Genomic DNA, 288,358 nt, shown 5'->3' with positions numbered 1-288,358 from the left:
AGCTGAGAATAAAATCTGGCTTTAAGAAACCCTGAAAATTTCTACAAGCCCTTAGAAAAGGGGGATGGGGGGGGTGGGGAGGACAAACCAGTCAACCAACTGCAAAGAGGATCAGCTCAATTCTAAGCCCACATTTTAAAGTAAGTTCAACTGAAACAAATAGGGCAAACTTCCAGGCAAATGGCTTTTGATTGGGATAATAAATATAGAATTTAATTGTTCCTATGACATGACATTAGGTAGCTTTGGAAATCATACATTGGCAAATTACCTAATCGTTAACATCTGTTAAATTGTTAAATTTTAGATTGTGAGCCCTTTGGGGACAGGGATCCATCTTATTTATTTATAATTTCTCTCTGTAAACCGCCCTGAGCCATTTTTGGAAGGGCGGCATAGAAATAAAATAAAATAAAATATAAAATAAAGTCAAGCAACTATACGTGAACATTCAGAAGACCGTTGGTTCTTCTCACCCTTTCCCACCAAGGGAGCCAGCAGGCCTCTTGAGTGGACTCAGCCCAAGCCCTGCTGCATGGGTGCTTGAGGTGGTACTGCTGCCCATTCCTATATTCATGGTGCTCAAAGTGTCCCATGGAGAACTCTCCCTCCCCTCCACCTGCACCGGCCCTGCTCCTCCTTTGCGTCCCCACAACTCAGTTCTTTCTCCACATTCACCCCAAACACAGCCCCTTCCCTCTGCTTCCGCTTCCTACCCAGACATTTCTCCCTCACCACACCACCCTCCCATCCTTTCAACCCTTTCCCCCTGTGTTTATTATACTGTGGATCCCTCCACATGATAGCCACATCCTTCCACTCTCCCTGCCTTCTGAAACGGCAGGGGGGCAGGGATCTGAGCAACAGGGAGGGAGGGTTCCCATTGCTTCATTCCTCACCCTTGCCTTTTAAAAAGGCAAAGAGAATGGGGAGATTAGGGGCAGGCAGGGAGGAGGGAGGTGGTGGTTACAGTGCCACCTCTATGGTCACCACTGCCTCACCATTACTTACTGGTGGGCCAGCCCTGCTCTTGTGAGAGGGGACTCTGTGCAGTATGTAGCTAAGAATGCCGGTCAATGAACATTGCTACAAGAGCTCATCGGGACATAGGAAGCTGCCATATACCGAGTCAGACCGTTGGTCTATCTAGCTCAGGATTGTCTTCACAGACTGGCAGCGGCTTCTCCGAGGTTGCAGGCAGGAATCTCTCGCAACCCTACCTTGGAGATACTGCCAGCGAGGGAACTTGGAACGTTCTGCTCTTCCCAGAGTGGCTCCATCCCTTAAGGGGAATATCTTGCAACAGTGTTCACACATCTAGTCTCCCATTCATATGCAACCAGGCGGACCCTGCTTAGCTACGGGAACAAGTCATGCTTGCTACCACAGACCAGCTCTCAAGACACAGCAAACTGGGGCACCTTAGAAATCAGCCTCTTTTGCCTCCCCACTTCTCTTCCCACCAGTCCCTAGTCACTGTGCTGGCATCTGCCTCTTGAACAGCTGGAATATTTGTGAATATTCCAAGATGTGGAATGTTGGAAGCTCCTTTCCCTTTGGCAGGTGACAGACAGCCTGTTCTTCATCCTTACCCTTGACCATATTTATTTATTTATTTATTTATTTATTTATTATTAAAACTTTTATACCGCCCTTCCAAAAGGCTCAGGGCTTACATTAAAATATGAACCTCTGCCTTCTCCTGCACCAATCCCTTGGTCCATCTCTAGCCCAGTACCGCCTGTACTGAATGGAAGCTACTCTGCCGAGTTTCGGGCACAGAAGGGTCATTTCCAGACGCCAGGGCTCTACCACTAAACTACAGCCCCATCCCCAACTTGGTCCTTTGTTGTTGATAGAACCATCACATTTCTACAGCCACCGTTTGTGCTCTAGAACAGTCTCCGCACTGGCAAGAGCGTTGAGTTAAACAAGGACACTGACTACAGGGAGAACACTACACTGTTCAGAGAAAAGCTTGCATTTATCTTACCTTTCTTTTCCAGTCCCATATCTCACCTTTCTTCCCAGACATCTTTTCTGACTGTAGCAGAGATATCATCTGTAGATTCAAACTATTTATTATTTTTATTATGAAAGACAGGTTTGCATGTACATGGTGAATGCCCAGAGGCCTATGATGCAAAACCCTAAGGTGAAAGGGCAGGAACAACCAAATTAATTCTTGTAGTTCAGAACTCAAAAACACACCCCTAGCTACGCCAACACCTGAACGGCATCACTGGCTGGGAGCTCTTATCCAGTGGGCCAGTTCAGGGGTGGGGGAGGCAAATACCCCAAGTTGCACACTTCTTCCTCATTCTCATGTACAGTTTCCCTTCATACTCCATTTCCCGTCCTTGCCTGTGCATGGAAGCACAAAGCCCTGGAGTCCAAGGACACACGTTTTCATGCACAGCAAAGGGAAGAAGGGGGGAAATGGAGTATTAGCAGAGGCACACGTAGCCATGGACCGTGGGGATTTGGTCCGTGGCCTCTTGTCTTCTGCGGGGCCTCCAAATGTTCTGCTGGGCCACTGCCCCACGCCCGCCGCCGTGCAAGTCAAATCTCTTTTTATTTAACATTTTTAAAGCGTTGCTGCATGGTGGGACGGACGGGGGCTACCAGCAGGTGCGTAGGCACTCAGGGGAGGGAGGTGGTGGCCAGAGCTCTGAACCCGCCTGCTGCCTCTCAAATGAGAGATGGGGCCTTTGGGGGCCCATTTGGGGCCTCTGCACATGCTGCCTTTGCCCTCAAGTGGGGCAGGGAGGAGCTCCAAAGCCCTTCAGTTCCAGGTCCTGAAATTGCCTAGGTGTGCCCCGAGTATAAAAGGCAACTGTTACCATAAGCATTGGAGGAGCCATTCACACCCTGAACAATGTGAGCATTAACTTGGCTCTGGAGGTGAAGCCCGCGCCTGCCCTGCCTCGTGCAACTCTGTCTCCATGTCCTGGTTTCTTGCGGATCTGAGAGAGCAGCTTGTTTCTAAGAGACCCTTTGTCTGCTTTGGGACAACAGCCTCCAGTGTGGAGGTTGCCTCTCGGTTGCAGGGCTTTTGGCAGTGCAGGTAATTCCCCCGGCCCGGAAGTGGCACCCCCTTAACAACAACGTGTGCTGAAACTTTGCACGGGGGGGGGGGGTCTCCTGAGCACGGGCCCTGGCAGCAGGCAATGGCTACCTTTCCGTCTGAGCAGGAGGGTTATCTTAACAAGGAGACATCTTAGAAAGGTCATTACTTCAGTCTAATTTCAAACTGGCACTGAAATGAAGGCTTGTCTTTGTGTGGGATTAATTTTAAAACCTCAGGATTTGATGTCAGTGGGAAATAACCAGCGTGGGATTCATAATGCTGCCTTCTCCTGCTTCTGGCCAGCGCCTGGGGCTAATTTCTTCGGAGATGAAAACTATGACAAGCCCCTCAGTTAAGCTGAAAGCAGGCAGCCGTCCAGCAACACCCACAGGCCTTAGAGGCATCCTGTGACCCCCTTAGAAAAGTCACATTCACTTTGCTCTTGAGAAAGGAAAAATAGCGCTACAGGCATTTTGTTTTAAATCATGTGAAATAAGGAAATGTGAGGATGTGAAAATGAAGTGAAAAAACTTAGAATTCATTTCCTCCCTTTGCAGTGGTTCAGAAGCAAAAAAATAATAATAATAAATGCTTCATTTTGAAAGTGTGTGTAAAAATCTGATAGATTCACCAGTAGGCAGTAACTACAAAATGCTTAAGGTAAGATATGTAAATATGTAAAATAATCTCTTGAAAGCCATCTCCTTTTGTGCCGGAAAGAGTTTTTGTAAAAGCATCCTTCTTTCTCGGCTGCATTAATGGAAAAGTTACTCTTTAGCAAAACAAAACAACCATAAAAGGGTACAAGGCAGAGAGGAGAAGAAAGGCTGGCTAGGAAGGAAATCTTCACGGAGATAAAAAGGGAAGGGGAAAGGATTTACCAGTTCCTTGTTCTTCGGCTGCCCTTTTAGTATTAATCTGAATAATAATAATGCAACATGTAAATTACAGAATTCAAATTTTGAACAGGGTTATTTTAACCGAGATGCAGAGCAGGAGGAATCTGCCAAGCCCTCTCTCCCCCCCTCTCCTTCTCTCTTCCTTTTGGAGCCCAGCTTGCCTTTCTGACTGCTATTACGCCTTTCAACTCAGACATGCTTTTTATCTCCTGGCAAAGCAGATCCAACCCAGTTTCCTTTCTCCTACGACAGAGGTCTACAGGCGCACACTCATCAGTTGGCTGAGCAGTACTAATCCTCTCCCCAAATACCTCTCCATTAATAAAAATGTCCTACCTGGAAACCCATTGGGGATATTCAGATAAAGATGTCTGCTATTGCCTCTTTACAATTACAATCTTAAAAACCTCCCCAAATCGTCAACACTTTGAATGCATTACCATAATTATAGTTCAAAGAAAACAGGTCTCGTTCCAGCTTATTTTACATATGATGTCTCTGTTAATAAAAATAAAACCTTAACCCCCAAATAGCCTTGCATTTCACTGCGATGGCAGGAGCAAGACTGAAGGGATCTAAAACAAAGAAGCCAACAAGCCAAAGATGGAAATCTAGAACCTTAGGAGCCAGTGTGCCCAGTATTCAAAGATTCCAACCAAAAATATTGAATCTCTGAACCTCCTACATGTGGGAAGTATTATGGTATTCCCTTATGTTTCCCCTATGCTCTTTACTCTCCTGTAGGCAATATCTTGTATGCTAAGGAACCAGGAGAAACCCACACTTCCCCTCTTTGGAGACAGCTGCTCTGATGCAATGCTTCAAGAAGGCCCCAGTGCTCACACAAAGTTCCTGCATGAGTGGACTACACCATTGACCTCATCAGCAAAGCAGTCCCGTGCTGAGACACGTGTCTGCAATTTCCCCTAACAGGGGCGTGAGTAATGAGCTCCTTGTATCTATTGGGGCTCCTTCCTGCCCACATAAGGAGCCTTTGGCTCCGGCAAAATAGGTTTATCTAGCTCCCTGCTGTAAAAGAATTGAGCAAAGAGCCCTTGTGAAACTATATTTTGAAGGCAGGATATACCTAGATACAGTGCATCTGTGAAGCTTTGCATGCAGAAAGCCCCGGGTTCACTCCCGGGCAGCATCTCTAGGTAGGTAGGGCTACAAAAGTCCCACCTCTGCTGCCTGAAACCCTGGAGAGCTGCTGCTGCTAGTCAATGCAAACAATCCTGAGCTAAGGGGACCCATGGCATGCTAGAGCCATGGATGCTCATATAATCAATTCTATGGTGCAGGTGGTGGTCTTTGGCCTGTTCGCCAGTAATACAGGGTATGAGATGATGCCTTTATTTATTTATTTATTTATTTATATTTATATGTCACCCTACTCCCATAGGACTCAGGGCGGCTTACAAACAATAGCATACAAAGCATCTTCTTATATTGCTGCTGCCCAATAAAGGTGTTCCCCATAATCTGGGAAATATACTGGCGGGGATTCGAACCAGCAACCTTTGGCTTGGTAGTCTAGCCATTTCCCAGCTGTGCCATTAGGTGGCTTGTGGTAGCAAGCATGAATTGTCCCCTTTGCTGAGCAGTGTCTGCTCTGGTTTACATTTGAATGGGAGATTACGATATTCCCCTTAGGGGATGGGGTCATAGCTCAGTGGAAGAGCATCTGCTAGATGGCATGCAGAAGTTTCCAAGGTCCTTCCTTGGCATCTCCAAAATAGGGCTGAGAGAGATTGCTGCCTGCAACCTTGGAGAAGTCTGGGTAGACAATGCTGAGCTAGATAGACCAATTTTCTAACTCAGTAAAAGGCAGCTTCCTGTGTTCCTCCTTCCAAATGGCCATGGAAAGGGCCATGCATTCCTATGGCCCCCCTTTGGAAGGAACTGGGGCTTTTCAGTGAGCATTTCCGGTCGTGCATTTTAGTACATTTCCTCACTGGCATGCCTCTAACCTTGAAAAAGCTGCCACTAGTGTAGACAATACTGAGCTAGATGGACCAAGGGCCTGAGTCAGTAGAAAGCAGCTTCCTATGTAAGCTGCAGGTCCTCCCTTGATGTAGGGCCCAGATGACAGTTCCAAGCTCTACCCTTCAGTGAACAAAGTGTTAAAGGGGCCACACACTCACCGGCAGCCTTCCACGTCTACAGTCTTTGGTAGCTTCTTGGAAGTCTGTTGATGCCTCATTCAAGGCCTCAAACCCTAACCAGCCTCAGTCATGGTTCACAGTGGACCACGGGGCTTTCAACAACAGATGAGTTGGTTCCAGGGAGGTTGCTTACTCGGGGAACCTGAGTCACTGATTTTGAAGCCGGGGTCTTTCTTTCACAGGAATCCACCCTGTGCTATTTTTAAGATGGGGACGCTCTCGGAGCTCCGGACCGGAGATGGAGCTCAGAACGTGCAGCAAGTTCATAGGGTTCTCACACAAGTTGCTGGCAGGTCTGTAAGATTGTGTCTCCAGAAAAAATGTCTTGATTTGCCTGAGTCTTTTCGATCTCGTGCTTTGATGCTGGAATGTTTAACTGCTCTCTGTTTTAGGCTTTTAAAAATGTTGTATGCTGCTCTGAGAGCCTTTTAAAACAAAATTAATTTTCAACATAGAAAACTGCACACATGAATTCAAGCACTAAATAGCAAAGAAAACATCTAAACTATTATTCTTACCAACATATGCAATTATTCCAGTAATAAAGTCTGAAAGCCTTGACTGAAAAGCAGTCAACAAATATTATAAATAAACAAATACATAAATAAAATATCTGGCCACATCTAAGGACCTTTTATGTGTCCTATTGCCCATGGTAGCCTCCTCAAATCTCTCTTTCAATCTCTCTTCCTTGGGTTTCTGAAATGTTGTTTGTTTTTCGTTTCGACTGTTCTTCTCTTTTGGGGCAGCATCTCCCTTTCTTCATTTCGCCCTCTCCTTTCCACAGCATAACTTCCCACAGAATCCCATAAAAAATCTCTCTCTCTCTCGATTAAGTGCCGTCCAGTCGGTGTCAACTCTTAGCGAGAGAGAGAGAGAGAGAGAGAGAGAGAGAGATTCCTCCCACTCTCCTCTGCTGCCTCTGGTCTCTTTCAAGATGACTTCAGTTCCAAGGGTTTCCTCTCTACGGCCTTCATTTGGATGAATCCCAAACTTGTTTTCCTCCACCAACCAACCTTCTATCCTTGCCTCCTTATTGCCATTTCTATGTCTTGCCAGCATCTCCCATAGAACATGGCAAAGAAAGAAAGAAAGAAAGAAAGAAAGAAAGAGGAGGCCAATGCCAGATAACATCATGAATGCAAAAGGCTACAAAATACTTCTAGCAAGAAAACCCCAAGCAAGGAAACCAATCAGGAAGAAGATTTCATTAAGAAAACTGCCAGAAGAGGCTAAAGAAGGCAGAACTGACCCCCAGCAGTAAGAAGCCACAATGACTCCTCCTGAGCTTGCAGGGCCCCAAAGGAGGTGCAGCTGCCTCTGCTTCCCAGCAGCGAGGGTTGCTCTTCCCTCCCTGTCCAGGAGCCGTGCTGTCTGCAGGCTAGCCATTCGTCAGATATTGCTGCATGATTCTACACAGATCTACCTGATGAATGGCCAGCCTGCATGCAGTGAGGCGCTCAGACTGGGTAGGAGAGAGAGGAGCAATCCAAGTTGCCTCCTTTGGGGTCCCCCGGCTCATTAGGGTGAGCTGCTACTGGTAAGAAGGTCACTAACTTTGCTTGAATGCACATTGAATAGTAGTCTAGCCGGCAGGCAGAGATGTCCGTGCAAACCCCTAGAGAACAAAGCATTTGTCTAGATTTTGGAGTGTCTGCAGCAGCTTTTATGTTTTGCAGTTACGTCACACATCACATCTAAACCACAACTTCCATTACATTTGTTTTATTAGATAGCGATATGGATTGCCCAACTCAGTGATGGTTGCCAAGAGGTCTCCAGATCACTGTTCCTCACCTAAGTGACATGATCTCTGTCTAGATGTATTGATCCCATTTCTTTTAGTAGTAAGAACAATCCTCACAATGCTAGATCAGAATGTCCCCTGCTATCTAAGCAAAGAGGCACCTTTTAAAAGTGACGATTCTTCTAACTGAACAGGGGGAGAGCAACTGGCCCTTATCCACCCACAGCACAGCATCTCCCCAGAGGCTGTTACTGGTGTGTATATCTTATGTTTCTTTTTTATGTGAACCCTTTGGGGACAGGGAGCCTATTTTATTTATTTGTTTGTTTGCTTACGTATGTATGTATGTATGTATGTATGTATGTATGTATGTATGTATTTGCATCTATGTAAACCGCTATGGGAACTTTCGTTGAAAAGCAGTATATAAATATTTGTATTATATTTGCCATAACTATATGCTCTTTTCACACATAGGACAACATAACAGACAATTCTTTGCCAAAGTGAGCCTTATTGATACCCAAGCTGTGACCTCTGCCCCTTTTTCTTCAATTAAAAAAAACGGAATATGTTGATGATAAAATTAAAGCCACTGGACACTTGTTTCAATTATTTGTTTTTATTCGGCCTATGCCATTAATATTAAGAAGCTTAATTTTATTAATTGGGAGAGTGATGGAGAAATTATTGATTGCTTCCAGGTAAGTGACCTCTTGTTTTTTCCAGGGCGCCTGCATTTATATTTATTTATTTAGCTGCCACATATTTAGAGAGTCTTCCATGCAACTTAGGACTTCCAGCAAAGTGGTGTAGGAAAGGGACAGGGAAGGAGGTCGAGAGAAAGAACTTCCATCAACTGCTGGAAGACTATTCCTGGGTCTTGGTCATTATTATGACCAAATGTAGTAGTAGTAGTAGCAGTGGTGGTGGTGGTAGTAGTAGTAGTAGTAGTAGTAGTAGAAACTTGATTTGCTAACCCCTCCGTAACACTTTGTTCTCTGGGCAGTTCACAACACAAAATAGCCAATAAAATGCTATAAAAAATACCTAAAAATGCTCTAGAAGTATGATTGCATATCATTAGAGAAGAATAAAAGACCATTATAAGAACAACCTAACAAATACAGATGTTTTGTATTATCTAAAATGGTATCTCGGATCACACATTCATGCTTCTTCAAAATGACCTCCAGTTAATCCAAGGCTGAGTTGGTTGATCGACTAACACCTAAAATCAGCAAACAGAGAGGAAGACGATCCGGTGGACAGAGCCAGCCCAAGATATTTCACAGCCTCTACTCCCTATGCCAGAGTTGCACAACTTCAGCCCTCCAGCTGTTTGGGGTCTACAGTTCCCATCATCCCCAACCACAACGGCCAATAGTCAGGGATGGGAGTTGTAGACCAACATCTGCCATTACTGAAAAAGCTTCACCTTCTGAAATGTTACCTTTTACTCAAGGGTGAGAGGACCAAGAGGGGGAAAGTCCTGCCAGAAGAAAAGTTAGCATCTCTTGAATATTCCCACTGGGAACATTCAAAATGAGCAGAGCCCTGCTACTCCCTCCCAAACAACCGATGCTTTGAAAAATGTATTTTCAATACATAGACAGGCACAAACCATGACATGAGGGCATCTTGTATTGAATTGTTTTGTGATCGTATTCAGCCTCCGAGAATGTTGTGCATCGTTCTGTCCAAACAAATTTCTTAACAGAAAAATATCCTACACTGTTTTCCCGACTAAACAAACAGGATATTTCTCCAGTTCAAAGATGATCATTTTAGACTGTTTCTAGAGCTTCTCTCCTAGAAACTGAAAATAAAGCCAGACAGCATAAAATCTGCCCTGTCCAACAATTAGCAAAAGCAGCGTACTATTACATTAGACACATTAATTTAAAATACAATATTTATAATCAATACTAATCATGAGCATATTTCCAGCTCAGATTTGACTGTTCGTATAACTTTTTTTCTTGAGGTGGCAAACTGGCGGTTCCTGAATTCATTACCACCTCATTAATTATGCTGCTTATACAAAGGGGAAAATACTTCAATCAGACACAGTAACCTTCTAAAGTACCTGGGCAGTCATTTATCAGAAAATCAACCCCAAGAGTCAGACGTCTCCTATACTCTTAGAAATGGCTTTTCAATTATTTAGCATAAGTGAACAAAACTGTGGCTGATTAGGACAACTAAAGATGATTATGTTCATTTTTGACATGGCAAAGTCATTATGAGAGGAAGGCAAAAGAATTTTGCACAAAGTGAATATTTTTCACAAATGCATCCCCACATCACAACAGGGAAATTCTTTGGGAAACAAGATGTCAAATGTTCACGGATGCCAGTAACTTACATCAAAATGTGTGCCAGGCAATTCACATATTGTGGTGCATCTGGATGAAAACCTCACCATCCAGAATAAATCAATCAGTAACTCACAAACTGCTCTTCTTTTGTCCTCCTGGGACCAGCTTCTCTCTCTTCTGGCCAAAGGGTGTGAAGCCACGTCTCATGCCCCAACATGCCTCTCAAACCTCTCAGTCCTCCTGGATCTAAGAAAGAGTGAGAAACTACCAGCCATCAAACAGAAAAGGAATATCACACCATGCAGAGATTCTGGAATACGGACACTGGGGGTTTTTTTGCTAAGAATTTCTGTATGCCAGACCAAAAACCCACGCTTCTCCACCATTTTGAACATTTGCAAAACATTTTAACCATTTTGTAGTTTCTTACACTAAAATCTTCTAGAACAAGGGTTCTTACCAACCTATATTGTTGGACTACAACTCCCATCATCCCCAGCCACAATGGGAATGATGGGAGTTGTAGTCCAACAACATCTGGGGACTCAAAGTTGGGGGTGCCTGTTCTAGAGCAATTATGACCATGTATACATCCATTCAGCAATTCCAGCATTTGGAATGTTACCAATTTCCCCCCTTGCCAAAACTCCTAACAAAACGGATCAGATTTCAGGAGATATGGAGATTTCTACAGATTCTGTACATTCCAGACATAATTAATTGTGTGTTTCCCATCATATTTTCACACCAGTTATATAGGAAATATGTTTTTAAAGATACATGGACACATGTGGGGGAAGTATGCTTTTCAGTGTCAGAAAAAGAACCTTGGGAATGAAATGGAAAGGAAATTTCAAGGGAATGAAATGGAAAGAAAAGAAAACCATGCAACATTTGTACAGGGCAGGAACAGGCTGATTTGTCCATGCCTTTAATGGTAGGCATGAAACCCTAACTTTAGCAACAATTATGTGGCTACTTTGTTTTTATTTATTTCATAGGCTGAAAATACTCAAGATGTGAATTATATTCCAGTCTATAATCTTTTTCATATTTCATTGCAATAGTTCAAAAAAAACAAAAAAAAAAACAGCACTCCTTCTCTGCAAGATTTATTTAACCTAAAAACAGATTTTTTAAAAAAATGAGTTTGTAGTTATATGTTATTGTTATATGTGTGTTTTTCTTAACGTTTGGCTTATCAAAATAAAAATGACAGAAGAGAAGAAAAGAAAAGAAAAAAGCAAAGCAAAGAAAAATGGCATGCATTCGAGAGAGCCAGCTTAGTGTAGTGATTAGAGTGTTGGACTAGGACCATGAAACCATGAAACTCATTGGGTGACTCTGGGCCAGTCATGTATCTCTCAGCCTAACCTACCTCACAGGGCTGTTGTGAGAATAAAAATAAGCATGTACACTGCTCTGAGCTCCTCGGAGGAAAAGCGGGTTATAAATGTAAATAAATAAAAATTTGCTGCAAGATCCTAGTGATGTCTGGGGGTTGCTAGCCATAAGCCATTCCAGTTACTCAGCCCTGCCTGTGGGGAAAGAGTCCCACACTCACACTTCCGATCTCCATGTACAGGTCTCCAGCTGCATTTCCGTTTTTTAGAACTGTTGGGAGCCTCTTTGCAGGTCTCCCGCATTACATCAAATAGGGCCAAACAAGGGTCTGTAAGCAGAGCCACTGGAAAGAACTCACAGGGGTGTCCCCACCTCGCCCTACACCTTGGTTTTTGGCTGTTGAGTTAAGGCAGGGGTGCTCAGCCCTGGGCCCTCACATGTGGTCGGACAACACCTCCCATCATCCCCAGCCTCAATGGCCAAAGGGAGTTGTAGGCCAACAACTTCTGGGAAGCCAAAGTGGAGTACCCCGGAGTTCAGGGGCCACAGCACCAGGAGAGGTGGACCCCTCTCCCTCCCTCCATCCCAGAGGCTCATGGGCCAGTCAAAAGGAGAGCCTGAAGCAAGGGCAGCTGCACAACAGTCGTGGGTTCCTTATTCACAAAGCATGGTTTTGAGAGAAATCATGTGTCACATAAGAATGTAAAATTATAAGATTAATGCTTAAAATGTTCCATTTCGTTTTAAAACTGACTGACCTACAGCCTCGGTCATGCAACATCATACTGCCAGAACAGACCCTCATGGAATCACATCTGCATGATAAAGGAAAAAATGTCGATTGTGTTTGTTTTATCAAAAAAACCACCCAATCTTTTTTAATTGTTTATTTGTAAAAACTTGAAAAAATATAGAAATAAACAGTTTCCCCAAAAAACAGTAATCAGAAGCATGAGACTAATTTAGAAAAAAACAAAAAAGTGTGTGGTTAACTCTGACCGTCCACACTTCTCTAGTTTTGCATGCTGTAAAATGTGCTCAATGTTTTTGACTTCTGAATGTGGGGATTCCATAAATAAGAAACAAGACCAAGAAATCAGAACCCACCCTAAATGTTAATAATAGAACCTGAACAAAGAAGGGATCTCTCTTTCTTTCTCTCTCTCTCTCTTTCTGGTAGAAACTCTATATTTAACCAAAACAAAAGTACACAATCTGTAAAGCTCTCACCTTTGAAACCTCTCCTGGCTCCCCTCTGCTTTTAGTAACTTGCTCAGCCCACCCTGTTATGGCCACTCAACCAGTCAGATAAATTTCTATAATGACTTCTCCATTTTAGATTGCCCATCTGCAAGTTCTTACTGTCAACATGAATTATTCTCTATGATGTGAGTCGCCCATCAGCTGAGACAAAGTATGACTGTTGTAGTGTTCTGTTAACATGACATGCTTCTCATATATCTGTATTCCAAATGTCAAGATGATGTGGTACAGTCAGTCAGAAGTGTTCCATTATCAAGATTTAGGAGAACAATTCACACTGAAAGAGTAGGTAGGTAAAACCTTTTTGTTTCATCTGCCTCTCTTGCCTGGTGTCAGTTCTGAACAAGTTCTTTATGTGATGGAGCCTTTCCTTGCAAGGAGTCTAAGCTGCTTAGGAGGATTTATCTTACACAGTTTGACTGCTCTGATTGAGGTGATATTCATTCCAGGAAAGGAAGAATCATGTACTTTTGATTCTTGAAAGGATGGATTAGGCAAGCAATGGAAAGGCATTTTTCAAGAGGAAAACAATAGTCCAGGGGTTCTCCAACTTGAGTCCCCAGATGTAATTGGACTGTCCAACAATATCTGGGGACTCAGGTTGGAGAACCCCTGAAACCGTGTGAAGTTAAAGACATAATCAAGAACCAAGATGTCAGAGGAGATGCAAAGAAATCAGGATCATCATGGCAACACTCATGGGGGGCAACAATACCCAAGATATTTGTGGTCATTGTCTGCTGAACTGCCCCAGACAGAAGTTATTGTTGCTGCATGGCATGGCTTTCACAGAATACAAATCCTATCTCCAAGCAAAGAGATACAACAACCATCAAATTATATGACTTCCAAAATCTGGTGAATGTTGACATCCATATGCAGAGTGACAGTCCCAAATGAATTTTGCATATTCCAGAAATAAGTATTCATTTCATTATATATTATACATACACACCAGTGAACGTTGACAACACATTCACAAAAATTTATCTGTAGTTGTAAATAATGCACATATGAATGCTGACAGTCAACACATTTCAGACATTTACTGTCACCTATACATTAATAAACTGGATCAACCAATCATGGAATCACAAAACGTTAGCATGGGAAGAGTTCGATTGATTGATTGATTGATTGATTGATTGAGTGCTGTCAAGTTGGTGTCGACTCTTAGCAACCACATGGATAGATTCTCTCCTGGATGATCTGTCTTCAACTTGGCCTTTCAGGTCTCTCAGTGGTCCATCCACCTTGCTGCTGGTTGTCCTCTTCTCTTTCCTTCAACTTTTCCCAGCATTATGGACTTCTCAAGGGAGCTGGATCTTCACATAATGTGTCCGAAGTACAATAGTTTGAGCCTGATCATTTGTCCCTTGAGTGAAAATTCTGGATTGATTTGTTCCATGATCCATTTGTTTGTCTTCCTGGCTGTCCATGGTATCCTCAAAAGTTTTCTCCAGCACTAAAGTTCAAAAGCGTCAATGCTTTTTCTAGCTTGCTTCTTCAAAGTCCAGCTTTCGCATCCATAATGTGTCACGGGGGAAACCACTGTCCGAACGATTCTAATCTTTGTAGGTATAGACACGTCTCAGCATCTAAATATCCTTCCCAAGGCCTTCATTGCAACCCTACCAAGTGCTAGTCCGCAGCGTGTTTCTTGACTGCTGCATTGCAATGTTGTGTCATTGCAAAAGATTCTGGGGCTGTTTGGCTGGCACTTCTAGAAACATTTCTGCTCCAGAGACCCTCCAGCATCATCCATGCCCAGCTCAAGCCCACTAAGACATGCATTCTTCAAAGGCCATGCAGACCCCAACCTCCACCCATGAGAAGCGGCATCGCCACATGGGGGTGATCCATGCTGCCACTGCAGCACACCTTTTCCAGCAGACCGGCTATGATCCTGGAAGTCTCAATGCTGCGGTGAACAAGCCCCCATGTAGCTGCACCCTCCCTCCACCCAGCTGAGTGATGGGGGCACTCAGGAAGCTCCATCTTAAGTGATTTCCCAATGTCTGGACTGCCCCCTTCTGTCGCAAATTTTGCACATTTGCTGGATGCTTCTGGGTATACAGCAAATCTCTCTAAGGTAGGCAGGCAAAAAAGAGGCGACCACCACTTTCTTACCTAGGGATGTGACACCAGAGATTAGCAACCCAGCCTAAGAAGAAATCCTCCTCAGCTGACATCCCTGATCCCCATAAAGCACACTGCAATACTGCTGTCTTTTTGATCAAGTGGGGGAAAGAATCCCACACCGATGGCTTTCTTCCCCTGACAGACTGCTTGTCCTTTTTAATGTTACATGAGAGCACCAGCCTGAGTTTCCCTCCCCTCAGAGCTAGTGCCGCTGATTAGAGATGCTGGTTTGCCGGAGGGCCTCCCTTCCCTGGCCAGAGCTGCTGCCTCTGTTATGCTCCCTTCCCTCTCCACCTTCTCCTGTGGAGACACTGACTCTGCTCTTTTCCATGGGTCCTTGTCCGTCTGCTGACCTGCAGGTAGATTTGAAAGTGGGTCTTAAAGAGCTGGTCTTCCAGGAGCAAGCATGAAAGGGAGAGGAGAGCTGGTCTGGTGGGAGCAAGCATGAAAGGGAGAGGGGAGCTGGTCTGGTGGGAGCAAGCATGACTTGTCCCCTTAGCTAAGCAGGGTCCAACCTGGTTGTATACGAATGGGAGAGTGAAGTGAAATGGGAGAGTGAAGTGAGTGAATGGAAGTGTGAGCACTGGAAGATGTTCCCATTAAGGGATGGAGCTGCTCTGGGGAGAGCAGAAGGTTCTAAGTTCCCTTCCTGGCAGCATCTCCAAGAGAGGGCTGAGAGAGATTCCTGCCTGCAACCTTGGAGAAGCTGCTGCCAGTCTGTGAAGACAATACTGAGCGAGATAAACCCATGGTCTGACTCAGTATATGGCAGCTTCCTATGTCCCTATGTCCCCTTTGCCAAGCAGCGTCTGCCCTAGTTTGTATTTGTGATAGCAAGCATGTACTGTCCACTGTGCTAAGCAAAGGGAATTTGCCCCTTTGCTAAGTAGAGTCCACCCTGGCTTACAATTTGAATGGGAGACTACACGAGTGAGCATGGTAAGAAATTCCCCTTAGGGGTTGGGGCTGCTCTGGGAGGAGCACCTGCCTGCTTGCATGTAGAAGGTTCTAAGTTCCCTCCCTGGCAGCATCTCCAACAAGACAGGGCTGAGGAAAATTCCTGCCTGCAACTATGGAGATGCTGCTGCCAGTCTGTGTAGACAATACTGAGTTAGATGGACCAATGGCCTGACTCAGTATATGGCAGCTTCCTAGATTCCTAAGGACCCCTAAATCAGGAGTTCTCAAACTTGGGTGTCCAGATGTTGTTGGACTACAACTCCCATCATCCCCAGCCACAATGGGCAAAAACTGGTGACTGGGGACCCCTCCCAGATGATGGGAGTCGTAGTCCAACAAGCCCTGCCTTAAACAGTCTGGAACACTGGCCCTCTGTGGACACGTTTGGCTTCAGATTGCCTCTCTCGGGTACCCTCTGCAAGCCAAAGAAAACACCAACACTCAGAGATGGGGAGGGTTGGAGGACATTTCCACCCCTCCAAAGGGGCGGCATCCTACCATCTCTGCTGCACTGCGCGGGGTCCTGGGACAGGCCTCTCGGATTGTTTTACTGCTGAATTGGTGCGACTAAAAACGTTGCTACCTGAGTGAGTGCTTAAGGTTTTTGTTCTATTGAACCAGCCCTGCTCAGAGAGGCAGAGAATATTCCGTCGCGCCTGCTGCTAATTCTGCCAATTTGCCCCCAAAACTCCACTCTAAAAAGTTGACTTTCATATGTACTGATGCAGAAAATCTAAAATTACTCTTTGGTTGCCAGAGGGTTGTGTGCCAACTATAACTACTCTTTACCACTACACATGAGCTCCTGAAGAAATTGTCAGCTTTATGACTCTACGGTGCTCCATTCTGGCAAGGGGACAAACAACTCCCAAACAAGCGAGGAGTCACTGCATTTGTCCTCCAGCAAGGTAAGATCTGGAGCTCAGGGCAAACTGAGTGATGACTGCCAGCATTTCCAGGATACCAATCTATGGTGTAGTCACGTTTTAAAGGCTAGGCTGCTTCTCGCGAGTGTTAATTGGGTAAGATAAGCACCCCGCCATGTTCCAGAGCTGAACATGCTCCTGTTTTTGTTTGTTTGTTTGTTTAATCTTGTGTGAGTTAAAAGCAAGGTGGGAGGCAGGAGAGATGATTGCCTGTGAGGCTTGCACTGGGTTGCAGGGTTTTTCTTCCTGCCTCATAGCTGCTGGGCAGGGCTAGAGATGTGAAGGCCAGGAGAAAACGGTGGGGGGGGGACCATTTTTCCCCAGTGGGGCAGAACCTGGTTTCCCCCCTCATTTTTCACAGGCCAACCAGAAGCAAGCCACCCACCCACCGAGCGAGAGCCTTGCACACACAGTCCCTCCTCACCCCCACCCACCTTGCTTTTTTACTTGCATGTTTGCGGTAACAAAACTGGAGCGTGTACAGTTCCCAAACCTGGCTAGGATGCTTGCCATGGAGGACCAGTCCATTGATGGCTACTAGTCTGGATGGCTATCGGAGGCAGGAGGCCTCCCAACACCTGCTGCAGGGAAGCCGCAGCAGGAAAGAACTCTTGGCTACCATGCTCCGTCTGTGCCTTCTCAGAGCACAGAAAACGTGACATGTTCAAAAAGAATGGGGCAGAAGCGCAGCATCTCTGCGGAGGCAGACCGCCTCTCCTGTCCTTTTTGAGAGGCAGGATCTTCTGGGCACGTGCAGGGCTGCATCAGGCAACAGAAGCTATCGACAGGCATCTGCAGTGCCGCACACCTTCACTTCTACATTTCTGTCGGCAGTGCCATTTTTTAAAGAAAAAAATCCTTTTTTTGGTACTAAAATGCCTCTTTGCCTTGTTTTCAGTCTTCTAATATTGGTACAATACACCTTAAGTGGTGCAGCGGGGAAATGCTTGAAAACAAGCAGAAGGTTGCCGGTTCAAATCCCCGCTGGTACTATATTGGGCAGCAGCGATATAGGAAGGTGCTGAAAGGCATCATCTCACACTGTGCAGGAGGAGGCCATGGGAAACCTCCCCAGTATTCCACCAAAGGAAACCACAGAGCTCCGTGGGTGCCAAGAGTCAAAATCGACTTGACGGCACACTTTACCTTTACCTTTCATAGTGGTAGAATATTACTTGAATGGAAAAGGGCAACTTAAATAAAGAGCAGGGCCATAGCTCAGTGGAAGAGCATCTGCTTGGCATGCAGAAGGTCCCAGGTTCAGTCCCTGGCAGCTGCTGCCAGTCAGTGTAGAAAATATTGAGCTAGAGGGACCAAGGGTCTGACTCAGTAGAAGGCAGCCTCCTATGCGCCTCATCCACTAGGCTGGCACCATTCATCTGATCATGTAGACTCTAGGGGGTGTACTAAAATGACTGACAGGGGCTGCCCAGTGCCCACTGATTCGCCGTTGGCCTTTCGAAAATTCCATGCATTCCGTGGCATTTGGAAGGAACCAGTGCCTTTCAGTGGGCATTCCTGGGCATTCGTTTTAGGGTGTCCTGACTCTAGTCCACTGTAGGGCTGGCTTGCTGATGGTCTCCCTGGCAGCATCTTCAGGTAGGGCCAGGAAAAACTCCTGCCTGAAACCATGGGAAGCCACGGCCAGGCAGGGGAGGCGATACTGAGCTAGATGGACCCATGGTCTGACTCGGTATAAGGCAGCTCCCTGGGTTCCTATGTAAGAGAGGGGAAAGGAGGTCCAGAGCAGAGATCCAGTTCCTTCTGAGAGATGTCCTTAGCAGCCCCTCCATTATTATGGCTGCTGCTGCTGCTGCTGCTGGATGCTCTTTTGTGGCTGCTGAAGTGACTCAAAAGCCAAGCCATCCAGTTGCCCTCCCAAGATGCTTCTTCCCTGCCCAGAAGAGCAGAAGGAAGGAAGCCAGCCCACCTGCCCGTCTGCCTGCCTGCCACTTAGAAACGGAGGCTGGCTTCTTCCACTCCTTCCACTCCTCAGGAAGAAAGTCACTTTGGCACATGGGCAAAAGTTTTGGGGAGGGACTCCTGCAGCCTTCTGAAGACAGCAGCCAGGGGCCCAGCCAAAAAGAGAAGGGGGCCAGGAAACCACTGTGAGTTCCGCCCTGCCTCAGACAGGCACACGTCTTCCCAGGAAGGGGCAGAAAGAAGAGTGGTGTGGCACCAGCAAGACCCTTCAGGGCATTTTGCTTCTCCCTCCAACCCCTGCCCGCCGGGGAATGCTTGTTTCCCTCCTCAAGCCCTCTTGACCTAAAGAAAGGGGAAAGGAAATGCTGGATTTCATTCAGGTCTCTCTGTTGGCGAGCTCATCCCCACCACACCCCAACCCTTGTTTGCAACAGAAGTCACAGAGGTGGGAAGCTGCTGAACTTTGACGCAGAGAGAGCAACTCATCCTTCGGCTCACATCTGGAAGCCTCTCAGGATTTCCTGGGCCAGTTCCGTTCAGAACCATTTTAAGGATTTGGACCTGGATGCCTTTTTTCATGATCAGCCATTGGAGGCGTTTCTCAGCATCATCTGCGATTCTCACCTGCTCTTCCCTATTCAGAGAAGAGGTCCGGTTCTTGACCATCCTCCTGAATATGGAACATCCAATCCTTCGGTACTCCCCCATGCATGAGATGGAGTCTCAAGCTCTACCAGGGTTGAGGATCTTGACTCAGCAAAAGGCCGCTTCAGACATGCACACACCTCCTCTTCCCCTTCACGATCTGCACCTCTTCCATGCACCTTTGCTGAGTGCTGTGCTCAGGGCCTCCATACCAACAGACGGGCTGCAGTTTCAGGGGCTGGGATGTGGAATGAAAAAACCTGCCTTGCCCTTGCTGAGCGCTTTCTCCCCAAACAGCCGCTGCCCTGAACAGAACGGCGTTCCAAGTGTTGTGGTCTTCTTTCTGCTGGTTTGGCCTCTCAGGGAAGACTTTGCATTGCAATCCCCTTTCTTTGCTATTCGGTGTGCCCGGCTCATTCAGCCCAGACTGCTTGAACCGCCGGTTTGCAAAGAGGCTCCCAGTGCCGTAGGCAGCCTGACATTTTGCCCAGCCAGCCGTCACCCACCCCTGCTTCCCCATCCCTCCATCTAAGGATTAAGCAAACCCTCTTTAGCAAACCCTGATTTCATTACCGAGAGGGTGCAAGTGCTCTGGCGAGCTGGCCCAACCCTGATGAGGCGATGGAGGCCTGGCTTGGCCGTCTGCACTACGGCTTTGTGTTTGAAACGATCCTGCCCTCCCTTTATGTTAGGCCTCCATTGTCCTGATCTCTGCAGAGACTGTCTTCAGCTGGATGGCAATTCAGCAAACTAGCCCTGAAGCTGCGGATTGGTGCTCAGTATTCAGAAACCATCTGTGCCGGCAAGTGCTGGGAACAACAAGGCCTTCCTGGGCTGCTGCCGCCTTCGCCTTCGCTTGAGAGTTCGGCGGCTCACTGTCCTCCTCCCAGAGACTTCCTACGGATGCTGAGACTCAAGTCAGCCTCCCCCTGATGAAGTGAGCTCTGGCCACACACAAAACTAGGCCGTGGTTCACACTGGAAAGCTGCGCAAAGAGAGGAAAGGGGCTTTGCCTGCACAACCAAGAGGCTTCTTCGTAAAGGCTGACTGATGATGCACCAGACCCGGGGACTGAGGTGCTCAGCAAAGACACAGGATACCAGCAAAACACTTCTAGGAGAGGAAAAAACCCAGAGAAACAAAATGTAAGGGATGGAATCCCAGAGAAAAGCATCTGGCTTCATGGAAGTGAGAAGACCTCTCTCTGTCTGTGATGAATCCTAGTCAAGGGGCTTGCAGTTTCCAGGCATTCCTCCTGTGCCACAAGATGCCCAGGCACTCTCCTTTCATTCCTGGCTAGTCGGTGGAACTTTTGAGGATAGACTCCTGCTGCTGCCCAGAACCCGCAACAGCACTCATGCCAGGAGATTCAATGAGATCTCTAGTGTGATCCCTCCCACCCCAGTTTCTGAAGTGAGTTTCGTGGAAATTTGACATGGACTGAAATGCAGTGAACTAAAGCAATATAGCTTGTTCGCTTCTTGATCCTTTGGAGAAAACCTGGACTTTCTGTCCCTAAAAGTACCCGAGAAAACTGTCAGAAAGGACCATTTCCTGTCCTTTTCCAACGGGAGATATTTCCCCACATGTTCCAGAAAATTAATGAAGTTTTCCGGGGAGTTGTGATTTTTCTGGTAGTGTGGGCAAAGTCTGCAGCCTACTTGTGAAAACAGCCTGTTTTCAATCTCTCGTGGTTTGGACTGGGAGTTTCACATCAGTGAGTGAGTGAGGCCCAAGCAGATTTATATATAACAACAATAATATATTAACTTTGAAAGATGCCTCTTTGCCCCTGCTAACTGGGCAAAGAGGTACCTTGCAAAGTGGTACTTCTCTTTATATTTCTAGGGGTAGAACAACTGACCCTATCCCACCCCTCCAGTGGCTGTAACTGGCATGTTTCTTGTGTCTCCTTTTTAGATTGTGAGCTCTTTGGAGACAATCACATTTTTTATTATTTATTTATTTATTTATTTACACAGTCAGACAGGTGTTATTGACTGGTTTGTTTTATCCAGACATCGAGTCCTTCCCAAGAACCTGGGATGGCTGAATTTTATTGTCAATGTTGTTGCTGTTGTTATAGATATTGTCGCAGAATATTTATTATTATTATTATTCTACACAAACCGCTTTGAGATGTTTGTTGTTGTTGAATAGTAGTAGCAGCAACAGAAATGTCCCACCATTCCCCAAAGGTGCTCAGGCTTATATGATTTTTCACTCCTTTTATCCTCAGAACAACCCTGTGAAGTAGGTTAGGTTGTGAGAGAGTGACTGCCCCAAGGTCACCCAGGCTAAGTGAGGATTTGAACCCGGGTCTCCCTGGGCCTAGCTGGACCCTCTAACCCAGGGGTTATCAAACTTCGGTCCCCAGATGTTGCTGGACTACAACTCCCATCATTCATAGACACAATGGCCAAAGTGGTCATTGTGGCTACGAATGATGGGAGTTGTAGTCCAACAACATCTGGGGACCCAAGCTTGAGACCCCCTGCTCTGACCCCACACCACACTGGCTCACAGCAAGCAGAGCAGGAAAGCACCCAGCCGCCTGCCCGCCATTCTTTCCGAGAGGGAGGCAAAAAGGTCTCCCTTTGTTCTGTGCTCTGGTCTACACACACACCCAGATGTGGGACATAGCAGAAATCAGGGCAAACAAGCAAGATCAACTGAAAACTGTGTTTGCGAAATGAAACCACCACCACCCCCCATGCACGCACACACACACTTCATTACACGAATGAGAAAGAGGAATTCAACACAGCCGAATGCAACTCCTCATATTTTCCTGCCTCAATTTTCCGCTGAATATTTTGTTCGAAATTTCACAGGCACTGACATTAGCTGTAAGAAAAGGAGGGGAATGCAAACGTCTTCTTAGTCACTCACACAAAGAAAAACTAACTTTCAGAGAGCCGCAAACTTCCCCAAATACATCACAGTGAATTTGCTTAGCATACAGGAACAATGTTTGGGGTAGCAGCATTTTCTCCCTGCAAGGTGACAATGCTCCCGTGAGCAGGTTTTACCTCTCAGCAAAGGTGAGATCAGCACCACGACTGCTGCATTTGCCTTTATTATTAGAAAATATCACTGGAAATATTAAAAAATACTCTATTCCATATTAATTCCTGATGCATATTTCTGAGCAAGGCAAAAGGAAATATATGGAGAAGCACAAGCGATTTTGTTTGCTGGTGGTGGGATCAATTATCATAACCTCCTGTGAATGCCGAGTATTTTCTGCATTCCCAGGAGCAATAGATCTTTGCACTAAAGATTCTCACCTAAACCCTACTGTTATACATCATCTGCAAAACATGCCGCTAATGTAAGCATCTTAAAAAAAACACTTGCATGTACACAAGTAAATACTAGCAGGAGAAACAAAACCAAGAAGAACTGATATCCCTGCTCTGTTGCAGAGACAAAAACAAATTAGAAAAGTCTCGCTTTTCTAAGATTAATCCTGTCCTCCAAATATGTAGCCAGCTTCAGATTTATGAGGCCAAGAGGCTCAATGTTTCAGAGCTATGAATGCGGTTTGGGATGGACAGAATATTCTGAGCTTGAAAAATTCCAACTCGAAAGATTCCGAGTGTTCTGAGCTTAGAACAGAGCACCACCCTTCAAATGAAGGGCCTGTTCTGAGCTCAAAACAGAATGACCCCATTCTGAGCTGGAACGTTTCGAGTGTTCCAAGCGCCATTTCAGACTCCAAAATGGTGCACTTCTGGCCTCTGCACACATACAGCAGCCATTTGCGTGGTCAGCACCACCATTTCTTGTCTGCGATGTGTGCGCAGAGGCCAGAAGAGCACCATTTTGGAGTCCAAAATGGCACCCAGAACGTTCTGAGTGTTCCAAACTCGTTCAATCATAATGGAATGCCAATATCATTCTGTGCACATCCCTAAATGAGGTATCAGCTCTCTGATTGTGATTGTTGTGGTTAAAATCCCACTCAAAAAATGCACACGCTGCTTTAGCAGCCTATATGGTTGATGTGCCCAAGTGAGTTTAACAAGAAGGAAGCCAACAATCAGTTTACACGTCCTGGGCTTTTGTGGGGTACACAAAGTTGTCCTACGTGTATTCAACAATGCAAATACTTTAATCAGGAAGCTGGGATTGGTCATGCCTTAAGAACATAAGAACAGCCCTGCTGGATCAGACCCAAGGCCTATCTGGTTCAGCACCATTCCCCACATGGGTCTGAATAGTCACACAGGAGCCCTGTCTTTGCCACATGCTTAGCAAGGCCAGCTAGCTGGAAGGCAGACATCTCTGTCCTCCTCTGCTGAGTGCTCCTCTGCTGTACCGTCTCTCTCTCTCTCTCAAACTAAAGCATGGGGGAAATGCATATGTTATGCTAGAAACAAATGCAACCCCAGTAGCCATGGGGAACAAAATAACAGAACTGCAACATCATGGGTAAAACATCTGCAGCAGAGATGGCCAAACTGTGGCCCATAAATCTTCACAGCTGGTTACCAGGATGTCTGAAGGAAGTAAAGAGCAGCAGTATTGTACACCCCGATGCTGCTGCCATGGGGGCAGGTGGCCTGTCTTTCCCTCACGCCCCATTCGGAGCCAGTCGAGAACCATGGAGAGAGTGTCCGGCTGTTACCAGGGAGGCCTGGGTTCAAATCTCCCCTCACCCCTGAAGCCCTCTGGGTGACCTTTTGGGCCAGGCACTGCTCTCCGCCTAACCTGCCTCAAAGGGGTTGAGGAGAAAATGGTGGGGGGGACCCATAAACACCATCCAGGGTTCTTTAGAGGAAGAGAAGCATAAGCCATGTAAATACTATTTCCCTCTGTGCCGCCTTAAAGAAGACCTCTTCATGCCACCCTCACCATGCAGGTCAACACCTTTGTGGTAAGCTTCCCCACCATAGCCATATGGTTGAGTACAACTTGCTGTGTGAGTCAGGGCCATTGGGCTGCAGATTTCCCTCTTCCCCAGCAGGAGATGCCACTGGCACACACGGGGAATGGGGAAACTCACCAAATGATGGTCCCGACTCACACGTAAGCCATGATAGGCCAAGGCTGGGGATTTGCCATGGGGATGTTGACCACCATGTTGAAGTAACCCCCTTGGTGTGGCCAAGCGAGTACAAAAGAACATAAGAATAGGCTGGCTGGATCAAGCCCAAGGCCCATCTAGTCCAGCATCCTGTTTCCCACAGTGGCCCACCAGATGCCTCTGAGAAGCCCCCAGGCAAGAGGTGGGGGCACGCCCTTTCTCCTGCTGCTGCTGCTCCCCTGCAAGTAGTATTTGGAGGCATCTTGCCTCTGAGGCTGGAGGTGGCCTATAGCCGTCAAATTGCCATGATGGAATGGAATTCCTAGGTTGCCTCTCAGAGTGGGACCCCAAAAGAAGGAGGAAGAGGCAGGGGAGACCAAGAAGCCAGAAAGTCTGCAGAGTGGTGGAAGGGAGGGGCCGGTCAAAAGAGCAGAGGAAGTGGTGCTTCGGGAGAGTCTGGGGGTCAGGGAGGAGGGAGCTGCGTCTCCTGGCTCTCAGCCTTCTGGAAATGGTAGCATGTGGGTTTTTCTGGCTCCTGTCCATTGGCCACCCTGATCTATAGGGCAGCACAAAGGTCTGTGCAGACTTCCCTTTGCCAACTCATATTAGGTTTTTAGCTCAAATATCTTTGGCTCTCTTCCAGATTAAATGCCAGTTCGACAGAGCTGCCCGCTTACCCTTTCAAGGCAGATAGCAACAGTGGTGAGCTCTAATCATTTACAAAGGTCATGATCGGAAGCTAGCCCGTAAGCAGTCATTTAAAATTCGATTGATCCCTATTTGTAGTCAGGGAAGGAAAATGGACCTTTCAGCTGTATTGTAATGATGAGGCTTCAAGGCAGCTGTAAATAGATGTGTGAATCCTGGTAGTGGCCAAAACCTGCAAGAAGAAATTATTGCTATCGTCTAACAGAGAGCCGAGAAAGGTTGAAGATAAAAACGGCATATAAAAAAGATGAATCATCTTTTCTGCTAATTTGCCGTGGTCGCCAGCCTACAAGGGTTATCACAATTATCCCAAGTCAGCTGAATATCTAAGCTGGGGCCAAGTGTCTTGGAACAATCCCAGGCGGAGGGAGACTTTGCGGAGAGGCAGAGCTTTACATTCCTGGGAGGTGAGGGTCAGAGATACATGATGGAAAGAGAGACCGTTTATGGACACCGCTAGAAAGGACTGTACTGCAGCCCAGCGGGGGCCGTGCCAAATCCCAGGGAAGCAGGGATGGGGGCGAAGGGGCATCTTGGGCAGGCAGACAGGGGAGCAGAATCCCTCCGGCGGATAGGAAAATCCTCCTGGGGGAGGAGAGCTGGTCTTGTGGCAGCAAGTAGGAATGCTCCTCTTTGCTATGCAGGGTTCACCCTGGTTTGCATTTGAATGGGAGACTCCATGTGTGAGCACTGTAAGATGGGAGGATGGGGCCACTCTGGGAAGAGCACCTGTATGCTTGCATGCAGAAGGTTCCAAGTTCCCTCCTTGGCAGCATCTCCAAGATAGAGCTGAGAGAGGCTTCTGCCTGCAACCTGGGAGAAGCCGCTGCCAGCCTGGGAAGCTAGATGGACCAATGGTCCGACTGGGTATATATGGCAACTTCCCATGTTCCTACGAGTCAATGCTGGCTACTGACCCACCTCTTGCCTCTCCAAAGACTCCTCCTCAGCCCATGCCTTGCAGTTTGTGTGTGTTGTTGTCGTTGTTTGGGGGGGGGGGGTTGCACAACTGCAAGCAAAGTTTGTAAAGCTACATTCCCTTTTGTTTTCACAGAAAGCATTAATAGGTTGACCTGTGAAAGGAATACACCTATTAGAACACATTTACTTTACCAAACAGGTAACTAATTGAAAGAACCCTCTTAAATAAATGTAGTACCTGTTAACAGCACACAACAGATAGAATAAATTATCTGCATAATGATGTTATGTAATTAGCAGGTTTTTACTATTAAAACAAGAGCTACCTCATCAACCAACATGATAGAGTGACATGACTGCTATCAGCTTGATTGCAAAGGTGTAATCGAGTGGGCTATCGACGGAAATTAACTCTCACTTGGGCTCTCAGCAGATCGTGTAGACCTGGTAGCTTAAATACGACCAGATGGATCACTCGCTGTCCTGAAGTGCTCATGATAAGATCAGAAAATCCTTCATTTATTGCTACCAACCCAGCCTAAGCTGATTCTCTTCCCCTCCTTGTGCCCTGCTTCATATCGACAGCAGCGCTGTTTCTTAGGAACATGGGAACATAGGAAGCTGCCACATACAGCGTCAGACCCTTGGTCCATCTAGTTCAGTATTGTCTACACTGACTGGCAGCAGCTCTCCGAGATTTCAGGCAGCCCTATCAAAGAGACGTCAGGGAGGGGACTTGGAACCTTCTGCATGCAAAGCAGATGCTCTAGGGTGCTTTCCACACGGGACGCTGTAACGTACATGCAATGTTTCTGTTGAGTGCCCGTTCAGATTGCCCTCGGTGTCGCCATGTTGCAAGAATGGTGCTGTCCACATTCTCCATGCCTGGATGTAAATTATAACGATGCGATTTTGCCCAACAACGCTGTTTCTGCACCACAGGAAACTAGCTGTATTTTTCCGTATCAGGGAGGCTACATGCATACTTAATGTGCTGCAGCGTGTGGCAGTCTGGACAGATTTTAATTTCTATTCTGAAAATGACATCTTCTGCTTCCTCCTGCCTCTTTCAGCTCTCATGACGGGGGTGGCTGCGGGGGCGGGCACTGCATATGGGGGGGAGGGCAACTCGTAGGGTTGCCCACTCTGCATTGGCAGAAATCAGGACAGGGAAAAGAATGCTCTCTCGGGCAGGGGGTGTTGTGAACTGCATCTGATTTTGCACTCTGTATATGCTCAGAGGAGAAGAGGCAAATCACATCATCCAGAAACTGAATTGGTTCTTGGAGATGGGGCCATGAGTTCTGGTCCAATATGAGTGGCCTGGGCCATAAGAGGGGGCAGGCTGGGGCGGGCGGCATGCTGGCGAGTGGCAACACCGACAGGCGCGCTGCTGCGCTGCTAAAAGAACAGCACGACTCCCCTCACCGCTGTGGCCACCACTCACTGTCTGAAGGAGGGAGGAACAGAGTCAGAGAGAAGGCGGGCAAAAGACCCCTTTCCTCGGGCCTGCCTTCCTCCAAATGAGGCAGACGGAATGATTTCAGGCTTCTGTGGATGCACCGAAAACATTATTATGGGATTAGGAACATAGGAAGCTGCCATATACCGAGTAAGACCCTTGGTCCATCTAGCTCAGTATTGTCTTCACAGGCTGGCAGCGGCTTCTCCAAGGTGGCAGGCAGGAATCTCTCTCAGCTCTCTCTTGGAGATGCTGCCAGGGAGGGGACTTGGAACCAGTTAGGGTTAAGATTAGGGTTATGGGATTATGGGAGTTGTAGTCCAACATCTGGGGATCCAAGGTTGAGAGAACCGCTGAGGGAGACAGAGGAGCTTAACAAGGCAGTTGAGCTACTCTGTTAAGCAGGACCAATTACTGTTTAATTGCGGGGGTGGGGTTTGTCTCCCTTGCTGGGAGTCTTCAAGTAGAGGCTGGACAGCCATCTGTTTCGGATGCCCCAGCTCTGGATTTCCTACATGGGGCAGAGATTGGAGCCCCCCACCTGTCATGATTCTATGAAAATGCGTTTAAACCAGCCCAGTCTAGAATGAGTCACACAATCATTTGACTCTAGGTTTGATGTGATTGTGTGAAACCACACCAAGGTGGTGTGTGGCCCAAGCTCAAGGGTGCAGTGGAGGGGGACGCACAGGGATGGAGCGCCAATACTTCTTGGTTTCTCTGGCTGTTGAATTGGGCAGCATGGCCATGGAGAGCACCCGCACTTCTAAATTGGCAACTACATCACTGCCCAAGAGGAAACTGAGATCCCCGCCTTGACATGGGTTCATTGATTGATTGATTAAGTGCCATCAAGTCGGTGTCGACTCTCCACAACCACATGGATAGATTCTTTCCAGGATGATCAGTCTTCAACTAGGCCCTTACGGTCTCTCAGTGGTGCATTCATTGCTGTTGTAATCAAGTCCATCCACCTTGCTGCTGGTCGTCCTCTTCTCCTCTTTCCTTCAACTTTCCCCAGCATTATGGACTTCTCAAGGGAGCCGAGTTTTTGCATAATGTGTCCAAAGTATGATAGTTTGAGCCGGGTCATTTGTGCCGCCTCAAGTGAAAATTCTGGACTGACTTGTTCTATGATCCATTTGTTTGTTTTCCTGGCTGTCCGTGATCTCCTCCAAAGTCTTCTCCAGCAGCAAAGTTCAAAAGCATCAATACCTTTTCTAGTCATACAGTCACACTAATGTTGATAACCCACATTAAACCTAAATTCAAATGACTGCATACTGACTGGCCATTCTCCAACTCACTTGCTCCATGACCATCATGATTTTGGTACATATAGCATCACATCCGGTTTGACCCTGAATGTGCCTACAGGATTTAACCATGGGCTTTCAACAGGATTTATGATGGCTAACTTTTGTTGGATTGCAAGAGAATAATCAAGTTGATTAATTCTTGGCTTAAAGGCTGGGCTGCTTCAGGTGTAACTCTGGCCCTGGGCAGAACTCACAAGCCTTGCTATACAGTGCACCTGAAGGCTACATAAACGCACACACACAAACAAAATCATCTCCCAACCCTAAAAATCAAAAGCGTGACAGCTGCTGAAATCTCTATGGCACGTGGAGGGTTTTCCTCTTCAGTGAATGGGAAAGCAAATCCCTGGAGAGAAAAGAACAAAAGTGCATTGAGATCTCCTCAATTTTACTAAATAAGCAGGCAGATGGAGCGGCTCCATTTAGTAACACATCCCAGAATATATACTTTCCCTCACCCCGCCAAATATGGGGACACCGATAGATCACAACAATCAATCGTTTTTCAAGGCATGCTTTTTCTTAATATGTTATAAAATCATGATTCTTCATAAACCACAGATAGCTACCTCTGCATAAATAAACCTCACATTTACAAAACCTTCTAATGTGCTCTTCTACTATCTAAACAATATGGAGACATTGTGCAAAATTTCTGAGACCAAACTCTTGACCAGAGAAGCAGAAACATAGCAAAGACACTGCAGGACAGACCCTTCCTTCCTTCCTTCCTTCCTTCCTTCCTTGGATCAACAATGAAAGGTCTGCCTCTCCTTTCTGCACTGAACAAGCAGTGTTCCATTCTTGTGTTGGTATCTTAGCATCTGTTTTATTTTCTTTGGATTTTAATGGATTCCCTTGATGTATTTCTGTGTATAAATTTCTCACCCCAAACTCTTGTGATGGAGCAAATGCTGAAGCTGGAGAATATTTTGGCTAAGTTGATGCCTCCAAATAATTATGGAAACAATACCAGCGTGGCAGACCCAATTACTCCCTCTCACATCTTGTTATCATTCAAAACAAATGAATGCATGCATCATGTAAAGACATGCACATAAAATCTCCCTATTAGCATGTCAGCGGAGTACGTTTTGCAGCAGGGCTGCTGATGTTTCTGCCCAACTGCATAATAAGGCAGCCAAATCATGAATGGTTTGATAGCTTGGCAAAGAATATGTTCCGTTTAGCATTACTGGAGACCATTGGGCCCGAATCTCAGTGGCGCACGTCAAAAGCTGATTTGTCTTCATTTCTTCTGGGGCCAGAATTTGTGGCTAAGACGATACTGACAGCTGAAAATGAGGCGTAGAGTTAATAGCAAGAGATCAGCAGGAAAAGGCGTGGCTTGGAGGTGGGGGAGAGGAGGGTGTGGATGCCCTGGAATAAGGGGGACCAGCCACTTTTTAGAAATGCATATTAACTGATTGGTACAGGGGTTCGCAGACTTGCATCCCCAGATGTTGGGTGACAGCTGTCAGCATCCCCAGCTGCAATGGGAGTTGTGGTCCAAGAAAATCAGGGGACCCCTGTCTTTTTCTGCACCTCTTTTCAACCAAAAACCTCCTCAGAGCACTTTACACCACCAAGGGATGAACAGATGACTCCCCCAGTCAAACAAGGAGGTGAGGTAAGGCGTTTCTCCCAAGGATGAGTTGCCTGGACTAAGAAGCCAAGCCACATCATCTGCCCAGTGACCCATGTGCCCACTGGTGGTGGGCGTCCACACGTTCAGCATCTGCCTGCACAAGGCTGAGAGGGCACAACTGCACCCATGCAAGTTGGAACCCTGGAGGAGGAGGGCACAGCTGGCCGGCATGCCCCCATTTCCCCCCCCCCGGCTTTCCGGGAATGCAGGGAGGGTGCTTTCTGAATGGGCCTTGCTGTATTTCCTCTTCCCAGGACTGCTGGGCAGGAGCCCTCCTCGGAATGAGAGCACACGCATGTCAGAAGCAGCCCGTAGCCAAGGCAAATAAGGAGCTTTCTCCAGAGCGTGGCTATCGCAAGGCTTGCGAGGGAAGGTTATTTCCATGATGAAGTGGAAGTTTTCAAACTTTAAAAATGATGATGGCAGTTCTGCAAATATCAAGCCTGTGGAGGTCGTTTGCCCGCCCCCACCTCTAGCATTGCAACCTCTCTCTCTCTCACACACACACACACACACACACCTCTAGCTCTAAAAAGATTATTGCTCAATGCTGTTATGTCCCCCCCCCGCCCCGCCGCTTTTTAAGCCACTTGCAGGCAGAGACTGAGCTGGGAACACTGAAGCCCCCAGGTGAATGTTGCACAAAGTAATCACCACCTGAATATGACTGGGGAGCCTCTGGCTGCCTCTCCTCTTGGCTGGCTGGGTGTCTGCTCCTCCCCAGCCCTCCTGCCTTGATCCTCTTCCCTGGGCTTCAAATAAAAGCCAGCTACGTGTCTTCCTATTCTGAAGAGGAGGGCTCTGTCATGAGGAAGGCAAAGGCTTTATTTAGGGCTTTTCCTGAAACCCCAAATAAATGAAGCTGCCCGTCAGGGGCTGCCACCTTGGGTCCCAGATGTTGTTGGACTACAACTCCCATCATGCCCATCCACAAAGGCTATTGTGGCCGGGGATGTTGAGAGTTGTAGTCCAACGACATCTGGCAACCCATAGTCTAAGAAAAAATTAGGGCACATGGCTAGCTTGATTCGTTCTGAGCGTACTGGAGCTCCCCGTCTGCGTTTTGTGAATGGCTCCTTTTGGGAAGGCCCACATTCTGCTTGACTGTGGATGGGGCCATATATAAAGGTAACAAATAAGAATAAATAAACTTTTGCTGAGAGTTTTTTCCTTCCCTTTTGATGCTGCATTTTAAAGGACTAGATTATCAGCAATGTGGCAGACTTTTATTGGCTTAATTGGTAGAGGAATCAACGAAAGCATTAGCTGATTAATTGGGGGGGGAGATCAGCAGCACTGCAAGTTCGAGCTGGCCCTCCCCCCCTGTTTTTGAAGCTTATTACCCCCCCCGTTGTGTTTCTGTCCTCAGGAATGACACGACAGAGACAAGACAGCCTTTCCTTCCAAGGATGTGTGGGAACTCTGGCAAGTGACCTCATGCGTCCTTCAGTATCTCGCAAACATTTGATGATACAGGCTGCCATCCAGACTAATGTTGCACTCGGGCAGGTAGCTAGAATACAGGCAAGCGATGCAGCTGCCCAGGGGGCTGCCTGCCATGTTCTCCCCCAACACCCCCGTCCTGGGCGCTCGCTGGGATGGGCATGGGGCTGCTCACCCCCGGCCGGCCTCCCTTGCTGTGCTGTGCTGATGCGGTCTAATGACGTCACACCACCAGCACCCGTTCTCACGAGGATGGGGCAGTGCGGTTGCACTGACACAGTGGTGTCCTTAGACCGCATCTGCACAGCCCAGCAAAGGGAGGCCGGGTGGCAGTGGGTGAGTGGGTGGGTGGGCGGTCAGCCAGCTAGAGGGGGTGGCAAAGGCAGGCAGCAGCAATAGAGACCAGCTCAAATCTTGTCCCAGAATTGAGCTGGAGCTCAGTGTTGGAGCTCAGTGTTGAGCTCCAACATTGCTATGTCCTGCACTAGCAAAACGTTGCGGCATTCGATAGCTCAGCTCAGCTCAGACCTGCATCCCAGCCTAGGGCCGGGCCAGGCCAGGCCAGGCGGGCCCAGCGCAAAATCCTGTGCAAGGCTTTGCTCTACAGGTCACACAACCTGTGCTACACCTCCTCGGTCTTAAAGGGAATTTCTCCACAATAGCACAATTCCCAAAACCCCTGTGCCTTCACACAACGACGGGATCTTCTTGCGCTCGCACAATTTTGCTCATTGCACGAAGAGCACACCGTGAGCTTTCCCAGACAGCTTTACCACAGGTTTACTGTAAGGCTTTAATGTGAGTTCAAAGCTCCCCAAAAAGCCCGATGCAAAAAGTGGATTTTTTTTACACCGGATATACATATATAGCGTGCAGTGAAAACCTCAAATTGTGTGTGAAGTGTTCCCCAATAGCTCGCAGGGACTTTGGGGTGAATCTGGATGATATGTGAACACACACCCTCCATTCCGGAGGAGATGCGAGCTAAAGGCTGAGTGGGGAAAACTTCCTTAAGTCAGGTTGTCACCCACTGGATTTCCTTTCTTCCTTCTTTCCTTCCTTCTTTCCTTCCTTCCGCAATTTCCACAATTTCCCCTTTCCCTCTTTTAAATTCTTATTGATTTTTTGTTGCTGTTTTGATGTTTGTTTATTTTTGTTGTTGCTTTTAATTGATTGCTATTATCTGCCTTGGGTCCCTTGTGGGGAAAGGCGGGATACACATTTTAAAAATAATTAAAATACAACACAATGCAACATAAAGATTTACATTGCAGGTCTGCAAGCGAAGACTTCTGCTTTCTGTTTTCGTACAAAGCCTAGCATTCATCAAGCTAGAATAAATGATGAATGGCATGCCTGTAAGAATGCTTCTAATTTATTTATTCAGATGTTCATATCCACCTTTCCATCCCAACTGGTACTCTCAAGGCAGCTAACTATAATCATAAAATACCAATAAAACAACAATTAATAATAAAACAAAAAATAAAGGATAACAAACAGCAGCAATAATAAATCAGTGACCCAAGCTAAATCAATGTGCAAGTGGCAGAATGCACCTCTAAACAATATTAGCTTTGCATGGTGGCTGAAAGTGCTCAGGGGGGAGATTAGCCCAGTTTCATGGGGCAAAGGATTCCATAGCATTCTGGGTGCCACCAGGGAAAAGGCCTGGTCCGAACATCCTCTGGTCATAGGTAATTTATCATCTCAGGCAAACCTTTATGCAAGTTGCTGGGACTCACACTGGTAGAAAGGTTCAGACCAGTGTTCCCTCTAACAGAGATTCCCAGATGTTGTTGACTACAACTCCCAGAATCCCCAGCTGCAATGGCTTTTGCTTGGGGATTCTGGGAGTTGTAGTCAGCAACATCTGGGAATCCCTGTTAAAGGGAACGCTGGTTCAGATACTACCTTACTCGTGGTGGTGCCATCATGGCAGCTTACAGGCAGAAGCACTGGCTGATCTGAGCCTTGCTGCTCCACAGCACCGCCCCCTGACAGTGGCAGGAAGCAAAATTGCAACCAGTCAACCTGGGAAGAAACAGATGACCTGGAAAGCCCTGTTGGCCCTACAGGAGACCTTGTCTTCCCAGCCTAAAGCTACTTATAAGAGCAGCCCTGCTGGATCAGGCCCACAGAGGCCTCTCTAGCCCTGCATGCTGCTTCCCACAGTGGCCCACCAGATGCCTCTGAGAAGCCCACAAGCAAGAGGCGAGGGCATGCCATGTCTGCTGCTGTTGCTCCCCTGCAACTGGGATTGAGAGGCAACTTGCCTCCAAGGCTGGAGGTGGCCTATAGCCACCAGACCAGACTAGTAGCCATTAATAGACCTGCCCTCCATGAATTTGTCCAAGTCCTTCCTAAAGCCATCCAGACTGTTGGCTGTCACCACCACATCTTGTGACAGAGAATTCCATAGACTGATTATGTGTTGTGTGGAAAAATACATCCTTTTGTCAATCAGACTGAGGGGACATAATAGTGGTCTACAAATTCATGCATGGAGACTAGAACCAGGGGTCATCCCATGAAGGATGACCCCTGGTTCTATTCTCCACACCATGCATGAATTTGTAGACCGCTATTATGTCCCCTCAGTCATCTTTTCCTAAACTACAGGTGAAACTCGGAAAATTAGAATATCGTGCAAAAGTCCATTAATTTCAGTAATGCAAATTAAAAGGTGAAACTGATATATGAGACAGATGCATTACATGCAAAGCGAGATAAGTCAAGCCTTAATTTGTTATAATTGTGATGATCATGGCGTACAGCTTATGAAAACCCCAAATCCACAATCCCAGAAAATTAGAATATTACATGGAACCAAGAAGACAAGGATTGTAGAATAGAACAATATCGGACCTCTGAAAAGTATAAGCATGCATATGTATTCAGTACTTGGTTTGGGCCCCTTTTGCAGCAATTACTGCCTCAGTGCGGCGTGGCATGGATGCTATCAGCCTGTGGCACTGATGAGGTGTTATGGAAGACCAGGATGCTTCATTAGCGGCCTTCAGCTCTTCTGCATTGTTTGGTCTCATGTCTCTCATCCTTCTCTTGGCAATGCCCCATATATTCTCTATGGGGTCAGGTCAGGCGAGTTTGCTGGCCAATCAAGCACAGTACACTGTATACTCTTCGGAGGTCCGATATTGTTCTATTCTACAATCCTTGTCTTCTTGGTTCCATGTAATATTCTAATTTTCTGGGATTGTGGATTTGGGGTTTTCATGAGCTGTACGCCATGATCATCACAATTATAACAAATTAAGGCTTGACTTATCTCGCTTTGCATGTAATGCGTCTGTCTCATATATCAGTTTCACCTTTTAATTTGCATTACTGAAATTAATGGACTTTTGCACGATATTCTAATTTTCTGAGTTTCACCTGTATAAAGCCCCAGGAGGCTTTTCAGACATCAGGCCTTACCGCAAGGCTTTACTGTGAGTTTGGGGCATAGCAGATACTCAATGCAAAAAGAGGAATTTTTTTTACCCTGGACATAAATTGAGCTAGGTTACAGAGGGAATAATCTGAATCGTGTTCACAGATCCGTTATCTGTCCTGTGTGGATATTCTTCAGTCTTTCATTCATAGCACCCTTCTAGTAGGAGGATATCTGCGGTCACTTAAGGAACACCCATCTGGCTCTTGCTAATGGGACCAAATGCAAGACTTTAGGGCAAACACACGTGACCAGCTTAGGGGCCACACCAGCCAGGAAGTGTGCCACAAACCCCAGAATCCCTTGCAACATTGTAGTGGTTTGAATGTACATATGTGCAAGAAGCAGCATTTGACTAAACGGGACCCCACCGCCGGCCCTCTTCCCCACTGCACGTTGGAGGCACGGACGATTCTCCTGCAACCGTCATGCTTTGTCTCTGTTCTTTCATTTGAGAGTACCAGTTGCAGAGGAGTAACAGCAGGAGAGAGGACACACCCTCAACTCCTGCCTGTAGGCTTCCAGCGGCATCTGGTGGGTCACTGTGCAAAACAGGATGCTGGGCTAGATGGGCCTCCTTGGGCCTGATCCAGCGGGGCTCTTCTTATGTTCTTATGTACTTCCATGGTTTCCAGTGTTGGTGCACTATGGGTAAATCCTGGCATGTACTGGCTTTTCAGCCCTCAGTGCACAATTTTCCTGCCCGGCCAACAAATAATGTCTGAGCTGACAATAATTCTTTATCCCAGACCCTAGAACCCCACTGCCCCCACACCAATGGGGATGGGGTAGAAAGTCAGAGAGAAGAGACGGATTGGGAGGCATCACGGATGCAGGTACCAGTGCTGGGTGAACCAGAGGAAAACCAACCAGGACCCCTGCCAAGACCTGGTAACACAGCCCTGCCAACATCCCAGTTCAGAGGAACCTTCCAAGGACCTCCCAGGCATGGTGGAGGCCCCCCAGTGCCACAAGAGCAAGTGCCTGCAAAAACCGGGGAAGAGCGGTGCGCCCTTCTGTATTCTCCTGATCAGCTCTTGCTCTGGTCTGGGCCTGTTGCCCTGGGAACTGTCCAGAGTCTGGGACATCTTTCCGGGTCCTTCTCTTGGAAGAGACCATGGCGTCACCTGCAGCAGGACACAATCTTTTTCCCTCTCCCGGGTCGGCTCTCGTGCTTCCTGCTCTTGTGCAGTAGAAAGGATAATTGTTGGCATCACAGCTGAAAGCATGGGATGGGAGACACACAACCAAAAGGGGGAAAGGAAGCAAAGAGAGAAGAAGGAGTTAATGGTGAAGGCATTAAGAGTCTTCACCATTAAGGGGGTAAAAGCCACCTTAGGTGGTTCTTGAAGGAGGTGGATATGGAGCAGAGGTTGCTATGATAGATTTTATTGCTTTGTAAGATGCTTTGAACAGTGGAAAGGGGCATGAAATGTTAATAAACATCAATATGGAAACTTCCAGTTCAAAAGCAATATACCTCTAGATAGTAATTACTGGACCCTCTCAGCCTCCCTGGAGATAGGGATGGGCACGAACCATTTCGGTATTCTATTCCTAGAATGCCGAACTGGTTTGGAAACCCCACGTTTGAGCTGGTTTGAACGCAGTGGGGTTGCTTTAAGGACCGGGGAGGCCGCCCTTACCTCCCCTGCTGTGCTTCCCCCTCCAGCGCGGCTTCAAAAACCACTGGCGCGGGGCGGCGATATGTATATGCCCCAGTCAGCATAAAACTGGAAGTGGCCACTGAGCCATCCCAAACATTTTGAGACATGGGGGATTTCCTCTGGCCTCCACAAATCTTTCCTGGCAGGCTTCTAATGGCATGGACAACGTCTCCCTCATGGCCAGCTGCTGTCCATGGCCACCACTGGAGGCCATTTCCAAGATCCTCCAAATGGCGGCCCGTTTTATGTGCCCCAGCCCTTGATCCATCTTGATGGTTGGAGGGAAAGGTCCGACCCCTCTTAGAACATGAGAGCAGCCCTGCTGGATCAGGCCCAAGACCCATCTAGTCCAGCATCCTGTTTTACACAGTGGCTAAGACATGGTTTACACTATTTTTTTAGAATCAGTATAAACAGATACCCACCAAATCTGAGTTCTCATCTGGTATGATCTGGCTCTGAATGGAAGGAATTAATTACAGTCTGCAGAACATAAACATGGTGTCTCCATTGCAAAACAGAGCCATAACCCTGAAAACAAATAAAGTCCCTTAAGCAGATGCTGGTTTCAAACAGGGGAGCTGTTTTAAAAAAACAAACTTGGAGGTGTGTGTTGTGCATGTGTGTGTGACTTGCAGTGTATATGTGTGACTTGCAGCCTTGATTTATTGTGTCATTATTTATGTCTGAAAATAAGTGAGGCATAAGCCTATAACATGAGAAAGAAAACTAGGTGCCCCTACATTTGCTGGTTGATTTACATGAAAAACACTCCGTGTGTGTGTGTGTGTGTGTGTGTGTGCATGTGACACGAGGTTGTGCCTTTGTTGACCACATCCGTCCGTCCGCCAGGTCTGGCGGCTTGTTTCCATTGGCTTGTCATGCTCCCTAATTAGAGTTCTGCTACTGCTGCTGCTGCTGCATGATTCACCTTGTTAATTAGAGGGACTTGCACACAAAGCCCCTTCGGGCAGTGCGAGAAAAGAGCCGCACACCAGTGCCCTGAGAAAGCTGCAGCCTGTGAAGTAAATCTTCTCATCTACCTTCTATTTTTTATTTGAAATGAATAAATCATTGAGATTTTCCTTGTGGAGTGAGAATGCAAGAATTCACATCTTTGTAAGATGTAAATTATATGTGATCAATAGAGGGATGACTGCTATATTGTACTTAACAAGGCTCCCTAATTTACTGGTTGTCAGTCTATGAAAAATTACTTGAAATATTTTGTCTCCACACTGAGGATGAATTCCTCCCCCCCCCCTTTTTTTTTTGCCCTTGATGTAGGAGAAAAATGAGTGATAGCCAGTTGCTTATAGTGAAATCTGAACTAGAAATTATGTAGATTATTTAAATACCAGGCTAGTTCTGCATGCCGAGCAAGAAGCAGCGTTTGACTGAACGGGACCCCACCGCCGGCCCTCTTCCATCCCCACTGCACGTTGGAGGCCGACTCTCCTGCAGCCGCGCCGCCGTGCTTTGTCTCTGTGCTTCCATTTGAGAGCTGAAGGACACTCACGGCTGCCTCGCTTTGCTGGGCCCTCCCAAGCCAAACATGGTTAAGATAATAAATTAAAATTGTTTTTCTCGTGTCGCTGCGACTTGATCAAACCACGATCCAGACTGCAAAGGGAGGCGGCCCATTAAAGCGGTGCTTGCCAGCCTCTCCGCGGCCCATTCCCCATCTGTTTAGAATGCGCTCCGAAATGAGCTTCAGTGACATTCTCTCTAACTATTTGATTAAAATTACTTATTAAAGCCAAATGATTTTTAGTAGATTGCTGCACTTTTTTATCATTTATGCAAATGAGGTTTGCGGACGAGAGTTGCAGGCGGCCCAAACGGAAGGCAGCAGGCGGGCATGAAGACAAACCAAGTGCTCTTTTCTTGAGGCAATCTGGGTCACGGCGGTTCCCCCTGGAATAGCTTAACCTTTCTACTCTGTTGTGGTTTCTTGTCACCCCAGGCTGCTTGCCAAGGTTTGCTCCATGGCCCTTGATTGCGCTGGAACTGGGGTTACGAACTCCTGGAAGACAGAATTGGGGTACTGGGGTGGGGCCCCCGGGGCAGAGCTCAATGGGGTCAAAGGGAAGGGACTGGCAGGGTCCAGAACAGGGAGGAGCTCACAGGAAACCTCACCTTCATCCAAGATGTAGAGCTGATGATCTGTACAATCACAAGTCCACTGCCACCAAACCATACACCCACACAGGAGACTAGTAGACCAACCCACCCCGATCAACTGAACATCCTCTGGATGCCAACTCGGTTGCAAGCAAAAACACAAGCGCACAACTCAGGCAGCTAAGACAAGCTGGCGCAGCAAGCCACATACTGCATAACCACACACATACATGCAACATATACAGGTGAAACTCGGAAAATTAGAATATCATGCAAAAGTCCATTAATTTCAGTAATGCAAATTAAAAGGTGAAACTGATATATGAGACAGACGCATTACATGTAAAGTGAGATAAGTCAAGCCTTAATTTGTTATAATTGTGATGATCATGGCGTACAGCTCATGAAAACCCCAAATCCACAATCCCAGAACATTAGAATATTACATGGAACCAAGAAGACAAGGATTGAAGAATAGAACAATATCGGACCTCTGAAAAGTATAAGCATGCATATGTATTCAGTACTTGGTTTGGGCCCCTTTTGCAGCAATTACTGCCTCAATGCGGCGTGGCATGGATGCTATCAGCCTGTGGCACTGATGAGGTATTATGGAAGACCAGGATGCTTCATTAGCAGCCTTCAGCAATTCTGCATTGTTTGGTCTCATGTCTCTCATCCTTCTCTTGGCAATGCCCCATAGATTCTCTATGGGGTCAGGTCAGGTGAGTTTGCTGGCCAGTCAAGCACAGTATACTGTATACTTTTCACCTTTTAGTGAAAAGGTGTTTCACCTTTTAATTTGTTTCACCTTTTAATTTGCATTACTGAAATTAATGGACTTTTGCACGATATTCTAATTTTCCGAGTTTCACCTGTAGCTCAGTATTGTCTTCACAGACTGGCAGCGGCTTCTCCAGGGTTGCAGGCAGGAGTCTCTCTCAGCCCTCTCTTGGAGATGCCGCCAGGGAGGGAACCTGGGATCTTCTGCATGCATGCAGGCAGGTGCTCTTCTCAGAGCGGCCCCATGTTCCTTTCCTTCTCTTTTCTGCTTCTTCTCTTTGTGCGGATCAAGCCCTATTCAGCAGACCCAGTCCTTAGGAGACAGCTTCGGCCATGCCAAAGTCTAGCCTCCCTTAACATCAACACCCAGGAGATAATCGGCCAGCAAGTGAACTATGATCTGCCATATGCATGGAGGCAGCATTCTGCAAACAGCCTCTCAGAAGTGCTTATTGTTTCGATGGCCAGCTCAACAAAGGACTCTGCTTCTCTACACATGCTGCTAACTCTGGAAACAAAATGACTGCCAGCGTGATAGCTGAAAAGGGGGATGGTCAGGGACAAAAACAATTAAATTTGGGGACTGATCATTTCAAGAGGAAGAAATCTACACTCTGGGTCCTTCCAAACAGCAATGAATTGCACCAGTTCAAACCTCCCCATCTTACTGGTCCCTCACTGAGAAGAACCAGAAATCACGATAATCATAGCGCAGTACTGAAAAGTGCGTAGAGTAAGCAAATCATGCCCGGTCTCTGATCAGCATGTAGACAGAGAGTAAGATCCCGACAGAAAGGAGCACAGAAGCCTATTGAAACTTGTGTACGGCCAAGAACTCGGAACTTGCACAGAAGCTTTCAACGTCTCACAGTTTATTGCCATCTAGAGCAGGGGTGGGCAAACTTGTCCCTCCAGTGGTTGTTGAACTACACCTCCCAGTTGTTGTGGCCAAGGATAATGGGAATTGTAGTTCAACAACCAGAGGCGCTCTTACCCCTGGAATTTGGGGGTGAAGTCCAGGGCCTCTACAGCCCCTGGAGGCCCCCAAATCCTCTTTAGTCTGTCCCTGGTGGTGTGGTTGCCTGGCAGAGCATGATGATGCTTAATTTGCAAGGGAGCGGGGCCTCCAAAGGCCTTGAGGTCCAGGCTCCAAAATTACCTGGGTGCACCTCTGTCAACAACAGTTGGAGGGCCAGGTTTGCCCACCCCTGATCTAGAAGGACTCTCTGTATACTTCTCAGTATCTTCATTCCAGAAGAACTGCAGCCCTTTCCAGATGTTTTCAATGCATCCACATGGCATGAGGGGTGTTCACTGGCTCTGCCACCAATGTATATTGTCTCACTGTATTGTCTAAACAGACCCCCTGCATGTACAGCTGTACGCGGAGAAGGTGTCGCTGTGTGTTCAGGAACTGTGGAAATGCTGGGTTCCCAAATGCCTTCTGTACAGACACTTGTGCACATGGGCATCTTTTTAGATGGTATGTGTCTCAGGAGAAGAACCAGCCACCACAATGCCATGTATGTCCATTGTGCACACATTAAAAACATCTGAAAATGTGTTGTGCGTGCGTGTGTGTGTGTGTGTGTGTGTGTGTTTTCTTCTGACAAGCAGCCACCACAAGTGGCAAATTTCTACTCCTTTAAACCCCCACACATTGCATGATCAGACAACTGATATTCCACCCTACAGGCCCATTGTAGAAAGAGGGCTTTGTACTGAGATTGGAAACATGTGCCCCAGGGATCCTCAACCTTGGGTCCCCAGATGTTGTTGGACTACAACTTCCATCATTCCATTATGTCCAGGGATGATGGGTGTTGTAGTCCAACAACACCCAGGGATGCAAGTTTGAGAACCCATGATGTGACACACACTCACGTACAATAATAGATAGATATTTAAGTGTAAGAAATCCTATAGCTTTCCACCCATCTTTTGCATCCTGCCTCATTATGGTCTGTTTACATCTCAAGTATTTTCGTGCCGTACGCATGGTTTTATTTCAGTGCAGATTGTATTTCCCCCATGTCAGCACAAATGTTACAGCCACATTATGCACTGCGTGTAAGACTGCTAGGAGTGCCAGACAGAACCTGAAGTAAAATGTTTAAGTAACCATTTTATAGTGCAGGCAGTCACTCCATGGTCATTGAAGTTCAATTGTGTAGCAAAGTACCTTATACAAATCCAAAAGTTGTCTTCAAACATAGAGTTTCCAAAACATGTGAACCATATAATAACCATGCTCAAGGTTGGAGACGTGTGCCCTGAGTTATCAAAATATATATTTTACTAGAAGACTTAAAAGATACCATTCTTTTTTAACGATTTATTTTCTATTTTATCATTCAAAACAAAACAATAATATACGCAATGTATCACATAAAACTAACATATTCAAACAAAATTCAACACTATTGATATTTAAAAGGGCACACAAAATATCCATATCATTTTAAATATTTCACATAATAAATATCATCTTTAACCGCTCTGGCCTATGTGTTGACTTGGAGTTGCCAATAAAATTGAAGAAAGGAATTCACCTTTCTAAAAATAATAATTTTGTAACTCACACTTAAAGATGCTTTAATTTTTGAGGCTAATTTGTCCTGTTCTAAGATTTCCCTTTGTTTTTTTAAACAAGTCTCTTATTCCTTGTGGTCTTTTTTCCCAATTAGAAACAATTTAAAATTTTGCTGTTAATAACACAATTAATTTCTTTTGCAAATCTGAACCTTTAATTTCTCTCAAGTCATTATTAAGTAAAACTCTATCTGGTTTATTGTTGTTTATTCAATGTATATACTGCCCTTTCTAAAGAGGGTTTTCATTTAAAATATGGCACACAAAATATGGCAAATATTTATGGCACAGCAATTCCAATTATATCTTTTATATACAGGCAGACCTCAGAATTCACAGGGGTTCCATTCTCTGCAATTACTGCAGATAGCGAAACCACAAATACTGAGTCATTAGGGCAATGGGATCGTGGGGGTTAGATTCCTGGAGGCCCAAAAATCGCAGAACAAATGGGCAAAAAGGGCAAAAAACGCAAAGTAAAGTGCCCTACCACACTCCTGGGCCTCCAGCAGCCCAGCAATGCCCCCCGTTCCATTTTTCCATTATTTCATGATTTATTTATTTTTTTGCAGGAAAAGGGGTTTAAAAAAACAACAACAAACTAAACAAGCCACAAAATGACTCCTGTGTTCAAAATGGCGGCCGGAAATTACCCCTGAGGTAATTTCTAACCAACCCCCGACCTGTGGATACACAAATTTAACCCTCCCTTGCCCACTTTCCCCCCCATATGTTGAGGTAAGGTGTCAATTCCCCAACCACGGATATGCGAAACCGCAGCTACTGTATCTGTGGATAACAAGGCTTGCCTGTACTGCAATGGGCATATGCCAAAATTGCACTCTCCTGGCCTCTGGCGTGGAACGATCTGGGGATTTTGTGTTGCGTTCTGAGCAAAATCTGTTTTGTACACATCCCTAGTACAGATAGAATGTGTACTTCTTTACCTGTGCTCAGCATAACATGTGAATGACTGTACCTGTGCACAGATCTGTTTTTTTGTTTTTACAATACATTTTACATCTGTTCCTGTGTATGCTGTGCACTTGTTGTACAAGTGTTGAACATAACATGTGACTGGGCCTTCTAGCTAAGATTTTAAGCAGACAAAGAAGGAATAAAACAATATTTAAAAAAATGATAATAAGTGGAACATTTTGAGGCACTTCATATGAGCAGAGTGAAGCACCGAAAGGAGGTCTGCTTGTTCCATTCCGAGCTCAGAACAGGTCCTTCATTTGAAAGGTATGCTCTGAATTCTTGAAACGGTCTGTTTTGAGTCAGAACATTCTGCAGTCAGAATGTTCTTCACATCTCTGAACTGCGCCATGCATTTGAAGGGACTGTATCCAGGCTCACTTTTAAAATGAACACAGGTACAGTCATTCACACAAACATGTGTACGAGTGTACAGACATCAATCAGTACACTCGTACAGTATAGTGTCTGAACTGGGCTAGAAAGTGTTGCACTTGAAGATATGCAAACCTGGGTAAGCTTTGAATACCCCCTTTTTTTCTTGACTTCATCTCTTTTCATTGCACCAGCTGATGGATACAATGTAATAAGTTTACTCTCCGGAATCTGAATGTCGATGGATCTTTACTTGGCTGGGGGGGGAAATGCAATCATTGATGCAGGAGTGGAGAACATCTTGGAGCAATCTATTCCCTTCATTTGTCCCACACAGATAACACTGATGACAGAGATGAGTTCGTAACTGTTCTACCTTATATGCATATCTTGCCACAAATGTTCTTAGTGTGTTGCCCATGAATGGGTGAGCCAGAAGGATTTATTGTCTTCATCCATAAACCACAGAACACGGCATAATTGATAAGCCTCACAATATAGCTGTGAATCTCGATTTGATTATTTGCTCCTTGTGCTTGCACAAATTCTTGCTCATTTTATTACCCACAAAGAAACAATTCTTGATGGTACAAAGAGGGAGAAAAACCATGGCCTCCGTGCCAAGGAAGAGCCACTCCCTTGATCAGGAGTCCTCAGCCTTAACTCTCCAGATGTCCCCAAAGACCAAAGGCTGATGGTGGGGATGATGGGAGTTGTAGTCCAACATTATCTGGGGACTCTTAGTTAAGAACTCCTGCTTTATTTCTATCTGTCTATCTATCTATCTATCTATCTATTACATTTTTCATTTTAGATGATGAAAGAAAACTGGCCCCTTTCATCAGACTCTTTGGGACTGCCGAATGGTTCAGTTGTTCTGCTAACTACTGCTGGTTTTAATTACTGGTATATTAGTTTAAATGGAAGTATACTGCAATTTAGTTTTTAATGATACTGTTTTGTTTTTGATTTGATTGTAAGCTGCTTCCCAGCTTAGTTTGGTGGAAAAGCAGCATCTACATCTAAACTGGAAAAATCAATTAAAAAACACCCTACCGTTCAGAGACAAAACTGCTTTGCAGCTGGGGAGATGTGGCTGCTTGCACACCCCAGGGCAGGCCCCTAAGTGAACAATCCGAATGCCTGAGGCCAGGTCCCCATGTGAAAGATCCCTCGGCTTGGTTCTTTTTGCACTGGAAGATGAAAAGCAGCATTACAGAACTGCTTTGTCTCCTGCAGGGCTTTGGGCAGCTAAATATTTCCAAGATTACACCCTGGGAACCAGAGACCGAGCATGGCAAACGAAGAATTACTAACCGAATGCTTTCTGCCCTATTACTGTACATCCCTCTCTGGCAGAAAAGTGAACCTCCAGCAAGTTTTCCCTGGAATAGGCTGATGCAATATACATTAAAAGAAATAACATCAGCTGTGGATCTCCTCCCTATCACAATGATCCAAGTTTATTTCAAAACAACAGAACAGTATTTAAACAGAGCATCATGCTCAGCTTCTCAGGAAACAAAAAAAACACACAACCATTTTTGCATCTATAATGGTCCCAAACATTTTTTGGCTTGTTTTAAAATCAGGCTTTAAAGAAAGGCATTTAATGCTGGAAAGTTAATAACGTTAAAGCAAAATGGTGCATAATACAATCTGCAACAGCCCTATCAATCTCACCTTTATTTCATGCATATTTCTTATTAACAGAGCATTTTCTATTCTGACTGTCTCCCTGAATACAATTAACACCTGATTTCGGATTTATGTTCAGTGTAATTTCCCATTTTGTATCTCTGACACCTCCCTAAAGCCTACTTGACTTGTCTGACACATCTGCAGATATTATGAGCACTTTTTGCAGGATGAATATTTCTTATCTTACCTTTTGGGGAGTCAGTCGATTTTCATGTGGTTTGGCATGCAAATACAACCTTTGGCCATTTGAGGAGGGTCAGGGGAATCCTTCAAAAGGTAAAAACTCTAATGGCATGTCAGAAAGAAAAGATGGAGCATAATCCACCAGGAGGTTATCCTGCATGAACTCAGGTTCTTGAGCAACTCACTGGCATTTCAATGGGCACTAAAGAACATCCCAATGCATCATGTCCATTGAGATAATCAATAGGTTAAGGGTTTCTAGCTTGGGAGAAGAAATAGGCCATGTCTGTGTAGACTAGCAACCTAAACAACAGAGTAGGATGGGATGGGAAGACGGGATAGGAACAGAAGGTTAAATTCCAAAATCTCAAATTTATCATTCCAGGCTCATTTTGAGAACTGCTACCATGTCCAAGCAATGCTAGCTGTTAAAGCTATGGAGACTACTTAACTGCGATCACATTTATTTGAAAGAAGCCCCACATAAAGCATCTGTGCGAAATCCCTCAGGAAGTTCTCCTGGTACAGAAATCAATGGGGCTTGCTCAAGGGGATGATCCAGCCCATATACAAGAGAACATGGATCAGGCAGCATGATAGTCAATAGGGGGTGCTGTCTGGATTTTCCACCCAAATGGAAAATTTGGCCCTGGTTGCATCTTCTCTTGAATCAATATTAGATCCTTAAGCCTGAATGTTTGAAATTCAGGAACACAACAGTTCCTTGCTCGGCTGGCTCTGCTCTCGTATGCACCCCCAGTTCAATTATCTATAAGATTTCCTAGGGAAAACAGAGAGAATATTCTGTTATGCTGCCTAGGGATTATCACATGCTTAAAAAATGTATTTCTCCACTTATTCTCCATCTTTCCACAAGGCAACTTACGGTACAAGCTCTAAGAACATAAGAACAGCCCTGCTGGATCAGGCCCAAGGAGGCCCATCTAGTCCAGCATCCTGTTTTGCACAGTGGCCCACCAGATGCCGCTGGAAGCCACAGACAGGAGTTGAGGGCGTGCCCTCTCTCCTGCCATTACTGGACGTGCCCTCTCTCCTGCAATTAACATATTGCTGACTCCTAACAGAGCATGTTCACAGAGCCTCCGCCAGCTTCCATTATGGAGGGAGGTGCTGGAAGGGACCATAATGCATGCCAAAAAATGCTAGCTGGGCGGGATGTTTGGACCTCCCCAACAAAACCATTCAAATGCAACCAGGGCGGACCCTGCTTAGCTAAGGGAACAAGTCATGCTTGCTACCATGAGACCAGCTTTCCTCCCTTCTCAAAGGATCTTCTCTAAGGTCTGAACAGTCCTAGAGCCAGATGAACCAGAAGCTGGAGAGAGTGGCTGATATACTGCGCAGGGTAACGCCAGTGGTTCCAAACAGCCCTGTGCCACTCGTCCACGTGTTACAGATCAGGGGTGGTGTACTACTACTTAAAGTTACACTATCTGTGGCACCATGTACATTATTCCCAAGGTAGGTGGTATGGCAAAAGTGCTCCACAATACCACTGGTGCTGCTGCTTTAGGCACCCACCATGGTGGGCATGGTTCAGAATCGCCCATGTTATCCTGTGCAGCATGTTGGCCAGTCCACAAATATGTGGTGCTTTGCTTTGCTTTAAAAAAACCAATCTGAAGATGCCAAGGATTGGGCCTGTGACCACCCACATGCGAAGCAAAGTTACTTACAGCCCCCTCCCCTCAAACTGTAATGCCCAAGAGACTCAACAAGGCGTTGGCCTTCCTGATATATTTGTAGCCTGTTATGAGGTCGGGATGAGGGACTTCTCACCAGGCCCAGACGTTAGTTGGCACGCAAATGCTGGATGTGAAATGTATGTGCGGTGGATGTCAGGGTTCCTCTCAAGGAGAGGCGTCAGGCAATGTGCGAGGGAAGGCAAATCGTTTTGAGTCAAGTGGCATTACTGGGTGGGGGGGGCTGCACATTGCTAGAAACAAGCACAGACATGGATGTGGGCTCACTCATGCTCGCAGGGAAGGAGAGGGCTTCAGGACACGCCAACTGGAGAGGACACAGCTGAGAGGGGATTGCTGGGGCTCCTGCCACTGCTGGGTGTGCACACTCCAGACTGAGTAGGCAGAGGAGCAGCAAATGGATGAGGTGTGTCTCCAGCATGACCTCAGGTGACATCACATGACTCAGAGTACCTCACAGAGCTGGGGGCAGATGAAAGCTGGCAGCTGTGTGCAGCCTAGAGCAGAGAGAGGCTGCCAGGAAAGGTTCGCAAGCAAGCCAGCGCAACGCCTGCATCAAAGCTCCCCCCGCTACACCCCAAGATGCATCTTTTCTGGTACCTGGGGCCTCTTTGCAACTGACATGAGCTGGACCGGTTGGAAAAACCACCCAACGGCAGCCAAGCGGGAGGTCTTATAGGATTCTTAGGAAGCATTCCAATTGGGGTGGGTTTGAAGGGGAGTGGAATTTCACAGTTGTAGGGCAGCAGAAGAGCATCTCTCCAAGCCATCCCTGTTCAGCACACCAGGGCGCTTTCCAGCCTAGCTGCTCAACGGCAGCAAAATGCCTCCGTTTGGGCAAGTTGCATTCAGAATGGAAACAGCAGTGGGGAGCCGTCTCGCAGCAACTAACAACCTGACAAAAACAGCCACTTCTTTATGCCACATATACGACATCCTAGCTCTATTTCGCAGTGATGAAATTCGATGGAAACGTGAACGGCACCCTGCTGTGCACGTAGAGACTGCGGTGTCAGGACGCAGGAAGTGTGGAAGCCCCCTTCTGAGATAGGTCCTGACCCCGTTGTAGGGTCTAGTCTGGAAAGCGCCCAGGAGAGAGGAGGCAAGACAGACTCTGAAGCTCTTCAGCCCCAAGGTAAGGATGCACAAATAGTGCACACCCAGGTGGAACTATTAAGAGGGAGCTGTTGAGAGCAGTGCGCTTGGATGAAGATGCTCTCCAAAGTGTTTTGGGCTTCATAGTTCAATAAAAGCTAGCCACATCTTGAAATGCACCCAGAATGCTCCAGGAAGCCAATGCAAGCCCTGAAGGAAGCAGGCTGGCAATTTACTCTCAGAAACCCAGCCCTGTCTGGAGGCAGGACGCCATCTTCTGCACCAGCTCCACCCTCGGAATGGGCAGCCCAGTGTAGAGTCAAGCCTCAAGGGCATGAAGATTACGCTGCCATTATGCAGCCCTTGAAATAAATTATGCTCATCAACATCCAAAACCAAGGAAAATGGTTACAGAAGGGGTTCCCAGCCTTTGATCACCCTGGCTGTGGATGATGGGAGTTGTAGTACAGCAGCATCTCGGGACCTAATTAGGAAGCCCAGTTCTAGAGCGTCACAATTTCAAATGTGATACACCGAGGCGAACAAATGCATTCTTTTATGACGTGAGGAAGCTGTAGCTTGGGAACCAGCTTCATGCCTAGCCAGGACACCTCACAAGTCGAGAAAGTCAGGCTATGAGTTCTTTAGAGATCCTAGAATTAGGACTGAAGCTATACTGGAGGAATTCTGAGCAACCTTTTATTAATTATTAAAGAGTTATTATTAATTATCTTCTTCTTCTTCCTCTTCTTCTTCCTGTTTGCACAGTCATACAGGTGTTACTGACTGGTTTGTTTTATCCAGACATCACGTCCTTCCCAAGGACCCGGGATGCCAGAATTTTGTTATCAATATTGTTGTTGTTATAGGTACCGCCGCAAAATGTCGGCTGTTTTCCAGTAAAGTTGTTTTTTGTACTTGGGGAGATGCTCTGCTGGGCTGAATAAGAACAGTTGCTCTTCCCCTGCTCAATACAAGAGAGCCACCACTAGCAAAGGCACTGCTTTGCCCAGTGAGCCAGGCCAGGGGAGAGGAGCATATGACGGCATTAGCTGAGAGGGGAGATTTGAAGGATCCCACCTGAAGAGTTGGTGACGGGTCCATGCTGAGAGGAGAAACACCAAGAGGCAAGTGGACGGCACATGATCAGCAGAGCACAGCTATGGCCAGGAGGATTGTCATAACTGGCTGGCAAAATGCAATCTGGGAACAGAAAAGAGCACAGAAGCAACTCATTCGGACTCCAAATGAGACAACTAAGAACTGGAACACACAAGTCCAATTAATAGAAGCAATCAGGTGGTTAAGTAGCATGCTGTGTTAAGATTGCTTGGTCAACTACCTGTTTTAGCACACCGCTTTAAGAGCTGATTTATGGGAATGGGTTTTTGAAGACCCAAGTAGACCCACTCCTCGCCCTGTTTTCCAGCAGCAAAGGGAAGCCTATACCTGTTCTTTGTACATAATACTGGTATTTCCTGAAATTTATTTTTCATGGCAGCAGGTTCTTCAAATCGTATCGCTACCCATATGTATAGTATAATCTATATGACCCAACTCATACAACACTTAAAATGTTAATTTTAATATTTTATAGGCAGAATTAATTTTTAAATTTTAAGTAATAGGAAAACTAGTGCAATAATGGCACTTGAGATATTCATTTTCACTTTTATTGTTCCAGATGTTATCCTGTTAATTGATACAACTTATTTATTCATAAATAAATTTATTCAGAGCAAAAATATGGATAATCAAATTTGTTACATCTTCCTGCCAAAAATATTTTAAATTCTATTTAGTTTTTTTAGTTTTTAAAAAAATACTTAATTAGTACTCTCTGACTGAAACAAATCAATCTTAATTGACACGACTGCTAGCAGTCTCAGTAAACCTATTATTGTTGTTGTTGTTGTTTCAGATTTGGACACTGATGAGGAAATCCCTTCCTGTGGTGGCCTGCGTCTCGGGGCCCTCTCTTAAGGAGCGGCTTTAGCCACAACGCCCCACAAAAGAGAGAAAGCAGCTGGCCTGCATCTATTGTGCATCGACTGGAAAAGTTAATAGGAACACACACACGCACACACAGAGAACGCTGGGCGATCTTATAAGCTCACTTTCCTTAAGGAAAGTAGGCTAAAAAGAGGAAGGGGAACCTGCCGCTGCACCATGCCAAAAACAAATGGCGGTCCCAACCCAACCACTTCCTTCCATCACAAGACGGTCACCTCCACAACCACGACTCTTCTCGGCCCACGCTCTGCCACTAACCAACTTTTCAGCACAGTGTGTTGTTGCCATTTGCACTTGCAATGTCTTAAAATAAATGTTGGGAAAGTTTGCTTGGACTAGAAAATATAACTTGCATGACAGCACACATGCAAATAGTTTGCGTGCAGATGAATAAATAAAATAAGTGCCACTGTAAATACGTTACATTGGGCTGTTAATAACATCATCTGACCTGGGGTGTGCACTCCACGCAATTACTTCTGAGTATCTGCTCCACCAGTGTTTACCCCAGGAATTCAAAGTAAAGTGTGCGGCATTTTTCAGGAGGATGAGAACCAAGAGGTGCCATATTAAAATTGAGAAAACGTTTTATGACAATTTCTTTAGATTTAACACATATTTTGATATATTTGCATAAATTATCATCATCAAAACGTGACTAGTCGACCCCTGTACAAAGCACTACACTCTCCTTGCTTTTTTCTTGAAGTTCTGCAAGTCTGTTAATTAACATTGCTACTGCAGGGCTCTCATCTTCAGTAGTCTCTCTTGTGTCCATTGTCCAATGCTGGACAAAACAATCAAGCCATTCCTTTGCATGCATTTGCCAGTGGGCTAACGTTAGCAATCAACAAATCGGTTATCTGAGGATCTGTAACAAACACTTACAGGCATCACACTTTCCTGAAGGCAAGTTTACTGCTTCCCTATAGCTCCTCAGATGTTGTTCTGTGTTGGACTCCTGCATCACTCCAACCTCTTAGGCACTGGTGGAATTGCATGGGCATCTTCAGCCACCCAGAGAGCAACCTGCACAATTTTATTTACACTGGCCCAGTTCAGATGATACCATCCCTGCCCACAGAATTGGAAAGGGGACGTGCTGAAAGTGTACCCTTTGGAATGCCTTCTCTGCAGCTCTCTGAGATTTCAGTCAGGGGCCTTTCCCAGCGCTGCTATGTGAGATTCTATAGCGGGAGATGCAAGGACTAAATGTAGGACCTGACACATGAACGGCAAATAGTAAGAGCATTCTACCACTAAGCAACAGCAACCCCACCCCACCGCCAGCCCCCACGCTCTTGTCCCATCTCAGCAGGCTCTTCTTCAGCATACGCAGAGTAGCTTGTGAGAATTTGGCCCATCTTCTGCTGTCTTGAAATATTCTGCACAAGATCAGCTTCCACTCCTGTTCTATTGCTTTCTGATTCTATTGCCCTATTTAATGAGCCAATTTAAGAAGCAATCATTTCCTCCATTCTTTTGTAGATGACTTTTCATCTTTTCCACAAGCTGGAAAGTTTGATTTGAAATCAATTAAGCCTGAAATAGTTAGGATATGCCAGCCACAAAAGCAACCCTTCTTTACACCAGTTGAATGGATAATGCCAACGGACTATTACCATCTGGGAATTCAGACAAGTTATGAATAGCTGAGAACCCAGCTGAGCAGCCTTTTTTCCTTAGCAATGTCTCAATCTTGGGGCATCTGCCAGCATCGCTAAACTAGCTCAGAATCTGTAAAGTCAGGAGTTTATGACTTTCCTTTTGTGGTGCACCACACAAGGAACCAGAGAAGTGGGTGGATGAAGAGGCTTCAGAGGTCATTCCCAATATTTCTGTTCACACAACCATGTGCATTCTGGAGCAGGTCCACATTTGCAGTGTTTGTCATGTCACTACCTTTTTATTTTATTTTTTTAATTTTGCATGCTTTTGCTATGGGCTAGTTCTGAGCTGATTTCATGATGAGCTAAACCAGTGTGTATACTGGTTTACAAAATGGCACAGCATTTTCTCTACAACAGGCTTGTTTTAAACTTAGATTAGTCTACACTGACTCATCTTAATGTGGCTTCTGCCTCACTGGCTGTTTCAAACTGGATTCAAAATTGGTTTCATTGGTATAGTTAAAAGAAGACTGAGCAGAGCAAAGGTCACGTTAGGAACATAGGAAACTGCCATATACTGAGTCAGACCATTGGTCTATCTAGCTCAGCATTGTCTTCTCAGACTGGCAGCAGCTTCTCCAAGGTTGCAGGCAAGAATCTCTCTCAGCTCTATCTTGGAGATGCTGCCAGGGAGGGAACTTGAAACCTTCTGCTCTTCCCAGGGCAGCTTCATCCCCTGAGGGGAAGATCTTCCAGTGCTCACACATCAAGTCTCCCATTCATATGCAACCAGGACAGACCCTGCTTAGCTAAGGGGGCAGGTCATGCTTGCTACCACCAGACCACCTCTCCTCTCACGTTAAAAAAGGTGGTTGCTATGTCTGGCTGGAACAGCTGTTTCACTGAAAGTGGGCAGAAAATTCTAAATGAGGATAAGATTCTCTGTTCACTGACACTCAGATCGACTCTGGATCATGACTAACGCCCTGATGCTGTCCGTTCCCTTTGGCCTTCTATTTATATACAGATCCAGGAAGCAGGCTTCACTGAGCCCACGAATGAAGATTGTGGGAGCATTTTATGTTGCTCACATGCATTGTTGAGCCAGAGTACATTATGGAAAATGTAATGTTTTTCTAAACGGAGAAGAAGACTCTCAGCTGCATTTTGAAAAGGAAAAAAAGCATTAAAATCTATCCCAATGTGTACAATACATCAGTAGAGGTGGGCAAACTCCCTTTAGCTCAATTCAGAATTGGCTTGGTAATTATGAAACTCTTTTTTCCCCTGATAGTTCTCTCCTGACTCACAATGTTGACGCATGCGCACGAATGAAGCCACATTTAGGTACCTTATGACATGCACGTGTCCCCTGAGAATCGTATTTCTGCAACACCCACAAAAACAGAAACTCTCTTGACAATTCAATCCCCCACCCTACCAAACAAACAAACAAAAAAGCACACCTGGGAAGGTTTTAGATCTTATGTAACATTCCAGGTCAGATTTGGGGAAGATGATGCTTGATTCATAATATAGTAGGGCATTATCTGCCAGACCAAGTTTAATCTCAAGCCATAATTACAAGCTGTATCAAAACCACCATCCAACAATTTCACTGAAAGGCACTCGCATAATTCAGCACATAGGAAACCCCTTCAACATCTCCATGAATTTCTACCATGTCAACTCTTAGTCACTAGAAGGCAGGAGACATCAGATCAATAAAAGTCTTCCCTTAATGCTGTAGATCCTGACCCAATTCATCTTGCTTGCTTCATCTTAATCTGGTCTTGTGGTAGCAAGTATGCACTGTCCCCTTTGCTAAGCAAAGGGAATTTGCCCTTTGCTAAACAGGGTCCACCCTGGTTTGCAATTTGAATGGAAGACTACAAGTGTGAGCACTGTAAGATATTCCCCTTAAGGGATGAGGCCACACTGGGAAGAGCATCTGCATGCTTGCATGCAGAAAGTTCCCAATTCCCTCCCTGCCATCTCCAGATAGGATTGAGAGAGACTCCTGCCCTGCAACCTTGGAGAAGCCGCTGCCAGTCTGTGTCTACAACACTGAGCTAGATGGACCAATGGTCTGACTCTGTATAGGCAGCTTCGCGTTCCTATCTTCCACAAAGATGTAGAGACCCATTTTCTTCTAGGTCACCTGTTCATCCAAAAGCCAGCTGACTGACACTTTGATGCTGAAAAATTATGGCCATTAAATTCCAAGTCCTTCAGGTTGTACTTATTGACCCGTGGATTACTGGTGTCCCATGGAAATGGCAGAGGAACTATTCAGTTCTTTTCTTCTCCTGGGCCACATTAAAATATCAAAACCTAAAACCATGCAACCCTTGCTCCTGCTTTTGAAACAGTAACTGCCTCAATAAGACTGCAAAAGTCCACGCCTTTGTGTATAATGACAAGAGTTTCCAAACCCTAATTACGAAGAGCAACCCATCTTATCTCTTGATGTCATACCGTTCTCCAATCTGAAGAGTAAAATCCAATCTTCAGGCACAGGCAACAAGCCAGCAAATTATACACTTTCCATTAGAAGGGTGGGAACTGAGGCTGAGAGACAAAAGGAGAACAGGGTGCAGCAGCACTTTTCTAACAGTTGCTCTTTCAGAGAAGTTGACAACGCTCAGAAACAGGACTAGTTAAAGTCACACAATGGCTTGATTAGGACATCCCTAAGGAGATTATTAGCAACTCATCTACTCTCTTGATTGGAGTCACGCCCACACAGGTCCCACTCCCTCCACTGCTTCGTCTCTGTGGGCTGTGCATTCTTTTTTATTGAAATGAACACCAACAAACCTCACATAGCAAATTCTAGTTACGAACAGGAGCTGCTCGTCCTAAGGAGCTGGGGAGGGCACCAAAGGAGGAGGCATGGCTGCTTCTCGGAGCTCAGTTTGTTCCTCTCTCTCCCATCTCACTCCATCCCAGCCTTAATGAGAGCTGTGTTGCCTGTAGGCTGGGCATTTGGCTAAGCCTACACCTGACGAACAGCTGGCCTGCAGGCAGCAGCTTGTAGATGTTGTGTCATATACCGGGAGGTTTTTCACACATGGCTCTATGCCTTGGAGTACCTGAAGAGCAAATCTGCTTCGCAGCAGATTCAAGGCATTTTAATTCAAGAGATGAGATGGACCATTCACATAGCCATCAGCACCTCCATCAACACCTTCCGAGAAAGCAGAAGCCCAGAGTTTTTTTCAAAAGCTGATGGAAATAGAGGATTTTTTCACCCCGGACATAACTCGGGCTAAGCCAGAATTCACAGCCTCCATTTGGGGAGAATCAAAGCCCTGTCTGTCGTGGTCCCTGATAGCTCGCAGAGAGGTCGGGTTAAATCCAGCTAATATGTGGACTGGCACAATCCAGTTGGGATTGGATTTGGGGGGAAAGCCCTGTCTGTAAAACCTCCAGAGGTTCTCAGTCTTGGCTCCCCAGATGCTGCTAGCCTATAACTCCCATCACTCCTTTGGCCATTGTAGCTGGGAGTGATGGTGGGAGTTTTACTCCAACAACACTTGGAGACTCCTGCCTTATGTCAAGATGAGCCCAGTTCTGTCCTCTCTGGAGTCTGGCTCCAGTCTGAGGCAGGGCCAACAGCCAGACCCCACTCCGGTGGGCCAGACTTGAAAAGAGAGTCACACCCAGCCTCCCGCCTCTCCTCTCTTCCCCAATCAAAACAAGCTTTGCTGGGGGCAGTATAAGAAGGGCTCACTTCTACTATGGACAACATCCCTTGAGGGGCCTCTGGGTAGCTGGACAATGCTGCTTGCAGGGTTGTCTTTCCTGCTAGGGATCTCATGGACCTTTCATAAGTACTGAATAACCATAAGAGTAAGCTCCCTATTAGCAATATTATTTTATCTATCATCTATATATTTATTTCTCCTAGGCGTACCCATCGCTAATCCCATGCATGGCAGCTCTCGTGAGAGTTCGCGAGCAGCTGCCGGATAGGATTAGGGACGAGGGGAAAATAGGGATGCCGGCCAGGCCTGCCGACAGGGGGAGAAGGCAGTGGCGGGCCAACCCGGGAAGGCGGTGGCAGGCGGGAGGAGGTTTCTGGCCAGCCAGCCAGAAAGTACGGGGATGGGGCAGAGAGAAGAAGCAGGCTGGCCAGCTGGCCACGCACCAGCCAGAAACTGCAGGGTGGGTGCAAGAAGCAGGCAAGGGGAGAGGAAGAGACAGAAAGTGTGGGGGAGAAGCGGCCGGCTGGCTGGCCAGAAAGCCAGGCATGCCGGTGGGGGGAAGTGGCGGTGGGTGGGCCAGCCGGAGGCTCAGAAGCTCTACGGCCAGCCCAGCTAGTTTCTATTATTCTTTGTATTTCCCCCCACTTTCATATTGCAACGGCATGCTGTCAGAATTTATTTCTACTGGGCGCTTTCCAGATTACACGCTACAACAGGGGTAGAATGCTTTGACTTGGCAGGATCGTATTAAAAACGATCCCCAGAAACTCCAATGGGAAAATACAGCGACTTCTCTGCAACGGACATGCAATGTTGTAGCACTATAACTCAAAGACAAAATCCAAAAGAAGGCATCGGAAATGTGGACGGCCCCTTGCTGTCAGCGCAGGGACTGTGGTGTCACCACACCAGAAGTGCAGAAGCACACTTAGCAGATCCGTAGTGACCCTGTTGTAAGGTTGAATGTGGAAAGCACCTTGGCCAGTGACTGTAATAATAAAGACTGATTGGATCGACTGATAGTAGGTTAGTAGGGGTCACTCAGGGGGCTTGAAGTTTCCTGGCTGGAGAGAAGCCCTCCTTGGTGCCTGTTATGCAATCCTCCTTTGCCAGAAAAATGGCCAACTTGGGGAAAACAGGAGAGAAGTTGCAGGGAAGTGGGGGGCCTTCACCAATGCGGATGTTTCTGCCATTTGGGCAGGGGAGCAAGGGAGGGGGCACACAGGGACTCCCATCACACAGAAACAGGGGTCCACATCCTAACATTGGACAATTCAAATGCTATTGTCTTGATCATCTTCGCACAGCAAGGCGAGGTAAAGTGTGCTGTCAAGTTGATTTCGACTCCTGGCACCCACAGAGCCCTGTGGTTGTCTTTGGTAGAATACAGGAGGGGCTGACCATGGCCGCCTCCCGCACAGTCTAAGATGATGCCTTTCAGCCTCTTCCTATATCGCTACTGCCCGATATAGCACCAGTGGGGATTCGAACCGGCAGCCTTCTGCTTGTCAGTCAAGCATTTCCCTGCTATGCCACTTAAGGTGGCTGTTCAGCAAGCCTGGTGAAAAAAGATTAAGAATATTTTTTTAAAAACAGACAGAATCCCTGTATCAATTAAGGACAGCTGCCACAGTTTGCTTGCACAAGAGGCCACCCTCCCGACTGCTCAGGAAGGGCATTCCCCAAGACAAAGGCCCACGCCGAAAGCTGCTGCCGCCACCACCACCAACTCAACAAAAGTTAAGAAGCCACCTAAAATGGAAATGGAAACATAATGTATGGAAATAAACTCTCATAAAATCTCCTTAGGCTCCACATGTATTAATGTATTAGTTTGCAAACATTAAGATCAAAGGCAAAGCAACAAATACATCCTAAAAAGTTTTTAGTCAGATTTTTATTAACGATATACAAGTAGCAAGGCATAAAAAATTAATATGTTCAAGCCTTGAAATGTCAAGTGTAATGATCTCTAGCTCAGCTTACCTCCTTCGCTTTTTGTTTCAGTCTAGCTTGAGGTCTTCTTGCCTTGAGCAACTCCACATTAAGAAAGAGAGAGAGAGGAAGCGGGGTGGGCGGGGGGGGAGGGAAGGGAAAAGGTTAGCAGATGGTTCAAGAACCCCTCATCTGTTGCAAGCAAGTTTAAGAAAAAACGACCATGAGAAGTGAACAGGATACAAGATGTCAAAGATGGGATGCTTGAATTCATAGAAGTGCAATCTTCAGCCTGCAGGCCTCACCTGATACGCTGTTAAATATTCAGCTATAAATAAAATCTATGAAAGGCTTAGAGAAAGAGCACTTGTGTTGTTGCGGTTGTTGTGGTGGTGATGGTTGTTACTGCGCATGTGAGAACCACAGCAGGCTTCCCCAATAACTCAACTGTGCATTGCTTCCAACTCACTGAAAAGCCCAGTGCATAAAACTTAAAACAGTAGGGTTGCCATGTTCCCCGGAATTTAGGGTCGCCCCCCGGATTTTGGCTCTTCCACCCTGTTGCTAAATTCCACCCAGATTTACATGGATTTCAAATGCGCTGCCCAGTCTGGATTGCCCAGATTTTACTCTGGATCTGATCACATGGGAGGGCAGAGAAGGAGGCGGACGGATACAAATCTGTCAAACAAACAGTCAAACAGAGGCAAATGCAAATTAGTTGCCACATCATTTGCATAATAGGCAAATTAGGCCACCCGGATTTGGGAAGCTTGACTACGGCAATCCTTGCAGGGGGGAGAGCGGGAGAATGGGGAACACGGGGACCGAGGAAGCTGCCTTACACCAAGTCAGACCCTTGATCCATCAAGTTCACGGCTGTCTACACTGACTGGTAGTGGCTCTCCATGCTTACGGGCAGGAGTCTCTCCCAGCCCTACTTGCAGCTTTTTCAGACGGTGACTTTACCGCAACTTTACTTTGGGAGGATGAGTGTGTGTTCACATATCGGGCAGATTTGCCCCGAAGTCCGTGCAATATTTCTGAGAGCATTTCACACACGATTCGGGTTTTTCCCTCTGTATTGGAACTTAGCCCGATTTATGTCCGGGATTTTAAAAATCCTCTTTTTTGCATTGGAGTATCCGTTATGCCCCAAACTCACAGTAAAGCCTTGCAGTAAACCAATGGTAAAGCCCACTGTCTAAAGAGCCTCCTGCGCACTTTCCAGATTAACCCTGACCACAGTGTCACTACAGATCTGCAAAGTGCGCTTCCATACTTCCTGTGCTGTGACACCGCAGTCCCTGCGCTGACAACAAGGTGCCGTTCACATTTCCAAAGCCTTCTTTCTGTTGTTGTTGGTTTTTTGCCACGTTACAGTATTATAACATTGCATGTGGGATCCCTAGCATCCCTAGTGGTCGTGGTGGACAGCTCGTTGAAAGTGTCGACTCAGTGTGCAGCAGCTGTGAAAAAGGCCAATTCCAGGCTAGGGATCATTAGGAAGGGGACTGAAAATAAAACGGCTAATATTATCATGCCCTTATACCAAACTATGGTGCGGCCACACCTGGAGTACTGCGTACAATTCTGATAACCACATCTCAAAGAGGACGTTGTAGAACTAGAAAAGGTGCAGAAGAGGGCAACCAAGATGATCAGGGCCTAGGGCACCTTTCTTATGAGGCAAGGCTACAACGCCTGGGGCTATTTAGTTTAGAAAAAAGATGACTGCAGGGAGACATGGTAGAGGTCTATAAAATAATGCATGGTGTGGAGAAAGTGGATAGAGAGAAATTCTTCTCCCACTCACATAACAGTAGAACCAGGGGTCATCCCATGAAATGGATTGTCAGGAAATTTAGGACCAACAAACAGAAGTACTTTTTCACACAACGCATAATCAACTTGTGGAATTCTCTGCCACAAGATGTGGTGACAGCCAACCATCTGGATGTCTTTAAGAGGGGTTTGGATAACGTCATGAAGGAGAGGTCTATCAACGGCTACTAGTCAGAGGGCTATAGGCTGCCACCAGCCTCAAGGCAGGATGCCTCTGCGTAGAAGTTGCAGGGGAGTAACGGCAGGAGAGAGGGCATGCCCTCAACTCCTGCCTGTAGGCTTCCAGCGGCGTCTGGTGGGCCACAGTGTGAAACAGGATGCTGGACTAGATGGGCCTCCTTGGGCCTGATCCAGCAGGGCTGTTATGTTCTGATATGCGCACAGATCAGGGAAGAGTGCTGCACAGATCCAAGCCTTCCACTCTATGTGTTAGGAATGCCAGAGCTCAACAGAAACTCCACCCTGGCTGGAGAAACGCTTTCCTGCTTCTGAGGGGACCAAGAAGCCATTGGTGCAGCTCGATCTTCCTCTTCTGCTTCCTTCCCCTGTGCTCCTCCTGTTAAGAATGTTTGTTAAACAGCATAGACGAGTAGGCAATGAAAGATGTGCCGGGCGGGGAAAGCCCGGGCTCCTCGTCTTTGGCAGACATATCCCCAGGGAGGTGTGAGTGAGTCATAATAGCACACATTATTTGGCAAGTAATGCAAAGCATACTGTTCTGCTCCTTCACTGGGCTTGCTGTCTCAACTAATGCCGCACGTAAATGGAAGGGAAATAGGCGGGGGGCGGGGGGCATTGCACATTTGCTCCCCACTTTGGAGAGAAGCTCCAGGGGTGTTTGGATCTCGGCGTCTTCTGGAGGAGAGATCACTGGAGGCTGGTGGTGTTTTTGTCATCAATACTTGGTACAAATGCACATGTGGGGCAGTAAATGGACCTGAAAGAGCAGCAGGGCACTTTTCCAGCAAACCCTGCCCCGCATAATGCTGCCGCTTTCTGCCTAGCCTCTTCATCCCAGCCTCTCTAAACCTCTGTCTGTGTCTGCCCCATCTTACATAGCAACATAGGCAGCTGCCATATACTGAGTCAGACCCTGGGTCCATCTAGTTCAGTTTTGTCTGCACAGACTGGCAGTGGCTTCTCCAAGGTTGCAGGCAGGAATCTCTCTCAGCGCCATCGTGGAGCTGCTGCCAGGGAGGGAACTTGGGACCTAGATGCTCTTCCCAGAGCGGCTCCATCCCCTGAGGGGAATATCTTGCAGTGCTCACACTTCTAGTCTCCCATTCATATGCAACCAGGGCGGACCCTGCTTAGCTAAGGGGACAAGTCAGGCTTGCTACTACCAGAACAGCTCTCTTCCTCTAAGCCACATCCTCTTCATCTTACCCATAGGTTGCAATCCCATTATGAGAACAGTCACTGTTAAAGAGTGATCCCGCAGAGAGTATTGTGACAACCTAGAATCTCTGAACTATCCTGGTTAAATCACTGCAGTTAACCAGCATTTAACCAGGGTAGGTAACTGCCCTGGAGCTCATTGTGAGAAGGCCGTCTCCTTGTCTGTCTTCTGTTCTCTTTCATTGACCAAAATAAAAAAACCAAGGGAAAATATTGAATTCTCACCTAATGCTGATAACCCAAGAAGAACCCAAAAGCAATTTACTAATATCAGGTCTATTTAGACTTTAAATTGATATTGATATTGATATTGATTTAGATGTTAAAATGATATCAATGATACATAACAATAATAAATAACAACAAATAACATTTTGGTAATTTGGGAACCAGAAGTTCTATGAATTTCAAGAGGCATAAACTATGTATTTTTGTTGTGGTTCAGGGGATATAGAGTCAGTTGCTCATGTTATTCTTTATTGTCAATTTTATAGGGATGCCCTTATTAAATTCATTGCTCCTCTCTTAAAGTATCATCCTGGCCATATGGACCAATTCAACTTGGAATTGCTGCTATTGAATTTTAAATCTGTCATCTCTATTAATGTAGCCAAGTTTTGTTTTGTTGCATCCAGACTTTGTAAAGATATCCGAACTTGAATATTTTGTAAACTATAAATGTTCTATTCTTAAATGTATCTTTGGTCTAAGACCATAATAAACTTACTACTACTGCAATGTATTTTTGTATTTCTCACAAGTATTGTTTGAAAATTTGTGGCTTATGGATATTGTTTTGATTTTTTCAGATTGTTATTTATCATTGATATCATTTTAAAGTCTAAAGATATTGATAGACCTGATATTAGTAGCATATGGCTTTTGAATTCTTCCTGGGTTATCACCTTCCTTTTCCTGACCACACAGACACCCTTGGCTGCAGGGAAGGAGAATGCGGAGTCACCTCACACCCTCACTTCAGCCTTCCCATCAGGTGGCCATAACTACTTGCCATCTTGCAAGTAGATTCTCGTAATGGCTTTCCCCCTCAGGAGACTACTACATCAATGTCACATTCTGGAGCATCCAGTGGTCTACCGAACAATTCGCTAGGAACGAGCTGGCCAGCCAGGCTTCCAAAGGGGAACAGAAGAAGGCTGAAGGAAAGAGAAGGGGATTTCCTCCAACCACCTCACCTTCAAAGCAGCACTAATAACAACATCGTCATCATTTTATTATGTTATAGCATAACAAAACAAACAACAACAATAATAATAGAGCAGGGGGAGAGCAACTGGCCCTATCCATCCCCAGCACAGCATCCCTCCAGTGGCCGTTGCTGGTGACTACCTTATGTTTCTTTTTAGATTGTGAGCCCTTCGGGGACAGGGAGTCATCTTATTTATTTATGTATGTCTATGTAAACCGCTTTGAGGACTTTTGTTGACGAGTGCTATATAAATATCCACCACCGTCATAATAATGACAGTGGAACTGTCAGTTCCACTGGCATAGAACTGGCATAGAAATGCCAGTACAATTCTTTGTGGAGTGTTTCTGAAGATCTTATAATGGAAAACAAAGCAAAAACATACAAACAAAACCCCCTTGGGGGGCAGGGAATCATCTCTCAAACCTTTTGCTTATAGAAACACTTTGAGAACATTTTTGCTGGAAAGCAGAATATAAATATTTTTAAAATGTAATCTAATAATACAAGCAGATCTCTGATTTCATCTGTCAGATGTTGGTGAGTCTGCTAACACAAGCACAGCAGTAAAGCCAACACAGCAGTCATCACGCCGAAGAAGAAGAAGAAGAAGAAGAAGAAGAAGAAGAAGAAGAAGAAGAAGAAGAAGAAGAAAGCTATACACTCCTCCTTACATTCTAACCCCACCCACCCTGGTCAAGGAATGTGCCATCCCACTTTCTGGACAGTTTCAGTTGTGGTTGTGCTGCACATTTTTAAAAAAATGTATTGGAAGATTCAGAAATTCATCTCTCTTGCTAAATGAAGTGGAGATGCCACTGCAGGTGCTGTACCACTGAGCGTCTCTGCTGTGCCTACAGTTTTAATTTTAAGCCTATTTCCCCTATTGATGGCATTAGAATGGCACCCACGGCTGAACCTGCTTATAATTTTCACTTTTAATTAAAGAAGTTAAGTTGGCAACATGAAACACTTTTGCTTCCACATAGCCTTTGTTAATCATATGTGTGAGTTAAAAGCAGCATAGCTGAAGGTGAGACCCCCGTTCAACATCCAAAGCGTGCACCGTCCAAGCGAAATGTAAGCAGACAGGAGCCAATTTCCCCCCCTTTTTAAAATACTGACATTTTGGGGAAAGAATTAAATGCCTAGAAAATAATGTATTCATTGGTAGCTAACTATTTCCTCCCACGTTTTTGCTTCTTGCACTATCCGGTTTGATAGATTTGGATTAAGCAAGCAAGAAGTATGAGGACTCTTTTCACTATTTACTACAGAGGGAAGCCCATTGGTGAGAATATATCTCATTTTCAATATTGGTTGTATATGTTTTTATTCATCGGGGGGAAGTAATCTGCCATTCAGGGATTTGCCAGAGGATATGTGTAATATAATGGTGCAGCAGGGAAGTAACTTGCCTAGGGAGCAAGAGGTTGCCGGTTCGAATCGCCGCTGGTATGTTTCCCAGACGATGGGAAACACCTATATCAGGCAGCAGTAATACAGGAAGATGCTGAAAGGCATTATCATCTCATACTGCGCTGGAGGTGGCAATGGTCCACCCCTCCTGTATTCTACCAAAGAAAAACCACAGGGCTCTGTGGGCGGCAGGAGTCGACACTGATGGCACAACTTTACTTAATGTGTCATATGCTACTCAGTGTAGGGAGCAGGGGATTCTCCTGTTCCAGTGGTCTTCACGATCTTGCAAAGGGGTGGTCTGCCAGGTGGGCTGGACTGAGTGTTCAGCTTGGGCCAGAACTCTGCAGAGGCCCAATAAGCTTCACTCCCGCGGAGGCTGCCCATGGCTCCCAGACCTGCCGATGAAGAACACTGTCCTCTTCCGTGACACAGTCATCGCCAGAGCAGGCCACATTTTGCATGTAAGCAGCCGTTCTGGACCAGGAAGACCCTCTCATTGGTCAGAAGCCTGTGCCTTGAAGTTGGTGGGTCCAAGCCCATTTTGTCAGTGGGGTGGGGTGGGTGCTCCATTTGCATTTGCCCTGGGATCTTTTCTTGCCTGGCTGGCAGAATCCAAGAGTACTGTTGGGTGCAGTTCCTGGTGATCTGGGCAGCAGTGTTTGGGGCAGAGATCGGAGGACCCAGGCCAGAGGCAACAAACACTACTGCAGCAGTAAAGGCAGGAGATCACTAGAGCACTTTCCAGACTAGCTGCTCATCAGCAGCAAAATGCCTCCGTTCGGGCAAGTCACACTTGGGCCGTAAAGAGCAAGGGGAGCAACTAACAACCCGAAAAAACAGCAACCTTTTTACAGATTGCTGTCCTCCCCACCAGCAATAGCTGCCAGTCTGTGTAGACCATACTGAGCGAGAGGGACCAATGGTCTGATTCAGTATATGGCAGCTTCCTATGTCCTATGTTGCTGTGTAGGACAAGCGTCCTTCTCACCAGCTCCGGGAGTGGTGTGTGCTCCCAATTTTGAATTGTGCTTGAGCAAACAACTGGGGACATAGACAGACCTTTGACTTCAGTCTCTTCCTTTCTCTCCCTGCCTTTCCATGGTGCTGCTGCAGAATGTTACTGATCATGGTTTATTGATTCTAAATTTATTTAAGTTTATACTGAGTTTATTGACTGTAAACCTGGCATTTTAGATTGGATTATTGGTACTAGTTAGTTTACTGTCCATTTCTGTTGGAGAATGTCCCAAGCCTGAGAGAGAGGAGAGAGAGATTAAAAATAAATACATAATAAAGTCAGTAGCAGCTGGTCCTAAGGAGCCAGGGGGTGCCCAGGGGGTGCTCCTCTCACCCTGCCCAAAACCCATGCTGCTTGCAGGCTGGCCACTCATCAGGTAGAGTTGTGTGGTTAACCACGCAGCTCTACCTGATGACTGGCCAGCCTGCAGGTAGCATGAGAGCAAGAGGAGTCAATAATACCACTACTGAATAAAGGGTGTGCTCCGCTCCTTCAGAAGCATTGCACAACTCGGGCTAACCTCTTGAATTGATCTCAGTGTGGCTTTTGACCTTTAAATAGGCCTAACTGCTCTTTGCTGTATATCTCCAAGAATACCGAAGTCAAACGCACTCCGATTGCCCATCTGGAGAAGAGGAAGAAGACGGTATTAGTAGACAAAGATCAAGCAGAGATACAGAAGGGCTGAGTTGATCTTCTCCATTGCCCTCTACAAGGATGGGACTTCACATTCGTGCCTGAGAAATGGGAAAGGGCACCATTCTCCTGCAGACAGATAAGATCTCATCACCAGCCCATCCTTGTTAATAAAAATAAAAGGCCCCTTTTATTAGGGCCAACTATTATTCAACTATTATAATATATTAGGTACAAACGTTTGGGTTTTGCAGGCCTCTTCCTCAAGCAGCAAGTGGTGGGGGAGCAATAAAATAAAATAAAATAAAATAAAAATCATTCAAGCGAAGAAGATGCTTAGAAGGCAGGGAGCTGTGAGTTCCAATCAGATCCCGAGACAGGTTCTGGCTTCTTTATTTTCAGAGCAGGATCTTCAGAGCTTCATACCAACAAGCTTCCGTTTAACCTTTTAAGAAGCTCTGCTGTTTAACATCTTTTGAAGAGACTTTGCTCTTTTGCAAGGCATTTAATATCTGATCAGGTTTCTCTGTATCTGAATATTTTAATCCTATTTTAAAATCTGTTTATTTTTCAGTTTATTGTGATGTTATTGTTGTGTTTGTGTTTTGTTGTTGTTGTTGTTGTTGTGTAAGTCACCTTGTGGAAACCTGGCTCCAAAAGGCAGGCTTAAATATATGTATCAATAGTAAATATAGATAGCACCCCTGCTAACTGGATAAAGGGGCACCTTTCAAAGTGGTGATTCTCTTGTATTTAGCAGGGGGAGAGCAACCGACCCAGCCAGCAGCTGTTGCTGGGGTCTATCTACTACTATTATATACCATTTTTCAACAAAAGTTCCCAAAACGGTTTACACAGAGAAAACAATAATAAAGTAATAAGATGGTTCCCCATCCCCAAAGGGCTCACAGTCTAAAAAGAAACATACAGTAGACACATAAATATCTGCATTTATTTATTTATTTGCTTGCCAAAGTGGACCCCACCTGGAAAACAGTGAAGGTCCCTGAGCCAGAGAGTGGGATTTGTGGGTTTCATTAAAGGCCTTTTCCTAGCTTTCCCTCCATAATTAAAGCACTGATGTAAAACACAAGGAGCGAACTTCCAGAAAGGTACTCATTCTGAAGCATAGTCCAACGGCACATTTTCCTCCTGGGCTCAAAATCCAAGCTTTAATTCTAAAAAAAACCATGGCATTTCATTCTCACCCTGAACACAACAGCAGCAGGACAGAGTTCCCTCTATACAATGGTAACACTATTAATAGGATGATTAACATAATTGGGTTACTGGGAAGGTGAGCCCAGTGTTTTCATAGGAAGCAACAACAGCTCCTCGTTAGCATATCACAAGAGGTGCCAGAGACGAACAGAAATCTGTCTCTAGCTGAACAACCGCAGCACTGCTTCAAGTAAAAACAACAAAGAGTCTTGTGGCACCTTAAAGACTAACAAATCCATTCTGACTTAACCTTTCATGAGCCAGAATCCCACGTTTTCAGATGTACAAAGTGGTTACCTAAGTGGTGAGTGCAGATACCCTTAGTAGAAACAGAATAATGCAGAGGCTCTCTTCAATTCTGGGTCCTCAGATGTTGTGGGACTGCAACCCCACAAATCCAAAGGCTATTGGGGCAGGGGTGTGATGGAAACTGTAGTCTGCTAACATCTGGGGACCCCCATTTGATAACCCCTGGTAGGTAGTTAGGTAGGTAGGTAGACCAAGTGAAGCCAAAAGGTCAGGCCAGTAAGAGTAGACAAGAGTAGACAAGATCCCAATTAATAAAAGACCCAATCAACGTGGTGCAACCAACTCTTGAACAGGCACAGCAAGACCAATCCTAAAAAAGAATACCGAAAAGGGGAAATGACGTGCTGTAATGAACTGGGAATTTCCCAGATTTCTTGAGACCGCATTCTGCAGTCTCCAACTTGCTAGTGAATTCCAGTTCAGCAGCTTCACCCTGGAGTAGGGTTGCTATAATCTGGCTTTCCAACTCCAAGTGCCTAATCTGCAGATTATGTAGAATGAAAATAATTTTTGAGCAGAATAGTGACTGCATGTTTTGCTCCATAACTCTGCTTCTACAAGGGCTAGAGCTTAGTTTTTATCTTTTCTTTTAATGAAAGCTGAAATCCAGGCGAATCTGGGCAGGCTAAGCAGTCTGGGTGAGATGCTTAGAATCCGGATGAAACCCAGAATTTCGGGGGGGGGGGGGCTGGCAAATCTACCCTGGAGTTTCCCTTTGAAACGTTTTGGTGGAAGTCTGGTGGCCTTGAGAGGCTGCTGAAATTTAAATGCTCACCGCTCTGGTTTCTGGGTCCTGCCATCATTTTCAGTCTCTGGTTTCTGTTCATTTGTTTTCTAATGATGTAACTTGCCCTATGTAAATGGTAACCTGGCATCATTGGCAAGTGGTGGCATTTATTGGGTTAGAAGATAGGCAGGTGACTGTCTGAAATGGTTTAGTCTCGTGGGCTAATGGTTTAGGTATGGGCACAGAGGTGGCACCAGAGTTCATTGCAGGGGATAGGAACATCAGAACATAGGAAGCAGGCTTCTACCGAGTCAGGCCCTTGGTCCATCTAGCTCAGTATTGTCTACACAGACTGGCAGCAGCTTCTTCAAGATTATAGGCAAGAGTCCCTCCCAGCCCTACTTGGAGATGCTGCCAGGAATTGAACCTGGAACCTTCTTCATGCAAAACAGATGCTCCAGGTAATATACTAAAATGAATGACTGAGGATGCCCACTGGAAAGCCCTGGTTCCTTCCAAAGGGCCATAAGAACGCATGGAATTTCTGAATAACTGCTGGCCAATCAGAAATGTATTGCATTCCATGGCCATTTGGAAGGAGGAACGTAGGGAGCTAGGGATGTGCCAACTGGGCCTGTTCAATGGCTTGGCCTCGAGCCAAACCGGGCCTGCTTCGGTTCAGTTCAAATTCGAGCCGAACCCCCACAGCCGATTTGGGGGTTCTAAAACTCACCACCATGTCCAGGTCATCCGGCAGCCTCCAGGGGGTGCTGCCACAGCCATACGGGGGTCTCAGATAGTTCCCCCTCCCCCTGCCAGCCTCCCACCGGTCTTCTTCAGGCCATTAAAGCTAATTTTCGGGCCTTTCCAGACCTCTCCCGGCTCGTGGTGGCCATTTTGAAGGTCACTGTGCATGCGCACTGACCATTTGCATGCCTTGGTCAAATGGCCAGTGTGACCCAAAGAAAACTGAGGGGAGGCTGATGAGGGGAGGGGGGACCTTCTGAGACCACCAAACCCCCACGGCCATGGCAGTACCCCCCGGAGGTTGCCAGACGACCTGGACCTGGTGATGAGTTTAAAAATAATAATAATAATAATCTACATTTAGAACCCCCGAACTGGCTCAAACTTGAGCTGAGCTGGTGGGTATTTGGGGGGGGCGGGTGTGCGCAAAACTGAACATGCCCAGTTTAGTTCAAATCCGATCCAGACTCAAACCGAACCAGGCCAACCGATTTTGTACACACCCCTATAGGAAGCTGCCTTCTACTGAGTTAGACCATGGTCCATCTTGATCAGTATTGACTGGCAGCGGCTTCTCCAAAGTTGCAGCTCAGTATTGTAAACACAAGAGTGACAGCGGCTTCTCCAAGGTTGCAGGGCAGGAGTCTCTCTCAATCCTATCTGGAGATGGCAGGGAGGGAATTTGGAACCTTCTGCATGCAAGCAGGCAGCCGGTCTTACCAGAGCAGCCCCATCTCCTAAAGGGAATATCTTACAGTGCTCACATGTAGTCTCTCATTCAAGTGCAAACCAGGGTGGACCCTGCTTAGCAAAGAGGACAATTCATGCTTGCTGCCACAAGACCATTTCCCATGCTTATTGAGTTTGCATCTCCTCTTTTGTTGGCCCCCTGATGCTGGTGAGTCACTGCTTCAAGTGGGGAGGGGGGGCTGTAGCTATGCGGAGAGGAGAGCAAGCATGACCTGTCCCCATAGCTAAGCAGGGTCCGCCCTGGTTGCATATGAAAGGGAGACTAGAAGTATGAGCACTGGAAGAGATTCCCCCTCAGGGGATGGAGCCGCTCTGTGAAGAGCTGAAGGTTCCCAGTTCCCTCCCTGGCAGCATCTCCAACGAGATAGGGCTGGGAGAGAGACTCCTGCCTGCAACCTTGGAGAAGCCGCTGCCAGTCTGTGAAGACAATACTGAGCTAGATAGACCAATGGTCTGACTCAGTATATGGCAGCTTCCTATGTTCCTATGTTCCTATGTTCCTATGCACAGACAGACCTTTCAGAAAGAAAATGACAAATTGCCCAGAACAGGCTATCGGTTCCCCAAACCTGAGCAGGGCTAATCTTTTGCCTTGGACATGTCTGCATGTGTGTCTTTTAGTGCTTCGGAAAAGCACCCAGTTGCTCTCAGTCCCTGCAAGCAGCTGCAGAGCAGGAAAAGTGCAGGCAGCAACTTGCCCGACCAGCTTCCTTCTGAGCACATTTCCTTAAGCCTCCCCTGAGGAGATCCCCTCTTCAAGGAAGGGTGGAGTCCTTCAGTCTCCAGAGCTAAGTTCACTCCTGAAAGCAGAGATGCCCGCAGAGATGTGCCAAGCCTAGTAAATGGCCGGGGAGCTGCAGCGCCAGCAAAGCGGAGAGGACGTGGGCCAACTCAGTCCCTTGGGTGGGAGGCCACAGGGAGAGACGCCTAGTGACGAAGGGGTGTGCGGGCATGTTTCCAAAGGCACCACTCTATCCACTCTGGGTCTGAACAAGAACACCAGACATGTTTGCACGGCCTTAACAGAGGTCACCAAAAGCCCCCAGATATTCTTCCACATAATGTCTGTGTTGTTAGGGCTCTGTTTTCATAAGACTGTAGTATTGTACACATTTTAATGAAAACTACCTTCTCTGAAGGTATTTCTGCATGTCTCAGGCAGTGCTTTTCCCTTTATGAGCCCCCCCCCACCTCGTCTATTCGTGTCAGGAGGATCCTTGCTCATTGATTGATGATTGATTAAATGCCGTCCAGTTGGTGTCAACTATTAGAGACCACATGGATAGATTCTCTCCAGGATGATCTGTCTTCAACTTGGCCTTTATGGTCTCTCAGTGGTGCATTCATTGCTGTTGTAATCAAGTCCATCCACCTTGCTGCTGGTCGTCCTCTTCTTCTCTTTTCCTCTTCTTCTGGCATAATGGACATCTCAAAGAAGCTGGGTTTTCGCATAATGTGTCCAAAGTACGATAGTTTGAGGCTGGTCATTTGTGCCTCGAGTGAAAATTCTGGACTGATTTGTTCTATGATCCATCTGTTTGTTTTCCTGGCTGTCCGTGGTCTCCTCAAAAGTCTTCTCCAGCACCAAAGTTCAAAAGCTCTTAAGGACACAGAAACATAGGAAGCTGCCTTCTACCAAGTCAGGCTCTTGGTCCATCTAGCTCAGTATTGTCTACACTGACTGGCAACAGCTCTCCAAGATTTCAGGCTCAGAAATATCTCCCAGACCTACCTGGACAAGCTGCAATGGATTGAACCTGGGACTTTCTATCTGCAAAGCAGAAGAGGCTCAGCCTCTGAGCGACGGCCCATCTTCAACTGCAGTGAAAAGAACTGTCGGGGAGAGAAGAAAGCTGGGACTTCTTGGTAGCAGCTCCAAGGCCCAGGAACAGCCTTCCCAAAGAGAATGGTCAGTTCTCCTCCTTGCTGGCCTTCAGAAAGAAACTGTCCGAACTTTCAAGAGCTGTGAAATCCAAGTCAGACACAAATTGGTGAAAAGACTCATCCCTCCTTTCAGAAGCCCGCCCTTCCCTCCAGCTGTTAGGATCACTGGGAAACACTAAGTTATTCTGGTATGATGGGAGAAGGAGGAAAACACTGATTCTCTCTCTAAACCAGGGCTGTACAGCTGTTGTTGGACTACAACTCCCATCATCCCCAGCCACAGTGGCCAATAGTCAGGGAGTTGCCAGTTCTCCCCATGCATAGCATTGGCCTAAAGTAGAAATATTTGCCTGGGGAGAGATTCTCCCTATGAAGTGAATAGTGGGCACCTCGCTTTCCAAATGGTAGGAAGAAACTCTCCACCTGTACAATGGGGGGGGCCTGGGGAGTCATGGGGGTTGGGCTTCTGTGGCTTACTTGCAGCAAGGGACAGCATGGTGTGCTCCTGTTCTCCTGTGCCTGGGGACATGGAATCCATTCTGAGTGACAAGGGCTACCCATGAACTCTATTGGACGTTTACGTCGTGCCCCCCGCTGCTGTTTAAAAACTCCCAGTGCAGTTCACACATTCTTAAATAATAAAACAAGTAGTTCTAGTAAGAACTAATCAGCCTACTTTCTTTTCATTGCTCTACAACTGGACTAAATTTGGTTCAAATTGAGGTTCACAAGTTAGATCTCTTGCACCTCAAATGTTCATGCATCTACCATCTTGGATCAGCGTGGATGACATTATTACAAACTATACCATTGAGATGTCCCTGTGTGTCACTCACTACAACTGTATCAAATTTGCTTCAAATGGGTTAGACAGTCCTCAGGTTAGTGCACTTGCGCCTCAGAAGTTCACACGTCCACCATCTTGGATCAAGGTGGATGACATCATCACAAACTACTCCATTGGGACATCTCTATGTGTCCTTATAGCTGTAGCAAATGTGGTTCAAATCAGTTAGACTGTCCACAAGCTAGTGCACTTGCGCCTCAAAAGTTTACGTGTCCGCCATCTTGAATTGGGTTGGATGACATTGTCACAATCTACACCACTGAGGTGTCCCTATGTGTCCCTACAGCTGTAGCAAATTTGGTTCAAATTGGTTAGGCAGTTACAAGTTAGCCCACTTGCGCCTCAAAGGTTTATGCATCCGCCAACTTGGATCACGATGGATGGCATAATCACAAACAATGACGTTGAGGTGTCCCTGAGTGTCACTCACTGCAACTTTATGCAATTTGGTTTAAATCCGTTAGTCTACACATTAGCCAGCTTGCACCTCAGATGTTCACACGGCCGCCATCTTGAACGGATGACATCATCACACACCACACCATTTGGGCATCCCTATGTGTCCCTACAGCTGTAGCAAATTTGGTTTAAATCAGTTAAGCAGTTCACAAGTTAGCCCACTTGCGCCTCAAAAATTTACGCATCCACCATCTTGGATCGGGGTGGATGACATCATCACAAACTTCGCCATTGAGGTGTCCCTACAACTGTACCCAGTTTGGTTCATATTGGTCCAGGCGTTGCAAAGTTGATGGGGGGGGACACACGGACACACACAGAGAGAATGCCGGGTGATCTCATAAGCCTACTGGCAAGTAGGCTAATAAAACACTGCAATAACTACAAGTAAATAAATGTGATTCTGTGAATTTTCCTGTTGTGTTTTTAACCTCATAATGCACCTTGGGATAAACTTATGGAATCTAACTATAAATACACAAACCATAAGCAGTGAAGTCAACAGTGATCCTTGTGGTCTTTTCCAGCTCTGCAATGTGCAGCTGGAGATGTGGCCACCAGAACCATCCCCCTTGGGAAAGGTAGGGTCTACGAGAAGCACATTCTCCACTTCTCATGTCCTCTGCTCCACTGAATGGACTTTCTTTTGACTACTCGGGTCAGGAACATTTCCATCTGTCCCAGCCCCACCTTCCCCTTCCAGCTGGACTTCGGCTATATCTCCATCTCCTGGATGTCTCTCCAGGGCCCTGCAGATTATCTTATTTCCTCTGCTCACCCATCATCCTCCCTCTGTGACCTAACCCTAGGGAAAAGGCTGGACCACAGTGAATATTCTGAATATCGGCATTAGTATCTGAGGTATACCTGGCAGCGTAGTCTGAACTGATCTAGGAAGGCATGAGACCAGGGTCCCCAAACTTGGGCTCCCAGGTAGTTTTGGACTACAATTCCAGTCATCCCCAGCACACAGCCCTGGTTGTAGGGGATGATGGGAATTGTAGTCCAACAACACCTAGGGATCCAAGACTGAGAACCCCTGCAGTAGACAATTCATGACCTGCAGGCAAAAACAAAAAAATGGCCCACATCTTTTACGCTCAAATTAAGAGCATTATTACATTATTTCTACTCTTGTTCAAATGGATACACATGTCTCAAAAGATGGAGAACTTGCATCGAAAACCACATGGCAATGTATGGTTTTGTGATGTTCACCTGCACATCTACCCGGATTCATTCACTCATGTGCGCATGCGCGCGCGCACACACGCACACACACGGTTTAGCCATGCTGATTGAACAGAGTGGTGTGCATACCTAAGCAACCCTCAGGAGCACTCCTAAGTAGCTAGGGTTGGGTCTGCATTATTCAAGTGGTCAGAGAGAGAGAAAACATGCCCGCTTAGGGATTCCCCACCTCACTGACAGTAACCTCTCACTCCATACTCAAGCAGAAACTCACAGCCGCTCAAAGGCTTCTAGAAAGCACACACACACACACACACCAGTTCCCACAATATACCAAAGAAAAGGCAAGTTCTGATCAGAAATGGAGGGGGCATGCAAATCAATGCACGGGAAGTTCAAGAACAAATATTTCCTTCTCTGGAGTGCCCACATTTCCGCAGCTCAGCTAAGCAGCAGCAAAACATGGCATGTCTAAAAAATAAAGAGGAATCAGTGAACAGTGGTTTAAAATTGATATATACTTCTGTTATTTTAATGATGTGATTTAAAATGAACTGGCAGTCTTCAGTATCACCCTTGGCTTTATGTCAGCAATGCGTTTGGTTCAGTCAATCAATGACATGGCTGAAAGAGTGAGCTGCCACTCACCAGCAGGGGGCACTGCAGGGATTTCTTTCTTCAGGCAAAGCACACAAAGGAAAGTCTCTTGATTAAAAACAAAAACTGCATATTTTGAACACACTGGCCACAATATAAGCCTCTCAACAATAGCCATCCCTTAGGAAAGAATCCTTTCCAGGCACATCACTACAGCAGAAATCTCTCCTGCACATGATTATTGAGAAGGGTAGTAGCTGAGTTGAAGAAATGCTGACCAAAGGTTCTGAGGGGTAGAGGAACCATGCAGGACTGATTTTGCACCCTAACGCATAAAACAGCTCATGTTTCCAGAAGCCTTTCACTTTCCCAGCATCTTCTCCTGCACTTCTGAACGGCACATTGTCTGCTTAAATGTATGTTTCATTGCATCACAAGAGTACACCACTCTCGTATTTTCCTGAGTCACTGTGGAAAGATGAGATGTGAATGCCTACCGTATCACACACTTCAGACTATTTTAACAACACTGTCAAGCTGCGACTCCTTAAAATCAGGGGCAGATTCATCTTTTTGCTGCCCATAGGCAGCCAAAGGTTTGCCACCCCGGGGACAAGAGTAAGAGGGCTTGGGCAGGGGGAGGGAAACTGAATTCTTTTTTCCCCCACCTTTAAAAATGCCGCTGTGTGGCAGCGGAGGCTCTGCCCACCTCCTAAACCATCACAGGAGGTGAGGTCGGGCACTGGAGCAGGCGAAACTGTGTCATTTGCCAATTAGCTTGAGTGAGGACCTCTTTCGCCACCGTCTCTGCCGCCTGCCTCCAGTGCCCGACCTCACCTCCTGTAACAGTTTAGGAGGCGGGCGGAGCCTCTGCTGCCACAAAGCGGCATTTTTAAAGGTGGGGGGGGAAGAATTAAGTTTCCCTCTACCCAAAGATGCCACTCCCCAAGATTTTCCACTGTAGGCAGTTGCCTATACTGCCTATGGGGTAATCCGCCATTGCTTAAAATCATGCTATGCTATCAAGGTTTTTCTGTTCCTGTTCTTGCTTTTCTTAAGGAGTTTAGTCAACTCTCCTGTTTAAACAGACTCTTCCCGGATTAATAAACATATGCTTAGCATACTTTTTCTGGAGAGCTCTCAGGTGCCCCTCCACACGGCCGTAACCCTTATCTGCACACAATAATTTCTTAATATTAGATTGGGACCCATTTGCTTTAAATAACATGAAGGTAATAGTCCTGCAGACAAAACTAAATGGTATCTTTACAAAGGTCCACCACAAACCACTTGAAACAGCGAAGTGTCACTATTGATTACAGATGGCAATACTTTGAGAAGAGGGAGGCTAAGGGGGGATAGATGGATTGGTCAGTCGGGTTCAGCAAGGGGATTTGGGTGTTCTGCCCAAAGGGTAAGAGGCCTGAAGCTGAGCTGACTCTCCTTCCCTGGAGGTTTTTCACACATGGCTCTATGCCTCGGGGTATCTGAAGAGTGAATCTGCAGGCATTTTAGTTTGAGGGATTAGATGGACCATTCGCATAGCCATCAGCACTTCCATCAACACCTTCAGAGAAAGCAGAAGCCCCGGAGTTTTGTTTTTTCCCCAAAAGCTGCTGGAAATAGAGGATTTCTTTTTTACCCCGGACATAACTCAGGCTAAGCCAGAATTCGCAGCCTCCCTTTGGAGAAAAACAAAGCCCTGTCTGTCCTGGTCCCTGATAGCCAGCAGGGAGGTTGGGTTAAATCCAGCGAATATGTGGACTGGCACACTCCAATCAGGAGTGGATTGGGGGGGGGAGCCCCGTCAGTAAAACCTCCAGGTGGTGCCCTCTGAGAACTGAGGCAGGGTTCTCTAGCTTGGGTCTCTCCAGGAGCATTTCCAGATGGGGCTTTTTGCTCGCTTCTCCTCCGGCATGGAGGGTATGAGTTAACGTATTGGCCAGATTTACCCCAAAGTCTCTGCAAGCTCTTGGGGAGCATTCCACACACACAATTCGGATTTGTCATTAGGCATTGGAATGAAGCCTGATTTATGTCCGGGGTTTTTAAAAAATCCTCTTTTTTGAGTCATTTTGAGGGGCAAATTTGAACTTGCAGTAAAGCCTCACACAGTAAACCCACAGTAAATGCTCCAGCTGTGGTTGGACTTTAGCTCTCGGTCATCCCCAACCCCGATGGCCTTTGGAGCCGCAGTGACTTAATATTAGGTTGGGGCTCATTCTGAAGCCCAACAACATCTGGAGACCTTGGTCTCTTGGGCCCAGTATTGTCTACAGCTCTCCAAGGTTTCAGGCAGGAGTCATAAGACTGAGCCACTGTAGACCATACTGAGCTAGATGGAATAAGATGCTGCCAGGGACTGAAACTGGAACCTTCTGCATGCAAAGCAGAAATCAGATTGCTCAACCAGTGAACTACAAGCTCATTCCCCATAGAAGGGAGCCTTGAAGGAAATCGAGATAACCCAGAAATTTAAAGCTCTCAACAGCACAGGGCACAGTTCACCAAACCCTTCAGCTAAGCAACCTCTGTTCATCTCACAAAAGCCCTCTTTAAATGAATGGATGGATGGCTTTGCAAGGCAAGTGCTAGATCAAGCCCACAGTGCGTGATTATGCAGTGTAAACCGTGTGCCAGGCTGTTCTTGAGTGCTATGAGGGCAGAGGCAGGGGCATAACTACTATTGGGCAAGGGGAGACATTTGTCTCGGGGCCCACTGCCTTGAGGGGCAGCGGGCAATACTGAGCTAGAAGAACCTATGGTCTGACTCAGTATATGGCAGCTTCCTAGGTTCCTAGGTTCCTAACCCACATGTTAAAAATACTGCACAGTGTCACGGTGTATGTTTGTAGGGGGCCTCCAAAGGCCTTTAGGTCCAGGCTCCAAAATTACCTAGGTTCAGCTCTGTATGAGGGAGGTTGAAGTGTGCTTTGAAAAATGAAGTTGCCATGTTAGATGCATCAAGCACTCTGTGGAATGGAGGCTCCTATATGAGTGGAAGGCCCCATGCTGTATTAACTTCCCCACCCCTGCTGCTGCCAATGTATGGGCAGAAGCATCATTCGGGAGAAGGAATCCCCTGATGCAGCCAATGCTACAGGTGCGGCAGGGGGATCCCCGGGAGGGACCAGAGCACAGTTGCAGAGCATCACCGGGGAAGGATAGAAGAAGACTTTTCTCTGCCTGAGACCCTGGAGGGCTGCACCAATCAGACGAGACAACACTGACCCTGACTGACTCAGGATAGAGCAGCTAGAGAGATAAACTTTATTATTTATTATTTATTTATTTATCATATTTTATACCACCTGATATATGCATCTCTAGGCGGTGTACAAAATTTAAAACAATATATAGAGTCACCGATTAAAATCCACGGAACACAGTAAAAACAATAGCATAAAACAGTTATTAAAACAAATTACTAAAATTAATTCTATTTTAAAAGCCTGCGAGAACAGGCGAGTCTTGAGGGTCTTCCTAAAAGCAAACAGAGAAGGAGATGCTCTTATTTCAGCAGGCAGCATCTTCCAAAGCCCCGGGGCAGCCACAGAGAAAGCCCGGTCCCGGTTTGCCACCAGACGAGTGGGCGGCAACCGTAACCAACCTCTCCAGAAGATCGTAAGAGGTGACAGGGTTCATGACAAAGGAGTCGCTCTCTTTAAAACCCTGGGCCCAAGCCATTAAGGGCTTTATAAGTAATAACCAACACTTTGTACTTCACCTAGGAACATATCGGCAGCCAGTGCAGTTCTTTTAAAACCGGTGTTATACGGTCCCTTCATGTTGTCCCAGAAACCAACCTGGCTGCTGCATTAATTAATTATTTATTCTGTACCAATTGTAGTTTCCAGACTACATACAAAGGCAGCCCCAGGTAGAGGGCATTACAGTAGTCAAGCCTAGAGGTTACCAGCAAATGTACCACTGTTTTAAGGTCATTTACCTGCAGAAAGGATGTATCAGCTTCCAGCAGGTGTCAAAGGACGTATCAGCCGAAGCTGATAAAAAGTGCTTCTTGATACTGCCTCAACCTGAGCAACCAATGAATGGAGGGTGTCCGTTCACATATCGGTCAAATTTACCCCGAAGTCCCTGCGAGCCAGCAGGGGGCACTTCACACACAACTCGGGTTTTTCATCCCATGTTAGAGCATAGCCCAAGTTATATCGGAGGTAAAAAAAATTCCACTTTTGGTGTCAGTTTTTGGGGGCGACTTCAAACTCGCATTAAAGTCTTGCAGAAAACCCACAGTCAAGCCTGCTGTCTGGGGAAACCCCAGGAGCACCACAGTTGCCTGCCCCTGCTCGTTGGGAACAGCTCTGGAAAGGTGTACATTTAATGGTCCTCCCCTTGCTGCGCAGAGGGCCATGCATGGCTGCAAACCCACAGGGCCAGGAGCACGGATGGTGCCGATGACTGGGCTTTGACACCTGCTGGAAGCCAAATCTTTGCACAGACCTAATTCCGAGGCAAGCACCATAAACTGAGTGTGGCACAACAACACAGTCAACAGTACGTAAGAGATAGCAGCTTATTCAAACACATATGCTACTATTGATAAACAGGCAAGCAAAATGGTGGCGACAGAATGCTTCTATTTATTATTTATTAAACTAATAACAACTGTTCCGAGAACATTAAAACAGAAGGCACTAAAATGCTATTGGAACGCTTCATGGAACCTGGCCAATCAGAATGGAAAAGATGGCTCCTACACGCCTGTTTTCCATTTCAAACTAAAACACTGGCATGCCGGCACAACTCTGCAGTCTGCGGATCCTGTTAAACTCTAGTTTGCAATATGTATTTCATGCAAAACTTAAATAAAAAGGCCCAAGTATATTTCTGGCCTAAAACTGGCATGCAGCCAAAGTAACATATTGAGTTTTAGAAGGATGCTGCCCACAGAAGCTAGAAAACGCTTTCAAAATGGGGTGTATGGAGAGCAAAGTACGGAGACAGAATTGAATAAAAGTCAGAATGTGTTCCTTAAGAAAACCCCAGCATTGCCTAAAGTTGATCTTGCGAAAATTCATAGGAGTTAATTTGATTGGTTTTGCCAAGGTCAAATATAGGAACATGGGAAGCCGCCATATAACGAGTCAGACCATTGGTCCTTCTCGCTCAGTATTGTCTACACAGACTGGCAGCGGCTTCTCCAAGGTTGTAAGCAAGACAGGAGTCTCTCTCAGCCCTCTCTTGGAGATGCTGCTGCCAGGGAGGGAACTTGGAACCTTCTGCTCTTCCCAGAGCAGCTCCATCCCCACAAGGGAATATCTTCCAGTGCTCACACTTCTAGTCTCCCATTCATATGCAACCAGGGTGGACCCTGCTTAGCTAAGGGGACAAGTCATGCTTGCGACCACAAGACCAGCTCTCCTCTCCAAATATATTTTTCATTTCACCTGGTGTTCAAGTTCAAGTTCTTTAATGTTACAGCCACAAGCCAAAACAAAAGAAAAAGGTTACAATTATATAACAAGAGATAGAGTGTATATAATTAGAACAGGTTAGAATTAAAATTAGTTAAAAAATTTAACAAAATCGGAAACATAGTGGTAATAAAAATTAAAACAATCAAATGTCCTTATTAACCATCCGGCGACGTATATTTATGGCAGCAGCACAGAATTTAGCCACATTAGATGTAATCCATTTCACCTGGTGTTTTGTTAAAGAACCATCCTCACAACAGGGTCTCAGCCAACCGTACTGGGATGCATCAAAAAGCTGCATTTTTACAATGGGCAGCTTCACCCAACACAGAGAATGCCGAACCTGCAGTTCCAGAGTCCCGCAGCAAGCCCAACTTTGCAGGAGGGGATACGTCACTATTGGTCCTGTTGTCTGAGCCTGCCAATGTTGGCTTCATCAGCCCGACTTGCAGTTCTGGAACTGAGAACTGTAACTGACTTCAGATTTGGGTACAGATGTTGGTTCCGGAACCATAAGCAAAGCTGCGGAAGCCAAACCTGGTGGGTTTGGACAATACAGCCGGCGTTGACTTCTCCCCTCCCTCAAAGTTGGGCTCACTGCTGAACTCTGGGAACTGGTGGTTCAGTTTTTCTTGTGTTTATGTGAGACACACACACACCCCCACACACACACATCAGTTCGGTCCACCTTTTGGATCATTGCTCATGATACTCTCATGAGAGTTTCACATGAAGAGGGGGAATGCCAAACAGTGGGGCCAGTCAGGGTGATGCTCCCAGGGCCCCCAGACAAAGACTACCATCTCCACCCCGCCATGTTTCTTTGCCAGGTAGCTAGCAGCCTATGGGGGGGGGGTCCCAGCCTGGGTCTCTGATCAGGGGCCTAGCTAGGGGAGAGGGGGCCCATGTTCACCCCTCTCCCTAGAAACCCCTTGGAGCGAAGGTGATAATGAAGAATATAGGGAGGAATGGAACTGGAGGGCCCTCAGGAGCTGGGGGGCCCGGGTTCTTTGAACCCATCCGCTCAATTATAGCTACACCCCTGTCCCCGATGTTGCTAGATTACAGCTTGTATATCACCCCACGTGGAAGATGAGCTGGGCTTTAGCTTGGCCATCTAGGTTGGGGTTGCAATGATGAACATGTGCACCTCGGTTGAATCATGCTTCAATCAAGGCTGAGTCTGGAACAATGGAAATGTCTCCCCGCCTGATGGAAAAAGTGAGGACATCGTCAGCAGCAGCCCAAATGGCACGTGAAATCGTGTTGCAAACGGACAAGCACGCCTGTATTAAATGCCTCTTTGATCTACTCTCTCTTTCGCATGTGGTAGGATCGATGATCGTATTATTTACATTGAAAACAAACTTTGGACTAGAATGCTGCCAAGTTTACTGTAGAGATAAGAATGTACAATATTTTACAAAGAAACCTCTTTCACTATAACTTAAAGGCATTTGGCTGGTGGTAACTGCCAAAGACAGAGCAGCATCTGCTCTCACTTTAGCAGTTTATATTCCGAGTCTGGTGAAGGGAGGCACCATCTCTGAAAGAGCCTGTGGGGAACACTACCGAGTTTCTCTATAGTGCGCGCTCTCTCGCTCTCTCAATCTCTCTCAAAAAGGGGGGGGGGGCATTTTCTAATATTATAGAAAACTTGAAAGAACCAGCTTCTAAGGAAGGAGCCAATAACAGCATCCTGATACTGAACATATTGAAAACCGTTAACAAAAATATTAAAATAGTTCTCTAAAACTAGAGCAATTATTAAATATGAATAGCTTTAAACATGGACTATAAGCCTGCTTTTTTGTTTTCATTTCATTTGAAACCTGGTGAGAAAACACACGGCATTCTCCAGCCACATTATTAAGGAATCCTGCCAACTCACATAAGGAAATGTGCATTTTATTTAGGAGGATCATTAACTTGGAACTTTCCCCTTAATCAGGTCCAGGATGCCAACCATATGTTAAGAAGCTGGACTCTAAAAATCAATTGTTTGGCAGGTCCCATCAACCTTGTTTTCTGCTATTCCCCTATAAAATTAGTACAATCCAGCAATGAAGACGGGCAATCTACTGCAGACATTTTTGTTAGTGAGAAAGATGAGAAAGGGTTTTAGGAGGCTGTAGGTGTTGTCTAAGAATTTCTGCCTTTCTGGATTTCTGGTTCTGAAAAGTAGGTGAAAAGAAGATATTAATTTATAAAAGCCAATAAACATTCAGCAAATCAGCCAGAGGAATTTATTCATGTCTTGGGAATGAATCCCAAAAGGCAACAGCAAATTGGTTGATAGAATCTGTAGTGCCTTGCAGGTCACAAACTGGGGAAGACCTTAGAAAAAGGAGGAAAGCATTCAGGGAAAGAATGTGGGGATTCCTAGCAGCCTGCTCTGAAAAGAGCAGGATGAACTACTATGAGTAGATGAGGATGCATATAGGAAACAGTATCAGATATAGATGACTTATTGTCGAGAAACGTCTGGCATTTTCAATATTCTCATGGAGTTTCTTCTGACCCCACTTGGGACCCCACTTGGTACCCCACTTGGGAAGGGCATTCATTTCATTCAAAAACTGGATTTCATGAAAACTGATGGAGCTGCAACTTGACATATGAGATCTTATGAAGATTTTTTGATTCCATTTTGATTCCATTTCACACTCCACTTGGAAAAGACATTCACTTTATCCGAGAACTGTATTTTATTTTATTATATTTAGTGTGGATGTGACTTGGCACTGTGAGAAGAATTTCCCTTTTAAAGATGCACTCAGATAATTTCATCTGATACCCTGTTTGGGAAGGACATATCATTTTGGGTCTCTATTTGACTTATTTGGGTTTATAAGAATTTTAATAGTAATTTTGTTGTGTTGATATTATCAAACATTTACATTATCGTTTATATACTTAATGAGTTGTGTTGGGTATTTTAATAATTGTTAGGGTTCTTTATTTGGTCTAATTACTAGGAATCAAAATGGCTTTGTCTAGATTAGAACAAGTCATGTCGGACTGGGATTCATATCTCCTTTTCCCAGCGGGCTACTAGGTTAGTAGATCATGTGAATGCTGTAGGCATACTCCTGATTCAGATATTATGCTGTGTATACAGATGTCTGTACACTCATACATGTGTTTGTGTTCATGACAGTACCAGTGTTCATTCTTCTCACAATGCCAAGTCACATCCCCACTAAATATAATAAAATAAAATACAGTTCTTGGATAAAGTGAATGTCTTTTCCAAGTGAAGTGTTCATTTTAAAAGTGAACCTGGATACACGCCCTTCAAATGCACGGTGCAGATACGGTAGGAGGTATACTTCCACATGAGCGCACGTCCCCTTTCTAGTCGTGTGGGCTAGTAAGGTATCATCCAAATAAACCCATTATTCACATTCATGGTTTCACTGGGCCACCATTACGATATCAAGAGGAGAAGATCTCCGGGGAATGATCAAAGATGGTCACTTAGCCATCGGGCATTATAGATTTAAAATATATAAGTAAGGTCCTTACAAATGATATACAGAGTTGAGGAGTTGTAACCTGTCCCTGTTCTGTTTATTGGACATCTCAGTAGCTACTGAATGGACTGAAAGATCTCAGGGGCACCCCTAATAGGGGTGGTAGTTATAATTACTAGAAGGTAGAATTCACCCTTCCATGTATCCAAATGCCAAGAGGCATATGGAATGTATAATCTATTTAAAAGAACTCTAAACTTACAATTAGCCAACACACACAGCACAGCGGGGAAATGACTTGACTAGCAAGCCAGAGGTTGCCGGTTCGAATCCCCACTCATATCAGGCAGCAGCAATATAGGAACACGCTGAAAAGCATCATACTCAGTGGGAGATAGCAATGGTAAACCCCTCCTGTATTCTACCAAAGACAACCAGGGGGCTCTGTGGTTGCCAGGAGTTGACCCTGCCTCAACAGCACATTTTACCTTTAAACTTATAATTAGGATACAAACTTTGGAAGCAGCAGAAGGGCAACGGCATGTTTCAAAATCAAAGCTTCCCAAAGGCCCTGTGAGGTTTTCGTTGAGGTTCTCACAGAAGACAGCAGTGTCTGATAAAGATGGCCACCCTGATGATAAATCTGTTCACGTTGGCTTTCCCTGGCTGACTCTCCTTCCTCTTCCTTTCACCCTTCATATATTCTAATCATATTTCTACTCCCATCTTCCTCCAAGAATGTCAAGGAAGCAAACAGGATTCTTCCTACCCCACATTTTATCCCTCACAAAAACTCTCTGAAGCAGAGTCGTCTCCGCTTCATAGCTGAGTGGGAACTTGAACCCAAGTCTTCCAAGATCCAGTCCAGCATGCTCACCACTATACTATGCTAGCTTTCTAACAGCTGTCTTGTCTTTTCCTTTAGCGCAGGGATTCCCAGCCTTGGATCCTCATATGTTGTTGGACTACAATTCCCGTCATGCCCTGTCCCATTGCAGCTGGGGATGATGGGAGTTGTGGTTCAGCAACATCTGGGGGTCCAAGATTGCAGACCCCTGCTTTAGAGTGTAAGCATGCAGGCCGCCCGTTTTATTTGTTTATTGTTTATTTTATTTGACACCAAGCAATGTTAGGTGGTTTACTAATAAACAGCAGCAACCATCACTTACACTGCCTGGAAGTGGCTCTTCGAGGCTCCCAGGCAGCAAATGTGAATGTGAGGCCTTCTTTTCCTCTGAGCTATGGGCCCATTCCCTAAAGGGAATATTTGACAGATCTGTAGTCTCCCATCCAAATGCAAGCCAAGGCAGACCCTGCTTAGCAAACAGGGCAGTTTGTGTTCACTGCCGCAAGGCCAGCTCTCCTCCTCCAGCCATCCTTTGTGGTCTTCAGGGAGGCTTTTGCTGAAATAGACTTTTAGAGGTGGGTTGGTTTTGCTTGCTCTGTCTTTAAAGCTTGGTGTCTCCTTGTGTTCTCAATCCCAATGCTTACAACATTATAAGGATCCTTTTATTATGAGACTTCTGTGGCTTTTCACTTGTTCTGAGCTGCCTTGAGAATTTTGAGTGGAAGGAACGGCAAGATATAAACTTAGAACACACAGACTTGCATTTGTTTGTTACCAAATGACAAAGAGAGAGAGAGGGAGAGAGAGAGAGAGAGAGAGGTCAAATACTGTTGGAGTAAGAAGCTGGACAGGCAACCAAAGCCGAAAAAAGGAAAAAGCCAGAGCAGAGGAAGAATACAAACATTCTCTCTCTCCACAGATTCCCCTCCAAGTCAGGATTTCAGGAGCACTTCTACGGAACAAAGACGCCACCCAGTGGTAGGCCAGACAAGCAAGTTCCACTCCAGCGGTCCTTCCAGCCCAAGTCACAGCATACTAGCCGGTTAGCTCCAGTTCAAGCTAGGCATGCTCCTGAAATCCTCCATTCGGTTAGCCAGCCGGCATTCTTCCCAACAGCACTGCCCGAAGAAGCTGCAACAGTAAACAGACCCATCATGCTGCCACCCACTGGGACCTCCACCTCCCACTGGGACCTCCACCTGGACCTCCACCTGAGCTGATGGCTCAGCTCTGGGCCATCGCGGATCACCCGCCAGACCGCAGGAATGGTGGTGGGCATACAACTGAAGGCCTTCCTGCTGGCGGGTCTACCCAAGAGGAGGAAGCAGCCATAACACACATCAGGGTCCAGATGAGACTCAGGAAGAAGCGGTTGCCTAACCTCCATCCAACCGTCAGCCCCAAGCCTGGCAAACTCCACTCTGGCTCCCTACAGCTCCTCCCTGGCCTTGGCCTCCTGCTCGGGGTCCATCCTGGCCACTCGTGTCTGCCCACATGCAATTCTCCGGCAGGGCAGAAACAGGCTGTTGCCACTTCAGCGGACCTCCTTGAAGCTTCTGCCCTGAGGCTTTCTTCCTGAAGAGCTCGACTCCAGCCGGGTGGCAGCGAGGTTGGGTGGTGCATTTCAGGGAGTGAACTCATATTGGAAGAGCTCGGCCCTCCTCTCATTTTGATCTCAACAGCAGCAGGGGCAGAGACTTCTCAATTTCCCAGCGGGGGCACGGGGCACATGGGAGGAGAGGTCTTGTGGTAGCAAGCATGACTTCTCCCCTTTTGCTCAGCAGGGCCCATCCTGGTTTGCATTTGAATGGGAGACTACATGTGAGCACTGTAAGATACTCCCCTTAGGGGATGGGGCCGCTCTGGGCAGAGGCAGACCTGCATGCACTGAGCACCACCAGCTTTTCTCCCGGTTCTACGACTTCTAATCAGAGAATCCTAGAGCGAACGTTTCCCCGAGAGGCAGCTGTGCCACCTCCTAAGAACCTGCTGAGCGGCTACAAAGACCACACAGGACTGACAGTGTTGTTCAGCTGCCCGATGAACTTGAGCACGGGAGCTTGCCGATGCCACCTGGTTGCTTCCCCCACGAAATCTGGAGGGGGCTTGGGCCCCGCCACCCCCATGAAGTTTACACCCCTGAACTGCAGCCCCTTCGCTCCACTGTATATGTGGTTGTTGGGACAGACCTGCATTTAAACAAACACTGGTTTGAGCTTCAAGGAGCTCACATATTTCCCAACTAATTTCCAGGGTTAGCGAGATGTCTCCGTGGCTTTACCACTAAGGAGAGCCTGCCTGCCATGACTTTCCCTTGTCCGTTTCCAGTAAGGAGAGGTTTCCAAAGACTTGTTTCTGATGCCAAACACAGTTCCAGAAGTTACTTCCTCACTCAGCTGATACCCAGTGGCTACTCCCAGCCTTTTTCACCCAAAACTGACGGTCTTGATGTGGAGAAGATCAGTGACTAGCTTCTAAAAATACCACCCCGCCCTGCTCTCCTCCCCTTCCTCACCGCGACCCCCTGCAACCCCCCTTTCACCAGCACCACCCCTGATGAAACGCCAAGAGCCAAAGTAAGGCAATCCCTTTATAAAGACCAGCTAAATATCACCAAGTATTGAGCTGGTCTTGTGGTGGCAAGCATGAATTTGCTAATGAATTGCTCTTTGCTAAGCAGGGGTCTGCCCTGGTTTGCATCTGAATGGGAGACTACACGTGAGCATAGTAAGATGTGGCCCTTATGGGATGGGGCTGCTCTGGGGGAAGCACCTACATGCTTACATGCAGAAGGTTCCTCCCTGGCATTTCCAGATGGGGCTGAGAGAGTCTCCTGCCTGCAGCTGTGAAGAAGTCGCTGCCAGTCTGGGTAGACAATACTGAGCTAGATGGATCAAGGCCGACTCAGTATATGGCAGCCTCCTGTATTCCTCTGCTCCTATGAGCAAGTTTTCGAGATCTCCCAAAGGCTCCTTCAAGCCAGATGTTAGGCAAAACAACCAGGGTGTGGCCACTGGTCAGGCACGAGGGGAGAGCCCCCAAGCCTGCCGTTCGTAACCTTCTTGACATACGGTGCAGGAGGTCTTAGGCAGACTTAGTTTTAATAGCCTCTGTTGGGGCGAGACAGATTTGGTTTGCACTGAGGACTACTGCAACTGCGCGGCATGCTGTGACAAAATGGGGTTTGCTCTCTGCTTTCCTGGGATCTACCCTCAGTAGAGAGATTGCTCTGATCCCAATCTAGGAGCACGCCACTCCTTTGAGGTAGGCTGCCACCAGTTGAAGACTGATCTAAAGCCACTGACCCGGCTTTGACAAAGCTCCAACAACCTAGAGCTATCTGGCTTGGGACTTACAGGCAGTGTACATCCAGAGTCCACACCACCGAGCTCTAGACAACAAGATATTACCCTGAAAACAACTCAACAGAAGTGTAGGACCTTACAAGGCACCAAGGAACCCTCCAGAGCCAGTTAAATCAGACTGAAGCCACTTCGCCGTCTATGAACTGTATTAAGCAACAGGGGCTGCACACAGAATAAGGAATTGCGGGGAGATAGGTTGAAACTGGAAGTCAAGAAAGGAATACAGGAACGCAAATGGAAATACAAAAGCATTTACTAACTGACTAGCACTGAGTTTTACCTTAGTCTACAGTAGGCAGGTCCTTAGCTGAGAAACCGTTATCTCTACAGCTTCTTCCCTGGAACACCCATTTGCAGTTGGGAAATGGTGAACACTGGCTGGGCCTTTGCCCTCGAGTTTTAAAGGCTGGGCTGGGCTCAGGCGACAGGCAACTGGGTCTCATTCTAATTACCTCCCCTCCAGGTGGTGAGAGATGCAAAGTGTTCCCATCTCCTGTGTTCGATAAGATGAGGGAATTGGTGGAGGCGTTTGTGGAGCGTGATGCTCTGCTTCAAGAGGATGGAGGTCTGAGTTTCTTCACACGCAGAGAGATGGATGGTTGTTGAGCTGATAACTGAGGAGGCACAAGACAAGACAGGTGACTGCAAAGGACTGAATGGAGTCAAAGAACAAGACAGAGGGCCTGCTGGAGATCAGAGGAAGAGTCAGCTGACCAGCACCCGGCACGGGGAGACAAGTGGCAGGCACAGAGGGAAAGTTCCAGGACTAGCTGGAGCCGGAGGCAAAACAAGGATATGAAATCACACTGGAAGCAGGAGAGAGAAACTGGATTAAAAGGCCAGGGGGGTTCCTCAGGGCTCCATGCACAAAATGGGAAGATTCTGACTTGAAAAGGTCCACAGGGCAAATGTTTCATAGCCAGGCTGGAGATGTCACAGCACAAGGCAGGCAAAGGCACAAAAGTCTAGACTGCACCACTCCAGGCGGTGGGTAGGAGGTCATATTATTGAAAATTCCTTGCATATTAAAAAGTAGCAATGCCAAACGCCTCTCTCAATGGCTCTCCTTCTGATGTGCCAGTTTATTATAGACAGGAATATTTTACACTGGGGAAGAATTCAAATAATTTCTCATACACACTGCCTTTGTACATAGCACAGAAAATGCAGTTGGTACAGAATATGGCAGCCAATATGGTCCCTGGTCATCTCAAAGAGACCATATTACTCTTACATTAAAAGAGCTACACTGGCTCCCAATAAGTTTCTGGGCAAAATACAAGATGCTGGTTATAACCTATAAAGCCCTAAACAGTTTAAGGTGAAGTGGGCCATCAGGTCGATTTCGACTCCTGGCGCCCACAGAGGCTTCCTGTGGTTGTCTTTGGTAGAATACAGGAGGGGTTGACCATGGCCTCCTCCCGTGCAGTCTGAGATGATGCCTTTCAGCATCTTGCTATATCGCTGCTGCCCGATATAGTACCAGCGGGGATTCGAACCGGCAACCTTCTGCTTGTTCGTCCAGCATTTCCCTGCTGCGCCACTTACTCCTGTACCCTGGGTATATAAGAGAATGCCTTCTCCGCCATGAGCCCCATCACCCATTGAGATCATCCGGAGAGATTTGTCTGCAGTTGCCACCGGCTCGTCTGGGGGCTACTTGGGGACGGGCCTTCTCCGTTGCTGCCCCAAGACCGGAATATGCTCCCTGCTGAAATAAGAGCCTCCCCATCTCTGACAACTTTCAACAAGTCTTAAAAGGCAAATGTATTCACCCAAACTTTTTAATTGGACTTGAGGTTTTAAATTGTTTTAATGTTTCAATTTCAACAACAGGGTTGTTGTGAAAGAGAAACTCAAGTACTGTATGTAGTACACCGCTCTAGGCTCCTTGGAGGAAGAGCAGGATATAAATGTAATAATAATAATTTCTGTTTTAATTTGTTTTACTTTGCTGTAAAGCACCCAGAGACAGAGGTTTGGGATGGTTTATAGATAGATGGATAGATAGATAGATAGATAGATAGATAGATAGATAGATAGATAGATAGATAGACACACTCCTGCAGTCCGAAGTGGTACAGAATTTTAGCCCCTCAGTCATCCACTTTATTCTGCATGACTGATTGATTGATTAAGTGCCGTCAAGTCAGTGTCGACTCTTAGCAACCACATACCGTGTTTCCCCGAAAGTAAGACCTACCCCGAAAGTAAGACCTAGCAGTAATTTCTGATGTGCCGCTAATATAAGCCCTCCCCCGAAAATAAGACCTACCCGAAAACAAGACCTATCCGAAAATAAGCCCTAGTGCATTTTTTGGGCCTAAAATTAATATAAGACACTGTCTTATTTTCGGGGAAACATGGTAGATAGATTCTCTCCAGGATGGTCTTCAACTTGGCCTTTCAGGTCTCTCAGTGGTGCATTCATGGCTGTCGTCATCGAGTCCATCCACCTTGCTCCTGGTCATCCTCTTCTCTTTCCTTCCACTTTCCCCAGCATTATGGACTTCTCGAGGGAGCTGGATCTTCGCATAATATGTCCGAAGTACGATAGTTTGAGCCTGGTCATTTGTGCCTTGAGTGAAAATTCTGGATTGTTTTGTTCTATGATCCATTGGTTCATTTTCCTGGCTGTCCATGGTCTCCTCAAAAGTCTTCTCCAGCACCAAAGTTCAAAAGCGTCAATACTTTTTCTATCTTGCTTTTTCAAAGTCCAGCTTTTGCATCCATAGAGTGTCATGAGTGGTGTAGTGGTTAGAGTGCTGAACTAGGACCGGGGAGACCCGAGTTCAAATCCCCATTCAGCCATGAGACTTGCTGGGTGACTCTGGGCCAGTCACTTCTCTCTCAGCCTAACCTACTTCACAGGGTTGTTGTGAGGAGAAACTCAAGTATGTAGTACACCGCTCTGAGCTCCTTGGAGGAAAAATGGGCTATAAATGTAGATAAATAAATAAAATAAGTGTTCTAAAGGTCCCACTTTAACAGGCACAACTGATGTTAGACTTAACCCATATATCCAGTGGTTAGGAACATAGGCAGCTGCCATATACCGAGTCAGACCCTTGGTCCATCTAGCTCAGTATTGTCGACACAGACTGGCAGTAGCTTCTTCAAAGTTGCAGGCAGGAGTCTCTCTCAGCCCTCTCTTGGAGATGTTGCCAGCAAGGGATCTTGGTACCTCAGATGCTCTTCCCAGAGTGGCTCCATCTCCTGAGGGGAATATCTGACAGTGCTCAATTCATATGCAACCATACGAACCATACGCAACCATTCATATGCAACCAGGGCGGACCCTGCTTAGCTAAGGGGGCCGGTCATGCTTGCAACCACGAGACCAGCTCTCCTCCCTTATTGATTGCAACTATGAATGACTGAATACAAAAAAATCAACTTGTTATAAAATCCACATTTACTGTAAAGTCCACATAAACAAAGATTTTGTTAAACATGAATAACTAAATCCAAGTAATATGGGTATATGGTTTATGTCTAACATCGATTGTGCTTGTTATCATGGGCCTTCGGCCTGATTCAGCAGGGCCGTTCTCACAGTTTAGTATAGTTAGGAGTTGTAGGACCTATGGATTAGACTAGAAGCAGTATAAATATTTGCATGTACTATTGTGCAGAAGAGTATAATATTTGTGAGGCCATGCAGAGATGCTAACCTCTGCTAGTTAGCAGACTCCTGCTAACTTGGCAAAGAGGCACCTTTTAATGTGGTGATTCTCTTCATTTAGCAGGGGGAGAGTAACTGGCCCTCTCCACCACCAGCACTGTATTTCCAGTGACTGTTGCTGGTGTGTGTCTTAAGTTTCGTTTTAGATTGTGAGCCCTTTGGGGACAGGGATCCATCTTATTTATTTATTATTTCTCTGTGTAAACCACCCTGAGCCATTTTTGGAAGGGCGGTATAGAAATCAAAATAATAATAACAAACAACAACAACAACAACCGTAATCTACCAAGGGCTGATTCACACAAGGCCTTTTTCTTACCTGGAAGTTGCTTCCATGAGAACCCCTGCCCAGAACTTATCCTGCTCACACCAATGGCTAAACTGGACATTACTTTAAGCAAATGTTTCTTAAGTGTGTGGGTGGTTTTTTTTTTTTAATATGTTAAATAGCAGGAGGGGGGCAAGGTTGAGCGGATCAGGACCACAGCATGGGGGCCGGCCAGAGGGCTTTAACCTTCTGCGCCTGCCGTGGTCTTAATCTGGATCAGGCCCTCCCGAGCTGCCTGCTAGTTGCCCCCAAAGGAAAGTTCCCATTGGTTCTGCTGGTAAAGAGCACGTCTCATGAGACTCCGAGGGGCTGAGGTCTGGAAAAACAAAGTTTGCAGTTCCTTTTCGACCCGCCAGCCTGTTCCCCATGCAACTGGAAAAAAACCCTGAACTACTTTCAAAGAAAAAAGTAGACTATGAAGTAATGAAGAAAATGTGCCATAATAAAACACTACGGGCAAAATAAATTTATACACAACACTACTATTTTTCAAAATCCTTGCTTGGCTTTAGATGCCAGTGTGCCTTCTGGCTACAAACACATTCTTCACACACGCTGGGAATGTTGAGGCAAACTAGTCAGCATTCAGAGGATTAATACCGATTTCCAGCTCCTTGCCCTCCGGCTCCATCATCAGACCATCTATTTGTCCTCAGGAGAGGTTAGGGGTTGAAATGCAAATAGGCAAACAACTGAATTCTTTGTTAGGATTATCAAGGTAAAGCTTGATCTCTATTGCTGTTTAATAATTCCCCTGCAATTTCATGGACTTATTCAAATGATGCAGAATTGCGTCTTACTGTTTTGAAGGAAGAAAACAATGCAAGGGAAGGCAAGTGGATTTGCTCACCAAAATTTGTTCTCTGGGGGGAGGGGAAATGACACACACACACACACTTGACAGCTTATTTACCAAACTCACTAAAGATTTATTGATTTGTCAATCAGTGCCTTGAGCATTCACTTCTCCCCACAGGAAAATTAATAATTTCTACTGGCATTATAGTAGAAATTAAAGAGCCTTGTGTATAAACTAAGCAAATGCAAGAATCAATTCTGGCTCCATTGAAGAAATCCAGGGGAAGCAAAATGCTCCATTTTCGAGGGATATGGAAAAATGGAAAGCTATGCTAATGAAGACTAACTGCCCATACTTTTCCACTAGCAGAGAAATAATTATTAGGACAGTACCAACCGACATTTTAACGGCTCTGTGGGAGGCAAAGGTCTTGGGCAATAGATGCTACGAGTAGTGCAAGCACTGCCGCGATTACTGCAACGCTGGCGTGCTTAGCGCAGAGTTACTCTGCCAAAGGTAACAAGGTCTCCTTAACTCTATGCACCAAAGGCCCTGCCAATTAATTAATTCACCATTTGACAATGTTAGGTGCACACTAAGAATCCCCAAGGAACACTCCAAAGGGTGCAATTGCTCACAGCCCAGCTAAGCCCAAGTGCGCCTTGGATCTGAGTGGGCTGAGTTGTCCCACAGCTGTGGGCTTCCCTAGGCTGCAAATGGTGCTGCCGGAATGCCACCCCAGCTCAGCAAAACACCACTCTGAAACGCTTAAAATTATTAACACATTAACTAAAGGAGCAAGGCAAAGGATGGGTACAATTTGGGAGCAGTGTTCCCTGAAACAGGGGTTCCCAGCTGATGTTGACTACAAGGTCACTGCAGCTGGGGATGATGGGAGTTGTAGTCAACAACATCCAGGAGCCTGTGTTACAGGGAACACTGGAGTGGGGGGTACAGTCATTCCCAGTAGCACATGGAGGCCGGCGGCAGCCCTGGTTCAGTCCACCGCCAGTGGCCCCCCAAGCCACACCCCCTGTGTCTGACATCAGATGCAGGGGGCACGGTTTTGCTCTCTGTGCGCCCCATTTGCCAGCAAAATACAGCCAGCGCTGTGTTCCCTTGGGAACACAGGGCCGTTCCCGGCCATGCTGCAAACGCGGCACTGGCCAGATTTTGCTGACAAATGAGGTGCACTGCCCCGCTTGCGAGCAAAACCATGCCCCCTGCATCTGACGTCGGGTGCAGGGGGCATGGCTGGGGCGTGAGGCGCAGCCCCTGAGTACGATGGCCAGGGTTCTTTGAACCCGTTTGCGTGATAGTGGCTCCACCCCTGGTCATTCCAAATAAGCACGGAGTAATAAGCATGCCTAGCTGTTCTAAAAATGCAGCCCTATCATTTCACCATAATGGTTACTACTGCACAACGGTTTCCTCCTTCCCAAGCTCATAATTATCTTTTCTTTACTTAATAGCCCTTCAAAGATGCAATGGAAAGAAGATGGGCACTAGTTTGGATGGTGATGGCCACTGGTTTAAATGGCTTTAAAAGAGCTTAGATCAGGTCAATCAATGAACAGGTCAATCAATGGCTATAATAAATCCCGCTGCAGCCAGGTGGATGATAATGCTTCATATGGAAGTAGGGGACACGTGTGCAAATCTTCTCAACTGAAAGGTTGCACCTCCTACAGAAGCTCTAAGATTTTGACTGAGGAAAGAGAACCGCAGCCCGTCCTCATCTTCTCACCCAAAGCCTGCGCCAAGGAAATCGTTCATCCTTCATGATATGGGCTTTAATAAAGGAATCTGTATGCATGATTTTGTATTCTGTTTTTAGTGGGGGAAATTAAAAAGCATAGAACCAAAGGGCATAGGAACATCTCCTAATTACTGAGAAACAGTGCCCTCTGGTGTTACATTTAAAATTGGGAGATGGTGAAGGGTTCCCCCTGCTCTTTTCCCCCTTCCTTTTTTGTAAGAGCCTTTTTTCTTGTACCTGAAAGAACCACCTCCAGGGTCATTCGGCTTGTTGTTCTGATTTGCAGAGACCTGCACACCAAAGCCCCTAGGACTTGTACTAGCTGGGATTGTTGGTGCATTCCCTACTGTGCCTGAAAAACACCACGCCATGTTATTATGAGCTGTCTCAAGCAATTTACATCAAAAAACCTTCTGTCCAGGAACTAAATTTAACTGGCTTCTAAATTGCAAGCAAAAGCAAGTTATCATTATTTTTAAAGGTTCCAATGAAAGATGAGGACACAGCTTAAAAAGAGCCCGTGTTTAATAGGCTTTATCTAAAAAAATATTTACTTCAGAAAACATTGCCAGTTGTGGGCACAGGAAACAGGCACCGTTGCTACGCAACTGTCCATCATTTGAACAAGGCCTTTCACAGCATCCAGGGAAATACAACCAGCCTTGGCGCAACTCTGCTGGGGTTGTAGTCCCTACTTAGGGATCGCTAAAATACATACAAGCATAACAACAGGCGGGAGATGGTCAACTGTGAAAAACTCATTGAAACCTCTACTGCACTTTATGACAAGATTTCAAAGTTCTGCAATGTTCAGTTAAGAATGCTAAGACACGGATAAATATTGACAAGCTCAGACAAATTTTTGTGAATGACAAAACTCACAGGGATATACCAGGGAATGTCGCCAGTCACCCCAGTACAATTGGCAGCTTTCACTTCCGCTACGTTTGAAAAGCAGAGTGTGAGTATCTATTTTAAAAGCAGTCACAAAATTCACTTTCACATGTGAATGGTGACATTCACCATATTTCAAATATTTACCAAAATGTGTGGGTGGGCGCACTATTAAATGGATCAATGTTTTATTCACTAATCAACTCGACAACTTCTTTGCACTTTTCAAGCACAAGAGCCGTGAAAGGATCTTGCCACACCTATAAGGATTCCAAGGTGAACATAAGAACAGCCTTGCTGGATCAGGCCCAAGGAAGCCCATCTAGTCCAGCATCCTGTTTCCCACAGTGGCCCACCAGATGCCTCTGAGAAGCCCACAGGCAGGAGTTGAGGGCATGCCCTCTCTCCTGCTGTTACTCCCTTGCAACTGGTACTCAGAGGCATCCTGCCTTTGAGGCTGGAGGTGGCCTACAGCCCTCCGACTAGTAGCCATTGATAGACCTCTCCTCCATGAAGTTATCCAAACCCTTCTTAAAGCCCCAGGTTGTTGGCTGTCACCACATCTTGTGGCAGAGAATTCCACAAGCTGATTATGCGTTGTGTGAAAAAGTACTTCCATTTGTCGGTCCTAGATTTCCTGGCCATCAATTTTATGGGATGACCCCTGGTTCTAGTGTTATGTGAGAGGGAGAAGAATTTCTCTCTACCCACTAGCAGCATCCCAATCGAATTGGGATGCTGCTAGTCGGGGGTACACTGTGGTGAAATGGCGGGGGGGGAGGGCTTCCACTCCCATCCGACTTTTTGGCTTGAAGCTCCATCCATGCCCAAAAACCATTATCTGCCCCAAAGGCTCACAATCTAAAAAGGAAACACGAGGGAGACAAGAGAAGCAGGAAAGAAAAGTAGGGGCACAGGAAAACAGGGCAGCAATTCATATGGGGGTACTACTACTGTACTGTACTGTATGGGGCAATTCATATGGGGGTACTACTACTGTACTGTACTGTATGGGGCAATTCATATGGGGGTACTACTACTAAGCTTGGGGGTACTACTGGACCCGGCTCTGCTTTTGGAAGCTCAGGTGGAGGCGGTGGCCAGGGGTGCCTTTGCCTTTGCACGGCTTCGGCTGGTGCGCCAGCTGCGTCCCTTTCTCGAGAAGGCAGTTCTGGCCACAGTTACCCACGCCTTAGTCACGTCGCGGCTGGATTACTGTAATGCGCTCTACGTGGGGCTGCCCTTGAAGAATATCCGGAAACTGCAGCTAGTGCAAAACGCGGCAGCGAGGGTGTTATCTGGAGCTGCCCGTTGGGAACATATCACCCCCATTTTGAAAGAGCTGCACTGGCTGCCGGTTTGTTTCCGGGTCCAATTCAAGGTGCTGGTTTTGACCTTTAAAGCCCTTAACGGTTTGGGCCCGGGGTATTTGAGGGACCGCCTGCTCCCAAGGGTTGCTGCCCGCTTGACGAGGACATCTGAGGGGGCCCTGCTCCGGGTGCCAACAATGAGGGAAACCCGGCTTTCATGCACTCGGGACAGGGCCTTCTCTGTTGCTGCCCCTAGACTCTGGAATGCTCTCCCGGTGGCCATTCGTTCCTCAGACTCCATCGCGGCTTTTAGAAAGCTTTTAAAGACTTGGCTTTTTACCCAGGCTTTTACATAATCGTTTTTTACTGCTGCTTTTGTGTGTTTTTATCTGTTATCTGTTGTCATGTTTTTATGCTTGTTTATATGTTTTTAGCTTGATGTTTTTACTGCTTTTATTGTATGTTTTAATTTTTGTAAACCGCCTTGGGGTTTTCTTTTAACGAAAGGCGGTATAGAAATGTAAAAATAAATAAATAAATAAATAAATAAATAAATATGCAGATTTGCATTTTTTGTATGCTGCCAGATCATCTCAGTGTATGGCTCATGGGATGCAGTTAGTAACTGGCTTTGTCCCGTGAGCCTCCCTTCTGTATCGAACTGTGGTCCTACCCACACCCATTACATGCACATAGGACTCATTCCTTTGAAATTTGGATACAATTAAACTTTACAAATTACTGGGCAGGAAGGAAATGGGTTGAGGAATCACAGAACACTAGTGGTGGAAGGGACTTTGGAGATCTTCTCTTCTGAGTCCTGCTTCGTACAGGAAGCTGCTACATTGGCATCAGCACTGGAGGGGTGACAGTCAGAGAGCACAATGATTGGTTTCTTCTTGCTCTGCATAGTTACTAGAGAATCGTTGCTTGGGTACATTATATGCGGTGGGAGGCAGTTCCACAGACTCTGCTATTGCTGTTCCTGTGTTGCCAAGGTTTGTTAATGTTGTTATTAGGTCAGTGTAGCACTAGTGGTTGAATACCAGATTCATGCTAGGTAGTGCTGGTGCGTACAATTCTGGTGCAGCCACACCTGGAGTACTGTGTACAATTCTGGTCACCACATCTTAAAAAGGGCAGAACTGGAAAAGGTGCAGAAGAGGGCAACCAAGATGATCAGGGGCCGGGAGCACCTTCCTTATGAGGCAGGGCTACAACACCTGGGGCTATTTAGTTTAGAAAAAAGACAACTGAGGGGAGACATGATCGAGGTCTATAACATCATGCATGGTGTGGAGAAAGTGGATAGAGAGAAATTCTTCTCCCTCTCACATAACACTAGAACCAGGGGTCATCCCATGAAACCGATTGCCATGAAATCTTCAACCAACAATTTTTTCACTTAACACCTAATTAACTTGTGGAATTCTGTGCCACAAGATGTGGTGACAGCCAGCAACCTGGATGGCTTTAAGAGGGGCTTGGATAACTTCATGGAGGAGAGGTCTATCAACGGCTACTAGTCGGAGGGCTACAGGCCACCTCCAGCCTCAAAGGCAGGATGCCTCTGAGTACCAGTTGCGGGGGAGTAACAGCAGGAGGGAGGACACGCCCTCAATTCCGGCCTGTAGGCTTCCAGGGGCATCAGGTGGGCCACTGTGAGAAACAGGCTGTTCTTATGGATACTGCACACATATGACTACTATCTAGGAATGCCTACATATTTTAGGTATACCCCTAAACCATCTTATGCATAACCATCTAGAAGCCTGAACACATGAAGAGGGCACCAGGGTCTCCCAACATGAGAGAGCACTCATGAATGATTCTCTGCGAAGGGGGACCAAGGCGGGCCAGGCAGAAGGAGGAAAAGGCAGAGCAGGCCCAATGCCAGAGATCACGAAGTGTGGCCTGGTGCCAGGAAACTCAAGCCAGGCTTTGCCCTGTCTTGCCTGGGCATTGTCTTCACGTTACATCCTCACCCTGCAACATTGCCAAGAACAATAGGCTGTGAGGACCCTTATTGCTTTTGATCTATGAGACCAAATGGAGTAAGTGCCACCTGATGGGAGAAGTAACATTCAGCACTTGCCCCTCTGTCATCATAGGAACATACAGTAGGCAGCTGCCATATACGGAGTCAGACCCTTGGTCCAGCTAGCCCAGTATTGTCCACTGGCAGTGGCTTCTCCAAGGTTGCAGGCAGGAGGCTGTCTCAGCCCCATCTTGGAGATGCCCAGGAGGGAATTTTGAACCTTCTGCATGCAAGCAGGCAGGTGCCCATCCCCTAAGGGGAATCTCTTCCAGTGCTCACACATGTAGTCTCCCATTCCAATGCAAACCAGGGCAGACCCTGCTTACCCAAGGGAGCTGCCACAAGACCCGCTCCCCTCCCTTGAGGACCTCTCCTTGAGCACCAACACTGGGCTCATTCTCACAACCAGAACTTGAGTAAGAGAAGCCGAGTTCGGGAATAATGTGTGCTCTTGTTTACTGACCATGCCTGCGTTAAGAAAACAAGGTGGGAGGCAAGTTTCTGGGCCATTTGCTAAGCCCAAGCTGGGTAGAATGGTTTTCCCTCCTACTCATTCTGAAGCAGGAGACGGAATTGGGGAAGGACCAGCACACCTACCCAGTGAGGGCTTTGCAAACCATCAGAAAATACGAGGCTTCTTCTCCCCAAGTTCTGCTCCTGAGCACCTGCTGGCTGACTGTTTCTTCCCCTAAGGGCTTGAGAAGGTCACCCTGGTAGTTTGGTCTCTATCCAGCCTTCTATGTGATAGCTCACAGTCCAGAGCTGACTGGGTGAGCAAGGTGGGAATGACCCTCCAAGCAATTCAAAGTCCCACTTGTCTCTTTTGTTTTAAGCGGACTGGTTTGTAGTGTGCTTCCAGCACACATGGAGGACAAAACTCCCCTGCATATGATGAGCTCTGTCTAATTCAGAGCATGGACCCTAACACGGCAATGCTGCAGCCAACTGTGCAAGCGTCTGGAGCTAAGAAAACATCTTCTGCCACACACATGCCACATGCTACGGAGAAACAATATGACAAATGGCAGGAGGCACACAGAAAGGATCCCAAAAACACATGGACAATTTACTATTTTTCCAGGCTGCTACAATTAAGGAGCAAAGCACATGCCACACAATAAATAAGCCACTTATCTCATGCATGCATACAATGCAGGATGGCCCTGGTCGGATATGACATTTATCTTCACTCATGAGTAAACACTTGCTAACTCACTAGTGGCTATGCCACTTGTGATTTATCAGTCTACTCACTCCGGAAGATAAATGTCATATCAAGCTTCAGCCATCATGTAATCTGGCAGCATTAACTCACAATGTTCTTCCCCTTGTAGGTTCAGATTTCATAATAAATATTCACATTGTCATCTGGAGCCGGACTTAAAGGAACAGCCTCCCAAACACCACACAGGAAATGTGTGCTGTTCTTTCACCAGAAGGGTCATTCAAACCTTTGTCACAGGGCCTTGGATGTTGTTGGACTACAACTCCCATCATCCCCAGCCACAGCGGCCAAAGGCCACTGTGGCTGGGGATGATGGGAGTTGTAGTCCAACGCCACAAAAAGGACCTGCAACTGAGAACCCTTGCCTTAGTCTACGAGGGTCCCTTTCTGTGCACTGTGGTCTTCCAAAGCAACCGTGAAGTACAAAATGGGAAAACTTTCTCCAAGCCCAGCAATACTGTTAAGCGTTCCAAGCAGCAGCACATTCTTCCCTTGGGAAGACAGACAATTGCCCCACAGATCCTATGGCTCTCGTTTTGCCTCAATTTTACTTTGCTTAATTTTATCTCTCTGCTCCCACATATACTCCCTTGGACCAATCTAAATAATTCATCTCGCTGCTTTGATGTTTAATCTCTTTAAAATATTTGCCGTTTTCCATGTTCCCTCTTCAGCCGCTGTTTGGCCAAGTTGTATGCATTTAATTCCCCTAATATTCCTTCATAAGTGAGTTCCTTATCCAGGGCTTCTCTTGTTTCCTGCATCCACATCTATATTGTTGAAATTCGCTTTGAAGGTTTAAGAAAAAGCACAGTATTCCCAGAACGGTATATCCTTTTTCTTTTAGAAAATGAAGGTCCGTGCCCTTGTCCCATGACATGTGGAGACAACTCTGGCATCCTTCCGTATCATGAAGGTCTCTTCCACGTTTCAGCCTCTGGCGTTTTATTATTAGCAGTTCGAGGCTGCATCTGGACCATGGATTGTTACGTCACTTGGAGCTTTCCAAGACAGCAGGCTTTACTGTGGGTTTTCTGTGAGGCTTTAGTACAAGTTTGAAGTTGCCCCAAAAAAACGACACAAAAAGGGGGATTTTTTAACCCCAGATATAAATTGGGCTACACTTTAATGTGCGATGAAAGACCCAAACTGTGTGTGAAGCGCTCCCTGATAGTTTGCAGGGATTTCGGAGTCAATTTGGCTGAGGTGTGAATGCACACCCTAACCCATTCCGGAGGAGATGCAAACTAAAAGCCACGTGTGGAAAACTTCTTGCAGAGGGTGGGAGAGAGGGAGGGATTAGTGCTTTATTAGCACTTGTGATTCAACAGCAACAGCTTTATGGAGTCAAAACAATGGTTCATCCTCAAGATTTGTGTGTTACCACCAGTATCCTGTCTAGATATGGATGTCTGGGGAAGTACTCACCGACACCAACAATTCCATTCTCTTTCATTGGCCCAATTCACAACATTGTTCAAATCTACATTTAAAGTGGGTTACTGACATTAGAGTGATTGTGTGAACCCACGCCAAGGCAGGAATCTCAGATTTATCTTGGGCAATAAGCCACTTTGGCGTGGATTCACACAACACACTAATGTTGGTAACCCACATTAAACCGAGATTAAAATGACCGTGCGAACCAGGCCATTCAACAGCAGTGTGGTGTGTTGGACTAGGGCCAGGGAGACCCGAGTTCAAATCCCCATTCAGCCATGAAACTCACTGATGATTCCTGGCCAGCCACTTCTCTCTTAGGCTAACCCACCTCACGGGGTCATTGTGAGGATAAACATATACACCGCTCTGGGCTCCTTGGAAGAGCAGGACAGAAAAGTAAAAACAGATAAATACATTCACTTCCAGCATTATGCTTACATTTCTTGGCCCAGTTGCCAGACTCCCTTCTGTGTCAAGAGCAAATCTGAAGGCACAGAGAATGAGGAAGTCTGCAGGAAGAAAGTTCCTCAAAAGGCACTGGCCTACCAGATACTCCCATGAGAGCCTTACTGCATCTAGGTCACTATTATTTACACCAATGGTTCTTCCAACTGAGTCTCCAGATATTGTTTGACTACAAGTCCCAACACCCCCAGCCAGTGGGTTTGGCCACTGTAGCTGAGGATTATGGGAGTTGTTGTCCAACAACATCTCAGGCCCCAACTTGGTGAAACCCAGGAGCAGATTGACTGGCAGCAGGGCTTCAGGTCTTTCTCCAGCTCTAGTGGAGATAAGAGCTCTACTCTTCCACATATGGAACATAGGAAGCTGCCATATACTGAGTCAGACCATTGGTCTATCTAGTTCAGTATTGTCTTCACAGACTGGCAGTGGCTTCTCCAAGGTTGCAGGCAGGAATCTCATCTCTCAGCCCTATCTTGGAGATGCTGCCAGGGAGGGAACTTGAAACCTTCTGCTCTTCCCAGAGTGGCTCCATCCCTTAAGGGGAACATCTTCCAGTGCTCACACTTCTAGTCTCCCATTCATATGCAACCAGGGTGGACCCTGCTTAGCTAAGGGGACAAGTCATGCTTGCTGCTCCCACCAGACCAGCTCTCCTCTCTGCCCCTGGGCTACGACCCCTCCCCACATCATCAAGGGACAACAATGGAAGAGAGCCCCTCTGCCTTTTAGAAGTTACGAAATAGTTGTGCAGACAACCTGTCTTTAAAAGGGCTGAAAGCACAAGTAATCCTTCCCCTTCAAAATAAAAAAATAAAAAAAGAAGGGACCGTCTGTAAAGCCAGCTGGCCTTCTCTGTGAGCTCCAGGCAGGGAGGATGTGGCAGGCAGCCAGCCTTCTTGCTGGATGCAGCAGGCCAGCCCTAGGGGAGCCAGCTGGAATCTCCCATTGCTTGCCGGTCAAGTTGTCAGCACCCTCGCCAGGAGCTCTGCTCTGTGCTGGATCAACCTGGAGACCAGAGGAGGAGGAGGAGGAGAATGCATGCAGGCCACTCACCCCCGGACAGGCCACATTTAACACCCAACAACTCCCACCGTTTCCTGCCCCCACTCAGCAGATACGCAAATCCGCTTTGTGCACACACACACTCTTGTTACATCACTGCGGTCTGAATGTGGCTGAGGAAGACACGGAAGCCGGGGTTCGGTGAGTGAGGCTGACGGTCAAGGGAGTGTGTGCAGGTGGATCAGCAAGAGCTCTTCTCTGTCAGCCAGCTTTTCCATTCAGCTCCTTCCTTCATAAAAGCCAGGGGTGGGGGCAACCGGGAGGAAGAGCTTTCAGCTGGCCAGGCCCTGGGTGCTCCTTCCTGCCCTCGTCCTCTCTGCAGGTATCAAAGGACGGCGGGAGCCAAGGGCACATGCCTCTTGGCAAGAGCAAAAGGACTGTTGTCTTTCTGGCTCTCAGCCTAGGGGCAAGCAGTCAGTGGCCCATACCAGGGCCAACTAAAAACTGCTGCAAGGGTACATAGGAACACAGGAAGCTGCCTTGCACCGAATCAGACCACTGCTCCAGCGGGACCATTGGATTGTCTACACAGGCAGATGGTCTACTCCAAGGTTACAGGCTGGAGTCTCTCCCAGCCCTACTTGGAGACGCTGCCAGGGAAGGAAGCTGGGACCTTCTTCAGAACATACAAACGGCTCTGCTGGATCAGGCCCAAGGAGGCCCATCTAGCCCAGCATCCAGTTTCACACAGTGGCCCACCAGATGCCTCTGGGAAGCCCACAGGCAAGAGATAAAGGCATGCCCTCTCTCCTGCCGTTGCTCCCCTGCAACTGGTATTTAGTGGCATCTTTCCTCTGAGGCTGGAGGTGGTCTGTAGCTACCAGACTAGAAGCCATTGATAGGCCTGTCCTCCATGAATTTATCTAACCCTCTCCCTTAAAGCCATCCAGGGCTGTTGGCTGTCACCACGTCTTGTGGCAGAGAATTCCATAGGTTGATTATGCATTGATCATGCATCTTCATGCAAAGCAGAAGCTCTTCTAGGGAATGTACTAAAAGGAGTGACAGGGAATGCCCACTGAAAAGCCCTGGTGGCCAAAGGGCCCTAGGAATGCATGAGCCATTAGCCATTCAGAAATCCACAGCATTCCACAGCCATTTGGAAGGAGGGACATTGGAAGCTGCCTTCTATGGAGTCAGACCCTTGGTCCATCTAGCACAGTATTGTCTGCCCAGACTGGCAGCAGCTTCTCCAAGATTACAGGCAGGAGTTTCTCTCAGCCCTATCTGGAGATGCTGCCAGGGAGGGAACTGGGGACCAGAGGCTCTTCTCCCCAGAGCAGTGTTGCGGTGCCCTCCAGACAAGTTAAAAGACATGTCCAGTGGAGCCCAGAGACTGATCGCTTTTGGCTGGGAGCTTATATAAGCTGCATTTGAATCACAAAGAGTAAGAACAGAATGGTAACGAAATATGACAGGTGGGTGGGAGGGGGGGAGAGAGATAAAAATGAAGTGGTCCTAAGAATCCATCCAGCCCCTCTAAAAGACAGAGCACAATGGAAATATAAGCCAATGCACAACCTTTAAATACACACGGTCTCTGCCAAGTTCAGGGGGGAAATGGAACTCTCATGTCTGAATGTGGTTGGGGTCTCATGGTCAGGGGGAAGAGGCAGAGAGAAGGAGGCTCTTGTTACACGGAGCCAACCCGCCAGGTTATAGGCCCAGGGGGAGGAGACTGGCCCCAGTTTTGTAAACCAATCTACTCTCCCCGGGCAGCAGGCCTAGAACCTGGCAGTCAGCTGCAAGCAATGTTGCTGGCACAACACCCGCCTTAGCCTGCATTGTACTTCACTCTCTTGCTTGGAGACAGTCAAGGTCCTGGACCCGCCGTGGATTCCTTGGAGCTGTCTGAGGCTTGCCCTCCTCCTGGAATCCCCGCTAACGCCCAGGTCCCTCAGTCACTGACCCGCACCTACAGCAGAATACTGTCTAACCCTTGGAGAGATGCTGCTAGTCAATGTCAACCGTCTTGGAAAGACCAAGAGGGGCCATTGCTCAGTGGCTGAGCACGTACTTTGCTGTGTGGACTGGCAGCAGGTTCCCAAGGGGCTCACCTGGGTCAAAGGACGAAGGCAAGGCCATCTCCTCAGGTCCTGGTGGGGTGGCTAGATGTGGTTCCCCTGGAGCGTGGGGTCACCCAGGATCTGGGTGTGAGGGTCTTTCCACCCTGCGCGAGTGGTCGGGCTCTCTGCCCCAATGGATGTGGCCCCAGTTCTAGGGCTTTCCCTGGAGAGGCCGCCGGGGCCTGGACGTGGGGCCTTCGGCATGCAAAGCCGAGGCTCTGTCACGGCGCTTGGGCCCCTCCCCAGGTCAGGCACAGGTACTGATCAGAGCCGAAGTCGACCGTGACTCCAGCTTCCGCCACGCCGCTTGCTCCCAGCTCTCCACTGCCTGCTCCTCTGACAGGCTGCCTGGCTCCCGACCTCAGCTCTCCTTGCCTCTGGCTCGCCGTCAGAGTCATGGCTCTGCCGGCACTCTCTGCCTGGCTGCCACCTTGAGAAGCGCTGCCCACAACTCTTGCTCATCCAAGTGCTCGCCCTTCCAGCCAGACTGCTCGCCCAGCCCCAGCTCCTGCCTCTGTATCTGCCACAGCCCCACTCCGTCCAGCTCCCGCCCCTGGCCGGCCACGCTCTGAAGGGCAGCTGCTGCTGGGTCCCTCCTTTCCCTGTGCGGCTCGTGGGAGCCGCCTTGGACACCAGCCTACGGCAACCCCGAGCAGCTCTGTGGGCTTCTTGGGGCCGCCTGGTCCACGCTCTGCTGTGGGGAGTGACGTCAGCGGAGGTTTTAAAGCTCCCAATCCTTTAGCTCATTTACAGCCACACCGTCCTTCCATCAAATACGCATTTCGAGATGCACTGTGTCTGTCTCTCAGAACTCAGGAATCGGTGACCTTTCTCTATGCAGCTGCCTCAGGGAGACACACTTTTTAAGACATAACTGGATGGTACGAATACGGATGTCTTTTTCAAGGCTTACCATTCTTGTTGATAAGGTCCACATAATTGGCTTTTTACAAATACCAAAAGTGCTTTTTAAAGCACGGGGGGGAAACTTGTTGCCTCCAGAGTTTATCCCAACTTGCTGAATCTTATAGATGCTACTCACTGCACTTTTAATTACCTTTGATAATAATGTGTCGCTTTATTGCTGTTGTGGAAGGAAGGAAGGAAGGACTAGACTGTGATCCACAGTCCTACTGACATCTTGCTTACAGTTTCAAAGCTCTGCAAAGAGAGGAACTATCCTCTTCTCCTCTAATTTGGGAGCTGCACACACTCCTGATTTAGGATCATCTGTGAGTTTAAAACACTGTCGGAGGCGGGGAGCTTGATCAGGAGCTAAGCCCCAGCTGGGCAGGAAGGCTTTTCTTCCTACTTCATTTCAAAGCAAGGGACACGATCTGGGTGGGGCCTGCTTGTCCTACCTTGGGCTTTTACTGAGGGAGAAGGGCACAAGCATGCCCTTCTCCCTCAGATCCTGGTTGTGCGGTTGCTTGCAGCCCAAGCAGCCATAGAGCTGGGTGCCCAGAGCGCTCAGCAAGGGGAACTCCCCCAATGCACCGCACTCCTCACACAGTGAACTGGGGGGTTTCTGGAGGCCGGGCTGCATTTCCCCAGCCTCCAGATGTCTGGGTCACTTCCAGCAGCGCAGCTTGTGTAGGCGTACAAGTGGCGTGGACACAAAGAAGAAGAGGATCATCTGAGGGGAAGGGAGGCCCCCGCCCCCACCATCATTCGATCATGTGAATGACCTTACTATCAGAAATTGGAAGCGTGTGCAGTTCCCACACTAGGGTAAGAGATATCTCCTACCCTAATGATGATGATCCAAACAGCCCCAAGGATTCTTCACCATTCACATGAAGCAGAGCTCGACAGGGAAGAGGGAGCTCCTGCGGGGCAGAGCTCCCCATATGCAGCTGCAACTCTGTCCTGAGACTATATGGAAGCCAGGGTGCTCCCCAACTCCAGGTATGCCCTCCACTCCTGCCTGTAGGCTTCCAGCAGCATCTGGTGGGCCACTGTGTGGAACAGGATGCTGGACTAGATGGGTGATCCAGCAGGGCTGTTCTTATGTTCTCCCCAGCACGGCCCAAGACTAAATCTTCTCCGCATCCTTCCCCCAAGTAGGAGGCTTTAAAGAATCCCACCCCCCCCTAACCTGCACCTTATGATGGGGAAGAGGGAGTGCAGACTATAATCCCCATTGCTGCCCTCTTCACTTTCTCTGCTATCTCCCCACTCAAAAGTGGGAGGGGAGACTCACAGCACTGCAGGCAGGCTGACCCCCCACTTGCAGGTGAGGGTCTCCTGCCTTCCTGCAATGTGTGTCCAATGTCACCAGCTTCAGCTGAGGCCAGAGCAGCAAGCTTGGCCATCGGAAAGACAACCCGGCAAATAACTCGCCCTACATTATGCTGATAGCTCTGACCCAAGGGAAGCCAAAGCACAGGTCTTTTTAATCAGATCGGCTTGCCCCGAGTTCCTTCTGCTTTGCCTGCTAAACCCACACAAAATATTTCTTCAAAGGCTTGTCCACATATTAAAGCATTCTCAAAAAAGAAGAGAAGCTCCGACACGCATTCAAAGCCTCCAGCACTGTTCACCAATCACTCTGGCAGCAGCATCCTCTACCAGATAGCAATCTTCTGTTCTTACTGTGGGGTGGGGGTCGTGGGGGAAACACATCTACCTGACATCTGAACAAAACCTCTGCTCTCTTTTTTTGGCTGTTTTGTTTTGTTGGCTTTCAAGTTTTAAAAGCCCTAGCGTTGGGATACCTTCCATGCTCCAGGAGCCTAAAGGCCCACAACATCCCCATCCCCATGAAAAGGCAGGCTTCTCTTCTCTGCCTCATTGGGGAAAGGGGCAGATAAAAAAAAAACTTTCACACATCTTTTCTTCTCCTTAAATTGCAACTTCCCAGATCTGTAAAAAAACAGGCAAATGACAAAGAAAACCGAGGAAAAAATATGACTATGCCCCTGCAGAAGAGGCATTACCTCGTAACATGTTGGGACTCATTTTCATGAAACAACAAAACAAAACAGAACACATCACATCACAACAAGGCTAACAGAAGCTTACTCATGAAATAATATAGCAATGAGGTTCTAACCGAACTCCTACAGGAAGCCCAGAACACCAAAGCACTTTGACTGCAGGCTTCTGGGCTCGGTTCAAGATGCTGGTATTAACTTTTAAAACCAGCACCTTGAATTGAGCCCAGAAGCCAGGGACTGACGCAAGGCTGTGTAACTGCTGGTGGTCTCTGCTTTCTGGGTTCCTGCTGCAGACTTTCACTATTGTAAGGACATTATTTCATTCAAGTTTGGATCAAGATCTGAGGGTTTGGTCCAAGATCTGAGCCATCTGTTTATTAGAAGGCAGCCGGAGCTCCTAAATCGTCTGGAACGTTGATCTCTTAAGAGCCCCTTTCTACCATGCTCTAGCGTGCCTGTGCCCACTCTTCGGTCATCAGCTGAGGTCCTGCCCCCTCACCACCCCCCTTGACTTGCGAGGTTAGGCAGGTGAGGGTACAGAGGACCAGGTCTGCTCAGCCATTGCACCCTGGCTCTGAGCTCTCTTCCCAAAGATGTCTCTTTGGCTTTTGGGCGGAGTTAAAACTGGTTATTTAGGCAAAAGGGTTGGTTTTATTCCACTAAGTTTTTATGTTTATGATTTCCACTGTGCTGCTTTTCTTTGCTGGCCATTTTGTTGCTCAAAAGCCATTTTGGTTGCTTCTTAAAGCAGATACAACTGCTTTAAAATAACACATAAATAAATTGCCCGTTTGTGTTCGAAGTAACGATGAGCTTTTCCAAATGGCAATTGAACACAGCTTTGCTACATTTAGGCTCGGGGTGGGGGAGCTCCTAAGAGGGAACGATTCACAGCCAGTGGCAATACTCAGCTTGGCTCCTGCTGGAATCGTAGTCACTGTGCCTTATATACACCTTTTACTTTCTTAGCGCTTTGGTGCAGTGCTCAAAATGGCTTAACTTTAGGCACTTCCCATAGGACACAGAAGGACATGAAAAGAGCCCTGCTGCATCAGACCAAACACCCCTTTGGGCCAGCACATGCAAGCCAGAGTGGCTAAGCAGACGCCTTTGGGAACCCCAAAGTGGGACTTGCTGGCCACCAGCCACCTCCCCCTGCTACCTCTCCTCAGCTGACATTCAGAAGTGCACTGCCTCTCAGCTCGGAGGTACCATTTGGAGATCAACACTAGTAACCATTCATGGACTGGTCCTCCATGAAATGGGATGCCATGTTACCTGGTTGCTTGGGTGGCCCCATGGAGTCTGGAGAATTATTAATTATTATTATTTTGCATTTATATCCCGCTCTTCCTCCAAGGAGCCCAGAGCGGTGTACTACATACTTGAGTTTCTCCTCACAACAACCCTGTGAAGTAGGTTAGGCTGAGAGAGAAGTGACTGGCCCAAAGTCACCCAGCAAGTCTCATGGCTGAATGGGGAGTTGAACTCGGGTCTCCGCAGTCCTAGTCCAGCACTCTAGCCACTACACCATGCTGGCTCCCAGAAGGACGTGAAGGAGAAGGGCGTGGCATCCCTCCTGTGGGGCTTTCGTTCCCTTCAGGGGGCAGCAGGGATGAGAAGAGTCCAGGCCAGTCGGAGCCCAGTGGGGTTGAGAGGGCCAGGCAGAGAGAGCGGCTCCAGGGAGACAGCTAGGTTGGGCTGTCCTTCTCAGCCTTTTTTCTAAACTAAGAGCCCCTTGCATTGCAGACTTTCCTCCTCAGGGCGCCCTTTCCTGCAGCTTTCCCAGCTCTGGGATGCACAGACGTTAGCCCCTCCGCCCCAGGCCACTGGCCTCGCTAATTCCCTGCTGCAATAATGGTTTTAAAATCCGTGCTAGTCACATTCTTCTGTGGAGATCTGGTACTGCATATGTATAACTACCCCTGCTAAAAGGGCAAAGAGTGTCTTTCAAGTGAAAAAAGTACATATTTACTTAGCAAAGGAAACATATGGCTTTTTCCAGGCAAGTATATTTTGCATTTTTAAATAGTGAAAATAAGATGAATAAAGTCTAAGAAATTAGTGAAGGGACTGCAAAGTTTAGAAAATCAATTGGTTTGACTAAGATGTCTTTAATTGTGTGAAAGCCCCTAGCAGGGTACTAGAGGTAAAAATCAAAACTATAAAATAGCGGAAATGAGGTGTCAAGTTGAAGTTGGTTGGGTTTTTTTAAGGGGGAGGGGGGGAAAGAGGAGGAAAGAGATAAAACAATTTGCACATCTTCATCCCCTTTTACTCTTGCCTCTCCCTTTCCTCGCTTGCTTCCCCTGATGTTCGATTGTAAGCTCATCTGAGCAGGGAACTAGTTTCTGTGCTCATATACACTGATGGTACCATTTTAAAGGTTGGTATGTGGTTGCTAAGCCACCTAAAGGCACAGTGGGGAAATGACTTGATTATCAAGCCTGAGGTTGCTGATTTGAATCCCTGCTGATATGTTTCCCAGACTATGGGAGACCCCTATATCAGGCAGCAGCGATATAGGAAGATGCTGAAAGGCATCATCTCACACTGGGCAGGAAGAGGCCATGGGAGACCCCTCCTGTATTCTACCAAAGACAACCCCAGGGCTCTGTGGTCGTCAGGAGCCGACACCGACTCAATGGCCCACTTTAGCTTTATGTGGTCGCTAAGAGTCAACGCCGACTTGACAGCACTTAAGCAATCAGTCAATATTAGTCACAACAGGAACACAGGAAGCTGCCATAGAGTCAGGCCACTGATCCATCTTGCTCAGTACTGACTACCCAGACTGGCAGTGGCTGCTCCAAGGCTGCAGGCAGGAGTTTGCTAGCTATTTATGTATTATTTCTCGATGTAAACCACCCTGAGCCATTTTTGGAAGGGCGGTATAGAAATCGGATAAATAATAATAAATAATAATAATAAGCAATATTATGCTAGAAAACGCTTAGCTAAGGAGCGAATACACTAAACATTCCAAAGAGAAATATTGTTCCCATAATTACAGAGCCAAAAAAACCCAACTGCTTTTATAAAAAATCCAGTGAATCTATTTCGGGATCGTACCACAATACTTAAGGTACAAAGACTTTTGAATGACCACTGCACTGTTTTCCTAGAGATGTTGACGAAGCAATGCCTAGACGATAAAGCATATCTGAATGAGTTTCCACTGGAAAAACTAGATGGCAGCACCTCCCTGCGTGTTGCATGTCCCTCAGTGCAAACATCCACTGTTGCTGCTGCCGCTGCCGTCTTCTTCAGAACTTATGGGAAAGGTGCAAAGTCACCAAGCAAAAGCAGCAGAAACCCACATAACTATAAATGTATATAAATAATGCAATCAAAAGTGCCATCCTGAAATCAGCTATACTGTACCTGGGTAAATTAATGGCTACCCATTAATTTCAGCGGGACCTTAATTTTTTTTTTTAATTTTACATTTTATATCCCGCTCTTCCTCCCAGGAGCCCAGAGTGGTGTACTACATACATACTTAAGTTTCTCCTCACAACAACCCTGTGAAGTAGGTTAGGCTGAGAGAGAAGTGACTGGCCCAGAGTCACCCAGCAAGTCTCATGGCTGAATGGGGATTTGAACTCGGGTCTTCCTGGTCCTAGTCCAGCACTCTAACCACGACGTCACGCTGGCATGAATAAGCATTTTTATGTTTATTGCCACAATAAATCTGTACTATTTAAGGTGACACATGACCCTATCATTTTTAATTAGTAAACAAATTTTTAATATATGGGATATAGTTTACAATGTCTGTGCCTCTTAACTTTATATATAGTGACAGAAATGGGAACCACTTCCATAAAGCAGCAGTGCTGAAATATATGGGCTTAACCAGGAGTTCTCAACCTTGGGTCCCTAGATACATTTGGACTACAACTTCTATCATCCCCAGCCACAATGGTTTAAGGCCATTGTGACTAGGGGAGATGGGAGCTGTAGTCCCAAATAACCTGCTTTGGACTGAGCTGCGTGTATATTCACTTTGAATGAAGGTGCACAGCAACTTACTTCTGCCTATGAACTGTGTTTAGATTGAGGCTCTCTGGCTGTGATATTAAGTATCTGCTTAGAAGTACATTCTTTTAAGGCCATTTGGATTTTATTCCAAGTTACTGTGTTTAGGAATGAAGTGCCCACCAGCCTAAAGCCAAGTCCTTGATACTCTGGTTGTAGCACGATTTCAAAAATCAACACTTCTGAATTTTGCAGGGGCAACAATGTAGTGATGCATTGTCTTATCAAACTGTCCAATGGAACCAAGCAGTTACCAGAGAAAACAATTTATGAGGACATCCTTAGCCAACATTGCATTCTAAGAAATCCTCAGTCACATGGGTTTTATAAAGTCATAATGAAACACTGTCATCTTATAAAATCAAATCAATGATGACAAACAGTATTAGACACCAAGGCGGAACTGCCTTACTGCTTCCAACAATCCTAGAAACGGGGTCCATTTATTGGCAAATCTCCATCCTGTCAATCGTTTATGCAAATTTGGCTGGTTAATTCTTCCATATCCATTACTGTTCCCCTCTTATTTAACAATATTCACTACAAGCAGTCACACATTTTCCAATTTCACTGCAATTACTACCTTGATGCCAGACAGTAAATTAGCAATGGGAGGGACCAAACAAGGGGCTATATCCATTTGTGCTATAATCTGAATAACTCCCAATGTTTGGAAGATTTTCCGCATAAATCCACCTGCCCCCAAATCTACATTCAGCAAATTAAATTCTCATAATAATATATGGAATTAATAGATCTCATGCCAGCTACACTATGTTAATTACCTGTGATAGTAATTTTGTATGTAACGTCCTTCAGGTTAAAGTGAGTCTTGTGGCACTTTAAAGAGTTACAGATTTACTGTGACACAAGTTCCCATGCACCATTGTCCATTTTATCACAATGTCCATGTTGCAATAAACGGTAGATTTATGTCCATGTTTACTGATTATCTTTATTGACTAGTTATAATTTGCATGTGGAGATAATAAAACAGCAATTATGAAAGTGTTCATTACATCCCCTCCTCTTGTGGTAATATATAAAAAACAATAACAAAAGCCTTCATGATTGCCATCTTACTACTTCAGAATGCAAATTGTTTTGTAATACATTTGAAATGAATGAAACAAGAGGCACAATCCTGCAGAACTCAATGGAGCTAAAGTCCTCAGTGAAATAATGTTGTCATATTGATTTGCGTGGGAATTAGGACCAGAGCCACAAAAGTTGTGTGCTTGTGGGACTTTTTTCACATGATGCCATCACAAACACATGAGCCTCAGGTGACCTCATCAAACCCACAGGCTAGTGCAGACACACACTCATGGGACTTCGCCCCAAGCTTCCTGGCTTCTGCCCAGGAGCCTTTGTGACTGCTCTGACCAGTTGCAAAGTCTCCTGTCTACAGGGGCGTATCTAGGGGTAGGGCAGGAAGGGCACGTGCCCCGGGCGCCACTTGAAGGGGGGGCGCCATTTTGTAAAAAACTTTTTTAAAAAATGGTTGCCAAAAACAAAATGGCCACTGTGCATGCTCAAATGGCCTCTGTGAGGCTCTAGGTCAGGGATTCTCAACCTTGGGTCCCCAGATGTTATTGGACTTCAACTCCCATAATCCCCAACCAAAGGCAGCTGGGGCTGGGGATTATGGGAGTTGAAGTACAACAACATCTGGGGACCCAAGGTTGAGAATCCCTGCTCTAGGTCATGCCAGGCTTTGCAGAGGCCATTTGAGCATGTGCGGTGGCCATTTTGTTTTCAGTGGTCTTTTTTAATTTTAAAAAAAGATTATTTTTTAAAACGGCCACTGCACATGCTCAAATGGTCCCTGCGAGGCCCTAGAGGCCAGCGGGGTGAGGGGGAATCTTTGCAACACCCCCCCCAGCCTTTAGGAAGCCCCCCAAAGGGGCTACGGGTAAAAATAATAATAATAAAAATGTAATATAAGACACTGTACACATATTCAGATTGGCACTATGTACAGAGAATCAGGGCTTGTGAATACTGAGCTGTCGCTTAAGAGCTAGGATTGTATTCATTTGCTCTTACTTTGCTTCTTGTGATAAGTGAGTTAAATGTGATGTCTTGCTAATATGGCTATTAATGGTGAGTTTGTCTTTGGATAAGTGTGAAACCCTTAATATTAAGGCCCACTGAGAGTTTCTTGCTCTCTTTCTCTCATTTTAACTGTCTTTCTGAAAGACTAGAATCTATTCCAAGCAGTGACACAGTTTACTCTGCATATCCTTTAATTATTTACAGAGTATCTGGGAAAAGTCAAATTCTCCATTGATTTTTAAAACTTATGTAACAGTGATGCTACAATGCATAGTAGAGAATTAGACAGGAACGTCTGTTTAGTTTTCCAAATACACCTCCACATAGTATTTGGGAATTTCATGAGCTCCAGAATACTGAAATTTATAGTTTTCCAGCCCTTTTAGGTCTGGCTATGTCCACTGCTAAATAGTTTTTGAAATATTAAAAGATTAACGAGCTTGACTTGTATTTTTCAGCTGATATTATGGTAAAGTTATCTGAAAGATAGGTGTCAGATGCTTGGACAGGGGGCGCAATTTCAGTGTTTGCCCTAGGCGCTATTTCCCCTAGATACGCCTCTGCCTGTCTAGGAACAGCAAATGCTAGTGAAGGCTCCACAACTGTGTTTCCAGATTCCAGACGTGAGCTGGATTGCCCAAGGAGGCTCAACTGCCACTGAGGCAGGAGATAGCATAGCAGTGCAACACAAGACTTGGAGATCGGGGCCCCAGGCACAATTGTTATGCTGAACGCAGGTACAGAAGTACACTTCCTGTCTGATTCACACATTTGAAGGGCCTGTATCCAGGTTCACTTTTAGAATGAACACAGGTACAGTCATTCATACCAAGTGTATGAATCGGGCTTGTATTGTCTCTATTAAATACAAGACACATGCCCATGTGTTTCTTCCCCTCACCACTGGGGCCCCCACTGCAGTGGCTAGAATGGTTGACCGTAGGGCTTGTTTAAAGGAAAAATAGTCCCAGGGAGTCTGCAGCTGAAAGCAGAAGGGTGGGGAGGCCAGGAGGGAGGGAGAAGGGGGTCCTTCACTTTTTCTTTTCATCCATTTGTCTACACATAAAACATGCAGCTGCTGCCCCCAGGGAAGAGATACCAGATCCCTCCCCATAGATTTTCGCCCTCGGAAAGAACAGCTTAGGGAGGGCGAGTCTGAACGGACAAATGGCAGGAAGAGAAAGGGGCGAGCTAAGCAGCCCTTCTGCCTGACTGCCCCAGGCTGCCTCTCAGTGCAAAACGGAGCGGGCAGCTCAGCCTCAGAGCCATGAACTCAGTCCTTCCCTCGGCTTTCTAAGATCCTTCAGATTCCTCTGAGCCAGCTGCTTAACCCTGATGTCTCAGTTTTCCTATGTGCAAAAGAAGCTAATTGTTAGCTGTGGCATTTTAAAAAACAAAATAAGACTTGTTATAAGTCCAAGTAAATTCTGCTCTAAAAAGAATAATATAAGCCTATGGAGAAACATGCAATGTGTACTGTAAGATGTTCTCAGAACTTTTTGGTATTTTTTAGAGAGAAGTCTCTGCTTCCCCTCCCTTTGCTGCCTTCCACCCATTGTCAAAATGCAGATGGTAAACTCTGGGGGGCAGAGCCTTTTTTGCGGCTGTTACTCTGCACAGAGCCATGTACACTGAAGGGATATTATTAATATCAATACTCTTTACTGCAAAGAGGTTATATATTACTACATGCAATATATATCTTTATTATTGCTAAATAAACCAAACAAAAATCCGTAAATACAAACTGAGCACCCCTAACTCTTCTGCCCCCATCGGCCGAGAAGGGCCTCAGTAAATATCAGATGTCACTCCCACACCAGCGTTATCACTCAGCACCAGATACTCACTTGCTTTCTGTACTGGATTCCGAAAAGCTGTTGTCTTTGTTGTCCCAGTGATAAGAGTCTTTCGTATAGACTTGCTTCCTCTGCAAAAATGGAAAGGCATACTTGTGCCCGCCAAGGCTATTGCACAGGATTCGGTGGTGACAATGTAAGATATTTGCTTAACTGGTTTCAGTTGTCATCTGAAGTCAAGCCAATTAAGCAAGGATGAAATAAGTAAATGTCACTATACAAAGAAAATGTTGACGGATATGCAGTGATGCATATTTAGCTATACAAGGCAATTTTCATGTGTTTGTTTTTTAAAATACATGAATGCGCCTAAGCAGTAGGGATGTGCACAGAAGCGGCTGAGGGAAATTCGGAGGCAGGGGGGTGACTTTAAGAGTGGGCGAGGGTGCACGTACCCCTCCCTCTGCTTCCCTCCCGCCGGCACTCCGGTCCGACAGGGCAGTAGTGCACCTCCCTGCCGCCCCGTTCCCTCATCGGACCAGAAGTAAGCAGAAGTACTCGGCGCACGGTTCTGTGCACATCCCTACTAAACAGTCAGGATATTTTACCGGGGGGGGGGGGCAGGGGGGCATTTCCAAATAAGAAGTTGACTTTCCAGTTCCTAATTCCAATGTTTCAAATCATTATCTGTTGAGTGAACCATGTTAACAGCTGGATCCGAAGCCTGTTTACTTGCATCTTAGTCACAGAACCCTAGGACAAGTTCCAGACTAAGTTATTAAATTAATGGCATTTAAGTTAATCATGACTAACTTGTCTCATTTATTTCAATGGTGCTTAGTCTTAGACACAATGCCCACAGAGTGGGATGGATCCTTGTAGGCTGTCTAGTCCAATCCCTCCCTGCTCGATGCAGGAAATCCAGATCATTTGTCCAGCCTCTGGTCCATCATCTCCAATTAGGGCAAATCCACCGCACAGCTGCTACCATTAAGAAGTTTCTCCTAATGTTCGACCAAAATCTGCCCTCCTGTAACTTAAGCCCATTAGAGTTAGACCTGCCCTCCCAGCAGCAGAGATCAGATCCTTGCCCTCAGATCAGATCCAGCAGAGACCAGCTCTCTGCCCAATTCCTTTGAAATAATTCTGGTAGCTTCCTTGTCCCCCTTGGGCACTACCACCCACCACACTCCACTCTAGGCCACCCCTTTCCCCCCACAATGTGAAGCTATACATTTGTTGAAAGCCTCATTATTCCCTATGAGGAATTCAAAAATACTTTAAAAATTCACCAATAATTGCAAGAGTATCTGATTGTCTTGGAGTTTGGTGGGTGGTAGGCACCCCTACGTGCCTACCACCCATCCCACTTTTGTGCACCTAGGTGCTCCACAATAGGGGATAATGGGCTGGTTTGAGTCCCATTATACCCTATGAGAAAATAAAATAAAAATAAAATTCAAAAATTTGTTTAAAAAACCATATAAGTGTTTGATTGCTTTGGGGGTTGGGTGGTAGGTACCCATGGGTGCCAACTACCACCCCACCCTCTTTGAGAGGTTCCAACCGGTTCAAATCGAAACACCCCCCCCCCAGTTCGGTTCGAATTCGAACTGGCAGCTCAAACCTAATGGCTGGTTCAGTTCAAATTTGAACCATTGAACCAAACTGGTTCGAATTCGAGCCAGTTTGCACATCCCTCCTAGAGAGGCCTCCGTGGGCCTGATCCTGCAGGGCTCTTCCGAATAGGCGCATAGGAGGCTGCCATGTTCCGAGTCAGACCCTTGGTCCATCTCGCTCAGTATGGTCTACCCAGACTGGCAGCGGCTTCTCCGAGGCTGCAGGCAGGATAGGCAGCCTCCAGGATAGGCCCCTAGAGAGGGACTCCAGCATCTGCATCCATCTGCACGCCAGGTGGATGAAAAGGGGAATCCTGGCGGCGGCTCCTCCTCCCGAGAAGCCACACAGAGCTCCGCAACAGGCCTCGCTCCCAGGCAGGGACACACTGCTGGGCTGCTGCCAGTTCTCCCTCGAGGTTTCTTCTTAAAAAAAGAAAAGCGCGGGGGGGGGGGGGGTGAGAGAATGGGTGGGCTGCCATGGCGACCTGGCCCGACCTTCCCCAGGATGGTGGTGGTACCCAGGGAGGTCAACGGAGCTCCTCTCCTCGGAGCCGGCCGGGGCCTGGCTGGGGCAGTCGAGGCTGGGCCTGCTTGGCTGGCCGGCCATGGAGGGCCTGACTTGGTTTCCCCTCCGCAACGCCGGAGCCAAGGAGCCGCCGGAGGGACGGAGGATGCCCCGTGCTGGGGGGCGCTTTCCGGGCGGGGGGGGGCTTCCTCCCACCCGGCTGTTCCCCTCGGCGGCTCCCACAGGGGTGACCGCCGCAGCCGCCACCTTCCCCGGGCCTGGGCCTAGCCGGGCCTGCTGCTCGCCGCCGCCGCCTCCTCTCGCGAGAGTTGGGCCTCTTGTTCCCGGCATCCATTTCGTGGGCGAGAGGAGGCGGCGGCGGCGGCGGCGGCGAGAGGGAAGCGGAGCGGGCGGCGGCCGCCATGTTGGGAGCGTCGGGGCGCCTGTAGCCCGGAAGGCCGCGGGGGGCGGAGCAGGGCCTCATCGGGGCTTCGTCGGGGCCAGCCAAGCGGCGGCGAAGCAGCAGCACGAGGCGGCGGCGTTGTGGTTGTCGTCGTCCGCAACTCGGGCCGGCCGGGCTCGCCTCAGGCGCGAGGGGGCGTGAGGAGGAGGCGGCGGCGGCGGCCCGGGAGCGGGGCCCCCCTCGCCGCCACCACCACCACCATGAGCGGAGGGACGCCGTACATCGGCAGCAAGATCAGCCTCATTTCCAAGGCCGAGATCCGCTATGAGGGCATCCTCTACACCATCGACACCGAGAACTCCACCGTGGCGCTCGCCAAAGGTCAGGCCGGCGCGGAGGCCGAGGGGGGGGGCTGGGAGGGGGAGGGAGGCACGCCAGCCCCGCGAGGTAGGCCAGTCCTGGACGCCGGCGGCCGGGGAAGGCCGAGGAGGGGGGTGGCTCTCTCTGGGCCGGGAGGGGGCGGGTGTCTCGGAAGGAGGGAAGCCCCTCCGTGGGGCCGGCGGGGAGGGGGGGCAGGCGAGGTGGCGGGAGAGCCTGGGCAACGCTCTCCCGCGAGTCTGCTGCTCCTCGTGCCCGGAGTCAGGCAGCAGCCCTCGGATTCGGAGCAACAGGTGCCGGAGTGGTTGCGACGCCGTCCTGGCTTTTGTCTCCCCCCCCCCCCCTTGTGCTTTCATCGTCCACGGAGACCCGTGGCGAAGAAAAAGCTTCTCCACTTCCAATCACAGCTCTGTACAAAACACTTTCCATTGGCAGTTACTTTGTGCCGTACATACACTCACCAGGGATTGCTTTTTATTTTTTATTTTGTCATTAAGGTTATTGTTTATAAGCTTTAGTAAAACTTCCTTCACAATTTCAAACTCGGGCTCCCCCCTCCCGCCCACAAAACCCCCCCACCCTTTCAAAGGGCGACTAGATACACCTGAAACGGTAATGCATGTGTGCATTCAAGATAGTGAGGGTGTGTGAATGTGTTCTTGTATTCTCCCAGCCTTTGAAATTTGTGAAGGGATGTCGACTGCACTTAAAGGTTGTGCATCACTTGTGCGATGTAGCAGGCACCCTTGCCTTTACTTCACTCCTCAGTGTATAATAATGTTTTGTTGACCTCATTTTGCCTAATCCCTGTAACATTGCTTTTCATCCATTTCCCCTGTTGAAATCAGCATAATTCTTATATGTGCTGTGGTCTTGTTTTCTCTGCACTTCTCATCAGTCAGATATTTTGTGCACACCTGTGAAGAGTACAACAAAATTTCTAATACATTAGAAAAACACTTTTGTTCTGAACTGCTCTCCTCTTTCCCCTCAGTTCTACACTCCTCCTCCATTTAATATAGATGGTGATAGAAATAATATTTGCATTTTTATCATGTTTAGAAACCAAACTTGCTTGGATTAGGTTTTTCTATTCTCTTATTTATCTTTTCTGTTGCTTTTCTATGCTTGTGCTACTTCATATTTTCACTTCTTCGGTAGGAGGTGGGTGTGTACCTATTGCCTTAATCCTACTTAAAATGAAAACAAAATATTTTACTTTTTTAAAGATGGAGGTTACTTTGCTCCCTGACAGGCCTCATGCTTTGTTGTGCTTGCAGACCGTTCCGGGTTCAGTCACTCGTACCTCTAGTTACTCTCAGGGTATCAGGCAGCAGGTGCAGAGAGAGACTGCTCTCTGAGATCCTGGAAAGCTAGTGGAACAATACTAGGCCTGATGGACTGAGGGGGCGACTCCAGATCAGGCAACTTCCTATGTCCCATATTAGTAGTTGCCCCCCACTCGGTTCACACTTCCCCCCCAGAGATGTATACAACCAGGAAACATGGGCTATATTTGCAAAGTAGTATTGAATTCTAAGATCTTGGTAGATTTCTGTCCCATAAGGCATCCGTATGTCCATGTATGTCTTGGACAAAAGTCCCATTGAACACAGTGAGACTTATTTCCAAGTCAACAGTCTAGAATTGAGCTGCATGGATGAGTCCCGCCATTTTATATTAAGTGTGACTGTTTGAAGTTTTCCTTTGATGGTTTTCTTTGTAGTCCATTCTCTCCTCTGCATCTTGCTGTTGTTTACCAGGCATGTGAACAAGAAATCCTGAATTCGGTCTTGATGTGCTACACACACTCTTCCCACTTGTTCTGCTCCTCTTCACCCTTATTCTCTCCAAACTTTTGCATGCCTCTGTTCTTTTTTGCTTTGGTTTGCATAGAATAATGTTGAGCTAAACCTGCAAAGCTATGCATGGTTACTCAAGAATATCCCATGTTGCGTTAGGTGAGACCTGCAAGTAAACATCCCCATGACAGAACAGTAACTTTTGCTTTGAACTTATCATTTCCTTCCCAAGTTCTTCTTGCAGTTTGTTTGCAAAGTAAATGAAGTCTTTTGTACAGAAACATCTTTCTTCCTATACATTTTGACCACACTTAGTTCGCTTCACTTGTTCCTCTGCACAGGTTCAGAAATGTGAAGATGTGCATGCACAGTGTTTGATGTCTCTTTTCCCCTGGAAAATACTATCCAGCACTTTGGTAATGTTACCTAAATGAAAGCCTGGCTCTCATGGACTGCAGTCCCGAGGTCTGGCTAAATTCCTTTGGGCCACCTTCCTCTTCCACCCCCACCCCCCATGTAGCGAGGCTGAGCAGATGGTTGGCTTCACTTGTATTCTGCTCAGCCTGTCTGTCTGTCTCTCTCTCTCCCCTCCCCACAAAGCATAGCCAGAACCCATTTATATACTCTTGATAAACCTTCCTGAAGTCCATGTGGCTGTTGACAGGTCTCTGCCTGAGACTTGGCTTAGTCCAGCTGAGTTGGTATCTATTTCTTGCTCCCTGAGCTGTGCCCTTTGGGACAGCTTGGGTACCACAGAATTCTCTGGAGCCTTATCATTCAGCATCTGAGGGAAGCATCTGCAAACCCACCTGCTAGCAAGTCACTGGGGCAAGTGGTGAGAAGGCGGTCCAGCAGAACCCAGCATCCTCCCTTGAGTTTTTGCTCCTGTTGGAATTTGGATGAGAAGCAGCAGGAGTTGCTCCCGCCCCCTGCTTACCTTCACTGTACCCCAGCACAAATGAAAGAGCTCCCTGCCTGCTCCACAAGACCTTTGCTCATGCTGGGAGAGGATTGATGATGAGCACAAATAGAAGCTGGCTTATAGGCTGGGCCAAGATCTGTGGGTCCCTCCTCTGGGGCTTCTGTACAGCTTTATCTGAGCTGTGATTAGTGTCCAGGGTTTGGATGAAAATTTGAACACTGCTGTTTTTTGTGTAGTTTGCTTACCTGCTTAATTAGAACATGCAGAACTCTATATTAAAATTGAAACTTGTAAAAATTCCAGTCTGCACCCACTTCCTTTGCATCAGAACTTCTCTCCCTCAAGGATGTTTTTACTCCCCAACTTGGAACATAGCTTGGGAGGTGGAGTATACATGAGCCTATTGCTCTGATAGGCTCATTCACATGGCACTAGACCAGGGTTTAGAGTTACATTTGAACTGGGCTGCTGGTTTCCGCCCCCCAACTCGGATGAGGGATCACATTAACTTCTTTCCAACTGTGGAACAAGATCTCGTATCACCTCTTCCAAACCCTTTCCCCTTTTGTGTTTTTACTGAGTTTGGAGCATAACAGTTCAGTGTGTGACAAAGAGGTAGAAAGTTGGTAACTATATATTAAATGTAAGCAAATAGATATATATAATTGTGATGGGTGAGTATGTCGAGGTAGGGGCATATCCTTCAAGCTTTGGCTGTAGATTTACTATCCATCCATCCATCCACTGATACACGTGCCCCTACCTGCCACCACTTGTGACTAGCCCCAGCCCTGTGACTTGTGCCTTTTTAGGGGTGGAGCATGGGAAGCATATAGTGGCACATTCTCCCCTTCAAAGAGTTTCAAGGCATCAATATCCTTCCCCTGAAGTGTGCATTTATTGCCAGTACAGTAGGATCACCAACAAAATCCTAACAGATATCTGTGTTTTTAAAACTGTCAGCCAAGCTTTGGGATTTCTGTTTGTTTCTAAACTCAGAATAACAGTACATGTTAACGTGCCTGTGTTCTTCTGCAGTTCGTTCTTTTGGTACGGAAGACAGACCCACTGATCGGCCTATACCACCTCGTGATGAAGTATTTGAATACATTATATTCCGTGGCAGCGATATTAAAGATTTAACTGTTTGTGAACCACCTAAACCACAGTGTTCTCTGCCCCAGGATCCAGCTATTGTTCAGGTACATTCATGTAGCAGATCTTGCTTTATCTATGGCTAGTAACATCATGTGGGCCATGCTCTGTTTCTGTATACTTAAAAGTATATGGTTTGGATCTTCTCGTCTTGTTTAACAGAATTTTATAGAAACACACAAATCAAAAAATGTTTTACCTCTTGAAAAGTTGTTCATTACTATTGTATCTGCTGTTTTAAGCCAGTCGATGCACAGGGTGAGGGATTTTTGTTCCATTTCAGTAAGATGGGGTGGAATATTCTCTGTGGAGATAGAAAAGTTCCACTACTAACTGTATAGGTCAAATATCATGCCAGATCAGATCACAGTTTAGGGAGTCAAAAACTTGCATAGTAAAAATTTTTGAGAAAGAAATACTCCCTATTTTATGCAAATGAGGGGAAGTGCATAGGGAACTCTTCCAGAATAATTTCCAACTCAAAACTAATCTGTTCCAGTGTAACATACCAGCTGTCCAATTCTCACTCATGTTTCTGTCTGTATTAATGGAGTCTTTTAAAGATCCTGGGTAATATAATAGGCTCAAGCAGGATTCTGTCCAATAATCCAGCTTAGTCTTCCCGAGTCTGCAGTTCCATCAGCGTAGACTCGATCTCTCTTGCATGACACCCATGAGTGTATATAAATCTTACGAGGAAAATAAAATGTTGTCAGTGTGTATATTGAAGTAATGATCAGTGGGTTTTTCTTAGGCCAACCAGCTTGACTAAGGGCATGATCCTGCCCAAGACCTAGACAGCACTGTTGAGGAGAACTGCACCTAGGCCCACTGTCCTTTCTAGTGAGAGAGATTGTCTCACATGCTGATTTAATGTTCTGTGCTTCTAGGAACATTTCATGTTCACCGTTTTTGCCCTTCCCTCTGATGCCCCACAAAAATATGTCCCTGGTTATTGGGGACCATCAGGGACATACATTCACAGGGCAGCAAATGGAAGGAGAGATCAGTGAAAATTTTACCCACCCTTGTGCTTGCAAAAGGTTCTTAGTTGCATGCAACATTCGCATGTAAGCCCTTGTCTTTTTCAAAGGGATAAATCCCCATATGTGTTTGCTATTTAAAACTCCTTTCTGGAAAAGTGTAAATGCTAATGCCCTGGGACTTCTGGATGTATCAATATGGTTCCAATATGGTAACAAACAGCAGTTTTCTGCCAAGACAAAGGACTAGCAATTTTAAATTGTGCCAAATTGTGCCAGTCAGCAAGTGAGGCAGTAGATAAAGAAGTGCCTTTTTGGAGCCACCGTTTCAGTTTGCATAATAGGGGGACGGACGGTGAGTGGTTCTTTTACAGTTTACTTCCTAATGTAAGTAACAAAGAATGGAGTTGTCAAAGTGCCTCCCCGTGCCCTTTGGTTTTATTGTTACCTTCTAGTACGGGGCATAGTGATCTTACTCATTTCTGCCTTGGATTGAGCCTTCTATAAATGTGATTTTCTTCAGTCTTCTCTAGGATCACCTTCCACTTCTTCATTCCAGTCTGTGGGCTCCTATGGTCCTTTTGGCAGAATGCCAGCCTACAGTCAGTTTAGCCCAAGCCCACTGGTGGGCCAACAGTTTGGAGCTGTTGGTGTTGGTAGGTGTGCTTTTTAAAATGTTTTTCTTGCCAAGTAACTAGATGCTAAGCAATTGCACGGTGTTCACTGTTCCCATCCCTTAGGATTAAAAAAAATTTCTCCCTTTCAAGACCTGTTAAAGTGGATCATGCATACTCTTGTGCTATTCATATTTCTTTCAGAGAAGTGTGTGTAGAGCTCTTCTCTAAATATCCCATGCTAGATCCCTTTTTTTCTTCCATATTTTAGTTTTGACAAATCTGCTTTAGAATATGATGGCAGCTTTCTGGCAGTTTTCAGAAGTGCTTGAAATCTGCCTTATTTATAATGGATTGGATCCAGACTTGCAGAACTGTGCAGACACAAGAGTTTTCCTGCTCCCTCCAAAAGCTGATTCTGCGGGTTGCAAGACCTGTGGCAAGGTCGCCACAGGATGCGGCGAGTTGAGAACCATTTGCGGGAAGTTCTGTGCCTGGTTTCTTGGGATTCCCCTCGCCCCTTACAGCTCCCACTCCATTTCCAGGGGTCCCCTGACCTTTGGGATGGCTTGCCAGGGGGCTGCAGTGGGGAGGACTGGCTTGGAAGATCCCATGCGTGAGCACAAGACTGGATCCAACCCAGTTAGAGTTGGAGGTGTGTTTGGTTGCCTGTAGATGCTGCCCTGGGACAGATGTCTGGGTTTAGGTATGCAGCATACCCTGGCCTGGTTCTGTTTAATCTAGTAGCTGTTGGTGAGTGACTGAGTGTGCCATCTTTAAAAAAATAATAATCAAAAGCAGTTTACATAGCAGAAGGAATGAGAAGATGGCTTCCTGTCCGAGAGGGGCTCACAATCTAATTAGAAACTCCAGCAACATTCTCCCCTTGCTCTATAGAGGAGAGGTGCCTCTGCCAATTAGCAGGTCACAAATAGCCTCTGCAACAGGAGTCAAAACCGTTGTTGATAAAGTGATCTAGCTTAAAGCAGAGCTAGCCAGAAGCATGGAGCATCCCTGCTTTGGTAGACAAACTGATCTGGAGTTTCCAGAAATATGTAATGTGATAATAGGAGTTAGCAAAGCTGAGGATACGTTTGTTTTCCACGTTTGTAAATACCTGACTTGGACTAAAATCGAGTCAGTCCTAAGCATCTGAATTTGCATGGTGGTTATTCTGTTCTGTGGAGGTAATAATAATAACTGGGCCAGTGGAGGGGACACATAAGACATTGTCTAGACTAGTCATTGTTCCTTAGCCCTGGGTTTCGGTCTTTAAAATGAGCCTGTTCAGCTGCAGCTTTGGAGAAATGTCAGCCCAGTAAGACCCAGAAATGCTTGCACAGCACCCCTCCTCCACTCTTTCATCTGTCACTGTGGGGAAAGTAATCCAGGTTGTCCCATACACTTTTTAACAGCAGTGTTTCCCTGATGGCATGACTGAACCCCTCCATTCATTCCAGGAGTCAGTGTGTGAGAGAGACTTGCTGCATTGAACTAAATGTGGTACAGCTTGGAGGATCGGGCATTGGGTTTTTCCCTCTCCATGTGAGAGAGGTACAGCGTGATCTGCCTTACAAGGCTGTTTCAGAAGGAACTGTTGCTGTCGCAGAAGGATAATAGAAGGAAATACTGCCTGTTTCTTAGCCTTGGAGAAGCCAGAATAGTTCAGTATCCTAAGTAAAAGTACCTTAAGCCAGTCTACTGCAGCTCGTTAATGAGCATCATTAGTATAAAATCTATTGAATCTTGTGCTTCTGTTGAAATGTGTGGAATTGGAAATTTTAAGATGGTAATCTGTCAACTGAGACTTCAGTTCATGCTTTTAAAATTTTGGTCACAGCTACATGTACTGTTGTCAAAAATCTGACTCCTGAGAAATATATCAAACTGTTTTCAGCAACGAACTTCTTGCCAGCTGTGTTAAAGATGCTACCAGGTACCAGTATTTCAAATGTAGTTCAGCCCATTAGAATTGCAAAGTCAGGCACACACCTGAATTTTGAAAGTATGCCCTCTCTGGTTGTAGTTGTGTTCAGTCTCTTATGGCAGTCTCCGTGTCTAGTGCATTTCTTCAGAATCTAAGCAGATCTCCTTAGTGAAATACTCTCCTTCTCATTTCAGAAAAGCGTGCAGACATGGCCACACATTCAGCTGCACGATGCTTTGAAAAGCTGCTTGGTTTTTTTGTGTTGTTTTTTTAATGGCTTCAAGACTAGCATTCATGTTAGTCACGCCAGTCACTTGCACTTAATTACTCCCATTTGGTTCATTGAGGATGAGCCAAGGAAGGGGCTATTTACTAACAGTTTTAAATGTGACTAAGGATTGTGTGTTTCTGGCTTGAGTCCGAAAATAGCAATTCACGTGGCTAGGGAAGAGACCAAGATGAAGGGGGTAATGTCGACATTGCAACCACAGACTATTTTAATGCCTGCAGCTTCTCCCAAGGAATCCTAACTATATTTCCGGATGGTGGCCTGGGTCACCATATCCTTAGCACACCTGTTTGTTAGGGCTGCTTGGGACAAACCAGGACAGGTAAGAAGGTGAAAAATGTATTTCTGCATTTGCATTACATGTTTGTGTAATGTAGTCTTAAAGGTGTAACACTGAAAACTGCTGGGCCCCAAATCAGAGCTTGACATGCCTTGTCTGTCATCATGCAGGAAGTTCATTGACATCTTTTGGAACTGAAAGTTCCGCCAATGCTAGTTTGTCCCAAAGCAGTGCAGTGGGTTCCACTTTTGCCACGGATGCAAGATCACTCAAGACGCAGCTCTCCCAAGGTAAAGGACTGCAGGGTCAGTCTTGGCCTCTTTGACTTCTCATACTTGTACATTTTACTGTAGAGCATTTGTGGCTCCTCGGCAGAAGTTATTGTGATGGAGCGATTGCCACAAGATAGATTTTAAGCAGAGCGTAAAAATGGTTGTAAATTTTGCCAACTTTTAATCACTGTTGATGATTCTGTGTAGTTTTTGTAAGCTGCCTTGAAGGCTCTCAAGGGGAAATGGGGAGAACGTTTTAAAAATACAACACAAAGTAGAATATAACTAAGGTTGAAACCTTGTGCACAGTGACCTGGGAGTAAGCCTCACTGGATATAGTTGGAGTTGTTTCTGCGTAACTCTGCTACTTTAGAGTTTTCTGGGGTGATGATAAAATCAGTCACACAATTTGCTGTTGACCCAGAACAAGAGCCAAACTGTTTTTCTCTTTGTACTAAGTTAACTTTGTGTCTCTTAATACTGAGAGTGAGTTTGTACTCTGGACTGAAGACTTGATCTGCCTGTTCTTCAGTCAGCATTCAGATTTTGGCACCTTTTAGGAAATGTTGCTTCTTATCTAAGTCCCTGTTGTGGCTTTATTAAAAAGTGGGCATGGGGTAGCAATGAGTTCTGAACTTAATCAGATTTAAGTAGCAAAAGAGAGTTATCCTTACCAGTGAAATTAGAAATTTCACTGTTTCATGGTTAATTTTTCTGTGTGCTTATTGCTGAATGCAGTTTAAAAAAAAAAAAGGAATGGCTGACATAAGAGTAGCTACTGTTCCAGGTGACAGAGTATTTATTTATTTTATAACTAATTAATTTATATTTTTAGACTGCCCCAAACTTCTGTCTCTGGGTGGTTTACAGCAACATAAAACAAATTAAAGCAGAAATTAAAACCTTTAAAACAATTTAAAGTCACAAGGCTAGTTAAAAAGCTTTGGTGAATAAATGTGCTTTAGAGACTTTTTAAAAGTTGTCAGAGATAAAGAATCTCTTATTTGAGCAAGGAGCACATTCAAGAGTCTCAAGGCAGCAACAGAGAAGGCCTATTTGCTAATAACAGAATTAGTAAGCCTTGCCCACTAGGGGTGAGAAAACATTTAGATCTGCTAATCCAGATCAAGTAGTATATCAAATTTCAGAAACCTTTTCTCATTAGACAATACTGTTTGATCCATCCAGTCTAGATTAGTTGATGTCAAAGCAGCACTTAAGCCCAGTAGGGAGGTAAGAAGTTGTCATTTCCAACTCTTTCAGGTCGTTCAAGTCCTCCATTAGACCATTTGAGGAAGAGTCCAACCTTGGAACAAGCAGTACAGACTGCATCGGCCCACTTAACATCAGCACCCGTTGGGAGAAGGAGCCCTGCTTCATCCAGACTTCTAGCACCTGCTAGCCAAAAATCTTTAGAAAATCAGGAGCACAGAAGAGGTAGAACTTGCCCCTTGAATGTTGATTGCTTCACATTTTTAGATTGGTTTGTGTGGGGTTTTTTGCAGGCTGCTATCCTTTTAAAGTATCCCAAGAGGAGATAATGATTCTGCTGTGCAGATGTCCCAACCAGCTTTTCAGCGCACTTGTAGTAAATCCCGTAGAATGATTCTTCCCCCAGTAATTCTCAGATGGGCAGCCTGGCAGTTCCTTGGAGGTTTCTCAGCAGTTCCTCATGGTGGGCCAGCTTCCCTGAAAGCAGCTTGCCCACCACTTCCACCTCATCTCCTCCTGCAGAGGAGCATTTGGAATGCTCTCAAGCAGGGATTCTAAACCGTGGAGATGATGTTGGACTACAGTTCCCATTATCCCCAGCCACAATGACTCAGCAGACCTGATCTAGAACATATCCCAGAATCCTATGCAGTGAAGTAAGAGTCATCAGTAGGTAGACTGATATGTAGACGGCTTCCTGGAGGTGCAGAGTTTGTCGGTCTTTTCCAATCCCAGTCTGTTTGTCTCTTAAGTTTCAATCCCACCTCCCAAGTGCAAATGCTAAGGGTAGTAGAAGGTCTCCACTACTGATAGGGACCGCTGTCCTTGCAGAAAAATAGCTGTCGGGTCAAAATGAGATGAGGGTTACACCACTGCCCTCCATCTGCCTCTGAGAATCTCCTTGCCCACAGAGGGGCCTTATGCAGACAAGGGACTTGGGCTTGGAGAAAGCAGACCCTCTGCCCTTTTCTCAGGATGGAGTCTCCTCACTATCACTTGGTTGGGAGGACTGAGCAGGCTTTTTTCTCTCCTTCATCCCCTGCCACAGTTCCTTGTGAGACCTTACTTGCCACCTCTAAAGCCAGTCCCAGCCGTTCTTCTCATGGGCTGGGGAAACAGATCACCGTGCTTAGCTCTCCCACACCCCACCTCATTCCACTGATAGGATATGATGGCAGATTTAAAAAATGTTCTTTGTATGATTCTCCATCCTTAGCTGAAGCACACAAAGTTTCAAGATCTGAAGCAGATCAACTGAGAAGTGAAAATAAGCGTCCAATGGGTAAATTGAATTTGTTTTAGGAAAGATGATAAAATGCAGCTCGATGGTTTCCTGAGTCTCCTTGCCCCCTGAAATAATGCAGGTGGTGACTGGGGAGAGAGTCTGTTTGGCTTGGCACACCAGCCATGGAAACCTGGCCTAGTGCTAATGTGCTTTTTGGTGCCAACTCTGTTACTGTTCTGCTGGGTTTTATTGGTCTGTTGTGGCCTCTGCTGCTCTGTGCAGTTTTAACTGAGAGGATTGAGCGGGGTTTGTTTTACTATGGACACTGCCCTGTGAGTTTTATGCTGAAGAGCAGTGTATACATTTGCTAAACAAATAAAACTATATGAGCAAGCTTTTGCAAGTTCTGTTGCGGGGGGTGGGGGGGAGTTAAGAGCAGGGCCCTATCACATCCCTCCCCAAATCCCTGCCTTGGCGCATTTGGTATGGGCTTGCTTCACCCTCTGCCCTGCCCTCTTGGAAATGAACAGGCAGCTTGCCACACCCGCTGGGCTCAACAGCTGAGGGCTTCCTGTGTCAGGATCAGCACCTTGAGTTGGGCCCAGGAGCAGCTGACCGAGAACTTCCTAAACAAGTTATTTTGTCCCAACCCCCCGTTGGGAGGCAGGCAGCCACATTTTGCTGCATGCTTGGCTTCGAAACTGTTTGGAGTAGACGGCTTTCACCTGTGCTCAGTGGCATGTGGGTGACGCTTGCCAAGTCCCCACCATGCTGAAACTGTCTCAGCTTGCAAATTAAATAATAAATTGCAATGATAGCTGAGCCCCAGGAAGTCCCCGCACAGTGATGCACACAGAGACGCATGAGCCTAAATATGTGCACACAGCGGGGGGTTTCTGTTGCTGTTCCTTGGGAGTGGAGATAGTGTGGTCTAGTTCAAAACTGTCTTCATGCACCAGCTCTGTTCAGTACACAAGTAAGGAAAGCAAAGGAGTCAGGGAGTTAAAAATAAAGAAGCAAGTTGTGTCATGTTTTCTTCCATCCCTCGTTCCTAGGAGAAAATTGGCTCCTAGGTGTAAGGAAGGCAAATCTAAGATGGGCAACAAGTTGCATTGACCTAAAACACACTGTCTAAGGCTGAACCATGCTACACCTTAGGCAGCCTGGTGTTTGCTAAGCTCAGGCCCAGGTATTTGTCATCTTCCTCAGTTGGCAGGCAGAAAATGGCCATGGGCTTTGGCCAGGTGGTGATTCATATGGGAATGCTTGTAAGAGGGCAAGCTGGTTTGTACCGTGCCTTCAGAACCTGTTTTTTCCCAGTCCCAGGTGCGCCTCCAGTACGAAGGGGTCGTGGAGGTCACCGTGGAGGCAGAGGAAGATTTGGGATTCGACGGGAAGTTCCAATGAAGTTTGAGAAGGACTTTGACTTTGAAAGTGCAAATGCACAATTCAACAAGGAGGAAATAGATCGTGAATTTCACAATAAGCTGAAACTGAAAGGTAAACTGAATGTGTGTTGCCTTCTCATAGGGGAATAAAGAACCTCTTGTAGACCCATGTATGAATGTGAGCTTTCAGTAGATGCTTAGGAAACCTGGTTTGTAGACAGTTAATGGAAACCAAGTTCTATTGAAGAAAGTCTTCCATTTCAGATATTTTACTCAAAATTCTAGGATTTTGGTAATGTGTAGAAAATACCACATTTTGCATGGAGTTGTGAGTAGATTGTTTTTTTTTGTTCCTCTGGGCACTGAAATTTAAATGAGTAATCCTGCAATGCTCTTGAATTAATCTGTGGGTATTATATAGCTGAAAAGGGAATGCATTTCACTATGGCTTGTTCAGGATATGCCGGTGCAATCAGTTTCTTTTGACTTAGTGTTTGTATTCTCTTCTGCCTTCCCTCCCTGAGCAAATCAAAGGTATTCTGCAAAAGAATTACATGCAGCCTTAGGAGTACTCCTTTAAAGGTTTCTGGGCAATCTAAAACCTATGGCAGTTCTGAATTCTGCAACCTATGTAAATAGTGCCCATGAACAATTGTTTTGCATAATTGTGCTGTTCTTATGGTTTTGCATGTCTTCAGTTCTGCTAGTCATTAATTGGTACATAGCTCCACAGAGCACTGAAGTGGTGCACCTAACCCCAGATATCTTTTTCAGCCTCTTGAGAGGCACACCACTGCATGCTTTCAAACAGATCTGCACAGCTATAAGGACTAGAAACTTGAATTTTGTCATGAAAGCTGAAATGCTCAAAAAGCTTCATCCCATGTCTCACAACATCACTTTGATGATAAATCTGGCACAGAAGTTTTCAGTTGTGTCCTTTAGAACTTTGTTCTGCCACCAGCCCTGTCATTCAGCCAAGTAATTTATTATTTAGCCAAAGGTCACTGCAATGTTCTTTAAAGCTAATGTAGGAACCTGAATGAGATTATAATGAGGAAGACTTTTGCAACAGATATTAAAACAGTTGCGGGAGCGGGGGAGATCCTGTCCCATTTGGTGGTTCACCACATTTTCTTCTGTCTCTCTCTTAGCTACTACTATTCTGCTCTGTTCAGGAAACAACTTTGGCCACAAAAGGTCAGGCAGGGAATCCTCTTACTTAGACTGACTGTGCCCAGCCTACTGGAAATGTCCAGAGGCCAGCTGGGAGAAGAGAGTGGCTGTTGTGGTGGGGCGGAGTGTGTCTCAACTCCGTATTTGGCAAGCTCTGTGTGTGCTGTTGAAAGAGTAGCACTGTAGTAAAATATTGGAGGGGGCGTGTGCAGACAAGTCGCCTTTTCCTGGAACGTTAACTGAAGTTGTCCTCTTCCTCCACGCCATTAGAAGATAAGCTGGAGAAGCCTGTAAATGGGGAAGATAAAGGTGATTCAGGTGTTGACACCCAGAACAGTGAAGGCAACGCGGAAGAAGACGATCCGCTTGGACCCAACTGCTATTATGACAAAACCAAGTCTTTCTTTGATAACATCTCCTGCGATGACAACAGGTACCAGCCTCCCCGCTGACTTGGCAAGCAGAAAGGTTTATGGTTATGGGGACCCATGCTGTTCATGCACTCTCCTGAGTCTTTCTCTAGGTCGTCTCCTCCCAGTGTCATTGTGGGCTGCCATGGGCGGGGACCAGTGTCTCCTTGACTGGGATTCCCAGATGTTGTTCAGCCTTTCCAGCTGGGAGTTGTAGTCAGCATCATCTGGGAATCCCAGTCAGAGGGGACGACAGCAGGGGCAGACTCATCCACCATCCTGGAAGCCCTCCTGCCTTTTCTCAGGCTGCCCAGCTACTCACTGCCTGACTCCTATTCCCAGTCCTCCACTCACAGTTAACCAGGGGGTCACAACCTTGGGTGCCCAGATTCTGTTGGACTACAACTCCCATTATCCCCAACCACAGTGGCCTTTGAGGTGGTGGGTGTCCTCCAACATCTGGGGACCAAGCTGGAGAACCCTTGGATTAAAAAATGTAATTGTATTTGTTGAAATGGATGCTTAAAAAAAAAAAAAGATACCTCCCTAGTCGAGGGATGCAAGGTTCAACTTTTAGGTGGAAATGTGTAGAGAGAGGGAAAAGGCTTCAACAGATGTTTGAGAGTCAGATACCAGACCTCAATCTAGAATGGGTTCGCATTCAGTTGGTTTGCCTGCACTCTGGACAAAAAAAACCCGCCCACCATCAGGCAGAGTTAGGTCCACTGCTGAGCAAGCGTTGGATTGGAGCAAGCATGCTCACCACATGTGTGTTTCAGAGAACGAAGACCAACATGGGCTGAAGAAAGAAGATTAAATGCAGAGACATTCGGAATTCCGATGCGTCCAAACCGTGGCCGTGGGGGCTTCCGGGGGAGAGGTGGAGGAGTCGGTGGTTTCCGAGGTGGTAGAGGACGCGGAGGCCCAAGAGGAGGTTTCGGTGCCCCTCGAGGATTTCGTGGTGGATTCAGAGGTGGACGTGGCGGCAGGGAGTTTGCAGACTTTGAATATAGGGTAATGCAAAGAAGCTCTGCCCAGAACAATGTTGTATCACAGATAGAATTTTGCTCCCCTGCCATCAAATCCTAGTGTTCCAACTGTCTTCCTTTTCTTCCACATTTTCCCTAAATTTAATAGCTCTTGAAAGAAATGTTACAATTCCCTTTCATATGTAAGACCCAAACACTGCAATAGTATTTAAAAATAGAACTTTAGAAATGAAATGCATCTTTAAAGGCAAAATTATGTTTTAAAATGGAAAGCTGTCCTTGTGAAGATTCTTGTTCAACAGTGCAGCAACTGTTGGAATTGCCTGATGGTTCTCTTTGGTGGAAGTATGAATGAACAGGAGGGGAGCATCCTTTGTGTCCTGGATTTGGCCTAGAATGGAAACATCTGTGGCAGCCTTGTCTGGCCCCAAACAACCCCATTGATGATTTTGCTTGAACATGCTTGATTAGCTGAATTGGACTAGATAATATGATTATAAAAGAAAGCTGTGCTTGTAGTGAATTCTGAATTTGGAAAACACACAGAACATCACTTTGTAGAACAGTGAAATTCAGAGAAAGCCAGAGACATCTTAAGACCTCTTGACATCTGGGTTGAGCCCCACAAGTTTATATTTTGATTGATTTGACTGTAGACTAACAGCAAGTAACATGACTTTTGTGTTCTTCTTCTTAGAAAGACAACAAAGTTGCTGCATAGTCTACAAGGAAGTTGAAGCAGGGGGGACCGTGTAGATCTTCATGGTTCCAGAGATGTCGTTCTTTGCAAAGAATTGAGTTAATTTGCTGTAAAACTCATCACCAGCACTGGGGTTTGTTTTTCATTTCAAAGGGGTATGGAGCAGTAACCTTTTTGGAGAAGAATAAAGGCCATCTTTGAAAACAATGAGCATTAAATATATTTGAGATAGAAGACAAGTAATTTCTTACATATAGTTAAGATATAAAGCAGTAAAGCTTCAATGGAGTTTAAGTATTTTTTTCATTGCAGAGCATTTTTCTTAACTAAAATTGTATTGGATAATTGCTGCAGGCTGCAAAGACAATTGTATGCAGAAGGCCGTCAGTACTGTGAGTGTGTTGATCCTGTGAAGGCTGTTTTTGGAATCTTGTAATATCCCTTTTGAGATGGTTGTACTTTTGTCAGATAGGGTGCTGGGTGGTAGAAAACTTGATTTGTCAGTCAAAAAATGTAAACACCGTAAATACTGTTTCTTAGGCAAAGGAAAACTTTTTATAGTTGTAAAATTCCATGATTCTCCCATTGCCAAAGAAACACTAAGGACTTTGTATAGCTGTATAAAAAGCAACTAATTTTTTAAAGAATAAACATTTTTAAGTCAATAAACCTGCTGTGTTGAAATGCTCACACATACATACACACACACACCTGCACACAGACACACAAGTTCATTGATCGGGGTCCCCCTCCCCCCCCCCCAAAAAAAGCTTTTCCAGCTTTAAACTAGTTTGGTTTTTTATATTTGACTACAAAAACGTGAAGGTTCTTCCGTTCTACAAAACTAGATAAAATAATTTTCTTGCAAGAAATTAATTTTGTGGTCTCTGGTATATAGCAGGATTTGACAAATTAAGGCGCTTTCAAATAAAGTCAAACTTTGATGCTTCATTTCACAATTTGTATGCGTGAAGATTCTTAGAAGTAAAAATGACCCAGGCACATGAGTTCTGATGTCCCCTTTGATGTGTGCCTGAGTTAAAAATGTCTCCATGTGTCAATTCTTGAAACGTTGACTTTGTTTTAATATTGTTGAAATTCTCAATTTAAAAGTGAATTCTTAGTGTTTGCAATGGCTTGAGTTTTGATGGACTGTAGCTTGGAGACATTGAATGCTCATTCTTAGATCAGTATCCCAACAGTGATTTGGTATGGGGTGAAGTTCTGCCAATTCTGAATTGCTAGTTATGGCTTTTTATATTAAGTTATATATTAGAAGCAGTAATCTGGTCATTTGTGTTTGTGTATATGAAAGCCACAGGAATAAAGGGATCCAAAGATTAAATTTTTTTTATCTGATTTCCTGATCGTTTTTGTTTCTTCTTCATGTTCAGTAGTGATAATGTGGATAACTGCACTGTTAGAAATTGGAAATATTTAAGTGATAGAATCATAATTTTATATCTTTTTGTATAGCACTACAAGGAAGTATTTTGTAATTGGTTTCCTTATGAGGTCAAGTATTTGGCAGCCGTAGAAGTTAGATGCAATTGTTTTAGTAATATTTTGCATGTTAACAATGCCTTTTTGGGATCCACAAATCATGATACTGAACAGTTTTTGAGTTTTAAGACAAAAGGCAAGTGCTGTACTCTTGCAATAACTATGTATACTGTATGAGGTGTCCCAACTTTATTTAAACCAGATAATTTGTAAATACCAATGAGTTGTGCTGTGAGGTATGAATTGGTTTCATCTTGCCCACCAGTCCTTTGGGTTTACTAGTGGGGGTGTGTTGTGCCCCAGTGAATAGCAGCATGACATACCTTCAGTGTACCTTGCTACAGAAAAGTGGGGCTTTTATTTTAAGCCAGAATAAACAGTTCAATAAAAATAGTCGTTGTGAAAGTGGTTTTTCTAGTTCATCCTTGTTTCAGAACCTGCATTAAGTATTTGGTGGAGGGTGGGGGGAGAAGAGAGGAAACGTTAAATCTGATTTTCCTCCTTCTTTTGAGACCAACCTTTTACTTTGCTCATGTATTTACAAAGAATCATAATCCTAAAATTTTCTATATTGACGTTTTAGAAATAGGTCAGCAGTGCTTTTGAAATGCCCTTTCTGAATTAATTTCTTGCCTGCAAATGCCGTGTATATGGGGGGGGGGGGGGGAACATACTTTAAGGGAGTTGTTGGAGAGAAGACAAATCCGAAACCTAAAGAATGAGGGGCTGGAAGGAAGAGAAAATAGTGGCTGACCACAGATTATTATTATTTTTTAATCATGCAGTCTTTTGCTAGGTCAGTCTGTTTTGATATATTGGTGGGGAATGGGGGGACCTGTGTAGCTGACAACAGTGAGCTCCATTATGGGATTAACATCTATATTGTAGATGTGGGGTGGCAGTTACAATTGCTTTGTGTTGGGATCTCCATGTACTGGAGTATGGAGAAAGTTGAACCACTCTCATGGTGGACTTCAACAAAACTTCCAAGACTGATTAATCACTTGATCTTTTATTAGTGAAATAAGTTGCAGCTGCAGGAGCCCAGTGCAATATTACACACATCTTACCAAGATGAAGATAAACTGAATGATATTCAATCATATTTTCTGTCTCCAGCCAGCTTCACAATCTTACACACACAAATGCAGTAAGGAGCATGCAGTTTTTGTCCAATGCAATCCTTAATAGCTCACATCAGCTTTTGTGTACTGCAGTGCAGAATTTTACAGCATTATATGTGACTCCTGGATATTTATTTTTAAAAAGCCAATTGAATGAAATTCAATTTCTGACCCAGAAAACTTACTAATAGGGGAATATTTAAGGACAAAGATAGTTATAAAGTGGGGCAGTAAAGTAAAAGATACCCTTATGATTCAAGCTCCTCCACACCACATGGGCACATGTTCATATATGGTTTTTTTTTATTCGTCCTTCTAGCACTTTTGAAGGGAGAGTATCAAATCTCGCCATTGTGAAGGCTCTGCGATGGTTGGCGATTGTAAGAGGTAATATATTTTGCTGGCTCTGTATTATACTCCTGCCTCCAGATTTTAATGTGGTAGCGTGCCAAGGCTAGAACATTTTGTCAGTCTATCTCTAAAATCCATTGCTTGGCAAATGCCTTCACTTGTTCATAACCCAGCGCAGTAAATGATGCAGTGAAATCCCGAATTGTGCCCGTTTCACTTTCACAGCTGGCTTCCAGTATCATAGTTGTCAGGACCAAGGGAGCGTCCCCATTTGCGGGGTGGGGATTAGCCTCCGCCAATAATCACATACTGCAATCCACAACTGAATGCTGGTGCAAGCAAGCCCATCTAAGAGCCGTCTTAACTGCCTGCAACAATCAACCGCAGTGAGATTTTTTAATCCTCCAGTCGCATGTGCATCAAATGCAGTAGGCACAACTATGCTGAGCTTCAATACTGCTGCTCGTGCTTGTAGTAGGTTTAAAGGGCTCGTGCCAACGTGCTCGCACTACGGCGCAGCAGCCACCCTGGAGCGGGCCTTCCTCGCGCGCAGGCGCCTTGAGGGTTTCCGGCGCCGACGGCACGAAACCGGAAATCCAGTACCGCGCTAGCCTTTTCCTCTCCGTGGCGGCGGAAAGGAAGCGCGAGACGGCTAAGGCTTCCGCTAGCCGAGCCGACTGCTTGTGCCTCCCGGCAGCCTTTGCGCGGCCCAGCCTCCGCCCGCTTATGCGCAGGCGCGTACTCGCGCTTCGCTCTTCCCTTCGCAGGCAGGCGGTCGCGACGCTACCTCCGCCCCGCGTGCTCTCGCTGCCATGTCTGTGGTGTTCGTGCCGGAGCGGCTGCGGGGCAAGGCGGAGGTGAACCAAGAGACGCTGCGGCGGGTGAGCGGCACGCGGCCCTCGCTTGCTCGGGAGCCGGAAGGGGGGTCGTGCGCTCTGTGCGAGCTCAGGAACGCTGGGTCGTGGTGGTGGGGCGGGAAGGAAGGAGGCAGGCAGCTCGGGAGGGGCCGGCGTGGTGTGGGAACGGCCACCAAGGACGAGAGCGCGCAGCAGCCCGAGCCCTTCCTGGGAGGCCTTGGCGTCTGGTCGCCGTGCAGAGCGGGGGCCTCCCCGGTGCCGCGCCTGTTGCTGCCGTGATCCCAGCGGAGACGCAGACGGCCGTGGGGGTCCGGAGGACGCCCCTCTGCCTTCACGAGGTGCCGGCAGGGAGACGTTTCAGCACCTGAGCTGCTGATGTTGGACTACTACTCCCATAATCCCCGACTATTGGCCACTGTGGTTGGGGATTATGGGAGCTGTAGTCCAAAACTCGATGGCACAAACCTTCAAGGCCAAGTGGAAGACAGATCATCCCGGAGAGAATCTATCCCGGCACTTACTCAATCAGTCCAGAAACAGCTGGAGGACCGAAGTTGAGCAGCCCCATTTTACACCCACGAATACGAGCATTGAGATGCTGCTTTTCAGCAAAGCTCCCAAAGCGGAAATTTTGCAGCCAAGAAGCTGCAATTCTCTTTTTTTACTGTGCTAGTAAAGGTACCAGAGGAGCCCTGGAACGAGGCTTCCTCGGTTGAGCTGGTTTATGCCAACTGAACTCTTCTGCTTCCTCTATTTCAAGTTGGTTTGACTTTTCACAAGCTGCTGGTTATGCAAATATCTACCTGTATGCTTACTTCCGCCAGCTTCTTCCCTTCTCAAATTTGCAATAGCCTGGAGAATTAGTAGGCATCTGGTTTGTTTTCCAAAGCACCCTAATATGCCTGAACTGATTGCAGAAGGGAGGCACTAGGACAAGACAGAAGAAGAGCAGCGTTAAGGGCCAAGAGAATACGCATTTGTTTGCTCTGACAGAGAAACTTCGTTTTCTTGGGTTAAATTTCCTAGTGCTATCAATAAAATGTTGACATATAAGCTGGGTGTAATTTTTAGCCAGCACTGTTATCCCTCACACGATAGCATATCCCATTTAATTATTAAGGCAACATTCTTGAATGAGTTTCAGTAACATGCAGTTTAATCAATCCTCCCTACCACTTTTAGCTACTGGATGAAAATGATCAGCTGATTCGATGTATTGTGGAATATCAGAATAAAGGAAGAGCTGCAGAATGTGTGCAGTAAGTACACTTACTCTAATAGCCTTTCATTATGCATATTTATTTCAGTTCCTGGTTTACTATTTACTTGATTAAAACTTAAGAATCATGTAGTTTTTGTAAAGGACAAATTCTTATAAACCTCCATACCCCATCTTTTCCTAAATGAAAAAGCCCAAAATCCATCAACTTTTTCTTGTAAGAAAAATGCTTCAATTGCCTGATCAGGGTGGGGTGCACCTTTTCTAGATCTATGCTGTTTTTAACATGGGGTGACTGGGCAACTCTTCCAACCCTTTGTATGAGGTTACAACAGCACTGGCCAATTCTAACAGTACCCAACACAGAATGTGCCTGCTTTCTTGCCACTGCACATGCTTGACATTGTCACAGAACTATCCACCAGAACTCTAAGATCTCTTCCCTGGTTAGGTATGTTTTAAGAACCTAGAAAGCATCAAATCTTATTTGTCATTCTCCCCCTCCCCCAGCTGTATTGTTATAGTTAAGGGTGTGTGTGAGAGAGAGAGAGAGAGAATGAGAGAGAGAGACTAAATACAAATTTGTTTGGAAGAAAATTAAAGGTGTGCCTCTGACATGTGTCTGGTTTTGTTCTAGTGTCATGGGTGGACTGTAAAAACAATTGTTTTAATTGCTGTTAAGGATCTTCAAACAAATTTTGGGTTTTTTCTTACAGGCACCAACACACTTTGCACAGAAATCTGATTTATTTGGCCACTATTGCTGATGCTTCCCCCCCTTCAACGGCAGAGTGATTGCAGCCTCCTTAGGGGCTCAGAATTCTCACCTTTGGAAGGAGTGGAGAGTTCCAACTGGAAGAGGCAGCTGGCCCTCTTCTCTAAGGGTGGCTAGAAGTCCAGTGCTTCATATGGATTACTTGTGAGAACACCTGCCCACCCTCCTTTTCCTGATCATCTAGTAAATGCCAGTCTTCTCTACCCTTAGTTCTGGGGCAGGAAGAAAAACAGAACAGCGCACCCCCTCTGGCGACAACATCCACATGGTGGTGTATGCAGTAACTTGTTCCTTCAGGGGTGATTCTGGTATAAGAGTTTTCAGTGGAGCCTGGAATGTATGAAGAACAGGCCAAGGTTTGACAAAACACTTCCTTTAGCTTATGCTTCTTTGGCCACCAGTAGAGGGCATTGCTCAGCTTTAACTGCCCACCCCCTAACAAAAGCCGCACTGGTCACACAAACATTCCAGTGAATGGAAACTATGCTACAAATAATAAAAATTTCTCCACCTCTGTTGTCTTGTTGCATTGCCAGCCTTACCCTGTGATTTTGTGAACTCATCTCTTTCCCTCCCCACCGCCCTTTTAACATGCAACTAGTGGTTTAAAAGTTCTCTACCTGCATCTACTCAGAGATGAGAATTGTGAGAATTCTAGAGGGAGGGAGGCAGGGCCAGGAGTGCTTTCTCCTCCCGCCTCACTGTGGAACTGAGAACACGTTCTGGGCTTGCCACGGTCACCTGCCCAGCTCTCTTGACTAGCCTTTCCCCCCTCCTATGGCGCTTGTAGAATTCTCACAGCAGCCAATCAGGACTGCACATGGCCCTGAATTAGGGTAGCAGGCTTTTCCTACCTCAATGCCAATCATGAAAGATCCTTTCGTGTTGCTCTCTGGTGTATCCTTGCTTTGTACTCTTAACCAAAGAAGATTTTGATGTGCTCTGCTAGCCGCTACTTTTCCCTAGTCGGGGTTGATCAGCAGGTACTAGAGCAAAGAATTGCTCTTTAAAAGACAGCCACAGCTGATGAAAATACCAAGTTGGTGTAGAGTAGCAGCTTCCATCTTTTCTGACAACATGGGAGCTGATGGCATACTAGTCCTCCCAACTTCTCTTGGCACCATGGCACTGCCAACTATTTCTGACAGCTGCTGGAACTGAAACCCCACCCGCCCCTATCCTAGCAAACCTACATTTCCAACCAAGCATGATAGTATAAGAGAATCTCGGGTTAAAATCTGTTGAAGGCCAGCTGCTTAGCATTGTACTCTTGAGCCAAAAGTGTCACACACTTAAGCACACTATTATCAGTTGGAATACCTGAACTGGAGAGACATGACTTGAAAAATAACTTGAATATGCTGGGGATTTACACCAAATCAAGTTTTAAAGGGATTTGTCCCAATTGCTTTCCAGCACCATCCAAAGTGCGACTCAAATGGGCCTGCGTGTGTCCAGGACTCCTGGCTCTTCCCCCACTCCCAACAGAACAGCAGAGCCCAGAAGCTCCCTCTGTTTGGCAGCTGGGTGATGAGTCAAAGCCCGAAGCGCCCTTGGACATTCAAAGCTGCTTGGGCAGCTTCTGGACTACGGATCTAGAAGACCAGCATTAACACCACCTCTTCTCAGAAATCTTTCACCCTTCACACCACAGAAATCCCTGTGGGGTTATGCCCACAGAAGGAGCCACCCCAGGGTGAGAGTAAGGTTCAGACATTTCACCCCCACATGAACTTATTTGAGCAATATTTCTGGCTACATGAGAAGTTCCACTGAAACGAACTTGCAACTTGGCAGTGCTCATTATCTTCAGCAGAAACCTTGTTTTAAAGGAGATATAACCTATTATTAAAGGTATATCTTTAATAAAGCAAATTGGGTTTTTACTTACAGGAGCTTTAAAATTAAAATACAAAATGTACAGTTCCAATGCATTTGCTATTCACAGCAGAAGTACTGCAAGAAGGATAAGTTAACTAAGCACCAACCCCCCTGCACTTGGCAGTGTGAGATGTGGGGGAAGTTACCAGTGTTCGGAAGAACTGGAAGTAGAGGATGGTGTAGCACCTGCTCGGCAGAGAGAGCCATCTGCATTTGCGCTGGGCTCACTCCAGTTTTAGGAGCTACCAGGGTTCGCATGGACCACTCAGCAGCAGCAGTCTAGGATGTGCTTTAGGGAACTTCAACACAACAAATATCTGCACTTTGATTTGAAATCATGGTGGCATAGAACTGCAACAGGTTTTAGGATCCAATATAAGTTTTCAATGGCATACTTGAGGAAACTCAAAACCACTTGTTAAATTCACCAACGTTTTAGCAGAAAGTACAGAACAGTAACAATTTACAGACAGAAGCCACACTGATTGTGCAAAGCACAGGACCGTAAAGTTATGCACAGCAAACAACTCTGTAAACATGGCAAGGTGGGCTTTCAGGAAACATGGTGACAATTATAAATACAGGCAACATTGGCATCGTCAACCAGCACAAAGAGTAACATTCTGGGCCTGCCAAGACGGCCCATCGCCAAACAAGCAGAAGGCAGGGGGGGGCCTGGACGCTCCCCACCCTGATGTTTAGTGTTGTGTATTTTCATTTATTTATTATATATATATATATATAATTTGGTATCTTTAATATACACATGTACTTAGTTTGTAGAAAATGGGAACTTAAATGTGCTTTTTCATCAAAAACTATATGCATTTATAACTAATAACCCATTTTACTTGTCAATGTATTAGAATGATATGACTTAAGAAAATATAAAAATAATATTAATACTGTCAAAAACCTTTATACCAGAAAATATTGTGGTTTATAATTACTCTTCCAAAGATGAAATATGAAAATTTAAATAGGTTTTTATAAAGACTTCTCTTGCCTCAATTAATATACAATGGGATAACTATACATATTTACCTTTTTTCTTTTCAATTTAAGCACCAGTCATTCCCCCAGATCCACTTTGGTTGGAAGATATTTCCTAATTCCACAGGTTCATTTATTTAATGGCACATATTGACTGAAAGTAGTTACTTTAACCCTTTGTACTACACAAAAAAAATAGTGTTTTAAGTTCTCTCTCTTCTGAGCCAGCTCATGTTTTTATACACTTAAGTCTAGCATTGAAATAAGACTTTAAATATTTGCAAGTAGTCTTAACTATTCTTCCGTACATTTAAGGAGCACTGTATGGATAATGCCTTTGGCCAAATGTAAAAGTATCAAATTGTGTATTTCAAAAGTAGTGTCAGCCACAGATGAACTCAATCCACTGAGAAGAACTCAGGGGCTTGAGGAGAGGTGAGAGGCGGCTTGTGCAACCCCCATTGGCCTTGTGACATAACGCAGTTATGTTTGCATGAATGAAATAACTGGAAATATCAGTTTCTGCCGTTTTTGCACACTGCTGTCTGTAGCAAAGAGCTTGTGTGGCATGTGAGCCAATGCTTTAAAAAGGCTACCACAGCCTAGGTCATCAGAGTGAAGGCTTGGTACCTTTTGCCAATTAGGATCTAAACAAAACAAGTGTTGAGCAAAGCTGACTGCTAGGTTTGCTTAAAAATACTCAAATCCTTTTTAGCAAGAAATGGGAACTATAAATCTATATGAAAAATAGCTATAAAATACAGTGTTTTCTGTGGTAGTAATGTTGCAGTTTGTTAGCAGGGTAAACATCAGTCCACACGCTTGGAAAGCATCACAGTTTAGGGCTGTTTGTGTGTACACCTAACACCTTGGCACCATTTGCTCAGCACTGTAAAAAAAAGAAGAAGAAGAAGAAGAAAGGATCACCACCAGAAGCTGTCACTCCACAAAACCACCAGCAGACAGGCAGCCACCACTGCACCACTGTAAAAAAACAAAGCAAACGTCCATCACCACGTCAAAGACTTTGGTCCTCGGCTGCATCTCTCACTCGGCCAAGCAGTCCGTCAGTACTGGTGCATGTAGGATGGCCTGCGTTCGTGCTTGACTGGGAAAGGTTTAAAGCCCTTATTCATCGGTTTGTGCTGAGATGGTGGCGGAGGCGGCTGTTGCTGCGCGTAGGCAAAAGTGGAGGGAATCCCTGTTGCTGGGCTGCAGTCCTGGGCTGTGGACCAGACAGGGGACTGCAGGATCTGCAGGGTGTCGTTCCACTGGCTGGAGGAGGGGCTGCTCATCTGGAACAAGGACATGTTCTGGCTTGGCAGGGGGTGCTGCCAGGGGGCTTTCGGGGGCCAGGTTTTGGTCTTGTTGTCCTGAAAGAGAGACCAGCGGCAACATCTCAGCTTCCTGCCTGCAGCAGGTCGCTTCCCCCCCTCCCCCCCGCCGGCCCCCTGAATCATGCTGGGACACCGTCAGCAAGATAAGCCTGCCTTGAGTTACCCCCCCACACACACACACCCAGTGTTTGGGGCAGCCCCAGCCATCTTGCCCACTCGAGCCATTCACGTGCCCCACACATCCTGAGCCCACAGCACGCTTCTGGGAGCCATTCAGAAGAGATCCTGCACTGGCCCACCTGGAGGCCATTTCTTGGTCCTACTGGAATGCCCTCATCATCAGACACAGGGGAATTGTCTGCAGTTTTTTTACACAGGGGGCAGAGGGAGCTTGGGGGATGGGAGAGAAATGGGAACATTCCTCTTTACCTTCCCCCCTTGGCTGTTGCTTCCCATCACCTTCCACAGCTCCTTCCTGCACCATGCTGGACCCATTGCCGCCGCCACCACCACCTCCTCCTTGAATGCTCCCACACCCCATATCCCAAGTCCTGTCAGGAGGAGGAGGAGGACTACCCCATACCAAGTTGCTCAGTGGCCTCCCTTTGGCCCCAGCCATGCTAGGCAGGATCTTCCACCCAGGCAACTGCCCTGCCAGTCCAAAACCAGCTTCTGGAAAGGAGGCAGGCAGGCAATGCTTAAAGCCCATGAACAGAGCAAAGTGCAGATTTTACCCCAAATGAAGCTGCTGGGAAAGCACAAGCAGCTTCCAGTCGATGCAACCCTTTCCACAAAGAACAGGATATTTCAGGGAGCCACCAAAAGGGAGTTGGCCAATGCAGCCGCCTCTGGTTAAGTTTACCATTGAAACTCCGTCCTCATTAGCCACCATTTTACTCAGAATCCTTTAAAGCGGCACCCTCGTAATTAACCACTCCAAGATCCAATGTTCACTGTGACACTTGCCTGATTATGATCATCGACTGTAGAGAGAAGGGGAGGGGAAGGAAGTGTGCTTGGATCTTGCTCGCCACTGCTGTGTTTCCTGTGGGAATATTTATTCCAGGGAGAGAGGGAAGAGTCTGTTAACCCTCAGGGCGCAAACACAAGGTCTCAGAAGAGAAGAGACGATCTGAACCTGGCAACAATTTGCTGAACTCCAAGGCCAAAAAGGAGCAGGGAGAGGGGCCTGACTGAAAACCACTCCCAGAAAATATGCTGGCACTGAGGGCAATTCTGGTATCACAAACAAAGCACTGACACACTGTTCTCATCGACTAACAGAGGGGTCTCGAAATGCATCCTCCTGCTACTCTTGGGAGTACAACTACAAAATGGCCAGTAGCCAGGGATTATACAAGTTGTAGGTCAGTGTCTGCAGGAGGGCTGCAGTTTAAAATCTAAAACAAACCTTCAGTCACACAGCTAATGAGAGCTAGAGCCTGGAGGTCAGGATTGCAGGTTTTGTACATTTGCAATATCCAATATTTGATGCCTGCATCTGCTCAAAGAGTTGCAGGAAGATCATAACTGCTACCTATCCCTTTTCATTAGTGTTCCCATTAGTCATGCCCAGTTCTTACCACCACTATGTTTATATACCACTTTTCAACAAAAGCTCCCAGAGCAGTTTACAGAGAAAAGCAACAAAGAAAGATGGCTTCTTGTCCCCACCGAACTACAAGAGTCTTCCAAGAGTTCAGCAAAAACACAAGAGCAACACGGCCACTTCAAAGCAGACCCTCCACCCCTTTCCCCCAGCGTGGCATTCAGAGGTCAACTGCCCCCGCAGGCTGACTCTCCAATGGGTGCTCATGGCAAGACGTTGGTGCCCACTCAGCACCAGGGCGGGGACAGCTGCTCAATGGCCTCCTGGTTCTGCACTTAAACTGACAATCAAATGTGGCCACCGTCTTCTTCCAACACTGGGCAATCCGATTTGATTTTCAGGGCTGTTTCACAGCCACAAATCCAAGTTTTGGATAGGCAAACAATGGAGGGCTACAACCACCTGGCTATGAGATGCTTGTGAATTAAAACCTCTGGTGTCACAAGCCTCGTCTTTCTCTCTCTCTCTCTCTGGTGCACAGGAGACTTGTCCTTCTTGCAGAGACTCGGCATGCCATCTCACCCTGCTTCCCAAGCAGAGACTGCTACGGGCACTTTATTACTATTACTGATAGCAACCACCACCAATTATGTTAGCCTCCCCATAACAAGTTGTTCTCTAGGCAGCTCACAACACATTAAAACATCCAATAAAAACACAATACACACACACAGACAAAACTCCACAATTTAAAAATTTGTTTGTTTTTAAATCCATTTTAAAAATAATTTTTTTAAAGCCAGAGTGAACAGAAAGGTCTTCACCTGGCATCTAAAAGAACAAAGTGATGGTGCCAGTGAACCTCATTGAGGTGGCTGTTCCATAAATGGGGTGTGACCACCGAAAAGGCCCTCCTCTCCTAAAGAGCACAACGACATCCCCACAAGACCTTCAACCCAAAGCAGTAAAAAACCAGCAATGTAAGGTGGATGAATATTCCCCCAGCGGGTTCTTCAGGAAAGCCAAGCCACCTACAGTGTCATTGCAAGCTCAGTCAAATGCGGGGGGCGGGGACTGTAGCAGGACACCTGAGAGAACCCACCCAGTTCATTTTTGACTCGCAGTTGGGCAAAAGCAAGCTGTTCAGCAGTCAGCACGAGCCTTTCAAGTTCAGGAGGCAAAATTTCTGGTTTTGCTGGAGGATTCGATCTGCCCCCTTTGGCTTGCCAAGGAATTCAAAGGGGACCCCCGTCCCCCACTCACCTTCTTTGCTTGACTGCAGCAACAATGTCTGGCCCTGAGAACATGGAAAACAGGCTGTCTCCATTGGCTGAGGAGGTCTCGTCACTGGAGCTGGCTGAGTCGCCCTGAGTCCCTGACCAGCTACTTGTCATCTCCCTAGAGAAAACAGGAGAGCCATCAAGGGGTGTGAGTGAGTGTGCGTGTGTACACCCGAAGCAAAAGACCACTTTGAATTTAAGCTAACCCCCTTAAAAAGTAGAGGTTAAACACAGGTTATACCTGCATTTACTCAAAAAGAACAGGACTCTGAATTTAAAATGACCTCCCAATTTCTAATATCAAGCAACTTGGAAAAAACCTAGTCTTGGATTCCAGTAAATACAATACATGTCTGACATTCAGGGCAAACATCATCTCCTTGAGGCATTTTCTAAACAAGCAGCAGCTAAACCGACACATCTAATACCTTAGATTTATTCGGTGGCTTGCTAAAACATTGCATTTGGAATTCATATCACCTCCAAAGATCCTGAACACACTAAGAGCCATGTTAACACAGCCAAGACAGTCTCAGTAACAAAGCACCATGAACACAGGCAGGCTATATATGCTTAAAATATTTTTTTGTCAAAACAATGTGGCAGCCAAATGTCCAACTTAAGTGATTCCATTTTACAAGGGTTTACAAAGTGAATGCCCCAAGGGGGCAACACCATGGAGGAATCCTCACCCTTCTGTGAAATACTCTGGGAAGGGCCAGGTCCGGTGAGGGTCGTCAGAATGAGGCCAGTTGCTACGTGTGTTGCTGGGGCGACGGAAGTGCTGTGCTTGCCTTTTCTGTTGCATGGCCTGGCTGACCCCAGCGACATAGCGGGCGAACTCTGGATCCGAGCCCACTGGATTTAAAAAAAGAAACTCAACAGTCGGTTGTTGACACATTCAGATATTTCAACTGCAATTATTCCCTCATTTAATCCACTGTCTACACTTCAGACACCACACACACACACAAAATGAAAGCCAGTCAGCAATTCAGAGTGTTTGTTCAAGTGCGGAATATTAAGTATTTCACCAGAAAGTGATTTATAGATAGGCAGGCAGGCAAAATGTGCTGTGTCAAGGGAGCCTCGAAGCTGCAGCCAAGGACCACAACAGCCACTTCTTGAGCCAGAGATGGCCTTGTGACAAGGGGAAGGGCTCTCCAGAGCCCCCCAGGGAACTTCTCAAGGAGCATGTGATCTGCACTCTCGGCTACATCTCTGTCTCCATCCTGTCTCCCCAAAGATCTGTAGCCAAAACGCTGTCCACATTCACTTGAGAATCTCTCTACGTGTCACACTGCTCGAGACACTCGTTTCCAAAGAGCATTCCTCCATCATAAAGATGGATCAGACTGAAGAATGTTTCAAGGCAACAAGTCCAAGAAAGCAAGAGACACAAGAATCCTTCTGCAGGATTACTTGTGCTCTTCAGCTGATAACTAGTGGAAGGAATGTTATTTCCCTCCACCCCGATTTGCTCTGAGGAATCCGAGCCAGGCAAATCTGTTCCATCCTACTGAGCAAAAAAAGGCTCCACAACAGGCAAGGACCCCATACAGGCTTACGGATGGGTAGGGTGGCCAGTGGACAGAATGGGGCTTCTAGACAGTTCAATGTGAGCTCCCAGAAGATTCAATCATGTGAACATGAATCCAGGCTCCATCATCCTTGTGGCCAATCCTGCCACTCACCTATCCTGCTCAAGAGCAAAAACTGGAGGGGGAGCATTTGACCTCCACTTGGCTGAGCAGCAGGGAAGCACACTCTCTCTGCCGTGGGGGTGGAGGTCTTCCTCCGTCCTGCCCGGTTGCAGTCCAGGTTCTTTGGTATCCCCCGCTCCCCAGCAAGCAGGAGAGGTGGCAGTGCCTGCAAACAACGCCAGATGGGGTGCCTGCTTCTGAAAAGGGCTCTTTCTTCTCCACCTCCACAACAGGGCAGGGGAAGGGCCGCCACTGGAGTCCTTGCAATTGTTTGGGGGTGGAAGTGGACTGAATGAAGGCTGCAGGTGGCACTATTCCAAGCACAAAGCAGCTGGCAGCGCTGCTGCTGCAGTCACACCGTGGGAGGAGGCAGTGGGATGGGCGGACTCTTGAGAAGGGAGACCTGTCCTTGCGGCAGTTCAGAAAGCCCCCTCAGAGAAGCAGGGCTGTGCCAGTTCTGGGGGCCTCTTGCACTAGAACCAACAGACAGGGGAGCCTCGTCTCCTTTCTCAATAAGCAAAGTCAGGGGGCAGTGACTGAAGGGGGGTTGCACCCTGCCCCGAGAAAGCAGAGGAACTGTCTATACCACAGATAGCCAACCCGAGGCTCTGCACTGTGGCTGGACTATGTCACTCATCATCCAGAGCCACAGCGGCCAACAGCTAGGGATTAGAGGGGTCGCAGTCCAACGGCAACTGGAGGGTCTCTGGCTGGCCATCCATGACCCATGCTCTTGAAATGCCTTGTGGGAGGAGCAGAGCATGTTGCTTTATTTGTTTTTAACGTTCATGCAGATATGTAGACATGCGTCTATCTTTTCACATACACAAAGCCAAAATTGCTCTGGGTATGTGGGGAGAGAAGAGGCACATGATTAACTCTCTGTAAATCACACCAATACACACACAGAGCCATATTGCAGCATTTCTGGTTGTATTCCTGGGGACTGGTTTCCCCTCTTTTAGAATACAGCAGGCACAGGCTGGGCCATCCACTCTCGCCTCTTGTGCCACTTCTTTAAATCTTCCCAGGTGTCAGCTGAGAAGCACTGCAAGCCTGGCTCTTTAAGCTTTACATCTTCCTGTGCTTCTCACAGGAACAGAGGAAGCTGCCATATACCGAGTCAGACCTCTGGTCCATCTCACTCAGTATTGTCTACACAGACTGGCAGCAGCTTCTCCAAGGTTGCAGGCAGGAATCTCTCTCTGCCCTGCCTGGAGATGCCGCCAGCGAGGGAACTGGGAACCTTCAGATCTTCCCAGAGCGGCTCCATCCCCTGAGGGGGAATATCTTGCAGTGCTCACACTTCTAGTCTCCCTTTCATATGCAACCAGGGCAGCCCCTGCTTAGCTAAGGGGACAAGTCACGCTTGCTACCACGAGACCAGCTCTCTTCCTGATGTACAGGAAGATTTAAAGTTTAAAGAGCTCCTTTCCCCATGCAGGCGGCTCCATCCACTCTCACTGTGAGAGTGGATCATTTAACAAAGAAACCTAGCTCCATTTTTAATGTTCCTTTTCGTTAGGTCAAGCACTCTGCAAACTTTACCCCCACGATATGAGGGGGCCTCCTAGATTTCTCTTTTTTCCTAGCAATGTAATCTACACAAAATGACTTTTGCCAGCCAACAACAGGCCTCACCTACTAGTGTTTTATAATTATAAAGCAGGAGTTCCTAGTTGGGCTCTCATCAGTGTTAGAATATAATGTGCACTAAGCAATGTTAATCACATACCTTTGCGTAAGAGCAGGAGAAGGGCCTTGCTGGAATAGACCCAAGGCCCATTTAGCCCAGCAGTCTGTCCCTTATAGTGCATAGCCAGAGGCTTCTGGGAAGTCCACAAGCCAGAAGTAACCAAGATAGCCCTCGTCTGTCTCCAGCAGTAGTACATTTACTATTGTTAATGAAATCATGCACCTCCCTATCCAACTGTCTTAACATCAGACACGCATGATCATACCAAAATCCCCCTCACACTCATATACAAGCTTAAAATAACATTAAAGTCAAACTAATGCAACGGTTAAAGAGAGGAACAGTAAACAGTCTTACACCAGACACACACACACACACACACACACACACAGAGGCAGAGAGCTGGCAGGTTGTAAGACTGCCAGAATGGAAAAGGCCGACCAGCAGGCTTTTGACCTGCAGAGTATCCGACTCTCTCTCCCTCTCTGGCTTATGTGTGCTGCTGTGCCCAATATGCCTCTCTACCATTCTTGTTTGATTTGCTTTGTAGTGGAACACTGCTGCTCTGTTAGCTTGGACAACATTAAGGAGGATGTCAGCAGCCCTAAGAGGACTTTTCTTGCATCTCCATCAACTGTACGTCCAACACAAGCGGGACACACAAAGAGCCTCTCCCAACGACCTCAAGGGTCAGACAAGCCCATAGGCAGAAGGCCGTCTGACTTTAAAGACAGCACAAGCAGTACCTGGTAGTCCAAAGTATACGGCCTCTGAAGGTGATGTCATTTTTGAGCTACTATGGCTAAGACCAGCCAATGGACTCTCCCCTTTTCAATGTGTCAAATTCCTTTTTGATCCATCCGTGTACTGCAGCACACAATTCACCAGAAGTCTCTTCTGCTTCCTCTCTCCAGTGGAGACGGGAGTGGGAACTTTGCCCAATCTTCTGGTCAAAGCAAAAGCCATGCCTAGAGAGCTGGATGGCGCAGCCAATGGCTGGAGGGGAAGAGTGAGTGGGCTAGGCTCACAAGTCTCTCAGAAGTCCATGGGCTCTGGCCAGTGCCAGCTTCAGAGGAAGGTTAAACACAGCACAGGGAACTGGCAGGACTCATTCCCCTCTCCAAAGTCAGGCAACTGTCCCAAAGATGTCCAGGGAATGCAGGGGCGGATTCACCTCTTTGCCACCCACAGGCAAACAGGCTTTTGCCACTGCGGGGAGGGGCAGGCGGGGGGAAACACCCCGCCCCCTTGCCTCTAAATATCACCACTGCTGACGGCGGGATGGGGTGCGGTGTCGATGGCAGGCTGCGGGGGGGGGAGGGAAGAGCACCCCCTTTCCTTAAGCTTTAAAAAAGCACCTGTCTCCGGCCCCTCCAGTAACATCCCGCACACGAGGGTGTGACTCACCACTCGGGTTCCAGTGAGTCACACCCCCATGCACGGGATGTTACTGAGGGGAGACAGGCCACTGCTGCTCTTGGTGCGTTTAAAAAGGTTTAAAAGGGGGGGGTGCTCTTCGCTCCCGCCCCCACAGCCAGCTGGCACCACACCCCATCTTGCTGCTGGCAGGGGCGATATTTGGAGGCAAAAGGGTGAGATTTCCCCTCCCCCACCCTCCCCACAACTACTGCCACCCCCAGAGAGGCACGGCAAAATTTGAGGAGCAGGAAATGTTGCTGCTGTAGGCAGATGCCTCCTCTGCCTTAATCCGCCACGGAGGAAATGGTGTTTGTAACAGAACAGAGCTCAGAAAAACCCACCCATGGGTGCTGAAACCTAGGTGGCATCTAAAGCCCTCCTTCCTTCCGAGCTCTTACTGGCAAGCCATTCTGGCTTCCTCCCATCACCTTCAGAAGACATTCGTGCGCATCTGTTCAGCATATGATCGACCGATGGACAGCACTCAATATATATTCACAGACATTATTCAACAACCATGCCACAGAGTGACCGCATGCATTAAAGGGCCTTGGAATAGGCACATACCTGCAGGGTCAAAAGGTAGAAACTCTCCCAACATCCCAAAGATTCCATCACTTTGGTCACGATTTGGCCACGTGTTATTTCTAGGGCCTTGCGGTTTCTGCCCCAACATCTCCGACATCATGTTGTCCATGTAACTGTTCACAAGGCCCAAGCTATACAAGTCGGAGCTCAGGTCAGAGAAGGTGTGGCCGCTCCACTGGTGCATATGAGACACCCCCGGGCCCACCGTCTGGGCTGACTGCTGGCTGGCATTGGGCGGCCACTTGCCAGGCGGACGCTGCTGCTGCTGCTGCTGCTGCTGCTGCTGCTGCTGCTGGGGCCCAATGGGTTGAAGCAGGTGCTGATAGTACTGCATTTGCTGCTGCTGCTGCTGCTGCTGGGGCTTCTGTGGCAGTGGCGGCTGCGATGACAAGCCCTGCTGAAGGTGGTGCAGAGGTGTGTGAGACGAAGACTGCGGCTGCTGTGGCACAGCCACTGGCTTCTGCTCTGCTGCAGCCGAGGATGAGGCCACAGAGTTCCTTCTTTTCACCTGGGGAGAGGCCTGCTGGGACTTGCCCATATTGAAGCCAGAGAGGAAGTCGATGACCTCCTGCATTTCTTGGTCGGTTGGTAAATTCATGCCCTTGGCATCCTTGCTGTCGTCCACTTTGCTGTTGTCACGCCGATCGAGGAGAAACCCGTTGACAATCTGATTGCTGGGACTCTGCGTCTGCTGGCCTGATTCTGGAGCCCTGGGGAAGCTCCCGATGTTCAGGATACTTTGCAGTCGGGCATCCATGTTGTTGGGTATTTTTGCTTTATCCTCTGAGTTGTTAGCTATAAAAAGAGTTTTGGAAGGTGTACTGGGAATGGAGTAACTTCCACTGCTGCTTGAACTTGCACAGGAAGTTTTCTTTGTAAACCGTGAAGTCAACTTGGAGAAAGTCTTTTGCAAGCCGCCTGTCGATTTGCTTCCGTTTCCAGGCGGCAAGTCGCTATGACTCCCAAAGTCACAGATCTCACGCTGCAGCTGGATCTGAATGCAGGGCAGAGCTTGCTCTCTGTTGTAACAAAAAAAACACCCAGCTCTGTCAGGCAGGCAGTAGGTCCCTATGAAAGAGGCAACTTAACATGCCTACCACATGTAATCTGGGTTTCTCAGGCATGCACAAAAGAAGGAAAGGGATAGTGAGCACTTCACAAAACCTGGGGTCAGTGTTCCCTTTAAGGTGTGCACATGTGTGGGCACTCACATGTTTTTTGATGTCCGCTCAGTTAATTTTAGATCCTGCTCAGGTTGAATCAGGAAGGTCCCACTCTGAATTTACGTGTGCGTGCACTGCCTTGATACTGCCACCCAGAACAGATGGAAAAAATTAAGAGAAATAGTTTCCTCGCAGGGCAAATAGAATGTTACACTGAAAGGCGCAAGTACCAATTCATCTAGCCAACACTAAGCATCACTAAGCAACAGAAACCTAGCCATGAAAATCAACAACGGTCCAAGACCACTGACAAGTACGCTGCTGAAGAGATGGAGGGAGCACACCAAATGCAAGACTTCCACTGCTGCCTGGAAGAGGCCCCATCCATACACCTCAGACTACCAGTCCAGTTGTTACCTTGAATCAGCTGTGAAAGAACACCAGTGGCTTATTCTGTTTCTGTGGGGAAAGCTTTTGAGCTAAGGTTGGGAGAGGTAACCGGCGGGGGGTGGGGGGGACAGAGGCAGAGGGGACAGGGTTGGCTGGCGGGGACTTCCTTGGGTGGGGGAACAAGACTGTGCCTTTCTCTGGCTACTTTTAGCCAAGTAGGTTCCTGGGGCTCAGGCGTTTTTTGGTGGGGTAATGCTGCTGGCTTTTACCAAGGACGGACAACAGGATACTGGGTGGAGAAGGAAAGAATGGGCACCCCTCTAGGCATGGGAAGGGATGGAAGGAAGCAAGTGATTAGAAGCCATCTGATGCAGAGGGGGAGGGAGGTGAAGTGGTGTTTGCCCCATTACCCTGATCAACCACTCTCTGAAGATTCAAAGGTTCGGAACAAGAATATCTACACACTTTTGTTTGCTTTTAATATGGAGAGCGCAGCATAAGCCACACTCACCTTCCTTCCTTCCACCGATTTAGGTCAAACACTGCAGTATAGAGCACATCCACCAGTCCCAAAGTCTTCTCTGGATCCAGGCTTCTCTGCAGCAAAGACATTGTTGCAGGGTCTTCTTTCAGGCACCTAAGGAAACAGTTTTCAGTAACAGGTTTCCAGTAGCTATTAAGATCACTCATTCTCAAACAGTTAATTCATACTCACTCTCTCTCTCTCTCTCTCTCTCTCTCTCTCTCTGTATACATACACACACAGACACAAACACATACACTGAAGCCTGTCCAGGTCATCTGAACTACTTAGTTCATAATTACCAAGTTGATGGAACTTGAACAACAATTCTGGAACCTTCCAAACTGATCTGTGGCGCATATGCTTCTTTGTTTTCAATCTGCGCTGTATCCACAACCACCTAATCAAGCAAAGAACACACATAAGCACCAAGAATTCAAAATTACAGCTTTAAAAAAAATCTAGAGCAAAGTTTCATTCCTCCAAACTAGTGAAAATCTTTTGCTTTTTAACATCTACATGAAACCGCTGGGAGAGATCGTCAGAAGGTTTGGTGCTGGGTTTTATCAATATGCTGATGACACCCAGATTTACCTCTCCATGCCAACCTCATCAGGCAATGTCATATCTTCCCTAAATGACTGCCTGGAGGCAGTAATGGGTTGGATAAGGGATAACAAACTGAAGTTGAATCCAAATAAGATGGGATGTATTGATGGGGGGGCGGGGGTGAGAGATGGTTTAGATCTGCCTGTTCTGAATGGGGTTACACTCCCCCTGAAAGATCAGATACATAGCTTGGGAGTGCTCCTGGATCCAAAGCTCTCATGCTTTTTATCAGCTTTGGTTGATATGTCAGCTACGTCCATTTCTAGAGGTGAGTGACCTTAAAACAGTGGTACATCTGCTGGTAACCTCCAGGCTTGACTATTGTAATGCGCTCTATGTGGGGCTGCCTTTGTACATAGACTGGAAACTATAATTGGTACAGAATGCAGCAGCCAGATTGGTCCCTGGGACAACACGAAGGGACCACATAACACCAGTTCTAAAAACTGCACTGGCTGCCTATATGTTTCCGAACGAAATACAAAGTGCTGGTTAGTACCTATAAAGCCCTTAACGGCTTGGGTCCAGGCTATTTGAGAGAGTGCCTCCTTTGTCATAAGCCCTGCCGCCTGTTACGATCTTCTGGAGAGGTCGAGTTACGGTTGCCACTGGCTCACTTGGTAGCGACCCAGGATCGGGCTTTTTCTGTGGCTGCCCCAGGGCTTTGGAATAAGTTTCCTTCTGAAATAAGAGTATCTTCTCTTCTGTTTTCAGGAACAATCTCAAGACCCTCCTGTTCTCTCAGGCTTTTACTTAGAATTTTAATAATTTTATTATATTGTTTTTATTGTCATGTATTTTAATTTGTGACTTTTAAATGTTTTAGATTTTGTACACCGCCTAGAGATGTACATATCAGGTGGAATAAAAATACAATTAATCAATAAGGTGTCGACTCAATGTGCGGCAGCTGTGAAAGGACAATTCCATGCTTGGAATCATTAGGAAGGGGATTGAAAATAAAACTGCTAATATTATAATGCCCTCATACAAATCTATGGTGCAGTCATATTTGGAGTACTGTGTACAGTTCTGGTCACCATACCTCAGAAAAGGACGTTATAGAAGTGGAGAAGGTGCAGAAGAGGGCAACCAAGATGATCAGAGGCCTAGAGCACCTTCCTTAGGAGGCAAGGCTACAACACCTGGGGTTTTTACCTTTTGTTAAAGATGACGACTGAGAGGTGACATGATAGAGGTCTATAAATTATGTGTAGTGTGGAGAGAGATAAATATTTCTCCCTCTCAAACAACACTAGAACACTAGAAACAGGGGTCATCCCATGAAACTGCGAAGAAATTTAGGACCGACAAAAGGAAGTACTTTTTCACACAATGTATAATCAACCTATGGAATTCTCTGCCACAAGATGCCAGAAGGTTACAAGTTCGATCCTGACCAGGGGCTCAAGGTTGACTCAGCCTTCCATCCTTCCGAGGTCGGTAAAATGAGTACCCAGAATGTTGGGGGCAATATGCTAAATCATTGTAAACCGCTTAGAGAGCTCCGGCTATAAAGCGGTATATAAATGTAAGTGCTATTGCTATTGCTATAAGATGTGGTGACAGCCAACAGCCTGGATGGCTTTAAGAAAGGTTTAGATAAATTCATGGAAGATAGATCTATTAGTGACTATTAGTCTGAGGACTATAGCCACCTCCAGCCTCAGAGGCAAGATGCCCCTAAATATCCATTGCAAGAGAGCAACCACAAGAGAGAGAGCATGCCCTCGCCACTTGCTGTGGGCTTCTCAGGGACATCTGAGGGGCCAATGTGTGAAATAGGATGCTGGACTGGATATTCCTTGGGCCTGATCCAGCAGGGCCGTTCTTACATTCTTCTGTTCTCCCCTATCCTGTGCATTTCATGTTTCTTGCCTAAATTGCCTAAAGAGCCCCTGGTGGTGCAGTGGTAAAACTGCCGCCCTGTAACCAGAAGGTTACAAGTTTGATCCTGACCAGGGGCTCAAGGTTGACTCAGCCTTCCATCCTTCTGAGGTCGGTAAAATGAGTACCCAGAATGTTGGGGGCAATATGCTAAATCATTGTCAACCGCTTAGAGAGCTCCGGCTATAGAGCGGTATATAAATGTAAGAGCTATTGCTATTTTGGCCCAATGTTCAAGCCCAGATAGTTCTGAATCTTAATTCCACCTTCCAAAATGTTAGCTATCTCTTGCTTTATGTCATCTGCAAATCTGACAAGGTCACCGAGGCGCATGTGCAGGGAATTTTAGTTTGAAGGAGAAAGAAATTGAACAATTGCTCATTGACACTGATGAATCGAGAAATATAACACCTGAAAACAGTCAGAATCCTTGTATAAGAACTATTTCAATAAACACAAATTTGAAAAGCATAAAAAGAGATGACTTAGTGTTGCTGATTTTTTTTCCAATGGCAGATAAACAGAGCCTTTCAATCGGTGTGTCTTTTGGGAGGCTGCATCTACTTCTGAGGTCTAGTTAACCATTCCGTCCTATTCTCACAGTTTTCCTACATAAACAATCCTTTATTATCAGATAATTCTGCATCCTAGCTGGAGAATATAAAGCTTTGCAAAATGCAGAATGATATTTCAGAATAGCACTAGAGCCACGGGTGCAGAGAAAGGAAGTCATGGAGGATAGGGCTGCCCATGGCTACTAGCCTTGATAGCTGTAGGCTTCCATCAGAGTCAGAAGGAGCATGATGCCTCTCTACACCAGGTGCTAAGGACCACCAGAGAGGGGGAAGTTCCTCCACATGCAGGCTTCCCAGATGCCACTGTGTGAGGCAGGATACTGCTGAATGGGCCCTGTCCTGATCCAGCAGAGCTTTTCTTACACTCTTAGATGCTGAGGCCCCAGAGAGAACAGCGCAACTATGCTGAATGCTTAAGGGCCACTCGATCAGCCAAAAAGCTCTGTCGCCTTGCTGCCCACAGGTTCAGGGCAAGCTGCGGTACCCCATGAGGCTCTGCAACTTGATGCACAATTGTGGGGATGAAGATTTCAATGGCAGACAGCAGCAGCATTTGCAGAAGCTCTCTTTTAGTCCCTGTTTCATTTATCTGAACTAAATTCAAAGTGCAGCCAAGGCAGATTTCTCACACCCAGACTAGGAAATGACTCCTGACAGCCATTGTTCTTGCTCTGCAGATGTTTCCTCCATCACCCCGACCCAGAGAACAAGCTAAACAACGGACGATGATCTCTCAACAGCACTTCAAACTACGTGTGGCACAAGTGGAATTTAAACAAGCAGATGGAACAATTTCTATCTCGCACTGGGAAGTGTATGCAGCCGTTTCTGCCTTAATTTCAAGTTGCCCCTGTTCTGACCAGACTACAGCCACAGAGAGAGCAGCCCTGGGTGTTATAAGGATTTTTAAAGAAGTTAAACTGAAATTATCCACTTAAAAATTGTCTATGCGAATTCATGATTAACAGAACCATAAATTATTTCACTTGAGCATTCTCCATTTCCCTCCAACAGTATAGAACCACTATACATGCAAAACAAAGCATCAGATCAACTTTGGGGGTGGATTTCTCCCCTTCCTACACCAGCATAAGAACCTCATAGTACATGCTGGAGAAGGGGTCCACTATCTCTGCAGCTGTAGGAGAGCTTTCCTTCTCTAGCTTTTTGCTCCTGGAGGCGAACCACCACTTCTTCCCCTACTGCAATCAAGACCCCACTTGCATTTAATTCTGAATACTATCTCATGAGTTTAGGACATTGTACTTTATTTCCATAATCTTATGCAACGTTACCCCTGCTAAATGAGCAAAGAGGCCTCTTTTAGAAGTGGCGATTCTCTTTATTGAGCAGGAGGAGAGCAACTGGCCATATCCATCCCCAGCACAGCACCCCTCCAGTGGCCGTTGCTGGTGTCTCTCTTATTAACACCCCTAGCTGAGGCTGAAAAATAATGATTTACTCAAGAACAGATAGATTTTCCTTTTGTTCAAATGCAACACTTTAGCAGCCATTACAGACCTCCTTTTGCCATTGTGGCAGAGGATGATGGGAGCTGCAGTCCGACATCTGGAGGCCCAAGTTTGAGAACCCAACATAAGTCAGTTTCCTTGTTTGGAAGTTGTAAGCCATCTAGTATAAAGAACTAGGACACTTTCCACTTAGCTAAATGCACAAGAGGAGGAGAAAGTGCACAGGCTTGTTGCCCCTTCCTCACGCACACATCAGCTACGATTTGTTGAATCATCTGAACCATGCCACGGACTCTCTTAAGTCAGTTACAGTGACCAGTCTTACTTTGAGATCGGGTGGGTAAAAAACCCTACAGAAGCCTTGTAATCTCTCTCTTTCTTGGGAGAAAAGGAGGCTTAAGACCGTGAGCAAAAAGGTAGGCAAGCCTACTTAACGATGCTGCTCCACACAGATATTTGCAGAAGCGACCAATGCAATGAAGGCGGTTTCCTCTGGGATATGCAGATTCCCTCAAGTAATAAGATTATGAAGGAACGGGTTGGTCAGTGTTCTATGACACAGAGCCACTCAAGCCTCCCACTGTCCTTCCTGCCTGCCTGCCCTTTGTCCATTCACAGCTACTTACCAGCCCAGCTTGGCCAAAGAGCAGCTGCACAGCAGTCTTGCATGCGCCTCGCCACGTAGAAGGGCAAACCTGGTTCAGTATTTCCGTCACAGGAGAGTCATCCCTCGGGGTCACCCCGTTATGGTAACCAGCTTCTTTGATCAGTTGTATCATCGTGTGCTGCAAAAGAGCGGGGAATGGACTGCTAGGCATGAAGCAAGCAGTTAGCACAACACTGTCCCTCAGCACACACCAATTTATCCTGCCTCTGCCTGCAATGGGTAAACCAATAACCCAGAATAAAGCATTTGGAAACTACAAAGAGGTATAAAGTTTGCAACCACATTACTGCTGTGGACCTTTGCAGGGAACCTAATACCCTGTGAACTACACTGGTTTCCCATCTGTTTCCAGATTCAGTCAATACTTTAAAAACCCTATATGGGTTGGAGTCCTGGGCACCGTAAGGACCACCTACAGCTACATCCTTTTGCCCACACACAGAGATATTGCGGGGCGGGGGGCTCCATTTACTGTTCTGAGGAGCAGCCCATGCATGGGACAGGGCCTTATCTGTGCTGGCCCATCACCAGCATGGCTGCTAAAGAACTGGATGTTCAAAGCAGGAGTCTGAATCCACCCAACCTAACAGCTTGGCTTCCAAGCTGCAGTCACATGTCAAGGTCTGGTTTCTGACCCACTTCATCCCCTTCCATCTGAAGTAAGGAGATGGTGTGACAGTGGGGTGGGTCAAGGGTTCTCATACTTGGGTCCCCAGATATTGTTGGACTACTAGTCCCGTCATCCCCTGCCACAATGGCCTTTGGGGTCCCAAGTCTGAGAACCCATGGGGTACATATTTGTGTGCAAAGTCTTTCTGCATAAAAATATGAAAAGGAGGAGGAATAAGAGGACTGCAGCTGAATTTTGAAGATAGGAAGGAAAACCAGCCACAGCTGGGCAAAGCACAACCATCCATTTTTTGGAGCACAGTTTTGTCTCCAATCCAGCAAGTACCCATTCATTCACCTAAACATTCTTTCATTTCTCTTGCATGCACTTGTTAAAAGCGACACAAGCTTTAAAACGTTTGCTTTGCACTTAACCCTAATACAGCACATAACTAGCAAAACTGTATTACTGGGTTTGACCAGAAAGAAGTTCGGCTTTATGTCCTTACCGTTTTCAGCTTCAGGTTATCTGCTGCAGACTCATTAAAGGAAATTCCTTTCAGAAAGTGAGCACCTATCTGAACAGGAACTGTCGGAAGCTCACACTGAATCGGCTGAGAAGGGGTCTGTCTCCGGCCAGTCTGCTGAGCTTCGGCATCGCTGCAACAGCCCTTGAACATCAAAAGCACATCGTGAGGGAGGGAGGGAGGGAGGGAGGGAGGGAGGGAGGGAGGGAGAGGGAGAAAGCCTCACTTTCTCCTCTTGTTTGAATCAGAGCAACATCATCCCTAGGACAAGAGGAGGAGGAGGAGGAGGAGAGATGGCCATACCTGCAAGCTTGCTTCAATAGCCTTTGGATTCAAGTGAAAGCCGGCCTTCATCGCATATTCACAGTGACCCAAACTCTCCAATGCCGCTTTATATGCCTGATATTTAAAAAAGGAAGCCCAAGAGCATCATATAGCTCAAGGCAAATAAAAAGCACGATATAAAGAATTTATTACTTCAAACACACATGTCCAGTTCATCGGAACGGGAAAATCACACTGCCAGAATAGCAGCATGCTCTGTCTCCTAAATAAAAGCCTCAGCTGGAGGCGATTCCATCAGCAGTCCCAGCAGTCTTAACAGCTTGCTATTAGCTTAGCAGTATAAAGATATCCAATCCTTACCCAAGTAAGCAGTGATGTAAAGCAGATAAAGCATAAAGGAAACTAACCTGCAAAGCACTGTCGATTTTCAAGTTCAGTTCTTTTAGCTGGTGCTCAGGAATCACCACACTCTGGGAGCAGAAGAGCTGCTGGACCTCAATTCCAGCCAGAGAGCCATCACAGCCTCTCTCCCGCAGCCGGGACGTGGCCTTTAAAACAAGACACGAAGGAGGAGAAACACAAGCAGCAGTTTAAGAATGACAGAACTCTCAAGTCTGATGAAGTTATTGTGGTAATGGAGAGCAAGGAGGGTGGGATTTGAATTCTTTAGCAGAAGCTAAGCTGCACTCTAGCCATTTCTGCAGGGCGGGTGGGAAAGAGCAGCAGAGGTCTCTTGGGTGCCAAAAATCTTTCAGATGCAAACCAGTTAACAGCAAATTCAATGTGCAACCCTCAGTCACTATTAAGACAGGGCAGGTAAGATTTGAGGAAAAGATGGGAATTATATAAACATTACTCTCCCCCAAACCATGTTGTAACAGGTAAGTAAGCATCAATCCTAAGTTTTGCCTTTTGCTTTTCTCCACAGCAACCTGATAGAAAACGTAAGAAAAATTTCCTAAAACACACTGTGCACTTGTGCTATCCCCATTCATTTCATTGGGACACTGAGAAGTTCTTCGTAATCTGGTTATGTGTGAAAGCCTGAGAGCACAGTTAAGGCCAAACCTAGAAATGCCACTCTAGTTTAAGTTTTGCTGGGAAACGGTTTTGCAGAAAGCATTTCAAACCCCTCCCATTCATCTTTTTCTCCCTATAATTGGTGCTTCTTCACATGCATTTTTGAAAGAGCCAGGATTTTCAGTCAAGAAAACACCACATGTAGCCTGCCAAATTCCATGCATATACAGCAATTGAGGAAAACATACACCAAGAACATTTGATATAAAGACTCCATTCAACAACAGTGAAAAACTATGGCACAGAGTCACGTTCCGGTGAGGGTGTAAAGCTACTAAGTGCCGCTATGACCGAACACTCCTTGGCTTGAACTGAAATTCAGCAGAACCAGCATTGGGTATAAGTTGTTAAAATGCCTAATTTCCTAGAACTAAGTCCTAGTTCTTGCAAACAGAAGATAAGAGAGCAAACCTATGTCCATGACTGTAGTGCTTTGGAGTGCATGTGGGAATTCTCTCATCACCCAACACTTCTAGATACAGAAAAAAATCTTGCACCTAGAAAACTAGGTATTGCAGAGAAAGCCTAGCCTAGCTCCCTAATGTGATAGTTTTCTATGTGTAGGAATCCTTTCTCCGGGGAGCAGGATTCCACCAGGCAGGTCTGAAATGGTGCAGCTGAACCACTCCATCCACTAGGCAAAGTGCACACAATGACCTGTGTTTGAAATAAAAACTAGGATACTTAAAGATGTCACCCAATTAAAGAAGTCTTAATGATCAAATTAGTTAACTGCTTAAATCTGCATAATAGGAGGGCCGAAGTTGGGCAGCCCTGTTTTAGATAGTGCCTGTATGTGTCCCCCATCAGGTCCTGTCTCAGGAGAGGAATTTCCCCCTCTGTGAGATGGTAGGGGAAAGGTCTTCTCAAAGATGGTGCCTGTCACCAGCAATTTTGTTAAAAACCTGTGCTGCCAATTAAATCAGGGATAGTCAACTAAAAATGAGGTTTTAATCAGTTAATCAAATAAAGGTTGCAGTTCAAATTAACTGTACATTTGTAACTGGTTTACCAATGTGTGTTATTTAAAGTGGATAGCACCCTTCAACCAATACCTGCTCCTTTCCAGTCTGCTAGGAGAATGGAGCCCAGCAACAAGATGCACAGACTCCTAGAACTTTCGCATTGGAAGGGACCTTGGAGGACTTCTAGTTCAACCCCCTTGTTCAGAGCAGGAATCTGCTACAACACCTGACAGATGGTCATCCAGGAGGCTAGACCATCTCCCTCTTTGCCCCTAGTGCTACGCATGTCTGGTTCCTCTCTCAAGCTCAAAGTGGCATTTATCTATATAAGTTGTACAGATGTAGATATTCTGTCCTTTCAGCTCTGACTTGCAAACTGCTCCCACTGTCTTCAACACCAGACTCGGCTCTGGAGTTAGCATCCACCTTCAGCATTTTACTGGGCTTTGTCTGCATAATTTTCCTAGTATGCAGAAGCTGCTGGATCCCAGAACTTCTTGTCCTGTGACTACAGGCATTCGCTGGAGGGATTCTGCACACACTGCAGAGTAACAAAATTCAAGAGGTGACTAATCCAGAGGCTACAAGCTGCTACTGTTACTTGAAAAACTGAAGCCATTTCACTAGACCTAGTCGCTGGGGTCAGACCACAGGGGAAAGGTATCCTATCCGTGCCCTGCTTGTGAGGTTCTTAAAGGCATCAGGCTGGGTGCTGCAAAAAGGATACTGGACTTGGAAGGACCATGGTAGGCTTGTGCCCGAAACATTTTGGAGGCCATTGTAAAGGCCTCCGAAACGTTTCGGCGCTGGGGTGGGATTCGGTGCTTCGGCACCGGCGGGGGTACTACTTTAAGGGCGGGGGAGGGTGTACTCACCCCACCCCCCGCCGCGCTTCCTCCGCCAGCGCTCTCCAAATTTCAAGCACCACACGTGCGCACAATGGGCGCACACGCGCTTGCAACTTCCGGCCACTACCGGCCGACGGGGGGAACGGGAAGGCAGGAAGGAACGCTGCCGCCCCGAGGGGCTTGAAATTTGGAGAGCGCCAGCGGGGGAAACGCGGCGGGGGGGTGAGTACACCCTCCCCCGCCCTTAAAGTAGTACCCCCGCCGGTGCCGAAGACTATTCGGGCACATCCCTAGACCATGGGCCTGATCCACCAAGTCAGCTATCACTTTCTTACCTCTGCTGCTCCTCTCCAGGACCGCAGAGCTTCTTCTAGCTCAGCTGTGGGACTTGAACTGGCCATCTCCACACCACTAGAATTCTTTCTCTCCTGAGCTACGGCTTCAGTGAAACATGAGTGAGCCACTGGTTGGACCTTCTGCAAAGCTTGGGATAAAAACTGAAAATGAACCTGCATCACTGTCAAGAAACACCGTCCAAGTACCTGTGAAAATAGAGGTGGGGTGGGGGGCGGGAGAACATACAAGTCAGGAAAAGAGGATTTATTTGGATGTGCATTCTGGTGTTTGAACTCAATCTTCACCTATGTGAAAACATTTAATTCACTTCAAGTTAATGATTTAGCCACCTACATCAAACTGCAAAGTTAATAAAAGCATAACATATAAACATCAAAAATTAAGCACTACAGCATTACATACTAGAAAGTCCAATGTTAACAACATTAACACTTCATTTGGAATGTTAAACCACCAAAGACCTATTTAAATGACTGATGTACTCAAGAGCGTTCAAGTTAAGAAAAGGTCCTTGAACAACTTCCAACCATTTTTAATGCTGCCCAAAATCAACCATTACATTTAAGTGACAGAGAGTAGAAATCAGTGAAAAATGTATCTTACATCATGCAAGCGATATTAATCTGCCTGTTCTAGATGGGGTCACACTTCCTCAGAAGGAACAGGTATGCAGTTTGGGAGTGCTTCCGGATTCATGCCTCTCCCTGGTTTCTCAGGTTGAGGCAGTGGCCAGAAGTGCTTTTTATCAGCTTCAGTTGATACACCAACTGCTTCCGTTTCTTGAGATCCATGACCTCAGAACAATAGTACATTTGCTGGTAACCTCCAGACTTGATTACTGCAATGCACTCTATGTGGAGCTGCCTTTGTACATAGTCCGGAACCTACAATTAGTACAGAACGCAGCAGCCAGGTTGGTCTCCGGGTCATCTCGAAGAGACCATATTAGTCCTATATTACAAGAGTTACACTGGCTGCCAATAGGTTCCTGGGCGAAATACAAAGTGCTGGTTATAACCTATAAAGCCCTAAACAGCTTAGGCCCACAGTATTTAAGAGAGCGTCTTCTGCACGATCCCCATCATCGACTGCGTTCGTCAGGGGAGGCCCCTCTGTGGCTACCTTCAAGTCGTTTGGTGGCCACACAGGGATGGGCCTTTTCAGTTGTCGCTCTGAGACTTTGGAATGCACTTCCCACTGACATAAGACTCTCCCCATCTCTAGCGATTTTTAAAAGATCTTTGAAGACTCATCTATTTAACCAGGCCTTTTAGCTTTTGTAATTTTAAATATTGTAATTTTTTCATTTTAAGCAGCTTTTTTGGAGTTTTTATTGATTGTAATGTTTTATTTATTTATATTGTTGTTTTATGATTGTGAACCACCCCAAGACTTTGGTTTGGGGCAGTATATAAATGTATTAAATAAATAAATAAAATAAAAATGTGCTGAATAAAATATGGTTTTTGCTTTACAGTTCCCACACCAAATGTTCTGAGACATCTGTTGTCAATGCTACAGCACCTAGGACATGTAGCTACAAAGGCTGCCTGCATGCAGTCACTGTTAGTGTCACAGACTTTTACGTTACAGGATTGCGCTGTGCCACACCTGCGGCCACCACACACATCCTGCGGTGAAGACCTGTTTAGAGTACTAGCCCTACCTCCACTGATGTTGGCTTTCCAGAAATCTTTGAAGAGTTTTGCAGATGGTTTTCCCATGCAAATTTCTCATTTGCATAACATTAGCAGCCAGAGACTTTGCTTCCTGGACCAGCAGTCAGTCTAGGCATTAGAAAATTGATCTGCTGACAGCTGGGGTTGGCAATTGCTTTACATTTTTAAGGTACTTTTGTTTGAAAACTTGTATAGGATTGTGTAGGCCAAACTACAGTTAGGAGATAGATCTAGTCTAATTTTTACACACACTAGATAGATAGATAGATAGATAGATAGATAGATAGATAGATAATCTAGTTATCACAGGCCACCTTGACAAATTTTCTCTGGGAGCCAGACAATGGACAAAATAACTGGACTTACTGATGGACATGGAGGGAGGGGGAATAGGTAACATTCTTAGAACAGAAACAGGGCTGCCTGGAGCAAAAAAATAAATATTTTTTATTAAATATTCTAGCCTAGACGTCATGGCTCCCTGGCAGCTAGGATTTGCCAAGCCCTGATATATTAGTTTGATCAGTTAAACTTTTCAAAAAGATTGAACACACATCTCAAAATCGGCAACTTAAAAAAAAAAGATTGTTAATAAACTAAAATTATTAGTCATTCTTAAAACTACAGAGAGCAGACATCTTAGAAGTATTCTCTCTGCTTTTTCAAACGGAACAAAATCCCTCTAAGATATTAACTGCAACATGTGCAGGTACATATATAAGAACATCCCTGCTGGATCAGCCCCAAGGCCTATCCAGTCCAGCATCCTGTCTCACATAGCGGCCCACCAGATGCCTCTGAGAAGCCCACAGACAAAAACTGAGGCCCCTCTCTCCTGCTGCTGCTCCCCTGCAACTGCTTTGTGGTTGTTCTGCTCCTACCTCACGGGCAGATTCCAGTTGGTGTCTCCTGGAGACTGTTCCTCAAAATCTGAACTTCAATATGGTGTCCCTCAGGGCTCCATATTGTCTACGATGTTGTTTAACATCTACATGAAACCACTAGAGATATCATCAGGAGATTTGTTACAGGGTGTTATCAATATACTGATGACACCCAAATCTCTTTCTCCATGTCAATATCATCAGGAGAAGGCATAACCTCCCTAAATGCCTGCCTGGAAGCAGGGATGGACTGGATGAGGGATAAACTGAGGCTGAATCCAGAAAGGACAGAGGTACTTATTGTGCGAGGTCAGAACTTGGGAATCAATTTCGATCTGTCCGTTCTGGACAGGGTCACACTCCCCTGGAAGGAACAGGTACATGTTCTGGGGGTGCTTCTGGATCGAAACCTCTGCCTGGTGTCCCAGGTTGAGGCGGTGGCCAGAGGTGCTTTCTATTAGCTTCAGCTGATATGCCAGCTGCATCCTTTCTTGAGATGAACGACCTCAGAACAGTGGTACATATGCTGTTAACCTCTAGGCTGGACTATAGCAATGTGCTCTATGTTGGGCTGCCTTTGTACGTAGTCCAGAAACAGCAGTTAGTACAGAATGCAGTGGCCAGGTTGGTCTTTGGTCCTCTAGGAGAGACCATATTATTCCTGTGTTGAAAGAGCTACACTGCCTGCCGATAAGTTTCCAGGCAGAATACAAAGTGCTGGTTATTACCTATAAAGCCCTAAACAGCTTAGGCCCTGCTAGGTATTTAAGAGAACGTCTTCTTCACCATGAGCCCCATCGCCCGTTAAGATCATCTGGAGAGGTTCATCTGCCGCTTGCCACCAGCTCGTCTGGCGGCTACTCAGAGCAGGCCTTTTTCATGGCTGCCCCTGGGCTTTGGAATGTGTTCCGGGTTGAAATAAAAGTCTTCCCATCTCTGGCAATTTTAAAAAGGCACTGAAGACATTTACTTACCCAGGCTTTTAATTAGATTTATAGTTTTAATACTTTTAATGTTGGGTTTTAACTTATTTTAATATTAATGATTTTAATGTTTAAATTTTAATTGTTTGATTTTAATTTTAAACAGCCCAGAGACGCAAGTTTGGGGTGGTATAGAAATGTGTTAAATGAAAACTTAAACAAACTGGTATTTAAAGGCATCTTGCCTCTGAGGCTGGAGGTGGCCTATAGCCACCAGACTAGTACCACGGATAGATCTGTCCTCCGTCAATTTCTCTGAGCCCCTTTTAAAGTAATCCAAGCTAGTGGCCATCACCACATTCCATGGCAGAGAATTCCATAGATTATTAGGTGCTGTGTGAAAAACTACTTAATTGTGTTGGTCCTAAATATTCTGGCCTTCAGTTTCATGGGATGACCCCTGCTTCTAGTGTGGTTAGAGTGGTGGGGACAATTTTCCTGTTCACTCTCTCTACTCCATGCAGAACTTTATATGCCTCTATCATGTCTCCCTGTAGTCGACTTTTTTCCAAACTAAAAAGCCCCAGATGCTGTAGTCTTGCCTCATGAGGAAAGTGCTCCAGGCCCCTGATCATCTTGGTTGCCCTCTTCTGCACCTTTTCCAGTTCTACAATGTCCTCAAGGTATGGTGACCAGAACTGTATGCAGTACTCCAAATGTGGCCACACCACAGATTTGTATAAGGCATAATATCAGCATTTTTATTTTCAATCCCCTTTCTAATGATCCTAGAATTGAAGTTGTCTTTCTCACAGCTGACGCACAGCTGAGTCGACACTTTCAATGAGCTGTCCACCACGACCCCAAGATCTCTCTCCTGGTCAGTCACTGACAGCTCAGACAAAATCAGTATATATGTGAAGTTTGGGGGCAGGGGTGCCACAATATGCATCACTTTACACTTGCTAACATTGAACTGTATTTGCCATTTTGTCACCCACTCATCCAATTTGAGGAGATCCTTTTGGAGCTCCTCACAATTTCTTTTGGATTTCACTACTCTAAATAGTTTGGTGCCATCTGCAAATTTGGCCACTTCACTGCTTACCCCAACTTCTAGATCATTTGTGAACAAGTTAAAGAGCACTGGTCCCAGTACAGATCCCTGGGAGACCCCACTTCTTACTTCCTTCTATTGTGAGAACTCTCCATTTATTCCTATCCTCCATTTCCTGTCCTTCAACAAGTTATCAATCCACAATTGAACCTATCTGCTTATACATGACTGCTAAGTTTACTCAAGAACCTTTGGTGAGGAACTCTGTCAAAAGCTTTTTGGAAGTCCAAATATACTATGTCAACTGGATCACTTTGTTCACATGCCTATTGGCACTCTCAAATAACTCCAAAAGGTTAGTGAAGTAAGACATGCCTTTGCAGAAGCCATGCAGGTTCTCCTTCAGCAAGGCCTGTTCTTCTATATGTTTAACAATTTTGTTCTTAAGTATGCTTTCCCATCAGTTTAACTGGCACAGAGGTTAAGCTAACTGAACTGTAGTTTCCTGGATCCCTTTTGAAAACCAGAGTTACACTAGTTACTTTCTAGTCCTCTGGTACAGAGCCTGATTGTAGGGACAAGTTACATATTTTTGCTAAGAGCTCAGCAATTTCACATTTGAGTTCCTTTAGAACTCTTGGGTGGATGCCATCTGGCCCTGGCGGTTTGTTAATTTTTAGTTTTTCAATACTGTATAGAGCATCCTTTCTCATTACCTCAAACTGGTCTAGTTCTTCAGCCTCCAAGCCTGAGAAGCCAGTTCCAGAGTAGGTATATGGTCAGTATAAATAAGTTTTTGTTATTCATCTTGACACTCACTCTTTTGCATCCTTTGTCGCATTTCGTTTGCCAGAGTTTATGTTCCTTTCTGTTCTATTTGGGCAGGACTTCTATTTTCTAAAGCAAGTCTTCTTCCCTGACTCTACTTGTTAGTCATGATGATGTCCTCCTGAACTTGGTGGGAACTGTACTCCTTCTGAATACATTCCAAATGAACTTCTATTTTTATGGTTTTGAATAAGTTCCATGCTTTGGGGCAGTCTACAAATTTGAGAACAATAATCATCTTGCACTAGAACCTGGGGACCACTCAGGATTAAGTCCAAGGCCCCCCTCTCTCTGGTTGGTTCCACAATCAACTGAGAACAGTGTCATTTAACATGTCTAGAAATCTGGCCCTCTCTGTTAATACCCGCATGTGAATTTGCCCAGTCTATGTGAGGGTAATTGAAGTCACCCATTATTACAGCTCTGTCTGTCTCTGTCTGTCTTTTGCCTCTCTGATTTGCTTCTCCAGGTCACTCTCAGAGTTTTGATCCAGAGGACAATACGACATCCCTAGTAACACATTTCATTTTAGTCCTTGAATGGTCACCCATAATGATTCTGCGGAGAACTCCAGTTGTCCTAGCTTGTTGGATTCTATCCCTTTAATTTACAGCACTACTCCATGCCCAATCCTCCCCACCCCCCATCTTTTCTGTAGGGTTTGTATCCAGGAATAACAATGTCACACTGGTTCTCACCATTCCACCACATTTCCGTTATGCCCACTAGCAACCAAGCACTCCAGCTCACCCATCTTGGCTCAGAGGCTTCTGGCACTGGTATATAAATACCTATATGCTACCTCTTACCTGGCATTGGCATGTGCTATCTCCCTTACTATCATTTGACCTTTTTGACCAGGGGTCACATGTTTCCATCTGCTTTACTCCTGGTTCTACTCTGTCCCCTTCTGGTTTATCTGAAATGTTTGCACCCTCACACCTTAGTGGATTTTGCTTGCTGAGCCAGATACCACCCAGTTCAGCAATCCCTCAGGTGTCATTTTTAAATCTGCTCTGCAACTTTTTTGATTTGTTCCATCTTGGTTCAAGTGAAGCCCATCCCTTTTGTACAGGCTTTGTTTGCCCCAATCTCTATCCCAGTGCCTAACAAACAGGGTGGATTTGATTTAAATCAAACTGATTTAAATCACGATTTAAATCACTAGCAGGGTGGATAAAAATCAATGATTTTTTTCAAAAAATCAAAAAATTTGGATTTTTTTATTTAAATTGGATTTTTTTAATTTAAATTGGATTTTTTATTTAAATCAGATTTTTTTGATTTTAAAAAAAAATCATTGATTTTTATCCACCCTGCTAGTGATTTAAATCGTGATTTAAATCAGTTTGATTTAAATCAAATCCACCCTGCTAACAAATCTAAACCCCTCCTTCCTACCACTGTCTCATCCACACATTAAGACCCCTCAGTTCCGCCTGTCTTGCTGGCTCTGTGCGTGAAACAGATACAACTTCACAGAACGCCACCCTGGGGGTCCTGGACTTCGATATGCTACCTAGCAGCCTAAATTTGGCTTCCAGGACCTCCCCACATGAACATATAAACAAAGTATTCTTTTTTTCACTTTTTATCCATATGTAAATGTATACAGATTTTATTCTTAAAATTCGGGTATTTAATCCATTTATTTCATTGGATGACAGCCCTAATGGATACACAAGGATTTTCAGCGGCTTGTTACTTGCTTCAAGTTAATTAGTACATTTGCAAACAGAGACTAAAGATCTACAGCACCCAGAATGAAACTTGTGCCAAACCCAGCAAATGGGGACAGCAAGCAAGTTTACTCAAGCAAGATTCTCCGTGGATTGTGCTCTTACCTAAAATAAGCTAGCATTTTGGGGAGTACATGTGGACTACACAAAAGCTGCTGAAACATCCGTGTGCTCTCCCTATTTCAGGAATATGTGTACGAGCAACAGACACATTATATCAGTGTAGAAGGATATATGGCTCTTTTCCAACAGGATTCTTTAAGAACACACTTTTCCCAAAAGTTTTACTTTTGGACAAGAGTTTAGCAAGATGGAAACACCAAAATCTATTTCAGCAGAACCACTGATGGCAAAACGCCTCCCCCACCGCTGCCACCCACTCTATCCAGTCTCCCTCTAACATTCCTTTAGGATTCAATCATTTCCCCTCTTTGTACAAAGTTTAAACTTAACAGTTGAGGTATGCTGACTGACCTCTCCAAGTGCAGTTTCCTTACTTTAAGAAGTATTCTGCTAACATGAAAACACTCAGACAAACTGAATTCTGGGATAATTCTTATGGTAACAGCAACATTCATATGGATTCATTCATAATTCCATTTATTTAGGCCAAGGACAGATTCTCTAAGGTATTGCTAAAGCTTATTTAAAAACACATACATCTTCAAACTGTGTAAAAATAAATGTGACATGCCATGTAAGTCAATTAAAAAGATTAAAAAATTAAGCAGAACCTTTTAAACTATTTTTTAATGCATGAGCTTTTGTGGGTTCCTCACATGCAGCATGAAAGCAAGGATGGTCAGTTACAGGCATGGACAAACGTTCTGTGTACATTTAAAGTGATATTGACAATACATCAATGGTTTTAGGCATACCAGGTAGCAAAAGAGAGAAATTACTATGTGTCTCTAATATGCATAATACCTATAACCTTTATTCAAAGCAAGACTGACCCAGTCAAGTTTTACTATAAGTTCTTGTTCTGTACTGATTTATTTAGCATACTTATATACAACCCAAGAGTCACATCTCTGGACAGTGTACTCTTTATTGATTGATTTGTTTTATATACTGCCCTTCCAAAAATGGCTCAGGGCAGTTTACATCAAAATAAAACAAAACAATTAAAATCATAAATCTAATTAAAAACCTGTTCCTTCAGTGCCTTTTTAAAAGTTGCTAGAGATGGAGAGGCTCTTATTTCAACAGGGAGCACATTCCAAAGTCCAGGGGCAGCAACAGAGAAGGCCCTTTCCCGAGTATGCACCAAATGAATTGGCAGCAACCGCAGACGAACCTCTCCAGATGATCTTAACAGGCAGTGGGACTCATGGTGAAGAAGACGTTCTCTTAAATACCTAGGGCCTAAGCTTAGGGCTTTATAGGTAATAAGCCACACCATGTATTTTGTCCGGAAACATATCGGCAGCCAATGCAGCTCTTTCAACACAAGAGTAATATGGTCTCTCCTAGGCGACCAAAGACCAACCTGGTCACTGCATTCTGTACTAACTACAGTTTCCAGACTACATACAAAGGCAGCCCCACATAGAGCACATTGCAGTAGTACAGCCTGGAGGTTACAAGCATATGTACCACTGTTTGAGGTCATTCACCTCAAGAAACGGATGCAGCTGGCGTATCAGCCAATAGAAAGCACCTCTGGCCACCGCCTCAACCTTGGACACCAGGCAGAGATTTGGATCCAGAAGCACCCACAGACTGTCTACCTGTTCCTTCTGGGGGAGTGTAACCCCATCCAGTATCTCCATCTGATCTGGATTCAGCCTCAGTTTATCCCTCATCCAGCCCATCATGGCAGGCATTTAGAGAGGTTATGCCTTCTCCCAATGATGCTGATATGGAGAAATAGATTTGGGTGTCATCGGCCTATTGATAATGCCCTGCACAAAGTCTCCTGATGATCTCTCCCAGTCGTTTCATGTTGATGTTAAACAACATCAGAGACCATATGGAGCCCTGAGGCACACCACACGAAAGTTCAGATTTTGAGCAAACAGCCATCTCCAAGGGACACCATCTGGAATCTGTCCGTGAGGTAGGAGAAGAACCACTGCAAAGCAGTGCCTCCCAGCCACAATCCACTCAGACATTCCAGAAGGATACTATGATCAATAATATCAAAAATTGCCAAGAGATCCAAAGGGACCAACAGAGTAACACTCTCTCTGTCAATTCCCAATTGGAGATCATCCATCAGGCCGACCAAGGCAGTCTCCACCCCTTAGCCCACCCAAAAGCCAGTTTGAAAAGGGTCTAGATCATCAGTTTCCTTCAAGACCGCCTGGAGCTGGGATGCCACCACCTTCTCAATCACCTTGCCTAGCAAGGTGATTAAAACATTAACACAATGTAAAGCCATAACAAATTGTATAAATCTAATTAAAAGCCTGGATGAAGAAATGCATCTCAACAGCCCTTTTAAAAGCTGTCAGGGATGGGGACACCTATTTCGGGCGGGGAGTGCATTACCCATTGGGGGGGAAATTAAGAAAGCCTGTGCCTGAGTAGCCACCAGATAAATAGGTGGCAACTGCAGACACATCTCTCTGGGCGATCTCAATAGGCAGCAGGGCTCATGACGGAGAAGGCATTCTCTTAAGAATTAAATATTCTCTTAAATAAAAAAGTTCTCTTAAATATTTCATGTTCTGAAGATCCCCCTGAACTTATTTTCTGAAGTACAGCCACACTGAGGTCTGTGACATTATGTCCCGGTAGGTTAAAATGCTCAAACCGGTTACATAGTGGTTTTAGTTTCAATCTCCAATTTGTGCCCATTCAATCACTGTCTCAGTGACAGTGCCCATCTGACCAACATATACTGCCAAAGAGCATTTAATGCAGGTTATCAGGGACACCGCATTAGTTGGCGTGCGAGTTGAGACATGGTGGTCTGCACTATTGGGACCTACAATTACAGAATTGTTAATTAATGGACACAGCTGGCATTTGGGTCTGCTGCATGGTCTGGTTCTCTGCTCAGAATTAGGTGATTGTCTATCATCCCAAGTGAGCAATTGTTTAAGATTAGTGGGTTGTCAAGGAGTAAAGGTATCCCTCAATTGCATTCCTTCCTGCTCATTCTCAAGAACTGATTGTAAGTCTCCAATGATACTACGTAGAGCCTTTAGCTGGGAACTGTACGTGATTGCTAGAGGTACTCTGTCCTGTTTTTTATGGTGTCACTGCTTTGTGGAGTAGCTGAGTCCAAGAAATCTTAAAAGTAATCTGGAAAATAACTCTCTTTCTCAAGTTTATGGTGGGATCGAAGTTAAAGTTTTGATGGAATCTCTCAAGCGACTCATCTTCATGAGTCCATTTCATTCACAGTCTGTGAAACTGCCATTATACTTTTGCATTTTTGTCCTCAGGAAAGCAAGTAAAGATCTCCCTCCAGTTGCATTCCTAAGGACAAAAAAGGACCCACCCCTCAGGAATGCAACAAGGTTATAGGCCTCAGGGAAGCTGTACTTAAGAAGATACGTTCAGGGGGATGTTTGGAATATGAAATAGCCGAACTTGTAGTAAAATCTGATTGGTTCAGTCTTGCTTTGAACAGAGATTGCAGGTTTTATGAACATTACATACAAACACAGTTGGTAATTTATCTCCTTTGCTACCTGGTAAGTCTGAAACCATTAACATATTGTAAATGTCTCTTTAAATCCATACAAAAGGTTTGTCACTACGCCTGCAAGTGACCATCCCTGCTTACACCCTGCATCTAAGGATGTGGGTTATAATAGGGTTGCCAACATTACATTGGCCAAAATTGGGATGGGGGAGGAGTCTTGGGGGCAGGGCCACCTAGGTGCGGGACTTGGCCCCAGGTGGCAAAGGGTGCAGCCAGACCTTCTGGAACCAGCTGCTGGGTGTGCTTACCCGGGGTGGCTGCCACTGTGTGGCAGGGACGGCGGTGAGAGCTCTGCCCACATCCCAAATTACGACAGTTGAGGTTGGGCAGTGCTGGAGGCAGGCGGAGAGACGGCAGCCAAGGAGCGCCTCACCTGGCCCCTCTTCCTCTCAAATGAGGCAGATCAGGCCGATGTCAGGCCTCTGCACCATCTCTCTCGCCACCATCCCTGCTCTGCCGCCGCGAAGAAGCAGCTTTGAAAGTTGTTGTTTTTTTTAAGTTTTAAAAGTAAAAAGTCAAAAAGCAGGAGAAATTGAGTCCCGAATGTGACGAGCATTTCCCCGCAGGAAACAGGACATCCCACACAATGCAGGTCAGCTGGCAACCCTAGTTATAACCCACAAAAGCTCATGCATTAAAATATTCATCTAAAAGGTGCTGCCTTGTTCCTTTTCTCACCTTCCAACTTGTAAGTCTTCAGAGAACATTCTATCACAGAGAAAGAGAATGCACTTATTTGGGGGTGAGGGAGTTGGTCCAGGCAAAGAGCAAGCGCTTGTTTTATAGTAGCAACCTATCATATTGCTGGTTAAATATATAAGGTTACAGGAAATACAACTCTGCATGTGGGACATAAATACAAGTAAGCGCAGCAAGGAAATGCTTGACTAACAAGCAGTAGGTTGCCGGTTCAAATCCCAACTGGTACTATATCAAGCAGCAGCAATATAGGAAGATGCTGAAAGGCATCATCTCATACTGAGATCATACATCATCTCATTGGAGGAGGCAATGGTAAACCCCTCCTGCAAAACCACAGGGCTCTGTGGGCACTAGTAGTTGAAATCAACTTGACGGCACACTTTACCTTTAACAGATTGTGCTGGTTCCCCTATAAAAACGTAATCCCAACACAGGGATCAACAAAGATTAGCTTGATTTACTAGTCAACCTCTGTTTGTGCTTGCCACTGTCCACCTCCCCCAAATTCTCAGATACGGAAGAAGCAGCGTTTTCTCTCACATTTACACTGAGGTTTGGGGAAATATAGCAAACACTGGAAGATGTTCCTGCCATTTCTTAAATTCTCCAAACTGAAGTATGAACGCGGGAGATGAAGCATGTACTGCTAGGCATCATTCCCAACTTAGGTGGAGGGGGCACCTACCAGTGCATGAATATCTACTAATCCTTTTTATACAGAGGGTCTTCTAATGCAACTAGAATAAGATTAGTGTTGCTTCTTCCATCTTAGGACCACTTTATATATGTATGACATAACTAATACAAGACTGAACTGCATGTCTGTAATGTACACTGTGACTTGTGGGATACAACTTTGATTACATGTACATTTGGTGGTCATGCCATGGGCCCCAGGTTCCCCATAAAATATGACTCAAGCACTAGGTACATATTACATATGCAATATGCATATGTAATTAAGTAAGCAGTAAGTTTATTGTTGTGACCACTGGTCATGGCATGGCATAGAACAAAACAGAAAGCAGGGTGGATAAAAATCAATGATTTTTTAAAATAAATTTTTAAAAATCAGATTTTTTAAAATTTAAATCGGATTTTTTTATTTAAATCAGATTTTTTAAAATAAAATGCTTTTTGAGGAAAAAATCTATCTAAAGCAAGTTTTCTCTTTTATTTTATTTTATTTTATTTTATTTTATTTATTTAGATAGATAGATAGATTTATATGTCGCCCTACTCCCATATGACTCAGGGCGGCTTACAAGCAATAACATACACATTAGATTAAGATACATTATAGTCCAAAGGTATTCATCATGAAATAAGGATTAGTTTTTAATTATGTAGCATGAGGCTGTATACATGCAATGTTTAAATTTTTTGGTAAATGAATTCCATTAATCCATTCACAATGTCATGCTCTTCCAGAGGTTTCTGTAAGATTATGTTGGGCAATTTTTCTATCTAGAAGAGGACCAGAAATGAAACCTTCATCTGGTTGTAAATATTAAGATTATACCAGCAAGAATGAGTCTTTATGTAAAAAACCATGATTTAAATCTAGTCTTACTGACTAGTGATTTAAATCATGATTTAAATCAAATCCACCCTGAAAGAAAGTGGGGAGAGAGAGAGAGAGAAAGAGAGAGAGAGCGAACTCTGTATACCATAGAATTACTATGGTAGTTCTACTTCAGTTACATAGAACTGAAGTAGAATTACTTCAACAGTCTACTTAAACTAAAGCCAATGCTACAATTTAGGACAGAACATGGCAGCTCTGTATATGTATATGCATATGAGCAGCAATCCCTCTAAAAGGGAATTCCAGATTTTGTTGACTACAACTTCCAGCATCCCCAGCTGCGATGGCCTTTGGCTGTGAATTATGGGAGCTAGTCAACAACATCAGATTCCTTGTTAGAGGGAACACTGCATATGAGAATCTGCTAATTTTATAACATAAGCAGACACCCCCTTAATCTGGTCTGTAACCGCAACAAACATACTATTACTATCACCCAAAGTTCAAGGTTGCCACAGTAGACTTATAAAGCAGTCAACGTATACCCCTCATTCTGCTGATACAACATGCCATCAAGAAGAGAAGATGAGGTAGGTAGGAATTCTAAGTATGGTTTTGGACATGATACAGTACGTGAACAGCATTTCCATCTAGCATTTAAAGTTGGGAGCTGTACATCTTTCCCATGCTTTGGGATGCTTTCTACCACAGGGGCAGGGTCCACACATACAACTTCCAGGCTTTGGACAAAACATGGAAGCAATGTGCAAGAAGTGCAAGTCACTCCCACTTCAGCTCTGTGCCATGTCCTAACAGCAACAGCCTGAAAGAGCAGAAAGTACTCTCAGCAGACTTATCACACCTACTACATAGTAACTGCACATCTAAGCATAGGGATGGTGACGTTTAAGGTATCCAAACTTTAAAAAAAAAATCTGACTCCCAATAGCACCCCTCTCCCATCACCAAAATAATGTGGTGGAATTTTCCAAGTGATAACAGAGCATCCAATCTCATTCCACAGGGAACAAACAAAGAAGGATACTCCCTCAAACAGAGTTACTATTTCCTGTAATGTTCCATGTTATCTGTTTTCCTAAAGTTTATATCAAAACATGCTCTGCATATTTTGCTTACACTATCATCCTGCATGGAGCACCTACAGCAGTGCTGAGCAACACAAAATCCAAGAGCCACAAAACAAGCCACTTTGCAGCATCGGGGGGACTTTTAACATCCAAAAGTTATGTTTGATAGAAAGGCCACTTACAGGGGTGTGAGAGATGCAAGACATGCACCTCCAAAATTGCCTGGAAAGCAGGACTGGGTGGGTGGGGAATGAGGAAGATGAATATCCAAGGAAAAAGGAGAGAGCAAGAGAGACTAGTGACAAACTGAAGTTATGAGTCAACAACAGCTATGAGAAGTAAGAGTGTGGCACCACTCACAGGTTGCCACTGAACAAGGGAGCCTATGATAAATCAAGCCACATTCCAACACACCCTCTATATGTAAAGAACTAGACATGTAAGCCTAATAAAGATTCTACAATGTTCCCTTCTAACAAAAACCCACCCTAGGATGAAAGACTTGTGTGTATATTTAGCATTATGCTGAAAGAATGTTCTGCATCTGACTGCTTATGCCTGTCCAGTGCAGATGGCAAGGTAGTCCATGTGATACAAGCAACTGCAACTATGCAACAAAAATAAAGTGACACCTGTCGCTTTGACTTACTACAGAAATGCCTGAAGGCAAACTGATGTGACAGGCATATACACAGAAAGCACTCAGAAGATGGAACTAGTACTCGTGCCAGTTATACAGGATAGTTTCCCCAAACTTGCTTTAACAACATTGCTAAACACAAAATGGATCAGTTACAGCAGCACAGAGGGCTCCCGACAACACGTAGGCTGGGGACAGGGATGTAAATATGGTGGTGAACACGTCATGGATGGACTATACCCTAAGATCTCAGGATGCAAGAAGCTAACTCCATGGTAAAATGGGGAGTGTAGGTCTTTGTAAATGGAGTTTTTGATCCTTCACAAAATTCTTGTAGCAGTACCTTTCCAGTCATCACTTCCTGCCTTTATTCTTTTACCTTGAATCATAAAGTGATGCCACACAATATCAAGACAACAATGTAACTAGTCTAATTGGTTATTGTAAAGAAGACTATCTCTCTACCAGCAAGTGACCTGTGCTTCTGAATCCTCATCTTCAACAACATCCAAGAATCATGGGATCAAGTGTGCCCTCAGAGCCACCTGCCCCCAGGCAACATCTGCACATTCCAGTTCAGACATTAAAAGTAGGAACTACAAAATGCTACTTGTACATATTTTTGAAGTCACTGTTTCTTATGAACATCTGCTCTGAGCAAACACATTCTACATTAGCCACACTTGCCTCCATTGCATGGTGGTTCTCAGCTTATCTAAAGATTTGTCAAAAGTTTAGCTAAGATTCATATTACATTTGAGACCTTTATTGGAATAACGAATTTGAATACCCTGTTCTTTTAAATCTATGGCAAGCAGCTTTGAGGTCAGCAAAATGTGCATAGTTTGATTTAAGAATGAGGTCGATGCATTTCTGCAGTATCTATTGGACCCCTCAGAGAATGTCTGATAAGGGCTGGTTACAGTCTCCTATTTTTTGGCCAGAGGCTTTGGAATGCACTCCCTGCCAAAATAAGAGCCTCTCCATCTCTGACAGCTTTTAAAAGAGACTCTTAAGATGCATTTATTCTCCTAAAGTTTTGACTAGTATTGTGGTTTTAAACTGTTTAAAAAGTTAATTTCTGTTTTATTTGTTTTATGTTTGTTGTAAGCCACCCAGAGACGCAAGTCTGAGCCAGTGAAAAAATCGCTAAATGAAATAAAATTTAACATGAACACTTACAAATATGATTTGGTCTTGTCCTATTATTGTTTCATTCTGGTCTGAAATCTATAAGATTTTTATTATGACTTTGCAGCAGTCTTGGCTTAAGGATGTTCATGTACTTTTGGGGTGCTCTTGTAGAATATGGAATCAATCCTTATACCAAGGAGTACATATCCTTTGAACATGGGGAATTGTTAAAAGAATTATTATAAAACACCAGAAGGACAGATCTACTCCTGGCCGCCTATTCTGGATAACTGACATGTTCTCTGTTGGCATTTAAACTGTATCTCTTTCGACCGAAGAGGAGTTTTTAGTGAATTGGACTAGTTCTGATGAATGGTTTTGTTATTTAAGGACAAATATATTTAGAAGATTTTTTTCCCCATCCATTATTAAAATGAACACAACACCTATATTACGTAAATGATTCAAAGGCGTTCCTTTTGCATGTTCTTTTCCCCCTTGTTATCAGTTACACAACCATTCATGTGGATTTTTTCGTTGAAATAAAGAGAAGGGGGGAGGTCTGATTGTTAAAGAGATGTGCACTGCACTGCAACAGGAAAAGATCAATCAGCCAAGTTTTCCTTTTAAATAATTTCCCCAGCCTCCCCAGGATGAGTCATATATTGTGAGAATATACATGTTTTCCAGTTCTTTGGAAATCATTAATGCTATCAAAGATGATTTAAGTAGGTACGACTTCAGTGGTCTGAATGTTTATTTTGAATGGTTACATCTCCTGTCCACCCCCAGGACAGTACCTCCAGTGACTGTTGCTGGTATCTATCTTGTGTTTCTTTTTAGGTTGTGAGCCCTTTGGGGACAGGGATCCATCTTATTTATTTGTTATTTCTCTGTGTAATGTCTCCCTGAGACATTTTTGGAAGGGCAGTATAGGAATCGAATTTTATTATTATTATTATTATTATTATTATTATTATTATTATTAATAATAATAATAATAATAATAATAATTTATTTAATTTATTTTTGCATTTTTATACCGCCTTTCGTTAAAAGATAGCCCCAAGGCGGTTTACAAAAGTTAAAAACATACAATAAAAACAGAATAAAAACATCATGCTAAAAGTATAAAAACATAAAAACAGGCATAAAACAATACAACAGATAAAAACACCCAGAAGCAGCAGTAAAAATGATTATGTAAAAGCCTGGGTAAAAAGCCAAGTCTTTACAAGCTTTCTAAAAGCCGTGATGGAGTCCGAGGAACGAATGGCCACTGGGAGAGCATTCCAGAGTCTGGGGGCAGCAACAGAGAAGGCCCTGTCCCGAGTGCACGACAGCCGGGCCTCTCTCATTGTCGGCACCCGGAGCAGGGCCCCCTCAGATGTCCTCGTCAATCGAATAATAAATTCGATTCCTATACCGCCCTTCCAAAAATGGCTCAGGGCGGTTTACACAGAGAAATAAATAAATAAGATGGATCCCTGTCCCCAAAGGGCTCACAATCTAAAAAGAAACAATCATCATCATCATCATCATCTCCTGTGCAGCAGGATAAATCTAATTTATATATGGGGTGGATGTTTTGGGTCTTTGTGTTCATATTGATATTCTGAACTGAATACTATTATGTGAGATATTGTGATGCACCTTAGCTGTCAAATGCTATATATAACTAATAAAATGCCGTTCCTGTTGCAAGGTATCAGAAACAGATGCAGACATATATATCTAATTAAGACCTCTACTAAGTATGGTCCATCTTCACTGGAACTCTAAAGAGGCACAGACTAAAACTGTACAAATTTCACAAATCTTACAAGACACCAGCCCACTTAAAACAGATGGCCATAAAGTTATAAGTCATATGATTAGTCTAAACTCACCTCAATGTCCTGTAGGCTGAACTCCTTTTGATCTTTAAAGTTTGCCGCTCCCGCACTCAGTTCCATGAGCATTTTTGCTATTTCTGGTTTTATTGCTGCCGTGAGTCGACTTGCTGCTTCCATGACATGTTCCTGCACGTCTTTCAGTTGCATAGCTGCCTTAGAATAGTGCGAGTTCCGAAATACGCTGCTGAAAAGGTCTGTAAGGAAAGCGCTTGCACGGCAAAATACATTGAGTGCATCCAGATATTTGGAGATTCCCTGCTGGATGTCTGCGATTGGAGTAGCATGGTTGCAGCCGCCAGCAGCAGCCGAGGAAACCAGAGGGGATGTCGTGGCTGGAGATGCTAAAGGGGCGCTCAGGGTCCTGCCTAGCTCCGGCATTGGATACTGCTGGTGTTGCTGCACTTTTTGTTTGGACCCGCCAAGCAAAAAGCGCCGCTTATAGTCCATTTTACTTTCCTGTGCACTGAAGCACTGCATAAGGGAGTACTTGTTGTCCAAAGGTTCCTTGAACTAGCTATCTGCTTTCATGAGTTGCTCCCCTAGAAATATACCTATGTGTAGCAGTAGTAGAGGAGAATGCACATAATTTTCATAGGAGGCATTTCAAAAAAAAATAATAATAAAGGTAGGTAATTTGTATCAGCAGTGAGAAAAGGCAGCAGGTCTGCTGACTTTGTACTGTTCAGTGTTCAAATGCAGCACGGCTGCAATTACAAATTATATCATAAAAGCAAGCTGTGATAGCTTAAAAAAAATACTGTAAGTTTCCTGCTTAGCATTCTACTGTGTGCCCAGGATACAATTTCAGAACAGGGGGCAAAAAAGCTGCCTGCTGCAGTTTTCCTGCCAATGCACATTTGACACCTGATGTTAACATGAGTTTACACTGAAGAAAGCTTAATGGGTTTTTAAAAAATAATATCATTGTTATAAATTTCTTCAGTTAGTATCAGGAGAGAAAGAGCAAAATCACCGCTCAACAGTGATTGTTAACGCAGAGCAGATCTTTACTGGGATAACTACTGAGCCTTCACACATCAGCAGATCAAATAGCTTCACGGTTTGACAGAGCCCGTCAGTCAAATCGGTTTGAGTTTCTCATCTTAATACTGGGTGGGGGGGAATGCAAATTTGTTTCCTGGAGACTTTGCAAGTACACATTATTCGGAACGTGTTTGTTTTTTATTGCAAGCCTTCTCCGCCTCTCCTATGTGCTGAGGTAGTTTCCTTTTAACAAGTGGTGCTTTCAGAGGAAGCTTCTCTTGATTGTAGATTCTGAAGGATCCAGAAATGGATTTCTAAGGCCTCTAGGTCATTTCCTGGCAGGGGAAAAAGTTACAGAGGTATAGACAAATGAGCTTTTTATTACTAACTTTAACTCCTGCTCCTCCGACCATATTTCTAAGGCTGTAAACTATTAACTATTATCAGCATGAAGATAAAGACATATTTTATTTATTTTTAAACACATTTTTAATCACATATATGAACATCTTTCAAACAGTGCTGCCATTCAATAACCTTATCTTAGGTTAAACTGGTGAATTTCCACTTAATATGTTTAGTCCGATTAAATGCAAAGAGATTAAAACAAATGATGTGCAAATCAACTGATGTTCAAATATGTTAACTTATGCATTAGGCTTACATATTAGGCCAACTACTACTAACTACTACTAAACTGTCTAACTGAAAGGTCATAAATTAGACCAGCTATGCAAGAAAGGGTGGAGGTGCCAGTGAGGGCAAATATTTGGTCACAAAGATGAAGTATGAAGGCAGGTTGAGGAAAATAATCTCGAGCAAACAGTTTAAGTGCTCTGATGAAGAACTTTATTGCTGTCCCAAAACTTGAATTTATCTATTACATTAAAAGGTTACTTAGATGGGGGAGCACTCCTCTTGAAAAGTCAGGTTTGCAATTTGGAGGGTGCTTCTGGACTTTGGCCCTAACTGGATGCTCAGATGCCAGCTATGGGCAGGAGTGCCTTTGCCCAACTTAGGCTATGCCCAGAGATGGCAGATCAGGCCACAGAGACACATGCTTTACTTATATCTCAACTGGATTATTGTGCAACGTGTCCTACAAAGGGGCTACCTTTGATACGTGTCCAGAAACTTCAGCTGGCCAAGAATGTCGCTAGCAGACTGCTTACTGGAGCCATCAGCCAGGAGCATGCAACTCCCCTATTCAAACAGTTCTGGTCAATTTCTAGGCCCAATTCAAACTTATGGCCATGACGACCACTAAAGCCCAGCTTGGAATCAGGATACCTAAAGGGCCATCTTCTCTCATACACATCTTTATTAAGATTTCCCACAGACACTCTCCTTTGAGTCTCACCAACATACAAGCCATGCGCTCATCTGAGATGTGGGAGAGGCCTTCTGTGTGCCAGCAACCAGCTCTGGAACTCCCTTGTAAGGCCACCTCTTCCGTGTCCTCCTGTTACCAGGCTAGACCTCTCGTTTTTTGGCCTCTGTCTACCTGCTGGGTTTTTCTCTCCCTGCTATGTGTGTTATCTGCCATTTATCTTTATGATCCATTTATGTCTTTAGAATTTTAATTGGTTCATTATGTTGTAAGCCTCCTCGAGCGTTTTCACATAATAGCATGATAGTAACAGCATTATTTATTTAAAATATTATTAACTGAAAATTCTTCTACAGTGCCACTGAGATCAGTCTATCTTGTTTCTGTTCCTTTTGGAATTTGTGCTGACAGGAATGTTTTCTTCCTCTCCCTTTGCCACCTGCAAAGCATTGCTCCACCACCGCCACAAATTCCAAGTGGCAAACAAGCAGCCACACAGTACTGTTCTTTAATATTCTACACAAGCATGACAAACATTAGTTTACATAAACAATCACAAACAGGAGAGACACTCATCTCCAACATATGTGCAACATGTGACAAAAGGTCAATTTAGTAATCTACAACTTTCATTATAGATATAGCATATCCATTTTGACTCCTTTCAAAGCACTTCTCAACCATTCTGACACCAGAAGAGGCCTTTTAGATTTTCAGTGTTTGGCAATAAAGCATTCACTGTTAGTAATAAATTCTCAATAAGCACCTTGTTTTACCAAGTCATTTACAAAGTCATTTACTGACTTCATTTACAAAGTCAAACAGAATTATATTTTAAAGGACTATATCTTTAAACTATTTCAGGTTTTATTGTTTCTCATGCCTTTGGTACAACCTTCCAGTCCCCATGCCCTACTAAGCCTTTACATACTTAAATATGCACGTTTCCCCCTGCTTACCCCTGCCTCCAGTTCTTCCTGTACTCAGCCAGATCAAATTTTAGATTTAAACTCTGCGGAGAAGGGCCTGTCCCGTTATACTCTGTAAAGTGCCATACCCACTGACACAAATACCAGCAGCTGCTGCCACAAGAAACACAGGAACGGATTATCTTCATCCTCTGTTGTCCTCCCTTTTTATGGGAGATGATGATCTAGATCAGGGTTCCTTAACTTTGGGCCCCCAGATGTTGTTGGACTACAACTCCCATCATCCCCAGGCATGGCCTTTGTGGCTGAGGATGATGGGAGTTGTAGTCCAACAACATCTGGGGGCCCAATGTTAAGAAACCCTGATCTAGCATAGGTGGCCATGCTCTTCTGTTTTTACATCCATTACTTAAGGATGGAGGACTGCAGCTTGAACAAGAAGCTGGACCAGATAAGCTTCAGGTCCAAGCCAAGTTTCTCCATTATGGTTCTAATTGGTTAAAATTACTCTGTAGGAAGTTTCTGTGTAAGAAGATCCCATTCAAGACATACACCTGAACAATTATTTTGTCATTCTCTGCCAGCACCAAGCAGTCCACTACGGCATGAGTTCTCAAACACTAAGGCAATGCAAAATCTGACAGCTTGGCTCACCTTCCAGTGTTTATTTGCCCACTGTGGGCTGTGTTGCAGTCTTGAATTGAGCTGAAAGACTAAGCAGTGGTCTCAGGGGGATCACAACAAGGACCACTGGCCCATCTAGCTCAGTATTGTCTACACAGACTGGCAGCTGCTTCTTCAATGTTTCAGGCAGGAATCTCTCAGCCCTATTTTGGAGATGCTAGGAAGGGAACCCTGGAACCTTCTGCATACACACACGCAGATGCTCATCCCACAAGCAGAATCTCTTATAGTGCTCGCGCATGTAGTTTCCCATTCATATGCAACCACAGTGGACCCTGCTTAGCAAAGGTGACAAGTCATGCTTGATGAGCTCTCTTGCATGTAGAACATATTTTAAATCGTTCATACACTACTGCTTATTAAAGACTGAGTTAAAATCCATTGCAGTTATGAGCATCACTGGTTTCTGCTCTCCTACTAAAAGCTGTTCAAACTTTAGACACACAGCTTCTAAGCCTGTCTATTCCAAAAGGTGTGTACCTATGATTTATAACAGTGCTGAACAGGAGAAGCACTCTCCCTCTTCCCAAGAGAAATTCTGGAGCCTTCAAAGTCCAGCCCTTTTAAGCATATCACCATTGGAATAGGAGGAGCCTAGAAAGCTTCAAGGAAGATCACAGAGATAAGAGTTCCTTACATTCAAGTATTTCAGCCCCCTTCCTGCCCAGTTGATGATGATGATGATGATGATGATAATAATAATAATAGCAGCAGCATCTCAAAGAGACAAGAAAGGGGCCTCAGTGCCAAGGAGACCCTGCCTGACCTAAACCAGCTGCTTTATGGACTACTAATATACTACCTGATACTGGAGGTGCAGAGGGCAACCCTCAGCTTGTTATCCATTCTTCCTCCTATGCCATTAAATGCAAAGACAGAGGCTGTACCGGAATGGTGCAATGCCCACTTAAGGGAAACTCCAGCCATACATTCTACAGACTCTGGCCTGGAGTCCATTAGGACAAAGATAGAAATACTAAAACTACAATTACCAAAGATAAAAGTAGTCAGTTGCTGGCAGAGCAATCCCCACAGACCCAACATCCAGGGGCAGATTAAGCTTTTTGCCACCCATAGGCAAAAAGGCTTTTGCCGCCCTTTTACCTTAAAACAAAAAAGGTTTGTTTTTTACAGGTGAAACTCGGAAAATTAGAATATCGTGCAAAAGTCCATTAATTTCAGTAATGCAAATTAAAAGGTGAAACTGATATATGAGACAGACGCATTACATGCAAAGCGAGATAAGTCAAGCCTTAATTTGTTATAATTGTGATGATCATGGCGTACAGCTCATGAAAACCCCAAATCCACAATCCCAGAAAATTAGAATATTGCATGGAACCAAGAAGACAAGGATTGAAAAATAGAACAATATCGGACCTCTGTATGCTTATATGTATAAGCATGCATATGTATTCAGTACTTGGTTTGGGCCCCTTTTGCAGCAATTACTGCCTCAATGCGGCGTGGCATGGATGCTATCAGCCTGTGGCACTGTTGAAGTATTATGGAAGACCAGGATGCTTCATTAGCGGCCTTCAGCTCTTCTGCATTGTTTGGTCTCATGTCTCTCATCCTTCTCTTGGCAATGCCCCATAGATTCTCTGTGGGGTCAGGTCAGGCGAGTTTGCTGGCCAATCAAGCACAGTACACTGTATACTTTTCAGAGGTCCGATATTGTTCTAGTCTACAATCCTTGTCTTCTTGGTTCCATGTAATATTCTAATTTTCTGAGATTGTGGATTTGGGGTTTTCATGAGCTGTACGCCATGATCATCACAATTATAACAAATTAAGGCTTGACTTATCTCGCTTTGCATGTAATGCGTCTCATATATCAGTTTCACCTTTTAATTTGCATTACTGAAATTAATGGACTTTTGCACGATATTCTAATTTTCTGAGTTTCACCTGTATATACAAGGTAAATGGCAGGGGGGACTTTCCCCCCACCCACTCCATCCTTGCTGCAGAGAGGGGCAGCAAAATTTGAGGAGGGGCAAAATTTGCTTGTCCTCAAATTTTGCCGCCATAGGCAAATGCCTACTCTGTCTCTCCATTAATCCACCACTGCTAACATCTGACAGTTGTGCCTTGACACTCTAAGCCAAATCTGGCTACAAGCATCTTCTCGTCACCAAGCTGTCTTAGAGTGAGGATCCTAAATCATACTTCCTCCTGCTGAAGCTGTTACATAGGGGGAAAGATATAGGAACAGCAGCTTTGGGGAGGAGGAGGTGGTTTAGATTTTGGAAACAGCATAGAGGGAAATGGTTAAACACACCCTTCCCACCGCACTGCTATTCTGATCAAATTGAGCCACCCCAACACCACCCAGCTGCTTTGAAGTATCACAGATCTCCCACATCACAGAAGTTTACCCCCTTTTGCTTATTTCTTGTATACACATGAAAACCAGCCCTAGGACTGCAATTCTAAGCACTCCTAAGGAATCCTTGGTCAGTAGCAAGTTAGTCTACTTTATAGAACTTGCTGCTGAGAAGACATGCTTAGGATCGCATGCTTCCCAGAAACTACAGGTAACACTAAGCGAGGAACACCACCAGTGTCCCTGCATGAGAGAATCGCAAATGTTGTTGACTACAACTACCAGCATCCCCAGCCCAAGGCCATTGTAGCTGGGGAGCTGGGAGTTGTAGTCAACAACATTTTGGATTCCCTGTTGCTGGGACACTGAACACTATCCACCCAGCCACATTATCTGGACCCACGTTCTAATACCACTAGAGTCAAAATAATCCCCATGTACTTCAATACTATACCATAATGCTGGGGAAAGTTGAAGGAAAGAAGAGAGGACGACCAGCAGCAAGGTGGTCTTGATTACGAAAACAATGAATGTACCGCTGAGAGACCTTAAAGGCCAAGTTGAAGACAGATCATCCTGGAGAGAATCTATGTGGTCGCTAAGAGTGGACCTGACCTGACAGCACTCAATCAATCACTCACTCACTTATCAGGCAAGATTTCAACAGCCTAACAAATTACTCAAGTAATATGCTGTTGAAAACTCCATAAAGGTGGCACACCAGAACAAGAAGAGAAAAGCAAAACAATAGAAATATTATGCTCAGTCTCTTTCACATGCCAGATTTTTGTTAATATTGTTTATCTGCACGCACACACACGATAGGATACTTCATTTTACAGTATTAGCAAGAATGGAAGTTTGTAGAAAGCTTAGGGGAGAGCAATGGCTTCCCAAGACTGACGCTCCATTCTTTCAGAAAACTGAACAATGTTCTCAACAGATTACAAGGCTCTCTCAAAGAGTTATGTTATCCTCTCAAAATGTGGGGAGTTGTAGTCATAGATCATTCAAAGAGAATTTCAGAAGCCTGGCAACACAAGCCATAGTTGGAAAGTGTCCTGTGAAGGCCTACATTTATCATGATGTGCTGAATTTATGCCTATTTTTCTTTTCGATAAACGGTTCGAGAGGGTTGGTGTGACAGATCTTTCTCCCTCCCCCACTCCCGAGGGAGCTATGGGGGCTTCCTTAGGGGCATCTGAAAGAGGGCCCTCTGACAGGGAACCTCTGAGCATGTCGCCTGTATGAGCAATCTCCATTTTGCCTTCTTTCCAACACTAGCAAGTGGAGGGGGGAGGAACCAACAGGCACGCAAAACAACTGAGGTGGAATCACGGGGGGGGGGACACAAGGGCACAAAAAAGCATGAAAACAGGGAACTCACGACACGGGGACACAACACCAGCAACTCCTCCCCCCCCCTTGCACACAGGAGAAACTACAAGGAGATAGAGGTCCAGAGAAAATGAGATAGAACTGTCCCGGAGCTAATAGGGGGCAGACTGGAGGGAGTAGAGGACGTGCTTGTTTTTCATTGGCCATGTCTCGGAGCATGCAGTGATTGACAACCCATCGAGTATGGATGCCCTCCCCATACCTAAGAAAAAAAAAGATTTCACACACTTCAAAAAGCACCAATGCACTCAGAAAAGAACTCCAAGAGAAGGCAAGTGACCAGGAGTTTAGGTTGCAATTCTATGTACACTTATCTGGGAGTAAGTCCCATTTAACACAGTTGACTTTACTTCCAAGTAAACAAGCATAGGACTGTACTGCAAATCAAGGGGATATATGAGAAAAGCTTGCTACAAGGTCTAAAAAAACCACTAGCATACCTCAGTATACTCAGAGGTCATAGAGGTCATTTTATTTTGAAACTGAAAATTTCACTGATATTCCAATTTGCAAAACACCCCAGATCCAGAAACAGCTGCTTTTCTACTCATTTAAGTGGCAGAAGTTACGAATGAGGTCTGTAGCAGGGATAAGAGAGAGAAGGCAGAAGAATGCCACTTATGACAGTATCTTCCAATTGGTTACAATCACAGTTGAATCAATAACCAACAGCAGGGATGTGCAAACAGGTTCAAATACAAACTGGTTCGGTTTGACACTCACCCACCCCCGCCATTTTGGCTTGACATCAGATTGAACACAAACACACTAGGGGTGTATTTACCAGGCAATTTAAGGCATAACAGAGTGGCAGGGAGGGACCCCCACCCCTCAGACTCGGAGAAGCCCCCTGGAGGCTTAGTACAAAAATGTTTGTTTAATAGTGAACCCCCCAAATGGCCAGGTGTGTGTTAGGGATGTGCACGGAACCAGCAGGGGCCAGTTTGATGGGGGGGTGCCTTTAAAGGTGGGAGATGATGCACTTAGCGCTCCCACATTTCCCCCTCCGGCGCTTGACATCCAAAAATCCGGTCGGGGTAGCAGCGTACCTCCCTGCCACCCCGTTGCAACGTTTATCGGATACACCCAGAAATATGAGGTGCATGTGCATAACACAGGCACACCTCATACTTCTGAGTAAATTCGGTAAAAGTTGCGACGGGGCAGCTGGGAGGTACGCTGCCACCCCGACTGGCTTTTCGGATGTCGCACACCGGGGGGGAAGGTGCATCTACACCCACCCTTAAAGGCATCTCCCCCGGCCGTCCCCATTGGTTCCATGCACATCCCTAACACACACCCGGCCTTATTTTTAAAATATATATATTTTTGTACTAACCCTCCAGGGGGCTTCTCTGAGGCCGCGGGGTGGAGGGATCTGTGGAGGTTCCCCCTCCCCACTGCCAGCCTCCATTATGCCTTAAATTGCCCGGTTCGGGCAGTCTTTAGCCCTTTCCAGGCCTTTCCCCATCACGGTGGCCATTTTGGAGGCCGCCGTGCATGTGCAATGGGCCTCTGTGTGGCTGGATCCTAGGCCACGCAGGGGCCCAATGCGCATGCATGACAGCTTCCAAAATCGCCACCGCGACAGGGAAATGCCCGGAAAGGGCCAAAGACCACCCTGACACACACACACCCGCAGTTGCAGACACATACAAAACGCAGCCTCAGAGCAGCCCCCTGGAGGGAGTAAATACATAAAAAATAGTCACAACCCTCCCAGCCAAACTGAACAGAGCAGGGAGTCGAGGGAGGCAAAACCAAATTGGCCCAGTCTGAGGCCAGCTGGTTTTGTGCACACCCTTAACCAGCAGCCAGGAACTGGTGTCAGCAGCACACATTCTGTCAGTCACCAAGTAGGGTGCGTCACAAAGCAGCTGACTTACACAGAAGCAATGTCCATGTAGGAAGATCACCAGAGGCCCTTCCTGAGTTGGTGTGCTTGCTGTGTCACAATCCAGAGGAACTTGTACCCAAGGGATATGCCAGTAACAATCCAATCTGGTTGTTTGGGATTTCCCACTTGCCCGCAAAGGCAAGTCCTTGGGGCCAGTCCCCCAGTTACATGCCCCAGCCGCTTTCTTCTGTGTGAACTGGAAACGCAGACAAGAGCTTGCACACTTCAGCTGATTTCTCTGAGAGGGGAGATACAAAACCACCAACCTTGTATGATGCATCTGCTGCTCAGCTGGACCGCTGCAGTTAGGGGGCAAATGTTTGAGTCCTTTTACAAAAAACCTCCCTGCATATCCAGAATTAGCATGTCAGGGAGAACCTTCTGCTGGACGTGTTAGCTTTGTATGCAGAGTGAGTTTTGGTTTTTAAAATGAGGAAGCATTCAAAAATTGACCCTCAGCCTACAGTCCAGCAACTAGTACATCACATGGGTTGCTAATCATGTATTTTAGTCAGTGGTCATGTTACCAGCAACTCAGTCATTGCCCAATTTCAAATACCACCCGCCCCATCAAAAATTAGTTGCCAACCAGGGATTTACAGATGCCAAGTTTGGAGGCTTCAATCACACCAATAAATTTCTACCAAGGCTATGGATATTCTGCATTCTTCCACCCACCATTTGAAATTTTGCATAAATATTACTTAAACTCTAATAATAAGTCTATACAAATATTTTATTCTGCATAATATTGTGCTTACATCATCTAGCTATTCACGATTTATACAGTTTCTGGCATCATGCTGTACAACACTTTTGAGGCACCTTTTGATAAACACACCTGCTGAAACACACTGAGCAATTCCACTGTATCAATAAGCTAAGTGAGCAAAAAGGCACCTTTTTAAAAGTGGTGATTCTCTTTACTTAGCGGGCGAGAGCAACTGGCCCTATCCATCCCCAGCACAGCATCCCTCCAGTGGCTGGTGTCTGGTGTCTATCTTAAGTTTCTTTTACCCCGTTCGTAAGCCCTTTAGGGACGGGGAGCCATTTTATTTATTTATATCTGTGTTAACCACTTTGGAAACTTTTGTTGAAAAGCAGTATATAAATATTTGGTATATAAATAATCTTTTTTTTTTTTTTTGTAAACTGCTTTGTGAACTTTGGTTGAAGAGCGGTATATAAATATTCATCATAGTAGTATTGCATTATTGTATTGTACAAGTTCTCCTTCGGCACCTGCTTGAGGACCAAAACTACAGATGACATGAGAGATCTGCAATCCGATCTCTCAACACTTTGGAGTTCTGATTAGGCCAGAGATTCACTCCTCTTTTGTTTATTTCTTGTATACACATGAAACCTAGCCCTAGGACAGCAATTCTAAGTACTAAGGAATCCTCTGTCAGTAGCAAGTTAGTTAACTTTATAGAACTTACTGCTGAGAAGACATGCTTAGGATCACATGGTTAGTTTTCCAGGCATACTACTAGAGTACAACACACTTTATTAAAAAGGTTTTAATAGCTCTTGGTATTAACATTCTATGTTTTTCATTGGTTAAGCTATGTGGTTGAGCAACTACTCAATGTTTTATCCTCTCATAACTACAAAATGTACATTGTTCCATTACTCTACGCTACAGGCTTAATGCCAATCTTTCAATATTACTGTATTACAAAAACTCAAACACATTATGTCATTCTATCTTTGTATGACGCCTTAGCTTTGAAATTAACTACAATACTTTATTGTACAATCCAGAGCACATTTAAGAGAGAGAGAGAGAGAGAGACAGACAGACAGACAGACAGACAAGCAAGTTATCCCCAACCTGCTTCTAGTTCATCATTTCCACAGGCACTTTTGCTAATTACTGTTCAATGCTGGCCATTTTGAGAAATTCTCCAACGTTAAGTGTAGAGTCTCAATCTTATCGATATGGATCCACTGTCCTGGAATAACCACCTCAACTTTGATTTGGCTGGTAAATTCAAGACTAGAGACAGTAATCTATGCTGGATAATTCCTTTACAGTGTTTTTCACACAGCTGAAGGCATCACTACTTGTACTGTGGATACTTGTCTCTTTTGCTTCTGGTGAAGTAAGTATACAGCAAGTTTTTGAACTATTTTTTAAAAACCCTGTCAAATCTTAAAAGCAGTGTGAGTAGTCTCTCTCAAGCTACTTAACACTCTAAAAAAAGGGATGGTTATCCATCTCCAACCTGAGCTGAAAGAGAAAGGAGAACTCCCACCATCAAGTTAGAAACTCCTGACTCATCTCCACAAAAATCACAACACATTGTTTTCTGAATAATGTGAGATAGGTAAGGCTTTAGCTAAGAAACAGTAATAATGAGATAACAGTAATAATAATAACTAAGTAAATGACAGCCATAGGATAGGACACAAGAAGAACCAATAATAAGATTTCCATCTGTGTATGCTTCTGGTGGTAGAAGACTTAACTTCTCCTTCTTAAGGACTGGACTCAAAGCCAGTCCTGCCTCTGGCAAGACAAAAGTATGTTCAGAGCAACAATAAAGCACAGAGACAAGGTGCTCCTTGAATAGAACATTCAAGGATAGGAGGAGGATAAAAGTAGAGAAAAGGAAAAATGTTCCTATTATCCTTGCAGATGAGGGAGGTCTTTGAATCCATGAACTGTCCTGCTGATGCAAGCAACTATTGCATCAACACCACTTCAATTGTCTAAACTTTAATCAACTCATACATTGACGATAACTGGGACTCCTTTCTGGCCAAGAGCCTAGTAAGAAAAGAAAGCTGCAGCTGATCCAAAAGGCTATTATAGAATGTGTCACGAGGCCAAGCCATGATCAAGTTTCTCTTTTTTCACCCATATGGTTTTGCATTGCTTACTGAAATGAGCTTGCACCTGTTCTTCTACACACTAGTTTATTTGCCACTCCTACATTCCTCACAGATGTTGGGTGGCTGGTAACAGAGGCTTCATGTCTATGCAACTTCTTGAACAAGTCTATTAAATAGATCTGATCAATCATAAGAACATAAGTACAGTCCTGCTGGATCAGGCCCAAGGCCCATCTAGTCCAGCATCCTGTTTCGCACAGTGGCCCACCAGATGACGCTGGAAGCCACAGGCAGGAGTTGAGGGCATGCCCTCTCTCCTGCTGTTACTCCCCCGTAACTGCTACCCCAAGGCACCTGCCAAAAGAGCAAAAAAAATTGTTATTGTGCAGTGTATGTTTAACACAAACTGGCCTCGTCTAGCTTACTTGATGTCAGTTTGCCAAAACAGGGACTTTTAACATTGTATTTCCAGACATGACAAAGGTTCCAGCCAATACTAATTAGGTACTGTTTTTAAAGATTGTTCTTATGCTTTTGTTATACAGGTGGCCCTTATCCACAGTATCACATATCCGTGGATGGGTCTTAGAGACCTGGTTTCTTTACCTACAGCATAAAAATAAGCTAACATTCACCTATTTACAGTTTTGAGGCCAGAAATGATTTCCAGTGTAATTTCTGGCTGCCATTTTGTGGCTCTTTTTGCAGAGCCATATTGTGGCTTTAAAAAAAAAAAAAAGATTCCCACAATTTTTTGTGAAAACTGGAGGAATGGGGGATTGGGGGGGGGGCATTGTTGGAAACCTAGAGAACAAGTTTTTCTTATTTATGCTCCACCGCCTCAATTTTTAGCCTCTTTGTGTGGGTAGGGACCTAACCTCTAGATTCCCAAAGGGGTAAGGTTTTGTTACTTGCGGTTTCTGAATTCATGACTATAGGCGAGACTGGAACCCCACAACAAAGGCCACCAGTATTCAAATTCATGCAGTTCTATCTCTTAACACAAGGACCAGATGTGAACATACAAAGCACAAAAAGGAGTGCCTAGAGGTTGATATCACCAAGGAAAGACTCTTAAGTGCAACTTTGGATAAGTGTCAAAATACATGAGATGATAAATTGCTGAAGGTAACATCAGTGGGTGGTGTTTATTTTTAAACACATTAACTTTAATGCATAACAAGCTGCTTCTGGGCCACAAAGAAAGCTAGGGATGCGCACAGAACTGCGCACGGAACTACACGTACACACACACACAAACACACACAAACACACACACAGTCTTATAACATTATTTGCCACCTAAGTCACCTTGAGTGGCACAGAGGAGAAATGCTTGACTAACAAGCAGAAGGTTGCCGGTTCGAATCCCTGCTGGTACTATATTGGGCAGCAGCAATATAGGAAGATGCTGAAAAGCATCATCTCATACTGCACAGGAGGCGGCAATGGTGAACTCCTCCTGTATTCTACCAAAGAAAACCACAGGGCTCTGCGGGCGCCAGGAGTCAAAATCGGCTTGACGGCACACTTTACCTTTATTTTAAGCAAAATATACCAGAACAATGACAAGATGTTCATACAACTCAAAACATGTTCTCCATGTGTAGTAGGACTGCTCCAAGATTAAATGGGGCTGGGGAGGAATGCCTATATGACAGGTCTTACATTAAGAGTTTCATGTCATTATTTCACTTCTTTGATTAATCATTTTGACAGGAACATGAGCTCCTTTGGAATTTAATCGGCAGAAAGAACACTTATTGTGAAGCAGCATGACCTTACCTGCTCCCCCTTCACTAAAGGAATGATCAACCAAAATGTAGACATAGCCACTAGACAAAAGTCATACAAAATGTAAGCATGTCCAGGTTTCCAAATGTTGTTATCACTTGCAGGATGTAACTTGCTAGTTTTACTACAGTGGTTTCCCAAAAATTCTCAAGGGATCAAGACTATTTGGCAATACTAATTTGACATTTTCCAATCAAATACAACATTTAAAATAAATGGCCCAGCTTACTTGCCAACTATTCCTCAATGTTAATTACAGAGAAGCTGCCTGTTCATCTTCAGCATGGTGCTGCTCCTCGTGAAGAACTAGTGACTGGGGTGGGGGTGGGGGACACATGAAACGGTGAATATTTAAGCTTAACAAAATAGCAACTTTACACTGAACTAAGTTAGTAAGCCTACACCAAACTACAGGCTGAAAAGCTACCATTTTGGAGCCAAGACAGATATGTGGAAGAATACAAATAAGGTTGACACAGCTTTGTCTGACAATCACTGCTCCGGATGACGATGACTGCCAAAACCTACATTTCAGAGCAAGTCTTTCTATTCAGCACTGAAACACAGTCACTCTACTGCTTCCCAATACAACTGATTACAGGTAGATCTCGCTCTACACCAGGCCTGCTCAACTTCGGACCTCCTGCAGATGTTGGTCTACAACTCCCATAATCCCTGGTTACTGGCTAGAGTGGCTGGGGATTATGGGAGTTGTAGTCCAAAAACAGCCGGGGGCCTGAGCAGGCCTGCTATACAAAGTACTGCTAGTTGCAGTTCCGCGTATCTGCGGGTGTTTGACAACAAACCTCATTATCTGAGGATACAAGAGGGTTGAACCCATGTATCTGCGGTTCCCAGATGGCCAGAAATGACCTCAGAGGTGTCTTCTGGTCAGTGACCATAAACAAACAGAACTGAACAGACTTCAGTGATCATTTCCAGCCACCCTTTTGCCAAGAGCAGTCATTTTCTGGCTCGGTTGTTTTAAAAAATACTTTTCCTGCAATTTTCATGGGAAAATGGGCAATTTGGGAGTTGGGGGCACTGCTGGACACTCACAGAGCACTGCAGGGCACTTTATTTTGTGTGGGTTTTTGCCCTTCTTGTCAGTCTCCAGGAACCTAACCTCCCCCTGCCCCAAATCCTATGAACTTAAATGCCCCATTATCCATGGTTCCCTTGCGCAACAGAAGCCCTGCAGATAACAGGGTTCACTTGTATATGAGCAATTGGTTAAGCAACACTGCCAGCTGTGAATTAATGGAGCCCTCATGAATATTTCCAAAAGTACTACTAGTAGCCCTGTCCCTTAAAAATGGAAATTGGTGGAGAACAGAAAAATAGTACATTTAAGTTCATGCCTCCATGTTTTTAAACAGGCTTTGAAAACTCTGATCTTGCACAAGTTTTTTACACCTGATTAGGCCCTTTGGTATTTTAATCTTGTGCTAAGCCATTTCTGCTTTTTACCATTTCGCTGAGGTTTCTATTGTATTCTGTGTTAATTCTGATGTGTAAGCTGCCTTGTGGTAGAGCTCGGTTCCAAAAGGCAGGTAAAAAATAATGTGTCTGTTGCTCTCTCCAAGTTATTAAATCAGTGATTGTGGAGCAGAGCAAAAAATATTTCCACAGGTATACTTCCCTGTAGAAGATTTAACTTTTTTCAGGTGACTACCCCAGGAAGCATGCATACGGGTATGCTAATATTTGTATGGTATGTCTTCAGTGCCTTCATCTTATCTAAATTTAAACCATGTTTGGAAGTAAATGTTAATTTAGTAAACAAAACAAAAAAATTAAGGCGAACACACACACTAAATTGTATCCCAATCAATTTTGGATATTGAAAAGATTTCTGTAATGCCCACATCACTGGTAATGTATATTAAAGTTACATAAAAGGACTACCCAGTTTCTGAACAACTCAATTGGTATTCTGTAGCCTCCAGACATACTTTCCCAAACCATTCATATTTCACTCCTACAACAACTGGAACACAGCCAAAACCATGATATTTAAGAGTGAAACTGAGCCACAGAACTAAGAGACCAACTCACTCCCAGACCGCCCCTTCCACAATACAATGCCATTATAAGATTTGAATTACTAATTATGAGATTAAGATCTTCTTGTCAGGAGGACCACCAATAGTTTCGTATGGAGTTTGGAAGCAGCAGGGGGGCTGGCAGGAGAGGTGTAGCCCACTGCCTTTCCTCCTTGCTGTTACTGCTGAGAAGTGCATTAAGACCACAAAAGTGCTCCATAGAGATGCTCTACAGCAGTGTTTCTCAACCACCGGTCCGTGGACTGGTGCCGGTCCATGAAGCGTTGGGTACCGGTCCATGAGGCATCACTAATAAAAATCACACACACCCCCAAAAAACAATCCACTGGCAATAGGTAGAAACACAAGAGTGTGGAAGCCTTAAGCTTGAAGCCTGCTTGGCCTGCAATCACAACATCTAAGTGCATGAAGAGTGCACTGAACTCTGGATCCAGCCACGCAGCCTATAGGCTGAAGTATGACCAGCAAAGGCATTGAGGGGAGCAGAAGAAAAAGCATTAAGCTGGCAGCAAGGCTGCCCAATACTAACTGCAAACATTTGCTTGTACAGTTAAGAGACTTTCCCCTAGTATAGCTATGGCACAAAACTGGAGAGCAGTAGTTTTCTGATCCACTGGGGTAAGGGTGGGAGGAGAATGCAGAATTTCCAGCATGCCAGAGCAGTCAAACCAACCCCCACTGATCTATGATGTGCCACAAAGGCAGTTTTTATTTACACAGAGCTTTTCAAACTCATCTGAGCGTTTAAGGAGAAAGCACAAGCAGTGTTCTGTCTAATTTTTTTCGTCAGTATGTGGATTGAATTTTGTTCTGGGCAGCAATATCAAGGCCATGTGTGAGCACATGCATTCAGAGTGGGGCCTTCCTGATTCAACCTGAGTGGGGTCTAAAATTAACTGAGCAGACATCAAAAAGGTTGACCTTCCATCCTTCCGAGGTCGGTAAAATGAGTACCCAGAATGTTGGGGGCAATATGCTAAATCATTGTAAACCGCTTAGAGAGCTCCAGCTATAGAGCGGTATATAAATGTAAGTGCTATTGCTATTGCTAAAAAGATATGTGAGGGAACACTGAGCTCAAGCCTCCTTTAAGGCTTTTGTGTATAATGATTATATAGTGAAAATAAGAGTCAGAACCCCAATGCAGGGCACCAAGAAACCCCAATAGCTAGAGGCCAAAACCAAATGAGTAGAGACCAATGATGATATGTATGAGAGAAGGGGGCTTCAGTATTAGGCCCAATTTCTGGCAGTGAATGAGCAGCCTACCTGCCTCCTTGCATGTTCCCATCGTGAGGGAATATTCAGCCCAGGTGACTCAAGTTTTATGGTGTGGAATGATTTATAAGGTATGGTTTCCTGGTTTCAGAGAATACCTGCCAATGTTTCCCCAAACCACAGTTGGGGTTCAGACTGCTGTGATTTACACCAAGAGACAAGCCACAGATTTAATTCAACCCAGTGCCTCATGCAAGTCAGCAATGACTTTGCTGCAACCAGTATCTTCTGGGCCTCACTTTATTATAGTTTCAGATAGGAGGGGGATTCTCAGAGCCATTACTGTTTATTTACTTGATTAAGCTATCACGTGTGAATGAGGCTCCCTACATTAGTTTACTGATTACTGGTTACCAGCCCGAGCAGACATAAGCTTGCTTTATATTGATTAAGTGCCATCAAATCGGTGTCGACTCTTAGCGACCACATAGATAGATTCTCTCCAGGATGATCTGTCTTCAACTTGGCCTTTAAGGTCTTTCAGTGGTGCATTCATTGCTGTCGTAATCGAGTCCATCCACCTTGCTGCTGGTTGTCCTCTTCCTCTCTTTCCTTCAACTATTACCAGCATTATGGACTTCACAAGGGAGCTGGGTTTTCGCATAATGTGTCCAAAGTATGATCGTTTGAGCCCACGGCATCTAAATATCCTTTCCAAGGCCTTCATTGCAACCCTACCAAGTGCTAGTCTGCAGCACATTTCTTGACTACTGGATCTTTTACTGTTGATGGGCAATCCTAAAAGGCAGAAGCTATCCACAACTTCAGTGTCTTCATTATCAATTCTGAGGCTGGTTGCTGTCGCCAGTTTAGTTACATTTAGTTGTTGTCCCATTTTTTCCACTGTGCTCCTTGACTTTCATTACTAGAGCTTGCAGATCCTCCGCATTCTCCGTTATCATTGCTTTACGTAGTTGGGTAGATATTACTAAAGTCATTCCAACTTGTTTGGCTTGCTTTTGCAAGTAATCAAAATCAGTGTCTTTAGTTCTAGTATCCAAAATGGTTTAAGCTGGATCAAGGCTACCAACCCAGTTTCCAAATCACTGCTGGCCTGAACCAGAACAACTTGGAGATAAGGCTGTAAGCTTAGTAGCAGAGCATCTGCTTTGCATGCAGACAGTCCCAGGTTCAATCCCCAGCATCTCGAAATAGGGCTAGGCAAGACCCCTCTCTGAATCCTGGAGAGCCACTTCATAATTTCAAATCACAAATTTTAAATCACAGTTGCAGGTACCCTAAATCTAGGAAAGTCTTTTCACTGGTGGCCAGTGGAACACCTTGCACAGGAAAGCATTTTTCTGTGGGAATGAAGGCCTTCAGGCACCATGTTAAGATGTTTTTTCAATGAAGAAAAAACCAGGTATACTACAATTGCAAACCGCCCTGAGCCATTTTGGAAGGGCGGTAAATGAATGAATGAATGAATGAATGCAGTAATACCTCACTGCTAAATCACATCTATTAGATCAGTGCTGGATATGGATACAAATAGAAAAAATGTGCTTATACAGTATTGATCTTATTGTTATGCATTCTTACTGTAAATGATCTTGAACAAGTTATTGTAAAAAAATTAGGAAATCCAAACTCAAAGACAACATTCACCCCATGTACAAGACTTTCATCTTTCTGGCAAAATAAGGAGACTTCATTTAAGCACACATTCCTGTGGTGTACGTTCTAGACAAATACGCACTGGTTTCCTGGCAAATATATCAGTCATCAACTTCAAAATGGAATCATTTTTATTATACAATTAAAATGTTATAAAAAGAATTAGAAATTAATATTTTGTATATCTTATTTTAGAGGATCAGGTGAAGATCTACTCGAAGTCACCAAAGGGGAGAGCAATTGGCCCATTCCAGCCCCAGCACAGCATCCCTCCAGTGGCTGCTGCTGGTGACTGTCTTATGTTTCTTTTTAGATTGTGAGCCCTTTGGGGACAGGGATTCATCTTTATTTTTATTTCTTTGTAAACCGCTTTGGGGACTTTTGTTGAAAAGCGGTATATAAATATCCGTTGTTGTTAGAAGGACCTCAGTAAGCCATCTTATCCAGCCCCCTACTCAGTGAAGAGATTTCACAGTTACGTTTCCTACCTGTAACTGTAGTTCTTTGAGTGGTCTTCTGTGCATCACACTTGGGATATTATTATTATTATTTATTTACACAGTCAGACAGGTGTTACTGACTGGTTTGTTTTATCCAGACATCGAGTCCTTCCCAAGGACCTGGGATGCCAGAATTTTATTATCAATGTTGTTGCTGTTATAGATATCGTCGCAGAATATAGGCTGTTCCCAGTAAATCTGCTTTTTGTAATTGGCTGGTGGTGATTTCTGTGGCCCCGATGGTGTTGAGATGCTCTTCAAGGTCTTTTGGAACTGCACCCAGGGCGCCAATTACCTTTGGTCTTTTTCTGCCACAGCCTTTCAATTTCAGTTTGTAGATCTTTGTAGCTGGTGATTTTTTCTATTTCTTTTTCTTCTATTCTGCTATCCCCTGGTATTGCTATGTAGATTTTGACTTGTTTTTCTTTCTTCTCGACTACAGTTATATCTGGTGTATTGTGTGGCAGATGTTTGTCTGTTTGTAGTCGGAAGTCCCATAATATTTTTACATCTTCATTTTCTTCAACTTTTTCAGTTTTATGGTCCCACCAATTCTTGGCTACAGGTAGCTTGTATTTTTTGCAGATGTTCCAGTGTATCATCCCTGCTACTTTGTCATGCCTTTGTTTGTAGTCAGTCTGTGCGATCTTTTTACAACAGCTGATTAGGTGGTCCACGGTTTCATCTGCTTCCTTACAAAGGCAGCACTTGCTGTTTGTGTTTGATTTTTCGACTTTTGCTCTTATTGCATTTGTTCTTAGTGCCTGTTCTTGTGCAGCCAGTATTAAACCCTCTGTTTCTTTCTTCAAGTTGCCATTCTTAAGCCATTGCCAGGTCTTGCTGATGTCTGATTTTCCACTTATATTGTGCAAATATTGACCATGCAGTGGCTTATTTTTCCATTTTTCTGCTCGGTTCTTGACTTGTTCTTTCTTGTAGGCCTGCTTTCTTTCATTGGTGTTGAATAATTTCGCATTATTGACCATTTGAAGTGCATCTTCTTCACTGTCCTTGATATATTCTTCAAGGCCTCTTTTCTCCTCCTCTGCTGTTTGATGGACTTGCAGCATTCCTCTTCCACCTGAGCTGCGAGGGAGATATAGCCTATCGACATCACTGTCGGGTGCAGAGCATAATTGATGGTCATGATTTTCCTGGTTTTACGATCTAGCGTCTCTAGCTCTGCCTGGGTCCAGTCTATTATTCCTGCAGTGTATCTGATAATAGGTATAGCCCAGGTGTTTATGGCTTGTATGGTGTTCCCGCCATTGAGTTTGGACTTGAGGATTTTTCTAACTCTCCTGATGTATTCATTTCCAATTTTTCTTTTAACTTCAGGGTGTGCGATGTTATCAGCCCAAGTATTTTTAAGGTTCTTTCTCTTCCAGGTTCTTGATCTTGCTTCCATTGGGCAGTTCTATTCCTTCTGTTTTTCTTATTTTCCCTCTCTTCATTATTAATGCAGCACACTTGTCTAGTCCAAACTCCATTGCTATATCGCTACTGAATATACAGACAGTGTTTAGCAGTGATTCGATTTCTGACTGGGACTTTCCATACAACTTCAGATCGTCCATGTACAGCAGATGGTTGATTTTACTTGATGTATCCGAGGCCTGTTTTGTTTAGTATTTGTGAAAGCGGGGTCATGGCGATTACAAACAACAGAGGGGATAGTGAGTCCCCTTGGAAAATGCCTCTTCTAATGCTAATCTGTCCAAGTGTCTCGCCATTGATTGTTAACTGTGCACTCCACATGCTCATTGCTTTTTTATAAATATCTGAATGTTTTTGCTGACACCAGTTGTTTCTAAACATTTTAGTATCCATGTGTGAGGCAATGAATCGAAGGCTTTCTTGTAGTCAATCCATGCAACACTTAGATTGGTTTTTCTTTTCTTGCAATTTTCTAAAATCATTTTGTCAATCAGCAGCTGGTCTTTTGTGCCTCTGGTGTTCAGGCAATTTCCTTTCTGTTCAACTGGAAGCTGTTTGTTAGTTAATAAGTGTTGCATCACTTCATCTGCTATTATTCCAGCTAATAATTTGAACATGGTTGGCAGACAGGTTATCGGTCTATAATTACTTGGAACTGCACCTTTTGCTGGGTCTTTCATGATGAGATGAGTTTTCCCAGTTGTTAGCCATTGTTCAATATCACCTCCTTGCAAAATGTGATTGAACTCTTTTGATAGTTGTTTATGAAGGCTTGTTAGGTGTTTAAGCCAAAAGCCATGCAGTTCATCGTCGCCTGGAGCAGTCCAATTTTTAATTTTCTTTGCTCTTTCACTTATTAATTCTGGTGTTATTATTAGATCTTGCATTTGTTGGTTACATTTTTTGACCTCTTTCATCCAGCCTGCTTTTTTATTATAATCTATTGGATTGTCCCATAATTTCCCCCAGAATTGCACTGTTTCTTCTTTATTTGGTGTTTCTATGTTTCTTGCAGTTTCTCCTTCTATGCTTTGGTAGAAACGTCTCTGATACGACCGGAATTGGAGATTCTGCCTGTGTTGTGTAGTTCTGGCTTCATATCTGCTAATCTTCTTTGACACTGCTTTTATTTGCTGCTTTATTATTTCCAGCACTTCTCTAATTTTCCTTGAATCTAGGTGGTATTTTTGGATGAGATACTGTTTGGTGTTTTCATTCTTCAGCTTCTTGTCTTTCATATCTTTCAATTTACTAGCATCTGATCTAAGCCTGGAAATTTTATTTTCTAATCTAATCTTCCATTTAGGTGATGTACTACTTTCTTTTTTTACAGGTCCATTGATCTTATATCCGAGCTCTTGTGTTGTTATTGTTGCTGCACTGTACATTAGTTGGTTTGTTTCTTGCAAATTCTTGGTTGTTATTTCTGCAAGTGCAGCATTGACATCTTTTAATACCTGAGCAAGTTGTTTTTTGGCAACTGTTTTTAGAGCTGGAAGTCGAACCCTGGTGGTTGCTTGGTTCATGTGCTCAGTTATTTTTTGCTTTAGTTCTTGCTGCTTTTCTGTTAAACGGCATTCAGGTTTTTGAGGTGAAGGCAAAGAGGAGGTTGCCTGGTTTTGATTTTGAAACAGTTCAGCAACAGTGGCATCCTCTATTTCCAACACCTCCTCCACCTGCGCCTGAGCAACTGCTTCAGTTGATGGTAATTCTTCTTCCATATCTTGAGCCTGTGTTGCTCTTTTCAGTTCTTCCAGCTCTACTCCTGTGAATACTTTATTTCTTATTATGAATCTTCTCTGGTCTGCTAGCCTTTGTTGTTGTTGTTGTTGTTACATTTATATCCCACTCTTCCTCCAAGGAGCCCAGAGCGGTGTACTACACACTTAAGTTTCTCTTTCACAACAACCCTGTGAAGTAAGTTAGGCTGAGAAAGAAGTGACTGGCCCAGAGTCACCCAGCTAGTATCATGGCTGAATGGGGATTTGAACTCGGGTCTCCCCGGTCCTAGTCCAGCACTCTAACCACTACACCACACTGGCTCTCAAATATGTGACCACTCAAAAGACCACTCAAAGAATTACAGTTACAGGTAGGAAACCTGCCCTCCTCCTTCATGGTCTCTGTGCATCACACTTGGGATCATAGCCAGCTGTCCTTATCTGGATGGAGGGAGCTGCCTAATGAGAGACTGACTGAAGAACTGGTGCCCCAAACGCTGTCTATGACCGGGACCTAACAGCCAAGGCATAGTGGCCAACGAAAGTGGGTGGGCTTGCCCAGGTCGTCGCCCTGCAGACCTCATCTAGAGGAATTCTGTTCCAGAGTGCCATGGAGGATTCCACAGGCTGTGTGGAGTGTGCCCAGATGGGGCAAGGCACCAGTTTCTTCTTCAGCTGGTCGGCCAACATGATGGCTTCCGAAACCCAAGCTGTGACTTTGAGCTGAGGTGGGCATACCCCTGGATGGACCAGTATAGCTAACAAACAGCCTGGTAGACTTGTGAAAGGCCTTAGTCCTATCCACGTAAAAAGCCAATGCCGTACAGACATCCAGAGTGGTATGCCCTCTCCGAGACCAGGTTATGGAAGAAGACTGGCAGACGTTCTTGGGTATGTGGAACTCCAACACCACCTTGGGTAGGAACATAAGGTCAGGACTCATTACAACCATGTCCCTGTGGAATGTTAAGTAGGAGGAGTCACAATGCAGGGCCTTCAGCTCACTGACTCTCCACGCAGAAAAGATGGCAACTAGAAATATTGTTTTTAGCTATAACAACTTCTGTTTGCATGTGGCTAGTGGTTCAAATGGGTGTGCCATTAACTGGGTGTGCCATTAGTTGAAAGAGGACTAACTAAGTCTCAGGAAAGCAACAAGTGGGGGGGCCACTGGAAGCAAATTAAGCAAACCCTTTAAAAACTTCTTAATGGTTGGGTCAGAGAACAGACCCGAACAACTGTGGTATGCAGCTATGGCTGCTAAGTGTACCTTTATTGAGGTATGAGCTTGCCCCGACTCTCGGTGTGTCAGAAGGTATTCCAGGATGGTGTGCACAGGTGCCAGTTCCAGAGAGAGTCCCTTTTCTGCAGTGTGGGAACAGGATTTCTTCCATTTTGCTGCCTAACATTTACAGGTGGATGGCTTCCTCTCCGCCTCCAATACTTTCCATATGGGATCACTGAAGTGTGTTTGCCTTATATCCTCCAGACTGTCAGTGGGCAACGACTCCAGATCTGGGTGCAATCTGAGGCTACGGTCCAGTGTCAAGAATCGAGGACTCAGAGATAAGTGCAGGTAACTGTGATTGGCCAGATCCAAGAGGTCAGTGAACCATGGTTGTCCCAGCCACCACAGGGTCACCAAGATTGCTCATGCCCTGTCCCCTTTTATCTTCTCAATAACCTTTGGGATAAAAGGAATCCATGGAAATGCACAAGCAATCCCTGACCCCAATGGAGAAGAAAGGCATCGCTTAGAGACTGTGGGTCTAACCCTATCCTGCTGCAGTAGCACCTACATTTTGTATTGGCTACTGTAGTGAATAGATCTATAGAGGGCATTCCCCATTTGCTGAATACTCTGACTAGAGCCCTCCAATTCAATGACCACTCGGAGTGGGCAGTCTGGCGACTGAGCATATCCATTAGGGTGTTGTAATTCCCTTCTGTGAATATGGCAACAGGTCAGATTCCCCTGTGGGCACACCAAGCCCATATGTGGTAGTGGATGTGGCCTCCTAGCTGGCTGCCTTAGCTGGCTGCCATGGGAGCGCTGTGGGCGGAGCCACATCCTGCACGCTGGGTGTCGTCCCGTCCAGCAACAACATCTAACCTGACAGTGCTCCCAGGCCCGCAGTCACTAACGGACCCAAAGAAGTTGCAGTTAGTAACAGTGCTGCGCTCTGAGCAATGTCACCGGGAAGAACCAGGAGCTACGGGATGGTTGAGGGCATGGGTGTGGGCTGCAGCAGGGTGGCAATCGGTCCTGAGATAACCACCTCCGCCCCCGAGGTGCCCGGCACAGGCTGCCCAAGATCCGTTTAGGTGGGGTGAGTTTGCATAATGCTCACCCCTGCAGCTGCGCTCCCCAGCTTAGCCCCAGTACTCAAGGCTCTCAGGGGGCTACCCTTAGCTGCTGCCGTGCTCGCTTGGAGAGCTCGCTCCCAAAGGAGTGCACCCAGATGGAAAGCCCTGTTACACCTGGCCTGTGTAGTGAATCCCCGGCAGACAGAGCAGGCGTCCACTCTATGGGCTTCCCCAAGGCACGGAAGGCACTTTGTGTGTCCGTCAGACGTAGGAATTTTAGCAGCACAGTCAACGCAGCATTTAAAAATAATTTTAGTTGTTGTGGCCAGAAAGAAAATGGCCCAAAGACCCACAAGGGTAGAATATTCCCGGGGGGGGAGGAGGGACACTACAAAAGAAAACATGCAAAATGTATAGAAAGAAATACTGAGAACAAGAAATGAAGGAAAATAACCAGAAATAAACAAGCTGTAACAGGAATATGCCTGGAAAAAAGAGGAATGCTATGAGGATCCTACTCTGGCGGTGGTTGACAAAAGACTGAGGTAGAGTTGGGTATGGTCCTACAAAGGGAGCTATGTTTTCCCACTCTTTTTTTCTTTTAAGGTGAAGCTATGGAAGGTTCCAGAACCCAGTCTCTGCATAGGCAGGCACATAACCTAAGTGTGATGCACAGAGACTACAAAGAAGAACCCAGAGTTAAATCATTGTTGCCGTAACTTTTGTATATGAGGCAGTCGTGTTAAGTGATATGCAAGTCTGGATCAATGGAACAGCAAGGAGATGTAGAGAGCAATTATTGTTTATTACTTTTCAACACAAGTTCTCAAACTGGTTTACATAGCAAAAGGAATAAAAAGATGATTCCTTGTGTCAGAGGGGCTCACGGTGCCCAGTTCCTCAGACTAGAATGAGCATAGGAAGTTGCCTTCTGCTGAATCAGGCCAGTGGTTCATTTAGGCCAGTACTGTCTACTCTGCCTGTCAGCAGTTCTCCCAAGTCTTAGGTGAGGATTGCTGCTCTCAGCCCTCTTTACACACACGCACAAGAGAAAAAGAGATGTCAGGGACTGAGTTAGGCCTCTCCCCGCAAGTACAGCCGCCTCTGCTCCCAAGGCAGAATTTGCAAACTTCAAACTGGTGGTCACAGTGACACAGAACAAGTGACTTGCTACAGACGAAGGCTGCTCCTGTTCAATAAGTAATCTCTCTGAAGCAGGTTAAACCTACCCTTACTGAGAAAATATTACTCTAAGTTGTTGCTGATACTCAGCTTTACTTGGAGACGAGACAATTAGAAGATAGCCAACATGCTGGAATGTGACGTATTCAGGCTACACACAGCAGCAAGACACAGGTCATTTCAAGAACCAAACTGGAAAATAAATCTGTTTTTCTTGCAAACTCTTCAAAGGAAAAAAACACAGCATGTTCCATCTAAGCCTTCCATGTGACAAACACAGATTTATGCTACCATACCAGTCCTTCACCACAAAAATGCAACATGCTTTTAACCAAAAAAAAAAAAAGTAAAAACATGATTCATTAGTGGCTTTGACTAGATTTCCTATCTAGCAACATCTGTGAGGCAGAAAGTTTCACTTAAACCAATCAAGATATTTTCAAAACCACAAAACCAAGCAATAGATTTCTGAACACAGCAGGTCAAATCTGTTACTTTTCCATAAAGGTAAGGCAAACAAGAGGAGTCAAATTCTTATCGCTGCACCCAACTGTGCAGTTTAACTTAGGATTATGTTTTTTTAAAAATAAAAATAAAATTGTAATTTGTTCTCTTTACCTGTTAAACTTCCGTTCTAGTCAGAAACAAGAAGACAGTCTGAACTAGTGGAAAGTCCCCCTCTACAGGATATCAGGAAGCAGGAACAAGACGCAGCTTCCTCATCCAAGCCAATCCGTACAAAGCCGGAAGACTCTACCAATGTGATTACCAACATGCTTACAGATCAGAACGAGTGGAGCAGAAATAAGAGGAAGCAAAAGTCTAGCAGGGGGCGTGGACTTATCCAGAGGCAAGATACCTTGTCAAACCAAGGACGGCCAACTAAGGAAAGGAGTAACATAAGGGACCTGTTACAACAGCTCATCTAACACCAAAGACAACAAGCCAGAAGACTTAGGGAAGCCACATGCTCCCTAACTATACATGAGGGCAGTCACAAGATGAAGGGTCAGACTGCTGCCTGAGCCCAAAAAAAGAACACAGAGGCCAGAGATGTTTTAACAAAAATAGCTGGCATTTATATAGCACTCTTGAGTGTGTGAAATACTTCACATGTAAGAATTACATCAAGACAACAACTCAGTATTATCCCTATATTACAGCTGGGAAGAAGTTTATTTCCCACACTGCCTAAGACACTTAAATGAATTCATGACAGAATTTAGATTTGAATTTGCAAGTCATTATTTATCACTTAGTCTTGGTCACAACTATCACAACAGCTCTTTACAGCTGAGCTGCTCCCCGCAATTGCTTAAGGAAGTCCACATGTGCAAGCTCCTTGCTTCTAAAGTAGCACTGGGAGGCGAGGGGGGGGAAGATAGAAGAGAGAGTTCAGACCCTGATCTCCTGCTTACACAAAGACGGGAAACAGACTGGTTTGGAGGAGGAAGTCTTCTCCCTTGGGAGGAAGCTGTCATCTTGTTCCTGCCTCCTGATTTCCCAGAGAAAGGATTGCCCAGGAGACAGGATGCCTTCCTGAACCTGACTGAGGGACAGAGTACTTGAACTGCTACCAGTAATGTACCTTGGGATAAGCTATATCCAAGGGTAACCAAGTTAAAGTCAAACGCTATGGAACACACTCCCTGCTGAAAGAAGAGCCTCCCCATCTCTAATAACTTTTAAAAAGTCTTTAAAGACGCACCTATTCACCCAGGCTTCTAATTAATTATTGTTTTAACATCATTTTAAAATGTTGTTTTAAAATTTAAATTGTTGTAATGTTTTAACTTTTACTATGTCATTTATTTTGTTTTAACTACTGTTTTAAGTTTTTTGTTATCATTTATTTTAACTGTTTTAACTTTGTTTGCTTGTTGTAAACCGCCCAGAGGCATGAGTTTTGGGCAATACAGAAGTGTGTTAAATACATACATACATACATCCCTGAAGATTATGAAACTATTTTCTTTTATTGTGTATTCTTTGCTAGCATTCTTAAAAGCACCCGTCAGACATGAAGTGATCAGAAGGCTAGAATTAATTTCAGTCTTAGGTTGCAGGAAAGTGTTTTTCCCCTCAAAAAAGTTGAAGGCACTTTGAAAGAAGGATCACTGCTCATGATGGTACACATTTCACTTTTGTCTCTAGTCAAACAGGCTTTGCAGGTTTCCCTATTGTTTCAAAAACAAGTTTTGCCAGAAGTAATAATGGGATGCGTATACACCATGGAAAACTAAACTTCTCCCAAACTACTTTCATTCTTTAAAATTGTTTCTAGCCTTTGTCTTGGAACCAAACACAAAAGGATTACAGATAAAATATGTGGAATAGCTCCATAAGAAAGTCTGCAATAAGGTACCATATCAAACAAAGCATGAAAAGACAAGTTACTTACACTATTAACTGTCCTTAGGTTTTCCACCAAGGAAAACTTGCCATCTTATAAAATCTGATTTAACACTTAGTCACAGTTTTTCACCATCTGTTGATTACACTGTAAATGTTAATCGCAGACATCCCATCAATGTCTTAAGTTACTTGCATACTTCCATCTCTGTAAAGCACACTTATTTACATTTTATTTTGAAACAATAATGCTAAGAGCAACAATTTTCTTCTTCCATGATTAAGGAATCATAGCTTAATATACCAATGCAGCAAGCGCCTCAAGCAAGCACTTTACTTAAATTGTATCACGGATCAAGAAAATGCAACACATTGGAAAGAAGACATTCAAATACTCAATTTTCTGACTGATATAGAGCCGAAACTTTTAGCGATTGTGAAAACAGATATAAAGACCTGTGCTGCTAGTGCTAAAAGGTGTTTTATGCAATTACTTTAATAAGGGAGTAAAACCACTGAGGGACCTCCTGTTCAAATTCCCTTTCAGTCACAGCACCCCATCTGTAGAGCTCTCCCAGCTCTGGGTGGCTCACCTAGCATCTAAGCTGGTGTCTCTTCTTATTCTCAAAAGCTTTTAACTCAGTGAGCTTAAATATTCACTGCCTTTATACCACTGTTTTAAGTTTGTCTGTTGACTGTTTCTAGGTTATATCATGGTTTTTCTTTTATTTATTTATTTATTTATTATTAAAACTTTTATACCGCCCTTCCAAAAGGCTCAGGGCGGTTTACATTAATTTATTACTTATTATTAGTATTATTAATAGTAGTATTAGTATTATTAGTATTATTAGTATTAATTACTTATTATTTATTACTTATTATTTATTTATGGTGTTGCAACCCAGTCTGATCATTTTCACTGAAAGGCAATATGTAAATCCATTAAGAAAAACTCAGTTTACAGTAGTTTAAATAGGATTACCCAGGCAGCACTGCCCTATGATATTTAGTTCCTTAAAAAGAGCCAAGAAGAAGCAATTGTTTCATATTACAGCCACAGCCTGGATCGTTTTTTTGGCAACTTGACCACAAGGACTAGTTAGGACTCTATTTGTCTTCGGACTGGAAGTAGACAGAAAGGTGGGATTATCAGGATTCTCTGCACATTGTAGCCTCATTTTGATGCTATTAAGAGGTGGCTATACTTGAGTACAGCTTGCAAAAAGAGGTCAAGTTCTGTCCAGGGCATCAGTCACTTCCCCCTGCCAGGCATCCTGCTTACAGCATTCGTCTGAAGAGGAGAAGGCTAGAAGTGTGATGGAGGGTGCTTCCACAAGCGGGACGCTTGGGCGCAGGAGCCCCCTACTCACAGAACCACCATCACACTTACCGCCTTCCCCTCTTCGGAAGTAGACTATAAGTAAGACAGACCTGCCTGGCAGGCGATAGCAACTAATGTACTAGACAGAACTTCCACTTCTTCAAAGGCTGTACTGAAGTGCAGTCTCCTCCTGATAACGTCTGAGTGAGGCTTGTAAGATTCCACAAACTGATGTGTAGCACACCCCCAGTCCTGTCTATAGAAGTCATATAATCCTAGTATCAGGACAACAAAAGGTCACCTAGTTGGACTCGCACTGCAATGTGAGAGCGTTTACCCACAATATTCAGTTCATAGTGTGCCACACCAGAGTGCGCTTGCACAGCAAAAAGCAGCCAACTCAGCAAGTAGCTCCAGGTTACTAAGCACATGAGCCAAGGCACATTCTACAGGGCAAAGCAAAACAAAAAACCCTAAGCCTCTCTCAAAGAGAAGCATAAAGCACATCAAAGAAGTTCCCTTTCAAGACAAGGATCAACAAGCCAGAAAATGAGTGATCATGCTGAAGAGAGTTCATCCATAATTACAGAGAGATTCTGTTTCCGGGCCAAGTTTCTTTAGCAGCAGTGGACATATGCAACAAGTATAGCAAAGATATATACATTCAGAGGTGTGTGTGAAGTACCAGTGGAGAAGATGACAAATAGTTTAAAACAATATTTTCTCTTGGTGATTTAAAGGATTAAATTGCCCCAATTTAGATCACCCCATCCTGCACAGAACTCCTTCAAACTGTACATGTCATTCAATGAACGGAAGTAGGACAGCAACAGGGCCTTAAGTATTTTGCCCTTCCTTTTTTCCATCTAAGCTGGACCCAACCTATCAGAGGGAGTAACATGTTTAGGGGACTGACTATTTGAACAGCTCTTCCAGCCCAGAATACTTCAATATCCAGTTGATAGAAGAATCACTGATTCAAGTTGCAGCTGTATGTAAAGACAAAGGCATGAATCATTCTAATGAGTTAAGCGATGGAAAGGAAAGGTCACAATGGATCCTATTATCTACATCTGTATTTTTTGCCATGGGGGGGGAATGCATCTACTAACTGTTTTGAACAGCAAGTGAACACTTGGAGCTCAGAGACAAACTTCAAAACAATTTCATGAATACTGCCACAATGCAGCCATCCCACACTGCTTCCATGCAATTGCTTTTAAAAGTTTCAATCAATTCCAAATGTTAATAAGAAGCAATGCATATGAAGTGTAACTTTTTTGAGAGTTAGCCTTCTACAGTGGAAACCAAGCATGTTACAATATTAAAAGTTGCCCAATGATCTAAATGGAGAGCAAGAAGCAACACACACACCCCAATAATGTTTTAAACTAAGATTACTGCCATCAGGAGCAAGATTGTCTCCTATTTCCAGTATATGCCAGGACATCTGTAGACAATTATGTGGTGCATGAGTACAACACTGATTCGGAAAACTAACTCTGGCATTCAACTTTGCATGGTTCCAAACTAATCGACCAAATTATTTGGTATGGAATGTTAAACCACTGTAGAGCAAACTGTAAAGACTAAACTAATGACAATAGGTAGTTGCCGGTTCAAATCCATGCTGGTACTATATCGGGCAGCAGCAATATAGGAAGATGCTGAAAGGCATCATCTCACACTGCGCGGGAGGAGTCAATGATAAACCCCTCCTGTCGGTGGGAAAAAGAAACCACAGGGCTCTGTGGGTGCCATAAGTCAAAATCAACTTGACGGCACACTTTACCTTACAGCAACCAGCCTCAGAATTGACAATGAAGACATTGAAGTGGTGGATTGCTTCTGCCTTTTAGGATCAACCATCAACAGTAAAGGATCCAGCAGTCAAGCCGCAGATTAGCACTGGGTAGGGTTGCAATGAAGGCCTTGGAAAGGATATTTAGATGCTGTGGCATGTCTATACCTACAATGAATGTAGGATGTAAGTTTCACATTCTATGGATGAGAAAGCTAGACTTTGAAGCAGCAAGATAGAAAAAGTATTAACACTTTTGAACTCTAGTGCTGGAGTCTGGAGAAGACTCTTGAGGATACCATAGACAGCCAGGAAAACAAACAAATGGATCATAGAACAGATCGATCCAGGATTTTCACTCAAGGAACAAATGACCAGGCTCAAACTATCATATTTCAGACACATTATGCAAAGATCAAGGTCCCTTGAGAAGTGGTCTATCTATGTGGCTGCTCAGAGTCAACACCGACTTGACAGCACTCAATCAATCAATATAAAAATAAAGTTTCTTGACAAATCCCAGGCACCAGGGAGCGAAGGTGCCTGTAAATTTAACTGTGGCACCTAGACTAGGATAGTCAAAGCAATCTTTATTTGTCCCAGGCGACCCTGTTCTAAATATGTTACTTTTAAAAGGGACAAAGAACCCCATCTACCCTCTCCTCGTACATGTCTGTCACTACATCTGATAATTTTGTCAAGTGTTCACTGCCTGCTCCTAAATTTTTGGACTACATCCTAGATCCAAAGGAAAATTGTCAAGGCCTGATACAAGCCTCAAACGTAAGGGGGGAAACCGTCTGTTAAAAGCTCTTGTGAGAGAACAGCCCTGCTGGATCAAGCCCATGGCCTATCTAGTCCAGCATCCTGTGGCCCACCAGATGCCTCTGAGAAGCCCATGGGCAAGAGGTGAGGGCATGCCATATCTCTTGCTGCTGCTCCCCTACAACTGGGATTTAGAGGCATCTTGCCTCTGAGGCTAGAGGTCTGTATTGACACCAGACTAGTAGTCATTGATAGACCTGTCTTCCATGAATTTATATAAGTCTCTTTTAAAGCCATCCAAGCTAGTGGCAGGAACAAGACAGGGAAGGAACTGGAAGGGTTCTGCATCCACTGCCTGCTGGGTAAGGAGGCCAGACCATCACCTGAGAAGACCAACCCAGTCTTAATAGAGCACAAGCCATCATTAATGGTGGATCTCCTAGGGCACTGTCATGTGAAAGGTCATTTTCATGCAGCCACCAAATGCCACCTCTCTGACTTACCTACCATTTTTGTTTTTCAACTAAAATTATAAAGATGTTTTTTCAAGCCTAAAATGTGATGTGCAGGCATCAAAAATTAAGAAATCACTTGCAACTCTAGGACATATCTATCTGGACCCTGACCATGGCAGATCAGATCTTAAGTTACACTCTGTTGAGCCCAACCAACTAGATCCAGCATGTTTTTGAGAGGTGAAATACAAGTGTCATATGATATGAAATTAATTCCTTGAATAGATAATAAAGCCTCATGTAAACATTTTAGGTGCTCAACTTTAAATGCAGTTTCAAATATCATTCCACCTACTTAAACAAATGGGGAGAACACTGAAACAGAAATACTATATCTACTCTTGTCCAAGACCACTCACTGTGTTCATTCCCAAATCACAACTTCAAGTCATATCACACTGGCCTTAAGACAATTTCCTCAAATTAGCAACTTGGTACCACAATTCCTATCTTGATATTGTTGTAAATGTACCTTCTGATGTTATGATTGGCATAACAGGCTGGTTTAGCAAAATGCTCTGGCACAGCTGTTCGTACACCCCATCTCAACAGCATATATATCCTGCAGATCAAGCTATGAGTCTTCATTTCTATATTACAGGATACTCTGCTTTATCAGAAGAGTGAACCACCACAGAAAGAGCAGAACTCTACAACAGTCTTGCAGAGCACATATATGTTTGTACACTTGCAGAAAAAGCAAGCTAATAACCATTAAAGCAGAGATAAGATCAGGAAAAAACATATTGTGCAAGCAGAAAGGTTACAGAAACAAGACAGCCTGAGAGCTGAACACATGCACACAGCAGGCAACACACAGCACTGAAGGAAGGACAGTGGTGAGCAAACTGCTCTCTCAGTATGCATGCCTCACAAATTCATGTGTTTTTGTTGAAATACACAGAACATGTGGTTAGTTTGCAATAAGAATTTACTAGAACTTTAAACCTTAGTATATTTGGTGTAATTAATACCCTACTTTGGCTATTAATTGTAATTCCCACAGAATTCTACACTCTGAATAAAAAATGACAATATTTTAAAAAATGTTAATGTCATAGTATTACCTAAACAGATTTAAAAAAACAATGAGCCCTAAGCAATATTCCTAGACCAGTTTTTGTTGGTTGGTGTTTTGTTGCTGTTGTTTTGCGGGGATTGCACACACACAGAACATTCCCAGCCACATAATGGTGCAGTGGAGAAGTAACTTGCCTAGGCAGCAAGAGGTTGCTGGTTCAAATCCCCACTGGTATGTTTCCCAGGCTATGGGAAACACCTATACTGGGCAGCAGTGATATAGGAAGATGCTGAAAGGCATCATCTCCTACTGTGAGGAAGAAGGCAATGGTAAACTCCTCCTGTATTCATACTGCTGCCTGATATAAGTGTTTCCCATAGTCTGGGAAACAAACCAGCGGGGATTGTACCAGCAACCTCTGGCCTGCTAGTCATTTCCCACTGCGCCATTAGGTGGCTGCTTTTATAAATACTGCCCCTCTATTTTAAGTGGACTTCTTTTAAAAAAGCAAAGTGCAACAAAAACACTTTTGTCCCTTATCTTCGTAGGGAAGCAAAAGACGATTTCGCCCATTAAACAAAACTCAGGCCCCATCGCCATGTTCCAAGTGCATTACTGAGATAGGAGACTTCGGGTGAAGAGGGTTCATCAAGACGCCGATAAGGCAGGACAGCAAGCACGGAGGGCAAAGCCTAGAGATGTACACATCGGGCGGTATAAAAACACGATGAACAAACAAACAAACGCCTCCCCCAGCCTCGACATGACCCTAACCCCTCCAAGGCCTGTCCACACGTTGCACTTCGCCTGGATCGAACTAACGAGCCTTGAGTACACACATTTCGGAGCTGTCCCTGGAAACCCACCCAGCACTGGAGAAGGCGACGACCCAGGGACACATCCGCTTGCGAGCAGTGGGGCGGGGGCACCCTAGCAGGAGAGGCTGGGAAGCAGCAGCAGGGGGCCCGGAGGAGGAGGAAGCCCCCTAAGCGCGCAAGGGGACCCCCGGCGGCCCGCGCTGCTGCTGCCCCTCGCCCAGGGGAGGAGCACAGGGGCCGGTGTGCCCTGAGAGGAGCCGCCGCCGCCGCCCCTCTTCCTTCCTTCCTTCCTCCCTGCCTGCCTCCCTCCTCCTCCGGCAGTGGGGCCTGTGGGGCCAGGTTCTGCTGGGGGGCAGCGCGGGGGGGACCCCCTCCCCCCACCCCGAGCCCTGGGCAGGGCTGGGTCCCTTTCGCAGGAAGAGAGGCATCGGAATTCGCGCAGGCGCAGTCCGGCCCAGCCCCGCTCGGCACTGGCCCACCGAAGAGAGGGGATGGGGGAGGAAGAGGGGGCGCTGGGGGGGCACCACCACCAGCAGCAAACACACCCCCTCAAAATTCCCGAGGTGCGTTTTCTGGGGGGGGGAGAAGGGGACCGGGCGGGGAGGGGCGCTCGCTCGTGTGGGGCTGTGGTGGTGGCGCCCCTTCGCTCCCGGGGGGGGCGTTCGGCTGTGGCACCCTCTTCCCCCCCCCGCAGGCCTGGGGGGGAAGGCGGATGAGAGTGCCCCCCCCACACACACACACACAGACGCCCCCCTCACAGGGAGGGTCTTCGGCGCGCGCAGCCCCCGCTCCCGCCGCCCCGCAGGAAGGGCGGGTGGACCGACTCGGAGGCGCCTCGCGCTGCGGCCTGGCTCTCACCTGCCCGGGGCGGCCCGCTCCGTCTCTGCTTGGCGGCTTCTGCACTCCGGAAACGCCAAAAGCGGCAGCGGCGGCGGCTCCTCAGCCGGGCGCCGAGAGGAAGGGCCTGTGGGGGCGGGGCCTGAGCGGGAGCGACGTGATGCAGGGGCGGGGCCAGGCAGGGGCGGGGCGGGGAGGCCCCGGGGGTCGCCGGGAGGGACCCTGAGTGGGGCGCGGGGCGGGGGGTGCTCCCTCCTTCCCCTCACCACGGTACCTGGTCCGATTGATTGATAAGATTGATAAGAACAGAATCATAAAGATGGGCTTGATGATGATGATGATGTCGATGTCGGTGTGGTTCTGACATACGGGAGGGTGACGGGTGGGCTTGATGATTTGGGGACCAGCAGTCTTGCCTCTAACGGGGATCCCCAGATGCCGTAGACTACAACTCCCGGCATCCCCAGCTGCAGCGGCCTTTGGCTGTGGATTCTGAGAATTGTAGTTCACAACATCTGGGGCTCCTCCCTGTTAGAGGTAAGACTGCTGGGGACCCAAGTTTGAGAACCCTTCAGTGTTATGATGTATTTAGGTACAGCATTATTCTTTCATATATTATATTATTTAATTTTATTGCTATTTAAACATATGGTTTATTATACCCTTTATTCTCTAATCATCCTATTATTATTATTATTATTATTATTATTAATTTACTACTATGTAATTAATAGTAGAGGGAATAATGTACTATGTTATATCCTGCCATCTTTCCAATAAACTCAGGAAGGTTTAGATGGTCCCTCCCCCATTTTATCCTCATAACGCCCCTGTGAGGTAGGCCAGGCTGGAAGAGGGTGGCTGGCCCAAGGGCACCCTGTGAGTTTCGTGGCTGAGTGGGGATTTTATTGAGCTCAGCTGTCAGCAGCCTGAAGTCACAGCCAATTGATCATGTGCATTTTAGTTAATTAAGTGGTTCATAATTTAAAAGTGCACGAGTTTACATATGAATCAAGTAATACTATTGAAGGGGCAGTAATTTACCTTTTACTTATTTTAGATGAGTCAGGTACAGGTCATCAAGGGATAACCCTACCCATGTTAACAACTCTTTATTAATTCTTATTCTTCAGGCTGAAACATGCAGCAGAACCCTCAGTTAGATTAATTATATTAAGCCTTTTGGTTAATATAACCAGCTGCTCCGTTAACTGTGGCAATCAATTTATGGAAGGATGGTTGGCCGGTAATTACATTCTTGTAAGAAAAACATTTGGTTTGAGGGAAACCAAATGAGTAAAAAACTATATGTTTGTATGGCATCTGTAAGAAGAGCAGCTCTATATTTATTTTTGCTATCTTGTTTTTAAGAATGAGCAAGAGAGGAAGTGGCTAGGTTTCAAACAGACTTTTGAGTTGCGCATTTTGTATGATCTATGTATTTTTGATGTTTTATGTTATGAAAATAATGTAAATCAGTTAAATAGTTATTAATACAATATTAATAAGTATGTTTTAAGAGCTTATAGAAGTAGATTGAAAGAGGTATTCCCCTTTTTTGTATACACAAGGGAATGCCTCGTATAAAATGGTACAGGTGGGCCACAATTTTTAGAAGTTATTTTTTTAAAACAGCAGACTTTTTAAAAAGCTGCCGTTAATGGCGGACAGAACTTATAAATCTATCAAAAGGTGTCCCATTCATTAATGCAATTGATTAATTGTCTAATTGATTAATTGTCTAAGTGCATCTCTAAGTATATTTACTTGGGAGTAAATCCCACAGAGCTCAGTTATGCTTTACTTCCTAGTATGGGTGCTTAGGATTGCAGCCTAAATGTACTAGCCCTAATCATCATCATCATCAATACTAATAATAAAGACTGGTTCACATGTGCATGTTCATCCCTTGATGACCTGCAGTGTGGCTGCCATAGTCTAATGCCATGGATAGAGCTTTCACAGAATCAGCACCACCAACAATGCTTTTTCATGCAGCAAACATCTTGGGTGTGCCAGCCCCTTTCGGATGTGACTAGAAAGAAGTGACGGGGCAGAAATAGTGGGACTGGGCAGTTTGCCTCTTTGTCTCACTTTGGGGCTTTCCAGAGCCATCTGGTTATTCACTGTGGGAAACCAGATACTGACCAGAAGGACCTGTGTGGTCTGATCCACCAGACACAAGGCTCGTCCTCACAACCAAAAGCTGAGTTGTAGGAGTGTCCAGCCAAGCTCCAAGCCCCATGCATGTTCCAAAGAAGAAACAGCCGGGTGTCAGCAGCCATCAAGGTAGGAGAAGGAGAAAATGAGCAGGTGCTAGCCATCATCTGGATGGGAGGGTGGCAGCCAGGCCAGCCTCCATGGTGTATGCCCAGCGCTGTATCAAAGGAGGAGGAGAAGAGGGCTGTTCTTGTGGTAGGAAGCATGACTTGTCCCCTTAAGCTAAGCAGGGTCTGCCCTGGTTGCATATGAAAGGGAGACTAGAAGTATTTGCACTGGAAGATATTCCCTTGAGGGGATTCCCCAGAGCCGCTCTGGGAAGAGCAGAAGGTTCCAAGTTCCCTCCCTGGCAGGATCTCCAGGATACGCCTGAGAGAGATTCCTGCCTGTCACCTTGGGGAAGCCGCTGCCAGTCTGTGTAGACAATACTGAGCTGGATGGCCCAATGCTCTGACTCAGTAGATGGCAGCTTCCTATGTTCCTAAAAGCACATATCATGCACTGCCCTACCCAGAGAGCGACTAGCACACCGTCACTCCCCTCGCCTACTCACTCAGTTTTTGCCAACACGTGAGTGCTCCTTGGGAGTACACACAGGACTCGGAGTCTGAGGCTGGACGCCCCTCCTCTTAGCCAGCTTTTGGTCCTGAGAATGGGCCCAATCTCTTCTTGTGTTCTTGTGGGCCAAAACTGAAGAAAGGAAAGATGTATGGGAAGGAAAGGGCAGAAAAGGAGTAATTAAAAGTAGAGATGCGAAGGCCGGTGGCAGGGGGGAGGGAAAAAACATTTTTTACTGGGGGGAATTGGAAAAAACTTGTATTCTCCCCCCCCCCCTTTCCCTTTCCCCCAGATTTTCACATCTCTAATTAAAAGGCAAAGTAGCCAGTCAGGGTATGAGAGCGTCCAGAGAAAGAAGCACAAGGAGGGAAGCAAGTAAGGACAGGTGAGTTTTTATAAGCCTCGACTAATAACTTGTCTCCCCTTTGTCACCCTTTTCTCTAAACTAAAAAGCCTCAGGTGCTGTAGCTTCTCTGTGTTAGGAAGATGCTCCAGCCCCTGATTGGCTGCCCCCTTGATGTGGTGCCACCAGAGCACAGTATAAGAAGGTTGGTGTGTGGGCCCTGGGGCTAAAAGTGGAGATGGACCCCTGCCTCCCCCAACCTTCTTCTTCGGAGAGGCAAGAGCAAGCTGTCCTTTAGCTGGTGGGACCCTTCACCCTCAGGTACCCCGAGACATTTGTCTGCCCCACAGCCACTTGTTCAATTTGTCTCCCCCCACCAACAAACCCTGCTGCCCCAGAGTCTGCCCCATCTTTTGCCCCAAGTGGCTTCACCTGATCAGGCACCACCACCCTCAGCTCCCAGCTCAGCCTCAAGGGTCTGAGCTCCGGGAGACTTAGTTGAAGGGAGAGAATTGTGAGGAGCAGACAGCCATCAAGGCCAAGTTAGACACTGCAGATGCAGAGCCTCAGATGTCTCCTGGGGGTGGGTAATTCTGCTGCCTCTCTGCATTGAGTACCAGAATGAATGATCCAAGCACATCTGATGTAGGAGTGCCTAGTCCCCAAAAGAGTCCCCAGAGCAGTACATCGCAAAGAGAAAGAACAGTGGGCCTGTTCCATGGATGGAGCCTTTAGTGGCTGAATTCCTTGATTTCTTGCCGCGCTGTTTGGGAAAGACTGATCCAGTGAACTGAAGCCTCACTCACTATCGCTGAGCCATGCTGCTGGCGTTTACTCACCAGCCAGCAGATCTTTTAAAAATAATGTCACAAATAATCTTTTCCAGCCATCAGGACAGGAAAAGTCCTATTGTTCTGCTGTCCTGGACAGCTAACATCCCATTTCAGATAAGTAGCTTTAAGTAATTTGTTGCTAGACAAAAAAAGCTGCTGATCTTCACTTGTATGCCAGGGGGATGAATAGCAACTGTCCATCAAGTATTTCCCTGATCAGCAAGTAATTTTACTGGAGGGAAACATTTGAGGTTAGGGTGATGGGTGGAAAGCCAAAATCCCACATCACACTCCGAGCTGGACTGCTACCCAGTCTCCTGGCCACAGGCATATCTCTGCCTGTCTGTCTATTGGCAGCTCCATGCATAACACAGCGGTACCTGAGGTTAGCGTGAGCATCCACAGCCCCAGGGAGCACGCACTTCCCCTCCATCCCAGCATGAGCCTCTACTTCCTGTCCAGGTTCCAATAAGCCAAGACTGATCATGACATCTGAACCCATCAATTATGGTTGCCACACTTCTGGGATTGGCCTGGAGCCCTTCAGGTATCGACATAAACTCCAGATGACTCTTGAAAACAATCCTGGGGGTTTTAATGGCTTGGTATAATGAATAATAGTGGGGAAGACCAATCTCCAACAATAGGTTCAGCTGAATTTGGCAACCAATCAATCATCTTGATTATGGTCACAGAGCAGCATAAAATACAGGGGGTGATTACACGGTGCAAAATATATTGCATATGATACGTTAAAAGTCCTAAGGAAACATTAAAAATCATTTAAATGCATAAAGGGGCATATAATAATATAAAAAGGCATATAAGACATAAAGGTATAAAAGGCATAAAAACGAGGAAAAGGGATAAAAGGCAAGAAGTTGGCAACCTTATGTTCTACCACTTGGATTGGCTTTATCCTGAATTTCATGGTACTCTTTTGACTGATTGTAAGCCATCTTGAGGTCTCAAAGGTGGTCAGATAAGTGAGAATTTTTGGGAAGGTCTCATGCATGAAGTTCAAAGGAATAGTCATCTTAGTCTGCTTCTAGGTTCCAGGGCAGGATGCCTCTGAATACCAATTGTTGGGCAGAAACAGTGGGAGAAGGCTGGTTGCCTATATGTCCTGCTTCAGAAACATCTGGCTGGCCACTGTAGGAAACAGGATGCTAGACTAGATAGACCTTTGGACCCAACCCAGCAGGGCCCTTCTGTGGTCCTTAATTATATTATGAATCAGCACTGAAGAAATAGTGCAATCAAATTCAGCATACATGTGGGGAGAGAATCAACAAGCAAGTCTAACACAGACACTTTGAATTTCAGAAGAGGAACTTCTCCAAAATAAGGAGTATGGTGAAAAGAAAGCTGAAAGGGGGAAATAGTCACTTCGCATCTGAATGCATGGAGTTTACTCAAAACCACAATACTAGAAGCCCAGTTAGATTGTATACCCAAAAGGAGGAGGGGCAACCAAGATGATCAGGGGCTTAGAGCAGCTTCCTTATGAGGCAAGGATACAACATCTGGGGCTTTTTAGTTTAGAAAAAAGACCACTGCGGGGAGACATGATACAGGTCTATATAATCATACATGGTGTAGAGGAAGTGCATAAAGAGAAATTTCTCTCTCACACACATAACACTAGAATCAGGAGTCATCCCATGAAATTGGTTGCCAATAAATGTAGGTCCAACAAATGGAACTACTTTTTCACACAACGCATAATCAACTTGTGGAATTCTCTGCCACAAGATGTAGTGTTGGCTACTAGTTTGGAGGGCTTTAAGAGACATTTGGATAACTTCATGGAGGAGAGGTCTATCAACAGCGACTAGTCGGAGGGCTGTGGGCCACCTCCAGCCTCAAAGGCAGGATGCCTCTGAGTACCAGTTGCAGGGGCATAACAGCAGGAGGGAGGGCATGCCCTCACCTCCTGCCTGTAGGCTTCCAGCAGCATCTGGTGGGCCACTGTGTGAAACAGGATGCTGGACTAGATGGGCCTCCTTGGGCCTGATCCAGCAGGGCTGTTCTTATGTTCTTAAATAAACAGTGTGTGGGAAGGGGAAACGAGGAGTATAGAAAAGGATGCTCAATGAAACGCACCTTGACTCTGATCCAGCTGGACCCTTTTTTGTTGCAGCATAAACAGGAGTCTTATGAGACCATGACATTGAACGGACTTGAAGTGCTTTTTATTTAATTTACTAAAAAGATCTGTACCCCACCTGACAGGTTTTATACACTCGTCTGTGTATATTACCTCCTAACTGAGGATAGCACTTTATACGTCTGATAAAATGGACTGCAGTCTGCAAAAGCTTATGCCACGATAACTTGTCAGTCTTTCAGGTGCCAGACAACTCCGACATGCTAGAAGGATGCCCTGAGCCCATTTCGTGTGCACGTATGGAAGGACCTATAGAGCCTGCCTGCATAGGCAGGTTAATTTGATATTTGGTGGGCATTGCTGGAAATGGCAGGCTTCGTAAAGCACGGCAGGCTTCATAAAGGATAACACCCAGGATAACTGGGTGCTGCCCACTAAGCTCCGCTCCTGCACATTCTCTGTGGCCGTCTCTGAGGGGCTTGCACAGCAGCCATGCTTAGTGGATTGTGCCCAAAGGACAGAGCTGGACTTGGTTTCCCACGTGAGCCAGATCAGGAGACATACAAGCCCTGCACTGTCGCCAGCTGCAGACCAAGCGAGCCATCTGAGTAAGTATTTTTATTACCGGAAAACAATGTCTTAAGCACATGTATTATGTTGTTTCTTGGGAAAACCTGATGATTCAGACGTCGAGGATCTCATTGTTGCCTGTTTCCATCATGAAACCATTAACAAAAAGGAAGCTGCTGCTTGCAAAACCACAGAAATGCCGCTTGCAACCTGAAGTCTGGCAAAGTAATTTGCATGACTTTTGAACTGCTGGAGAAGTCTGTGCACTGGGAATGCTTTGCTTGGGTGACTAAGAAATGGTCTATTTATAACAACCCAGCTGTGGTCTCAGAGCTTTTTGGAGCATGACTGGAACAGGTAGGCATTGGTGGCCACACCCTGTAGAGTTGTGTATTTGCTCACCACACTTCTTCACCTCTTCCAAGATGAACACATTTACCTGCTCAAAGTTGCACAACTTCTCTCCAGGGACAAGCGAGAGGACTTTCACCCAGATTTACACCCTCGTGGCATGGAGGATCCTTCCCTGACTGACTTTCAGAACATAAGAACAGCCCTGCTGGATCAAGCCCAAGGAAGCCCATCTAGTCCAGCACCCTGTTTCACACAGTGGCCCAGAAGATGCCACTGGGGAGCCCACAGGCAAGAGGTACGTGCCTGCGCTCTCTCCTGCTGCTGTTTCTCCCCTGCAACTGGTATTGAGAGGCATCGTGCCTCTGAGGCTAGAGGTGGCCTATGGCCACTGGACTACTAGCCATTTATAGACCTGTCCTCCGTGAATTTGTCTAAGCTCCTTTTAAAGCCATCCGAGCTAGTGGCCATCACCACATCCCATGGCAAAGAATTCCACGGATTAATTATGCGCTGTGTTTCATGGGATGACCCCTAGTTCTAGTGTTGTGAGAGAGGGAGAGAAATTTCTCTCTGTCTACCCTCTCCACTCCATGCATAATTTCACACACCTCGATCATGTAAAGTGTGCCATTGAGTCAATGTCAACTCCTGGCGACCACAAAACCCTGTGGTTGTCTTTGGTAGAATACGGGATGGGTTTACCATTCCCTCCTCCCATGCAGTGTGAGATGATGCCTTTCAGCACCTTCCTGTATTGCTGCTTCCCGATATAGGTAATGTCTCCCCTTAGTCGCCTCTTTTCCAAAGTAAAGAGCTCCTGATGTTGTAGCCTTATCTCATAAGGAAGCTGCTCCAGGCCCCTGAACATCTTGGTTGCCCTCTTCTGCACCTTTTCCAGTTCTACAATGTCTTTTTTAGATGTGGTGACCAGTATTGTATGCAGTACTCCAGATGTGGCCACACCATAGATTTGTATAAGAACATTCTAGTATTAGCATTTTTATTTCCAGTCCCCTTCCTAATGATCATTGGCATGGAATTTGCCTTTTTCACAGCGGCCGTGCATTGAGTCTGCACTTTAAACAAGCTGTCCACCACAACCCCAAGATCTTTCTCCTGGTTAGTCCCTGACAGCTCATATCCCATCAGCGTACATGTGAAGTTTGGGTTTTTTTGCCCCAATATGCATCACTTTACATTTGCTTACACTGAACCACATTTGCCATTTTGTCACCCACTCACCCAGTTTGGAGAGATCTTTTTGCAGCTCCTCACAATCTGTTGTGGATTTCACTATCCTAAATAGTTTAGTGTTGTGGGAACAGTTTAGTCCCATGGGACCTCCAAAGGATCCTGCTGAAATGCCGGAAGCCAGCCACTCATATGCCTGCCAGTATTCTGGATGTTCTCTTTCTTTGCGATGACCCACGGTCCCAAGCCCCCGCTGCAGTGATCCTCCCCTCCCATCTGTCCCTGGAGGACCTGGGACTCGGTCTTTCCTCTCTTCTTAGGGTTCACTGAGTTTCTCTTTCAGCATCCCACTAACGGTTGCCATCAAGGCCCCTCTTTTCCTGACCTCTGACTAAGTGCTTCTTTAATGACCACCCTCACGTGTAGCCGCCAGTCCAAAAACTTGGGCCCTCTTTGGACCTACCTCCCCTATGGGTGTGGCTTATATCCAAATGGAACAGCTCACTTCCCACGACCTCCGACTCCTCCCCGTGAGGTTTCCTTCCTTCTTGCCACTGCCTCTGCCCAGTGTGTTGACAAACTCTACGGTCTGACCTTTCCTTCCTAGATTTTCACCAGGACAGGCTCAGCCTCCGATGACGACCCAACATTTCCTTCCTTCCGAAGGTCACCTCCGCCTTCCATGTGTCACACAGGACATCTGCCTCCCTGTGTGCTTTCCTTCACCAACCTCAGCGGACAGGTGAGCACTATACTCTCTAAACGGGGGGCGGGGGGTGTCCCCCAGGACGGCCTCCTTTTGACATACCAAGGCTGATCACACAATGATAATTAGAGTAGGACCATTGCCCTACCTTAGTTTGGGGGCTGCACACACTCCTGTTTTGTGATGGTGTGCGAGGGGAACAGCAAGGCCATAGGGGGAGGAAGGGATGTGATTGTCTGGGAGAGAGTTGCTGAGTCAAATGGTGTTCTCCTACCCAGCACTTTCCCAAGGCAGGAGGGAGTGCTCTCCAGCCTAGCTCCTCTCTCCCAGACAATTCTTTCTTCCCACTCCAACCTCATTGTTTCCCTCACACACAATCACAAAGCAGAAGCACACACAGCTCCCAAACTCGGGTGGGACAATTCTAATCATGTGAACAGCCTTACCAGCTGCCTCTTCCTGTGCTCCTCTGGCCCCCATAAAGGCCTCCCAGCATCTCTTCCAGGGGTCTCTTAGGAACATAGGAAGCTGCCATCTACTGAGTCAGACCCTTGGTCCATCTAGCTCAGTACTGTCTTCACAGACTGGCAGTGGTTTCTCCAAGGTTGCAGGCAGGAATCTCTCTCAGCCCTCTCTTGAAGATGCTGCCAGGGAGGGAACTTGGGACCTTCTGCTCTTTCCAGAGCGGCTCCATCCCCTGAGGGGAATCTCTTCCAGTGCTGCTCATACTTCTAGTCTCCCTTTCAAATGCAACCAGGGCAGACCCTGCTTAGCACAGGGGACAAGTCATGCTGGCTACCAGAAGACCAGCTCTCCTCTCTTCCAGCATCAAACTGGCAGAGCTGCTCTACCTGGTACAGACCCTGATCTGGACACATCTCACAAAGAGTGTAGCAGCATTAACAGGGGGCATCTCAGACCTCTGCCAAGCCACCACATGGTGCAGCCTTCACCTTCGCCAAGCATTATGCCATTGCAAGTGAGAGCCGGCGTGGTGTAGTGGTTAGAGTATTGGACTAGGACCGGGGAGAGCCGAGTTCGAATCCCCATTCAGCCATGAAACTCGCTGGGTGACTCTGGGCCAGTTGCTTCTCTCTCAGCCTAGCCTACCTCACAGGGTTGTTGCAAGGATAAACATAACCATGTACATGGCTCTGGGCTCCTTGGAGGAAGAGCGGGACAGAAATGTAAAAATGAATCAATGGCTGACATCCCGACTCCCATCGCTGCACTAAGCATGAGGCTGTTGCACTAGCTAGTGGCACTCACTCGGGAGCTGGCGTTCCGGACTTGTGGCCCCTTTGCTCATCAAGGTCGCAGGGCCATCCCTAGAGAGTGCAGGCAGGGTGTGGGGCTCAGGGCAAATCAGCCAGCATGGGCAGTGGCCCCACTCCCACCCAGCCCCACCCCACTTGGGCCCCAAGTCCGTGCGTGCGGGCCCCGCTGTCAGGCCCCCACAGCAATACTCCTGAGGCCCCCAGTGGGAGTGTCCCCAGAGATGCCTCCGTGCTGGCAGTCCGGCACTCGCCAGTGGGAGAGGCTCTCCTGGCACACGCAGGCAGGCTTCTGCTTGCCCCCCCCCACACACACCCATGTTCCCTTGAACAGGGATTCCCAGATGTTGTTGACTACAACCCCCAGCATCCCCCGCTGCAGTGGCCTTTGGCTGGGGATGCTGGGAGTTGCAGTTAGCCACAATTGGGAATCCCTGTTCAAGGGAACAGTGCCCCCCCTCCCAAAGATCATCTGTGGGGCCGGTGGGCACTGGGTGAGGCAGGGTGCTGGGAGTGGGCAGTGCTGCCTCTCTGCCTGGCTGGCAGCCCCTAGCTCTTCCAGGCAGCAGGCGGGCACAGGCTGAGCGGTGCCAGTGGGCGGGGGGGGAGCCCTGCGCAGTGTGCGTGCCCACCACTGCAGCCTGAGCTGACCGGCTTCTGCCTGCTCCTGTCCCCCGAGTTGTCCTGGCCTTTTCTGCTGCCCCTCACCCTAGACAGGTTTGGATTGTATGATTGCGCTGTGCAATCATGGGGTGTGTGTGTTTTATAGGAGCACTAATATGTTCCACAGTGGGTTTTGTCAAGAACACTGTGTGAAAACCATGGGACTTGGGTTTGTGGGTGGGTGTGTACGAACACACACACACAAATAATAAAATAAACAAAGGTTGCTTATTTTGCAGTGGGGAGCCGACTAGGTCCAGGTCCCAAAATTACCCAGCCACACCCCAGAGTATGGGGTCCCCTTCCAGCTAATTTGAATAACAGCCACAAGTCCCCAGGACCCCTCCAGAGAGCAGGGCCTGGGCAGTCACCACAGGCCAGACAAGCTGCCCCAGTGATATGTGCACCTCATATGTTCTGCAGGGAGCCTTAGTGCAGGAGCACATTTCCAAAAATCCTTGAGGCTGAGGCCACTTGGAGGCCTCGGTGGGTGAATTCACTGGAGGCATCTCAAGCCTAGAGATCTGCCTGCTTCTTGTTCCTCTTCTCCACCCAACAGGGACAATGTGGGCCGCAGAGTCTAGTCCATGCAGGGATGGGCCCAGTAGGCTTGGAGGTCTCCCTGTTCTTGTGCAGCTCTAGTGATACCAATGGGTGCAAGCACCTTTTATGGAAAAGCAGCATATAAATACTCCACTTTAAAATTAAAAAAAAGAAAAGTTAGGCCTAGGGTCCTCAAGGCCACCCACCACCCCCTCCCCGCAACCCATTCGCTTGCATGGGCTTTGAACAAGTTTTTCCAATAAACAAAGCCGTAATATTTGCAGAATGGCATATTTTCCGTTTCATAGCCTTGGTGCACTAGGTGCAGAAAAAAAGAATCCACACAGTCCTTACCTAGAACAAGAACTTCCTCCTGCATTAGGCAAACAGGACTGCGATGTGAGGAGGAGAGAGAATTGAGAAATAAGGAGCTGGAAAGGAGGGAGGTTTGCCCTACTATACAAGGCGTTGGGTGTATGGGCAGAACAAAGGGTTGCACACTGACATCTGCTGGCTGAAGTGGAATATTGCATCAAGCAACAGAACGCTTTATTTTTATTTTAAATGTATTATTACATTTATATCCCGCCCGCCCCTCCCTCTCTAGAGAGAGAGCAGCTCACTGTTCTTTGCCTAACCTGAATCAGAGGGCTGTTCCAAGGACAGAGGGGCATCTTTTTCGGAGGGAAGGTTAGGATAGGAAAAGAAGTAAGTGGCTGCTGGTCAGCAACAAGCCCCTTCCCCTTTCTCCAGTTAGCTGGCGGGGCGGGGGGGGGGGGGCAGGGACAAGACTGTGCTGGGTGGGCCGGTATCCTCCTTGCCCTCTCTGGAATCACTGAATCGGGGGCTCATAATCCAGAGGTCAGGAGGACACGCTTTGCTGCAGACAGAAGCTGCCAGCCTTGCTTGCCAAGACCTGCTATTCAAGGAGCCTCCCTCAGGCATCATCAGGTCCTGGGATGACTGGCAAGCTGCTGCCAGTCAGAGCAGGGGACACTAGGCCAGAGAGGCCAGCACACTTGCGTCACTGGCCCAGAGGCTCCGCTCCAGCAGCCAAGAGCAGTCCATCTATTCTGAGAGCTCCTTCCAGAGCAGCAGAGCCAAGGAGGGTCCTTGACTCCAGGCAAGAAGATCCTTCCCTGAGACCCTGGAGAGTTGCTGCTGCGGCCAGTTAGTGCAGACCAGGGACTCCCGAGCCCAAGTCCCCAGATGTGATGAGACCACAACTCCCACCACCCCCAACCACTGTAGGTGGGGTTTGGCTATTATGCTCTGCCCCACCAGCCACCACTGGAGGGAGGACACACTGGAAGGGAAATAATGTTTAAAATCAATTTGCTGTGCAGAGAGCTAACCAGGTTTTTCTCTGGATCATGACTATTATTTTATTTATTTAAAATGTTTCTATACCGCCCAAAACTTGCATCTCTGGGCGGTTTACAATTAAAAGACTAGTATCTGTAACATTAATATGTCCACTGGGGGTTAGTTGGTTAGTTAGTTAAAGATATAATATAGCACCCAATCCACAGACTCAGGGCCGTGTACAAAACAAGAATAGCATCCGAGATTAAAAATAAAATTGTAAAGGGCAAATGGCTGGCGGAAAAGAAATGTCTTCAATAAGGTTTTAAAGGCTGAAAGGGAGGAGGCAGACCGAATCTGGGGGGCGGGGGAGAATTCCAGAGTGAAGGGGCAACAGAAAAAGCCCTCGTACTGTGGACCTCTCTAAGACTGAAAGAGGGGCAACCGGAGATGGGACAGGACTGGCCGGGAGAGGAGGCCCTGGAGGTAAACAGGCGCTAAGCCCTGAAGGGTTTTAAAGGTAAGAACCTGATTTGGACCCGGAAGCAAATAGGCCACTAGTGCAGCCGCTTCAGGAGAGGTGTAACACTATCCTATCTTCTATGGTGACGGTCAATTGGGCAACAATTAAGGGTGTGATCTCTATAAACGAACATTTGTTGTTTGCTAGGATGGACACCCAAGGCGGGCCGAGAGGGGCACCCAGCGGTTCAGCAGGCATGGAGTAGGGCGAGGGTGTCCCCACACATCTTTCCTCCCCACAGTGTCCTCTGAGTTCCAGGAGATGGTTCTGTAACTGCTGCAGCAAGCATCACGGAAAAACCTGTGATCTTTCTACTTGTGTATGCATCTTTGGGATAGGCAGGCAGAGCTGCCCTTGTAACTTCAGAATGCATTTGTTCTCCAGTTCTGTAGCTGGTCTCTGCTTTGCCTGTGGCTGACATAGATTTGTTTGCTTTCCCATGTACTGTGTGGCCCAAGAAGCCCAGAGTGGTGCACATGGTTCCATTTATCCTCCCAACAGCCCCATGAGGAAGGTTATGTTGAGAGTGAAGTGAGTGTCCCAGAGTCAGCCAGTGAGTACCATGGCTGAATGGGGAATTGGGCTTGGATTTCCCCAGTCTAGTCCAGCACACTGACCACTGCACCACTCCGGCTCAAAGTCCTTTGGTGGCATTTATTATCATCATAAGTATTCATTTTTAGCCTAGTTTCCAGTAGGCTTGACCCAGTGAATTGTGCAGCGGAGTAATGACTTGATTAGCAAGCCAGAGGCTGCCGGTTCGAATCCCCGCTGGCATGATTCCCAGACTATGGGAAACACCTATATTAGGCAGCAGCGATCTAGGAAGATGCTGAAAGGCATCATCTCATACTGCGTGGGAGGAGGCAATGGGAAACCCCTCCTGCATTCTACCAAAGGCAACCCCAGGGCTCTGTGGGCGCCAGGAGTCGACACAGACTCAACGGCACACTTTACCTTTACCTTCCAGTAGGCTTATGCCTGGCATTCTGTGTGTGTGTGTGTCCATCCGTATGTCTATCCCCGCCATCAACTTCCAAATGCCTGGACCAATATGAACCAAATTGGGTACAGTTGTAGGGACACATCGGGACACCCCAATGGCGTCGTTTGTGATGGTGTCATCCAGTTCCTTCCCTGTCATGCTCCTACAAGGACGTTTACACAGGAGTGCCTGCCACAAGCTTGGATGGCTTTAAAAGGGGCTTGGACAAATTCAGGAGGGGTCTACCCCTGGCTAACTGTCTGGGGGCCGTCCATGGGCTGCCTCCAGCCTCAAGAGGCAAGATGCCTCTCAATCCCGGCAGCTGCAGGGGAGGGGGGGGGTGCCTGTCCTCAGCTCTTGCCTGTGGGCTTCTCCTCTGGGGGCACTGTGGGAAGCCGGAGGCTGGACGGGGTGGGCTTCCTTGGGCCTGGTGACCCAGCAGGGCGGCTGCCTGCTGCCCTCGTGTTCGGGCTGGAGCTGGGTCACAGAGCGGTGCCTGCCCAGCCCCGCCGCGGCCGAGGGGCGGGCTCGGTTGGGCAGCGGCGGGCGAAGGAGAGGGCGGAGCCTGGCGGCTTAAAGGCGGCTGCCTGGGCGGGGCGCTCCTTCTCCTCCGCCTCCCGGGTTGCCTGCATCGCATATCGCATTGCAAGCCAGCAGCAGCAGCAGCGCCTCGGCCGCCCAGCATGGCTCTCTCCAGCGACGCCGCTTTCCAGAAGCTGAGCGAATGGTACCGGGCGCACGCCTCCGGGCTGGTGCTGCGGAAGCTCTTCGAGGCCGACCCGGGCCGCTTCCAGAAGTTCAGGTGAGGCGGGCCCACCCCCGCTGCCCCAAGGGCTGCCCCACCGCTCCCTCCTCGGGCGCACAGGCGGCGGCGAGCCCGTCCTCCCGGGGGGTGGGGGGGCCGTGCAGGAGCGCCTGGCTCCCGCCGCCTGGTGGGGCGGGGAGGCGGCGTGCAGCAAGCGCCGCTGCCGCGGCTGCCCGCCCGCGTCAGAGCGGCTCCTGGGCCCGGCGCGCTCGCTAGGCGCGGCTGGCAAGGGCCGCGAGGCCTGCCCCACTTGAGGGGCGCACGTGCGTGTTGGCCGCCGCCGGGCAAGGAGCCTCCGCTGGCCCGGCCATGCGGCGCCCTGCCCGGGTCAGGGGTGCCCGGTGCTGCCCGCAGCCTCGGGCCAGCGGCCAGCCTTGCTCCGGGATCATGGACGCGCCTGGGCGAGTCGTGGAACCCCTTTGCGCAAAAAATGGAAACGGAACCCCCGAGGCCGAGCCGGGAGCCCGCCGCTCGCGTGCCCTTGACTCACCCTTGCAGCAGCCGCCGCCGCTACGTGCGGGCAGGCACAGCCGCCTTGGCTGCGAGTGGGGCATTGTGGGTGGGACGCGGGGGGAGGCTGCCCTGCCCGCCGCCCGGCTGCCGCTCTTGCTGAATCATGAGAGGCCTCATCAGCCCCCCCGCCGCATCCTCCTGTGCCCGAGGCGGTGGGGCTGCCAGCGCCCCCCATTTGCGGCTGCGAGACTTCTGCAAAAGAAGGCATGGGGAGATGAAGGTGGGGATTTCTCAAGCCCTGCTGCTTCCGCCTTGCTTCCTTCTCAGCCTGGATTGCCTCATGTACCGAAATCCTGGCCCCGGGCGCTGCTGTGCTCTTGCCTGCTTCTCTGGGATAGGGGCTCTGGGGGCAGAGCCCTAATTCCAGCCCAAACCCCATTCAGAACCACTGCCTCTTGAGGGCTGCCGCCGGAGCATGTAGGACAGGCAGAGAATTCCGATGCCAGACTTTCTCCCACGCTGTGGCACATGCCTGGGGTCGCTGGGGTCATTAATTACGGGAAATCCCATCCGTAGCTCAGCACAGTCGCCTCAACTTACATCACAGATGCCAAACTGCACATCTGCCCGGAAAGTGCAGGAATTAATCTGAAGTGAGTGGTCCTCTGCCGGGCTGATGAAACGAACATACACTGTGAGCACACACAGTCTAGGAAATAACGCAGATTTCATTCCTCACAGATTTAGATCCACATGTAGGGGACGGATACTGTGACATGAGAAGCCTACGCAAAGGTTGACCGCTTGCCCTTTAGGTGAGGCAGGGGGCAAGTAAAGTGTGCCATCAAGTCAGTGTCAACTTGTGGTGACCACAGAGCCCTGTGGTTGTCTTTGGTTTCTCATTGCCTTCTCCGGCACAGTGTGAGACGATGCCATTAGCACCTTCCTATATTGCTGCTGCCTGATAGAGGTGTTTCCCATAGTCTGGGAATCGTACCAGCGGGGATTCGAACCGGCAGCCTCTGACTTGCTGGTTGAGTCATTTCCCCGCTGCGCCATTAGGTGTAAAGGGCAAGTAGTGGTAGTTCAGGTCTGTAGTGTAAAACCTCTAAGCACTTGAGATGTTTGTGTGTGTTCAAGCTTGAACCATAACAACGGGGAGGGTCTCCTGTCTCATCCTTAATGTCATGAGAGTTCTCCTTGCAACTATTTACGAGTTGTGTCCTAATCTCTGGTCTATTGCCTAGAAGGGCGTATGTGCAAGTGAATGAAAGCAGCTTTCAGTCCCGGTGACGAAATGAGCTTTCCACTTGTGGATACCCACACTTTCCTGACTTCAGGATGCTTTCCATGTAATTTACTTACTGTGTGGAGATGGTCTCTGTGTTGGTGGGGATTGCACGTCACTTGTGAATGAATGCAGGAGTCTACTGCTAATGATGGGCCTCTTCTTTGCTTATCCATGCAGTAAAATTGGTATGTGTGTCACATATAAGATGCATGCTGTTTCTTCTGCAGAACTAATACTTTGTAGGGGATCTTGTATGCAGTGACCTTTGCCTCCCGCCATGGAAGTTGGAGTCCAGCATCTGGGGACCCAGTTTGAGAAGTCCTGGGCTTCTCAGAAAGCACTTTTATATACACACTCACACACCTCTCCCCACAGCCTCTGCACTTGAGGCTGCTTAAAACCGAGACTTAACCTCTCAACGATAAAATAACCTCCAGAGTTATATCCACAGCCATGGGTGTGGGGGAACAAACACGGTCCCCAGGCATGTGCTGGTCAGGTTGCATCAAACCTGCAGGTTAAGTGTTTCCAAACATGACTTGGAGTCACTCGTGGGAATATCTGTAATAACACCAAAATGTCAACTTTATAATGAACTTGAGTGTGTTAAAGCAAGGTTAATACTTCAGGGTACTTTCTCTGTTAGTTTTTGTGAGATACAGAATAGACTGCAGGGTAGAGTGACTCCAGATTGCAGTTCCCAACTAAGAGACCAATCATGGAAGGCAATGATTTCTCTCTTGATCAGCTGCTCTGCTCCTCCCTTCCTCGGTACCTTGCTGTCATACTTCCTTCCAAGCACTTGGAAACCAGGCAGATGAGCCATTAGCTCAGTAGTAGGGCTACTGTTCAGGCAGCAATTGCTGATCCCTCTTGTGACTTGAAAGCATCTCGCTCTGGGGAGTCAAACTGCCAGCCAGATCCGGCCCACGAAGCTCAGCAATCCAGCCCCCGACAAGCCACTGCTTCCCTCGCCAGTGCATTTTCCCCTCCCCGCCTGCCTCGCTGCGCTCACTGCTCTATGCTCATACTGCTGCTTCAGAGCATGGCGAGGCAGAGGAAGAAAAGCACCAGTGGGGAGGAGAAATGTGGCGGTGGCCAGAACAATTTGGCCAGTGCATGTGTTTCTCCCCCCCTGCCCCTGCACTGAACATTATTCCATTTGTATGATAGGTGGTGCTCCTTCCAGACAGTATTTACTTGATCAAAGTAAGTAAATGTTTGTAGGGACTTTGAAAGTTACTTTAGCAGATTAAAGGCCTTTATCTCAGAGCAAACTCATGTGAAGGGAAGAAAAATGCTGAATCATCCCTGCTGAATTACCCCTGCTTCTAAAACTTTCCTGTAACTTTTGGTAGGTTCCAGAGGCTGCTGCTGCCGCCGCCACCTGCTTATCAACAGAGCTTGAACCCCACCCACCCCCACCCTGGGCTTGAGGTGGAATCCCAGGGAAACTCTTTCTCTTGCTATTGGAAAAGTACACAAAAATCCTCCATGTGCAAGCCTACATGTGGTGAGAAGACTGGTAGTTTGCTGAACGTCTGAGGACGTGCTTGCACCAGAGTAAAAATCTCTCTCAGCCCCCGCTTTCTCCTGTGTTAAAAACCCCACTTGAAGAGGCTTGTAAAAGAAAATAACAAAAGGAAAAACGGTTTTATTCAAATGCTACAGACTGCTTCTGTCTGAGGCTTTCTCAGCTTTTAGTTATAGGTAAAAATACTCAGTGGGTTACAAGAATACTTCAAAAAGCACCCCGAATGATGTTGGGGTTGCATGCTTTAAAAATTGTAACTGCCCAGTTACAAGGAACAGGTATGTAGGGAAATGCAAAAGCACACTTAAATGCTTAGAGAGTATATTTTGCAATGCCCTGTCTGGATGAGCGAAGGCTAGTGTTTCTTAGTTTACAGGTATACAATAATAGACCAGTATCAGGGATATACAAAGTACACCCAAAAGAAAGTGAAAGTCTAACGCAAAGTCGGACTAAACAAACTTTCCCCTAGACTAAACTCCCCGAAGCCAAAGCCCTGGCTTCCTTGTCTTGAACTCACCAAACCCTGGTTGAGAACTCAAGCTTCCTGCCCTCTGGGCTTCTCAGGACCTGCAGAGACAATTTCCTGCCACCAAAAAGTATACATATATACAAAATGACCAAGATAAGCAGCAGATGGGGGAACAATGACTGTGTGTGAATGAGCAATCATGGAAAAATATTGGGAAGGAAAAGAGTTGGGGTTTGGAACTCCCAAAGCAGGGAGTACGTTGATCATCTTAGATACCCTTTTCAGACTTCTAAAACTTCAGACTTCCATTGATAAAAATGGGTTGTTTAGCCTCCCCTCCTGCTAGAATAGGAAGGCCTTGACTGGTTTCCTTAAAGGAATCTGGGATCGAGCCCCATGGGCTTCCTCTGGGGAAGAGCAGTCTGTACTGCTCTGGTGCTGAAGGTGAGAGTTACCTGCTCCTAGACAGAGCTGCTGCTGCAGAGGGCCCATCTTGAGTTGCTTATATGGAGCAGAGTAGTCTGGGGAATGATGGGAGCTGTGGTCCCATATCGTCTGGGGACTTGGCTTTGAGGAGCCGAGCTCTGCTCTGCAGAAGGGCTTCCATGGCCTTAAAACCTAGCTGGCCCCACAAGTGTGCTTTCCTGGGTTTGTGTCTAGTGGCTAGCCGGAGTTAGACCAGCAGAGTGCTAATCGGGCATTGGAGAGAGTGCTGTTCTGCTGCTACAGGTCCTAGCAAAGGACAGCAGTGGCACGTCACAATTCCTGCCTCCTTGCCATGGCTCTGCCAGGCAGTTGCCATGTTAATAGAGATTACATCTTCCTGCAAAGTAAACAGCCAAACTGCCTGATTAATTAAATACGGGAGTGGCTTCTTCTATGAACTTCTCACCTGAGTGCCTCCCTCTTCTCAAATACCTGCCCTGATTGTTGGGCTTTATGTGTAGTCTGCATGTATGCATGCTTCTGTGTGGGGAGAATGGAGAGGACTATACCATTCGAGATCACATTTTTAATATTCACATGTTGTAAGGGGGAAACGGTTTTTAAAAAATAAAATAATCGCACAGCAGAAAAAGGACTAGATCCTACTAGCTGAGCAAATAGGCACCTTTTAAGGTGACGCTTCTCCTATATTTAGCAGGGGCAAAGCAGCTGGCCTTATCCAGCTCCAGCACAGCATCCTTCCAGTGGCTGTTGCTGGTATCAACCTAGATCTAGGCTGAGCCATTTTGGGACAGGGAGCCTATTTATTATCCACTTCTCTATGCAATCTCTGTGTACCCCAGTAACTGAGCAAAGAGGCACCTTTTAAAGTCTTAGATCTCTTACATTGAGCAGAGGAGAGCAACTGGCCCTATCCAGCCCTAGCACAGCATCCTTCCAGTGGCTGTTTCTGGTGTCCACCTTTATGTCTCTTCTTAGACTTTGAGCCTTTTGGGACAGGGAGCCATCTTTATTTTATTTTTTTCTAGGTAAACTACTCTGAGCACTTCTGTTGAAAAGTGGTATATAAATAGTTTTTGTAGTGGGAGGAGGAGATTGAGACCTCTCCCTCCCCCACCAGTGGTACTAGTTTTCCTTCTGCAGGGAACTCTGGAATCACTTCTTGCTTTCCCTCAGACTACAGAGATGATGAGCAAGATCGGGAAAGATGAGCCCAAGAACTCTGCTTAGTCTTGCGGATGGCGGTAGCCTACGTGACTTGCCGCTTTCCGCCCGAGTGGCTCTGTATTTCTTGGCTGCTGCCGTGCAGGGTGGGCGCTCGGGCGGAATGTGCTCTATTGAGAGAGGCCTCGGAGAGTCTCTTTGTGGGCTTCTGCAGAACTAGCTGGGATGCTGAGCTCCCTACGTGTGTCCCAGAACCACTCGTATTGTTGCAGCCGCTGCTGTCTGGTAGCAAAACGTCCTTCTAGGCAGTGCCTTCCCATCCCTTGGCTGGGTCAATCCAAAGCGACTGTTCTGTGTGGCTGGCAGCAGCCTTGGCACCAGCCCCCTCCTGCGCTCTCGTTCTAATCGTGACTATTCTAAACCCTGGGAGTGTGTGGGTGCCGTGGGAAGTGGTGTCTCTTGGGTTGCTCTGAGTTCTAGCCAGTCTTCCCGCTCATAGGGACCCCCGGTGTTGTTCACTACAGCTCCCAGCATCCCCAGCTGAGATGGCCTTTGGCTTGGGATTCTGGGGGTTGTAGTCAACAACGTCTGGGAATCTCTGTTAGAGGAAGCACTGGTTCTAGCCCTCTTGGTACACTTGCGTTCCTGCATACCCTGAAGATCTCTTAAACTGTAATCTGTCTCCTCAGATGCAGAAGGGAAGCACTCGGGCTGAAAGTCCACATAAGCTGATATAATGAGGCAGCTTCACTGGAGCAGCTGAAGATTAGATTATACAACTTGCAGATGAGATTAGTGTGGAAGGGAAAACAGAAGGCCTGAATGCTTCTTGCTGCTTGGGCCAGCAATGCCCCTTGAATTACTCTGCAGACTTGCTTAACTCGTCTTTCTGTGCAGGGCTGGAAATAAACTTGGATCAACCCTTCATCTGCAGCTTGATAAATCTATTACCTGTTGACTCTCGCCCTACATGGCTTATACTATCTGGCATAAGCCAGATAGTATAATTGTATTACTGTATTGCTAGTATTGTTGTAGAAGGCCTAGTAGAAATCATAAATGCTTCTCAGAGGGAGGGCAGGATGCCTCCTTGCCTTAAGGAAGCAAATATTGGACCTCTTTTGAAGAAACCTGTGTTAGATCCCTCAGAGTTAAGCAACTACATATAGGCCTGTCTCCAGCCTTCCATGGTTGGGCAAGGTAATTGAGAGGGTGATGGCCTCCCAACCCCAGTGAGTCTTGGATGAAACTGATTATCTAGACCCATTTCAGACTGGCTTTCAGGTGGGCTATGGGGTGGAGACTGCCTTGGTTGGCCTGATGGATGATCTCCAATTGGAAATTGACAGAAGGAGCGTGACTCTGTTGGTCTTTTTGGATCTCTTGGCAGCTTTCGATACTATTGACCATAATATTCTTCTGGAGCATCTGAGGGGGTTGGGGGTGGGAGGCATTGCTTTGCAGTGGTTCCATTCCTACCTCTTGGGCAGGTTCCAGATGGTGTCCCTTGGAGACTGTTCTTCAAAATCAGTATGGTGTCCCTCAGGGCTCCATATTGTCTACAAGGTTGTTTAACATCTACATGAAATCGCTGGGAGAGAACATCAGGAGATTTGGTGCAGGGTGTTATCAGTATGTTGATGACACCCAAATATATATTTTTTTCCATGTAAACATCAGGAGAACGCATAACCTCCCTAAATGCCTGCCTGGAGGCAGCGATGGGCTGGATGAGAGAGAAACTGAGATTGAATCCAGATAAGATGGAGGATCGGAACTCAGGAGATGATTTTGATCTGCCTGTTCTGGATGGGGTCACACTTCCCCAGAAGGAACAGGTACGCAGTCTGGGGGTGCTTCTGGACACATAACTCTCCCTGGTGTCCCAGGTTGAGGCAGTGGCCAGAGGTGCCTTTTATCAGCTTCGGCTGATACGCCAGCTGCGTCCGTTTCTTGAGATAAATGACCTCAGAACAGTAGTACATTGGCTGGTCACCTCCGGACTTGACTACCACAGTGCACTCTATGTGGGGCTGCCTTTGTATGTAGTCCAGAAACTGCAGTTGGTCCAGAATGCAGCAGCCAGGTTGGTTTCTGGGCCATCTCTGAGAGACCGTATCACACATATCTTGAAAGATCTACACTGGTTGCCGATAAGTTTCTGGGCAAAATACAATGATTTGGTTAGAACCTATAAAGTCCTAAACAGCTTGCGCCCTGGGTATTTAAGAGAACGTTTTCTTTGCTATCAAGCACACGGCCCACTGAGATCATCAGGAGAGGTCCCTCTGCAGTTGCCACCGGCTCGTCTGGTGGCTACTCAGGGACAGGCCTTCTCCATTGCTGCCCCGAGGCTTTGGAACGCACTTCCTGCTGAAATAAGAGCCTCCCCATCTCTGACAACTTTTAAAAAGGCAGCCAAGACACATGTATTCCCAGGCTTTTAATTAGATACTGTTTTAATAGTTTGATCATTTTTTAATAGTTTTAATGTTTTAAGTTTTAAATTGTTGTAATATTTTAACTTTTTAACTTGTTTTTTATTGTTTTGTTGTAAACCACCCAGAGACTTGCCTTTTGGACTGGATGGATGGATAAAGAATATTGATGTATTATAGGGTGTTCTCTCTATACTCTATTCCATAATTGTTGGTCTTGATGATTAACTTTTTCTGATCTGATGGCGGTGAATAAGGACAGCCCTGCTGGATCAGGCCCAAGGAGGCCCATCTAGTCCAGCATCCTGTTTGACACAGTGGCCCACCAGATGCCTCTGGGAGCCTACAGGCAGGATAACTGTTAACTGATAACTGATAAATAGAAATAACTGTTGCCTTGGGGGATAGGATTTGTTGGTTATTACTGAACTACCCAAACAAAGGAGGGTCTTAAAATCTCAACTTAACTCCTGCAATTAAAATTACCTCCCACTATATGCACACCTTTGCTTAAAGTTCTGTCTCTTAATTCTCTCAACAGCTTGACGCTGAATAGTGAACATGGAGACATCTTGGTGGACTATTCCAAGAACCTGGTTACAGAAGAAGTCATGACGTTGCTGATACAACTGGTAATCACAAGTGCCGGCTTACATATTATTAATATGTATTTCCACAGCACCTTCCATATGCCTGGTGCTTACAGAGGACCATAAGCCCAGAGAGCCCACTCTTTCTGTTAAATGCATTGTAAGCTGGTAGGCTGCAGTGTTGAGTCCAAATGCCGAAGAATTCCGGTGCTTGATACAATAGGGCCCAGATATTGCCGTGCCATAAAACCTACCAACCTGTTTGCCTCGACAGAAAACATGGCACGAAGTTGCCCCTGCCCTAACCAGTAAGATAATCCGTCCTCTTCTCCCCTACCCCGTGCCCTCATACCCAAGTGTTCCATGACTTTTGACCTGGAACTGGCCTTCCCACAGAGAAACCAGACAGACGACTGACTGAGCAGAGAAGACTGAAGTTAATATAAAGTTAGGGAAGAGGCCATCGGCAGATTCTGTGTTGATCCACTTGTACTGGAGGGGACTCAAAGCGTTGGTCATCTCTGATGTAAGCTTACTGCTGTCTCCACTAAACTGCCAACTTTCACTTTCAGGCAAAATCAAGGGGCGTTGAGAAAGCTAGAGAGCAAATGTTCACTGGAGAAAAGATCAACTTCACTGAGGTATGGCTGTTCTTAAAGCTGTTGAATGATGGGTGGGGAGCTTTTTTAGATGAACAAATGCGGCGTTTTGGACTCCTTTTGTGTCTGGCTAATAAAGGGGATGCCCATTCTGCTGTCTTGTCTTGCTGTGTGATTGCATGGATTCATCAAGACTAGAGGATCCAACAACACACAGCAGTGGGCATACAAAAGGACAAAGACCTTAAGTTGTATGCAGAAAAATCTGAGCTTGGCGAGAGGAACATCTTGATACAACACTGACTAAAAGCGAAAAGGGTGTGTGCATGTCGAAGTCTGTTCTGTGGCCACCTTCTTGGGAGGTCTTGCTGTGTGACCCAAGGATTTGAACATTGGGATCTTTTCCCCAGTTGCCAGATTCAGGCAGGAAGTGGGGTGTTTAATGCCTTCCCTTCTCCCCACTCCCCCCAAAATAGTATTATTTCTCTGTGTGAACCACCCTGAGCCAGTTTTGGAAGGTCAGTATAATTATAATAATAATTCAATTTCTATACCGCCCTTCCAAAAATGGCTCAGGGTGGTTTACACAGAGATAGAAACTGAATAAATAATAGGTATAGAAACTGAATAAATAATAGGTATAGAAACTGAATAAATAATAGGTGTAGAAACTGAATAAATAATAGATAATAACAATAATAGTAGGGCTCTAAGACAAATTGGCACTTGTGTTAGTGCAGGGGTTCTTGGACTTGAACATTGGGATCTTTTCCCCAGTTGCCAGATTCAGGCAGGAAGTGGGGTGTTTTGTTTAAGGGGATTTTTACTTGTGGGATATTCTCTATATATTATTTATTATTTTTTTATTATATTTCTAAACTGCCCCATCCAAAGGCTCTATCTGAACAAGTTTGATGCCTTCCCTTCTTCTCCCCGCTCCCCCCGAAATAGTGATGAAGACAAACTAGCACTTGTGTTAGTGCAGGGGTTCTTGGACTTGGGTCCCCAGGTGTTGGTGTTGGACTACAACTCCCAAAGCCATTGTGGCTGGGGATGTTGGGAGTTGTAGCACAGTGACACCGGGGACCCAAGGTTGGGAACCCCTGCTGTAGTTTGATAGCAGTGGATACTTTAAGTGTGTCCATGGCCAGCTAAGGGCAAATGGAGCAACAAGTTATTAATCTACAAATGTGTCCTAGTTTACCTCTCCATATCTTTACCTTGGTATTTATTTGCCACCTAAAGAACAAAGAGCTGCCTCTTAAAATCAAGCTTCCCTGCCTCGCTCTCTGAAGACCATGGATGGGCAAGTAGAAACTCCGCTGGGGTGTGTTTGTGGTTTCAGCTTCTGGGCTGAGATGAACGAGTGGATGGTGCCAAATGCAGAACCTCAGTAGGTGACATCCATAACAAATCCCTTTTTTAAAAAGCTATTCTATAGAGCGGCTGCCATTCAGCGGTGGTGTCTGAGGTGTTTCAACCTGCCAGGTGATGGTGCTTTGGGCTGGGAGTGCCCTTGCCTCCTCCAAGGAGGAATTCTGTGTCATGCTTTGCAGTCCTTGCAAGAGGAAGGGGGCAGAGGCTAAAACAGTCTTGGGGTGGAAGCTACTCAAGCACTTAAGACCAGCTCCCCACCCACCCCCAAAAGGGAAGGGGGTTGTGCACTTGGATCTTCCTGGTCTGAGCAGGCAAAGGGGCACTTTTGAGCTTTGCTGATTAGGCAAAGTTGCACCTTTTGAAAGCGGTGATTCTCTTGTGTTGAGAGCAGGGAGGAACTGAAACTTTCAGGTGGGGTGGGTGGTCCCTGCAGAGCTTCCATTCACTGCAATGGGGACTTGCACAAGAGGAGGTACCTTGGGAGCATGTCCCAGTTCTGGAAAGCCCTACCTGTTGCAATAACTTTGAGTTCATCAGGAGAGGTCCGTCTGCAGTTGCCACCAGCTCGTCTGGTGGCTGCTCGGGAAAGGGCCTTCTCGGTTGCTACCCCTAAGGCTTTGGAACACACTCCCCGCAGAAATAAGAGCCTCCCCATCTCTGACAACTTTCAAAAAGGCAGTCAAGGCACACTTGTCCACCCAGGCTTTTAATTAGATACTGTTTTAATAGTTTGATGATTTTTAATAGTTTTAACATTGTTTTTATATCTTAAATTATTGTAATGTGTTAACCTTTTTATTTGTTTTGTTGCAAACCGCCCTAGTGACTTGCGTTTTGGGCGGTACACAAATGTGTTAAGTAAATAATCGTAACAGAAAAATAAAGGCAAATGCATGGCCCGAAAGAGCAGCAGAGTACTGCTGAGTTTCTCTTTGGGGTGTGTTCTGCGTGGGAGTGGCATGCAAAGCCCCCTCCTGTAACTGCCTTGTCCGTCCTTGTCCCAGAACCGAGCCGTGCTCCATATTGCCCTGCGGAATCGCTCAAATACTCCAATCTTGGTCGAAGGCAAAGATGTCGTCCCAGAAGTGAACAAGGTGTTGGAGAAGATGAAGAACTTTTGCCAGGTGTGAAGGATTTGTTGGGTGTCGGGGGCAGGGGCCTTCTCGCAAAGGCAGATCTGGCCCCAGTCACACCAGCAGTCGCCTGCTCTGGATGTGGCTGGGGCCACCACACGTGGGGCAGCCTGTGAAAAGTGGCCAGAAGTGGCAGCAGGTGCAGAATGCTGCGGTTGGGAGCTCAGCTTCCGCGAAGGCTGCCCGATGCCGTGTGCATGCTGATGGGGTGCAGGGCTTTTGGGGATGTGCGCTGCCCCAGCGGCAAGCTGGAAGGGGTGGCAGAGAGCAGGTAAGCTCCTGCCCTCCTTTTCCCTAAAGTTCCCAATCCCGTTTCCTACGAAGTGCCTGAACCGCGGCTCGGGCACATCCTGACTCAAGGTAGGGCTGGGAGAGACTCCTGCCCGAGACCTTGGAGTGCTGCAGCCAGTCAAAGCAGACAACCGTGAACTGGATGGACCGAGGGTCTGACTCTGTATAAGGCAGCTTGCTGTGATCCTGTGACCCTGGATAGCTTGGCGTCAAGGAGCCGCCACCCCACTCAGGGGAGTGTGGTCAGAATGCCCGTGAATGGGAGGAAGGTCTAAGTGGGGAAGAAGTGGGCAGTGAAGGCAAGGGTGCTTGGATTTTGGAAAACAATGTCCTGGCATAAGGGGCAGTGAATGGACAGAGCTGTCTTTAGAGAGAGGAGGAGAATCTGGTGCAGTTTCTCACACACACACACACACACACAGTGCCTGTCTTGTGATGATGGGATCTCCTCTGGCCAGTACAACCCCTTCAAGATGCCAAGGACCAAAGGGTGTCACTGCCTCCTCCATTGCCAGTGTGAACTGAATCGGCACAGATCCACTTCCCAGCCCTCCAAACTGTGCAGCTGACCCTAATTGGGCTCTCTTCTTTGGTGGTCTTGGCAGGGAGGGGAAGACCTGAATGGACATTGGGCTCCACAGCCCGGAACCAAGATGAATGGCAGGCAGAAGGCTGCAGCCTTTCGGGGGTTGGGGGGGATAGAGTGCCAAAGGGCCCCTCCTGGGCACCTGCTCTCAGCATGGAAGTTCTTGCTGTTGTTGTTTTTTCCCTCTTTTATTTATTTATTTATTTAAAACCTTTGATATACCGCCGGCTCCGAAGACTCTGGGCGGTGTACAAAAACATGCAAAACAAGACAGTATTAAAATTACATTCTAAATAAAACTAAAGTAACTAACGGGCGGGAGGAATAGATAAACTACAGGGTAAAAGCCTGGCGAAAAAGAAAAGTCTTCAATAAAGATTTAAAAATTGACAAAGAAGGAGCTTTTTTTCTTTGAAAGAGGGGCAGAGAGTTGCTCAGAGTCCATGAAAGCTTCTGCTGCAATAATTTGTTGGTCTTTAGTGCTGCAAAACTCCCTGTTTTCAGAGGGACACATTGAAATGGAGCAATTACTACTCGTAGGAATCCAGACCTATCGGTTCACATAGCAAAGGTAGTGCACATCCTGACAGATCCCAGGTGCTGGGGAGCCGTGGCACTGAGATGAGGATGCTCAGAGGTAGCTTGTCCAGGCAGCCCCTTTCCTGTTCCAAGTATGTTACTGGCGAAGCAGAGAAAGAGAAGCCCCCTTGCTCTTCCCCTCCACAAGGTCCATCACTAAGCTCAGTAATTTTGTGAAGTGTCGATTGCATGGCTCCTACATGTTGGCTGCTGGATCTCTCGCTCTCGCTCTCTCAGTGGGACTAGCAAAGCTGCCATACAGGGTTGGTTTGCCTCTTGGGGAGAGCTGCCATGTAGAGCACTCTTCAAAGCGGCCTCTGTGCAGTAACCAGAATGTGCCCAGCCTGAAGGTCTGCCAGAGTGGGGCCAATTTACTCTGCTAATAGATATATGAAGGAACCAAGTTAGGGGAACCAGTGACTGGCACCACGTGTGAATAAGAAGCCACAAGGAGTGGCTTCCTTCAAAGTTTTAATGTCAGTGCATTTAGTGTCTGGAAGTTAGACTTCGGCTGCTTATTTTTAAATGTAGCTTGAACTACATGAAGCAATTTAGCAATTAGATTAGGAACATAAGAGCATCGGGAGCCTTATGCCAAGTCAGACCCTTGGTCCATCTAGCTCAGTATTGCCTTCACAGACTGGCAGCAGCTTCTCCAAGGTTGTAGGCAGGAATCTCTCTCAGCCCTATCTTGGAGGTGCTGCCAGGGAGGGAACTGGGAACCTCCTGCATGCAAAGCAGATGCTCTAGGAGGGAATGTACTGAAGTGACTGGTGGAGAATGCCCACTTAAGAGCCCTGGTTCCTTCCAAAGGGCCATAGGAATGCATGGAATTTCTGAACGACCCGCAGCTTCTCCAAGGTTACAGACAGGAGCCCCTCTCAGGCCGATCTGGAGAGGGCACTTGGAATCTTCTGCAGGCAGATGCTCTTCCCAGAGCGGTCCCATCCCCTGAGGGGAATATCTTGCCGTTCTCACGCATGTAGCCTCCCATTCAATTGCAAACCAGGGCAGACCCTGCTTAGCAAAGGTGGCCATTCAGGCTTGCTGCCATTAGACCAGGGTGCCTTGAATGGTGGTTGCAAGAGAGCAGTAGCAGGAAAGGGCTGGGTGCCTTGCTTCTGTCCCACTTCTGGGCTTGGCTGCTCTGTGAAATGGGATGCTGGCTAGCTAGGTGGCCACCTGGTCTGATCAACAAGGGCCTCCTAGTCCTAATTACCAAACCATTAAGAATTGTTAACGCTTTCATAACTCTAAGAACCCGGACTTCAATCTCTGCTGTCTTGTGTACTTTCAGAAAGTTCGCAGTGGTGACTGGAAAGGCTACACCGGAAAAGCCATCACAGACGTGGTCAACGTAGGAATTGGTGGCTCGGACTTGGTGAGCTGGTTTCTGTCTAATTGTGGAGACTTGGAGGAAGCAGACCCCGTGAGTCTTTGGACTAACAGCCCCCTCTTTCTCTCTCTCTCTCTCTCTCTCTCTCTCCAGGGCCCCCTGATGGTCACTGAAGCGCTAAAGCCCTATTCCAAGGGCGGGCCCCGGGTTTGGTTCGTGTCCAACATTGATGGAACCCACATGGCCAAAACTCTGGCTGCACTGGACCCTGAGACGACACTCTTCATTGTCGCCTCAAAAGTAAGTCCTGGGGTGGGACGTCCTCTAGTTCTTCCACCCTGCAGCAGCAGTTCACACATCCAGTATCCTGTTTTGCAGAGGTGAACTGCGTGTCCTGTGAAGCAGAAAACAAGCTCATCCTAGTGCTGTAATTTCCAAGCTGTGTGCCACCCACCAGCCCTTCACCCCCTTGCTTCTGATTCTTGAATGTTCAGGGCTTGTATCCGGGGTGGTGTCAAGAACCTTGGAAGCTCCATGTACTGAACTGGACCAGTGGTCCATCTAGCTCAGCATTGTCCACTCCAGGGCGACATAATTTTGGCCTTCCTGCAGATGTTGGATTACATCTCCCATCATCCCTGAGCTCTGGCTCAATCTCCAAAGACCATCTTGCCCTTTACATAACGAATTCAGTAGCTTGGAGTTGGCTAGCTCCAGACCTAATGAAAGGAGACTTGAGGCTTGTATGAGGAGATGGTCCATTGAATTTCAAAGCTGCAACTCTTGGCCATTGTTATGGATGCAAAATGCAGCCCGTACTCTTCTAGTGGTCCTCAGCTCCTCTTGAAAGTTGCAGGCTGGAATAGGAACGAAATCTCAGAAAGGCTGTTGGCATTGTGTCTGTGAATAAAGACACAGTTCAAGCATCCTGTTGGCCTTCTATTCACACTGGAAAGACTAACATTTCTCCCTCTTGTTTACCCGGCTGTTAGATAATTGGATGGATTTGGGAAAGGGATTAATTGCATTTTTAAAAAGTTTGCTTTGTGAACTAGCCTTTTGTTGTATAATGAAACAATTTTTTGGAGATGGATGAGAGAGGAGGAGGACGTGATGTAGCAAGACTCCATCTTAACAGTTGAATGAACTCCAATAGAGGAGGAGGATCCTCACTGGCTTGCATGACTGCCCCATTTATGCATTTCATAATGCAACATTTTTTTGCTAATGAGCAAATTGAGTTGTGCAAACATCAAGAGGAACAAAGAGTCCCATGTTGAGAACTAGAGCCGATGGGCAGAAAAGCAGTTGTTGGTTTGTGTGGTTCAGATGTTCTTGCAGATTTCGAATTGGTGGTTGCAAGAGAGACAGCCCTACCTAGAGATCATTTCCCAGGGCATGCCCTATTATTGCACACGGGGCTTACACAGGTCTTGTTCATGAGGATTGTACTTCAAGGGGTGTTTGTCAGAATTGGAATGGCTTTTCTTATTTCTCCAAAGGCGGTGTGGGGGTGGGGTAATTCCACAAGAACAGAATTGTGGTGGGTGCAGAGCTCACTTTCTTGAAAGGAGAAGAGGAAAAGTCTCCTTTTAAAGAGTAGAATTTGCAAAGCGATGGCCATGCCTGCTAAAAACCTCAGAAGCCAGAGTGGTGACTGAGCAGAATTTTCACCAGAGTTTTGATGTCTTTGCCCTTCCTAGAGCAGGCACAACTAGGATAAATGATGCAAAAAGCAGCACAAATAGTGCAACAGTCCTCTGTTCTTATGACTTGTGTAAAACACAGGACTCTGCGCCCAGGTAAGCAGACCTTTTAGTGAGGAGAACATGCTGCCCTGGCAGAGGGTCATGTGCACAAAATTATGCCCTTTGGTTTACTTTTGCTGTGATTCCTCCTGAAGTGCTTAAAAATGCTAAATATTAATGCAACCTGCCTGTGGAAATAAATACTCAGTGACTGCAATCCAATGCAGAGGGAAGCATGCTTTTAAGTCAGTTACATGGCAGACACTTATCCTTGGCATTCACCAACCACAAGCCAACACAGATTGAAGCATCTCTGTTTACTTAAACCTGTGTTGGCTTGTGGTCGGTGGATGCCGTGTCTCTCAATGCTTCGCTAGCTGGGGCGTGTTCTGGAAAGCCTAGGTGTGCTAGCTAGAACAGTTTGGTTTAAGGTATTACAATTGCCCCAACTTGTCTTGTTCCATGAATACTACATAGATGGTTTGACAGGGATCTTCACACTCTCTCTCATTTTTCCCTCCCCTCCCCTTTTTGGCATGCAGACTTTTACCACCCAAGAAACTATCACAAACGCCGAAACCGCTAAAGAGTGGTTCCTTCAGGCTGCCAAAGATGTAAGTAAAACTCTGTTCAAGCTGCTCTGTAACAGTGGCTAAGCTTGCCTGCCATTCTGCACAGAGCTTTAGAAAAGGGGAGCAGGGGAGAACCCCAACTTCTATCAAGATTCCCTGCCTGATCCTGTGGGGGCATTTATGCGCTCAGGAGGTGACCAGCCGAGCCACCAGGCTTCCCCACTGTGTCTCGGAAGGACTCCAGAAGTGTGTGTCTTGGCTCTGTCTTGAGTACCAAGCTTGCTGCTGTTGCTGCCTCTGCTTTCCCTTATAAGTGCTGAACTGGAGTTGAAGTGACTTGCACAGGGCCAAGGGCAGACCTAACACTGCCCCCCTGCCAGGCACAGCTTGCAGATAAAGAGCCAGCCTTTGAAGCAGATGCCCCGCTCCTCCTCTGTCTCATAAGTAGTTGACCACTGCTAACCATGGTTTCCTCCATAACCCTAACCTTGGCTTGCAAACCCTCCTCAGCCTGTGGCTTCAGTTTCGGGTTTGAGGGAACCGTGGAGTTGAACACAAAACCAGAACTAAAGTCGGCATAGGGGGAGATGAGGGAGAGGATTTTGCTTGAGAGATGGGAAAGTGTGTGTTCCAGGTGTGCAGACCATGGTTTGCAGGCGACCAGCATGGCATCTGTCCGGGGCCCAACTGTGTGCAGGATGCGTTGTGGCCCTGTGCCTTGGAAAGTTACGGAGCCAGTTATGCAAGAAGGAAACATGAGATTTGGCTTGCTTTTGTGTGCCCCTTGGAGGCTTGGCAACGCCTTTGCTGTCTAAAACCAAGCTCTGAGGGAGGCGGGGCTGGCCTTTGGGCTGCAGATGCCTGAACTATGAATAGACTGGGGTCTTCAGGGGGGCCTCTGCTCCATTTTCGGGTGGCTTTTCTGTCTTGCTGCAGCTGCCCCTCTTGGGTCTCTCTCTGGTGGCTGGCTGCAAAACTGACTAGGCCTGAGGCTCTTAAACATGAGCCCCCCCGATGCTGTTGGACTAAATTCCCCTCCTCCCCAGCCACAGTGGCCAATAGGCTTTACCTCCTATTCAACCTTGGTCCTTTTCAGAACCCTCCTCCCCCCCCCTTTTATTTGGCTCCACCAACACTTAAATCTTGTTCGTAAATTCACCAGAGTAGGTAGCTCAAAGCGAGTACCTCTTGCTTATGTAGTGCTTAAGGTACCATTCACACTAATAATGCTGCATAAATTATAATAAAACATAGGAAACTGCCATATACCAAGTCAGACCCTTGGTCCATCTCGCTCAGGATTGTCTACCCAGACTGGCAGCGGCTTCTCCAAGGTTGCAGGCAGGAGTCTCTCTCCCAGCCCTATCTTGTTGGAGATGCTGCCAGGGAGGGAACTTGAAACCTTCTGCTCTTCCCAGAGCGGCTCCATCCCCTCTGAGGGGAAACATCTTTCAGTGCTCACACTTCTAGTCTCCCATTCATATGCAACCAGGATGGGCCCTGCTTAGCTAGGGGGACAGGGCATGCTTGCTACCACAAGACCAGCTCTCCTTTTTTTGAAAATTTAAAAACCCCAAAATTCATAACTTCAGATATTTCCCTCCATCTGTGTGTGTATCTGCTCTCATGCCTGTTCTTTCTATCTGCTTTTGAGGGACAAATCGCAGTTCAAAATGTCATTGCCTCCTTTGCTTTTTCCATGTTCTCTTCCCCTCCCCACAAGTCCAGCCCATCGGCGGCAGCCCTCTGTGGGACCCTAATGTCCACGGGTCATGGCCAGGGGCTCCACTAACAGAGGCCTAGATGTGCACCCACACATTCATGGGGTTGGGATGTGGGGAGGAGTCTGCACAGGGCTCTTGCCTAACCATCTCCTTCTTCCGGACAGGCTGCTGCTGTAGCCAAGCACTTTGTTGCCTTGTCGACCAACGGGGTACGTATCAGATTTTCTGCTTATAGAACAGCTTATTTTCTTGAACTCATATTTGACTGCAGTTGTTTGAAATCTCAAGAACATCAGGTTAAAAGACTATAGCATCTAGAGCAGTTCCTAGAGGTGTATAGAATAGAATCTTGCACTTTCTCATTGCAGTGTTGAACAAACCATTATCCCTCGAGAGAAACACCTCTCTATTGTCTCCTCCTCCATGGGATGTTTATAGTCTGTGAGTGCTTATAAATCACGCGAGCTTCTGGCCTATAAACGTGAACGTGGTGAGGAATTATTTGGGAAACTCAGAACGTGCCTTCGTGAATACCGCAGAGGCCGCTGCAAACCCACGAGGGACAGGTGGACTTCCTCTGCCTTAAAAATATCACTTTTATATACAGTGATATTTTGGGGTGGGGGGTGATGCCCGCCAAGTCTTTTGATAGATGCCCCCACCAGTGTGTTCTCTAAGTTTTTTTCATCTGTGTGTGGAATGAGTTTTGTTCTGGGCGGGAATATCAAAGCGAACTTGCATTCAGAGTGGGGCCTTCCTGATTCAACCTGAGCGGGATCTAAAATGAACTGAGTGGACATAAAAAAAAAAACTTGTGAGTGCAGGCACATGCACACGCCGTAGAGGGAACACTGGCCCCCACTAGTGTCTCACCCTGTCAGTGTCCTCTTTCAAAATGCTCCAGATGAACACGGACTTCTGTTGTGTGCAGGCTGACTATTGAGCCAGCTGGCCGAGCTCCAGAGGGCCTCTAGGTAGCCATGCCAGGGATGGACTCTGGGGCAGTCTGCATGCAGAGCTGAGCCTCTACCGCGGAGTTGCAGGGCCCTCCAGACGAGCCCACTGGGCTGTGCCCTAAGCTGTTGGTGGTGCCCCTCTTCCTAGAAGTCCTTTTATTTCTAAAGGTGGCTCCGTTTTGAAAAGCGAGGCCTTCAGTGTGCCCAGGGGCTGCCTTGTGGGCCTGCTGCCAAGCACCCGTTGAAAACGATGCCAGATGAGCAGGAGCAGCAGCAGCTGCCGTCCTGAAACAGACTACAGCTCCCATCATCCCCAGTCAGAACTGCTGGGAATGACTTAATGCGTTGCTGTGTGATCTAATTGCCATTTCCTCCTCTTTTGCAGCCTAAAGTTAAGGACTTCGGAATTGACACTCAGAACATGTTTGAGTTTTGGGACGTAAGTGAAAATAAAAGTATTTCCTTGCTGCTCTTTATTCAGGCCGCCTTCTACCCCAGCCCAGGAGAAACATGGTTGATCTTTGCATCCGGGGAGGTGCAATGCAGCCTCCTGCTAGGGACAATGGCCTGGGGCTGGAACACTGGTCAGTGTTCTCCATGGGAAGAGCGGGACGCTCCTGAGCCCCCACCAGAAAGGAGGTGCGCAGGGAGGGTCACTGGAGCAGCAAGACTCCCCGGTCCCACGGGAATGATGCCTCCTGCCTCTGCAAATGAAGTGTGGGCCCGTGAGAGGCCCCGCTCTTGGCCAGGCAGGGGCGGAAGGCTCTTGCTGGGGTCCATGGGCAGGCCCAGGTGGTCCCGAGAAAAACCTTGCCCTTCCAAATTTGATTTCTGGCTTCCTGCAGAGCCAGAGGAGAGTCCCTGGAAATACTATCCCAAGTACTTGTGCTTGTTGAAAATATCCCGCCCTTCCAGTACAATACGCTACTGCTCAGAGTGGCTCGCAGCCGTAAAATAAGATCTGAAACAAAACACAGCATAGAATAAAATCAAGGCCTGCTCAGCTGAGGCCCCCCGGCTAATTTTGGACTAGAGCTCCCATAATCCCCAGCCACAATAGCCAGGGGTTATGGGAGTTGTAGGCTAAGCTACTGAGAGGCCTTAAAGGCCAAGTTGAAGATCCTCATCCTGGAGAGAATCTTATCTATGTGGTCGCTAAGAGCTGACACCGACTTGACGGCACTTCATCAATCAATCAATCAGGCTAACATATGCTGGAGGGCCGCAGTTGAACAGCCCTGCTTTAAACACAAACCCAACTAAAAATAAAAAAACCATCAGACTATAGTTAAAAGAAACCTTCAGAAGCCTCTCGATACAGGTGGATTTTAAGGTCTTTTTAAAAAGCCTTAAGGGGAAAAGCATGGCGAAGTTCTCCTGGGAGGGCATTCCGTAACTGAGGGGCCACAACCGAATTTTTCTAGGATCCTTATGAAATATATATTCTGTAAGTGAGGTGGGGGGTTGGAGGGTAATATCTGGGGGCTCCGTAGGTGCAAAGAGGGTCAAGAACTCCTGCCATCTCTCTTTGGGGCGCTGTGCATGCTCCTGCCAAGAGGGAGGGGAGGGCCTTGGGGCTCTGCATGGAGGGGGTGGGGGAGAGAGAGGATCGACACTGGCCCAGTCTTGCTGATGCTGTCACTGTGGAGGAGAAAGAGCAAGTCTGAGATCATCATGCAAGGTGCCTACCGGCTCTTCTGTCAAAGGTCAGGCGAGGAGGCCTTTGAACACATTCTGGTCCAGACAGCTGCTGGGTAACAGGAGACAGTTCCCTGCTTCCAGCGCCTGTCTTAAGAAGCTATTCTAAGCAGTGACATTTGCCTGACGGGAGCCTACTGTACATAATCTCGGCAGTAAAGTTCAAATGTCCGCCTTCCCAGAGATCTTGTCTTGAAAGCTGTGCAGTCAAAGTGCAGAGGAGAGACTTCAATGCCAGAGATGGCTCAACCTGGCCTGACAGCAGAGTTTTCAGACCCTGTCTCCAAAAGCATCTGGCATTTCAGAACATGCTCCTAGCTGTGTATCTGGATCCAAACCAGTTTGGGGGCATTTCCTGCCGCCGCCGCCGCAGCAGCAGCCTCTACAATTTCCGAAAAAGATTATTTTGCATGTGTCTGGGGCTGGTGTCCGTTGCTGAATCCTAGCCTGGTGTGGATTGCCCTCCATTTATCTGTTGCATGGGGAATGCCAAATAGTGTGTCTGCTCGGGGTTGCTAGAGTGCCATGGAAGAGCTACCACTTTGCCGTGAGACGCCGAGGACTCCTGTGAGTCCCAAGTGCTGCCCCCTGAGGAGGAAGCTGCTTGAATTGTTCACCTCTGGGAGATCTCCATGGATTCTCCTCTTCCTACCCATGAAACGCCATGGGCGTTCTCACAACTTGGAGCTGGGTTGTACAGGCAGCCATGCTTGCTACCACAAGACCAGCTCTCCTCCCCGCGGTTGTAGCCTTGCCTCATGAGGAAGGTGCTCCGGGCCCCTGACCACCTTGGCTGCCCTCTTCTGCACCTTCTCCAGATGGCGGCTGGCACGCAATCCCTCCCCCAATATTTGCCGACTGTTTCCCCGAGCACCACCCTCCCTCTCCCCTCGCCCTGCAAGGTAGGCTAGGCTAAGCTAATGGCTGCCCCAGGGTCTCCTCGGGAGCCCTGTAGCTTGGCAGTAATCGGGGCCCGGGTCTGCCGCGGTCCAGGCTGGCGCCCCGCCCACTGCGGCATCCTGGCTTCCCTTTGGAGCCTTGTGACTGCACAGAGGGGTCATTGCAAAGCCTGCCTCTCCCTCTCCCAGGCAGCCAGTAGCAGCAGGCCAGGCACAACGAAGGCAGTGAGCTGGCCCCAGGGCAGAGCTTGGGTGTGTAGGGGATGCCTCGGATGGCTGGTGCCTAAGAGATCTTGCCCTGGCTTGCTTCGCTCAGTCCTCCCAAGGGCAATTACTGCCCCGCTAAATCCTCTCCTCCCTTCTCTTTCTGCAGTGGGTTGGTGGTCGTTACTCCCTGTGGTCCGCCATTGGCCTCTCCATTGCCCTGCATATTGGTACGTACCCAAAATACTTGGTCACTGCTGGTGCTCTACCGTGGGGGTTCCCAACCTTGACATTGCTGGACGACAACTCCCATCATCCCCAGCCCCAGTGGCCAAACCTCCTAGAGCTATAGCTAGGTGAGCTTTGCTTCAGGGGACGTTGCATCTCGGAGCGTCTTAAGGTGGCTATACTAGTGAAGGTTTCTGCCCTCCCGCCTGTGTCCCTAGTAGGAGCCTCCCTTATCTGCAGAGCTCACATCCAGGAAACATGCAAAGACTCAACTTCGTGGTAATAATACTCAGTTGGTGAGTGTAGACTCAGACAATAAGACGACTGCTCTTTGCCCCAAGGATTTGCAGTCTGAAAGAATCACAAGGGAGACAGCAGAGGCATAGCTGCCTTCTACCAAGTTGGACCCTTGGTCCATCTAGCTCCGTATTCCCTGCACTGGCTGAGCCTTTCCCAGCCATGCCCTGGTTCCTTCCAAATGGCCATGGAATGCATTAGCCGAAGGCCATTTCGAAGGCACCAGGGCACTTCATGGGCATTCCCTGTCATTCATTTCGTTACATTCCCCAGGGTCTACGTGATCCGATGCATGGTGTCCGCCTAGTGGACTAGGGACGTAGGAAGCTGCCTTCTACCGAGTCAGACCCTTGGTCCCTCTAAATTGGCTGGCAGTGGCTCTCCCAGGCAAGGGTCTCTACCAGCCTTGCCTGGAGATATTCCCCTTGAGGAATGTTTTACAGCAGTCATGTGTGGATTGTGGGCAGTGGAAAACCTCCTTTCCTCACTCAGGTCAGTCAGTGAATAAACCAGCTCTTAACCACCTTCTTAGTCAGCAAGCTCAGGAAGGACCCCTGTCAGTGATGAGTCATTTCCACAGCGTGCTCAGAGAAGCTGCCTATGAAGGATTAAAAGTCCTTCTTTTCCAAACCCAGAAAGAAAAAAAGAAAAAATTCTGATAGGTTAATCTCACTGCCGCCAAGCACTCGGAAGGCTTTCCAAGGTCCGAGTATCTAGTCCAGAGTATCTCCGTAACTGAGTATTGGGCAAATACCAAAATATACTCCCCCTTTCTAACAAGCAAGAATAAAGAAAAACCTTCCTTACGTTTTGCATGCACATAGAAATTAATTATCAATTGGCCAAGCTCTATTTGAGACGTGTTCTGGACCAAAGAGATCTCCCTTCCCCTTGTTTTGTTAATAACCAACCTGGGAGGGATTTGTAAAAAGAACAGGGGGGAAAGCTTTTATTCAGTTACTACAGACTGGTTCTGTTGGAGGCTTTTAGCTTTTTAGAAACACTTAAAAATACTTAGTTGGTTCAGAGATACTTCAGAAGCGCCCAGGCTGTTCTGGGGCAGCACACATTGAAATCTTAGTTACTCCATTGCAAAGAACAGATATTTAGGAATATGCAAAGCAATACACACAAAGAAATATACATTCTTGAAGCGAAGTCTGACTAAACACTTTTCCTAGAATAAATTCCCGAAGCCAAAAGCCCTGGCCTCCATCCCTCGAACTCACCAAACTCCTGATGAGAACCAAGCCCCCTGCAATCCTGTCTTTCAAAGATCTACAGTCATCCAGCTGCAGCAAACTCAATTGCTTCATGTCCTCCGCACTCCCTGCACAGACGTGCTTTCTTCTTCCCAGAATTCCCCCTGCAGCTCACATGTCCCACCCACCTGGTGGACTGATTGGTCAAGCCCTGGAGCCTGTCATTCACGACAGAGGTTCACTTCCTGTTAACCCTCCAGTGGGAGGAGAGAATGGTTTCTACAAGGCAGCACTCGCATCTGGTTGCCAGTCCAAATGCAAACCAAGGCTAACTTTTTTAGCAGAGGGAACAACTCATCCTGCTACTGCAGAACCAGCTTACCACCAACAGAGGGGAATGGAGGAAAAGGAAACCAGCAGCAGCAGCGGGGAATGCATTTCCTGAATATGCATGTACTTGGGTTTAGGTGCAATGTCCTGTGGGTAGTAGAGGGGCGGGGCCAAGATTTCAGGGCAAAGGTGGTCTCTGTAGATGGGCAGGAAGCAAGCAAGAGGAGAGGAAGTGGGGCAGAGGAACAGCTGGAAGGGGGTGGGGTCTCTGGCAGCTGCTGGGATCCTTGCAGGGGGCTGCATATAGAGCCAAGATGTTGCGTCCCAAGCAGCAGTCCTTGGCCTCAGGGTTATGTAGGTGCATGATGCAGGAAGATCTTGCATTTCTCTGCAGGTACAGTGTCAGGTGCTTCCTACCTGACACTGTACCAATGCACGAAATGCTTGCACAGTAACTTTCAGAATTGGTGTTGGTCTATTTAGGCCTTCTCCCCCCAGGCAAGGAATGCAGACTGTTGCATCCAGTTAAGAGAACCCACCATTCGAACACATCCTACAGACAGAATATAAGCTGCTCTTAAAGTGGGTTGCTAACAGAACAAGGGGTATGGGAGTCTCTGTTCCTTACCCCTCTGTCCTTCTGTCTGTCCTTCATTCAGTGAATGTTCTGGTGTGTGTAGGCTCTTATCGTATTCCTGACCATTATAGGGAGGATTTGGGATCCTCAGCTGGAACCACTGACTAGCTGGAACTGGGCATTTCTAGCAAAAAGCATTACCAGGAATGCAGCTGTGTAGCCAAGAATCCTGTGTACTTTTGAGGTTTTTCCACATGGTTTTCCTGGTTTAAAATGTGTCTTTGTACTTTGTGGCTATAGGCTTTGACAACTTTGAGAAACTGCTTGCTGGAGCCCACTGGATGGTATGTACCAGAAGGTTTGTCTCCCAGGGGATTTGGCTTCCTGCAGGGGGTCTTGATGGCTGGGAAAGTGGATTCTGCTGAGTCCCCTTGGTATCCGGTCACTTGTACTTGCTCAACCAAGTGTGTAAACTGCCTTCTCCAAGAAGCATTCTGCTTTTGAGGCAGCATTGGAGAAAGTTGGGGGTTTGGTGGCACACCTTTCAACTATTTAATAGTTACTCGTTTAGTAGATCAGGGGGATGCTGTGGACATAGTGTGTCTTGATTCCAGCAAAGCATTTGACAAAAGTCTCCCAGGATATCCTTGTGGGCTAGACTTTCAGGCAGATATCCAGCTGGTTGAGTGGCACCCAACAGGTGCTCATTAGTGGCCCCACATCTGCTTGGAGGGAGGTATTGTGTGGAGTGTCGCAGGGCTTTGTCCTGAGGTTGGCTCCTGCCTTGCTCCAAATAACCTGGAGCATCCCTAGACTTTCACTTGGTCTCTAGGGTGGAACAGGTGCTCTAGAGCTCTGCAGGATGTGAATCTCCTGTATCCTCCTTTTTTTGTGGTATAAAAGGACAATCACTTCCGCACCGCACCGCTGGAGAAGAACGTGCCGGTGCTGCTGGCCATGCTGGGCGTCTGGTACATCAACTGCTACGGAACCGAAACTCACGCACTCCTGCCCTACGACCAGTACATGCACCGCTTTGCCGCCTACTTCCAGCAGGTAAAGTGTGGCAGAGGTGCCCCCTTGGATTCCATCAGTTGGTGGAGTGCTGCCGCTGCCCCCTGACTCCAGGCTTGACGTCCCTGAGAATTCCCGCTCTGACCAGGCAGGTGGGAGGCAAGGAGGGATACCTGAGAGGCAGAAGTTGTGGGTGGGAGGGCGGGCTCAGTGGGCCAGGTGTGGTCCCCAGACTGCCGGTGGAGCATGGAGTGTACTCTTCACCACTATTTCTGGCGGTGGCAGCACTTGGATCAAAAGCATTACTTGTTTGAATCGGGTAGCAGATAGGGCCGAGTCGCACAGCCTCTGCTTTGCACGCAGATGGTCCTGGCAGCATCTCCAAGTAGGGCTGGGGGGGATTTCTGCCCGGAACCTTGGAGAGCTTCAGCCAGCTGTGCAGTTCTGAGCTCAGTGGACCAGTATTCTGTTTATGGCAGCTGCCTGTGCTCCAAAGGCCCACAAAGGGGTTTCACTGCGCTGCTCTGTGTACAGTTCTGCTCACCTCCTCTCCAAAAAATGGGGGGGGGGGCTTGTACTGCTAAAAAGAGCACATTCCTTCCAAGGAAGGGCTCAAGTCTCTAGTTTTGGAGGGAGACGCAGCTAAGCAGGGGCATTGGTGGAGCTGTATAAAATGTATGCCTAATGCAGAAGAAATGGATGAAGCCCTTTCTCCCAAACAAACAGCAAATATTTATGTACTGCTTTTCAACAAAGGTTCCCAAAGCGGTTCATACAGAGAAAACAATAATAAAGTAATCCCTCTCTCCGTAACACTAGAACTTGGGGATAACCAATGAAACTGATTATCAGGACAGAGAGAGGCCTTTTCACAGTGTGTGGCTAACTTATGGCATTCATGGCCCCAAGATACAGCAATACTTTACACTCTCTCTCTCTTTTTTTAAAGTAGACAGCTTCATGGCAGAGGAGAGATCTACTGATGGTTCTTAGCCATCCTTGTATGAAACCTCGATGTTCAGGGGCAGTCTACAGCCGAATACCATTTGCCGGGAGGTCTGTGCTTTTAGCCCTGCCCATGACTTTCCCAGGGCTAAGCCAGGGATTCCAAGCCTTGGGTCACTACAACTCCCTTCATTCCCTGCTGCAGTAGCCTCCCCTGTTCTGAGCCAGTGCATGGAAGAGTTGGGGCTTCATGAACTTCTTCTTGGATGCTCTTATATCTTTATCTTTATATCCAGCAGGACGCTCTCACACCGTCACTCCTTCAGTCCACTTCTAGCACTCATTTTTATATAGTTCTGCTAAAGTTATTTTCTAAAAGGAAAAACCGAAGGCAGAGAAGAATCTGAAATTGGGTTCTCTGCTTCTGCCTTCCAGGGAGACATGGAATCGAATGGGAAGTATATCACCAAGAAGGGGACTCGTGTGAACTACAATACTGGCCCAATTGTGTGGGGCGAACCTGGAACCAACGGGCAGCACGCCTTCTATCAGCTGATCCATCAAGGTATGAGGATTCCTGCGCCTGCTCGCTGAGCCGCTCTTTACTCTGCAGGCTTTTCCTCACAATCGTGAACTGTTCTGCGAGTGCTGTGGGCACGCCGGGCGTATGATTATCTGCGAGTAAACAAGATGGCGGGAGCCGGGGGGTGCTCAGGTGTGAGTCTCCTGCTGGCTGGAATGGCACCCTCTCTACCCAGCACTTGAACAAGGTGGGATGTCAAAAAGTCGTCCTTCCCGGCGCCTCGCGCACAAGCACTCCCCTCTCCTCTCCTCCTGCCTCGTTGTTTACTTGCAGAAGATCAAGAATCAGAAGCGTGTGCAGCTGCCAAACCTGGATAGGAACAATTGCTTGTCAGATGCAATTAATGATCGTCAGACCTGGCTTACTCCTGGGTGCAAATGGCAGGTTTGGTGGATGTTTTGATACAGTGAACCAAATGGCAGCAAACTCCCTATAGGAAACGGGTGCTTGGGCACAGATGCCAGATAACCAGGGGCAAAAGTGGTCCAGGCTGTTGAAGTGGGGAGGTGTTGCCTATCAAACAGTTGCAGCATTTGTGAAGGTTGCTTTCAGTGTGGTGGTATCTGGCAGCCCTGATGAGGCTGATCTTGTAGAAATTGTCCAGAGAACTTCTCACTCTCACTTCTTTCTTGCCTCTTAAAAGAAAACCCAAACTAGTCTCTTTCCTCCTTTCTCTGGTCTGTGATTGAAATAAAAGATTTTGTCCATTCAAACTGGGCGTCTCCATCTCCTTGTAGGGACTCGGATGATCCCTTGTGACTTCCTAATCCCAGTCCAGACGCAGCATCCCATCAGAAACGGCCTGCACCACAAGGTAATGTTGCTCTTAGCCAGCGGTAGATTTTTCAGCGCCACTTTTCCAGCTGCATTAAAACAAGCTTGTTCTGATATTGCTGTGTACAGGAGTCCTTTGGGAGTTGGCATTTGACAGGCACACATGCCTTCACCTGCATACCTGGCAAAAGCATGCCGCTGCATGCTGTGCCTTCTTGTAGGGACAGGGGTGTGGCCTAGGGCATGCCAGAACTGGGGAGGGGGGCAACGCACACACACCCCATATTATGTCGAGAGATGCACCTAGGTGATTTTGGAGCCTGGACCTCGAGGCCTTTGGAGGGTGTCCCCCTCCCCTGCAAATTAAGCATCGTCATGCTCGGCTGGGTGGCCACACCACCTGGGACAGACTAAAGAGGATTTGGGGGGCCCCAGGGGCTGTGGAGGCCATGGACCTTGGCCCGGAAGTCCAGGGGGTGAGAGTGCCTCTGGTGATGTCGCTCACGTCGTTGTGGTACTTAAAGTGACTGCCGTTTAGGTCCTGCAATGTAAACAATGAAAAGTCCCTGCACAGTTGCCAGGAGAACTTGCAGCGGGACCCCATGTTTCCGTCTTGGGCAGCAAGATGGTTCTCCAGCACCTTGGAAAAGGCTTTCTGTGTGCACTTGAGGAGCGGTGGCAGAGGCTTTGACTTTGCAAAACGGAGCAGCCCTGTTCATAGAATCTGACTTTGAAAGCAGAGGCTGTTTGCGGATGGCAGTGGCTGCCACAGAAGCTGGGTGGTTCCAGCGCAGAGCCGTGGCCGTGGCCGCCTAGCCTCCAGGCCAAAAGGGTCCCCCAAGAGACCACTGCCTTGGCACTGCGCACAGGAAGCCGCCTTCTGCTGAATGGACTGTTGGTCCTCCTGAGCCCAAGACGGGCTGCTTTCTCAGCTGCTCTCCGGGGTTTATCAGGGTCTTTCCAGCTCCTCATGGAAATGCTGTCAAAGAATTCGAACCCAGGGCCTTCTGAGTGCGAAGGAGGTGCTCTGCCACGGAGCTTTCTCCAAAACTCTCTCTTAAGATGGTGGAATTGGAACAGAAACAGCAGAGTAGCTAACATAAGCCCTATTAACACAAGTGCAACTTGTACTGTCTGTGCACAGTTATTCACGTGTTACATTGAATGCGACTGCAGTTGTGCACTTTCAGTCTGTGTCTTGCATTTGAAGAACCTGGACCTCGGTTCACTTTTGAAATGACCTTGGACACTTTGGGCAACTTTATCAAAATAAATATTTATGTAGGAACTTATTAAATATAAGTAACTAGATTTCATATTTTTGATTATTGATCCTTATTTTGATGAAGTAAATCCTGTCTGGAAGGAGCCACACCTATCATACAAATGGAGTAATGCTGTGAAGTTGCATGTCTCACTGAATAAGCTACAAGTAGGAATCGAACCCCTTTCCAAAAAGAAACCATTCTTTTGGGGGGACAACACTTATCAAAAAATAATCAAAATATTATCCACAGACAAGAAAAGAATGTATCTGTAATTTTATATCCTTGATAATATTATCAGTGTCCTCCTAAAAATTATGCAGTGTGGTTGTCTTGTACACAACCACCTTTCCCTCCATGTTTTTATCTGTGAGGACTTCCGGTATATGAAATGGTTCCTCTTCACCAAAGGGAGGGCTGGGAAAGATCTTTCTCTGCCTGAAACCTGGAGAGCTGCTGCCAGCCAGTGTGGACAGTGCTGAGAGGTCTGACCCAGTAGACAGCAGCTTCCTGTGTAAAGGGATTGGCTGAAGTCCTGCCAGCAAGAGAGGCTGTCCTGCCGCCGCAGACTCCCAAGCTGGACGCCTCTCGGTGGGCTGACCAACAACTGAGCGTGTCCCACTCCTGCCTCTCTTGTGTCTCTAGATTCTTCTGGCCAACTTCCTTGCTCAGACGGAGGCCTTGATGAAGGGGAAGACGGCGGATGAAGCTCGCAAGGAGCTGCAGGCTTCCGGGCTGAGCGGGGATGCGCTAGAGAAACTGCTTCCACACAAGGTACGTGGGTGTAGGCAGCTTCTAAATACTACGGGGAAGGTTGCGGGCCATGTAGGCTTCCAAGTTAGGTGCAGTTCTTTGGGGGGTTTGCAGCAGTTTGGGCTGCATGGAAGAAGGTGCTCCTGGAATGTATCTAGGAGGTGGGTGTTGATGTCGTCCAGCCCATAATGCTGAGACTCGTATGCATGCATAGGTTAGCCCAGGCATTCCCAGTCTTGCGTGCCCAGGTGTTGAACTACAACAGTCCTCGCCCCTGCCCTAGTGGCCAGAGGCCATCCAGAGGGATGTTGGGAGTTGTAGTCCAACATCTGAGTACCCAAGTTTGAGAACCCTGGCCTTAGAGGAGATTTTTGACAAAGTGTGTGGTGTTTGTCAAATGCTCCTGAAGATTGCAGTGTAGTGATGTCTCTCTTTCCCACTCTTGTCTTTTCTGGATAGGTGTTTGAAGGGAATCGTCCAACCAATTCCATTGTGTTTACCAAACTTAACCCATTCATTCTTGGAGCCTTAATTGGTAAATATCTTCCCTTTTGAGTATTTGTGTCCCCTGAATTCATTGGCAACATCCAGTCAGAGTCTTGAAATTTAATGACGCGTAAGTTAGTCATGGCTAACTCGGTACCATTAAGACCCAGGAGATTAGTCATGACTGACTAGTTGATGTTGCCCATGGCCTTAGAAGGCTTGCTGTTAATGCTGCTCTCCTTTTTAATTGTCTCTTCCCAGCTATGTATGAACACAAGATCTTCGTTCAAGGAGTTGTGTGGGATATTAACAGCTATGACCAGTGGGGGTGAGTCTTGCTCTGTGGGTGTCATGGCTTTTTCCTTATTAGAAACTGATCCTTGTCCTTTCTAGGGGGCTGAGATCTCGGTCCACACCCTGCACCAGGATTAATGTAGTCGAAACTTGTTTTGGAATGGGGCAGTGGGGGAGCTACTTGGATTGAAGGAGCCATTTTTAGTGAAGACCAAGGATGCTGGTCACAGGCAAGGCCAGTCAGGCTAGCCAGTGAGAGGAGATTCCGTTGTTCAGGGAGACCCAGGTCAGGGTGAGCAAACGTGGCCTTCCAGGTGTTAGGAAGCTGCCTTATACCGAGCCAAACCCTTGGTCCACCTAGCTCAGTATTGTCTACCCAGACTGGCAGCGGCTTCTCCAAGGTTGCAGGCAGGACTCTCTCTCTCTCTGCCCTATCTTGGAAATGCTGCCAGGGAGGGAACTGGGAACCTTCTACTCTTCCCAGAGTGGCCCCATATCTTACAGTGCTCACACATGTAGTCTCCGATTCAAATGCAAACCAGGGCAGACCCTGTTAGCAAAGGGGACAAGTCATGCTCACCTCCCGTGTTGTTGAACTACAACTCCCATCATTCCCAGCCACAATAAATTGAGCCAAGTTTGCACATCCCTGACCTAGCTGCTGTTGGCCAGAGCAAAAGCCCACATGTTCAGTGAGTGAGGAAATAGTTGACTGGCTCCACCTCCCGTGAATGCCTATTTTGGAGAACATCATGTACAGAGGAAGCTGCCGTATACGGATTCAGACCGTTGGTCCCTCTAGCTCAATATTGTCCACACTGACTGAAAACAGCTCTCCAAGCTTTCAGACAGGAGTCTTTCTCCCAGCCTGAACTGGAGATGCCGCCAGTCATTGAACCTGGTGCATGAGCTGCTTCAGCCCCATCCGCTAAGGGGAATATCTTCCAGCATGTAGTTGCCATCCAAATGCAAACCAAGGGGGACCCTGCATGCTCATTGCCACAAGACGAAGTACATTTTGGTCCCTTCAGTCCCTAAACTGTTCGTGCCGGTATGGTGCCATGGGCACTGTGTTCTTGTGCCAAGAAAGGCCTGGGTTCAAATCTCTGCTCAGCCAAAAAGAACTGACTCAAGGTCAGACAGTGACCATCTTTCAGTCTAGCCTTCCTCGAAGTGTCCGTTGCAAAGAGATAATACTCATGAATGCTGCCCTAAGCTCCTTAGAGAAGAGACCGGGCATGAATGTATTGGGTATTTCGTGTTCACCCAAATCCCTTTCCTTTCTGTAAAAACCAGTGTTGAGCTTGGAAAGCAGTTGGCAAAGAAGATTGAGCCTGAGCTGGAGTCGGACGCAGCCGTGACCTCCCATGATGCTTCCACCAACGGGCTGATCAGCTTCATCAAGAAACACCGAGCCTGATGCCCACATGGGAGAACGACGACAATCCAACTGCCGAACACCCAGATCAATGTTGTAGTTGCTGCTTTCTGTAGCCACTTCTGTCCGAAATAGCACTTTCACCGGTTCTGGCCTCTTCACCCATTAACGGTTGCCCCTGTTGTGTTAAGCAGTGTTACAAAGGAAGCCTATAATTAGCGTTGTGAGGCTTGGGCATTGTTTAGTGGCTCTCTCTTTGTGGCAGCTGAGTTGTAAGATGTTGGGTGTGCTGTCCCTCACTTCCTCACCCTTCTCCCAGCTCCACTGTGTAACACCTCGGCACAGTCTGCACAATGGACAGGAAACGCCTCTTTCCACACTGTGTTTTTGTGAAGCCAGTGTACATGTGACTACCTTAGCCTTACTTGTACAAGATTATACCAGAACTAACTTTAAAAAAAACACATGTTGTCGTGTGTGTTTGTGTAAAGGTGTGAATCGGATTTTTCTCTGCTACTGGATGAGGACATCTCATGTGGGTTATCCTTCCTACATGCTCCAGAAGGCAGGACTCTGCAAATTGGGAGATGTTTTAAGAACCTAGGAAGGAGAGCCCCATCCAGTTCCTAGTAGCCAGGTCCAAAATACAGAGAGAATGGTAAGAAAGGAGTACAGCAGTAGATGTAGACACCCAGACGGGTGAGTCGAGATGTCCTCAAATCCAGCAGCAAGAAGAAGCCTTCATAGGAACACGGGAAGCTGCCATATACTGAGTCAGACCATTGGTCTATCTAGCCCTGTATTGTCTTCACAGACTGGCAGCGGCTTCTCCAAGGCTCACAGTGAGCAACCAAAGGTCCTTTCTCTACTGCTGGATGAGGACTTCTCATGTGGGACATGCCGTCAGCATCTACTGGGGTGGGAGAATCTCTTGTAAGAACTCCTCTGTCCAAAGCTGCTTGGGCTGAGTGGTGCGAGTTGAGCTTGTAGTGTACAGATTTCTGACAGTGGTGCATTCGTGGAAAAGGCAGTTGAAGTGGCCCCTGACCTCATAGAGCATGGTGTGATAGGAAGAGGTGGTTGAAGGTTGTGTACCTCATAGGCTAACACAATGCAGGCCTCAATCCATCTGTTGATAGTGGTGGTGGGACATTTTCTGACCCATAGAGGATGGTGGAAATGAATAAGACATCAGTGGAGCAGAAAGAAACCGTGCAGGTTAGGTATACCTTTAGACAATGGCGTATGTCAAGTTTATGCCAAGTTTTTTTCCCCAGAGAGTGAACTGTCATAGGGCAAAATGATAGTAGGGTTATATCCTGAGAGTAGTGAAAGAAGGAAGCCACTTTAGGCAGGAAATGAGGATCTGGGATTAGTCATAGCATGCATTTATAGGATAGCATTCTCATGCCTTCTGTTTTATTTCCAGCCTGTTTCCTAACAATACACGGATTTTACGTGTTCACTTTTGTGATACAGTAAGCTTCCATTTTCAGTCACGTTTCCCTTATGCATGTTATAGAAATAATCTCACAGCCATCCTTCATTCCCTACAAGCTAGAATGAAGAGGTGTGTGGAGGGGGGCGGCTTGTGTGGACATTTTTACCTCTCAGATCAGCAGCAGCAGCTTTGTACGTTGAAGGCAGCACTATTTTTACTGCGCGCACACTCCTCATCCTCCGACGCTCCAGCCTCCCTGACCATCCAGTCCTCTTTCCCACCCACAAACCTTGTGCTGCCTGCCCAGCTGGCTCCCACGCAAAGCACTGCACAGGCGTGCGCTGCCTGCTATGGCCGGGCAGTCGGTGGGAGAGCGGGAGAAAAGGAATTGGAGCAGCAGGGCAGGCGCATGTGCGAGCACGGTCAGGGGCCCTTCCAGAGAGGGAGGGAGCAAGCACATGCGGATTGGAGCAGCTAGCAGGGCCCACACGAGCCAGGACGGGTGATGACGGGAAAGGTGCAGCCTGCACACTCGCAATGTCGGCACCCCCTGTGATGCAGTCCTTGTTTACCATGTTGCCCCAGCCCTGATTGGGAAGTATGTTCACAATTCCTTCTTTTAAAAAAATAATAATAATCAGCCTTTTCCTGAGCATATTCTGGTGTAAAAAGTAGTCCATTCAGCTAATTTAAGTGGCAGGGCAAGTGGCATATAGTATTCTGAGAGAGGGAGAAAAGCATCTCTCTTCACCTTCTCTACATAGTGTACATTTTGTAAACCTCTATGATTTCCTCCCTGGGCTGCCATTTGTTGTAAACCCAAGAGCCCCGAACACGTTAACCTTGCGGGTAGCGAAGTTGTTCAAGCCCACTGGTAAAACTTGACAACATTATTCCATTGATGCAATAATGATCGGTGGTGCTCCTTCCAGACATTGAAGCTATTCTCACGGTCACTGGAAAGCTGGCCAAGGGAGCTTAGCCTGCTTGCCAGGGACCGTGGGAACCACCGGGCATGCAGAGCCCCCTCACCCACGTCACCCCGATCACGTGAAGCGCCTCAGTGTTTATTTCATCAAAATAAATATCAACAATCAAAAATATTAAATATTGCTTACAAGCAATAACATACACAGCAAAACAATTCTATAAAATACATCTTACATAACGTCATAACCCCAACCCTATGCAGTACTCATTCCACATGACATGGTAACCATGGATTACAAGATCACTCTATGACCAGCTATCTCAGCGACCGAACACCCGATGGAACATTTCAGTCTTACATGCCTTATGGAAAGCCAACAGATCATGGAGAGCTCTGATATTAGCCGGGAGACCGTTCCATAGAGCTGGGGCCACCACCGAGAAGGCCCTAGCTCTTGTTGATTGCAGTTTAATATCCCTAGGGCCCAAGATCACCAAGGTATTACTTGTGGCCACTCTCGGGACCCGGCGAGGGACATACCGAACAAGGCGGTCCTGGAGGTATGGAGGGCCCATACCGTGTAGGGCTTTAAATGTTAAAGTTAATACCTTGAACCTAACTTGGGACTCAGCCGGCAACCAGTGCAGCTGAAAGAGCAAAGGTGTCTCAAGCGTCGTCTCTCTCCTCCTGCCCTCTAGCAGTCCCTCAGCCCAGGCTGGTCTCTGCTGCAATTTCTAGAAATGCCTGCCAGCCAACGGGTGCTGCTTGTACTGCAGTTTAGCATGAGGCAGGAAAAGGACCCTGAGGTTAGCAGCTCAACAAACTGGAGGCCACCAGCAGCTGGTCATTGGAAACCTGTCTTTCAGAAGTTGCTGTAGCATCAAAATGAATAGTCCCCAGTAGCACCACAGAGGAGGCAAGAACAGGGAAGCTGTTGAGTAACAAGGTGTTCTGCGAGGAGGAAGTTCTAGAAATGCAGAGCCTCTCTTGCTGGTCACCACCCCTAACCCCACCCTGACTAGGAGAGCCTCAAAAGCACGCTCTCCGAGTGGAGCCCAGATCCCAAGGTGCAGACGTGTACTCTAAACTCCTCAATGTTGGGCCCCCAGATGTTCTTGGACTTCAACTCCCATAATCCCCAACCAAAGGCCACTGGGGCTGGGGATTATGGGAGTTGAAGTCCAAGAACATCTGGGGGCCCAATGTTGAGGATCCCTGCAAAAGGACTTTAATTTAGACAACTGCCCAGTGGTCCTAGCTTACTTCACATCTTCCATCTTGACAGAAATAGGGTCATGCAGCAGCTCTAAGTACAGAGGTACAGCAACCTCTTGCAAGCACTGAACTTCAAAATTGGCTGTTTTTACTCAAAGCATATGTAATTAAGTGGGAAAGTGAACTGTTGGTATGGTTTCTAGCAACAGAGAAGAAGAATCTGAAAGCTACACTAATTTAATGTGCAGTTTAGGACTAACAAAGGAAGATGCTCTTTTCAGAACTAAGTTTAAGGAAAATCAAAGATGTTTCTGAATGGACACAATGAAGAGACATTTCAATGTGTCTTTCTTCAGTCTATATGGTGCCACTTTCAGCATTTATTTCATGGGCTAGTTAATGTCCTGCGGCAGTTATAAGGGAGGCTGTGAACTAACCAACAACAGAGGAGGACAAGAAAACGAAAACGGCTCTATTCATGTGAAGAACCCTGCTGGACCCCTTGTTGGATGACATTTCTACACTGCTTCATACCAACATCTTGTGGCAGTTTAAAAGCAAATGATAAAACCAGAATTAAAACCAAATGTAAACCATTGTAAAAATTTAAAAAACAATTCAAAATAGCAGAACCACCAAACCAGCTCACAGTTGGTCAAAGTCTTGGTGAGATAAATGTGTCCTGAATGCTCTTTTAAAACCTTCTAGAAATGGGAACGTCACCTTAAGTGGCGCAGCAGGGAAATGCTTGCCTAGCACACATGAGGCTGCCGGTTCAAATCCCGGCTGGTATGTTTCCCAGACTATGGGAAACACCTATATTGAGCAGCAGCAATAGAGGAAGATGCTGAAAGGCATCATCTCTGTGAAAGATTTGAGACTGTGAGGGAGGAGGCAATGGTCAACCCTGCCTGTATTCTACCCAAGGGAAAACCACAGGGCTCTGTGGGCACCAGGAGTCGAAATCAACTTGACGGCACACTTTACCTGGAGAGAGGGAAGCTCTTGCAGCAAGAGGGAGTTTGTTCCAAAGCCTTGAGCTGGCTCTAGAAAAGGCCCAGCCCTGAGTCACCACCACATGCCTGGGGGCAGCTGCAGGCGGACCTCTCCCAAAGATCTTAAGCGGCTGGCGTCCTCAAGGAGAAGGTGCTCTTGAATAGCCTGGGCCCAAGCCGTTTATCGCCTGTTTCTCCCATGCAAGGCCCATAAGCAGAGGTGAGAAGGCAACACCTCTTGGCTGTGAGGCACGCTGTCTCCAACCAGACATAGTCCAAACCAGCCCCCAGCTATAGAATCCCCACAGCTTCTCCGGCCTGGCCAGAAAAGGGAGAGAGCTGTGTGTCATTAGCTTTTCTATGACTGCTCACTCCAAATCTCCGGCATGTTCTCCCATTGAGGGAGATGCTAAATAGCAAAAGAATCCAGTCTGACTCCATGTGTCAAGTGAGGGTTTTTAATGGCACTTTAAAAAAAATGCACCCAATAAATTGTTCACAAGACTGTTAGAAAGTAATTGAGAGGCAGACACACATTTTTCTTATCCCCTGTCAAATAGGGTTCTCAGTTGTTTTTCCAAATAATCCTAAAACCTATCCTGCTTGTAAAGATAAATATTTCAAACTACCTTCAACTCTGAAGAACTTGTTCTCTTGTGGGACACTCTGCTACGGTCCAGCTGACTAGAAGGAAGAAGATGCTTAGGAAGAGCCTGCAAGAAGAGGACCCATGGTCTTTCAATTGTTGATGCAGCTCTGGTATAATAAATTAAATATTGGCTTCCGTCTTTCTTTCTTTCTTTCTTTCTTTCATGTTCCTATACTGCCTGATATGTACATCTCTGGTTCCTTCAGTTGTCTTACCATATTTCCAGACTCTACATTACCACAGACTTTGCTGTGGTATCAGCTACAAATGAAAATATTCTAGAGACAATTCAGATTAAAGAAGTAAGGAAATGAAAGAGCATTGCTGGAGGTGACATTATTAAGGAATAAAGCACAAGTTGAAAGAAGGCAGCCCTCCTAGGCTCTTAAAACCACAAGGGTTTCCCTTCCAGCCAATATTGACATTCCCTTCATGTTGGGTGGGTTTATCTCCATGGAATAAGTTCCTACGGGGGCTTGAAAATGGTTGGTTTGGTTTTAAAACTTTGGTGGTCCTTAACCGCTCCCCCACAGTTCCAGACTGCTACTAAAACATTGTTCTCTCTTGCCTTTTCAGTCACATAATGTGTTGTATTTGTCTGGCATCCTGGGCGGGGGGGAGGTAGCACAGCCCCTGATTCCTAGGCCGGCTAGGGTGCTTTTTCTTGCAGCTTCAGATTATAAATCCTTTATTTTACGAACCTGACTGCACCCCAGTTTTCAAAAAACAAATAAGCATTGCAACTGCCGGCTAAAACCTGGAAAGGCACTAAGCAGCTAATTGCATTAATTTTTTTTTTCTTTTTCCCCTGAGATGCATGTGTGGTGGGGGGGGGATGTTTGCATATTTGTTAATCCAAAGCCCTTTGAAGAATCCTACAAGAAGATCAAAGATAAAACCATTAGAAAGCGTCTAATAAAGTGAAGGAGGATCAGATCAAAGGGAGCGGCTGGCAGGAAATGAGGAGGTGGCTGTGACTGTCGGTTTCACAGCATCTTGTCTCCATACATACTTGCTGAGGCCACAGATTTAGTCCTAAAGGGGTTGTTGCCATAAGGAGTTGCTTATTATTATATTATCTATCACCTTATTACAGCATAATTAAATTGAGGCCAGGAGTTTGTACACTTGGGTCCCCCGATATGGATGAACTACAACTCCCATCATCCCCAACTACAACAGACTTTGGCCATTGTTGCTGGGACCCAAGACTGAGAATCCCCGAGCTCAAATATGTGATCAGTGAAAAAAGTATTGCTATTATGGCTCTAATAGCAACAACATGGGAGATGAGTGCTCATGTCAAATTGCAGAAGCCATGGGCCAAAGGAAATCAGAAAATGTTCTTTTGGATTCAAGCTGTATCTGACATTTGGGAAAGGCATTACTGAATACACCTCACTCCCCAATATATCAATGTAGAGTATTCACAGGATTTATATATATGCTCCAGGAAAATTTTAAAAAGACACCTGCAAGGTAATAGGGCATCAGTACCCTCATGCGCATCAAGTAGTTAAACTCAATGTTTGGAAAGCACACACATGCACAGTTGCATGTGGTCCCTTTTAATTTTTAAGCCATTTTGGTTGCCAGATTACAGAAAGTTTAAAAAATAACCCAGATGTGTGCACCAAAATTAGAATGTCACAAAGGGCCCATCTGGTTGAAACTGTGTATGCCTTTTGAGTGCAGATGTGCTTCACAAGGCATAAATGACTCTCCTGGCAATTCCTCTCCCTTCTGTTTTTAAGCCATTATTTTGTCTGCCATATTTATGAAAATCAAAATTATGAAAATTATGAAAATTATTTTGTCTGCCATATTTATGAAAATCACACACACACCAAAGTAAATCACACACACACACACACCCTACCTCAAATTCTGCACCAAAAGCAGCCAGTTGCTCAGGTCTCATCTGCTTGAAACTGCACTTGCCTCATAAGTGCAGATGTGCTTAACTAGAAAAATGTCCTGGCTATTCCTGTCCCTCCCATTCTTCAAGCCTTTATTTTATCCGCCAGATTTCTGAAAATTCCAAAAATAATCCAAAGTTGTGCACCAAAGTAAATATGTCATGAGGCTCCTATCTTGCTGAAGTTGCCTGCTGAAGGTGCAGATACTCTTAGCACCCAGAAAAAATGTCCTGCCTTTTCCTATTATATGTTTAAGCCATTATCCTAACAGCCAGATTTCTGAAAAATGCAAAACTTCCTGACTTTGTGCACCAACATTAGCATGTTGTAGAGGTCCCATCTTGTTGAAACTGCACTTGTCTCACAAGTGTGGGTGTCTTTTAACAACTCCTAGAAAATAATCCCGGCTATTCCTATCTCTTCCATTCTTAAAGCTATTTTTTGTCTGCCAGATTTCTGAATTAAAAAACAAAAAAAACCAAAACAGCTTTGCATATCAAAAATAGCAAGTTTATGAGGCTCCTCTCTTGTTGAAACAGCCCTTGTCTCATAGGTGCTGCTGTGCATAATCACATTTTGGGGGTCTGCCAGATTTCTGAAAAGTGCAAACACATTCAGATTTGTATAGCACTCCCTGAGCTGCTCAGCCCCCACACAGTGTACATGACACCTCCCAGGTTGACTGGCCACGCTCCTTACACGTTCTTCACAGGCATTATGTCCCCATTTTCAATGGTAAAATGTTGGAGGGTGGCTGTGATGCCTTGTCTGCTGTTGGGAAGTAAGGGATTACTAAATAACCGTAATCTCTCACTGTTTATGAGGGCCTTATGGCAGCATCCCCTGCCCCCGGCATCTTACCTTCACAATCCTGTGAGATAGATTAACCCCGTGGTTCCCATCCTGGGGCCTCCAGATGTTGCTGAGCATTTATTATTATGGCTGAGGCTGATGGGAGTTATAGTTCATCAACATCTGGAGGCCCCCAGGTTGGGAACCACAGAGTTCAGCTACAGATACTGGCTCAGAAGTCAAATTACTCATATAGTCCAATTAAAAAGACAAGTTAGGGGATGCCCAACTTGTCCTTTGAATTTCAATGGGGCTATAATTTGAGTAATTTTCCTCAGACTGACCCCAGCGTAACCCACGGGTTTCACAGCCAAGTGGAGATTTGGCCGTTCTCCCTGTGCTTTGTCTAACAGCATGGGTGCTCTCTTCCATGTTTAGTTCCACATTTCTCTTACTTTCCTAACTGGCAACAATCAAGATGAACTCAGGTACATTGGGGTAAAGCAGTTAACGTCTGTCTCTACCACTGAAGATATTTCTGTAATTATTGTTTTAACAGAACAAAGTCATAAAGTGTCATAAATATATACCATACAGCACAAATGTATATACTATGTTACTAGATGAAGACCACATTTGTAAAGTGACTTAAGGTAAGTTTTATAATATCTGTTTATAAGAAAGAAATACACTATTGCATATACTAGTGGTTTCCCCAACGTTTCCATTTGTTCTGAAAAATAATTGAAAAAAATACCCTTTTCGTTCACATTTTAGCTCTAAACACACATTTCTAAAGGTTCAGAATATCAAGCAACCTGACCTCTTTAGGTGCAACGGACACTGCCTTATACAGAGCCAGACCCCTGGTCAGTTCAGCTCAGTACATTGACTGACAGATCCCTCTCCCAGGTTGCAGGCAGGGGTCTCTCCCAGCCCTTCCTGGAGATGCTGCCAAGGAATGAACCTGTGACCTTCTGCATGCCCAGCAGATGCTCCGTCACTGAGCGATAGCTCCCTTTTCCTGCTCTGGAGTGAAAAAGAACAAGACGCTACATCAAGTTGTGACATGCCCAGCAACGCTTGCCAGCTCCTTCTGTTGGGCTGCAGGTGTGTGCTAACTCCCTTCCATTTCCCCTTCCGGGGCAAAACCTTTGTGTGTGTCTTCATCACAAGATGTTTATAAGCCACTTTCCCCCAGGAGTGTGCCCAATGCAGCATACAGATTAAACCACAAAAAATAACATTTCCGTATGCCCAAACACAACCCTAAAATAAATATAGTCACTGAAACAACAACCAAACCATATCAGCAGGGGAACACTCCCCCGCTCCCCCCAAAAAAGAATTGACATCAGCAACACGTGGAAGTATTGCCCTATCCTGTGTCTCCGCCAAGCACACTTTAGGAGGTGATGGGATACAGAACAGGATCCCAACTGGTGGACTCCTGGAGATGGTTGGGATAGAGGGGGCTGAATTCAGCTTTGCAGACCATCCCTTGTGCAGGCTGGAGCAGTGCAAGCCTCAGTATGCAGAAGTATGTTCTTGGGCAATCATAGAAAACCACGAGCCACAAAGAAGAAAACACAAGACAGGGGTGGCGGGATGGGGGGGAATCATCCCACAAAGTACCCGCAGTTCTTGTAGTTCACACATGCTCCCAGTAGGTGTCACCTGGACACAGCAGAAAGATTAGGCCACAGCTGGGGAAATTGCAGCCTCAACACTCAGGCAAAAACAGAGGCTGTCTTTCCTTGGAGAAGGCAAGTTTGGCACAGCAATCTTCATCACATCGCTTCTTGCCCTGGCTAAAGACAGACTCTTCTGGCTGAGAAATAAAAGCTGCGAGTGTATATCTCTTGCTGAGAGGCAACCGCTGTTTAAAGCATATGCAGCCATCACAAGGTACTGAATTTGGTTCATGAAGTTGCAGGATTTTTTGGTACTTTTCAGAAATGTGGTAGACAAAAGAATAGTTTTTAAAAACAGAAGAGATCAGAATTACCAGGAGATGTTTTGAGATGTTATTAACCACATCATCACCTATGAGGCAAGGGCAGTTTCAACAAGATGGGAGAATTTGCAAGATGCTAATTTTGGTGCACAAATCTGGGTTCTTTGAATTTTCAGAAACTGCAAGCAAAATAATGGCTACAGAACTAGAAGGGATAGTAAAGTCAGGGGATTTTTGTAGGAGTTGCAAACTACATCCACATACCTATGAGCTTCATCAAGATGGGGTTTTTTCAACAGGCTGGTTTTGGTACACCAAGTTTTGGGTGTTTCAGCAATTTTCAAAAGTGTGGCAGACAAAAATAATGGCTAAAAAACCCAGAAGGGGTAGGAACAGCCAGAAGGCTTTTATTGAAGTTGTTTTTAAGAACATCCACACCTGTGAGGAAGTGCAGTTTCAAGCACAAATAACCCACACAACATGCTGATTTTGGCACACAAAGCTGGGTTGTGTTGGCTATTTTCAGGAATCTGGCTGCCCCCCAAATGGCTTCACAATAGAAGGAATGGCCAGGAAATTTTTCTAGAAGGCATTAAACACACCTGCAACTATTAGTCAAGTGCAGTTTCAACAAAATGGGACACTCACAACATGCTGATTTTGGCACACAAATCTGAATTATATTTTGCAGTTTGCAAAAATCTTGGCAAAAAAGAAGAAGAATGGTTTAGAAAACAGAATAGGAATAGGAATAGCTAGGATATTTTTCTAGGAATTAAGCATACCTGAACAAGGCAAATGCCATTTCAGCACAATGGGACCCTCGTAATTTTGAGCAGCCTTGCAGTACATGACCACCTGCCTATTCATGACCACGTCTTCTGCTTCTCACCTTTTCTCTCTGCGCTTATCTGATCCAACACTTGATCTTAGCCTATCCATTCCGCAAGTCACCTGTGCTGAAGAGCTGCAGTACCAGTTATAGCCATCACATGGGTGGCGCTGCAGTGCAGCAGAGAGCAGGCTGCCTGGTAGTTGCTGTGGTGGCACCTGCATAACATGCTTGAGGCACCCTACCAAAGCCTTCAGCTCCACTTTGCCCAGCCCCATGCATACCCTCCCCATGCATTGTTAAGTTTTACCTTGGTGGGAAGAGCATTCCCTGAGAACTGATGATGCACCCACACAAGCAAGGCTGAGAAGAGACAGTTCCACCTTGCACTTTTCCTTCAGCTTCAAGAATACCAGAGTAGCAGACTTGTGCTTTTTTGCAGCTTCAAAGGAGGTCTGCTGTTCTAGTAGTCTCCTGTTGGTTGAAGAAGTGGAGAGGCGGATGTGAGTTTCGGCCTCAACACTGGGAGGTTCGGCTCTGAGAAGGGAAGTCTGAGATGAGGCCCACTTGGCAGCACATGGCTGCAGGCGAAGAGAAGCTTCTTCTTGACACTCTTGTGGCAGGCACAGAAGAACCGAGTGGGGAGGAGCAGACCAGGCCCGCTTAGAGGTGTGCTATCGCTCCCTGGGGGTGTGGTTCATGCCAAGGTTTTAAGCCTGTGCTCTATAATGGGTGCAATATGCAACCCCCCCCAGCATCTGAGTTCCTCCCCACAAACACGTTTCTTCCACCCCATCCACAAGGTGTCTTTCCTCCCCCATGCCAAACTTCAGTGAGGAGCCGCTCCGCCTCCTCCAGCTTTCCCTGGGCCTCCATCCCTGCTCGAGAAAGCTCCAGACAAGACTCCTCTGCCTGCAGGTGGTGCCCACAAAGAGCAGCCATAAAAGCGCAGAGGAGAGGCTTCTAGAGCCTTGTGGTTCCCTCACCCTTGCTCTCTCACATTCTTCTCTGCAGCCAAGGCGGCAGAAATCCTGGTTCCTCCAGACAAGAGCCGGTGGTGGTGGGGCTCTCACGCAGCCTCCTAGACTGCAGGGGCAGGGCATCCAGTGAAAACAAACGATTAACACCAAACAACCATGCAATTAAGATAATTGTGAGCAATAACCTCATTGGGAATGAATGTGGGTTGGGCCATGACAGACTACTCATCGCGCTGCCGTCTACCGGTGCCGGGAAGAATAAGAGAGACAACCACTGGGGGAAATGCAAGAGGGCGGCGTGCCTGGTGCTTCGGAGTGGGAAGTGTAGCAGCAGGCTCTGAACATGGGAGCAAAAGTGCCCGGAGAGAAGGAAAGCCTGGCGGAAGCCCGTTCCAAAAGGTGAACTGCCAAGCACCCGAGGGATAGGCAGGCAGAACTGATGGACAAACAGAAGTACAGTGTGCAAGTTTACATATATAAATGTTGGTGTCTTTGTTATGTTTGTTTGTATGTTTATCATATTTCTATACTGCTTGATATGTACATCTCTAGGCAGTGTACAAAATTTAGAATATTTAAAAGTTACAGATTAAAATGACAATAAAAACAATAGGAAAAAATCAATATTAAAACAAGGTTTTAAAGTTATTAAAATTAATTCTAATCAAAAGCCTGTGAGAACAAGAGAGTCTTGAGGGTCCTCCTGAAAACAGAGAATGAGATTCCCTTATTTATTTATTTATTTATTTATTTGAAACATTTAATATACTGCCCACTCCCAAGACTCCAGGCAGTGCACAACAACATGCAAAGAAGGCAACATTAAAAATTACATTCTAAATCAAAAAACTAAACTAACAAAAACCAAATAGGTAAACTACAGGGCAGAAGCCTGGCAAAAAAGAAAAGTCTTCAACAGAGATTTGAAGATCAGTAATGAAGGGGTTAGAACAGTGATTCTCAAACTTGGGTCCTCAGGTGTTATTGGACTTCAACTCCCATAATCCCCAACCAAAGGCCACTGAGGCTGGGGATTATGGGAGTTGAAGTCCAATAACACCTGAGGATCCAAGTTTGAGAATCCCTGGGCTAGAAGAATCTGAAGGGGAAAAGAGTTCCAGAGAAGTGGGGCAGCAACCGAAAAGGCCCTTTTGCGAGTCTAACCCTCTCGGAAACCAGGGGCCGACAAGAGGGCCATCTGAGATTATCTGACCAGGCGGGATGTAACTGGATGGGAGAGGTGGGTCTGTAGGTAGACAGGTGCCAAACCCCGCAAGGCTTTGAAGGTCAAAACCAGGACCTTAAATTGAACTAGGAAGCGAATGGGCAACCAGCGCAGCAACTGCAGGAGAGGCGAGCCGCTGCATTCTGGAACCGTTGTAGCTTCCCGATCATCTTCAAAGGTAACCCTAGATAGAGAGCGTTACAATAATCTACATGGGAGATAACCAGGGCATGGGTCACTGTCATTAATGCCTGCCGGTCAAGGTAAGGGCGTCATTGAAGCTGGGAGATGAAGCTGGGCAAAAGCACTTCTAGCCGCAGCCTCCACCTGCTGTTCAAGCAGGGGGCGCGAGTCCAAAAGGACCCCCAAATCACAGATGAGCTCCTTTGGGGGCAGCGCCACCCCATCTAGAACAAGGTTCACATCCAGCTGTTGGCTGAATAAAAGTAGTTCAGTCTTCGTGGGATTCACTTTATTCAAGGATTTTATATCCTGCCTTTCAAACACTGTGTTCACAGCAGCTCACAACAGTAACAAGCAGTAAATAAACACACAATCACACTAAGAGCAATTAAGAGCAACAATAAAAGCAGGGGAGAGAGAGAGAGAGAGAGAGAGAATCGCTTAACAATCCAGAGACAGCAGACAGGATAAGCCTCTATTGGCCAAAAGGTTGCTTCAGAAAGAGCCGTTGTGGCTGGGGGTGATGGGCGCTGTAGTCCAACTACTACTAGTATTTGTATACCGCTTTTCAACAAAAGTTTCCAAAGCAGTTTATATCGAAAAATACATCAGATGGGTCCCTGTCCCCAAAAGGCTCACAGTCTAAAAAGGAACAGAAAGTAGACACCAGCCACAGACACAGGAGGGATGCTGTTCTAGGATTGGTGAGTTGAGTGCAGGTTGAGAACTCCTGGCATAAAGGATCTGTCCACATGGGTGGAAAAGCAAATGTGCCAGTATCAGCACATCTGCTTAGCAACCCTAGTTCAGGCTGGAACGAGATATTTCCTCCTATAACTAGTCAAAACAAGATTTCTTCTTGTGTGTTTCTCATTGAAAAGGGGCACATTCTGTGTGCCGCAAGTTCTTCCTTTATGTTCTCATTACTTGGCAACCATCACTTTGAAGGAGATTTAGGAGCATTAGTTGAGGGAGGAGGGGAGGGATGCATCATCCTGAGTTATCAAGGTGGGGGAAAATTGTGCTCTAATCCATGAAGATAATCACCACCACCCAGCTTGGGAATTCAAAGGTGCCAGTTATGACTCATGAAGCCCAATTCCTTTGGCAAATTAAGGACTGCTGGTCTGCCTCATAGGCTTCTGGAGCATTTCTGAATAAGACCACCCATCTGGGGGGTTGCTAAAAGACAGGTTGCTCGCCACGGCTGATCTAGGGCAGCAATGAAGGAATGTACTGTTCTTTGGGGCTGTGTGCTCCGTGTCTGGACACATCCAAGCCGGGTTGCCAGATGCCCAGGAATCAAGCATCCTGTCTAGGATGTAGAAAAAGTGTTATCCTGGGTACAAAACATCCAGGAATTTGAGCAGGAAGATTGCTTTAACACTTTTACCAATTATTCTGGCATTTCTCTCCAGACATTGTAGTTGCATGTGTCAGTGTTTAAAAGCCCTGCGTTCCTACCCTCTCTCTGGCATCTCGGAACTGGCTAGGTGGGCTCTTTGTGTGTGATGCAGTAAGACCATCCTCACGTTTCTGGCTCATCTCTCGCGTTCTCAAGGGTGGTGGTGGGCCTCTACAATTTTGCCGTGAAGCATGAAGACAGAGGGAGACACCTCTGGTTGTGGAGGCATTTTGGGGCTCCCTTCTCTCTTTCTCTAGGACACTCATTGCCCAATGCTGCCCTGCAGGCGTGCGGGGGTCCCTCTTGGCCAACCGGCAGGATCTCCTGTGACTGGGGGAAATTCAAGGAGCGACAGGCCTGAACACACAACTGTCCTGGACTGCTACAACCTGGAAGATGAAGCCCCCACCCCGAGACACTGCTCCCAAAGTTGTATCAACCCCTAACCCCCTTCTGTGCAAAGAGCACTATAGGGGGGAAGGGCACAAAACTGCCACCAAGCCCCACCTTTTTGCAAAGCGCCAAAAGAAGAAGCCCACTCCCGTTACAGAGTAGAGTGCTGAGTTTAGTTGTTGCAGTTATTTGAAGAACATGCATGGAGATTGTTGTACAGTCTAAACTGACTAGATTTATTGGTGAGGTACATTGGAGAAAAACTGAAAAAGCATTGACGCTTTTGAACTCTGGTGCTGGAGTCTGGAGAAGACCTTTGAGGACACCATGGACAGCCAGGAAAACAAACCAATGGATCCTAGAACAAATCAATCCAGAATTTTCACTCAAGGCACAAATGACCAGGCTCAAACTATCCTAGTTTGGACACATGATGCGAAGACCCAGCTCCCTTGAGAAGTCCATCATGCTGGGGAAAGTTGAAGGAAAGAGAAGAAGAGGACGACCAACAGTGAAGTGGATGATGGACTTGCTGACGACAGCAACGAATGCACCACTGAGAGACCTTAAAGGCCAAGTTGAAGACAGATCATCCTGGAGAGAATCAATCTATGTGACCACTAAGTCGACACCAACTTGATGGCACTTAATCAATCAATCAATCAATCAATCAATCACATTAGAGATCGGAAAGACCTAGTCCTATCCATCAGCTACATAATGAATAGGGAGGGGGGGGAGGTTCCCATCTGCTCCCTAAGAGGAAAGGAAGAAGACTGACTCTCTACGGCAGGCATCCCCAAACTGTGACCCTCCAGATGTTGCTGAACAACTTCCAGCATACCCAGCCACAAAAAAATTGTGTCTAGGGATGCTGGGAGTTGTAGTTCAGCAACATCTGGAGGGCCGCAGTTTGGGGATGCCTGCTCTACAGGAAGTACCTGAGGAGCCATAGCAGGGGTGGGGTCATAGAATAGAGGCAAGCAGGGACAGGAAAGGAGACCCTCACTCACTACCTCCACTCCCAGGGCCCCTGGTGGTCCTTAGGCTAGTCAGTGCAAAAGGCTGATGCACTGGAACTCCATCTCCCACAGGGGATCCATGGCTTGCTCCAGGGAGGCAGAGGCTGAGGGCCGCTGAGGTTGGCAGGACCCCAATGGGAGGCTGGAAGAAGCTGAATGAAACCTTCAGCTACGGAAAGAAGTGCCTGCCCAAATGGACTGATCTACTTCTAGAACAATCTTCTGTTACAAGCTCTGGTGGAGCTGCAGATTGAATCTAGGGGTCCCCATTAGAAGACGCGAATACATTTTGGTAGCATTTTCGTAGTAGAAGAAGCTGCCGTTGACACTGCCAGACCCATAGTCAGTACAGCAGCTCAGTATTGTTTCAACTCTCCAAGGTCACAGGCAGGAGTTTCTCCCAGCCCTATCTTGGAGATGCTTCCAAGGAGTGAACCTGGGACCTTCTGCACACAAGCATGCAGATGCTCTTCCACTGAGCCATTTGGCCCCATCCCCTCTGGGGAATATCTGACAGCACTCACATTTAGTCACCCATCCACAGAGATGCTCTTACCCCTGGACTTTGAAGCCAAAGTTCAGGGCCTCCACACGCCCTGGGGGCCCACCAAATCCTCTTTAGTCTGTCCCGGGAGGTGTGGTTTGTGCCCTCAAGAACCTACGTGTTAAAAAATGATGCTTAACTTGCAGCGGGGGGGGGGCTCCAAAGACCTTTAGGTCCAGGCTCCAAAATACCTAGGTGTACCTCTCCCCATCCAAATGCAAAGTAAGGCAGAGCCTGCTTAGCCTTGCCTTACCTTCTCTCTCTCTCTCTCTCTCTCTCTCTCTCTCTCTGTAAACAGCTTTGGAAACTTTTGTTGAAAAGCGGTATATACATATTTTTTTGTTGTTGTTGTAGGTGACAATTCATGCTCATTACCACAAGACCAGCTCTCTTCCTCAATTTTCCTACATGCAAATGAGACTTTTTCAAAACCACTGACCAGCTCTTTCTTTATGCAATCTCTCCACCTTTGCAGGGTAAAACCCTAAGGCTGGCCTCACAATGGCAACAGTGTCTACTGCAGGCATTTATATCCTACCTTTTGGTCACAAAAAAGACCTCCAAAGTTGCTTACAGCTACAACGTGTCACACACAGTACAATTAAACTTAGCAAGATAAAACCAGAATAAAAGCAGCCATTAATTTAGAGTTTTCCAAAAGGAAAAAGCCATCATGATCAGAAAATATCCATCTATCCTTGCAACCGGAAGGGCTCCGCCCACTCTGCCAACCCACCCCCACAGCTGGTCTATACTTGGACTGCACCTCTGAAGGGCACCATTCCGCTTGCCAGCACCAATCCCACTGGCAGGAGGGGGGCCTCCTGTGTTTTTGCACCGCTCCCATTTTCTGTTCAGTTGAGGCTTGTGCTGTAGAACTTCCCACTGGACCACTGTGCCTGAATCACTCAGAAATCTTCAAGCCTTCACTGGGAGCAGTGTTTTAATTTCATTTTTAATCTTACCTCTATTCATCTTTGATTGGTCTGAAAAGATCTAAAATGCATAGGAACATAGGAAGCTGCCATATACTGAGTCAGACCCTTGGTCTTTCTAGCTCAGTATTGTCTTCACAGACTGGCAGCGGCTTCTCCAAGGTTGCAGGCAGGAATCTCTCTCAGCCCTATCTCGGAGATGCTGCTGCCAGGGAGGGAACTTGGAACCATCTGCTCTTTCCAGAGCGGCTTCATCCCCTGAGGGGTATCTCTTCCAGTGCTCACACATCAAGTCTCCCATTCATATGCAACCAGGGCAGACCCTGCTTAGCTAAGGGGACAAGGCATGCTTGCTACCACCAGACCCGCTCTCTTTTCCTAAACTCCCTTGGGCCTTTGTTCCATTTGAGGATTCTGGGCCCTGACTGTCTCAAAAAGTGCCCTCGTCCCTGCACTTTTGTGCAGGCACACACACACACACACACACAGAGCTTTTGGGCCAATGAGTGCAAAGAAATCTTTGCTTGTTTGATGCATCGGGGAGTGGGGGGGGGCGTTCCCTGCGCCACATTCCTTCTGGTGCTGCCCTGACTACCTTTAAAAGCATCTGAGCAGTTGCTCCATCTCCAAACACAAAGAACAGCGGCACCTCGAGCACTATTAGAGCCAAAATTGACCAGGGACTTCAGTGCCCAAAAGGCCTGACAGGACAGAAGCATCTGACATGATATTGCTGGAGCAAAAAGGGTCTTATCACCTGCTGACTTCGAGACTCTGGACTTTCTTGCAAATGAAATAGGCCGCTAGGAAAGAACAGCCAACCCCCTCCCCCCCCCCCCCCGCTGCCACCAAAAGAGGACCCCTCTGGCCCTCTGCCTGCCTCTGCAGGGCCAGCAACTTCTTCATTTCCTCTTTCTCCTACCTGCATTGGCAGTGGTGGGTCAAAATCACACCCCACAGAGATGCACCATCCATTTCACAAACAAGGTGGTAGAAGAGCAGATTTATGGATAAGCCACACTTTCTGTAGATTTAAACCATACCTTCTCATTTTTCAAAACCCCTTTTGGTAGATTTTGAAATGTGAAGGAAAGTCTAGACAATAGAGCTAATTGAGGAGTTTTAATCCATATGCCTGAAAATATGCAGAAATTGTTAAACTTCGGGTTTTGAGTATTAGATTGTATGGGATTCAGTGGCTGACATCCTGACAAAATTACTCAATGGATGTCCAGTTTAATTCATTGGGCAAAATAGGACTAACTTGACCTATTAATTTCAGTGGGACTTCCATCAAGGAATTGATTCAGTTGGGAATAAATTCCGTCAGGATATCAGCCCGTGCAACCTTTTCTCCTGCAGAGTGAGTACACTCAATTTCTTTAAAAAATGAAAATCTGCTCTGGCAAGGGGAGGAGAAGGTATGCTCTGACGTTACGAATCCCAGCCAATCAGAGCTATGCATCACGAGCATCGGCTGCAGCAAACATGCAGAACCAGTTCCCCCTAAATTCAGTCCTGGGGAGAAGACTGTACACATCTGAGCACAATGGATGCTTCCATGGCTGCTCCTCCCCTCAAATTATGTATGCCTGCATTTTCATAGATGTATAGATGGTTTGAACTTAAAGGGACCTTGGAGGCTTCTGGTCCAGCCTCTTGCCCAGAGCAGGAGTCCGCTCAGCATCTCTGACAGACGGCTGTCTGGTCTCCACTTGCAAACTCCCGGGCAGGAGAGAGCCCAGAACAACACAAGGCAGGCCCTTCCGCTCACAGCTCTTACAGTTCGGAAATTCCTCTGAATGTCTAGCCACAATCTGCTTCCCTGTCATTTCCACTCTTACAACAAACAAACAAACAAAATTTATATACCGCTTTTCAACTAAAGTTTCCAAAGCAGTTTACATGGGGAAAGAATATATAAATAAGATCCAAGTCGTGCTCTTCTATTGTTGCTACCCTCAAAAGCAAGAGACCAAGTCCGCTCCTTCTTTGGTTCCATTTCCAAACTCTAGTTTCTGAGCAGCTGCAAGTCACAATATTTTTCCAGTGCTTCAGTTTTTTATTGGGGGCAACAACTCCTAACCTCGTCTAGGTAGCAATGAGAGCCAATGTGGTACTGTGGCTGGACTAGGCCTGGGGAGAGGGGGAGTCTTCAAGTTCTCACTCAGCCATGATTGGCCCTGGGTGACCCTGGGACAGTAATTCTCTCTCAGCCTAACCAACCTCACAGAGATGTTGTATGAGAGGAGCAGCCCTTAGCTTCTTGGAGGGAGGCTGAGATGAAAACATAGCAATCCACTGAAAGCCTAGCCAGTTGCTAAGAGAGTGGGGTTTTTTTGTAGCCCACTGTAAAGGTAAAGTATGCCGTCAAGTCGATTTAGACTCCTGGCGCCCACAGAGCCCTGTGGTTGTCTTTGGTAGACTACAAGAGGGGTTTCCCATTGCCTCCTCCTGCACAGCGTGAGATGATGCCTTTCAGCACCTTCCTATATCGCTGCTGCCCAATAGAGGTGTTTCCCATAGTCTGGGAAACAGACCAGAGGGGATTCAAACTGGCAACCTTCTGCTTGTTAGTCAAGCAATTCCCCGCTGCGCCACTTACCGGTGGTTGTAAGACTAGAGAAATCCTCTCTCTCTCAAAGCCCCCACTGACAAGCACAATCATGTGGTCGAGAGATCCATTGCTGAAATCTGAGGGTCTCTCTGGGCCTCGGCAGTGACGGTAGGAGCCCAAGAGAGGGTGTTCTGGGAGAGGGTGCTTGGAAGGAAGCAGCGCAGAAGGAAACTGAGGCGCAGGGGAGCACCCATTTTGGGAGGAGAGCTGGTCTTGTGGTAGCAAGCATGAATTTCCCCCATTGCTAAGCAGAGTCTGCCTTGGTTTGCATATGGACGAGAGAGAACACGTGGATGCTGTCAGATATTCCCCGTAGGGGATGGGGCCATCACTCAGTGGAAGAGCGTCTGCATGCCTGGATGCACAAGGTCCCAGGTTCACTCCGGGTATCACCAGGTAGGGCTGATAGATACTCCTGCCTGTCATCATGGAGATGCTGCTGCCAGTCAGTGCAGACAATACTGAGCTAGATGAACCAAGGGCTTGACTTAGTAGAAGGCAGCGTCCTATGACCCCGTGTTGTTTCTTCAACACTTCAGTCTGCTGCTGCTTCATGTTATAGCAGATCGGATGGCCAGGACCTTTGGTGGGAAAACAAAGAGACCTTTCTCACTGTGCACTTATTTGGCATTCTATGGGTCCTAGAAAAATCCATATATTATTGTCCCTAGGCATTAACCCCCTCATCTTAAATACAGGTATTTTAGTTCTAGGAAGGTCTTTGCACTCCTGCTTCAAAAGGGGGCAGAACAGCCAGCACAAAAGTTGGATTTTATCACGAGACCAATGGCTATCTTGCGCTATCTTCGGAGTGTAACATGAACAAGCAGGGCACGAAGGAAATCTCCTCTGGAAAGACATCTTGTAGGAACAGAAAGCTCCCTCGCGATAAAGACACCCTTTGTTTGCTAGACTGCTTCTTCTGTTCCACTTTGATCCAGCCCTTTTATGCTTTGTAGCCCCATGGGTCCTCATTAGCAACCAGAAATATATCAAAAGTAGGTTCCACTGTTAAAAGAGGTAGGAAACCCGACTGCACTGAGGTTGAGAGACTTACTCAGGAATAAAGCTCTGCTGAGTTGTGTGTGTTTTTTTTTAAATCACTGCTATTCACTGTAATTTTCAGCTAATTGCAAAGGAAAATTCCCACTGGATCAAGACCCTTGACCACCATCAGGGCTTTAATCTTGGATGTTTTACAGTGTGCTGAACAACAAACCCTTTCCTTCCTTCTTGAGAGCTGGGCTTTCCCCCTCAGACTCAGTCACTTGTCTCTAAAATGAGACTAGCCTGCTGAAACCTGCCCAGGATCTGAATCATCTCAGATCTGCCAGGTATCTGCTGCACAGCTGTGGCATGCGGTGTCCCTTTTGCAGAGGCATCCTCCTCCTCCTCCTCCTCCATGGTAGTATCATATTACTTTTCAACCAAAGGGGAAGAAACCAGTTCCCAAAGTGGGTTACATAGCGCAGGGGTTCTCAAACATGGGTCCCCAGATGTTGTTGGGCTTCAGTGTCATAACGAAAGTCTAACAACATCTGAGGACCCCAGTGTCTGAGGACCCCTGGCATGCCAAAAGGAATGTGGGGATAGTTTCCTGCCCCCAAGCAGTTGACGGTTTTAAAAAAAGAAACACAAAGGAGACCCGAGCAACAGCCACTGGGAGGGCTACAATGCTGGGTTGATGAGGGCCCATTGCTCTTCCCCCCTGCCCCACGCCGGCTCAATAGAAGGGGGCCTCCAGTGGGAAATGCCTCTTGGCTCAGTCAGCAGGAGTCCTAGACAGACATACTTGGTTTTAAGAACATTTGTATTCCACTTGTCCTGTCCAAAAGGCAGCCCAAAGGTGGCAAAGGATTCCAAACACAAAATGAAACAAAATGAAAGCCAACCCTGACAAACAGCAGTAAATTAACAGTCCCGACGTATCCGTACCTTAGAGAGACGACTTCACATACATTGGTTAAGGCCCGGAAAATATTCAAACACTTTAATTCAGCCTAGTTAAAAAAGCAGTTTGCTTTATTATCAGCTGAGCATGAAAATATCTTCGTAACAAGCCCTGGAACGTAAGGAGAGGTAACGATTTACTTGCTAGCGGTATGCGCTAGCAATAAATAAAGACTTGCCAATCTCTTCTCCGGAGCATGAACTGAGAGCGTCCAGCTTCATGCTGTTGATACCAAGCGGTTCTTCCAGGGTTGTCAATCACACACACCTGCAGGGGTGTTTAGAGGGTGTCTGCCCATAACTTAGAAGCCACAACGGAGCCCAGCCCCACGTTCAGGCTGGGGAAACCATGGGGAGATGGACTGGCTGGCATTTCCAGACCAACCTGGCATCTGTTGCTTTGCCATCATTCAGGGCACTATTAGGCTCACAGCCTTTCCAGGCAAATCTCCTTTGCATTTTTATTTGAAAATTGTTGGGGCCATTTCTCTATTAAAACAACACTACAAGTGCTTCAGAAAAGATAAAAACACAACCTAAAGCAGCAGCAAAGACAATACATCATTAAGAGCTTTTAAACGGACAAGCAGAGGACAGCAATACACTTCTTGAACAAAATTAAAAGGCAGCAATGAGACAGCAATAAAGCTAGGAGAGTAAGAATCACTCAGAACCTCTGCGAACAGAAGTGTCTTGACTTGTTCCCCAAAGGCTGCACAGAGGGGATGCCGCTCTGCACAGTTCCCTAAGTTCCCTGCCCTCTCCTCTCTCCTCCGTGTGCATGACCTGGCCAATCTGAGGTGACGCTTGGCCCATTTGAGAACTGGGCCAATTTCAAGTGACAAGGGAAGATGTTCTAAACTAGCTCGAAAAATGAAAGATCAACAAATCGCCAGGGCCAGGTGGCATCCATCAGAGTTCTGAAGGAACTCAGATGTGAAATTGCCGATCTCCTAGCAAAAAAAATAGAACTTGTCCCTACAATCAGGCTCTGTACCAGAGGACAGGAAAGTAGTCAATGTGACTCCGGTTTTCAAGAAGGGATCCAGCAGGAATCCAGGAAATTACAGGTCGGTTAGCTTAACTTCAGTGCCGGGTAAATTGATGGAAAGCATACTTAAGGACAAAAATCATTAAGCATATCGAAGAACAGGCCTTGTTGAAGGAGAACAAGAATTTACTCGAGCAGAAAGGTGACCCTTTTGTCAATCTTCTTCCTCTTGAAGATAAGAGTTTGCAAATGGTTTAAAAAAAAAAAAGAATATCCTTCAGCAGAACAAACATTTCTCAGAGTTCGACTCTGAGAAGTTACTCTGATTCCTGATCACTCCCTGAAGTCAGAAACAGGCTTAATGGGTCCCCAGAGGGCAAAGTGGAGCGGACCGGAAGCCGCCTGCCCGTTTGGCTGTGGGATTTTTCCTCTCATGCTGGGAAAAAAACAAAACTGTGTGGTTTCAACATTCTTAAAGTCTGAAAAATCTTCTGGGGTGGGGAGGGGGGGCTTGGTAGAACCTTTTCCTGAAAGCAACATGAGGTTGAAAAAAGCTCTCTGCAAGTTAGGATTTGAAGCTGGGCTCCCAAAAGGGGATTCTGGGAACCTCCTGCTATAGAACACAGAGATCTCGGTGTGGGATGCAGGTGATGGGAATTCAGGCAGGACCCACAATGGGTTTACAGTTTCCCACAGCTGGCCATGACCAATGACAGCAGCAGATGAAGGTCTCCTGTGCAATGCTGTTGACATGCAGCAGGCTTTTTTTAAAACAAAAGCTGGGGTTTGATGGCTTTGGGTTTTTTCATTGACCCTGTAAGCATTTGCATGCAGTGAAGTGGCAGATAGTACCCCAGCTTTGTAAGTTTCAAGTGCTAATGGGAAAATTGGAGGATGCCCTTATAAATGCAGTTCATCCCAAATGTAGCCTCCAAAGCTAGCTTTAAAGAACAAAAACCCAAACCTTTCCTGGTTTTAGGCACAATCTAAACTTTAGGGGTTGGTCCAGAGTGCTCACCAACTAACCTATTGA

The 288,358-nt window shown here is 46.3% G+C and overlaps 4 protein-coding genes and 1 long non-coding RNA gene across 9 annotated transcripts; 4 read left to right on the top strand and 1 right to left on the bottom strand.

The window, feature by feature from the left end:
- The first annotated feature begins 4,581 nt into the window (after positions 1 to 4,581).
- Positions 4,582 to 8,493, top strand: LOC128334192 (uncharacterized). The gene is made up of 3 exons (XR_008311210.1): positions 4,582 to 4,906; positions 6,317 to 6,427; positions 7,194 to 8,493. It is a non-coding gene; the product is annotated as an uncharacterized LOC128334192 (long non-coding RNA).
- A 109,214-nt stretch (positions 8,494 to 117,707) lies between these two features.
- LSM14A (LSM14A mRNA processing body assembly factor) lies at positions 117,708 to 134,791 on the top strand. Of its 2 annotated transcripts, XM_053271146.1 has the most exons (10): positions 117,708 to 118,091; positions 121,851 to 122,014; positions 123,474 to 123,606; positions 126,231 to 126,350; positions 127,596 to 127,769; positions 128,761 to 128,826; positions 130,090 to 130,269; positions 131,604 to 131,766; positions 132,523 to 132,757; positions 133,430 to 134,791. In XM_053271146.1, exons 1-10 carry the CDS (start codon positions 117,971 to 117,973, stop codon positions 133,451 to 133,453), a joined length of 1,380 nt encoding a protein of 459 aa, XP_053127121.1. In that variant the 5' UTR covers positions 117,708 to 117,970; the 3' UTR covers positions 133,454 to 134,791. The 2 variants fall into 2 exon arrangements, with proteins under 2 accessions (XP_053127121.1, XP_053127123.1); XM_053271148.1 differs by lacking the exon at positions 128,761 to 128,826.
- Positions 134,792 to 136,984: 2,193 nt separating this feature from the next.
- Positions 136,985 to 139,775, top strand: SS18L2 (SS18 like 2). Its single transcript, XM_053271149.1, has 3 exons — positions 136,985 to 137,291; positions 138,450 to 138,526; positions 139,203 to 139,775. The coding sequence occupies exons 1-3, from the start codon at positions 137,223 to 137,225 to the stop codon at positions 139,279 to 139,281; spliced, it is 225 nt and encodes a 74-aa protein (XP_053127124.1). The 5' UTR covers positions 136,985 to 137,222; the 3' UTR covers positions 139,282 to 139,775.
- Positions 139,776 to 141,104: 1,329 nt separating this feature from the next.
- GARRE1 (granule associated Rac and RHOG effector 1) lies at positions 141,105 to 217,304 on the bottom strand. 3 transcript variants are annotated; one of them, XM_053271141.1, is made up of 14 exons: positions 217,171 to 217,304; positions 181,417 to 182,741; positions 163,643 to 163,849; positions 160,822 to 160,962; positions 160,433 to 160,528; positions 160,112 to 160,273; positions 158,953 to 159,111; positions 154,086 to 154,183; positions 153,772 to 153,897; positions 151,687 to 152,726; positions 146,994 to 147,159; positions 146,285 to 146,419; positions 144,439 to 144,517; positions 141,105 to 143,508 (listed from the first exon to the last, which is right to left on the bottom strand). In XM_053271141.1, exons 2-14 carry the CDS (start codon positions 181,897 to 181,899, stop codon positions 143,203 to 143,205), a joined length of 3,198 nt encoding a protein of 1,065 aa, XP_053127116.1. In that variant the 5' UTR covers positions 181,900 to 182,741; positions 217,171 to 217,304; the 3' UTR covers positions 141,105 to 143,202. The 3 variants fall into 3 exon arrangements, with proteins under 3 accessions (XP_053127116.1, XP_053127117.1, XP_053127118.1); XM_053271142.1 differs by lacking the exon at positions 217,171 to 217,304 and adding an exon at positions 185,320 to 185,430; XM_053271143.1 differs by lacking the exon at positions 181,417 to 182,741 and having other exon boundaries at positions 217,171 to 217,294.
- A 2,915-nt stretch (positions 217,305 to 220,219) lies between these two features.
- Positions 220,220 to 266,447, top strand: GPI (glucose-6-phosphate isomerase). 2 transcript variants are annotated; one of them, XM_053271144.1, is made up of 19 exons: positions 220,220 to 220,312; positions 225,936 to 226,070; positions 240,473 to 240,563; positions 241,094 to 241,162; positions 243,502 to 243,621; positions 246,384 to 246,467; positions 246,576 to 246,722; positions 248,713 to 248,784; positions 250,631 to 250,675; positions 251,808 to 251,861; positions 254,393 to 254,453; positions 257,158 to 257,201; positions 257,761 to 257,913; positions 259,252 to 259,381; positions 260,137 to 260,213; positions 262,084 to 262,212; positions 262,651 to 262,726; positions 262,939 to 263,005; positions 264,268 to 266,447. In XM_053271144.1, the coding sequence occupies exons 1-19, from the start codon at positions 220,263 to 220,265 to the stop codon at positions 264,389 to 264,391; spliced, it is 1,728 nt and encodes a 575-aa protein (XP_053127119.1). In that variant the 5' UTR covers positions 220,220 to 220,262; the 3' UTR covers positions 264,392 to 266,447. The 2 variants fall into 2 exon arrangements, with proteins under 2 accessions (XP_053127119.1, XP_053127120.1); XM_053271145.1 differs by lacking the exons at positions 220,220 to 220,312; positions 225,936 to 226,070 and adding an exon at positions 231,919 to 232,129.
- Positions 266,448 to 288,358: the final 21,911 nt, after the last annotated feature.

This window comes from Hemicordylus capensis, chromosome 9 (genome assembly GCF_027244095.1).
Source record: "Hemicordylus capensis ecotype Gifberg chromosome 9, rHemCap1.1.pri, whole genome shotgun sequence".
Taxonomy (NCBI): domain Eukaryota; kingdom Metazoa; phylum Chordata; class Lepidosauria; order Squamata; family Cordylidae; genus Hemicordylus; species Hemicordylus capensis.
This window is presented reverse-complemented; position numbering and strand designations above follow the sequence as displayed.

Excerpts from the sequence above, each read along its gene's own strand:
- LSM14A (XM_053271146.1), top strand. The coding sequence starts at position 117,971 with ATGAGCGGAGGGACGCCGTACATCGGCAGCAAGATCAGCCTCATTTCC. Across the intron at positions 126,351-127,595 it reads CAAGACGCAGCTCTCCCAAG|GTCGTTCAAGTCCTCCATTA; the intron begins GTAAAGGACTGC and ends CAACTCTTTCAG. Across the intron at positions 130,270-131,603 it reads CAATAAGCTGAAACTGAAAG|AAGATAAGCTGGAGAAGCCT; the intron begins GTAAACTGAATG and ends CCACGCCATTAG.
- SS18L2 (XM_053271149.1), top strand. The coding sequence starts at position 137,223 with ATGTCTGTGGTGTTCGTGCCGGAGCGGCTGCGGGGCAAGGCGGAGGTG. Across the intron at positions 137,292-138,449 it reads ACCAAGAGACGCTGCGGCGG|CTACTGGATGAAAATGATCA; the intron begins GTGAGCGGCACG and ends TACCACTTTTAG. Across the intron at positions 138,527-139,202 it reads AGAGCTGCAGAATGTGTGCA|GCACCAACACACTTTGCACA; the intron begins GTAAGTACACTT and ends TTTTTCTTACAG.
- GPI (XM_053271144.1), top strand. The coding sequence starts at position 220,263 with ATGAGAGCGTCCAGAGAAAGAAGCACAAGGAGGGAAGCAAGTAAGGAC. Across the intron at positions 257,914-259,251 it reads TTGCCGCCTACTTCCAGCAG|GGAGACATGGAATCGAATGG; the intron begins GTAAAGTGTGGC and ends TCTGCCTTCCAG. Across the intron at positions 263,006-264,267 it reads AACAGCTATGACCAGTGGGG|TGTTGAGCTTGGAAAGCAGT; the intron begins GTGAGTCTTGCT and ends TGTAAAAACCAG.
- GARRE1 (XM_053271141.1), bottom strand. The coding sequence starts at position 181,899 with ATGCAGTGCTTCAGTGCACAGGAAAGTAAAATGGACTATAAGCGGCGC. Across the intron at positions 160,274-160,432 it reads CTATTGAAGCAAGCTTGCAG|GGCTGTTGCAGCGATGCCGA; the intron begins GTATGGCCATCT and ends TTGATGTTCAAG. Across the intron at positions 144,518-146,284 it reads GCTGCAGTCAAGCAAAGAAG|GAAACACAGCAGTGGCGAGC; the intron begins GTGAGTGGGGGA and ends ATATTCCCACAG.